Here is a 257,625-nt window from a genome sequence, read left to right as displayed (position 1 = left end):
ATTACATGCTTATTAGCATGTAAACAGTGCAGCATTTAATAAAGATAAGGAAGATTGTGCAAGAACTGGACTGACTCTTGGTCAACACAAGTCTGACATGTTAACTGTTAACAGCTGTTAGCTCATCTGCCCCATTAATGTAGAGACAATGGCATCATGTTTTTAAAAAGCTGCACTACAGATGTGAAACTATAAATCTGATGTGTCTTTAACAGAGAGCTTTTTATAAGGCCTTACACACGGAGCTCTTTTTAGCGAGGTCAATTAGATTATGTTTTGAAAAGCCTTTTGTGCAGGCACAGGAGAAATGAGAGAAAAACATGCATGGTCGACAGTTCCCATTTCCTTTTTTATCTTGTTCATAAGAAACAGAGAAGTGTTTGTCTTAAAGAATAAACAAATATTCATATCGAAAGAAAGCGGCTACACATATCTTAAATATTTGCTTTTTGTTGGTCCTTGTAGGGTATCAAAAAGGACAAGTTTGCTTTGATGTTTGACAAATACAGTAATGATGGAAATGGTACGTGTCACTTTAATCAATGAGATTCAGACATGATATTGGCCAGGACCTCACTCAAAGAAGTTAGTTTGTGCAATCCAGGAAGGAGGTCTCTACTTCCTTCCTTTCTTCCTTCCTTTCTTCCTTCCTTCCTGTCTTCCTTCCTTCCTTCCTTTCTTTCTTCCATCCTTCCTTTCTTCCTTCCTTTCTTTCTTCCTTCCTTCCCTTCTTCCTTCCTTCCTTTCTTTCTTCCTTTCTTCCTTTCTTTCTTTCTTCCTTCCTTCCTTCCTTTCTTCCTTTCTTTCTTTCTTCCTTCCTTTCTTCCTTCCTTCCTTCCTTCCTTTTTTCCTTTCTTTCTTCCTTCCTTCCTTCCTTTCTTCCTTCCTTCCTTCCTTTCTTCCTTCCTTCCTTCCATCCTTCCTTCCTTTCTTTCTTCCTTCCTTCCATCCTTTCTTCCTTCCTTTCTTCCTTCCTTCCATCCTTTCTTCCTTCCTTTCTTTCTTCCTTCCTTTCTTCCTTCCTTCCTTTCTTCCATCCTTCCTTTCTTCCTTCCTTCCTTCCTTTCTTTCTTCCTTCCTTCCTTTCTTCCTTCCTTCCTTCCTTTCTTCCATCCATCCTTTCTTCCTTCCTTCCTTCCATCCTTCCTTTCTTCCTTCCTTCCATCCTTTCTTCCTTCCTTCCTTCATTCCTTCCTTCCTTTCTTTCTTCCTTCCTTCCTTTCTTTCTTCCTTCCTTCCTTTCTTCCTTTCTTCCTTCCTTCCTTCCTTTTTACAGCTTACACAACCTTTTATTTATGGACAGCACCACGGACATGTTGTCAACAGGATACAGATTTTGCCCCAAACTGTTCCCACGAAACAGCAGAGTCTGCAGTTGTCATAAATATCACTTTATGACTTTGCTTTAATCTTGCAATACATCACATATTCTCTGAATAACATGATAATTACTAACAGATGTGCTTGTGGCTTGCTGTTTCTAGTCATTTTGGAGAACATTTAGCAGCTTCTTTAGTTCAGTACAAACTGTTTCTGTTTAAATTGATTTTAAACAGAAACAGGTGGTTAAATCTTATCCAGTGTTTAGAACAGAAAATGGAAGAGAAACTGACAGATCAGCAGTGAACATTCACAGCTGGGCGTCACTTGGAAACAGACAGGATTTATACACTCATTAGTGCACGGCCAAAATCATTGTGACTGGACATGATGGCAAAGTCTGTGCAGCAGAGACTGGACAGGTGTTATAGCTGCTAATAGAAAGCCCAGCAAATTTCCAGCAGGTGGCAGTGAAACATAACCTAAAATGTTTACTCAAACCGAAGGTAGATTTATTTTCTACCATGTGGTGTTATATGCTTTTGTATACTGGACATAAACTATGCAAACTACTTGGTACATTTTCAAAAGGTCTTGTTCAGTGGTGGAGTTTTAGTCCTGCCATCAGGAAGGTGCTGCTTCTCATTTTGGTGATCTTGGGTTTTCAAAACTACACCCGGCTGTTCAACCCGAACAAAGCAGCACCAATAGGAAGGAGGGTGGGTGTTGTCTTTGGCACACATTTGATTTGCTGTTTGGGTTTCTCCTCCCACAAATATTCTCACATTCACAAATCTCACATGATGTTATGCAAAGGAAAGCTGCAAACATGACCAAATGTGACAGGATATATTGATGGATAAATTTACATTTCATCTCCATGTCTTATGTTGCAGATGTTCAAAAGTATCACAAAAAATACAACCTTGATTGCAAAGGAATTGGAATAGTGCGTAAATAAAAAAAGAGTTTGATAACTTGCAAAGATCATAAACCCATATTTTATTTACAATGAAGCGAATCAAAATGTTTACACTGAAATAATGAGAAAATTTTTTAAAGAAGGAAACAAGGTCTTTTTAAGTTTGATGTCAGCAACACGGCAGGCCCATGTTTACCACTGTGCAGCATTCTCTTTTATTTTAACAAAAGTCTGTAAATGTCTGGGAACTGAGGAGACCAGCTGCTGGATTTTGGCAGAGGGGTGTTGTTGTCTGATCGAGATGTCTTGCTGCTTTTCTTTGCATTTTTCATTTTGTGATTTGCCAAAAGTTTTAAGATAAGATAACCTTTATTAGTCCCATGTGTGGAAAACGATCCAAGTGGACTCTTCTACTGCAAAGCCATGCAGTTGCATTGAATGCATTACACACGACATGCCTGAAAAAATGTGAGCATATGTTGCTCACACCCAAAAAGAAAAATTATTCAAAATTTCAGATGACGCGACCACAAAAGTTGTCACATTCACATGTGGCTTCTTCTTTTCATGATAGAGCTTTAATCTGCATTTTTGGATGGCACTGTGAACTTTGTTCATAGACACTGATGTCTGGAAGTGTCCCTGATGCCATGCAGAGATTTCCATGATGCAATCGTGTCTGTTTTTAATGCAGTGTAACTGGAGGACCCAGTGATCGTGGGTATGGGATACAGATTTTTGACCTTTTCCCTTGCAAACAGTGATCACCAGAAATCAATATTGTGGATATTATGTACTGTAGATTATTTGATATTTAAAGTCTGCGGTTCAAAACCCAACAGGACTGGCCGCTTTGATTGAAAATGTGGGAAGACAGTTAAGCGCTCAGACTGTTCCTACTGAACGTATTATGGGAAAGATCTTGGAGGAGCTAACAGCTCTTAAACGGGAGATAAACCTGGACACCAGTGATGGATGTTAGAACAACTGTATAATTGATGCAGCGTGTTCACTCCAAAACAACATATCCATCATCTTTCATTCGGCTATCCCCCCACCCCGACTGCGCCAGCTGGATTGAAGCCAACGAGAACAACAGCAATTCTTCCAAGAGATATGATAACGAGAACGAACTGTCTCTCTCGCCCGATCCCTCGAGGCCACCTGCGTAGGCTGCGGACTGTGGAGCTTTGCCTAATGGGTGAAAGGACACTTTCTCAGGCTGAACACAGGACACACATACTGACATGCACGCACACATGTGCACTGATACTGACACGCCACACCATCACCATGATGTGATGACATTTGTGCTTTTTTTGTGCTGGAGTATTTCATATTCTCCTCATGCTGACTCCTTTTAGGGATAAGTATGAGCAGAAATTCTTTTTTTCTCCTGGTCTGACCTTTTGTTTTACAAATTTCTGTGTTTTTTCCTTGCTACCTATCCTGACCTGTCTCCCCAATGTGATGTTTTGTATTGTATGTACGGTTGGCAAGGTCTGTCATCTCGGTGTGGGCAACTCCAACTGACAAATAAAGGCTCTCTCTCTCTCTTTGCAAGTTTACATTTAGGAACATTATTCTGAAACAGTTTGCATCTTCAGATCTTAGATGCATGAACTTCTGCCTATTGTTACATCTGAGAACCTCAGCCTCTCTAAGATGCTCTTTTCATACCCAGTAATGATTCAGTAAAGGACTAGATGTTACAATCCAGGACAATGCATTGCTTTTAATGGAGAAAATCTTGAGGGATGGCTGTTATGAGGAAAGCAGCCCAGAGTACCAGCAGCACACATCATTGTGTGCCTCAACTTTCATTCTTTTACCCAAGCTAGCCTGCCATTTTCCCTGGTTTGGTTTAGGGATTAGAGATCTGATCTAAACTGTTAAAATTTGGGACACATCGTCAGTAGTGGACTTTAGATTCATCAGGTGTTTATCACTAGACACCCGATGAATCCAAGGAGGCCCTGCCAGGGTTGATCAGGCGCTGGAGTGTGTCAACGGTTTATGTTAAAATAGTTTTTCTTCTTCTTTCTCCTGTTGAATTTTCTACAGTTTATTCTATCTATTCACTGCGGCTGAGAAATACTTACCTCTTTAGCATTTATGGAGCCTCATTTCTTCAAAGGGACAGAAAAGGTGAGAGAGAGGAGTGAGACAAGTAAGATAAGATAAGATAGGAGAAAGCAGAGAGGAGAGCTGGAAGGGGGCGTCCGATCTGGCTTCCCACACCTCCCCGCCGGATCGGGCTGTACACTCTACCTCCCCACTGCCTCCCAGAAGAAGTGAAGAAGAGCAGAACATTTTTCATTCTTCTTTTTAGTTTTACTACCACGAGGCTAACTGCACAGTCCCCAGGAGGCCCTGAGACAGCTGTAGCAGTCAACCAGCAAAACTTCTAATGTTAATGACTTGTTGTCAAGTTAACCAAATTAGTTGCAAAGTTTTGCTCCAGCAGTTTCTTTGCAGCAGCCCTTATATTTCTAGCCTTTTTTTGCCCCGTCCCAGCTTTTTGAGACACGATGCTGCCATCCAATTCAAAATAAGCTGTTTTTAATACAATGTCACAGTTTAAACACTTCATAAGTTTTCTATGTTCCATTGTAAAAAAAATATGGGTTTATCAGATTTGTAAATCATTGCCTTCTGTTTTCCCAGGAAGGAAAGCAGTTCTCAAAAACTGCAAAAAACCAAACCAAACCAAACCAAACTAAAAGGACCTACAGAGTCAAGTTCATGACAGTGAAACTACAAAAAGACAGAACAAGTATGACTTGTTTTGGAAGCATCACTGTTTAATGGGCACCTTGGTATCAAAGCAGAGACTTCATCTTGTCCTTACCATTGGGTGAGATGGGCAGACTTGTGGCTTTAGTCACTTCTGACTATGCCTCAGCTCTGCCTGTGGATAAGGGAAATACCAGAACCCTGAAAGTGAAATCTGTAAATTGAACTTAGATCTATAAATTGAACCATGTATTTAATTCAGTTAAGCTAACTTAACAAAAGTTGTCCCAATGTGTTTTTTTAATTGTAAGATAAAGACCATTCAAGCTTAAGAAAGAACCTCACTGATAAGACAGTGAGCTAACATTTGTTAAATGTAAGAAGGAAAAGCTCAGTGGTCCGATTATTTTTCTGCCATAAAGCAAAGATGTTACATTGTCACTAGTTGGTGTTTTTGCAAATGATCAAATTATAACAAAATGCAGAGCTGGCATTACAAAATGTTTTTCTTAAGAAGAGACTTTGGGCTGAACCAGGCTCAGGGAGGGGCAGCCATCTGCAGTGCAGGGTGAGGGGAAAGTGCAGAGAGAAAAGATAAGTACAGAGAAACCACAAACAACACACAGACCAAACCCAGTATAGTGACTAGACAAATCTGAATGACTTGATCCAAACAGAGGAATGACTCGGGTCATCAGCTTTATCAGAAAAAAAACGTTTTACGCCTGAGCTTCAAAGTTAGACAATTTAACGCTGATGAGTTTGTGTTTTTGTGCATTTATCTCTGCGTGATATGAGAAAGCTGATTTTTATCAGAGTCAAAAGATAAAGGGCAAACTGCTCACTCTGGCCACTAGAGGTCTCTCTCGCTTTATAGTGGTTCAAGCGCATCTGCGATAGTTAGAACGCTTCACAATAGGCACAAAAAAGAAGAAAGAAATCATCTTATTTTATAACGTATATTAAAGAAATGAAAGCTGGAATTTTTATAATAATTCAGGGTCCAATTTTCAGATGTATTTACTGGAAATAACTGACAGAAACTTTGATTACTCCTTTGACCGCTAGTGCAGCATAAACTAAGTGCAGGTAAGATATAATGATATAATAAGATATAACTTATAACAAACAGAGAAGTGAAAAAAGTATCCCAAAGAACTGTCAACACTTTAAAGCATTCAAAACCAGTCTTTCAGGTTTAGAAGCATTGCCCTCTCTGTAAATCAAAATATTTTTTTAATCGCCTTGTGATAAGGAACTGTGACACCGGCTTCTGAAATACCACAATGAAAACAGCTCAGTCTGAGTACTCCCACGCACCGAGACAGGTGCCTGCGTGCCATCCGTGAAAGATCTAGCTTTTGATGCAGATCTAGAGAAGACTAGACTGTTTATCTTGCAACTGAAGTTGAACGGAAAAGTAAATTAAACATTTCATTGGAAATGTGTCCTGAGCTCCTCCTAAATGTTCATCCAACTGTTCCTCAGTATTGTTTGCTTTAATTATCATTATATTGCGTAACATGAGATAAGTCCACAGCTCTAAATTATGCTTTACATACATACATACAATCTTTCTGTGTTTTAAACTTCTGCAGCTGCAGCAGATTGTATCTTTCCTCTAACTGAAGTTAGCAACAATTTCAACTAAAAATACGGAGTCTGAGTGCCATGCTAGGATGAGGTTGTCTTCATGAATTGAGACCTTGTTTCGTATTTATTTGTTCTTATTTATTTTTAGTAAATGAAACCAGAAATGGATATGCTGTTGGTTTAGGTGAGTAAACAAATGCAGCAGAATATTTTTATTTCATGTTTCAAACACCCTTCTGAACCCAGGGTAAGCAGACACGAGGATGATGCGATAGCAGTATATGTAAGCAATTTTGGTGGAAAAGGGGGAAAATCTAACACCTAAAAATAGGACATAAAGAAGCAAGACTAAGTTTACAACCATCCTAGCAACTCTGTGGGGCTTTGAGTTAAATCTGTATGTTGGCAATAGAGTGCTAGTGTACTGATGCTGGGTAGACATGTACCTAGTCGCTAGTTTATGTGGTAATTGAATTGATCATTTAATTCATAGCCACTGCTATAAATCCTGCCTTACTGAAACTAACCCAGCCACAGAGGGACCACAAGCCAGTGTACTCCTACTGTCATTCCCAAGAACAGGTATGTGTCATAAAGGGCATCGAGCATAAAATCTTTGCTAAATCAAACATGCAAACATCAAATATTTGATTTCAACAATGAAATGGTGCATGGCCATCAGGGTTTTACTGTTGGCTTAAGACTAAGAAATATGAGAGGCGGAAGGCATGTTAGAGACATCAAGAGATAAAGAAAGGCAAGCATCTGGAGATTATGTATCTCTCTCTCTCTCTCTCTCTCTCTCTCTCTCTCTCTCTCTCTCTCTCTCTCTCTCTCTCTCTATATATATATATATATATATATATATATAGATATATATCTATATCTATATATATATATATGTGGATTCAGATTATTTAGTTGGCATAGGCAAGAAGAGAACTTGAGTAGGGGGATGAAAAGTGTTGTGGATGAAAAGTCAAACAGGATGAGGAGATTTTGAAGCTGGGGTAACGTTGAATATCTGCCAAAAAGCTGGATTTCAGGGCAGTTAAAAGGAGCACATTAACTGGACATGTGTTTGAAAGGTGTAGAGGTGCTGGGGAGGTGGTGAGTAGGTATGATTTTAAGAAAAGAAATGATGGGCAGAGAGAAGTAGATTTTGCAAATAGAATGAAATTGGCTGTGGTGACGATTTCATGAAGAGTGACGTATAAGAGTGAAGGAATGTACACAAAGGTGGATTATATTCTATATGAGAGGTGCAATATGAAAGAGGCAGACGATTGCAAGGTGGTGTCAGGGGAAGATTAATGTTTATGCTAGGAAACTAACAGTTAGGCGGGCACAAGTTCTTACGTTTTTAGAAGTTCTTTGGCAACACTAATCACAGAGTACAGAGCTGTGGTTGATGGGAAGCTGGTGGGTCATCTTGAAAGGAACATGAAAGAAGGTACAAATAATTTTAGGGAACCCACGCATTAGTTTTAGACATCACTTTAATCTCTCTAACCGATCAAGGCGTGTGTCTGTGTCCACCTGTTCTTTGCTTTTCTCAATTTATTTGACAGACTTCAACCCTGACATGCATAGAGTTTCTCCCATGCTTTCTCTGCCTAGTTTCATACTTTTATTCTTATGGGTTGCTTGCTCAACCAGGTGAGCTTTGAGGGCATACTGGTTGTTTAATTTAAGGTCAGTCTTATGGTCCTATTAGAGAAAAATTCAGAATCCTGAAAAATGTACCTGGCAAATGTTTGGATATATGAGTAAAACTGCTTGGGTGAATTCAATAAAATCTTGAACATGTGCAGAAATGTAACAGAAATCCATCCAATAGTAGAAATATTTCCCTACTGGCCACCAGTTTTTCCAGAGTAGGGATAGCCCAGAGTCTACACGTGATTCCTGCCATTATATTACTTAACATGGAGCATTATAATTTCACGAGGAACTGACACATGGAGCTGTGCAGAGCTGTGATTTGTCATTGCACAGACAGTTGTTTCCACCTCTACCCACGCAGTGAAGCAGTCATGATGAGTGGGTGTGGATGTGTGTCTAGACGAGCTGTGCTTTCCTTTTTCCGCTGTGGACACGGCAGTGACCTCGGCCCCGCGTACGTCAGGAAGTGACCTTAGGACCTGACGATGTCCTTATCGCCTGCTACGAGCGTTCCTGTGGCAACTCTGTTCGACTTTCACACATTGTGCTGGAATGCCTGGAATTCAGGTATAATTTTAAGCAAAACCAGCAGCATGAGAAATTCATGTTGGAGGAGTACTGACTATAATTGTGCATCTGTGTCCTACGGTGCCTCCTGACATCTGGACTGAATTTATCATATTATCATGTTAAATCATACATCAAAATTCTTTCTCACTGGTATGGTTTTCATTTTGTGGTTTTCAGTTCTGTCTTAGGACATTTTTAGATACTGGTGTGTGGAACTTTGGTAATTACTCTATTTAGTGTCTGGCTAAGTGTCTTGGCAGAATTAAATCATGTCTCAGTTGCTTATTTTGGATAGATGTAGACCTCTTTATTCAATCTAAGTTGTACATTACATCATGTAATAGCTGTGCACTGCACCTGTGGCACTTCCTCTGCAGAAGGTATTTCAGAGGAAACACATGGACTTGAGGGGTGAAAGCACTTTTATTGCGCTTCCCTTCAATAAATATTTGGGAACATTTTACATCCGTTTAAATGTTCACCCCTTCATCTTGTCTGTTTTCTTCGTATTGAAAATTTTATGAAAGTATTTTTTTTAAGCTGCACTTTTTGTCTGCTTCCGAGATTTGTACCAGTTAGGCAGTCGTGGCTGGTGGGAACAACTTATGTGGTCTGGAAGTACAACTAGGAAAGAAATCAGGACTGTGTATTTCATTCACCCATAGTTTGGGGTAGGGATAGCTCAGTAGGTAGAGTGGTGGCCCCATGATCGGAAGGTCGGGGGTTTGATTCCCCTGAACAGCTACCCTGAGGTACCCCTGAGCAAGGTACCGTCCCTACACACTGCTCCCTGGGCACCCAATGGCTGCCCACTGCTTCACTGAGTGAATGGGTTAAATGCAGAGAGGAATTTCCCCACGGGGATCAATAAAGTACACTTTCTTTTTTTATGTGATAGAAAGAGAGCACACACATCTTCACCTAAAAAACTATTAATGAACCATACACCAGAAAAAAAGGAATTTGCTGAAATAAACCAGCATCTTCTGAACAAACATATTAGAAAGATGTTTTTGACAACTGTATATTTCATGAGCCCCTGCTCTACATCCTTGAGTTTTCATTCAGTAAATTAGAAATGTGTTCAGACGTCTTTCAGCATCACTGAAAGACGGCGTTATTGACAATCTAAGGGGAGGTGCACCAGAGCCGAGGGAATCAGACATAACAGAAAAGGTTGTTTGAGGTTTTATTTTGTTTTGGATGGAGGACTGCTCGGTCTGTGACCTCTGCAGGGTGTGGTGGCGATCCTGGAATAATGACTCAGTATAGCTTAGTAAAGTCAACCATGACTAGACAGCAAGTCGGATGTTTTCGCTATTTGTGGAAGTTCCAGCACTCAAGGCTGATTTGCCCACCTTGTTCAAAGAGTACCTGCAGATGTGGCAGAGACAAACCTGCCAGTGCAAACTTTCAGTGACTCTAAGAGCCAAAACCTTAGACACCGATTGAAGTGCTCTGCATTTCATTGAATACGTGTCAAATGTTGTTCTGGGAGAAGATTTTAGTATTATTCAGGGCTTTTACAGCACAAACCATGTTTATTCTGAGACACTTAAATCAGCCACAGGCAGCTAGTTGGCACCACCCAAACCCACAAACTGGCAGAGCTAAATATTGTCTCGGTCAACTGTTGATGCTACAAAAACGTATTTTTGGAAGAAGAACAAATTCAGTGTGCAGTTTATTTACATACACATTTATTCATTTTAAAACGTGATATTAACATATACACATGTTATTATATTTCGTGATGCTGAATGCTGTGTTTTAAAGAAACAAAGAAACAAAACAAAGCATACATTTGTTCAGAGAGCAAACAAACCGTTTCCACCACACGTTTTCTGAGCTGTTAATTTAGTTATTTAATGGGAATAAACACGTGTAACAGGTTCTGTGATGTGTCGTCTACATGGAAAAACAATATTCAGCTGCCAATCAGATATTTAAATTGATTAATTTTCAAGTAAGAATAAAAAAAGAACAATGTCGAAGCGCTTTTTAACCTTACTGAGTGCAGCGTACTGTCTGATTTCAGACAAATCATGCCCATTTGATTTTCACACGTGTAAATATGATTAAAGAACTTTGCAATGTCAGAGTATCAGCACAGAGTATCTGCACCACAGACTAAACCTGCCTTGTATTTTGTTTTACTTGCACGCTGAGGAATTTTGGGGTTGTTGGACAACTCTCCCTGAACATGTGTTAGACATTTCTGGTTCACAGTGACAGATTTGGTAGAGTGACCGGGCTTTCTTTCAGCACACAGATCAATGAATTCTTTAGTAACATTTATAGGACAAATAATATTTTCATTACTTTGCCCTGTAGGTTTTGCATTCATAAATCAACAAGGAATCCAAAAGACTTTCCTGCATACCGTCACATACCAAAACAATATTCGCCCAAACTGAATGGGGGTTATTGTGCAGGATTTGGATTTGGGGGTTTCTTCAAAGGAGTTCACTGCGATTGAGAGTGATACTTCACTGTCTGGGACATTTCCAACATCTGTAGGCTTTGGAAAAATGTGTTGAGCCTTTTTTGCTAGTCTCAGTTTAAATTGGCAGATATGATTTCACTGTGTCTGATACTGGCTGACTACATCCCTTTCATACATGTTTGATCAAAGAACAAGAATAATGAAGCTTGACCGACAGTCTGTGAACTTGCTGCCCATATTCAGCTTAAACCTCATATTTTTCCTCTACTTTTTATACATATGTTTATGGCTTTAATATCCACAATAACTTATTATACTCTCTCAGTATGTGGGACTCACTGAAGAAAACCTCTACTTTTATCTGAGATCTTTGGAGTAGTTGCTTAAACTTGCTGCATGTTACAGTGGTGCTAGCGGCTATTACAATGCAATCCTTCCAGGTTCGGTCATTTTTGGAGGGCATGGAAAACACATGGTAGCGGCCAGGAAAGCATAGTTTCAGAGAAAGCTCAGTTCGAACCCCAGCAGTATGTTCATACTGGCAGGCCACCTGGAGTCCACCTGTAAGCTACACACATTCTTTCCTCTTCTCTATCTTTCTGTCTGTCTCCTTTTATTTATAAGTTATGACTGGATGTCTTTCTTGCCCACCCATATAATGTGAGAAAAGGCTGATGTTGAAACTTAGGAATCCATTCCTAGTGTTCCTCTGACTGAATTGTTTTCTAATGAAAGGCTTGCTTTCTATTTAAGTCAATGTCTTGAGTATTTTTGTTTAGGTCAAGGGACGCTGTGGCTTTGACTGTGTCGTTGTTATATTTTGTGTAACAGTGCTATAAAAGCAAATTATATTTATTTCTAGAATGAAAACAAAACTTCTTGATTCAGACGTAACATTTCAACATGCTAATGAAATTTGGCACACATAGCGATTTCTTCCTGATGAATCACTGATTTTCATCTAGCATAACCATCCAGGCATGTGAGAAATGGTTACTGTTGAATCTTAGTCATCTGTTCCTAGTTTACCTTAGACTGAATTCTTTTATAATGATGAATTACTTTCTATTGATGACTGTCTGCAATCTTTTTGCTATATTTTTACAAATGTGGCCACAACATGAATAATTGTTATAATTTGTGTATATAATAGTGGAAAAAATTTCACTTTTGTAAGATATGTTCTTAACGTTGCTGTAGAAACAGGTCAAAGCCTCTGCTTATCCAGGGAAATATCACCACACTGGCGCGGAAGGATCGGAGAAAAAAAACTGAAACCAACTTGGTTACTAAACAGTTTTTTAATTGCTTTGGTAATCTTCTGATTTTACTTTTGCTGCCATCATGATGTAAAGATTGTGGTTATGAATCATGTCTAACCAGTAACTTGGGGGTTTTGCTTGCTCATGTCCTCTCAGAGTGAATTGTAACACAAGTTATAGCTCTAATTAATGGGGAAGTGTCTTAAAACTGGATTCTTTCTAATGGTTGACAGGGGCAAAACTTCCAGTTTCAAAATAAAATCTTGGTGTACAGATATCTGGAAGGTTCCTAATGAGTTCGTGGTCCAAGTCTTATCAGAAATGTTGATGTTTATTTTGTGAAGGATAGTACCGTTTAGAACAGGGGTGGGCATTTCCAGGCCTCGAGGGCCGGTGTCCTGCAGGTTTTAGATCTCACCTTGGGTCAACACACCTGAATCACATGATTAGTTCGTTACCAGGCCTCCGGAGAACTTTAGGACATATTGGTCGTGTCCAAATTCATGGGCTGCATCCTCCTGAGGCCGCATTTGTAGACCGATTACGTCACAGCGACGCGCCGAAGGCTGTCCAAATTTGTAGACTCCTCCGAATGCAGCCGACAAATGCGTCCTCCTTTTCCCCGAATTTGAAGGATGGGTCGGGTGTGTCCTTCTTGGCCCACCATATCCCAGAATTCATAGCGCGGCCCAGCCAAGCTCCAGTTTCCGGCAATGGCGGCCGCGACTAAGTTTTAAAATTACTCTTATTAATCTTTCTGGGCCACAAAATAAACTTTAAACATATTTTCAGGCGAGAATGTGGGTGTGTAAACTTCAAATATCTGCTCGGTTTGTCAAGATATGACATATTTGCAAAAGTGCTTCGACGTTTTCGGTGACGTCTGTCACCCCACCAGCTGAACACAAAAAACGGAGAAAGATTTCGGGGTCCATTTTCGATTTTCGTGCCGTGGCGCTGACAACCGGAAATACTCTGAATTAAGGGCGGGAGTAGATCGAGAAGGCTAGACCGTCCAATTCCATAGCCGTTTACTTCCGGCCTACCCGACCTCCTGAGGACCCGGCCCACGTAGACTGCGAAGGCCGGGTCCTCAGGAGGATGCAGCCCATGAATTTGGACACGACCATTGAGGAGCTAATTTAGCCATTTAAATCAGCTGTGTTGGATCAAGGACACATCTAAAACCTGCAGGGACACCAGCCCACAAGGCCTGGAGTTGCCCACCCCTGGTTTAGAGTTAGCAAGGGTGTTAAAGGGCTTACCCTGTGATACAGCTTCACTTTAGAGGTCACCATGATGGATCATCTGCCTCCAGCTCTATCTAATCCTCTGCATAGCCTCCTGAATTTTATAAACCTTCTTTGGGGTCTTCCCCTTTTCCTCCTGCTTAACAGCTCCGTAGTCAACATCCTTTGCCTAGTGCAGGGGTCACGAACTCCAGGCCGGTGTCCTGCAGTTTTTAGATGTGTCCTCGATCCAACACAGCTGATTTAAATGGCTAAATGACCTCCTCAACATGTCTTGAAGTTCTCCAGAGGCTTAGTAATGAACTAATCATTTGATTCAGGTGTCTTGACCCAGGGTGAGAGCTAAAACCTGCAGGACACTGGCCCTCGAGGCCTGGAGTTCGAGACCCCTGGCCTAGTGTATCTTCTTCTTTATCTCTAAACCACTCGACCTGAGCTGTGCAGCTAAAATGCAAAGTGACTTTTTGTGTTAGGCTGTAAACATATTTATTTCTGCTGAGAGGCTGTGTTTTCTAAAACGGGTATTTCTGAATATTGGCTCACTGCAGGTTTTTTTTTTTTTTTTTTGCAATTCCATATTCATTCATTTGTTACAGTCTTATGACCATGTTGGTGTCTTTCCTGGAACATCAGACTTAAAACTGCTCAAGTCTCACAGGTGAATCTGACCAGATTGTTGTTGTGATGTCACAGCTTTGTAAATGATGAAAAATACTTCATCTAAAACTAGTCTTAAAGCTTTGGGTTGGGTGTGAGTGAGCGTGATGTTGACTTTCCAACACATTTGTGATTTGTTAAAATGCTTGTTAAAATGGGATATGTTTGCTTGAACATAACAAAACTGCCCCTGAAAATGAAAATAATATTGAAAAAGAGGAAGTCAACAAAAATCACCGCTGACCTTTTGGTTTGACACAAAGTCCAGTTTCCCAAATGAAATGGAATTGTTTATCCACCACATTCTGACTCTTACACTAACTTTGTTGCTCTTTATATCACCTCACTAGACATCACAAAGGTTTTTGGATTTAAAGTGTTTCTGCCAAAAAGCTTTCCAGCTGCTGTGTTTTTCCACAGGTCACAAAGGTATTACATCACATTAACATGCTTGTAGTGATGGTCCTGTCCTGACTTTAATTATGATGTTTAAGAACAACACCATCATAGTGATTTCAAATAAGCCTCACGTTTCAAATTCCTGGTTAGTACTTCATGTACTTCGTATTCAAGCTAAACTGAATTTGTCTCATCTGCCTCACTTTTCTTTCTGCTTTTTGCCTTCAGGTTCCCATTCAAGAGATCACAATGATTCAAATTCATGCAAACCTCAGACATGCCACCTTTACACCATGGAAACCACAGCTAAGAGAAGGATTAAGTCTCTTTTAAGTCTGACCCCTCAACATATTTGGGTTTCACAAGCATTTGAAGGACATGGGAATGAAAAACCGTGAAAATATCTGCTCTGTATTCATTCTTTGAAAAGATGAACTATATCTGACTGACCAGCAGATTATGTAAACGTAAGCTACATAAATTCTTCTCCACTTAAATCAGAATTGTTACCACTAAAGCCCTGGAAGTTGTTTGACTTGTTGACAACCTTGCTAATGTATTTTTCTCTCCTTAGCTTATGTGAAGCTGTGCAAACTTAGAACCCCGCAAGACTGGAAAGAGAGGGAGGAGAGGAAAAAGAGTGTGTGTATGGAAGTGGAAATGGGCAGCAGGGAGGAGGAATGTAAAACATTTGATACTAGTCCAGTGGCTGTTTACACAGTAGTCAGCCCGTGACATCAGCGTCCAGACTTTATAAATGTCAGGCGGCGCAAGAAGGAGCAGTTAGCAAACAGCTGCACTGGTCACACCACACCGTCACACAGTTCACTGAGACAGACCGAGCTCCATCAGCAACACAAGCCCCCATGGACCGACAACTGTGTGACTGTGTGATTGCTTTGGCTGTACTGCTGTGTGTGACTACACAGGTGAGGCCTCCTCCAGCTTATTTACAGTAATCGATTCTGAATTAGACTTTTATCAGAGAGTACTGTAGCTATGTAATGCTGAATTGTTTGTTTTCTTCCTTCATTGATCAACACATTTCCTTTTTCGAGTATTTGTTAATGTTTTCTGAAAGAAAGACGATTGCATTGATTTTATTACAATGATTTGAAACAAAGATGAGATGATTAAAGTCATCCATCAAGAAAAGGTGATGTATTAGACAAGCAAGACTGTTGTTAATATTTTTATTTTTACCTAGTTGTTAATGTCTTTTTTGGTTGATGCCATAAATTGAAGTGAAATCACAGTTTACTTGTCATCAACTTCCTCGTTTTGTCTAGCCGACTGTAGACATTCAGTGTTATGGTAACATCACAAATAGAGACAGAAAACTCTTACAACATTAAAGGGCGGACTACATTTTTTCCCTTGAATATGATGTAAAATATTAATAAGAAGTCCCACCTGTGTTTTTTTGCAGTTATGTATTAGAAAAGTTGTTGACTGTATTTCTTTACAGTAACTTTGTTGTAAAACCTTGAAGGCTTCTCTTGTAAAGTGAAAGTGGACTTGGCCAGACCTCGCCTGTGTTTTGGCTCCTTCAGACACATGTAATTGGAAGCAGTGCTTTACTGCGTTGGATACCGATTCAGCTTCTGAGAATGCTTATAATATTTTCGTTGCTTCTTTTCATAACGAATGAGAGTAATAATTTTGGTACTGAAATGATCTCAGCATCCGAAGACTGATTTATGATGATTTTCTCTCATCTTTTCAGGTTTTGTCGTTTTGTCGTACCTTCTAACTTATTTTTCTTGCTCCTCCAGGTGCTGTGCCAGTTGTGTGACAGGCCATGCCTTTGCCCCAATCCTGTCCCTCAGTGCCCCACAGGAGTACCCCTGGTGCTGGATGGCTGCCGGTGTTGCCAGGTGTGTGCCCGGCAACTAGGCGAGTCCTGTACTGAGATGTTTCCCTGTGACAACCTGCGAGGGCTTCAGTGCGACTACAGCGCCAGCTTCCCTGGGTTACCTGGGGAGTGTGTCAGTGAGTGTCACTTCTAACAAGCAAACAACCAGGCCCATGTCTGTGTGGTTAGGTTATAAGGGTGGAGGACACATAGGGAGGGAGTAGATAGAGCCTCAGCCAGTTTGCATGACTGGGACACACAGACTGACACTTAATGTTAGAGTCTGCTTAGCTGAGTGGATTCAGGACTGCTGTTGACACATTTTCTGTAATGATTACCCATGAGCATGATAAATTGCAGAGACAACACTGAAAAACAACTTAACAGTGTCTTACTGAAGAGACTTGCTTTTCCATAAAGTGATGCAAGCACTTGCAGGGACAGCAGCTCCTGTGTCCTCACCTCTCTCTTGTTTTCTTTTGCTTCTTCCACCTAACTTAATATGTCCATTTCCTGATTAAGTTTCCCACATCAATGGATAAGCAAAGACAACGTCTGTGTTTCTAACAGGTCAGAAGGATCTGGGCTGTGAGGTCAATGGGATCTTTTACCAGGAGGGGCAGTCGTTCCAGCCCTCCTGTGACACTTACTGCCGCTGCAGGGGGGGCGGGGTGACCTGCGTGCCAGTTTGTCCACTGAATGCTCGTCTCCCCACTCCAGACTGTCCCAACCCACAACACATCCGACTACCTGGGAAATGCTGCAAGGAATGGGTGTGTGAAAACCTTGAAAACACGGTCATTCAGGATGCAATTACAGGTAATGATACAGATGTATTTTGATGTTTTACAGGTGGGGAAAAGAGCTAGCCTGACATGTTTAATGATTCCTTTAAATTTTCCTGACATCAGAGCTGGATGTCTATAACATATTTTCCAGTGTCTGGATTCTAGTGCCAAACGTATGCTCGTGTAGCATATGAGTCTTAGTTGCTCCTCACTGATGATCAATCCATATGTAATATAATCCTTCATTCCTTTTTATGAGCTCTGTTACTGGCGGTCATGTCTGGAAGTTTTTACTGGAGTATTTGTGCATTAAACGGGGTGTGTCAAGCCAAAGGAAAACTCCCCAAATCCAAATATAAACCACATTTTTCTTGGTGAAAACATCCTTTTTTCCCCTCAGTCACCATGCTTCCCAGTTTCATAACAACAACCAAAGCTGTGTGACAATTAAATATATGAAGCCATGTCAAGACCTCATTACTTCATTAAAGGGGGAGTGTGTGAGCACATGAGATGGGTGTTAGGGAAATGAAGCCAGTCTGAAAACATCTGGAATTCCAAACACTGTCTGACTCAAACTAAGTTATGAGAACAGCAAAGGAACATTTTGTTCTTCGATACAAAACCTAGCCGGTTATTATGACTTCTACATGTTAGTTTTGTGGCTTTTATTTGCACAAAAATGCACTAAATGTAGCTTTAAAATTTGATGTGAGCAAAAAAAGAACCAGAGAGGTGAAAAAGTCCAAACAGGATCTATTTTACTTTACTTTAAAATAAAGGTTTTCAAACTCTGTTGGGAAGCTGGGTTAAGAGGAAGCTATATAAGCAGGCTGTTCACCATAAATATGTAAGTACTGAGGTAATGAGAGGAGTCAGCTGCTCAGATTGTGAACAGTTCTGCACTGGTAGTTGTTTGTTTGGTAGCGTGATTATTCAGAAGTTATGAAAAGATCTCCATGAACGTTTTGGCAAACGTGGGGATTTGCCGAACTTAAAAGTAACTTTTAGAGTTGGAAGGATTATTGCAGTTGGCAAGATTTGACACAAATTTAAATAAAAACTTAGAGAGATGGTTTTCATTTTCCCTAAAACATGCCAAACTCATTTGCATCTAGATATCCTGGTTTCAGGACTAAATTCCTGTATGGTAGGCAGGGAATCTTCAGCATTGATGAAATGATGCAGTCTCAGATTGTTGTTGTTTTAGTTTTGGTGCATTTAGACTTTGATCTAAAGGTTTGATGCATTTCCAGTATTTGTGTAGCTCAGCAGCTCAGGTAGTTAGCAATAGGCCACCTCAACGCAGGATCCCACAGTGATTAATCACTTCAGCAAGAGCAGAGATATTCAATTGAAATTTAAGGAGGTCCACTGAGAAAATTTCCTCAAACAAGGGTCCACAACATCATAAAGTCCCACACTCTAAGTAAATGCAATATATTTTGAAGTATGCAGTATACAGTTGTATCGATGCCAGTATATAGTGAGGAACTGTCAAACAAAAGAAAATACAATTCAACAGCATTTCAACAATCTTTACTATTATTTTATTCTAATAATAATATAATACTAAAAAGTTCTTTGCTAATTTCAAGCATAATAAGGTTTGCATTCAATAATGAAAAAGAGCTTTTGATAAAGTTGTCTTCAAATAAACTGATTTAAAAATAATGAAAGGTGTAGTTTGAGTCCCCCCTTCTGTTTTTTCTTCTTAACTACATTCTACATATAAATCATCTCTGCTTTACCCCTTCTACTCTCAGTTTCCTGTTCTGCATCACGTCTACTCAGGGAGCTGTGTTTTCCCCGTGCTAAATGATTTGGTTGGCTGAGCAGTATCATGTGATAATTGACTACCGTAAAGGAAAAAGCTGCTCATTATAATACACTTGCTATAAATGGAAAAAAAAAGTTGCCCAAAGTAAAATGAAAAACAGCCCATCAGGGCACATGAAGAACGGCATCTGTGTAGAAGAAGCTCCTCTTGAGTCTCATAAATTTATTGATTAGTTTAAACTTTCATTAAGAAGTTTAATAAGTGCTAAATTTTCACAAAGACTAGAATCACATTTGTCTACTTAACGCAACATGAACTTTGGACATGAATTTTCCTCTTATTGTACTCATTGGTTTGTTTGGTTTCCCTCCCCACCCAGCAATGAAACCGGATCAGTTATGGCCATCTTTGCAGAGGCTTCACCTTCAAAACAACAAGTTTTCACCTGCCCCCTCTTGTGTAGAGCAGAGCACCCAGTGGAGTGCCTGTTCCCAGAGCTGTGGGGCGGGGGTCTCCACACGGGTTTCTAACCAGAATCCTGCATGCAGACTGCAAATAGAAACTCGCCTGTGTAAGGTGCGACCTTGCCACACTTTCCAGCCGGCCCCAAGGAAGCCCATGGTGAGCGCTAACAAAACCCACATCCTGTAAATGTGTACATTTACACTTACTTTCAGGTTCACGTATTGCTTCTTTCAAAACTGTAACGAGAAAGTTCACCGGGTCACACAAAGTATGCAGAGACATGTCATCATTTTTAACACAATATCACAAAAGGTAAAAAGACATTTTAAGGCAACTACGAAAACAATGATAAGAATCTGTTTAGTTAGACACCACAATGAAGCAGTGACAGAACAATTCTACTTTTTGTTTCGTTTCTCTCGTCTGCCTTTTGACACAGAACGATACTAAAACAGATTTCATCAATCAGATGGAGGAGGGGTTCCTCTAAACCAGGGGTGGGCAATTCCAGGCCTCGAGGTTTTAGATCTCACCCTGGGTCAGCACACCTGAATCACATGATTAGTTCGTTACCAGGCCTCTGGAGAACTGCAGGAGCTAATTTAGCCATTTAAATCAGCTGTGTTGGTTCGAGGACACATCTAAAACCTGCAGGGACACCGGTCCTCGAGGCCTGGAGTTGCCCACCCCTGCTCTAAACCCAGACTACATTAAAAAAATTAAACATTTCAGTGTTAAAAGTACTAAAAGTGACTTCATGAAGTAGTTCCCACTAGTCACTGAAAAACTGTGGGTCCCACTTTCATGCAGCAGAGTGGAGTCGGCCTTCCTGTAAATCTGCAGTCAATGTTTATACTCGTTAACTAAGTGAACTACAACCTTTCACTGACCTTTTTTTTAACCACTGTTTTTACCATCAATTAATTTTAGAGGCTTTGAGGCTCTAGAGATTTTTTAGAGGCTTTGTAGGCCTATGTGATGTGCAGATAAAATATATTAAAAAAATCATATTGCCATGAAGTCTACCTAAACATCTTGAATCTTTAGCCTTACTGAATCATTACACTGATTACCTGCTTTTTCTTCTTCTCACTGTTGTTTCAGTGGGGACAGAAAGGAAATTGCAAGGCCAGCTACACGTCACCGGGACCCATTCGGCTAGTTCACCAGGGCTGCTACAGCACTCGTGCCTACCGAGTCCGTTACTGTGGTCAGTGCACTGACTCGCGATGCTGCACACCTTACCAAACCAGCACTGCTGATGTGACCTTCCGATGTCCCAGTGGCAGACTGCTGCAACGAGCTGTAATGATGATCCAGTCATGCGCCTGTCATAATAACTGCCCCTATGCACCTTTTACAAATCCTGCTCTGTGGGGATACAGACCCTGATCAGTGTGTAAGAGCACGGACTCACTAAAAATATAGACTTCAGTGAATGTTTCAATGGCTTCACAATAAAAGTATCCCCAGGTGGATTGACGTAAACAACGAATGGACACTGAAAGAGAATATTATTATTTTAGAAAACTGTGATTTTGGATGAATATGTCTGCACTTATTTACAGCTCACAACTTCTGAAAAGCATCCTTCTGCCAGTTTGTGACTTCATCTGAGAGTCAATAGAATAGAACTCACAAAGTAAGTTCTAGAAATACTTTTACAAATAACTTTCAGATGTGCACTGATTTGGTTTCTTTTTTCCTCCCAGAATTGTTCAGTACAGTGATTCCCAATAATGTTTCGCCGTGGATATCAAAAGTAATATTTTAAAATCACTGAAAACATCTTGACTTTTCCCAAATCTTTAGGCTAAAGTTAAACACTACGTAGATATACTATAATTCAGTTTTGGGAAAATGGATCAAATTAAACTCACCCAATATTGTTGAAATCTGGCCTGTAAAAAGAGAAGCATGTCACCTAAAATCTATATTACAACTTAAAGACAGTGGACCACGATGTCAACTGGTCATGAACATACTTTTAAAGACTGATTTTTTTATTTCTAACTTGTAACTTGTGTCTATAAATTCAACTTTCAGTGATGTAGAAATATGTATTTGTTAAAGACATAATCCACAGAACGATTACAACTTTTGTAATGACAATTTCTAGATATTCTCTGACGTGAGCAATGCAGCTTTTAACTTTTGAACTTTTTGTATGTGTGTGTGTGTGTGTGTGTGTGTGTGTGTGTGTGTGGCATAATGGGATTACATTGCACTTTCATTTATTATTCTGATGTAAATAACTGTAAAGAGGTGTCTCATGTACAGTGATTTTTTTAAAGTATGCCCTGTATTTTTACTCCCACTGGATTTTGTGCTTTTTGTGGTTATTATGTTTGTATAAATAGTTACATTGTTCAAACTGTAGCTTTTAATTATGTCACTTCATCTGTCATGACTTTCTGCTGCTGATGAGCTGTTAAAACTTGCTTGTAGCACACCAAAATATACACTAATATCAACAAGAAAATCATTTTGCAGCTTTGTGGATAAATTTAACTTTTAATAACTCTTATTATGATACTGGCTTAATGTGTTATATTTCTTTATTGTTCCTTTAAGGGGTTTTTTCAGTCTCACTTAAAAATACCTAGTATGCTTAGAAATCTACAGTGGTGGATATAAGGATGTTGTGGGTTCATGAGCAGCTGAATATAAAGATACATTCTGAAATGAAAAAAGTGAACGTGAACTCTATTAAAAGTCCAATTATATTGTAGCGTCCCTCCGACAGAAGACAGACACGATCGGTGTTCCGGTTACTGGTATTTATTAAGAATAGTAACAAAGGCTACTGTGGGCCGCAGCCAACACCGAAACGACAGGGAAAAACGCGGTCTCCAGAATCAAAACAACCCCCCCTCCCCGACTCTCGCTCCTTTTTTCCGCACACACCCACAACAACATTCTCTAACACCCGCCCCCCAAACACTCTCAGCCAACCACACACATGCTCTCCTCCAGACTCTCTGTCATTGGTAGATGATCTGATTGACTGGCCGGTGGTGGAGTCTGTAGGGGTGGAGTCCAGGTCTGTCCGTGGCCCACCCTGTTATCCCAGTGAAGTGGCCGCGCCCCAATAGGGGGCCAGTCTGTCCCGGTGCAGGGCGACCCTCCGTCCCCTTGGGGGCAGTTGTACCCTATACACCACTTCCCACAGGCGTTCCAGAACCTTACAGGGTCCAACCCAGTCACTGTCCAGCTTAGGGCATCTACCCTTTTTCCTATAGGGGTTGTACACCCAGACCAGTTCCCCGATGTCAAAATGTCGGCCTCTGGAATGGACGTCGTAGTTCCTCTTCTGCCGCACCCCCGCACTCATCAGTTTCCTCCTAGCAAAGTCATGAGCTGATTCCATGCAATCCTGGAGCTTCCTCGCATAGTCAGGACCTGATTGATCCCCATCAGCATCGGGGGGTCGGCCCATCATCATCTCCGCTGGAGTCCGGATTTCCCTGGCCAACATCAAGAGGGCAGGGGAGCACGAAGTGGAGTCTTGAATGATATGCCATAAGGACCAGGGGAACATGAGTGTCCCAGTCACGTTGATGTTTAGCCGTCACTAGCGCCAGTTGCTCTGCCAGTGTACGGTTAAATCTCTCAACGAGACCATCACTCTGTGGGTGGAGGGGTGTTGTACGGGTCTTATGGGAGCCTAGTTTCTCGCACATGGCTGCAAACACACGGGACTCAAAGTTCCTGCCCTGGTCCATGTGGATTACTTCAGGCACCCCAAATCTGCTGAACATCCCCTCCACCAGAGCATCCACAATCTTCTCGGCCTCTTGGTCAGGTAAACTGTATGCCTCTGGCCACTTTGTGAAATAGTCCATAGCTGTGAGGATATAGCGGTTTCCCCTTTCTGTGCGGGGAAAAGGACAGGCGCAGAGAGCACTGGGCCCCCCACTACGGCTTCCTGCAGTGAGGTGAAAGCTCCCTGGCAGCCTGCTGTCCACTGGAAGGTCACATCCTTTTGGAGCAGGTGGAACAGTGGCGCGGCTATGCAGGAGAAACCCCTTACAAACCGTCTGTAGTACAATGCCAAGCCCTGTAAGCTCTTTAACTCCTGCACAGATATTGGGGTGGGCCAGTCCTTCACAGCTTGGATCTTATCATCCATGGTGCCAACCCCCCCGGCCTCCAGTTGGTGGCCCAGGAACGTGACCTCACGTCGCATTAAGCAGCATTTCTTTGGGTTGAGTTTTAACCCTGCTGCCAATACCCTCTCCAGGACCCGTCTGGGGGCCCCAAGGGCAGTGTGGAAATAAGCACCATGGACCAAGATGTCATCCAGGTACACCACGCATTCTCCTGCAGGGAAACAACATGGGGTCTGCATAACCTCATGGCAGCGGGGAATTCAAGTGAGCACCTTATCCATGAGTCTCTCAAACATGGCAGGGGCATTGCAGAGGCCAAAAGGAAGAACTTTAAAGTGCCAGAAGCCTCCGCTGGTAATAAATGCAGTCTTTGGTCTGGCATCTGGTGCAAGGGGTACCTGCCAGTACCCACTGCGTAGGTCTAGGTAGGAGAACCATGAGGATCCCGCCACAGTGTCAAGGGTCTCATCTATACACGGTAGAGGATATGGGTCCTACTTTGTCACCTTATTCAAAGACCGGTAATCTACGCAGAACCACCAGTCATCCTTCACTTTCTTTGGAACCATAACAACCAGGGAGGCCCAGGGGCTGGTGGATGGTTCAATGAGTCCAGCACGCTGCATCTCTTGCAGAGCCCTGTCCGCTGCAGCCTGTCTGGCCAGGGGGAGGTGTCTAGGCCTTATCCGAACGGGCTGTTCATCTCCAGTATCGATGTCATGTTGAATAAGGTCAGTGTGGCCCATATGATCCTCTGAGAAGGAGAAGTAGTCCTTGAAGTCCAGCAGCAGCTGCCAGAGCAAGCCTTGCTCGCTAGCAGTCAGTCCATTGCAGTTCTTCTCCCACACCCCCCTCACAGCTGAAACTCACCTGGACCCAGTACCCACCAGGGCTGAGCAGCATAGTCCATTCACAACTAATGGAGCATATCAGCAGCTGCCAACCCAAGTCCTGCCCAACAAAACAAGGCGCTCCATCTGTCCATCCACAGCCCTGCAGGGGTGCTGTGCACCCCCGTGGGCCCTGAGCTGGGTTGTTCTTCCAGGAACAGGAGGTCGGGACACAGCCCCAGGGTCCTGCATTGTCCTGGTTATGCAGACCCCATGCCGTTTCCCTGATCCCCGCGGGTGTGGGGACAGTCTCGGGCTAGGTGGCCATCCTCAGCAGACCCTCGGCCCCCTTCTTGCTCTTTGTTCCTGTTGTGGAAGTTTTCCACTTAAATAAAGCCTGCAGACGAGCGGTGAGCGGTAGCTAACATTCTTTAATCCAAACACACAAAGACAACAGACAACCAAGCTTGATGGAGCCCCTGCATGTCCGCGGGACAGACGGTCAGCAGAGACTCACTGAGCCTAGCATGGCTCTCAGTTAAATACCTTCTCCAGGAACAAAAGGCAGTACACAGCTGTTTCACACTCTCTTGCTACTTCCCAGAGTCCTCGAAGAGACAAAAGACTGGTCCTCTGGAGTTCCTGTTTTCCCCCAACATCCTTACTACACCCCCTACCATTTGTCTTAAGTATGAGTGTCAGACATGTTAAAATCCAGTGGCACCAAGGCATTACAATAACGTGATTAATACATAAGTGAAAGAAATTCCTATACATTCCCCATGCAGCGTGAGAGCTCTCACCAATTGGGTCAATCCCTCCACCCATGTGGGTTCAGCGGCGCCCGGCGCAGTCCCACCTGTAGCCCCCGTCTGCGGTGGCCCGGTCAGCTCAGTCAGGGGTTTAGCAGCCCCAGCACACAGTAACTCTCTCTCTGTAGCCAGCTCCAGGGCCTCCTGAAGGGTGACACGTGTGGGGACACCTTGTAAACAAGAAAGTGACAAAAGTATATTTTTAAAAAGCGTAGGTAACTTTCTGGTCCACACTTCCTAACAACTGGTGGCTGTAATGTACCATGGAGTACATGTGGGCCCTGCACTGTGTGGCCCAAATAGATCACCCACTGGACCCTTGATACTGGCTTCAAATGTGGAAATGCATGCTATACTGTGGGTACACTGTGGACCTCTCTCTGCTTTGTAGGTCTGCCCACAGTGCTACGCAAAGGTCCCAAAGGAGATGGGGGAGCAGTGTGCTACTGGGGGAACCTGCTACCATTGGGGTAAGGCTGCAACAGTATCAATATGGGCAGTATGTGTTAGAGTAACTTCCACGCAAATGATTTTCTGGTTTGTTAATTTAAGTTTGGAAACCTCTTTTACTAGCTAATTGTGTTGTTGTTTTCTATTGCATAGCAGTCTCATTGTTGCTAAATAGGCAGGACAGAACCACACTGTAGAACAGGCATAAGATAAATGTTGAAAACCCACAGATTCAGACTGTGGAAGCATAGGCTAAAAACTAGAGCTGAACTTATTTCACTTTTCACTTCTTATATGGCTTTGTCAGGATGAGAGCAAACAACAGAGTGTATAAACGTGTGAAAACTGCCACTTCTGCATGGTTACATTTTCCTGTTTTCAGTGAAAGAGGTGAGTCGGTTGTCTCATAGCCCACAGACGCAACTCAGGAAGTGTATAAATGTGTGTGTGCTTTGATCTGTGCAGTGAAGGCTCTCACTCTCACACGAGGAGGAGGAATTGTACCGACTGCTATCAAGGACACAATGAACAAGTCTTCTTGCATCAGCTTTGACTTTACAGGAAAATTCCTGCCACCTGTCTACATTTTAGTATTCATCACTGGCATGGTGGCTAACGGACTGGGATTGAGGTCAGTGCTGCAGAAATGGGAGAAACTGGGGAATGTCTCTGTCTTCGTTTTCAACCTTGGACTTGCAGACATTTTGTATTTGCTCACACTCCCTTTTCTGATGGTGTACCACTTCAAGGGTGATCAGTGGATCTTTGGAGAAGCCTTTTGCAAGACAACAAGATTCTGCTTCAACCTGAATTTATACGGCAGTATTGGATTTCTCACCTGTATCAGTGTGTACAGGTACTTGGCTATTGTCCATCCAATGAGGATGATGGGGAGAATAACTGTGACTCATTCTGTGACTATCTCAGTCATGGTCTGGCTGTTGGTGAGTGTTCAAAGTCTTCCAGACATGTTCGTCCCCAAATCATCCATAAACCATACTAAGAAGTGTTTTGATACCACCTCTAACGAGTATGTTAAAGATTACCTGAAATACAGTTTGGGATGGACACTCACTGGATTTTGCATCCCCCTGTTCATCACCCTCAGCTGCTATGGACATATGATTGCTGTTCTCTGCCACAATGATAACATTGATGAAGTACTGAAACAAAGAAGCTTAAAGTTGTTATTCATCTTGATTCTTCTGTTCTCTGTTTGTTACATCCCCTATCATATATTAAAAAATCTCAACCTCTTGTCAAGACTAAGCGTAATCAAGGGGACATGTCATAAATGGTCTAATGGAGTCTATATTGGTCATCAGATAAGCCGTGGCCTTGTGTGTCTGAACAGTGCGCTCAATCCTCTAGTTTACCTGCATGTAAGTGAAGATATTTGTTCTCAGCTCAGACAGCTACTCCAACAAGCTCGCCAAGCTGTCACTAGTCTGTACACCTCTAACCGAACTTCAGTCACGGATACTTGAAATGTGCCGATGAACATGAGGAGTACGCATCATCTGAGACTCATCTGAGACTTGTGTAAGAAACACAAAAATGTTGCTTTTTACTAAAAAGCAAAAATAATACTTAAAAAATACTTAAAAGACGAGTTATTGCATTTGTGATGTAGTTGCATGGTGTCATGCATCGGAGGTTTGCAGCTTGAATGTGTGAAGAACAAACAGGATATGATGCTGCATGCTTCACTGCTGATGTATGTACACACGCTGAAAGTAAAGGTCGGTTTTGATTATGTTGTATATACTGTATATCTATACTTTGAGCATTTGAATTCAAGCCTCCTCGTTGTTGTTCTGCTGTCTAACTATAATTAAAGGCTTTTTATTCAGATTTCCCTTATTTTTGTTAGTAAGTGCATAGTTGATGCTTTTTTCTTTTTTTTTTTTTAAAGTCTGTCTTTTTATTTATTTTTCAGTAAAATAAACTGTTTTGTCCAGATCTCATTTTTGTTTTTGATGTACAACACATTTCCAGCAATTGAATTAAATGTTGCAAATATTTGAGGAAAATCAGCTTTGCAAATATTTGTAAAGGTGGTAAATCAATTCAAGAATACAATTTAAGATTGCAAGAATACACAGCAGTTTTTGTGAAAGAACCGTAATGTAGACGATTATGATATTCTCTGACTGCATTTCGTTGCCTTGTACTTGTGACATGTCCAATGACATCACACTAATAGAAAACACAAAACGCTGGGTCAAAAGGACCCAGGATCATGACAATTCTATTCTAAAATGCCACAGGATATCTCATGTAAAATTATGGTAACACCTATATTTATTTTCCTCTCTAAGAAGTGAACGCGCAGTTTTTCCGCTCTCACAATGGGTGTATACGTTACACAGACGTTCGTTTACCACAGATAGCAAAGTAAATGCACCCCTAAAGGTTTAAAGCCTCTGAGGTTGTTATCAGAAGCAATACTACTTTATACTTTGTCATTAAAGTCGAGATATTTTCAAATGTATTGTAATTAGCAGGTCATTTGCTTTAAATTAGCAGCATCATGTTTAGAATAAAGAAAATGCTCCATTCCAGCAAAGGAACCTCATCAGACATCTGGGATAAGTAAAAGTGGCAGGATTATGTTTTTCCCAGTCAAAAAGACTCACTCTTGATAAAACTATGGCTTTTAGACAAATTTATTATGGAGATTCGGCAATTTTGCACACAACAGTAGCTGCAATTAAAACCATTTATGACCTCGATGACGGAGAACCTTCACAGACAGCTTTGAGATGCATTTGTAGATAAAAGGTATGTCCCAATTCATGGGCCGCATCATTCGAAGGCCAATTATGTCACAGCCAGGCGACGAAGGCTGTCCCATTTTAAAGATTCCTCCAAATGCGGCTGACAAATGCGTCCTTCATTTCCCTGAATTTGAAGGATGGGTCGAGTGTATCCTTCGTGGCCCAACCTATCCCCGAATTCATAGCGCAGCCCAGCAAATTCCAGTCTCCAACAATGGCGGCAGCTACTTAGTTTCAATATTACTCCTATTACTGTTTCTGGGTCACAAAATACACTTTTAGCATATTTTCAGGCGAGAATGTAGCTGTGTAAACTTCAAATATCTGTTCGATTTATTAAGACATCACATATTTGCAAAAGTGCTCTGACATTTTCTGAGACGTCTGTTACCCACCAGCTTGATAGGTGGTTATAGTTATAGTTTTCACACAGCTGAATAAACATCAAACAGAAAACTGATTAAACAGAAGTGTGAGATGGTTGCGTATTTACTCCAGTGTCCTGTTATATATTAGTGAGCAAGGAGCAGATGGCTGACTCCACCTAGACAGCTGGTGACGCAAATCTGAAGGCTCGACTGTCCCATTTCACAGCCTCGCACTTCCAGCCTTCTCGGTCTTCGAAGGACCCGGCCCGTGCAGACCGCAAAGGCCGGGTCCTTCGACCTATGAATTGGGACATACCTATTATTACGTGTTTTACCATCTTTAAGGTGCTAGCTTAGCGTTACGGTGTAAACGTTACCTTATATTGTAGTAAAGCAGTTACTGTTTAAACAATGTTAGGACAGAAAAATTAGCTTCTGTCATGACTAATTAAGTTACTAGTTAATAAAGTTACCAGTAAAATGATTCATCGCTGCCACAGATTCACAGTAAATTTTCCAATTAGCTTCAATGCATCTATAATAAATATGTGCTAGTTCCTGTGCTTCATTTAAACTGTATGATACTCATGCTGACCCAGGGTCAGTGTAAAAATACAATCCTAGCTGTCTGAACAAAGTCTGGCTCCTTCAATCATGCATGAGAAACCTCAGGATGCAGGTTTATTGAGCCTCTTTCCTGCTGGCACACGTGAGAGTCAGCTAGAAACCTACAATAACGTTTACATCATGCAAAGACTGTGAGACTCTGTAATACCATAAATGATCAGTGACTTAAGTTAACTCTAAACTTTAAACAGTACCTCTCTGACTGTGTGTGTTTGCTGAACATTTATAATCAGGATTTCAGTCAAGTTACATTTAATGTGGGACTTTTCTCTGTTGTAAACAGGTTGAAGATGTCAAGGAGAGTTCTGAAGATGCAAATTTAGCATCATGGCTGATGATGGTGTGTTAATCCTCTAGTTACCTTCTACACTGTGTTTTTGTGACTAATTTATGTTTGTTGTTGTTTAACACAGATTTCAGAAGAGCAAAGAGAAGTACTGTTGCTTTATCTTTAATCCTTTAACGTAGAACTGGATTGGAAATCAAAAGGTCCTCAAAAGCTTTTTCTCTTCCCCGGCCCTCAAAGCCAAACTTCACCCATGAGAGCTGATGGGATAAGATTTTTTAAAAGTGACATTATCAGAAACAAAGGTGAGCAGCAATACTTAATATTTGCTTTTAATGTAATCATCATTTATATAGCAGTCTTGTATTTGTTAAACATTCTCCAGGACAGTATCTGGCAGTTTCATCATTCAGACGTTTCAGTTATCACTGTGGGACTGCTGAGTCACCCGAAGAACTGATTTCATTCATGGGGGAACTCCAGTAAGTAAGAATTCTAAAAATAGGAACCCAGACAGACAAATGCAGAATTGTGACATAAATGTCAATGTGTTAGCTGACATAGGAGGACAGCTACATATATATGGGGCGCCGTTTGTAAAGTGAAACATGCTGACATTAACTGCAACATTTTTCTACATTTAGCTCAAAACCTTACAAAAACATGTTTTTTTCAAGTCATGTTTTACAACATTTAGTAAAATATTTGTAACTTTTTACATTTAAAACACAATTTTAAATGTTAAATCTAAATGTTAAATCAAAATATTATATTTAAATCTAAATGTTAGATTGCCTACCAGCATGTCCAGCGACATGCGATTGTGAAATGGAGACTAAATTTGCTAAATGTTAGCTAAATATTCAGTTTCCTGTAACATTTAGATTTAACATTTAACATTTAGATTTAGAGCTAAATGTGGAAAAATGTTGCCGTTAATTTCAGCATGTTTCACTTTACTAACGGCGCCCCGTACATGTAGTCTGAAAAACAGTTTTGTCAGGTTTGCAGGTATATCAGCATGAGACATTTTTACATTGACGAGATTATTAAAATCTCTAATTCAGTGAAGCATTATTGGTCCAGTCTGTTTGGATAAATATAGTAAGCTGATGTATGTCCATTTATTCACACATTTTCTTAAGTGCTTATCCAGTTCACAATCACAGTGGGGCTGGAGCTGGATATGTTAAATAAATACACCTTACAAAAGTTAACAATAAACCTGCATCCATGTATGTTGTTATCCACAGGATGAGAACATCAAAATGATCGAACTGGAAAACTGTGGAGGCTGGAGGCACTGAAAGGCTTCCCTAGTTCCTGGTGAATAAAAGCAGAACCGTAAAGTTTACTGGACTCCTTTACTGAGAAGCCATCCAGTAAAGGAGGAACTGGTTAAAAGCTATTTTCTCGACAACCAACTCTAAATTCTGGACATATTTTTCATGCTCATCCAGCTATTTAGTAAATTCAATATCTATCAGCCATAAACTATAATACAAATATAATAAAATATAAATATCTCCTTGTATTTATAGTTTATTGATGTAAGACCAGACATCTGTTGTCATATCCCATTCCTCACATATCCATGAGATGCTTTACAGTTTTTTTCCCCGTTTTTTAACAGTTTTTAAAGATTCTGACCGTAAACAGCTTTTTAGCTTTTTCACCTTTGATATTATTTGACACTAGATATCAGGTTTATTGGATTTAATTTAAAGGTTCCTATGACACAGTGAGCCATTTGCACTGACCAGTGACAGTTTAAGCTTAACACATTCATAATTTAGAGCCAACATTTCTGAGAGAAATAACTGAATTAAAAAAAATAACAGACCTCAGGCCAGATTTAATTGATAGAGATATATGCATACATGATGAAATTTATGTATCCCAGATAATTGTTTTTATCTTGTCATGGGAGACCCACACCTTCCTCCAAAGATAACTGTTAGTGCATGCTAATGTTTGTTTTTAGAAAATTTTCAGTTCTGTTTTCTATTTCGATGACCAACTACACCCCACAATACTGTTTTAAAAGTGTTGTTTTTAGTTCCTTTCTTTTAACATCTATGAAGTGCCTGTTCATTTTTTATTTAAATTAGTTTGACATAAATGTTAGTGTTTCCTTTATGGTCTTTTAATGCTTACACTAAACTGTACAGGTCTACATTAGAGACATTTCTGTTACCTATTTCTGAGACTCGGCTGCTTGACTACAATTTGGAAGTGGATGCAAAATCACATGGAGTGTGCTGTAGTTTCTTTTTTAATATGATAGAATGCAAACAGGAGGTATCCACTTTTGACTATGCCGTATCTACTGTTTCAAGATTTAACTGAATTTTGCTCAACTATAATCGTCAGGATATATATGTATTCCAGTTCACATAGGGCACAGGAATATAACAGACTTATCAAATGTTCTTTGATTGGGTACACAATATGAAGTTAATTTTCTTACAAATAAAACTACAATGACAAACATGAACAGCTGTGCTTATTTTTGAGACATGAATGTTTGTAAACAACTTTATCTTTCAAATGTGTTAATATTTAGACGGTGTACATTTGTAGGCTGTAATGGTGAACCTGAGGTGACGGCCAACAGAACGTAAATAACAGAAAGAAAGGAAAAACAAAATTGAACGAGTAATGTCTTTACCCTGTGCGGTGTGTGAAGGCTGTGCACACAATCATCCCATTCACTGTTGTAAACAGTCACTGCTAGCTAACATGACTGACCCTGTCTCCGTGGTTACATCATATCATATATATATATTTAAGATAAGATCAGATAACTCTTTATTGTCATTGCACAGTCATACATAGTACAATAATACAATCAAATTGGAAAACTGTCCCACGTCGGCACTACATACAACACGACACGACACAGTAACTTAACTTAGTAATAAAATGAAGAATAAATGTATGTATATTGCACACTGTTATTAATGCACATTAATTTTTATTGCACCTTGTTTTTTTTTTAATAAATATAAGTATTATTATTGTCATTGTTGTTACCCCCCCAAACAAGTCCAGGGAGGTGGCCAATCAGGTCCGCTGTTAGCATTGATTAGGGCTATTGCCCTGTTGTAAAGCTATCCTTGAGTCTGTTTGTCCAGGACCTCAGCAGCCTGAATCTCCTGCCAGACGGCAGCAGCTTAAACACCTGGTGTCCTGGGTGTGTACAGTCCCGTGGGATACTGCGTGCCCTCTTGAGACAGCGAGTACTTTACAGGTCCTTCAGGGACGGAAGAGGATGCCCAATGATTTTTTGGGCCATATTAATGACCTTCTGAAGTGCCTTTTTGTGTGCCGTGGTGCAGGTAGAGAACCATACAGAGATGCAGTATGTCAGCACACTTTCAAGGGAGCAGCAGTAGAAGATAATCAGCAGCTCCTTCTTCAGGTCCATTTTTCTGAGGATTCTCAGAAAGTGGAAATCAGCAACTACTGTATATCTATACTTTGAGCATTTGAATTCAACCCTCCTCGTTGTTGTTCTGCTGTCTAACTATAATTAAAGTCTTTTCTTTCAGATTTCCCTTATTTTTGATAGTAAGTGCATAGTGGATGTTTTTTTAAAGTCTGTCGTTTAAAAGTAAAATAAACTGCTTTGTCTAGATCTCATCTATGTTTTAATGTACTTCCCTTAAAGCCTAACACATTTTCAGCAACTGAAGATAAATGTTCCAAATATTTGAGGAAAATCAGCTTTGCAAATATTTGTAAAGGTGGTAAATCAATTCAAGAATACAATTCAAGATTGCAAGAATACACAGGAGTTTTTGTGAAACAGTTAACTGCACTGCAGACAATTATGATATCCTCTGTAAATGCCACAGGATATCTCATGTAAAATTGTCGAAGGTGTTATTATTAACACCTACATTTAATTTCCGCTCTAAGAAGTAAAGGTGCAGTTTTTCCGCTCTCACAATGCCAGTAAGTGTTACACATGTTCATTTACCACAGATCGCGGAGTAAATACACTCCTAATAAAGGTTTAAAGCCTCTGAGGTTTTATCAGAAGCAATACTACTTTATACTTTGTTATTAAAGTTAAGATATTCACAAATGTGTTATAATTAGCGGGTTATTTGCTTTAAATTAGCAGCATCATGTTTGGAATAAAGAAAATGCTCCATTCCAGCAAAGGAACCTCATCAAACACCAGTGGTAAGTAAAAGTGGTAGGATTATGTTTTCTCAGTCAAAAATATGGCTTTTAGTCAAAATCTTAGGAGATCTGTCATCTGAGGTAAATAGGGGCACAGAAAGAATAATCAGTAAATAAATGAATCAATTTATAAGGGTTCTTTTTATTTAGAAGTGTTTATTTATCATTCACACCTCGTTAATAATAACATGTAGGAGAGATTTAAATCTGGTTTTCACTCATGTCACAGTACAGAAACTTCTTTACTTAAAGTGACTAATGATCTTCTAATCGGAGCCGACTCTGGTCTTCTCAACATTCTCATCCTTTTGGATTTGAGCTCAGCCTTCAACACTATCTCTCACTCTGTCGTCTCTTGGCATCTCTGATACACCTTTAGCTTGGTTCCAGTCATCTTGACTGCTCCCATTTTATTGAATCATTAAATCATTTCTCTCTAGTCTATTCCCAGTCACTTCTGGTGTACCCCAAGGTTCAGTGTTAGGCTCTCTTCTCTTCATAATATACATCCTCCCTCATGGTACCATTTTCTTCAAATTTGATCTTCACTTTCACTGTTTTGCTGATGACACCCAGTTATATCTCTCCTCCAGGCCTGATTCCTCCCTCCCACCTTCTTCCCTTATAGAATGCCAAACTGAATTAAAATCCTGGTTCAACTGTAATTTTCTAAAGCTTAATGAGGATAAAACTGAAATCCTTCCTATTGGCACTAAATCCAACCTTTTGAAGGCAAATCATTTCTCTCTCACTATCGATAACTCCACAGTTTTCCCTTCACCTCAGGTTAAGAGCCTTGGTGTCATCCTAGACAGTTCACTATCCTTTAAACCTTACATCAATAATCTCACCTGCTCTGCCTATTTCCATCTACGCAACATTAACAGATTACGTCCTTCTCTTTCCACCCATTCTATGTCCTATCCTATGTCCATTCTTGTCCATAGTCTCGTTACCTCCCGCCTTGACTACTGTAATTCTCTCTTCCGTGGTCTCCCCCAAAAATCCCTTCATAAGCTTCAACTGGTTTAAAACTCCGTTGCCCGCATTATTACCAGAACCCCCTCCTACCAGCACATTACCACTGTTCTTAAGGAACTACACTGGCTCCCAGTGAAATTCCAGATAATATTCAAACTTCTTCTGCTAACCTTCAAGGCCATTCAGAACCTTGCTCCTCCTTACCTTTCTGATCTGTTAAGCACTACGTCTTCTGCCCACTCAATTCAATCCTTTTCTTCTATCCAGCTTGCTGTGCCTTCTTTCCGCCTCTATTATGTATTGCATGATGAGGAGCTTAATGCAGATTTCTAGGTGAGTTCAACAAAAAGAAAAAAGTAGTTTGTATAGGAATTTCTTTCACCTAGATATTAATGACATTATTTTATTGTATTAACATGTCTGACACTCATACTGTAAGACAAATGGTAGGGGGTGTAGCAAGGATGTTGGGGGGAAACAGGAACTCCAGAGGACCAGTCTTTGTCTCTTCGAGGATTCTGGGAAGTAGCAAGGGAGTGTGAACCTTGAGGTGTGAAACAGCTGTGTACTGCCTTTTGTTCCTGGAGAAGGTATTTAACTGAGAGCCATGCTAGGTTCAGAGAGAACTCTGCTGACCGTCTGTCCCGCAGCCATGGGGGCTCCACAAGCTTGTTTGTATGTTGTCTTTGTGTGCTTGGATTAAAGAATGTTAGCTACCGCTCACCACTCGTCTGCAGGCTTAATTTAAGTGGAAAACTTCCACAACAAGTACATAAAAAAAACCAACATAAACAAAAAACACCACTATAACAACAACAAAATCCCCCACAAGACATAAATGACTACAAAAATAACAGGAAATAACACAACAGGGGAATAACACAGAGACAACAGCTAAACCAAGTGACAAGAAAAACTATGGAGACTCCATGAAAACAAAAACATGAATGAATTCAAAGTAGACGATCGAATATACAAATACAGGCCATTTATAGGCCATTTACAATAGTAATTAAAACTAAAGCTGTGGAATAATAATTAAAAGCAAACTAAAAACTTTCAATAACAATCAGAAATCACAAATAACCCATCAAGACTCCCAGGCAATGACATACTTACTTATGTAAAATGATGTTTTAGGTCATAAATGGTTTAAAATACAGCTACCATCGTGTGCAAAACAACCACAAACGGAGGTTATTAGATGCTCATCTGTTTAGATCACAAAGCTTTGCTGTCAAACAAAGTGTTTACTGATAAATGCAGATGTTATGCATCTGCATTTCATATGCTAAACTCACTTTCACACAGGGTGTTACATGCAATAAATATAACCTTGCAATCCAAGTTATGTGAACATTCAAGGACTTGAAAATGCGATCTTTTCTGAAAGTTTTAGTTAAAAAAATATCTATGTTTTGAATGACACAAATAATAACAATACAATAACAAACATGCTTTTGTGTGGTGCATTTCAAGTGATAGAAAGGTAAACAGTATTTGTGCGCTAGCAAGCAAACAGACACAGTTTCACCAACATGTATACACAAGGTGTTGCACAATTATTAGGAATCTCTTTCCAGCTTCTCGGTGCTGGTTTACAAGCAGGGACATGACCGATCACTCTATGAACTTGTTTTCTTTCACTTGCCTCATTTGTAATTCTGCCACAGAGGAGTGAGGTTGTACAGACACACAATGCCTGATAATTGTACTTCTGTTGAATATGACTTTGAATGCAAAATTCTACCGTCCATTTACACCATGGTATTGATTGTTGGTCTGGGAGCTAATGGATGGGGGATGAAGTCGATCCTGCAGAAACAGAAGAAAGTTGGAAACAATGTGTTTCTTTTAAACATTGGACTTGCCAATTTTTTGTTCCTTCCAACACTACCATTTTTGTCAGCATACTATTTTATGAACAGTAAATGGATATTTGGAGATGCCTTCTGCAAGATCACAAGATTCTGCTTCAACTTGAATTTATACGGCAGCATTGGATTCCTCACCTGTATAAGTGTGGACAGGTATCTGGCTATTGTCCATCCACTGAAGTCGATGGGAAGGATGACTGTCCGTAACACTGTGGCTATCTCAGTTGTGGTTTGGCTGTTGGTGAGTGTTCAAAGTCTTCCAGACATGCTCTACCTCAAAACATCCACAAACAACACCTCCAAAACAAATGAAACCACAAAATGCTACCATACCACTTCTACAGAGTATGTCGAGGATTACCTGATATACAGTCTTGGACAGACACTCACTGGGTTTTGCATCCCGTTCCTTATCCTACTTGGCTGCTATGGACATGTGATTTTGGTTCTCTGCCAAAGTAATACCATTGACAAGGAAGTAAAACAAAGAAGCTTAAAGTTGTTATTTATTTTGATTCTTCTCTTCTCAGTTTGTTACATCCCATATCATATTTTTAGGAACCTCAACCTTTATGCAAGAGGATTATTAAAAAAGGAGATATGCCCTACATGGAATAATGGAGTCTTCAGTGCTCATCAGATAAGTCGTGGTCTTGTGTGTCTGAATAGTGTTTTGAACCCCCTGGTTTACCTCCATATCACAGATATTTCTACTCAGTTCAATCAGCTTCTCCGGCGATCTTGTCGTATGTTAAATCGTCTGACTGTATCAAGATATAGCAGTGTGCAGGCGACACAGTATATAAAAGACTAGTTCATTGTTGACTTTGATCCCATCATTTACTGTTGTCCTTAACAGCTACACTGTTCATTTGCTGTCCTTTTTTCTATTTATTACATTCTTTTTTATACTATACTATACAATGTTTTAAATAAACTATGTATTCAGAGGAAACAGCTCCATGTGTCTGTGTTATGACAGATCTGTGAAAGGAAGCTAATGTCAACAGAGAATGACTAAAGCAGTGAATCAGAAAAAAAATCAACAGCCTAATGACATTGGATTTTTGATGTAAATATACTCTTATCCACATTTTTCAAATATATCACAACAGCAACACTTGCACACAATAAGGTCAGGGCAGAGCACTGGGAGATGATTATCATGATTTATTTTTCAGTGCAATCATTAACAAGTTGTGGTTAGTAGCTAAAACACCCACAAACAGCCCCTGGGTCATCGGTGTATAAGTGTGTGTATACAGATAAAAAGACCTAAGAGCATAGAGTACAACTGCTTTGTGAATGGGTTCATGTGGCTTGTACTTGCATCTTTTTTAAAAGAAGACCGCATGAGTTCACACAGTGCGTTCTAGTGAAAGAAAATAACATAAATCATATAAGACACATTTTTCTTTAAACCAGATAAAAAACAAAATATTTTGACAATATATTTAATTTATTCTCTAACGAAACTTTGCTTTTCTGTTCTCATATTGCATGCACATGTTGCACAGCAGCAATGCAAATGAAGTTCTAATAAATATTTAAAGATGGCAACTGAAAAATTGCTCAGAACTCTTTGTAATAAATTATTTTCATATTTTTCTCTGACTAATCAACTCACACACACACATATAGATAGATAGATAGATAGATAGATAGATAGAGAGATAGATAGATAGATAGAGTCAGTTTTTTCTTTTCTATTGCGCACTCCCTCTAACCTCTCCACCACTTGTTTACTGTGGTTTCCCACACATGCCAGCTGATACACCTCTTTTCCGAATCATTTAATCTTGTTCTGTGGAAGAGACCTAAGCTTCCTGTTTGCATCAAGTAATACGAGTAATACGAGAAAAGCATTTGCAACACCTGGTGAATATTTCAATAAGGACAGATCATTAGAAACAATTAACATGATTTTGACTCCAACGGCGATCCCGGCCGAACGGAACCCCAGCTGTGACAGGGATTAGAGCAGGACCTCTGTGAAAGAGAAAGAGATTCACAGGTAAATATAAAGTACGCACCATGAATGCTGATTGGCTTGGAGAAAGCAGCGAGAAGGTGATTGGACTAGACCAGTGATGACACAAGCGGCTTGACAGCGTGGGAAAGTCTGATAAAGCTTAGATTTAGGCAGGAGCTGACACATGTGTGGCCATAGACCTTTCTTATTGACCTTGGGAATAAGCTTCATTTAAAAACCTTAAACATTACTGATTTATTATAATCTATTACTGATTCAGAATAAGTAATATTGACTCACGTGAAACTAATAGTTAAACGGTTAAAAACAATCCATCATTTTTTATTTTGATAAATATTTTGGCAACTGTAAAAGTGATAATTTCGTGTTTTTTAGCCATGAAAGACTGCAAAAAAAAAGCACAAAGTTGTCAGGGTGAACAAGAAAAGCGAGGTATGTCAAAATCATGACCTCATGACCTCATAGCAATTATAGTCACTGAAGGAGTCAGTTTTCACCTTTTCTATTGCGCACTCCCTCCAACCTCTCCACCACTTGTTCACTGTGGTTTCCCACACATGCCAGCTGACACACCTACTATCAGTCTATCTCCTCCCCCATCTTCTTTTCCGAATAATTGAATCTTGTTCTGTGGAAGAGACCTAAGCTTCCCGTTTACATCTAGTAATACGAGTTCTTGTTGACACTGACTATCCTGCAAAAGCATTTGCAACACCTGGTGAATTTTAGGTTTCCATGCCTGCCCACTCTTGCATGCCACCACCAGACAGGCCTCAAATATTATGTTTCTGCATTTCTTTGTTTTGGTTTAAGTGTCTTTGTGTACTTTGAGAACTTGTGTGAAAATGTGAGGATGTTCATTTTTAGATTTATTGAAAAATATAGTAAAAATACAAAAACAATACGCTGCTTGCTTTCACATTCCAAACAATGCCCAAAGGCAAGATTAAGATTGCATGCATATCTATTAGACGTGTTGAAATCACTTGAGAGCTCAGTCTTATGCTTCAGTGGGAAGGAATTCAAGGTTGGACATGACGTATAAATTGTAAAAAAAGAAAATAGGGCGTGTTTTCTTTCACTTTATGACATATAACTCTCCATGAAGAGGGGAGATTGTGCAGACTTTTGTTTTAGAAGCACAATGAATAACAGTTCCCGTACTTCAGGCAACTTAAAACTCCATGAACACAAAATTCTACCTGCCATTTATGCCTTTGTTATGATTGTTGGTCTGGGAGGAAATGGATTGGGACTAAAGTCTCTGCTTCAGAAAAAGAAGAAACTTCGACACATTAATCTGTTCCTTCTGAACATTGGAGTTGCTAATTTTTTATTCTTGCTGACACTCCCATTTTTGTCAGCCTACTACTTTATGGGCAGTAAATGGATATTTGGAGATGCCTTCTGCAAGATCACAAGATTCTGCTTCAACTTGAATTTATACGGCAGCATTGGATTCCTCACCTGTATAAGTGTGTACAGGTACCTGGCTATTGTCCATCCAATGAAAGTGATGGGACGAATAACTGTAACTAACTCTGTGGCTATCTCAGTTTTGGTTTGGCTGTTGGTGAGTGTTCAAAGTTTTCCAGATATGTTCTTCCCAAAAACCTCTGCAAACAACACTCATACAAACAGAACTGAAAAATGTCACCATACCACCTCTAGAAAGTATGTTGAGAATTACCTGAAATACAGTGTGGGTTGGACATTGACTGGGTTTGTTATCCCACTCCTTATCTTACTTGGCTGCTATGGACATGTGACTCTTGTTCTCTGCCGCAAAAATACCATTAATAAGGTGGTGAAACAAAGAAGCTTAAGGTTGTTGTTCATTTTGATTTTGCTCTTCTCAGTTTGTTACATCCCCTATCATATTTTTAAGAACCTCAGCCTTTATTCAAGAGTTTTGATAAAACACAAGATGCGTCCAAAATGGGATGAGGGAGTCTTTAGTGCTCATCAGATCAGTCGTGGTCTCGTGTGTCTGAATAGTGTTTTGAACCCCCTGGTTTACCTCCATGTCATGGATATTCCTGCTCAGCTCCAACAGCTGCTTCAGCGGTTTCATCAGACATTTACTCGTTTGTTTGTGTCAAACTATGTCAGTGTGCCTGTGGCACAAACTGCAAACACAGCAATATATTAACAGTGATTAATGACTTTGCATGCAAAAGCAACTAAGTTAAAGACTGCTTTATGTACTACAATGTGCTTCATTCTCTTAATTATCACTCACTTTTTCTGTATAACAGTTTTGGCACAAGTGGTTAGACAAATATGTGTCTATACCTTTATGTATGTTTTGTTTCCTGTTCTATTGCCTTGTATTCTGTGAATGACTAAAACCTGGTGGAATGCATTTACTCTTTTGGTTTAAAACTCATTCTCCTTATCTTGTATGAAAGATGTCATTGTTATTCCTTGTTATTGCTCTGTATTAGCTTCACTAGCTATTAGTGTTTGGCTAATGATGTTATGGATCTGAAATAAATGTAATTTAATCCTTGAAAATGGCATTATTCAAACCTCTTACAACAACAACTTTCACTTTAATGATAGATCAGGACAGAGCTCTGGCTCTGTATAATTATATTATATATGTATAATTTGTTTCTTATTTAGTGCTAGTAACATATTTTTCGCGCTGTAAGGCCCACTTAAAATCCTTTAATTTTCTCAAAAACCAACAGTGCGCCTTATGTATGAATTCTGGTTGTGCTTATTGACCTTGAACTGATTTTATGTGGTGCACGGCGCTCTGTTTTTAAGGACCTCAGCCTTTATTCAAGAGTTTTATCAAAACAGCTGACGAGTCCCAATTGGGATGAGGGAGTTTTTGGTCCTCATCGGATAAGTTGTGGTCTTGTGTGTCTGAATAGTGTTTTGAGTCCCCTGGTTTAACTCCATGTAAAGGATTTCCCTGCTCAGCTCAGGCAGCTGGTCCGGCAGTTTTATCAGATGTTTAGTTGTCTGAGTTTAAAGACTGCATCATGTAATTCATTTTATATCATTCTTTTAACTATTGTTGTCTTTTTTTTAATAACACTTTTAACAAAAAGGTTTACATACATACTTTTATACACACACTTCACACTCAATCTACCTTCAAGACTGTAAAGTTTATTGTGTTTTTTGCTGACACACAGTCCAGATGTATATTCCATGTATTTTGTAGTGGCAACCTCTGTTTTGTTTTCTTTTTTGTTATTGGTCAGTTTAAAATCTTGGACACTTAAGAATTGTTGTGCAAAATATTGGAAGCATACATCCTCAGATTTAAAGCGACCTTCACTGACCTTATTTGCCATAGCTGGTATAAAGGGCTGTTGCTTCATTTGTCCTTTTGTTCACCAGATTGTTTCATCATCTTCTGTTGTAATAACATCCAAACTTCCAGTTTCTACTACATAATCATAGTTCTTCTTAACCTTTAAGTTCCTGTCAATGATTTAACTTGTTTTTGTTCTGTCATGTGCCAGCTTGTAGCTCTGTGTTCTGTAGAAAACCTTTGGATTTCCTGTCTGCCATAGAGCCACTGTGAAATTTAGGTGGATTCCTCTGATACATATTTCATGGCCATTATGAATAAACTTTTCAGTATTTACCAGTTGTTATCTACTGCATCTAAGCTTTGTCATTAATAATTACCATAGCTCATTACTGGGGACTGCTAAAGAGGTATCATATTATCCTATAAAATAGGCTATTTTTAAAAAAATTGTGATAAAGATAACTATAAAAAAAATTTCAATGTACCTGTGCTCAAAGCTAAATCTATCTATAAGGTGTATTTAAAACAATATATAAAGTATGTCGCTTGTAAATAAGTTGAACACAATCATGATGTATTATTTGAAAATTCATATTAGTAGAAAAAAAGTAATGAATCTTATCTTTAGATCTAAAGGACATCTCAAACTTTAGTCTTATTCATGGCTATTATTAGTTGTCTTCTAACAACCAGAAGTGTGTATATATTTTTTCTATAGTGCCTAACAAGCCGTGTGCAGTCAAGCTTAATAGTTACTACGTGACTGAAACACAGACTTAATGTCTTTTAATAAAAATGATGCACATATACACTGGTCGCTCTGAATGGCTGCTGAGATTCTTGCTGCAGAAATGGAAAAATTTTGGACACATCAATGTGTTTCTTCTAAATGTATGCCTATCAGGTAAGTGTTACGAGAAATGTGAGTGGACTCACAGAGTTGCGATGAAGGAACTTTATTAACAGTGGAGGGCGAATTTCAGGGACAATATATTTACAACAAAAAGTGAATGGGCACGTGGAGCCAGGACGTCAAGGGGAAGAAACACAGACTAGACACTCGATCTAAGGGGAGAGGAACATGAGAATTAGGAGGGTCTTGCCCCAAACCGAGAACAAACATAAACAAGAATTTACCAAGAGAGTTGGAGAGCCTGCAAAAACCTCCGGAAGGAGACGAACCAGACGAGGGCACGCGGGGAAACAGAGAGGCAAAAGTCCTGGGGAGGAAACAAAACTCTGTACAGTCACAAGCTAAATAAATCCACAGGCTCTAGTAGGCAGGTGGGCAGGTTTACAGGCACTCCAGAAAGGACAATAGTCTGACACTAGAGCTCTGTCGGGTAGCTCCTTAAGAACGCTTCTGAAGAAAGTGTCTAATGAATGACAGGTGTGAGAGAGATAAAGATAATAACAAGCTGTTCTTGTGAACAAGCAAAGAAATGGATGAATAATTTTTTGGCACATGTATGTATCTCAGATCTCAAACTTGTTTCAGCATGCATGCAGAGTCACAAGCAGGAGGAAAATGTGATACATCTGATCTTATTCTTTCCACTTCTTTCACTTTTAATTCCGCCACAGAGGAGAGCAGTGTGGACAACATGTTAGGAGACAGAATGAATACGACTGAATGGTTTCGTTCAGTCTATGAACATGTAACTCTGCCCGCTATTTACACCTTTGTGTTCATCATTGGTCTGGGAGCTAATGTATGGGGACTAAAGTCTCTGCTTCAGAAATGGAAAAGTCTTGGATACATCAATGTTTTTCTTCTGAACCTTGGAATTGCTAATTTTTTGTTCCTGCCAACACTTCCATTTTTAACAGCCTACTACTTTATGGACAGTAAATGGATATTTGGAGAAGTCTTCTGCAAGATCACAAGATTCTGCTTCAACTTGAATTTATACGGCAGCATTGGATTCCTCACCTGTATAAGTGTGAACAGGTACCTGGCTATTGTCCATGCACTGAAAGCGAAGAGAAGGATGACTGTCTGTAATTCTGTGGTTATCTCAGTCGTGGTTTGGCTGTTGGTGATCGTTCAAAGTCTTCCAGACGTGCTCTTTCCCAAAAACTCAACAAATGAAACTGAAAAATGTCACCATACCACCTCTAGAGACTATGTGGAGGATTACCTGAAATATAGTGTTGGCTGGACTCTCACTGGGTTTGTTATGCCTTTCCTTATTTTTCTTGGCTGCTATGGACATGTGACTCTTGTTCTCTGCCGCAAAAATACCATTAATAAGGTGGTGAAACAAAGAAGCTTAAAGTTGATGTTCATTTTGATTTTGCTCTTCTCAGTTTGTTACACCCCCTACCATATTTTTAAGAACCTCAGCCTTCATTCAAGAGTACTTTTTTCAACCAACAAGAAGTATCCAACATGGGATAAGGGAGTCTTCTGTGCTCATCAGATCAGTCGTGGTCTTGTGTGTCTGAATAGTGTTTTGAACCCCCTGGTTTACCTCCATGTCATGGATATTCCTGCTCAGCTCCAACAGCTGCTTCAGCGGTTTCGTCAGACATTTACTCGTTTGTTTGTGTCAGAATACGGCAGTGTATCCGTGGAACAAACAGTGACCACAACAATATCTTAACAGTAATTAGTGACTTTGACTTTGTCTTTTAGAGTAGAGTGTAAAGACTGTTTTACGTATTATACTGTCTATACTATCTTTTTCGGGATAACAGTTTTGGCTCAAATGGATTTACAAATGTACATAAAAAGCTTTGTTTCTGTGTTTGTTGTTCTTCTGTTGCCCTGCATCGAAAATTGCATTATTGAAAATTGCATTATTGAAAATTGCATTATTCAAATCCTTTACAGCAACATTTTTTTTTGTCACATTGAAAATATAAACAACCACGGAGACATGACTATACATGCGTAGGGGATTGGAGGCAAGGCAACAGAAACTAAAGACTAGATAAGAAAGCTAAGGTGATCTCAACAAATGTTAAACAGAGGAATAGCTATAGTAACTAACACAAGGAACTGCTTCTTAACCTGCCATAGAAATGCTGGGTCACAGGCCCAGGACCATGACACTTTTAATTTAAGCAAAGATCAGGAAAGAGCGCTGGCAGATTAGTATCATTTATTTTATGTTCACTGACACAGTTTTCAGGTTAGTAACCACTTGTATAGGTTATGTGTACAGCAAAAATAATTTCCCATAAAAAACATCTGCTGGATTATTACGTTTGTATAGCAGTAGAACAATGTTGGTGAAATTTAATCAACATTAACTTTTGTTTCATGCCTACTATAAGCCAGCTTGGCAGTGAACATGTGATTCATATTTGACATAAGATATTTGGCTTTTAGTTTGCTCTGGAATTCTAATGTATAGTATTTGATGTATACTGCTCTAAGCAACACACACACACGCACACACACACTAGATTCATTATTTTTATAAGTCATAACATTTTTTGAACTGTAAATGACAGTAAAGAGTTATCCTTTCTAAGAAAGTAATTGATGGATTTCTAACTATAATATTTTTTTATGTATTTCTCTCCATCTTTTTGAACTTAAAAATGTAAAATGTTTAATTGAATATTTTAAAAAAATGTATTTAAAGTCTTTAATTTAATTTAAAGACTTTTATTTAAAGACAAAATTTTACTTTCACATTATTTTCTTGTTAATCCCATACTGTACAACTAGTCTGTCAAATGGAATAAAGTCTGTTCATTCTAATATATGTTGTAAGTATTTCATTCCTTGACAACTCCAATCTGGAAAGTTAATCATATTAATGTTCTGTATTATGTCACAGTTGTTCCAGATAAGTGTATGTTTGCATGAGATTAATGAAGTCATTTTTAGAAACTTCCACCATGCTTTCAGAGAACTTTTGCTTTCACATTTAAACTCCAAACAGAGGGAGACTTCAACCTTTTGTTTCAATCATAAAACTGCCGACAGGTTGGGTGAGCAGTTTTATGATGTTTTATAATAACAATAAACTTTATTTATAAAGCACACTTAAAACCAAGGGTATACCAAGGTGCTTAATAAGTAACATAGAGAATAAAAGGAAGATAATAGAAATAGGACCAAAGCAGGTATGCAAGCAGATAACTGTCACTGATACATAGGAGAAGCAGCAGATACAGAACAAACAAGGAATTAAATGAGCATAAAAGTGCATAATGTAAAATCATAAGTGAAATGTTATTTAGAAGGAATGAATATATATATATCTTAGGGGTGCTACAATGTATCTGTATTGAATGGTTCAATACAGTGCTTTCGGTTCGGCAGGCATATGTATTGAGCAACGCTGAATTTTTAATTTATTTTGTCAACTTTTCCTCTGACGATGCTGTCTGTGTTGAGAGCTCAGTGGATCTGCGTTCGACTACTCTGCCTAGGCTGCACTGTCGAGCTCAGATCCACTGAGTACCCATACGCATTCACTCGAGCTAGCGAGACAGAAGTTAAGCTCGTTGCAACATGGCAACTGCCTCAACACTACCCGAAATTGAACCTCCTCTACCATCATTGAGATCTGGCGTTTTGAACTATTTTGGTTTTCATGTGAAGCATGACCCTGATGGTAAGCGTGGACAAAAGTACAACAGTAAGTCGGACGTGCCAGGCAATGCTCAATTACATCGGTGGAAACAGACAAGCACGCATGCTACAAACTTTACCCGAGACAGCCGTTAGCACATGATTCTTAGAGGGCAAAAGAAACAGGGCAATGGCTACTTTTATAGCTGTCGACATGCGACCATTTTCTGTTGTAGAAAACAAGGGTTTCAGGAAAGGCTGAGAGTACTTGAGCCCCGTTACAACTAAGTGCTAGCACTCCAGAAGATGAGTGTGAGGGGAGGTCCTTCAGAGAGTGGTTCATTTTAAGGGGGCCTGATATGTTTAATATGCTGCTGAGAATATACCCCAGAAGAAGCGTACAGTATAGCTTTTCCACATATGAGTGATTTCTCGAGTCAAAAGAAATATGTATAATTTTAATCAATTACAAATTAAAAAAGGCATGAACATTTTTTTGTATCGAAAAAATATCGAACCATGACACAAAAGTATTGAACTGAACCGAATACCATTTGCTAAAATGAGATTTACATGTATTAATACTGACTGCTAGCCTTTTAGACAAGGACAAGGACATTCTCTGTCGGTCTACTGTCAACCTCATGTTTACAGTACAGTATTTACTTTTAGAAATCTCTTATGTCTTAAATTACACACCAGGGTGTGTAAGAAATTGTTGGTGTAGTGCATTTCAAGAGTCACAGATTCACAGAACGCTAATTCAGTGCTATTCCATAACAGCTAAAACACCGTCACTCTCCGCTAACACCTGAACCGGAATGTTTCCGGTTTATTTTTATTTATTTTTACTTTTTTTTTTTTTTAATTTTTGTTTTTTTTCTCTCTCTCTCTCTGTCAGTCTTCTCTTTCATCCCTCCAGCTCACCCTTCTTCTTGCTTGTTTTTACCCCCTTCTTTCTTTCACTGCATGGATCACCCGTTTCCCTATGCAACCACAAACAACACCCTCTATTTCTACACACTCACACAGCATGATCACACACATATATGTGATTAACGGGAGCACATTCACAACAGCCTCACAGGGACATATAGGTCACGCACACTCAAGCTCATACACTCCTGGTCATATTAGTTAATATGCTCACACATAGTCAGACTTATGGAGCCTCTCGCGACACATTTTTCTTCTTTTTATTTACAAACAAGTGATGTTTTTCCATTCTCTTCACCCATCTAAGCGGAACACGCAGCGTTCATCATTACATCATTACACACAGGGGGAAGAGGTCAAAGATATTTAACCAGCTCAAAAAACTACAGGCAGGCGTTGCTTTATTACAAGAGACTCAGAATTATCACAGGTTTAAACAAACTTAAAACACCTGAGTTTCCTAATGTGTTCGCAGCCTGTTACAATTCTAGACAAAGGGTAGTAGCAACTTTAATTCATAACTTTCCATTCCAAATAAGGCCCCAAGGCAAGATTAAGGTTGCATGCATATCTATTAGACGTGTTGCATTTACTTTAGATCTCAGTCTTATGCTTCAGTGTGCAGCGTTTCAAGGTTGAACATGACGTATAAATTGTAAAAAAAGAAAATAGGGCGTGTTTTCTTTCACTTTATGACATAGGACTTTCCTTGAAGGGGGAGATTGTGCAGACTTTGCTCTAGAAGCACAATGAATAACAGATCCTGTACTTCAGGCAACTTAAAACTCCATGAACACAAAATTCTACCTGCCATTTATGCCTTTGTTATGATTGTTGGTCTGGGAGGAAATGCACTGGGACTAAAGTCTCTGCTGCAGAAAAAGAAGAAACTTCGACACATTAATCTGTTCCTTCTGAACCTTGGAGTTGCTAATTTTTTATTCCTGCTAACACTCCCATTTTTGTCGGCGTACTACTTTATGGACAGTAAATGGATATTTGGAGATACCTTCTGCAAGATCACAAGATTCTGCTTCAACCTGAATTTATACAGTAGCATTGGATTCCTCACCTGTATAAGTGTGTACAGGTACTTGGCTATTGTCCATCCAATGAGGATGATGGGGAGAATAACTGTGACTAACTCTGTGACTATCTCAGTTTTGGTTTGGCTGTTGGTGAGTGTTCAAAGTCTTCCAGATATCTTCTTCTCCAAAATCTCACCAAATAAAACTGAAAAATGCTACCACACCACCTCTACAGAGTATGTGGAGGATTATCTGAAATACAGTGTGGGTTGGACATTGACTGGGTTTGTTATGCCACTCCTTATCTTACTTGGCTGCTATGGACATGTGACTCTTGTTCTCTGTCATGCAAATACCATAAAGGAGGAGGTGAAAAAACCAGTTTTAAAGTTGTTATTCATCTTGTGCCTTCTCTTCTCGGTTTGTTACATCCCCTATCATATTTTCAAGAACCTCAGCCTTTATTCAAGAGTTTTGTCAAAGCAGGGGAAATGTCCAGATTGGGATGAGGGAGTCTTTGGGGCTCATCAGATAAGTCGTGGAATTGTGTGTTTGAACAGTGTTTTGACTCCCCTGGTTTACCTCCATGTAAAGGATTTCCCTACTCGATTCCAACAGCTGCTCCAGCGAACTCGCCAGATCTTTAATTGGCCTAAATCAAGGAGTGGCAGAATCCCTGTGACACAGTCTGATAAAGTTTAACAAGTTTGCCATATGTTAGAAATCTTAAAAATGTTTTAAATAAACCAGCTCTACACGCATGCATCTTTGTTGTAATTGTAATCCCACTGTACAAAATTTCACTGGTTTCGACTAAGTCAGTGCGGCACCCCTGAGTATTTTGGGCATCAAGAACAAGTCTCAGATTTGTTCCTTATGTGTTCATGCAAGATGTTGTCAAATGTGCAGAGAAGCTCAGCTTGGAGACCTGTGTAGACACTGCTACCGTTGTGTTTAGGAGGGTCACCTGTCTCGAGCGTGTAGACAGGAAACAGGAGCGGGCTACTGAGCCGCGACCCACAGTAGCCCACTCATCATCCAGGTCCCAGGTAAATCCTGTCTCTGTGCAAAACACCTCGCATCAATAAGCACCACGAAATGACTCTACACACACTGAAACTGCCCCCCAAGAGCCAAATAGCAACAAATTGACAAGCGACACATCTAATGGTTATATACCCTCACAACGGCAAACCAAGCTCATCAGTCTCATTGGGAAAAGATGTACAGTTCAGTGTCACCTGGATAAGGTACCAGTAGAGGCCCTGTGGGACACGGGAGCTCAGGCAAGTCTTATTAAGAATGAGTGGCAAAAACAAAACAACACCTACCACACAGCGCTGTCAGGCCACTTGCTGAGCTTTTGGGAACAGAACCTCTTGTCGCTTTAGCAGCTAATGATAGTGAAATCCCATTAAAGGGTGGATAGAGACAGAATTCTATTTGGACTGTAACCCTGAAAATTGTCTTCTAGCTCCAATGCTTGTATCCAGTGACCCCAGTGTTGCTCAACTGCCCATTACTGGATTTAATGTAATAGAGGAAGTTGTGCGTAAATGGGGCAAGTGTCAACCAAGATCACACAACATTCGAAAAATCAGCCAAATCATCTCAGTATCGGTGAACACTGCTAAATCAGTGCTAAAACTATTGCAGTCACCAGACCAAAGCCAAAGTTTGGGCACAGGAAAGAGAGGATGATGTCTGGTTGCTGAACAGATTACCACCACATATGTCCGTGCACATATTGGAGTGCAGTTTTCAGGACAGAGTCTGTTGTTTGTCCCAAATGAATCATCACAGTTGCCTGAGGGTCTTGTCATGCAAGAGGGACTGGTCACAATAACGGAGGGCAGGGCAGTGTATAACCCAGTTGCGATAGTTAATACCAATAAAGGGGAATGTCAACTTAATTCCTCACACTGTTCTAGGACATCTGGAAGAAATAAAAGCAGTGTACCCCATCACCCCTGAAAAGACACAAGACTCGGTGGAGCAGATTTCTTCACAGTCTCCTATACAGGTGAATGAGGATATTAACACACCCTCCTCCAGCCATAAGCCACCTCAGTGGGAACCTCCAGTTAAGATGGACCAGCAAAAATGAAACAACAAACTGTGAGACAGCTGTTAAGAGAGGAATGTCATGCTTTTGCTTATGGTGATAAAGATGTTGGGTGCATTCCCAGTTTAAACATGCACATCACATTGCATGACCTGTTCGAAAGACCTACATATCCATGCCAAAACCTCTGCACCAAGAGGTCAAAGACTATCTTCAAGATCTGCTGAACCATGGGTGGATTTCAGAGTCCAGGTCACACTACTCATCTCCAATTGTCTGCGTTCAGAAAAAGTCAGGTGAACTGAGATTGTGCTGTGATTACAGGGAATTCAACTTGTAGTCAGCACCAGACACGCACCCAATTCCCAGAATTCAGGACATGCTAGATTCCCTTCATGGCAGCTCCTGGTTCTCTGTTCTTGATCAGGGGAAAGCATACCATCAGGGGTTCCTGGACCCTGACAGCCTTTATCACACCTTGGGGCTTATACCAGTGTAACTGCATACCCTTTGGCCTCAGCTCAGCCCCCGCAGAGTTCAGCGGAGCATGGAGGACTGTTTAAGGGGCCTGCAGGATGTAATCTGTCAGCCATATTTGGACGACAACCTAGTCCACTCTCCTTCATTTGATACTAATCTTGAACACATCAGAGCCGTCCTACAGAGATACCAAAAACATGGTATCAAACTCAGCCTACAGACATGTGACATTTTCAAGAGAAAGGTATGTTCCCTTGGTCGGATGGTGTCTGAAGAGGGATATACCACGGACACAGTGGAAATAGTTTCTGTATAAGCGCTCAGAAACAAACCACCATCCACAGTGGGGGAACTGAGTCGGGTCCTAGGATTCCTGTCCTACTATAGGTCCTATAGTATATATGGATAAGGTCTTCAATCACTTTGCTCTGAACTTTGCTTTCCCAGCACGAATCCACCATGACATGGGCAGGGGATTTGAGAATCACATGTTTTCCCAGCTGCAAAAAGTCTGTGGTCTGCGTGGCTCTCACACTACCCCATATCATCCACAAGGATGGGCAAGTGGAGCGTTTCAACAGAACGTTATTGTCCATATTGACAACACTAACTAACCTTGAAAAGGCAGACTGGAAGGAGTCACTGACAAAAGTAGTGCACGCCTACAACTGCACTCGGAATGAGGCTACAGGATTTTACCTGTACTACTTGTTGTTTGGCCGTACTCCAAGACATCTTGTTCAACTTGCCTTCACAGGAACAGCAATTAAGCTACGTGGAGTATGTGACAAAATGGCAACCCCAAATGAAGGAGGCCTATGAGACTGCATCTATGGCAGCCCAGAAAGAAGCTTCAAGAGATAAACCGTCAGATCTACGGAGCTCAACATCACCCAGGGAACAGTGTCCTGCTCCACAACCTCAAAGAGCAAGGAGGCCCAGGCAAGCTTCAGTCATACTGGGAGGACACAGTGTATGTGGTGGTGAGTCAAAAAAGCCCTGACATCCCAGTTTATGAGATCAAGCCAGAGAGGGGAGGAAAAAGCCGCTCAGTACACAGGAACCTGTTGCTTACATGTGACAGCCTACCTGTAGAAAAACCACACAGACAGGAGCAAAACAAAAGATGTAAAAGCCTAAGACAAAAGGGGGGAGAAGCTCAACAACATCTACTACAGCAAGACATGGACATAGAGAGTGAAGATGAGGGTGAGGTTGTCTGAAGGTTTCCACAGCACAATAGCACCACCAGCATTATCCCTCAAACCCTGAAATCTGAGGTGGGTGAACAACAACTGGGAAAGCCTCAAACTGCTTCTGTGGATGTAGGCGTCCTCACATCTTTCTGTCTCTTCATGTAATCCCCTTTCTTACAGGACAACAGAAAGGTACACGAACCTGAGTTGCAGACAATAGAGCAACATTACAACCAACAGAAGTCACAAGATGAGCAAATATCAGATGAACAACAAGATGAGCAAGGAAACAGTGACTCGAGCAGCGAACAAGGGTTGTCGCCTGTCCTCAAACACCCCAAGAGAGAGTGACAACAGCCCAAACTGCTGCCATACGACGTGTTAGGACAACCCACAGTCAGACAAGCTGATATGGACAATATTAAAATGGGAGCTATTTGCACCCAGGGACTGTGGAGGCCTTGGTGGCCTAAAGATATATACCAGCAAGGTGTGAGAGACAGTAATAAGAAACTGATCCAGAATAAAGACATTAACCCTCTGGGGTCGACGGATGCGCCGGCATGTCAAGATCACATGACCAATTTAAGACGACACAGCTAAGATGCAGCGACTCAGAGTCTCCATATAAACTTGGGTCAGACTATATACCAGTCTTTAAATTGTGTCGATAGGCCATGTAAAAGCAGAATTATGATAAAAAAAAATCTCAATAAAAAAGTGGTGTTTACAGCGGGAAGAAATGGTAAAAACGGTGTTTTCTAAGGACAGCACTAGCAAACACTCTCCGCTGGTGAGTGGAAAAAGAAAAAACACCCCTTCCCTATTGGTGTTAAAGTGTGCCATTTCAACCAATCAAAAAATGATATGGCAACATGTGGGACTTGGTTGTTTAGGAAGAGGGGGAAGTTTTAGGAGTGATGCCCGTGAGAGAAAGCGAGTGAGTGAAAGAAAGAGAGAGAGCGAGTTTTCACATGTGAGACATTAGTGACGTGTAGCGTGTTTGGAGGCTATAGTGAGCGTGTTGTGTAGTCAATGTTTTGTTTTGTGTGTCAGTTATACTAGTGAATGACACATTTGCTCCAAAAAAGCCACCAAAGGCAGATTCTGGTGTAAACACCATCTCCACATGGAAAACCGGACTGACACACCTCCTGTTGTCAGACCTGCAGGGTTTAGGCCTGTGGTGTTCTCCTCTGTCTTATAGTGGACACAAATTCTTATTTGATGCAGAACACCTGATTGTTCTGTAAATACATTTAAATGGTTATATAAAAAACTCCTGAGGCCATGGCTGCATTTTTAGGTAAATAGTACCATATAACTTTGTTTGAAAAACTTGTGCATAATTTTCAGAAATGTACAATTTCTATTTGCATTTCAAGTTATGGAAATGATTCTTTAAACATGTTTGTGGTTTTTACAGTAAAAAATATAACTTTTTTCTACTCTGATTTTCAATTTTGGTCTGAATTTAGATCAATTGTGCTAATATAGTATGTCAAAATGAAAAAAATAACTCAAATTTCTGATATTTGAGGTTGTGCTTAAATGAATGATACCAAAGACAGCAAGATAAACAGTTTTTAAAAGTAAAATATAGAAGTAAAATCAAAAGTAGTCAAAAACAGCCAATTATACCCTGGACCCCAGAGGGTTAACATGAACATTGTGACAAGCAGAATAGAGCAAACACACCACCAAAAGACAATGGACAGAATGGTGCGTGCTAACTTGTCACATGCTGAACATATGATGGTGATGACCATCTGTAAAAGTGCCTTTATATGTAAACAAATTTAAGTGTGGTATTGTTGTCCAAATATTGAGTCTGGTTACAGTCGAAAATTCATAGTAACTTGTTCATTAACCTTGAGGAAGAAAAATTACTTGGCACAACATGAATCATGATTAGCTTCTACTATGAGTTTTAATTTGCTGAATGTAACATAGTGGGGGAAATGTTTCATTGAACAGATGTCATTAGCATGTGTAACCATAATTGTTACTCAGGGATAAGTATACTAGTAGTACAAACGAAATGTACTGATAACAGCAAACATGTGAAAAAAGTTTGGGAAAAATAGAATCCTTTTTTTCTCACATCATTTCCTTTTTGTTTTTATTGTTACAATAGTTTGCATCAGCACAGAGCAAAAAGCTCATTTGCTCCCACCTGATGTGATATTAGGGCGATATTTAGTTTCGCCAGTAGGTGGCAGTAGCAGCTCAGACAAACGGGTGACTGGCAAAATAATCCCTGACAAAAGTAACGCAGGCCAGTTATTGTAATGGAAGCCGTCAGTAACACAGAACTCTTTTGCTGTGTTTCACCACAATAAACCTCCATGTGCACCTGGATGAACCATGTCTTCCTTCAGTGTGTAACATCAACATTAGCAGCCACTTAATAACAATATTTTATTTCTGATGCAAATATCTTGTGATCCTTGAAATGAACTACTGTAGCATGATTACAGCACCTCCTGCCAAATGCAATAAATAAATAAAGGTGGGATACATAAGTAAAGATCCTTTAATTTCAATGTAAAGCATCATGGTAAAATGATGTTACATAGACACCAGTGGCTAGAAGTGGTACATATTCAAATAATCTGTCAGCCAATAACTTGTACTTTATGTAGTATCTAAATTATAATAGAAGTATGTTTATTGTATTTTGCTTTGTTTTGTATAGCATTTTATCTTTTCTTTCCTAAATAAACTTCTGTATATTGTTTACATGATCGGAAATTAAACAAAAAATGAACACAACACCAACAGTTGCCTCAAAGTGTTTTATATTGTAAGGTAAAGATCCCACAACAGTACAGAAAAAAATAAATAACTTTAAGAAGAAAGTATTGCCACCCAAAAGGAGAGAAGGGCAATATCATACGCAAGTACATGTAGTATAGTAGAGGCTTCTTGCCCCAGTTGGTCTTGTGTTGAAGTGTTCGTGTTGATTTAAGATTTGTAGATAGTTTTCTTTAACACAGATGAGATAGAGACTGATTGGACATGAAAGAGAACCAACCAAATCAGACAAGGAACTAGGAAATAGAAACGTGGATAACTAAAGTAGGGAGCAGTGGAGAATAATACCAAGCTAGAAGACCAAACAATGCACAACACATAACAAATCCAGACATGCAGCACTGTGCTAGAGTGCAAAATGCTGTAAACAAAGAATGCTTTCAAACATGGAAGTGTTAATCATTTATTTTCATCAATCACCAAAATGCAGTGAATGAACAAAAGAGAACTAACCACAGATCTTCTGTGGATGTAAGCTTCCTCACATCCTTCTGTCTCTTCATGTATCTCAGACACACTGGATGATGTTGAGATCAGGACTCTGTGGGGGCTGTACCATCATTCCCAGTACATCTCTGACTTGCTCACTGTCTACAGCTCAGTCAGACCTCTCAAGGATCAGATTCAGATGTTTTACCTGTTCCCAGAAATAGATCTCAGTCTGCTAAGAGTGCTTTCAGTCATTGTGGTTTTGTTCTTTGGAACAAGCTGCCTGCTGACATAAGATTTGTGCGTTTATTCAAAAACAAACTTAAACCCTTTTTATTCACACAAGCCTATCTATACATTATTGGTGATATGTTCTGATGTTGTTTTATTTTTGTTTGTTTTTTGTTTTGTTTTACTGTTTTCATTGCCTTTAGGAAGTGCAAAGCCACACATGTTTGCCTTTTATTTTCTGTGTTTTATTTTACATATCATAAAGTACTGTTACTTCATTACTTAAACAACAAAATATAAAAAAGGTATCCACACTGATATTTTCGTGTTTTTAAAAAGATAAAATAATCAACAGTCTTTGTGAACAAGCAAGGAGTTAGATGCATGAGATGAGTTGAAGAAAAAAAAATGTAAAAAAAAACCAGGGCTCTGTGTGCGGGCAGGCAGAGATGGAAGACCCAATCGCAGGACTTGTGGAGACTCAATGGCAAACTCAAGAAATCTCAAATTTACTGCTGGCATGAAACAAAACATAAACCAAACTGAGAATGCTAATTCTGCAATTCTGAGGGCACAAAGCGACAGAGAGCAAAGGAAAACACAGGCTTATATACATAAGCTGTGTCCCAATTCAGGGTCTGCACGCTTGAAGTACACATTTTAAGTGTGATTACGTCACCGCCACGCGACGACGGCTGTCCCAATTCAAAGTGTACTTCAAATGCATACTTCAAATGCGCCGTCGATTTCCCCAAATATCAAGCGTGGTCCGGTGCACGCTTCGTGGTCCCATATATCCCACAATTCATAGCGCGGCGGTGGGTGTGGATAATTTTGCCGTAAAATACGGCAGAAGGGAGCGGCCGAAAAGTGAACTGTCAAAAGTAAGTACTGAATATGACGTCACTTATGTGCGAATGTTTAATAATGAAGAACATTAAAACATTGCTGTTGGCCACATGTGGCAAAGTTGTGTGACATTAGTGATGTTTGTACTTTCAGCGTTAACTTAGTTGTAAAGCCATATATATATATATATATATATATATATATATATATATATATATATATATACCATAATAATCTGACAATACTATAATATTGGCCATATTATATTTACATTACCACAGTGAGATGATTTTAGTCTCATGAACAACATTAGCTAATTGTTATTTACTAACAACTCTTGAAATGACTGTTCAGTACAGAAATGAAGCCCAACAATCATGTTTTACAGTCCTGTGGTCTCAGCCTCAGATACTCAACTAATCATAGTGATGTCATGACAAAAATGAATGACCAACAAAACATTTTTTCTCCTTCATTTCTGTCAAACAAAGCTGTATGTAAAGTTTCTCGCGGTTAGTATCATGGTTGCTAGGCAACCTGAACAGCGCGACGAAGGCTAGACCGTCCCATTTCACAAGCCTCTCACTTCCGCACTTCTCGTACTTACAGTACGCACCGTCAGTAATACGCGTAGTGCGCGTACTTCAAGCGTGCAGACCCTGAATTGGGACACAGCTACAGAGTAATAATCAGGGCATTGGAAACCGGAGGGAGACACAGCTGGGAGAAATTAGGGCTAACAAGACACGGGGAAGTAAAACTGAATCCACTGACATAGAACTGAGACTATCAAAATAAAACAGGAAACAATTCACAAAGACGCAGACTTGACGCTGAACTAAACCTACACTAAACACGAGGGCATAAGACACGAAACCTAAGAATAAAACCTAAAGCAGATTAAACTGAAACATGGAATATAATAACAGCCCCCCCCCCACACACACACACACACACACACACACATACAATGTTCAGCACAAAGTTACACCCATGATGGAGTAACAGGCTACAATAACAGGAATAAAGATAAGGTTTATAGGAAGCAAAAGGCCACAGGAACAGAAGGCCACATTCCAAAGGTTCAGACCTGTTAAACAAACTGAAGCAACAACAGGTGCATTTGCTGTCCCTTCACTTCTTTCACTTTTAATTCTGCTACAAAGGAGAGAGGTTGTGTGGACAACATGTCAGGAATAGCAACTAATAAAACTTCCTTCTTTCGTTCTAACTATGAACATGTAACTCTGCCTGCTGTTTACACCTTTGTTTTTCTCATTGGTCTGGGAGCTAACGGATGGGCGGTGAGGTCTTTGCTTCAGAAATGGAAAATTCTTGGACACATTAATGTGTTTCTTCTGAACCTTGGAATTGCTAATTTTTTGTTCCTGCCAACTCTCCCATTTTTGTCAGCGTACTATTTTATGAGGAATAAATGGATCTTTGGAGATGCCTTCTGCAAGATCACAAGATTCTGCTTCAACTTGAATTTATACGGCAGCATTGGATTCCTCACCTGTATAAGTGTGTACAGGTACCTGGCTATTGTCCATCCAATGAGGGTGATGGGAAAAATAACCGTCACTCTCTCTGTGGCTATCTCAGTTTTGGTTTGGCTGTTGGTGAGTGCTCAAAGTCTTCCGGATATCTTGTACCCAAAAACCTCTGCAAACAACACTCATACAAACAGAACTGAAAAATGTCACCATACCACCTCTAGAGAGTATGTTGAGAATTACCTGAAATACAGTGTGGGTTGGACATTGACTGGGTTTGTTATGCCACTCCTTATCTTACTTGGCTGCTATGGACATGTGACTCTTGTTCTCTGCCGCAAAAATACCATTAATAAGGTGGTGAAACAAAGAAGCTTAAGGTTGTTGTTCATTTTGATTTTGCTCTTCTCGGTCTGTTACATCCCCTACCATATTTTTAAGAACCTCAGCCTTTATTCAAGAGTTTTGATAAAACACAGGATGCGTCCAACATGGGATAAGGGAGTCTTTAGTGCTCATCAGATCAGTCGTGGTCTCGTGTGTCTGAATAGTGTTTTGAACCCCCTGGTTTACCTCCATGTCATGGATATTCCTGCTCAGCTCCAACAGCTGCTTCAGCGGTTTCGTCAAACATTTACTCGTTTGTTTGTGTCAAACTATGTCAGTGTGCCTGTGGCACAAACTGCAAACACAGCAATATATTAACAGTGATTAATGACTTTGCATGCAAAAGTAACTAAGTTAAAGACTGCTTTATGTACTACAATGTGCTTCATTCTCTTAATTATCACTCACTTTTTCTAACAGTTTTGGCACAAGTGGTTAGACAAATATGTATATATACCTTTATGTATGGTTTTGTTTCCTGTTCTATTGCCTTGTATTCTGTGAATGACTAAAACCTGGTGGAATGCATTTACTCTTTTGGATTAAAACTCATTCTCCTTATCTGGTGGTTAGCACTGTTGCCGCACAGCAAGAAGGTCCTGAGTTCAATTCCAACATCAGGCCGGGCTCTTTCTGTGTGGAGTTTGCATGTTCTCCCCGTGTTTGTGTGGGTTCCCTCAGGGTACCTCCCACCGTCCAAAGACATGCAGCTCGTGGGGATAGGTTAATTGGAAAATCCAAATTGCCATAATGTGCGAATGAATGTGAGTGCGAATGGTTGTCTGTCCCTGTGTGTTGGCCCTGCGACAGACTGGCGACCTGTCCAGGGTGTACCCCGCCTCTCGCCCTATGACAGCTGGGATAGGCTCCAGCGCCCCCCGCGACCCTGAAAAGGAGAAGCGGAAGCGAATGGATGGATTAAAACTCATTCTCCTTATCATGTATGCAAGATGTCATTGTTATTCCTTGTTATTGCTCTGTATTAGCTTCACTAGCTATTAGCCTTTTACTAATGATGTTATGTATTTGAAATAAATGTAATTTAATCCATGAAAATTGCATTATTCAAACTCCTTACAACAACAATTTTCACTTTCATGATAGATCAGGACAGAGCTCTGGCAGATTGGTATAATTTATTTCATATTTAGTGCTATTACTGTATTTTTCACACTTTTCAAGAAACTCAGCCTTTATTCAAGAGTTTTTTCAAAACGGCAGATGAGTCCAGATTGGGATGAGGGAGTTTTTGGTCCTCATCAGATAAGTTGTGGTCTTGTGTGTCTGGATAGTGGTTGGACTCCCCTGGTTTACCTCCTTGTGAAGGATTTCCCTGCTCAGCTCAGGCAGCTGGTCCGGCAGTCTTGTCAGATGTTTAATTGTCTGAGTAGCAGTAGCATCACGCCTTTGGCACAAATTACACAAGTGTAAAAAGATTTTGACATTAAGTATTGACTTTGGCTTTCTCAATCACAGCTGAGTTTAAAGACTGCATTATGTATTTCATTTTATATCATTCTTTTAACTATTATTCTTTTTTGTTTTTGAATAACACTTTTGAGAAAAAAGTCTATGTACATACTTTTATACACCTACTTCACACTCAATCTACCTTCAAGCCTATAAAGTTTATTGTGTTTTTTGCTGACACAGAGTTCAGATATATATGCAATGTATTTTGTAGTGGCAACCTCTGTTTTGTTTTCCTTTTTTTATTGGTCAGTTTAAAATTAAAAACCTTAATTTAATTTAATTTAATTTAATTTAATTATTTTCTTGTTAATCCCATACTGTACAACTGTCAAATGGAATAAAGTCTGTTCATTCTAATATATGTTCTAAGTATTTCATTCCTTGACAACTCTAATCTCGGAAGTTAATCATATTAATGTTCTGTAGAATGTCACGGCTTTTCCAGATAAGTGTACGTTTGCATGAGATTAATGAAGTCATTTTTAGAAACTTCCATCATGCTTTCAGAGAACTTTTGCTTTCAGATTTAAACCCCAACCAGAGGGAGACTTTAACCTTTTGTTTCAATCATAAAACTGCTGTATATATGCATATATATATATATAAAAGATAAGATAAGATAAGATAAGACTTTATTGATCCCACAACGGGGACATTTTTGCGTCACCTCAGCTCAGGTACAGATATCAGAAGGAAATACAAAAATACAAATAAGTACAATCAATGAAAAAAGTAAGATAATACACTATATACAATGGTAGCATACACAGTATGTGATTCTGGATATGGTTGGAAATATGGGAGACATAAACTATATAGCTTGATATAGCTATTGCACCACTACTATTCCTATTTATAGACATGTACACACACACATGTACACACTAAATATACATATGTATACATATACAGACATATATACCTGCACATGTCCGTACACATGGAAGGTCCATTATGCATGAAGTGGTGACCGTGGATGTTCACAGTGTCCACTGACTTATGACATCGTGATTGAGGAGTTATAGAGTCTAACTGCTGTTGGGATGAATGATCTGCGAAAGCGCTCCTTCCTGCAGCGAGGGTGTTTCAGTCTCTGACTAAAGGAGCTGCTCAGCCCACTCACATACTCATGCAGTGGGTGATGTGGGTTGTTCATGATGGATGTCAGCTTTACTAACATCCTCCTCTCGCCAACCACCTCCACAGACTCCAGGGGACATCCCAGCACGGAGCTAGACCTCCGCACCAGTTTGTCAATCCTGCTCCTGTCCCTGTCTGTGCATCCACTCCCCCAGCAGGCCAGTGCATAGAAAAGGGCAGATGCTACCACAGTGTCATAGAATGTCCTTAACAGAGTCCTGCAGACTCCGAAGGACCTCAGTCTCCTCAGCAGGTGGAGTCGACTCTGGCCCTTCTTATACAGGATGTCTGTATTTGTAGTCCAGTCCAGTTTATTGTTGAGGTGAACACCCGGGTACCCAGGTGCTATCTCAATGTCTTTCGCTTGGATGTTCACCGGTGTTGTAGGGGGTGACTTCCTCCTGAAGTCTATGATCATCTCCTTTGTCTTGCCAGCGTTGATTTGGAGTACGTTGGTCTCACACCATATATATATATATTCACTACTGTCAACCTCATGTTTATAGTAGAGTATTTACTTTTAGAAATCACTTATCTCTTACATTACACACCAGGGTGTGTATGGTGTAGTGCATTTCAAGAATCACAGAATGATTAACAGCATTTGTGCTCAAACAAGGAAGAAGTGTAGAGATTAAATCCATCTGTGCATGGGGCATAGTTTATACATAACTACAGCTGCCAATCAAAGCTGTTATCGTGATGTTGCACCCCAGTTTTCCAGCACAGGTTATGACTACGACAACTGCGTACACTAAACAACCGAGCTATGATCTTGTGGGAATTCGAGACACAGACTGATAAATTGGTGATGGCTATCCAACCGGACATAGAAAATATCATTTTTTTTATACTAATTTTGACCATGACCCTCATTTACAAAACTGTGTTACTGTCAGTTTTGTAAGCAGTTGATAATAAACCTTTATTCAATGCAGAAATATTTAGAGTAAAAATTCATACAAATAAAAGTGGACTAAACATGAACCCTTTTCCAGTAGTGAAACACTAAAAAACAGTTTGTTGGTATGTTTGCCTTGGGTTGTCTGACTAAGAGTAATCAGGGAGATTTTAGTGCTTAAACTTAACCAGTTAACATGAAACTGACCAGCCTCAAGAAGAAAAAGTGAAACAAAATGAAACACAGGGTGTGTTTCCGTAGATGCATTGCTGCCATCTTCTGTTTCAGTCCGTTATTACACTCTACTACTTATTCCTGTGTCTTTCAGGATCTTACGAAGCATCAAACGACGTGTTGACTATTAAATTTGTTGTCGACGATTTTGATAGTCAACGTAATTGTGATCCACCTAATCGTGGCAGCCCTATTGAGGAATTGGTTTCCCTCTCCTGCATAATTGATAATAAGAGAGGGAAGCTGAACAATGGTCCAGGCTTCAAAGACCTGTGTTGCGTCCCGAGTTCCGCACTGCACCGCCTATGCTCCCATCTGTGCCCGCAGCTAGGGGCGCCCGCTTGGCATCATCATCTACTCCAGAACCCATCGGTGGGTGGTCGGTGAACGGTGTTCCCTTGCCAGAGGAAAGGGAACACCGTTTTCGGGCCGTGGACTGCTTGTACTGTGGGAAGCCAGGACACTGCATCGCGGGCTGCCCACTGGTAGGCCCAGGAATACAGGTGGGGAGTGCTTTAAGTTCAGCCAGACCCCGATTGATATTAACTGTTGCCATAGTGACCACCAATAAGACCTTCAATGGACTCTGGAGTGGAGCAAAATTTAATGGACATTAAGCTAGCAAGAGAGTTAAAATTGCCACTCACTGTTAGGATACCTGGGTCGTTGACCCGGAGTTTTGAGTTTATTATATTATTTATCATTTCTAGTCTTTTCTTCTTTTTTCTATCTTCTTCTTTCTTTGTTAGAGTTCTGTCTTATGGTTTACGTCTCTGTTCCCTCTGTTGTAGTGCCTGCCTGTGAGTCTGTGTCTGTTTTATGTTTCCTGTTTTACTTTGAAAGTTCGTGTCTCATGTTAATGTATCTGGTTGTGCTTCCTTTGTCTCGTTAGGCCTGAGTTGCCCCAGCTGTGTTTCCCTCCTGTTTCCCATTCCCTGGTTGCTCCCTCTGTGGATTTAAGCCCTGTGTTTCTCTGTGTCCGTGTCGTGATCTACCCTTATCCACCCTCATTCATGCTGTGTGTTCTGTCTGTGTGTGTAAGTGTGTTTTTGCATTTTTGGGTTTTTGTTATGTTTTTCATCCAGCAATAAAAGCTGAGTTTTGGAGTGCACCTTTGCCTGTCGTGAGTCTGCACTTTGGGTCTTTTTCCTGCCTGCACACAGCCTTCACATAACACTCACGCCGTTAGAACCTCTTCCATTACTCATCAGACTTCACCAGTAAAAATTAATCACCTCCGTAAACCATAATGAATTAATTCCCTTCTTCACTCTTCCCTCTCCTGACACCCCACTTATTCTTGGTTATCTGTGGTTACAGAAACATAACCATCACATTGATTGGGCCGCTGCAGGTCTCTTCTTTGTGGGGAAAAAGTCGCTGCATGCAACCTTGTATTGATTACCATAAAGAACAAATACCCACTGCCTAGTCAATTCTGTTTTTGAGTATCTTCAAGTGCCTACCACTCTTACTAAGTTATATCTACGGAACACCTATCACCTTGTTCAGATACATGAGGGGGATGAGTGTAAAACTATATAAAACTATATAAAACTCCACTGAGGCACTTTAAGTATTTGTTCCTGCTGTTTGGCTTAACTAACTCCCCTGCGGTTTTCCAAAACCTTGGTAAATGACGTGCTCCGGGATTTTTTGAATGACTAAGAAGACCAAGAAGTGACACGCACACTATGCAAACCTCTGCTGCACCCCAGCCCCTGAATATCGGCCTGGGCAGAAGGTCTAGTTAGATGCTAAGAACATCCCGCTGCTCGTACATCCAACGTTCCATGTCTCGCAAGTTAAACCGGTCACCACAGCCCTTTGTCAGGTCACTGTCCAGGATTTGAAGACATCTCCTTCCTGTCCTCCTGCCTGTTTTGTGTGCAAGGGAACTCCCTGAGCCTCCATTTCTCCCTCCTTGGACTTTCTCACATGGACACCTTCTCCTCCAAGCCCCACAGTCTGGCTCTGATTGTAACCCATATTCTAACTCATGTTTAGTTGTTAACTCACCACTTTCCTGCACTCAGGTAATTGTTCCCCTTACTGTTGCAGCTTCCCACGGTCCTGATCACGGCTTCCCAGGGCATTTCAATTTCTGGTTTACTCGGCTTGAGTTATATTATCATTCCCTTTGTTGTTCCTGTTCATTTTTGTTAAAGAAATACATTTGTATATAATTCCTGTGAATTTTGTATTGAGTCTGCTTTTGAGTCACCACTGTGTGTGAACCAGGGATCATGACACAGACTAAGACTTCCACTTTCACATTCAAAACCGTAACTGAAGGGAAATTTTTACCTTTCTTTTCAGCCATAAAACTGCCTACCCACGCATTCAGTACAGCTAACCTGCACCTGCCCTTTGTCTACTGAATTCACTCACTTGTCTCTCTTCGTGTTAGAGTTACACACATTAATACTGACTGCTAGCCTTTTACAAAATAACATGTGGATGTAGACTGTGGGTTTACACCATAAAGAATTTCAAACAACTTTCCCCTTTTCTTGAATTTTAACCAACAGGGTATATAATTTTTTTTGGCACTTCCTTTTTTTATGCACAAACAAGGAAACAGCCTACATAGAGATTATACGCATGTGTGAATCTGTGCATGAGGCGTTACTCTGAGATGTCAAATAGGATTTTGAGATGACTGAAATGTGTCAAACAGGAAGTTTTCTTTGAACAAATAGGTCATACCTTCTCTGCCCCCTCAAAAACCACCTCTGCCACTGAAGAGTTTGAATGTATTGTCTTCTTAGGAAACAGAATGAATACAGCTTACTGGTTTCGTTCAGTCTATGAACATAAAACTCTGCCTACAATTTACGCCTCTGTGTTCATCATTGGTCTTGGAGCTAATGTATGGGGACTAAAGTCTCTGCTGCAGAAATGGAAAATTCTTGGACACATTAATGTGTTTCTTCTGAACCTTGGAATTGCCAATTTTTTGTTCCTGCCAACACTTCCATTTTTGTCGGCATACTATTTTATGAGGAATAAATGGATCTTTGGAGATGCCTTCTGCAAGATCACAAGATTCTGCTTCAACTTGAATTTATACGGCAGCATTGGATTCCTCACCTGTATAAGTGTGTACAGGTACCTGGCTATTGTCCATCCAATGAAAGTGATGGGACGAATAACTGTGACTAACTCTGTGGCTATCTCAGTCGTGGTTTGGCTATTGGTGAGTGTTCAAAGTCTTCCAGATATGTTCTTCCCAAAAACCTCTGCAAACAACACTCATACAAACAGAACTGAAAAATGTCACCATACCACCTCTACAGAGTATGTTGAGAATTACCTGAAATACAGTGTGGGCTGGACACTCACTGGGTTTGTTATCCCACTCCTTATCTTACTTGGCTGCTATGGACATGTGACTCTTGTTCTCTGCCGCATTAATACCATTGATAAGGTGGTGAAACAAAGAAGCTTAAGGTTGATGTTCATTTTGATTTTGCTCTTTTCAGTTTGTTACACCCCCTATCATATTTTTAAGAACCTCAGCCTTTATTCAAGAGTACTTTTTTCAACCAACAAGAAGTATCCATCATGGGATAAGGGAGTCTTCTGTGCTCATCAGATCAGTCGTGGTCTTGTGTGTCTGAATAGTGTTTTGAACCCCCTGGTTTACCTCCATGTCATGGATATTCCTGCTCAAATCAGACAGATGCTTCAGCATTTTCGTCAGATCTTTGTGTCAGAGTTCAGCAGTGTACCAGTGGAACAAAGTGCAGATGTTTAACAGGAGTTTAGCACGAATGATTCACTTTGAGTTTGTTTATTATACTGTGCTTCATCCAGTTAATTATTGTTCTCTTTTCCTGCAACAACAGTTTGGGCACAAGTTACTATATAAATATATATAAATACTTTTATCTCTTTTTGTTCTGTTGTCTCGTATATTGTGAATAAGTGAAAGCCAGTGGAACACATTTTCTCTTTTGGTTTAAAACACATTGTTTTTATTTTGTATGCATGATTGTAATTGCTCTGAATAAGCTTCACTCATTTTGACTGAGTCAGTATCAACAACCAGTTGCTAATGATATTATTTTTCTAAAATAAATGTAATTTAGTCTTTGAAATTTGTATTATTTAAACACCTTACACTGACAACCTTTACTTTGAGAATAGATCAGGAGAGAACGCTGGCATACTACTAAAATTGGTTTCATATTTACTGTATTCTTAATTGCTGGCTCACAGACCGCTTCCGTGCTCTTATCAATTTTTTTTATAGCTGTTGCTGAGTGCGTGCAGTACAAGCCACAGAAAAACAGCAGTCCTTGCACAACTGTGACACTGACACCTTCAAAAACTGACTGCATTGTACATTACATTGTATTTCATTCTTTAACTGCATTCTTTTCATTATGTGTTGGAATTAGTGGTCACATATCTGTGTTTAGAACATGTTAGACATGTCTAAAATAAATGGATAATTTAGATAAACCTGTACTTGTTATGCCCTGTTGTGTTGGAGTAATGAAATGATTGTTACTGTCAGGGTGGGGGAACGTAATGCTCTGCAGGGTTTCTTTCCGTTTAAACAGGAACCTTTTAGGGAAATGTTGGTCTCCTGATAATACAAGTAACTCAGATTGTTACTATTATTATCCTTTATTAGCTTCAAATACTTAACCAAAGCCACTATCAATGGTAAGTTGTTAATATGAACATTCTAGTGACAACAGAAATTCTGCAGTGATCCTCCAAAATTTCATGATTTTAACACTTCAAAGCAAGCGTGGCATCATGGAAATTGAAACCCTTTCTTTACATTTACATTTGTGTGATTAGTAATCCTCCTCAAAATGCTTGCTGTCATTACAGATGATGTAGTGACTGCTGAGATACATTTGTTGTACTTTTGTGGGTGTTTGGGTGTAAAAAAAAAAAAGCACAGACCAATAGTTAGTTCCACTTGTAATAATAATGCACAGCACAGTTTTAAGAAGAGGTCAGGGATTACAGCTTTGCTACCGCATAACTCTAACAGGCAGTTTTGCTTAATCCCTAATTACTAGTTTGGTCAACCATGAACATGGTACTCTATTGCATATTTGCTCTGGCAAGACATAAAAAAGTGTTGAAAAGCATGAAAGTGTTTGAACTTCTGAAATTACAACCCAGAAAGGTATAGAAGCGCGATGTTTCCATCAAATAACGGGCTCCTTTAACTTCCCCATTTCTTACTTTTATCAGCTAAGCATGCAGGCTTTAACACTTTAAAAAGGGAAATTGCTTCATTGCTGCCTACAGCATGAAAACATGCAGAGCTGTCTGCTTGTTTGTGTGCAGCAACAAATGACCTTGATCAAGGCCACAAGCCAAAACGTGTTGGTTACTTAATAAAGTTGTTCCCTGTTACTTTAGGTGTGGCTGGAGTCTTCACATCATCAGATTGTTTGTGTGCAGCACCCTGTAAACTACAAGCAGATCCATGTTAAGAAGGGCTTCGGGATTACAGCTGTGCTCCCACATTTTGAGTTACATGGAATTTAATTTTATGCTACACTCCAATGAAGCATCAAGAAACCACTGGTACATTCATAAGTTAATTAGATGGAAAGTGCCAAATGTATGCACCTTTGTGCCAACACTTTTCTAAACATCTGAGGTCTCTGTTTTGACCCATGGACATAATAAAGATTAATGCTTGCCAGAGCAAGAGTGCAACACTTACACAGAGGCAGTGGCTAGACCCCCCATGCTAAAAACCAAGCCCTGGAATGGTGTGGCTATGTCTGCAGCCTGTCCGCAGCTTGGACACAAAACATTTCACTCCATGTTGTACTCTGTATGATTGTGTATGTGATGAATAAAGCTTGTTTGTTAAGTGAAAAGTTTACTGAGATGGTGTTGGTGCACATGAAAAAATGGCAACATGTATGCACTGCAAACAAAAGACAGGTGCCCTATTTAATACTCAGAAGTGAGACTATGTGGTCAGCAGTGTAAACTGAAACATTCATTTAACACATGGGCAGGATGTGCCCTGGCCTCATTCTAGAAAACGATGTATAGGTACTTCAGTAAAAAAAAACCTTTACTTTAATGTTGAGCTGATGATGATATTTGCTGATGATATTTGCTGGCAGGTTTTAGACTATTAAATGCAAATTTTGCAGGTAAATATTTAATTGTTTTGCCTCTGGTGAAAATAAATACTGAACAACATATTCTCTAAATATGCCGAATACAAATAAAATGTTTTGCAGATGACTCCTAACCACAATTTTTTTTTTTTTAATTCATGAAGCCAACTCATATGTGAAGAAACTGTCCTGTTGTGACTCCCTTATCACTTGAGCTGCACTTTATCTCAGTTTAACACTAAACCACATGTCGATCAATAGCGTATAGGCTGTGTCCTAGATGTAGTTGAGCATAATGAAGTGTGCAGTTGTGGGAAAATGCAGCTGTGATCAAAATATGTTAATGAATGTTCAGTAGAAAGGCGCACACTAGTGATGGTAAATTTGATTCTGTGTTTTTCATTGATCATTTCACCATAGTTTTTCACGGTGTTTGCTGGTGAAAAGAAGATTAAAATACTGGCTAAACATCAGTTGGAGCATGGCCCTTTATTCTATTTCGAACAGGAAATACCTTCAGGAGCAGTTACATTTATAAAGGCAGAGGCGTCATGGTGTAGTAATATTACCTGTAGTTGTTTTTTTCTCCTGTGTAATAATATTGAACATTGCTATCAATACACAAATTGTGGCAGGATTAGCCGGATATTATTTGTATCCCACTGTAACTTTACTATATAAAGAGGCAACAGCTCCAAAATTTCGGGAGTAGTTAGTCATTATAAGAAGTGTTTGTGAACTAAAAATCAAGAATGCGGGATACTGTTGGTACGTGATTTGGACAGCCCAGCACATGCTCCAACGCAGGGTAAACAAATTCTGCTGGGAAGACCTACCTTGGTACTTGTGTAGGTGAAGCCAAAGGCAAGATATGCTTCATCGTATTTTCTAGTCTTTGGCTTGGAAGAAAGTTAGTTTGGAAACATATCTGGCGATGCTTCATCTTCTGCTTTGTGTAGCAGCTCCGTCAAAAACCTGTCCATTATGCTAGCAGCATCCAAGTTTTCTTTTTTTGTTTTTTATTCATACCCCGAGTCCTGCATCTGGGTAAACATTGGAAAATACCAATAAGTCAAATGATCAGATTTAGAAAAAAAAAGGCATAAATATGTCAAATCTTAATACACCAAACACAAAAAGTCAATTTAAAATACAAAAACATGCTCCGTATTCTATAATAATGTAAACAAATGGACATAACAGGCTTAAACAAAATCATGCACATACATACTGCTTAACAAATACCAAATAGACGTACAAATTATAACTAACTTTGTTCCGTCATTCCACCCGTCCATTCATCCACTCACCCACCTATCCATCAATCCATCCAGCCCGCAATGTGGACCAAACCCCTGCAGTGGTTGGACAGGAACCAAATGGCTTGCGGCAACAGGCCAGACACCCTACGCTCTGGAAGCACCACCAGTGTTGCATTATGAGGGGTCTGGTTAAAAACCCTTGTCCGATTCCACAAAACACATGTAGACTGGTTGGAGAAAATTCCGAACACCCTCGAATATCCTTAAGAGCATAAAGACCTGGTTCAGTGTTCCACAACAAGGACGAAACCTGTAGTGTTCCTCTGTATCTGAGATTACACTAACACTGTACTACTACTACTAGTATAGGGTTCCCACTCTGGCCTTTCATGTACAGACTGCACCCAAAACCTAGGGCATTTCCTGTGGGCTGAGCACTCACGAGCACGTAAACACCTCACGGTATCCCATGTAAATTTTGGATTGAATTATTAAAATCTATATAAATATTCCAGTTTTGTTGAAAAGTAGTTGAGTAATTGTTTGCTTAAACTATAACCATTTTCAACAACAGGGGAATTGTTCGTCTGAAGGTCAAGAACTCATTGAACTCAATCTATTTAATTCAATAATGTGTCTTTTCTGCAGAAATGGGGTCATGTCCAGCCTTGGCATTTTTTGTACTGTTTTCAGCAGCTCTGACTTCCTTGTGTGATGGTGGAAAAGTGCTAATATTTCCAGTAGATGGAAGCCACTGGCTTCACATGAAAGTCCTTGTGGAGGCTCTTCATTCTCGTGGCCAGCAAATCACTTTAATTCATTCCTCCACCAGCTGGTACATTTGTGAGGTCTCGTCTTATTACACCTCCATCACAATTACCCAGGAACAGTCCCAAAACATAGAAAGGCAAGACTTCATGGCCTCATTCCTGAAGACGTCACTTGAGATCCGGCACAAAAGTTCACTATGGACATTTGTTGAGTTTTACAGCCTTTTTAAAATGGTACATGAAAACCATCAAACTGTGACAAAGCTTGTTCGCAGGATTTTTGAGAATAAGACATTGATTAAAGAGCTGAATGAAACTGGATATCATCTTTTTCTTACTCATCTTGCATTTCCAGGTGTACTGCTACTTGCAAATTATCTTCGAGTTCCCTTGGTTTACAATGTACGCTGGTTTTTCAGTGGAGAGGCGCACTACTTGCTCCTACTCCATTGTCCTATGTTCCTGTATTGTTCTCCCATAACTCTGACAAAATGGACTTTTTCCATCCATCCATCCATTCGCTTATCCTTTTCAGGGTCGCGGGGGGCGCTGGAGCCTATCCCAGCTGTCATAGGGCGAGAGGCGGGGTACACCCTGGACAGGTCGCCAGTCTGTCGCAGGGCCAACACACAGGGACAGACAACCATTCACACTCACATTCACACCTAGTGACAATTTGGATTATCCAATTAACCTATCCCCACAAGCTGCATGTCTTTGGACGGTGGGAGGAAGCCGGAGTGCCCGGAGGGAACCCACGCAAACACGGGGAGAACATGCAAACTCCACACAGAAAGACCCCGGCCTGATGTTGGAATTGAACTCAGGACCTTCTTGCTGTGCGGCAACAGTGCTAACCACCGTGCCACCGTGCTGCCTGGACTTTTTCCAAAGAATCAGAAATATATGTTATCACAACATAATGACTTACATTCACTACTATGCTGCCAGTCCATGTTACCAACCTCTGTGTGATCATTATTTGGAAAAGGTGTCAAGCTTATGTCTCTAGTCCAAAAGGCTGACCTCTGGCTCATGCGTATTGACTTTACATTTGAGTTCCCTCGTCCCACCATGCCCAACGTCGTTTACATCGGAGGCTTCCAAGGTAAGCCTTCAAAGCCTCTCCCATCAGAGTTTGAGGAATTCGTCCAGAGTTCTGGTGAACATGGGGTGATAGTCGTGACATTGGGCACCCTGCTGAGTGACCTTGGACTTGAGTTAACGGAGAGCTTTGCCTCAGCATTTGCCAGCCTCCCTCAGAAGGTTGTGTGGAGACATGTTGGGAAAAGACCAGCCACTCTGGGAAACAACACCATGCTGGTTGAATGGCTGCCTCAGCATGACTTACTAGGCCACCCTAAAACCAAGGTTTTTGTCACACATGGGGGCACCAATGGCCTGTACGAAGCCATTTACCATGCTGGCAAGCCATGGTAAATGGCTTCGTACAGTCTCTGGGGACAGATAAGTCGTCATGTGCTCTTCTGCATCTCTCATTTTCTCAAAAGGCCTGACTGGAGCTGCCATACTCTCTGAATAGAGCAAAGTGTCCATCTGTTTTTGAGACACACTTGGCTTCTTTGTGTAAAAGCTACTGAGTCACAGATAATTATTGCAAAAGTGGCAGAGTCTGATAACATTAGATAAGAAAAAATGTACAGAAATCAGTGGCGTCAGTGGATCATTTTGTAGGTTTTGTCACGTGTTTTCACTTCCACTTCCTGGTTGTTGTTTTTTTAATTTAATTTGATTTGTCGATGCTGTAAGTAACTCATTTAATACAATCTCACCTGTTATGATTTGAAGTTCATTCTATACTATCTCACCTGACAAGCTAGGTAAAATAAGAGGAGAACAGAAGCAACAACAGAGGGATACTTGATTGCTCTCCTGAACACCTCTTCTTAGTATTCAAACATAAAGGTGTTTATGAGAAACTGTGCTACTTTCTTACATCTGTGTATCGGTTTTTGTGGTTTAGACAAGTAGAGAGAGACTTAGGTTATCAACAGTTTCTGTGTGCTCACTTTTCACGTTTTTATGCACAGCTTTTTTTCCCCAAAGCTACAGACATCTAATCCACAGCTTTGTACAGCAGATCTAGGTCATGATTTTGTTAGATCCTGTGTATACTTTGCAGTTGGGTCGGTAATAACGGAAACAACAGAGCTGTGTGCCCAGCAGATATTTAAATCTGAACATTGAAATGTACTGTAAATTTATATATAGAAACTGACTGTCACACGCTTCTTAAAACATTTGCATGCACATCTTGTTGTTCATGCTGTAAATATAAGAGCAAAACTACATGCTTAAATAATGCAGACCTAATACATAAGGATTTGATGCTTGTGCAAGAGCTTTAACTTAGCCAACTTGTGCTGATCATTAATTAATAATTAGAGGCGATAACAAGGTAAATATGGGAAAAGCAAGGCATGCAGTGTACATTAACACCCATATACATCCTTACTAGACATTTTAACAAGCTCTGACCTTGTAGTTCATTATTCTGAATTGCATTCAGAATACCCCCCACCATTTGACCTTAGAACTGAAGAAGCTTCTCGGATGAGAGGTGAAACGTCTTCAAGCAACTTAAAGAAGTCCAGACGCTTTTCTTTGCAAGCTCCTTTGACTACAATGACCTGGATGACTGAGAACCTTCACAGACTTAAAGCAGAAAAATAACTGACAGAAAAGCTCGGGAATAAAAGCTCTAATACTCACAGCTTCTGAAAACTCTAGTAATACTCAAAACCACAAAGGTTTAAATGTTACAATGTGGTTAGTTTTAATTTAAAAGCTAATTTCTGTGTTGCTGCATTTATTTTTACTTATTCCCTGGTCTACTTGTTTGCTAACCTGCAGTTGAATAGCAGTTCAGCAGCTGTTTTACACTTGATTCTCAGCATTAGGTGACAAGTTGCAAAAAAGCCTGAGAGTACTGTGGACACAGGTGTGGTCCATAATTCTATGAAGTAGGGTGGATAGCATTTTAATGTCTTCTGTACACAGGTCCAATGTTCAAGTTGCATTTTTTTTGTTATGAAATCTGTGACATTAGGATCAATCAACTCCATTTTCACTTTCACACTATATGCTCATATACGGTAAATAGCAAGGTCTGTGGAAGACCTATTATTTTGCCGGCTACCCTTACAACTTTGTTAAAATATATACTACTTTTGGTTCTAACATTCCCAAACCAGGAAAAAATGAAAAATGTTATAACCAATTCAGTAAAAGACAATGGTGATTATTTTTCTATCCTCTTACCTCACTCAAAAAGTACAAGTGTTGATCACTCTTCTTGACCACTGCTTCCATAATGGTAATGAATTTTAAATTACTGCCAGTGACCATTCCATGGTATTTGTATCCATTCCAGAGTGTATCTGTGCTCTTAATATTGGTCTGCAGTCGGAATTGACTGACTTTTCTGAAGAATGACTGTGTCATCTGAGAATTTACTTAGTAATTAGTAATAAACAATAATAAACACTATGTATGAAAGGATTAAAGGACACTGTTACAATTAGCTCTGGCTGAAATCCTCTTTGTGGGGTAGGAGTGGCAAAAAGTTCTCATAATCAGTCCTGCATACAGGGGGTTCAGTATGTGAGCTCATTATACGACACAACTGGAGTCTATGGAGGTCTGAGGTAAGGGTCGATTCTGTGTCATTTCTTTTACATTTTATGGACATTTCTTGCTCCCTAACAGGCCTGCAGAACAACTATAGAAGTCTAATCCACAGCACACATATTTTGGCCATGCTTATATAAACGAATTTTCAAATTCCTGAAATATATTATATAATCTTTTCTTGTTTCATTAGTATAGGAATTTGTGTGTTTACCAACCTGCAGTGCATGGGGCCAACAGTTTAGCAAGAAAACTAATTAAGCCTTGATGCTGCAACTTGTGTTCGTCATTACTTCACACTTTCTGGAAGAAATGGCTACGTGTAGTCTTTGTGTGAGAGTAGCTAGTGTCAGTGTTGTTGCTTGTATATGTGTCTAAATAAGGTATGTTTAGGTGTGAATGAATCAGTGTGATTGAATATCAACATACCTTATTTAGGCACATATACAAGCAACAACACTGACACTGGCTACTCTTACACAAAGACTAAAATTAAATTTAAATTAAATTAAAAACCAAAACACTAATAGGCAAGTCAAATAAATCTTAAATTGGCAGCACATTACAAGAAAAGAAAACAACAAATCTCCATACCAGCAAGTGTAAAGCTTTTGATCCCCATTACACCCCATTACACCTCCGGCACAGTCAACCAGGAACTGACCCAACCAACTGAGAGTCAAGAAAATGTGTTGTTGAGAACTAGACACTAATAGGTAGCTGAAAGAAACTGAATATGATTTTCACTGGACTGATCTTGTTTTTCCAAGTGGAATGCTATTGACACACTATCACTTTATCAGCTTCCCTTGGTTTTAAATGTTTCAGTGATTTAAAGATTTTCCATCGGTGAGGCAGTTTGAACTGAATATCTGACTGTCTCAAAGTTCAAATAGTTAAGCTACTTTTTAGGAAAGAATTGAGAAGCAAGAATTAAGAACACGAATGAGCGAGCAAAGCAGCTACACTCTCTACTCGTCAATTTCTCTCTATGTACATTCTCATGGTAGGGGTTGTATTCAAATTTAATGTATTCAAACAACAGACCGTGTGTCTTCATCACGGCAGCCAGAGCACCAATCTGTCTGTCGATCTCCCTTCTCCTCCTACGCACACAAGTAAAAGCATTCCACTGTTTGGCTACACCAAGAAATTCTGTCCATAAAAATTCTGAGCAGAATCGATGACAAAGTGCAGCCCTGGTGGAGTCCATAAGCCACCAGAAATTAGTTCAACTTGTTGCTAGCTATGTGGACCAAGCTATTGCAACAATTGTATAAGGATCGAATGGCCTGTAGCAATGAGCCACCCCATACTCCCGAAGCACCTACCACGGGACACTCCAAGAGACACAGTCAAATGCCTTCTCAAAGTCCACAAAACACATGTATGGGCAAACTCCCACCCTCAAGTATCACTGAAAGGATAAAGAGCTGGTCCAGTCTTCCACAACCAGGATGAAAAACAAATTGTTCCTCCTGTATACAAGGTTCAACGAACGGATGGATTATGCATTCCAGCACCCTGACATAGACTTTCCCAGGGAGGCTGAGGAGTGTAATCCCCCCTATATTGGAACACACCCTCTGGCCCCCCTTCTTAAAGAATCACCACACCGGTCTCCCAATCTAGAAGGACCACCTCTAATCTTCATGCAACATTGAATAGGTGTGTAAACCAAGACACCCCAAGAACATCCAGAGCCTTCAGGAACTCAAGGCAAACGTCATTCAACTTGTGGGTTTGGGGGCCTGCTATCAAGGAGTTGTTTAACTGCCTCAGTGACCTCACGCCCAGAGATAGACAATTTGGTCCCATCGTCCCTTAGATTCTGCTTCCACACAGAAGGGCCCAAGTACAGTTATTACCAAAATTAAAATGTGATTACAGTAATACATCTTTCTGTTAATATATAATGAACTACTGTGTTAGTTATTTTGCTTGTTGGCCATAACATTGCATCTGCTATGTTTGATATAAGTGTTATATCAATGTTATATCAAATGTTATAAATATATGAGTCACGTGATTTAAACATGCAGGTTAAAAGCTTAACACAGCGACTCCACTATATAAGACACTGTGTGCATAGTGTGCATAGTATAGATGAGTACATATGATTACACAGAATTTATGTGAGTAATTATCATTACATATCTGGTGTATACAGGTATATATGTCATAATAAAATCCACAACACTTGTCTCATTCTGTTTCTCGTTTTGACCTTAATTTTAACACTCTGTCTCATGCTCTTCCTGTTTCTACTAGCCTACACATAATTTGTGGCTCTTTTAACCTTTGAGCAACAACACCTAGATTAAATACAGAATATTTCCACAAAGTCTTAAAAGTATAGATAGTGTCTGTCTCCCAAATCCAAACTGGAAGCTGGTTCAATAGACGAGGGGCCTGAAAACCGAAGGCTCTGCCTCCAATTCTACTTTTAAATACTCTAGGAACAACAAGTGAGCCTGCAGTGTGAGAGTGAAGTGCTCTAGTGGGGTGATATGGTATTATAAGGTCATTAAGATAAGATGGGGCCTGATTATTCAAGACCTTGTATGTGAGGAGCAGGATTTTGAATTCGGTTGTGGATTTAACAGGGAGCCAATGAAGGGAAGCCAATACAGGAGAAATATGCTCTCTCTTTCTAGTTCCTGTCAGTACTTGTGCTGCAGCATTTTGGATTAACTGAAGGCTTTTCAGGGAGTTTTGAGGACATCCTGATAATAATGAATTACAGTAGTCCAGCCTGGAAGTAATAAATGCATGAACTAGTTTTTCAGCGTCACTCTGAGACAGGATATTTCTAATTTTAGAGATGTTGTGAAAATGGAAAAAATAAGTCATACATATTTGCATTGAAGGACATGTCCTGGTCAAAAATTTCTCCAAGGCTCCTCACAGATAAGAAAAAAATGTACAGAAATCAGTGGCCTCAGTGGATCATTTCTTAGGTTTTGTTACGTGTTTTTTTTACTTTCCCTTCATGTTTTTTTTTCTTTTTTCATTTAATTTGATTTGTCGTTGCTGTAAGAAACTCATTAAATGGCATTTCACCTCATATGATTTGAAGTTCATTCAATACTATCTCAGCTGACAGGCTGGGTAAAATAAGAAGAGAACAGAAGCAACAACAGGGGGAAACTTGATTGCTCTCTTGGACACCTCTTCTTAATATTCAAATATAACAATGTTTATGAGAAACTCTGCTGCTTTCTTACGTCTGAGTATCGGTTCTTGTGGTTTAGACAAGTAGAGAGAGACTTAGGTTATCAAGCCGGGGGATCAACAGTTTCTGTGTGCTCAGTTTTTTTTTTCTAGCTACAGACATCTAATCCACCGCATCATACAGCAGATCTAGATAATGATTTTGTTACATCCTGTGTATACTCTACAATTGGGTGCGGTAGTAACGGAAACAACAGTTAAAAATAATGTGATCATTTATAAAGTATACAGAGCTGTGTGCCCAGCAGATATTTAAATCTGAACATCGAAATGTGCTGTAATTTTATGTAGAGAAATTGATTGTCAAACGCTTCTTCAGGTTTTTCTAAAACATTTAAAGCTTGGCTATCAAGTTAGCCAAGACTCGAGGAAGTCTCATCATTCTTCACAGCAGTATAATGACATGACATTGACAGACAAAGCACAAAGAGAAAATACAAACACAGAAAATATGAATATTTATAGCCAGATGCAAACAAACCCACCTGAGGTTTGCAGAATGCCAAAATGTAGGTAGGACCATAGTCTACGTTTCTAAGAGAGATTTAAGTGCCTGGTGTTTTTAATAAACACTAGACAGTGATGAAAATTACTGTCATTTCTAAACATAACTGCATGTGTGTATTAACATGCCGGTCAAAACTGATCAGTGAAACCAGAGGGAGGGCCAGCTTGCCTTGTTTACACTATTCACAGCCATTCATACTCTAATGGATGCATCAGAGAGTAACTTGGGGTTAGTATCTTGCCCAAGGACATTTGACAAGTAGACTGGAGGAGCCAGGGAATGAACCACCAACCTTCCCATTAACAGATGCTCTACCTGCTCAAATACAGCCACCCCAACCCCTCTGTAAACCACTCCAGTGTCAGCTGGGGTTCGAAATGAAATTATATTATATTCAAAATGCAGAGATAAGAAACCACCAAACCCATCACCCTCTGTCACTCAGTTAGCTTAGAAATTCGAATTATTCTCTCTTACTGAAGGGTCTTTGGTTTACCATATGAAATGCCCTGAGGTAAGTGTTGCTGTTTGGTTCTATGAAAATTTAAATTGTATTGAACTGATAATAAAATACTATGAACAGAATCAGTTACAAAGGCCAGCCTTAGCCTTATCCCACACACCTTGAAATATGCTCGAGAGTTGGACTAGATCTTTGTTCTCAGTCTGGGCTCATACTAGAAGAAGATCATTGAAGTGATCTTTCCACAGCCAAGCTGCATCCTTAGTAAAGTGTTGTTTGTTTTTTAAACTACAACAACTAATATGAAGAATATGAACATGAAGAAACTAGATTTTGTTTATTTGAATTTATTCTAAACAATAAAGTATAAAATATAACCTAAACTTTGTCAAAATAGTAAGTGTAACAATGCCTTTTACGGAACACTGATGACTCGTAATTAGTAGTGACTCATTGTTTCAAAAGGAGTAAAATCTTCCATGTAGTTAAAAAGGAAGTCAATGTGTTGCTGCATGACAGCTCTATTTTTACCCTGCTTTGCACTGTCCCTATATTCATATCAAATAGTACTCTGTGCTTTAAGTAAAAAAAACATTTATCTGCATATGTTTCCTCTATTGTTACATCTCCAGAGACTCCAGAGATTTTAGGTGTCAAAGTGCCAGTTTTTGCAACGCTCTAGTGATTGAACGACATGCCAAATATCTTTGGGCAAGATGCTAATCCCAAGTTGCTTTCTAATGCATCTATCAGAGTATGAAGTGACACAGATATTCTTACAAGGAACAAAAAGAAAAGTGAAGCTATATATACACACAGCGCTACTTCTGCTAAGTAGCGCTGTATGTATAAATATCTCTACTTACGGGATTATCTGCACACAAGTGCAAATAACCAACGTAATGACACATGGGGAAGTGAAACTAAATACAAATAGCACACAAAATAAAACAAGAAGTAACTAACAAATGCAAAGGATGGACGCACACCTAAACAAAACAATTTTAAACTAAGGACTAGAAAATTTGAACAAGAAACTCAAAAACTGCAGTGGATAGCATTTTAATGTTACTCTAACTGTTCCAATGTTTGAAATGGATTTTTTTTTATGAAATCTGTGAGATTAGGATCAATCAACTCCATTTTTTTACTTTCACACTATATGCTCATTGATGGTAAATAGTAAGGTCTTAAGGAGGACTTGGGGTTTTCCAGTGGTGAGGCAGTTTGAACTGAATGTCAGTGTTCAAATAGTTAAGATAGCTAGTTAATTGAAAAGCAAGAATTAAGAACATGACACGAGCGAGCAAAGGGGCTACACTACTCGTAAGTTTCTGTTTCTATACGTTCTCGTGGTAGTGGTTGTTTTCAAATCACTCCCAATATAAAAAAATGCAATGCATACTTGTTTAGCTATACAGTCACAGCTGCTGTTTCTGGCATTTATCGAAAGCTATAGTAATCTTTGGAAGATTTTTTATTTACATGGGTAAAGGGAGCAAAGACTGAACAGACTGTTTAGTCAGACATGTATAGTTATACATTTACTCATTTTTCAACCAGCAGGTCCTCAGTTCTGTTGCACAAGCAGCTCAGATATATAAATTTTCTTTGGCTTGGGCAGGTGGTCACACGGACTGAATGTGATTAGAGTTATGCATCACTTTCTTAAAAAATAATAAACTACTGTATTTGTTACTTTGCTTGTTGGCCATAATGTTGCATCTGCTATGTTTGACAGATGTTGTATTTGTCATATCAAGAGCTGTCTCTCCTCTTCTTCAGAATTTTCTGTTGTCATCATTCTAGTTCAGGTTAATCTTGTTCTTTTTTTCCAGAACTGTGAGTTTTGAACATCTGAAAATGGTGGACTGTATAATTTGAATTGAAAACATTTGTTGATTCAATAATTTGTCTGTTTTGCAGAGATGGAGCCATATCCAGCCTGGACTTTCTTACTGTTGTTTTTAGTTATGACTTCATCATGTGATGGTGGAAAAGTGCTAGTATTTCCAGTAGATGGAAGCCACTGGCTTAACATGAAAATCCTTGTGGAGGCTGTTCATTCTCAATGTCATCAAATCACATTTCTGAATTCTCACCGTTCTCACTCAGTGCTGTGTGGAATTTTGAGATCTTATGGAACAATGCAGTATAAGGAAGGTACGCATGTTGTAATAGCATACTGATGTCATGGTCCTGGGTCTGTGACCCAGTATTTATGTATTTTGTGGTTTAATTGATATTCTTTGATTTAGTGTTATTAATGGTTGAGTGAAGAGCAAACTCAGTGACATGAGTTTGCTCTTCCTAGTTGAATCATTTATATTTCTAGTTCTTAGGTTCATGTTCATCTACTCTGTTCCCTTTCATTGCCCGTTGTGTCTCTCGCCCCCTCTGTGTCCCTCGTTTTTTCTGTCTCTTCAGTCTCTCTTGTTTCCATGTGTGTTTCTCCCCCAGTCTCAGTGTCAAGCAATTTTCTCTTAGTCAAAGTCCAGCTGAGGCCTTAATTGTTATACAACAATTTTATTTTTCATTTTACTTCCACATTGGTATCAAAGTCCAGTCGAGGTAGTGAATTGGTAAAAAAAAATTGAGGACAGTAAAAATAGGAAGTACTCACTGTATTTAAGTATCTTAATCGAAGAGGATAATGAAAGCAAAATTGTGAAAAGTCTATGGTGAAACGTATTTTAAAGCTGTTTGGGATATCGTACTTCTTATAAAAACAGCAAATTGAGGTAAATGTACGTCTTTCACTGTAGTAGTTCTTTGTTTTTCTTTCTAATTTTCTTCCTTATGTTGCACAACCAATAAAACTAGAAGTGGTAGAACGCTAAGGGAAAGTGAAGAAGTAGGAAGCATGGGTCTATTCATCAGAGTGCGACACCCTGTATCCAAAGAGGGTATTACAGCTTAAAAAAAATAGTGCCAACTCGTCAGAGGACTATCTGGCTCAATCCAGTGGGAGGGTGATACTGCAGGTCACTCCCCAGTCCCTGGTGGGTGCAGGTGGAACTGAAAATAATAATAAAATGAATAAATAAAATAGAACAAAAACACTAAATAAATTAATTAAATACAATTTTAAGAAAAACTATTTGAAGATATGTCTGTGAAGTTTCTCAGTTATCCAGGTCATCACAGTCTAAGGAGCTTGGAAAGAGAAGCGTCTGGACATCTTTAAGCTACTTAAAGATGTTTCACCTCATTCATGGTAAATGGCCTGTATTTGTATAGCGCCTTACTAGTCCCTAAGGACCCCAAAGCGCTTTACACATTCAGTCATCCACCCTTTCACACACACATTCAAACCATTGGTGATGGCAAGCTGCATTGTAGCCACAGCCACCCTGGGGCGCACTGACTAAAGTGTTTTGCACTAGTCTCTTCAACAATGTGATACTAGATGCCTGACATTTTGAAACCACGATTTGGTAAAGATAAAGAACAAAATGTGCATCTAACTTCACCACAAATGTTCTTACCCTCTTGTTTGTAACAAGAACAAAATACCATGATGAATGGTGGCATTTTAAAGAAACTCAGGACCTCATGCACAGTGCCCAGTGACTTACATCAAAAAAAAAATCCCTTAAATCAAAAACACAAATTATGTAAACAAGAACAAAATATCATTGCAAAGTAAAGGGGCTTACTAACAGTCACTTTTATGATTGAAAGCATTGGACAGGGATATTTTTGCAGCTGGCCTTGTGGCAAAACGTAATGACAGAGATGGGATGTCTTATGCCTGATATGCTTGTGATAGTTGTTTCTAGTGTTGCACAAAAAAACAAAAAATCAACTGTTACACACAGATTTCAGGTTTATACATTGGAATATTTTATTTAATATATTGCAGCTGTCCTATGGACAAATCTTCTTTTGCACCTGCATATCAGTCATCAGGACCTCATGCACAGTGCCCAGTGACTTGCATCAGAAAATATATCCCTTAAATCAAAAATATATTTATTCTCAGTTCTTTAATCTGCATTTCAGAGAGAAACACATGAATAAATATGTGAGCTTACACTGTATTATTTGGTTAGTAGGCCTACAACACTCCTTCACCCTAGCTCAGCATTTTGTTGTAAATCTGTCCCACAGCCTACAAAATTAAATACATTTTAAGTAATATATTGTCCTACTTGATAGTAATACTTTCTAACTTTGGTCCTCGTCCCCGTCTAGGATTTCGATGACCAAAGTAAAATTCCTTCCATCACTTGTCCTGGTTGACCCATAGTAAACATTAATATTATAAACCTTTGGCCTGGAATACAACAGCAGACATTACTGACACAAAGTAAGTTACACAGAAGCCTGACTGAACTATGATCAATTCACATAGATTCATATCTTAATTTTAAATGGTGGGCTAAATATGAAGCTGTGAAAAAAATTTAATTCAACAAGAAATGAAGACCTGTTCTGATTGTTTCTAAACAAGAAAGTTTATTTGGGCTCACGGATGCTCAGGAGAAGTCAGCACCAGGGAGAATTTCATGGTTTGAGATCGGAGTTCAGCTGGATCAGGATTGCTTTCATACATAATTCAGGATGCCAGTAGGGCAGTGTGAAGACGGCAAGGCCGGGATGGTAAAGTAAATCCATTGGGCATCTTTCTTTGCCTTTAGAGAATAATTCTGATGGCAAAAGAACCAAACGGGAAAGGCGAGGGAGGGAAAAAGGATTTTTTTTTTAAAAACAAACAAGCAAAACCAATCAAAGCAAAAAAAAAAAAAAAAAAAACTTCTTTAGGAACTAAAATTGTTTGATAAATGCACTTTATCAGCAGTGTTGGGGAGTAACGGAATACATGTACCGCCGTTACGTATTTAAAATACAAAATATGAGTAACTGTATTCCGTTACAGTTACCATTTAAAAAGGTGGTATTTACAGTTACTTTGTTGAAATAAATGGATTACACGGCGGTACTTCCCTGTTTCATATTGTGGCGGGTCAGGACTGTTTGGGTTTTGTTTGACAGCTACGTTCTGTTGTTCCAGGCAGCGTTACGGTTGCCATGGTTACAGGGTGCCGCTCTCTCTCTGGTGTTTCCTGGGTGAGAGAGGCCTTGTTGTTGTGCTAAGCTAACAGGCAGAATGCTACAGGTATAGCTCTAAAGAATGTAGCATCATAGGCAGTGTAGTCCGTGCTGCAGGGAGAATGGACTGCCATACCCGTTATGTGTCTGTGAGCGAGGGAGGAAGAAAAAGGAAAAGTACAAGCTGTCGTCGAGCAAAAACGGGAGCTGGAAGCATGTAAATATAATAATAACCACTGCAGCCAAGAAGAGTGCCAGGCGAGCCCAGTTGTAAGTAAGCTATTAAGACTCGACTGTACACCGTGTTCGTGTTTTCCTCCAAAAACAATAAGTTCCGTTGGAGCAGCCTTTCAACGCCTCTCTCTGTCTCTCGCTAGCAAAGTGACCCAGACAACAAAGTAAAGCTAGTTTTCAGCTACGAGCCGACACAGAACCCACCGTATTAGCCAGAGGTCCCTTTACTACGGTTCGGAGCCGTGGACCTTCAGTAACAGTAATAAATCACAGCAATTGTACATTCATGTAGTTGTAAACAGCATGATAATATATTAAGTAATCCAAAGTATTCAGACTACGTTACTCTCATTGAGTAACGTAACGGAATACGTTACAGAATACATTTTGGGGCATGTATTCTGTATTCTGTAATGGAATACATTTAAAAAGTAACCTTCCCAACACTGTTTATCAGTATATGCTACAGAATATGTGACCAGTATGTGTCAAGTTTGTGTCTCTGTCTTACTCTCACTCCCTATCCCTCGCTCTCTCTCTCTCTCTGCTCTTTGCTGTCAACTTTATTTTCTCATCATAGTGGTCATGTTCAATGCACTCACAATCTTGAGACTCCAATACATGGATGTTTTAGAGATTACATCATAGATGCTGGGTTGTTTTTCCATAGTTGTTGATCGCTCTGGTTAATTTCAGAATGTTTTTTATTTACTTTTGTATATACTGATCAAAAAGACCAAAGTAAGAAAAAGTGAACAACTTCAGTCTGACATTTAAAATTATACATTGACTCATCTTGCAATCAGGCCATCAGTTCTTTTGCACAAGCAGCTCTGACATATATTTTCCTTGGTTTGAATACTTGCTCACAGTCACTGAAGCTACAGTGGCTAGAGGTGAGAATCAGTTTCACTATGAATCTTTACATGAGTCTGCAACATGGTCTGCAATGCACTTTATAAACAATATAAAACAGCCCACAGAGACGTTGCTGTGGTTTTACTGTAGAAATATGTACACATAGAAATGGAACCCACAGTAATACACTACATTACTACATTACCAAAGGTTTATGAGTAGATGATCCTTTTATCAAAATACAAAAGTTTAAAACAGGAGGTGCTGAGTGATTATTCAAGGACTGGCCCTAGGAACGTTTGACAGGTGGACAGAAACATGAATGCATGACCGCTGGGATCCTGCTGAGTAACATGTTGGCAAAAGACCTCAGAATTATATAATCGGCCAACCTAAAAAGTTTTTTAACATGGTAAATGGCTTTGCATGTACCAAGATATCTATCATGGTGTGCCAGTTCTACTCATAACTCTCATCTATAGCCAGTATGACAACTTGGTGCGTGGGAAGGCCCATTAGTGTGTGTCTTGTGTAAATTTCTCATTAGATGTCTGATCAGGATGAAGAAATCCAGGCATACATAAATATTGTGACAATACATAAATGTTGGCACCTCAAAGGAAGTTTACACTGAACTGGAATTGACAGTAATTAATAATAAAAAGTTAGAATCAATGTTAGAATGACAGTTTAAACACAACAATATGTTATTCATATTATTCTGATTACATTTGTGTTTTACAATTTGCTGTTTTCTGTAAATGTAGATATGAAATATCTAAATATATAAAAAGTAGATATGAGAAAACTTCAGTTACACTTCCTGTAAACCACACTCTGTGACATGGGGTTACTGAGAGAAGCTTGTGGACAAAGCCACAAACACCTATGTGCTGTTTCTCATGGGCTCATAAGCTCTCAGGTGTGAAATACAGTTTAAAGTGTTTTTCTTTTCTTTTTTTTTCTTTTTTTTGGGGGGGGGAGGGGACAAGGGGGGAGGTCTGTATCAAGAAAATCCTATGGCCTTGTTTAAAAAATTAAAATTTTTATATTTACTGTATACTTAAAGTAAAATCATTTCTAGCTGACGTTCCTAAAATGTAAATGGACCCAAGAGCAGACCACAGCAACCTCCTAGATGAAGAACTACTCAGCAACACAAACGCAGACAAGCAATGGGTCTCTGGTATGAAGAGCTGGACCAGGACCTGGCATAGCTCACACCTACTGGCTGAAGATGCTAGCAGCCCACCATGAACACCTGACAGCACATATCAGGGTTTTGCTAGCAACAGGTACTAATTTAGAGTGGGTAACACAGGACAAAATAATTATGATTATTAAGGATACTCACAAGGCTACAAAATTATCAAACTGCTGACCGATTGCCTGCCTCCACAAAATGAAAGTTCCTCTCAAGTATCAAAGAAAACTATGCACGTAGGCACATGAGTCAACACATGACTACAGATTTGAAGGGTATTGGAAATAACACCAGAGGGCCAAAGCACCAGCTTCTCATTTCACCAGGTTGATAAAGTACAACAGGACTCCAAGACCAGGCAGATCAACCTAAGCACCGCCTGGATTGACTAGAAGAAACCTTATGACTCGATGCCCCAGACATGTAGTTGACTGCTTGGCATTGCACAAGGATAACAGTGCACTAATAATGTTACGTCCAAGGCAATCCTAAAGCAGATTATTGCAAAGAGCACACATTTAGGAGTGGAGTGGCCATCAACCACTTCCTTGGGTCTGTGTGGCTTCTCTGGGTACTCAGGCTTCTTCCCTCCAACCAAAGACATGCACAGCATTAGGTTAATTAGTGATTTTAAACTGACCATAGGTGTGTATGGTTGTCTGTCTCTATGTGTTTGCCCTGCGCCCTTTTTCTAGTTGCTAGACAGTTCAAAAACCCCTGTGACAAGAAGATCGAGCAAACTGTTCACCCCTACCGGGACCCCACCCTGGAACCAGGCCTAGGGTGCCTAGGCCTTAGTCCATGTGGCCAGGCAAGGCACAGCCAGAAAAACATGGGCCCACCCTCCTGTAGGTCCAACAACCACAGGAGGTGCCATAGGGGCTGGGTGCAATGCTTATTGGGTGGCGGCCGTGGGGAGACCAATCCCCTGTTACCGAGATCACAATTGGGACATGGAAAAAGTCTTTCGGACTGCCTCGAAGGAATTCTGGGCACCTCCTATGTGAGGTGTTTGGGGGAGACCCAGGACAAGCTGGAGAGATTATATCTCTTGGCTGCCGTGTGAATTCCTTGGTTTTCCCCTGGAAAAGCTAGAGGAGGTTGTAGGGATGTCTGGGCTCCTATGCTGCTGCCCCCGCAACCCTGCCCTGTATAAGTGGAAGAAAATGTATTGATGGATGGCTAGAAAATTAGATAATATAATGTTGGGTAGGCTTTAAAGACTTATCTCATGTTTAAGTCTGGCTTTTATATAAATATCACATTATCCCACTGCTTCCAGTAGCCCAACAAGCCCAGTGAGGCCGAACATATATCACACAGTCGATGACAATGATCTCCCTGATGTACTTTAAATCAGACGTGCGTGATAAGAGATAGCAATTTAACATGAATGCTGCCATTTCTTCATTTGAAAAACAGCAATTACCATCTCAAAGACCTTTGCACTTATTATGATGCATCCTCTGAGTGCTGCTTCCCCTTTCATTATGTTTGCTCTGAACTCTGGCCCTGGCAAACGGCAAAGGACAAGCCCAGTGTGCTGCTATCATATGTCAGCATGTTGAGGACTCTGAAGAGTGGGAGTGGGGGTGAGCTGAAAATACTTTGGCACTCTGTTCGGGTTCTTTAAAAAGAGCAGTAGTCCTGTTGCCACTGACCATATAATTCTGTCTGTTGATTGTGCTGATGGTCTGTTGGTTGTTTTGTTGGAGTGTTGCACAGAATGGAGCTTCCCCAGCTTGAACACGCTAGGCTCCGAAGACATGATAGCGCAGGTGAGATCACAGATTAACTACCTTTAAAGAGAGCATGTGTCTTAGCAATATCCAGACAAAAAGCTGCAAGAAAATCTCTATTAATATGTGATTCAACAACATGGACACACTGAATGCAACATAAATATGAGTAAATAATTGAATGTGTTCCTACGAATCAATGAATCAACTTCCACTTTAAATGAAAATAAGAATACAAATCGCCCACAGACAATGAGAAATTGCGTGTGTAGCTTGCTTTATTTTTGATCTATACCATCATTGGTTGCCTTGTTTATAGGTAATACATTGATCATGAATGAGCAACAAAGAAGTGAAGTAAGGTTATGAGACAATAAAAGGCTCATGCACTTGAACAAGAAACTAAAACAGAAACTAAAACAAGCACACAAATAAGTGATCAGTGCGTCTTATCACAGAGATCATGGAGAGATTATTATTATATTCAATTTTTTTACTATTTGGTGTAATTTTCTCACGTGTTAAATTGCTTCTTTTAAGTTGGACGAAATATAAAGAAACATTATAAAGCACTCCAATCCTGCATGGCTGTTGTTTTTGGAAGTACCTCTCCTACCAAGGAAAACAGCCAATAGAATAGTATGTTCCTTCTGTTGAGCTTATCCCAAGGCTAGCTGCCCTTTAAACATGGTCCAGAACTGGGTCACGATGTTCTCTGAAGTTTGAGTTGTTGACATTAAGGTTTGAGTACTTGGACTTGTGCAAGTGTCGCAAGCAAATGTCATGAGTGGCTAATGATGGCATGGAGGATTTCACAGTACACTGTGTAAAGTACACTTTTTTTCAGAGGCTCAGTTGATTGACAAGTGGTTTCATAGGCAGGTGAGACCAGTTCCTTTGACTTTACACGACAGATGAATTTGACAAAATATCTGAACTTGATTTAAAGCTTCAGATTTGTATTTTATAGCTTTTTCTTGTAATTTCAAATATGACACCTAATAAGGCTGATAAACAAAAGTAAATCTAAAGAAGTGATAGGAAAATCTTTAGGAGTTTTAAAATCTGGATGGCTGATATATTCTTATAAAGGGTGCACTGACCAGCTCAGCAACACCAACAGGCTTGAAATACCACAAAAGACAACTTGGGGTCACTAATGTTTATTGTTGATTGGACTGCTGATAGTAGAGGTAGAAGGAATTCTGAGGTGGACAGGCCTATACTCTCTGTTCAGATTCAGCCAAATGTGGCAAAACTAATTGCACAGTCCATCACAGTGCAATAATGGATAATGATCCAAAGCACACTGCAAACCAAACCTGACCGAGTATCTCAAGCGTGTATTAAATTACTCCACTTTGGTGTATGAAGGGAAAACTACAAATATTGTGTCTTTATCAAACAAAGACTTAACTGTGGTGCAGATAGTCAAAGTTTTGCTCAAGTGCTCTGCTCAAAACTTGCAGGTTGTCTTTTTCTCCACACTTGAAATGAGATTTGGAGAAACAGCACACATCAGGAGCTACTGTTAGCACTGAGAAGAGAAACTGAAAGCCACAGGGAATAATTCAAAGCAATTGTTTCCAACTCTGCAGTGCAACTTGTTTTTTTTTATTACCACCACCTGACAGATCATTAAAACAAGTGATAACAATGGATATAAAAAGTTAATTTACCCTGGAGTGGCAGAGAAGCACCATGAATGTACTGCACAGTCTTAGCTGAGCGCTGGATGTACAGTACTGTGCAAAAATGAGCCACCCCGCATTTCTTTATATATTTGCTAGGAAAATGGGAAATCGGTGCGTTAGTTTATTTTTATTTATTAAATTATGTGCAAACAAACATGAAAGTACAGCATAAAAAGCAAAAACAGACTTTGCATAATTCGAATGATCTTGAAAATATCTGATGTGATCACATTTATTCTTACCAACACAGCCTGAGCTCTCTTAGGCAGCTTTCTTGTTATTCTTTAAGGAGTTTTTAGGAATAGTTCCAGACTTCTTGAAGACATTCAAAGATCTTTGGTTTTGTTGTCTTTCAAGATGATCTCATAATGCTTCAATATATAATAAGGCCCAGGCCCTAAGGAGGCCAGTCCATGACTGACAGTGTTCGATTGTGTGTTTTTCTATGCAGATAACCTTTTAATACATTGGCAGTGTGTTTGGGATTATTGCCATGCTAAAAAGAAAACAAACCCCTTGCCAATCAGATGCTTTCTAGATGGTTTTACATGTAATGTAATGTAACTTTTCTGGGTTCATAATTCAAAGAGTCTAGCTGAAATGCAGACCCGATCATCACAGAGCCTTCACTGTGTTTTACAGAAGGTTGTAAGCACTCACTGCTGTACTGCTCTCCTGACCTCCTCCATACATACTGACAATAATGTCCCTGTTTACCTTCTTTAGAAATTGCTTCTTGACAGCCGCTCTTCCACTGCGAACGTTTCTGATGAGGCTTTAGGGAACAGTACATCTGATTGATCATATGCACCTCTCAGGTCCTATCTCAGGTCTTTCTTTCCTATTTCTTAAAGACCTGGCTTTGAGATGCTACTTATGTCTTGTAGATACTTTTTTAGGCCTGCCACTTCTTTTTGTCCTCCACTTTTCAGGTTTCCTCAAATTCTTTGAGAACGTACTGCACACCATGCTGATATATTCCAGGTTTTCAGCTAATAACTCTGTGAGAATCACATTGTTATTTAATGCCCATCAAACTGTGTTATATTTGCCATTTTTTCAGAGATTCAACTCAAGAAATTGGGCTAAATTATGTTTTGTGACATGCTGCTAGAAAAAAGTACCTTAAGATACAATTTAAAATAGTTTTTTTTCTGTTATTGGTGGACACAACACTGATTTATCCTTTGAGTTAGCTGCCGTTAGCTGTGATTGTTCCAACCGCATACAGGAACACTCATTCTGTTCTTACACAAACTTTAATTGGGCTTTGATAGGAAGTGGCTGACTTCTTTTAAAACATTATTTTTGCTTCATTGTGTTGCCTTTGTTGTTTGTAGTCCTTCAAAGCTCTTCTTTGCATCTTCTCTTCCCCCTCAACTTTGAAAGCGTAAAGGTAGGATGCCCCTCCCACTTCTGTCTGAAGCCCTTTACTATTGAAGAGTCCCGCCTTTCCACCATCACCAAATACTTGCTCATAGGGGTAATCTGATCTGTCTAATGTTGTCTACTATCGTGATTTCTTCAGCCATAATATAAATAACTGTTAGATGACTGTTGATATGAACTGTGTGGCCTAAATTAGGCAGAGCAGTGGTGGTTAGTGCTGTCTAATCGTTGTTGTTGGCTTATGTGGAATTATTTAATTATTTGAAATTTTGACCGTTTTGATTATGAGCAACTACACACATGGTCTAAACTGCCACCTAGTGGTAAGGAAGGAGAATACTGGCACTGCACTTTCTATACAGCTTGTGCAGCAGCACCAGTGCTCAGCTCATCCGAATTCATGAGGGGTCCTTCTGTTGGCAGCTTCTCTCAAGCCTTTTAAATCATGAAACAGATGGAGAGGCAGAGAAGCAGCATGGCCTCAGTTCCTCCCCCTCCTGCCTACCAAGTAGCTTATTTCTCCTTAGCAACTGTCACCTGACCTGCAGTAGTTAGTGTTTAGTGAGGCACACATATGCACACAGATCGCAGGACTGTGTGTCTCAGTCGTTAACTCCTCGACCTGCTTCACAGGCCTCATGGCTTTGGCAATTAATATATCCACAGAGCATAAAAATCTTACACAGACACCTCTGCTCAAGATCTGGGTGCCATGGACTGGAGGCAACTTGAACCGCAGGAGAGGGTGTAAGTTTAGTAAAAGCCTGTCTCACTTTGAGTATGAGATTACAGTACATTATCTTCCCTGATGTTTGTTCTGCCTCTGCTTCAACTTATTTCTTGCTCCAGCAGAAGCTTTCATCAGCATCAAGACGTCCAGCAGTCACAAGTCTGTTTTACACTCTAATCTTTCTCTCCTGTTAATTTTGAACTGAGCTCAGGCCTTTCAGGGGAGACGCGTAGAAAGACAGCAGTGTGAGAGCGACATAGACATAGACACAGCAATGGGATTACAGCCAGCCTAGACCAAACCAGGTCTGAGTTGGCTCTCAGTTCAGTGTCTGGCATGGTCCTTTGAGCTTTTTGCTGACGCTGCATACTCCATTCATAATCGAACAGTCTGGAGGCTAACTCTTTCCATGTCCTCATATGGACATATACACAGGCCATCCGGGTACTTGTTGGGGTACAGCTAGCTGGCAAGCAACAAAGCAGTCTACGTTATAAATTAGTGAACTTTGAGACACAGTAGTATTGAGACTACTGGACCATTCCTTGGTAAGGTAAGATGCATTTATAAAGGCACCTAATGAAGTTTTCCTTTGCTTGCTGCTCCTTCATAAATAATAGGTGACAAAGTCTAAACCAATTTAGGTTTTTCCAGGGAGATTAATATTGTTACATTTGGAAATTCTCGCAGTAGCTGAGCTGAGCTTTAACAACATGCAGGGACATTTTAACATACTTGGAGATTAAAGGCATTTTGTCCTGTCAGCCGTATGGTGCAGTGTGCTTCTCTGGTTGCTTCTAAGATGTGACTACCTAAAGAGGAGAGACGTGTCATTTAAATCTTCACTTTTCTAAAGTTTTATTTAATTTCTGTTCTGCTTTTGTGTCCGTTTGATTTTTTGTGGGCAGTTGGGAAGTTGTTTTGTGCACAGACAAAACCCATGCAACTTACTACACCAACCGTAAACTTGACATTTGAGCAGCTCTGTGAAGCTCTTATTCTCTCTGTTAATGAAAACGACCTCAGCAGCCAGAGACAAAACATGCTCTAGATTGCATGTGACCCACTGAACATGAAACAGATGCTCTAATGCTGAATAATGCAGTCAGCTCACAAGTCCCAAGTGTACCGGAAAGAATTCATTATGTTTTTTGTGTGTTTACTTTGTTCGCAGCCTCTGTGCCTCAGTTCTGTAACTCTCCCACAATGATTGTGATGGTTGGATTGCCAGCCAGAGGGAAGACATACATTTCCAAGAAGCTCACTCGTTACCTGAACTGGATCGGGGTTCCAACAAAAAGTCAGTTTTCCAAGTGAATTCTTGAGTCCTAATCATATAAGTGTCAGAAAGAAACAGTTAATTTTTCTCTGTTTATCAACTCCATCAGTGTTTAACGTGGGCCAGTACCGCAGGGAGGCCGTCAAGATCTATAAAAACTTTGAATTCTTCAAACCTGATAATGAGGAAGCCATGAAGATTCGCAAGTAAGTACGCTAAAGATAAACTACTCAAAGGTGCACCTGTTAAACTCATTTAAAACAACAGACTGGCCATTTTTAATATTGACATTTGTAACAATATGTAAGTAACTGAAGAGAATTTTGTAAAATCATGGTGGGACAGATGTGATTTATCTTCATTTTCACACTACACTCATCAATCATTCATATTTTTGCAGTTTTTGTCTCTTTGCATATACGAGTGTCATTTCTCTCCCAGGGCCTGTGCAGCAGCTGCACTCAAAGATGTTGCTTTGTACTTCACAAAGGAACAGGGGCAAGTAGCCGTGAGTAAGAGGACAACTAAAACTGTCCTTCTGATTTTGAAAAAACTTTCTCTATCTATCCCTATCTATCTAATCGTTTCACTGTTACCAAATGATAACACCTGTGTCCTGTCTCATGCAGGTATTTGATGCTACAAACACCACAAGAGAAAGGAGGGCAATCATTCTTAGTTTTGCAATGGAAATGGGCTACAAGGTAATTGCCATTTAAAGCAATTATTTGGGGGGGGGGCGGGGGGGGGGGGTTCTTGTTAGAATAAATAAAATTACATCAATTTTCTGTCACTATATATTCATGAATCAAAGACATGTATCACAACCAGTTAGCTTAGGTAAGCTAAAGGTCAATATAGGATTTTTACCCGTGTATTACAAGCCCAAAGGTCCACCTATTTTTATCCTATAACTATTTTTCTTCACATAAAAAAAGTAAAAAAAAAAAAAAAAAAAAGATTTTATGGCTTAATACTGTTTTACCTGTTTAGGTAATTAGTGCATATACAGCCATAGTCAATGTGAGATAATTTTTTTTAGCTGTGGCAGTGGTTGAGTTGTGCAATCCTGCACAACTCAAAACATCCTATATTGCTTTAGTTTAAAAGCTAAGAGTATAATAACCTAAATATTTATTTGGATATATTTTTTGTGTATGCCTCAAAGATAAGCCAGGCTAGCTGTTACCTTGTGTTTCTGGAAGCTGAGCATCTGAATATTGTAGCGTTGTATTTACTGTCAAGTCCAAAGAATCATATTGACCTTCTACCAACTTAATAATGTCATTACCTGTGATTTTTGTACAGAGTTATATCAACACTTACCACGTGGTTCCTTTAAGCTAACCGCTAACTATACTGTATTTACTCATGATGTAAAAATACTTTTTTCAACTGACTTCTTGAATGCAGGTGTTCTTCGTAGAATCCATCTGTGATGACCCAGAAATTATTGCAGAGAATATCAGGGTGAGAAGCACGTCTATGCTATAACCTTTTTGTGTGTAGACTTCAGTATGTACAGAAGCTGTTGTGCAATTGAAAAAAAAAATTTAATCTAAACCTGAATCTCCTTTTCATTTCAGCAAGTAAAATCCGGCAGCCCTGATTATGCAGACCGTGACATAGATGAAGCCATGGAAGATTTCACCCAGCGCATCGACTGTTACAGGGCAAGCTACATGCCTATAGATGATGAGAAAGACAGGTGCGACCTATGACACCTATGATAAGAATGCATAAAAAAATACTTCCTTAACTTTTGACATTAATTTTAAACTTTTTTTTTTATCTTCAATGACACAAATTTGATCAGGAAACTCTCCTACATAAAGATCTTCGATGTGGGCAGTAGATACCTTGTGAACCGGGTCCAGGACCACATTCAGAGCAGAATAGTCTACTACCTCATGAACATACACGTCACACCAAGATCCATCTACCTGAGCCGCCATGGAGAGAGCGAACTCAACCTGTTAGGTCGGATTGGTGGAGACACGGGCTTATCCCCTAGAGGACAAAAGGTAATTTGGCTGACAAATAAAAACATATAAAGAATTGACATTTTCTGAAATAGCAAAATTAGTTACCTGTAGTTTGTAATCTTAAGCATTTCATGTGGTGAGTAAAATTGCAAAAATGTGGTATAAATGCCGGTCCATTTCCTAAAAGGTCAACTAGCTTCTTAAAATCATACTCTTTCTCTTAGTATGCTAGTGCGCTGGCGACCTTCATCAAGGGACAGAAAATCATAGACCTCAAGGTGTGGACGAGTCACATGAAGAGGACTGTCCAGACTGCAGAGGCCCTGGGAGTCCAGTATGAACAGTGGAAGGCTCTTAATGAGATAGATGCGGTGAGTTATAAAACAATAATACCTCAGCAACACTAATTCAATTATTCCAATAAATGATTCATTTTGCTTTTCTAATGCTTGAAAAGTTGATGATTGCATAGTCAGTTAGTATGTTTTTCCCTTTGGTTCAGTCTGTAATAGACCAAAGTATATTAAAAACATTATAAAATTATCCACAAATGTTTTAAGTTTGCAGAAGAGGCAATTTTGAGTGTAACGTATATGAATATTTGATCAAGTGTCTTGACAGATGAGCTGCAACATTGTTTATCCTCTAGCACCACCTTCAGTCCAAAACGTAAATTGCAATCTTGGTTACTGGCATCACTATGAGCTTGACTGTGTACTTGGTGCTAGTAAGGAAATGTTGCCATTGTACAGTTATACACTTTGCTTTTTGCTCACATCACCACTTTTTCTAAGTCGTTAGTGTGGATGTTATAATTTTAATCTTAATCTGCGATTAAAATCTCCAAGAGACTGAAATTTCAATACCTTAGAGGTTTTGTGCTTTTATGCTACGGTACACTTGCAAAAAAGATTTTCATGTTATATTTTTCTCACTAAGGGTGTATGTGAGGAACTAACTTATGAGGAAATTCAGGAGAATTTCCCAGAAGAATTTGCACTGAGAGACCAGGACAAATATCGCTATCGGTACCCAAAGGGCGAGGTAAGCCCTGCTCTGAATGAGTTTTAGAAATATATTTTATGTAACCAAGAAAGCATAACTGTGATTTTAATAAACACACTGCTGACACCTGGAATCTTTCTAGTACAAATAATTTCCTCTGTTGGCCAGTGAGCAGCTTACCAGAAGCAGTTTGCACACTGAATTGATCATTCAGGGAGAGTATTTAGTTTGGAATGTAGAGCTAAAAAAGATTTAAATTATTTTGATATTTGTCTTTCAAAAATAAAGCTTTAGAGTGGCTTTGACAAAACTTTAGAGAGAAAACAAATTGACGAGTTGTGTGCTCCAAGCTTCCAAAATATTGCAAACACTGTCGGAGGTCACTTAGTCTTTAAAAATGTAAACATAATAAAGACTAAGTGTCTTTAAGCAGATTTTCTTCCTGCTCTTCCTTTTTTGTTCTAAATCAGCTCAGCATTGATGCTAGCCTTTGGCTTAGTCTACCTGCTTCCTGTTCCCTTCATTTGGGTCCCATCTTTTTTAGCTTTACAATTTGTTGTCCCTACCATTTCAGGAAAAATGGCGTGGCTGTAGCTCAGGTGGCAGAGCAGGTCAGCCACTAATCAGAAGGTCGGTGGTTCAATCCCAGGCTGCATTCCAAATATCCTTGGGCAAGATACTAACCCCATGTTTGCCTACTGGTGGTGGTCAGAGGGCCCAGTGGCACCAGTGTCCGGCAGCCTCGCCTCTGTCAGTGCGCCCCAGGGCAGCTGTGGCTACAATGTAGCTTGCCGTTGCCAATGAGTGAATGACTGAATGTAGTGTAAAGCGCTTTGGGATCCTTAGGGACTGAGTAAAGCGCTATACAAATGCAGGCGTTTTTTACCATTTTACCAAAAATGTACCTTAAGAGAATCAGAATAAAATGAGCCTGGGTTAGGGTCTGGGTCTTGTGGAAAAATGTTTGAAATTATGTCTTTTGTCCAGTCCTATGAAGATCTAGTCCATCGTCTAGAGCCCGTCATCATGGAGCTGGAGAGGCAGGAAAATGTTTTGGTCATTTGCCACCAAGCTGTGATGCGCTGCCTGTTAGCCTATTTCCTTGACAAACCTGCAGGTAGAACAAAAAAACGGCTCAAACTGTGCACAAACATGTGATACAATATACAACAGTTTGTGATATTGTTTTAATTCCACAAACGCTTCTTCTAATATTTACATTTGTGTCTCTGAAGATGAGCTGCCTTATCTAAGATGCCCTCTTCACACTGTGCTCAAACTCACACCGATAGCCTACGGTAGGTGGTAAGAACTTAATTATATATGATATCCCATCTTTAGTGTATCGCACATTCACTCTATGTAAATCTTTTTCTTACATCTTCATCTGTAGGGTGTAAGGTTGAGTCATTTTTCCTCAATATTGAAGCTGTCAACACACACAGAGAGAAGCCACTGGTGAGTTTACATAACTGCACATTTGTTGTAATACTTAGCTTTGCCAATAATTCATCTGTAGGCAGTAAAGTTGTATCATTTGTATGTACTGATTAAATAAATATGTGTGCAGTTGTGAAGAAACGATGCCTTTGCTTAATTATCCCTTTTTCATTTACATTGATCTTATTGACATTGTAAAGTTGGATTCATAAATGGTAATATTACATACTACTCGTACTAAAGTTAGATCTGATTCATCCACTGATACTTCCACTTTAGTCTTGAAAGATTCTTTTGTTGCTTATTTTTGCAGAATGTCAACATCACCAGAAACCCAGAGGAAGCTCTGCAGACTGTTCCTGACCACATATAAACACTGTTTGCTGGGAAACTGAGTTCTGTGAAACTGGATTTGTTACTACTGATAAGCTTCACTAAATTTTAGAGATGCACTCCAGTCACAGCTGAATGTGGGAAAATAGAAGACAGGAGGTCTTTGAAGCTGAAGAGGTGATTCTAGACACGGGACGACATCAACACCGAAGCACAAGGAGTGAGTGAAAAGGGAATAACCTACAGCTGGCTCTGTTTTCAGGATGTCTGTGGAATATTTCTGTCTTATCAGACTTAATGTGGTTTTCTTTTCTGAAAGCACACAGTGTTTACAAATGATTTATAGACAGTAATAATGCACTTTGTCTTGAGCTGAAGGCAAGAATAAAATTGTAGATGTAGATGGGTTTTCATTATCACTCTTAACCTGGGCCTTCGTGTACATTTAACTGTGGTACAGATAACAAAATGTGTTGTTGATCATCAAGTTATGTAATTAGGAATCAGCACCATGGACAGCACCCAAACAAAACATTTACTTTATACTTGGATGACTGTAACTACTGTAATTAAATTAAATAGCATGGTGAGTTTGAATAAATAAAAGTTGTACATATAAATATATAAGAATACTTATCTCCAACATGTGAGAAAATAAATTCGCATTGAAATTCAGGAGTCTTTGTTTTATTCTTCCAATTGCCACGTGCATTAAAGTCTAAATTCTTCCCACGCACCTAATGACCAAATTACTGTTTCTTTTTTTTTCCTTTTTCTTTTAAATAATGGGTCTTTGAGAAATGTCGCTTGAGTGAAACGACAACATTTGGCAGTAATTAGAAAGAAAATACGACTGTGATTATTTTAAGGAGCGCTGTTACGGAGACGCTGGGGAGGGGAGACTGTTTTGGTGTTTTCCTGAAGTTCTCGTTAAGTCCCCAAAGTTTCCAGTATATATGAATGCATGCTGGAAGCGGCCTCCCTCCTCCTTTTCCGTGAAAAGTCGTGCAGGTTTCTAAATGAACTTCACTCTCTTTGGCATTTTTTCTTCCACAACACCTCACGGATGTTTGGCTCCTTTCTGAGTATTTTTATGTCAATATCAAAGCCGCAGTTTACGTGACGCGAGAGAGGGGGTGGACTGCCCACTGCAAAAAGTGTAAAAATTAGGCGTGTGCTCTGCTTGCTTCAGTCAGCGTGAGACCACTGGACGATTTCCTTATTTTTCAGCACGTCCAAATTATTAAGGGCAAAATGTTTTTAAAGGTTCCCTGTGTTCTAGTCTTCTTCACTTTGTACATGCGAGAGGGATTATCAGAGGATTATGATGCAAAAGTTAGCACGAATATTAATTTACAGGTAAGATTTTGGTTTTTTATTACACAGTAAATGCTGCTTTCTGAAATATCATCCCTATTGCATTATGACAATATTAATGACGCAGAGCTTTATATTTAATGCATTTTAAACGCAAAAACATTCATTTAAATCCAGTAAATCTCAGTCAACTCTTTGCGAAATATTTAAAAATTATCAAAGCTATATTTCCTAAACTGAAAGTTTGCACAATGGAGAACTATATAATAAGATTACCAAAAAAGATCTTATTATATAGTCCTATTTTTCTATAACCCGTATAATTAATGTTGCGTAACTTTCTCTTTAGGGGGTTTCCACACTTACTATTTGTTTATGCTAACTTCGCACCAATACACAGGATATTTGGTAATGTATTGACACAGCAATGACTAGTGTATTGAATTAACATTGGACACCGAACCCTGGCCCGGGCCTGCATACAGTGAAAGCATTTATTTCCAGTTCCACTTCCCCTCCATTCATGAATGACTTTGATTCAAACTGTTATGACACTCAGTCGTGACCCAACCCTCACACAGAAAGATTGTACAGATTAATTTAAAAATGGGACATTTTGGACAAATTATTGAACCAAGAATCTCTTGTTACACTTACAAAATGTGCCATTTCCTAAATGCACTTTAAATACCAGTGTGGTTTGTTTTTTGTTTTTTATGTGGTGAATTGTTTCTTTTCCAGAGAGCAAAACGTCAAAGCAAACCAACAAAACCAGTGGTAAGTCTGTGCATTTTTTTGTATTAATGCTAAGTAATGGCTGTTCTGTGGCTCTAACAGCTGTGCAGATTTTATTCTGTTCTGTTGGTTGCACAACCTGAACTGCACGACGAGCTTCACAGTCAGGGGAAACAACCACCACTGCCTCTCAGGATATCTTCAGTAACTCCACTGTGGGATTTTCCCTTCAGGTTACTTCAGTCTGTAGCAGTTCCCTGGTAACATACAGTAATTCTTGGACAAACCACAGCTTTCCTAAATACCACTGAGGTGGAAGCCTGATGTGGCTGTCTCGGCCCCCTGCCTGTCGCCTTGTCCTGCACTAATGTGGCCAGCATTAACCAGATTGGTCTCAGTAGGCACCAGCAGTCCCTAAGTAAACAACAGGAGGGCACAGACACCATGCAGGGAACTGCTTTGTGTTGTTTCACTGACTTGATGCAGGAGAATCAGTAATATAAAAAAAAAGAAAAACAAGGCCACCACATTGGCAGTAAGTTCATATGCATGGCTCGCTGTTATAGCTAGATCTGAACATTGGCATCAATGTAAATGTGGCAACTGGGAAAGATTCATACAGGTGGCAAATCTACAGGAAACTGTAATTTATTTATTTTTATTTCTATTTTTGCCATCAGTTGATTTGATTGACATCTTGTATTTTTACAGTAAAACAGGGCTTTGCTCCCATGTGACGAGAATCTCCTGTAAATCCTCCAGTTTGATGCTTCCTTCTCCAACCTTTAAGTTATTCACTTATTTTTTTATGTCTCCAGCTGAAGGTGACAGACTACCTTGTTAAGTGTTCAGTGGTGTCCCGCTATGCTGTTACTACAGTCCAGAGTTCAGTGTGGAACCAGCTCCCAATAACTAAGGAGGCTGCCTTTGAGGTGGACCTGCCCTCCTCTGCTTTCATTTCTAACTTCACCATGTAAGTCAGCCCAGTATTATCAAGTCTGCAACCTATGGTATCATTTCTTTGTTAGTGTGTCTGTGTTCTTTCTGTTTCCTTTTCTTCTTCTCTACTTCTTTGCTCTTACTTTAAAAGCCTGAAACGGCACCCAATCTGTGTCTCACTCTTTTGAATAACTGTCTTCCAGTAGTGTTTACTATATATTGATTAAAAACGCATAGCTACTAAGTCCCACATTTTAAAGTGGGAAAGAAAAAAGCACTTTTTATCTGCTATATAGTGAGAAGACAAGATACAAATAATAGAAAAAAAGCAGTATCAATATAAATATGTAGAGTATCTCACAATTGAGAAATAACGCAAATTGAAATGAACAAAAGTAATCGTTTTCATTGGTGGCCTGAATCATAAGGTAAAACTTGAGACAAATTTGTAGAAATTCGTACGTGTAGATCATTTTTGCTGTAGGAAACTAGAATTCTGGTCTGGAGTAGATGCATAATTTTATGACTGAGAGGTTTCAAAACCGCTCTCCTTTAAAAATGCTAAATATAAACAGGACAAATAAGTCAACACTGCAGGCCAAACAGCAAGCCCGGAGTTGAATTTGGGAGCGGAAGCAGGTCAGGAGGAGGAGGAACCTGAGGGTACATGAATGTCAAGCTTTGTAAACCCAAGTCCAAAAGTTAATAGGAGTTTGCCCAGTTCCCCTTTCTCCCCCACACAGTTTACTAAGGCACCTTGCCAGTTCAGATATGCTGCATAGACACACACTTACATCAGCTGTCCGTGTGTGTGTGTGTGTGTGTGTGTGTGTGTGTGTGTACACAGGAGGATTTAGACTTGAATTTTTTAAGTATGTGTGAGTTTGGAGCTCGTACAGCTTCTTGCACCCATAATTCTTGCCATTTCTCTCTCACTCCTTGTCGCACACAGACTTGCATGCATTCATAAATGTTCTCACACAGACATTCAGAACTCATAAGACTGCCTGTATGTCACTAAATACCCAGAGGAAAAAAGTTGTGGTATATGTATTGCGTTAGTTCTTTGGCATTTCGGCTTCCAACACTAAGAACTCTATGTGTAGATCACTGACGTACAGCCGTTCCTTCACGCTCTCAGCCAGCCACACATATAAATATAAGCACCTTCATTTTCCACTCTGCTCTCTCATGCCATTCTGCTCTGCTTTTCAAACAAGACCCGCTTCAAGGCTGCAGGTTTATTTTAGTTAGCTCTTGATGTTTTTTCCCTTTGGATATATTTGTTCTGTGGACCTGACCTTAATTTAGCACCTTGTCACGTGCCAGCAGTGGTCACGATGCCTAGAAAGTGCACTGTGTGAATTGAATCTCATTTTTGAGCGCTGGTTTTGGTTGGGATTTCGCTGGGTGTAGCACACAGTGGCACTCCCCTGGAGGATCATCAGCTTGTGAGCTCTCTTGCTCCATTATTGTTATTTTTTACACGGAAATTACTCTTTTCCACTCTTCCTGTTTATAACCCTCACCTCCTTTTCATGTTGTATGAACTCGATATGTATACAAGTTTGTGTGGCAGCTTTGTAATTTGTGTAAAGTAAAACAAATCGTGTTTAACATCCCCGTGTGTGTCACACAGAGAGGTATTTCTTCTTTCCTTTTCCCATCAGCACTTCCAGCGGCAAGGTGTATGTGGCCCAGGTGAAGGAAAGGGCTGCTGCCAGGAAAATTTACGACGCAGCTAAGAAGCAAGGAAAAACAGCAGGACTTGTCGCTACCAAGTCAGTCTTAAAAAAAATTGGAACTTTTTACCACCTTTGATAACTGCAGAATATTATGTTTTGTTTTGGGGGAGGGTAGTTTTTTCATGTTTGCAGTATCATACTACATTTACAGAAATACAACTTTGCAAATGTTACATTTGTGGTTTTGCAGAGAGAGGGAAATTGAGAAGTTTCGTGTTGCAGTGAGTGTGCCATCAGGGGCTAGGGTGTCCTTCTTCCTGACGTACGAGGAGCTGTTACAGCGTCGGCTCGGCCGCTATGAGCTCACTCTGGGTCTGAGGCCCGGTCAGCTTGTCCAGAACCTCACATTAGATGTCTGCATAAGAGAGAGGACAGGCATCAGTTTTCTTAAGGTCCTTCCTCTTAGGACAAGCCGAGCGGTCGCCAACACCCCAGCTCAAGGTAAAATCTGAACGATTAGCCATCACAATATTTACATGTGCATTATTTGACTTAACATAATGTCTTGTTTTTGCTGGCTGTAATTTCATACCACACAGGGATGGTATATTCTTAAATGGTTGGTGAGAAAAATGCAAATAAGTCTACTTACTTTGATGGAAATTTTGTAGATTATCTTCTATTGGTTTTGAGTCCAACCTCATGGCATGTTTCCCACAGCTAATGCCGATGCCCCTGCCTCTACTCATGTCGAGCAGAGTCCCGAGTGTGCTCGGGTCCGCTACACTCCAACTCTAAATCAACAGAAGAGCATTTCTTCCAATGGTCTTAATGCTGATTTCATCATCCAATATGATGTGGATCTAAAAGACCTCATAGGTGATGTTCAGGTCAGCATTCCTGACTTTGTCACACTGTAAACATCTAATACCGATAGAAGCAAAGGTTGCTTTTAACAATCTCTTTTCTCACTCACTGCCAGGTGTATGATGGCTACTTTGTGCATTACTTTGCACCTAGGGGACTTCCTGTGGTTCCTAAGGATGTTATATTTGTCATTGATGTCAGCAGCTCAATGATAGGCAATAAGATAAAGCAGGTAAAGTGGACAAAGGCTAATTTGGATAGCTAGAGCTGTATTAAGTGTCTTAAGATGAAGAAACTTGCTCACATATGACAGCAACGTCGGTTTTCTGTAAATAATTCCAAGAATTTCTGTCAGTAGACAAAGCAAGCTATGAGCACCATCCTTGGGGACCTTAGAGAGGGAGACCACTTCAACATCGTCACCTTCTCGGATAAGGTTCACACTTGGAAAAAAGGCAAAACCGTGCGAGCAACTCGGCAGAATGTATGGGAAGCCAAAGAGTTTGTGAAGAGGATTATAGCAGAAGGATGTGAGTCCAAAACTGATACTGACTGAACTGCTGCACCGTAGACAATTTGAATCATTGCATCAGCTGATTGTTAAACTTGTGCCTTCAACAGTAATTCTCTCCTTTTTCCACTCCTTTGTGTCAGGGACCAATATTAATGCAGCTCTGCTCTCAGCTGCCCAGCTTGTCAATCCTCCATCCTCTGGCCCTTCCAGACGCACCTCATCTCATCGTGTTCCTCTGGTGATTTTCCTCACTGATGGGGAAGCAACCATCGGAGTCACATCCAGTGAGACTATCCTCAGTAATGCCAAGAAGGCTTTGGGCTCAGCCTCTCTGTTTGGCCTTGCCTTTGGAGATGATGCAGACTTCCTGCTTCTCAAACGCCTGGCTCTGGAAAACCGAGGTGTAGCCAGGATGGTGTATGAAGATGCAGATGCAGCCTTGCAGCTTAAGGGCTTCTATGATGAAGTAGCTAGCCCTTTGTTATCAGACATACAGCTGTCTTATCTGGATGATCAAGCATTTGATGTCACCCGCTCCCTTTTTCCAAACTACTTCCAAGGATCTGAGTTGGTTGTGACTGGGAGAGTTAAGACCGGGGTCAAAGATTTAAAGGTGCTAGTCTCAGCTATAGATTCAAAGCAGCAAATGAAGCTGGAGAATGACGTGTTTATTTCCCAAGAAAATGGGACTACAGCTTCACTAGAGTGTTCGGGAGATTTAGAAGGGATATCCAGCTTTGTTCATCGCCTCTGGGCATATTTCACTATCAAGGAGCTTCTACTGGCTAAACTGAATTCTACTGATCCTGCAACTCAAAAGTTGCTAACAGATAAAGCAACCAACCTCTCCCTCAAATATAACTTTGTCACACCAGTCACTTCTTTAGTTGTAGTTAAGCCAGATGAAGATGAAGCAACTCAAAGTCCAACCACTCCAGAACCCACCACAGCTGCCACTATAACCACAACAGCAACAACTACAGCTACAACCAAAATGTCAGCTGCTGGTGTAGCAAAGAAGTCCGGCTCACCACCTAACCCTAAGCATAAGAAGTTAAATCCAGGCCTGCCTAAGTCACCTCCAAATATCCTAAAACCCCCCAAAACATCAGTGGTTACATCCTCCAAAAAAGCAGCTACAACCTCGAGTCCGAGCTCTATGAAAACAGCCCCTGCACCATTCTCTGCTAAAAAGCTCACTCCTTCCCATAATGGCCTGAAAACGTCTCCTCCTCCTCCTCCAGCTGGAAGGATACCCACTTCTCTGCTAAAGATTTTAAAAACAGCACCACCTCCGGCACCTGGAAAGGTCTCCACTCCCCTGCCCAATGCCAAGAAACCAAATACTCCCACAACCACCCCTATGCTGACATTCCCCACCAGTCTCTCACCACCACTAAGTTCAGTCAGAACGAACCCTGCCCCCCTACCCAGTACAGCACGGACAGCTCTCCCTCCTGTCAAAGTGACTCTAAGAGCAGAGAACAGCACCTCGTCTGCTCCATATGCTCACCTGCCCGAAAGCACTCCTTCCCTCACTCACTTGTCATCTACACTAACCTCTCCCACACCAGCTCCAGCTCCAGCAGTGGAAAACAACAACACAAAATCAAATGTTGACACAGACCTGAGGATTGCCACCCTAGTGTCAGCTACCTTTGCTCCCATGCCTGGCGTAACAGATGGGGAACAACTGTGGGAGGCAGCACAGCTTCTGGGTAGGTTACACCTCATCTCATCTGTTGTGTGCTGAGCCTAATTCACAGTCAAAGTCTTTTTTTGCAACCTGGGAGTTTATAAGGTGGATGATGAGGAGTAGACTGTTTGTTTATCATTTATTGAACTGTTTTTTGTCTCTCCACTAGATGTCTCTTCTTCCATTCAAATTCAAAGACGAGGTAAAACTGGATTTCCTCTCTATAATAACAAACGCTTTGTTACTCAAAGCGCTATTTGTATATATTTGTATATATTTGTACCTGTTTATACTGGAGCTAGTAGTAATAGTTATATCATATACTAGAATATAATTTACTTAAAGGGGACCTATTGTAGTGCCCTGTACTTTTATTCTTGGATTCTGGAGTAGGTTAGCATAAGTCTAAGTTTAGAATAATTCCTGTTCATCTTATACTGGACCTTGACACAGCTCTTTAATTTATCTGCCATCTGAAATCAGTTAATACACGCTTTGACTGGCAGCACCTCACAAACAGAAGGCTTCACTGCAAGTGGGCAGGACTAAAAAGTTAGGACACACTCGAGATTATGGACAAGTTTAATAAAAAAAAAACTATGACGCACAAAATGAAACTCTTGTACATAGTGAACATACTGTAGTGGTCAGATATGCTAAATGCTGACATCCTGATCACTCTTTGGGTATCTTTATTTCATACCAGGACCAATTTCCTGGTTCAGTATGGCAAAGGAAGCTCAGCTTACTGCAGGTCACTGAAGAACTCAGCTGATGTTGTTGTGTTGTTGTACATTGTTTTCTGTATTATAGAAAGCAGGAAATTTTGAAAAATAAGAAAATGCCTCACTTTGACCGAGTTCATCCAAAGACAAAGAAGGAGGGATGGACAAATAGGATTAAAAAAAATAGAAAGTGATAATTGAGCATAATAGTTCCCCTTTGATTGATTGATTGAATCTTTATTTTGAAGATGTTAAAAAAGTACAACAACATAGAATTAAAAGAGACAAATAAACAAAGCAAAACAAAAAGAAAACGAGCAACCACAACAATAATAGTTCCCCTTCATAAAAGTGCCTCTGGAAATTAAAGCATCTGACAACATTGGAGGGGAAATTATTCTCTGGTGGAAATGTTCACTTTAAAGAATTAAAGAAATGCTTTATTTTTAGTGTTGAAGCAAAAACAACATATTTTATAATTGTAAGTAAGTAAGTAAGTAAAATTTATTTATATAGCACTTTTCACAGATAAAAAGTCACAAAGTGCTTCACAACACAGGAAATGGAAATATAAAACAATATAACAGCAAATAAAACAGCAAATAAAACAAAATAAAACTATAAAACTATAAAAACAGCATAAGAGGAAATTAATCAAATGCTTTTTCTAAATCATGTTATATATATTTTAAAATGATAAATTTGCATTTTAAAATACAGCACCTGAGAATCATTCTTAAACACAGTTCTTAGATTCAGTAACATTATCTAGCTGTTAAAATACGCCATGACAACTTGTCATATGCAGCACAGGAGAAGAATATAAATCAGTAATAATTTGCATCTCTTTTCTATTAAATAGATATTGACCTGGTGAAAGGTAAGCATCATGACTAAATCATTATATTCTGTTATTTCTAAAATCAGCTCCTTTGGTGAGCAGTACAGTGTGAAGTGAACCTGCTTTTCATACATTGTTTCCATTTCTCAGACTATGATGCAACCTATGAATATGATTACGATGACGATCAAGATAACTGTAAGTTTTCAATGTATATTGGAAGCAATACTCTACTCTCACTTACGACCTGAAATGTTTCTTTACAATACATGTCTGACTTATTTTCAGGGTATATTACTGACACTTTTGGTGAGTATTTGAGAATGCAAGAGCTGCATATAAAGTCATTAACTGTAAAGATGCTGCTTGCAATACAGTCCTGTCATTGGTTTCAGTGCTTGGGAGTGAGGAGGATTGTCCTTTAGCTGAATGTCTTGTGTTTTTAGAGCCTCAACACAAAATGGGAGCCATCAGGGGATTCTCCTCATCAGGTTGAGTCAACATTTTATTTATTTTCTCTTTAATATGCCCTTAAAGTAATTTCAGTAGTTAATGTTTATACTAAATATTATCTTTTGCAGTTGATGGAGATCCTCATTTTGTGGTCCAGCTAGCAAAGGTTCACCAGAACCTGTGTTTCACAGTAGATGGCAGGGCTAATGATGTCCTCAGACTGCTGGAAGACCCAGAGAGAAGTATGCAGAGCAAAAAGATCTATAATCTGACACTGTAATTTTGGTGTTTAAACATCTACATATGTCTCCTTTCTTTTCAAGATATCATTGTAGATGGCCACCTAATGGGGGCTCCCTCCAAAGATGGGGTTGAAGACCGTTTGCGAAACTACTTTGACCAGCTCACAATCTCCGCGGTCACGGGCAACTCTGGTGACATCATGATCACACTCACGCTGGACGCTGTAGTCGTGGAAGGTGAAGGGCGGGATACGCTTCCCATCAATCAGCAGGGATCAGTGACGAGGCAAGGCGTGACTGTTACTGTGGACAACCACCAGAGCTGCTGGATCGAGCTGGCAGCGGGCGTGCAGTTCCTGGTCCTGTTCCATCATTATAAACATCCAAGCTACCTGCAGTTGGCTCACCTGGGTTTTTACATCACAGATGGGCGAGGCCTTTCTGACTCCACCCAAGGCCTTCTGGGTGAGTACACTGAAGCTTCCACTGAAAATGAATATGTTGTTTTGTTTTGGTACATATGGCATAAAACACTTAAAATACTTAATTGCAGATGAAAGCTTCCACTTATAAAACCATTTTAAATACTACACTGTTGGCTATTGTGTCCAGTGGTTTAAAAGAAAGCTGGCCACAACATTCAATTTTCATTTCTTTAGATGTGATATCAGTTATAGAAATAGATTGTTTGTACTCAGTCTTATGAGCTTAAAAAAGAAGACGACTGGACTTCTTTAGTTTTCTGGAAGATGTTTCATCTCAGCCAATAGTTCCCTTGAATGTAATAAAGAAAAATAAATTGCAAATAAACAAAAATATTCGGGATCAATATCTCTTTCCTGATCTGATTACTAGAAAAAACCCCTGCAAACCTCACTGTCAACAGTTTAATGTACAACCTTTCTAATTTCTACCATTGCCAACCTAAACATCAGCTAACGAATGCTACAAATGTTTAAATCCCATCGCAACCGTAAGTGTCAGCGTTGGTTCTCAGTCATCCAGGTTAAGGTAGTCTAAGGCAGCAGTTCCCAACCCCCGGGCCTCGGACCGGTACTGGTCCGTGAGTCGTTTGGTACCGGGCCGCGAGAGTTGAGGCTCAGGTGTGAAATGTTTGGTTTTCAGGGTTTTTATCGGTTTTTAGCATTATTTTGTTATCGTTTTTATTGTTAATTCGGTTTTCCTGGGTCTTTTCACGTATGTTATGAATAAATCTTCTTTTTTTTCGGTACCTGTACTAGTTTTATTTTGTTGTATTTATCCGCGACACCTTAAAGGCCGGTCCGTGAAAATATTGTCGGGCATAAACCGGTCCGTGGCGCCAAAAAGGTTGGGAGCTAATGGGATTTGGGGTTAGTATGTCTCTTTGCTTAATCATAGACTCTATATAAAAGATTATGTAGCCGCTATTACCATTACTTTGAAGCCTGTTATTGACCATTTTTACTATTTTATTTGACTATTTTACCATTTAAAGCATTTCATCATTGTAGTTTTTTGACATATGATGCATCATTAATAATGTAGTGGACCTGACAGTGTAAATGGGGGCTGCTGCATATTCATACAGTATTGACTTGTCAACCACAAAGTAGGCCAACTCTAGTACTTGATGTGATGACTGTTTTGTAATATACCAAACAAGCATTATGTAAACAATCTCTTGTACACATGGATTTTAGAATTTTTAACAAAAGAATGTAGCACACTACAGGAGGCCTTACTTTTTAGACTCAAAGACACTTTCCATCTTTTATGTACAGTCTATGATCTTAGTGTTAAATGTAAATGATATATAGAGCAATCAGATGTGCTTATTTACTCAAGCCATATATCGATCAAGTGTCAAAAAATAATAATCGGATACCTCAAATTTATAGATGAATACAGGAAGTGAGTTTAAGTTGTTACTTCTCATCATTTCTGTCCTTTATCCATCTGCAGGCCAGTTTCAACGCGCGGACATTAATATAACAGTGGTGAAAGACCATGTGGATGAAGGTCTTCATCGAGTTAAGAAGGAACAAATTCTGGCCAGGGGGATCCTGAGGTGGGGATCAGAGCAAATGCCAGTTATCCTGCAAGACAAGACGCTGAAGGACTCGGTGCAAAAACGCCACCGAAGCAGCTGCTGGCTGGTGCCCAAGACAGAGATAGAGAGACTACTGGGTCATTCGTATGAGAGCTACGTGGTGAATCGTGTGTAATTCTAGCCGAGTCATTTCCACCGTGTTGTCTGTTCGCTGCACAGCTCAAGTCACAGCAGGTAATGTGGATAGGTTATCACAAAAGGATGAACCAAAGCTGGGATCCAACTGGGTTAGTTGCCTGAATGGTATTCTGGAAGGGTGGGACAGATTACAGACTGCAAAGAAAAGTTTCCTGCAAAGAAGTAAATACAGCAAAGGATTGAATGGTGCCCCTGTTCCAGCTCCACCACTGAATTTGAACCAGATTCAAGCTTCGTATCTATGACAGAGACGCAATGTACTCCTGGTCGCATGGCAACTACAAAATATCCAATGGTTGCTGCAGCAGTTTGCGCATGCTCCAAAATGCCTTGCAAAACAACCCTGTTTACAAGTTGTTTATCAGATTATTCTTATATTTTATGATTGAATTTTTGATAGTCAAAAGCTATCTTTCAGAATTACTTGTAATCATAGTGTAATTCAATAAGTTGTATTTTTAGTACAAGTGTATATAAAACATTAATGTATGTATGTGTGTATAGATAAACTTCCCGTGTCAGCATTGCATCTTTAATAAGCAACACAAATCAGTCTTTTCCAAGTTTGCCATGTGCTTTTTATTTTTCTGTCATTTCATTCATAGTTTAATTCATTTTATTTGTTACACAAGACATTAGGCATTGTTCACATACTAGTGATCAAACAAGGACAGTAAGTTTTCTACTACTCAGTCTATTTCTTTTGTCAATTTCAAGGGATATTTGTCAATAGTGGTTTTCAAAGGCCATACTAAACAGTACAACCACACATGAGGCTTTTGTTTTCAATAAATAAAAAAAGAGGATAGTATCTGATGCTGAGGAAGGGTGGGTGGGGGGCTTCAGATATATCTATGTTCAAGAAGTAAACAGTATTCCAGTTATCACCAGATAATGTGTTTCCAGGATGAAGAGCACACACAATGTTAAATGACGCACAGTGTGAACACACAGCTGTATCGACTTTGACTCCAGATCTATGACTGACTGCTGCTGTTGTCCCTCCATCACAACCTGTTTCTTAAGAATGCTAAAAATCATTAAATCCTGATGCAACACTGGAATGATCACTAAATTAGGTAAACATAACACATGACACAGCAAATAAACAAACGAAAGAAATCGGTGTGCATAACGTTTCAAATCCATTTTATCATCGGAACGTAAACTATTAGCATAGCATATTCAGCACTTGACGTAAACCCTTCCACGATACGTCAGCGAAATTCAAATAAATAGAGCTCAAAGATAAGACACGTCAACACCCCGGACGCGATAACTTTGTTTAGAGTTGTCAAGGGGTTGGTCGCGGTGGATAAAGTGAAATGGAACCGCTTCAGTTTTCAGTAAAGTAACATGGATCGTAGCATCTCGCGTTTGTTTTGATCCATAACGAGCCAAGCCACAGATCGATCTGACTGCGAGTGTGCGCTGCAGAGATATGAGGAACTGTCTCAGGTGTACAATAACACCTCTGACTCGGTAGGAAACAGCATCCTCTCTATAGTGTTCAGCCAGCTCTGCAGAGCAACATACACCACCAAACTTTTAATGTCAGCGAGCTTTGCCAATAACAGAATCACCAGTTTTGGCACAAGACTGGCCTCCCACTACATGTTAGTAAAAACAAAGCAGTCAATGTTTTGAATGGGTCCAAACTTTTGAATTAGACCCAAAATTAAGGCTACAACCAAATAAAAGCATCTTGGTTCACTCTCATGGGGCGGCACTTGGAACTGTGGTTTCATACTTATGCTATGCTACAGTCTTTTGAAAATTTCTTGCTTTTCCCTCTATGTCACACTACAATTTTTTTCTGAGTTTTAATCCCAAGGGTAATGACTTACCTCAATGACAAACACAAGGGTTGAAACAACCAAGACACAATCTGGTGCTTCCACTGAGAGCCGAAATTTCAGTCTTCACTCTCTTCCCCCGCAAGTGAAACTTCGCCAAGACAACAATCTCCTCACATACATTCTCATCCTTCACCATTTCAAAAATCTTCCAGATCTCTTCACAGAAACCCTCACCTAACACAAGACAAATCCTCGCCATGCCTTTTTGCCCCAATGTTCCCTTTTTCTCGTAAATGTTCAACTCGAAGACCACGGTTTCATCCTCTGCTCTGTAAACTTCATAACTTCAGCCAGTGAAATGTGCACCAAGCATATAGAAATAAAACTCTTCAATAATTTAAAATGTTAGAAAGTAAACTATTCAAATTCAAAACTGACATCACACAACAGAGATAAACAAAGAAACTTTTTTTTGTGTTTTTCTTTTCCAGGAGGGAAGGGTTGACAGTTAGTAGCCACTGATTAGCTTGCCTGCTAGCACAGGAAACACAACAGCATTGCAAAGTGAGCACTACCAGCTGACAGAACAGCCCATTTATATGTAACTTTTCATCACATTTTTTTGTTTTGTTTTTTTCTGTTTTTGCCCGACCAACAGATTTTGCCAAAATGAGCGGCATCTATTGAAGAAACACAGGTAAAAGACCAAGTAAGAGAAAAGTGAAAGCAGGGTTGACAGGAGTGATGCGTGGAATGGTCCAGCCTTCATACCGCAGTGTCATTTGAATCTATGTACAATACTACTGTGTGTAAAAGATGCATGCACGTCCACTGGAGGTGACCCTTCCAGAGGATTCTACACTAAGCCGTTACACATCTCTCATGTCAGAGCTATCTGTTGAGACTTCTCGGTGCCATCAACCTTCCATCGACCCAACCTCTGATATGAGGAGAAAGATGTTACAGGAGGAATGAAATGCTTTGGAAATTGCCAACAACAAGTAATAAATTCACCTCTAATGATAATAGTTAAGACATGATTATACTGTAAATTCTACAATGGAATGAAAAACCATATCAACCCTGCTTTTCAGTGACAGAGAAAGGGAATGTGAGCATTTGAAAAGCGTGTATGTGTGTGTCTGTGAGCATTTATGTGTCTGAATGCGTGCCAAGAGAGGGCGAGAGAGAGCGACGCGAGGAGGTGGAGGCAAACGGCTGAAGACAGGCTCAGAAGCTCAGACGCACACCCTCTCCACCACTCTCACATTTTACCCATTTTGCTTTTAAAGCACTGTTTAGGCAGCTCTACCGAAAGCCCCGTTGCCTCCAGTTTTGCATCCACCTCCTTTCCCAGCCTTGCCCTCTCTCAGAAGCCCCCCCCTCTCTAGCTCACTGCTCATCCTCCCCAAACACATCGTTCTGTTTGCGTTTCATGTTTTCAAAGTCAAAGTCGCTCCCGGTCGTACGTTTGTAGATGTCCTTGATGTCATTGCAAGTGGTCTCGAAGTGAGTGGTGGCATCGTAGGACCTTGATGCGAAGATCTGAGGAAAAAGTTCAATAACAAGACTTAGATTTTACAGCATTGCTAGCAGGTCTGTGAGGCTGCAGTGCTCATTTCCAGCTTCACATTTTTATTCAAAAATCTACAAAAATAGCTTTGCATGATCCTTATTTATTGTCATACCAGGCCTCTGTGCACCTGCACAGTTCATCTGTCTGAAACAAGCAGATCTATCTCCCATCTCCTAACAAAGCTTTGTAAATGACTGAAAACAGAGGGTTTAAATACAACACAGCTCTGTGTCTGATATGAACATATTAGGGATATCCACTCATAGTGACATCATACAGAGGCAAGAGGGGAAAAAACTCTGAATCTGATTATTTAGAGCAGTCTGATGCTTGCAGCTAAAATTTCAAGCTGGCACCTAAACGCCTCACATGCACATACAAGCTGGCTTCAAAAGTGAGTCAATCCCCACAGCCTCCTATGCTAACATTTTAGAGCAGAAACAAATCTGGGCTTTATTTAAGGTCTTTTGGGCTATTTTTAAAACAATTAACCATCAAATATCTTGCATTTAACTGTATTAATAGCGCTATGCATTTGGTGAGTCAATTCTACCGTTCTGTATGGAACTTAGCACTAATTAGCAGGTGTCTGCATCTATTTTATGTACTCATACAGTTTATGGGTGCCTCTTGCTAACCAAACTTGCTAACTTGAAAGGAATGCAAACTCTCATCCATTTCTGGGTCCAAAATAACCAAGCGGGCCAGCTGTTGCCCATAAAGTTGAAGCTTCCAAAAAGGAGATCACAATACAAGTGACATCACTAGATCATTACTACAGCCATCTTCTATGCACAGTCTATGATAATTACCTATCTAGTACAACATTTCTTTGCAACAAACTGGGCAACTGACCCTTCAACGCAGCCGTATTAGTTGTGACAGCGTATTAATTTGTTATCTTGTAAAATACAATATTTTTTCTGAATGTTACCCTTGGAAAAAATGTCTCACCTGGCTCTCAGTACCATCATCTGTGGGCTCATAAAGGTCGCTAATAGCCACAAACCTGTGGGGAAAAAAATGTGATTTATCCCAGTTATATATACATCCCCCCCCCCCTCATGTAACTAAAAATATACATGAATTTGAATAAGCAAGCAGTAAAATGTGGGACTCACTTTTGGTCGATGGGCTCCAGCAGCTCCAGAGCTGGCTCAATTTCATTCTCAGGTTCACTAGTTTCCACTGTGGTGCTGACAATAGCGATGTACTTCCCCTGGGCCGCCACGTTGTGAGCATAGGAGATCATGCACACATAGATGTCTAAAGAACAGACAAAGGAGTTAACAGGAAGAGACGGTTAAATCAAGAGTTAACTTCAAGCTGGATTAATTGACGTTTTTGTCCACTTGGAGGCAGCAGGAACGAGCTGTATACACACTGACACGTTATCTTCCCAGTTGAGTAAACAGTTGCCTGTTTATATAAGCATTCATCTGGAGTCATGTTTCTAGCCACCTGCTGTGTGTCTCATATCTCATTTCCTTTAGCTTTGCTTTTGTTTCCATAACTTTTTAACAAACAAAATCTCAGTGTTGCTCCAGTATATGCACAAGTTACTTTTTTAAATTGTCTTTCTTCTTCTTCTTGTCAAGCAAGTTGTCTATAGTGATTATTGTCCTTCCTTCTTTCATTTTTTCCAACTTTACTGTTTAAATCAGGTGATAGTAAATCAAAACAGTACAACTGAAACAATTAGCAGAAAGATGCTAAAAAGCACCGTGGTGCTAAGGGCAACTGCAGATCTGATCACTTTGTCACATTTAACATGGAGTCTGATGTTTATTGTTCAGTTCAGTTCAGTTCTTTTTTATTTCAAACATATACATTCACCAACGTTTCATAAAATCATTCCATGCAGTTGTTTGAAAAGGAGTAGGCAGAAGTATATACTTATTTAGCCCTACCCCCTCAGGTTTACATCCTCATCATCTAAATTTGAACAACAAAAACGTATACAACACCTTCAACTTAGAACATAACATCACAAAAAAATATTTTCTCATGTTCAACTAAAACTAGATTTAGATTTGCTAATTTGCAGAAGAAAATAAACATCAGTTTGACTGCTGTCTTGGGTTAATTGCATTTTCTTCATTCTTATACTTATTTAAAATTTTGATTAGGGATGTTAAAAAATAATCTAAATTTAAACTAAATCTGCACCATTTCTTTGAAGAATAAAAAGCAGAAATATTGAATATAGAAAATATTGCTCACCTGAGTTGCGATTAACCTGATTCTGAGGAATGATGATCTGACAGGAGTTGGCATCATTAGTGTTTTTGATGGGATGGCTGAGGATGCAGATCACACGGATCACCTGACCCGCTTTACGGACACGGTCTGGGATGTAACTAGGGTCGCAAATGAGCTGCTTACAACGAGCCACCTGCAGTGGGAACGAGACAGTAATGGTGTGAGTCTGCTGGCTAAGTGTATTTGGCTGAATAAACCTTAGGCGTAACCACTTTCAAATTTGTAATGATACTGTTAAACTTGCGTAGCTGTGGACAATAAGGCAGAATCTGCTTTACCTCGCCCTCAGACTTTACTCCAATCACTTTTCCACCTTCCATCACGATCTCATCCACAGGTTTGTTCAGCATGTAGGTTCCTCCATAGATCGCACTCAACCTAAGATTACAAACGAGTACGATCCGTTAACTCGAGGAGTGGTTTTGATAGTTATGACAGACTCCATCATAAATATCAGAAGTTTAATTTAAGTTAAAATACCTGGCAAAGCCCTGTGGCAGTTCTCCCAGACCATAGAGGGGGTAGAGATAAGGGCTCTTGCCATACCGTGCCAGTGATTCACTGTAGAGTTTGATACGGTTGATCGTCTCCAAACAAGGAACATCAAGATAGCTGAAGTGGAGCAAAAGCAATGTGAGAACCCCATTGGTATCTGTTTAAGCACATAATAACAATAAACCCTTGGTATTCCCTGATAAGAACATCTGTGACTCATATTTGAAAGCATGCAACTGTGACATTAAGCAGAAATAAACAATTAAACGGTTGATGATGGGTGACGTTGTTCTTACTCATCTGTCCTGTAGAGGGCCAGGGCGTGGCCAGTGAAGTCAATGACATCCTGACCGAGGTCAAACTTCTTGTAAACGTCCCTCATCGTTGTGGTTTTAGGGTCCACGCCCTCAAAGGTCTTGGGGTCATTCTCATCAAAATTGGCCACAAAGACTAAAAACTTTCGAAACCTCCTCTTCTCAAACATTCCCATCAGATCTGTGAATTCAAACCGAGGTTTCAGCACTCTACTGTCGACGTCATCGCGTGCAAAACGTAACGAGACAACATTCAGGTGACTTACTTGAAGCTAGTGCCTCAGTCTCAGTTGATGGCACCTTGTAGATCTTTCCTCCTTTGTAGACAAAGCTGCCTTCCACTACTTTAAAGTCCAGATACCGTGTCACTTCTGTGTATAGCAGCATCTTTACAAGCTGACCTGCAATCAGGGAGGCAAACACACGCAACATCTTACAGGCTCTGTGTTAAATCCACACTACATATACAACATAACCACAAATCCCTTGAAAGCCTACGACATAACATGCTGTAACATGACGTGCACCTCCCAGGAAATATAACTATATGTCGCGTTAACAAATCCCACAGCTACTGTATTTCGCCTGCTTAATCTGGTCGATTCCTCCTATGCATTTCCAGCTACTTTTTTACCCTAGTTTCTGAATGGATCACTAAGAGGACAACAGCCACCGCCTTAATGTAAGAACTCAGAAATGTCATCAGATTCCTGGTGGGGGATTTTGAAAATTACTAGAATAAATATGAGGAAATGCACAAAAAAGTGGAAAAACTTCATGGACTGAAAAAAATACCGATCGGAACAAAGATTAAAGGCCAGGAGAGAAAAAAGTCCCAGCATTTTATTTGTTCCTGTCATGAATGGCACTGCTTACACCAGGACATGGTAAAACACCACCCACAAGCATTAATGCTGGCAAAGGTGTTGGCCACTTAAATAGGTCACAATGCCGGGTCTCCAGAGTCACCTAAACAAGCAGTTAGTGTGTGACCAACCTTGAAGAATTAAAGCACTTTGCAGTTACAGTATTAAGCTCCAGAATTACCCCGTTGAATAGTCTGAAAAGCCCTTTGGCTCTTGTGTACGTATCACGTGCTAACTCTTATAGCATTTCTTTATATAATTAGCAACAGGATTCTAACCGTTGGCCATGAGAAACTTGGGTATGAGGTCAACGTTCCAGTCACGTCCTCTGCCCATCGACTCAGGTGGGGTATCTGGCAGACTGAAGCGCTTGTACAGCTGTGGAAAAGGAAAGGAAAGCCTGTGAGGCCCATCAAATCCGAGGCTTTACAGATGATAAAGCAGTTAGCAAATGAAGACAGTAAAAGGGTGACAGATGGGACTGGAAGTAAAATGAGATATACTGAGAAACATTAAAAGTTTATTGATTGGTTTTATAGATCCCAGAAGTCCTTACCTCCTCCAGGGGGGTAATGGAAGAGCTCTCCCCACCGTAGTAGGGGTTTCGGTCCATGTGCAGAACCTTCTTGCCATTCACTGACATGATCCCAGACAGAATGCATTCCTGCACGAAAACGGATTTATTTATCCAACACATCAATCACATCAATAACTCTTAGGTATAAAACAGCCCTATAATAAATCCTTCTCCTGTCAAGGCTCCAGGGTTTTAGAGATGTGTTGAATCATTCATTGAGGGGTGTAGTTTAAGTTGTCAAGATGAGAAATGTTTCTAGTATTTGGTCTAGACCTTAGCATATCATTAGAGATAGGCACGCTGCTTAGTTTAGACACTGAATGTAAATGGAAGTAAGGAGGTTCTGACAGAAGGATGCGGGGGACAGTGGAAAAGATGTACGCATGCGTGATTGTATCGTCTTAACAACGTAGCTACTATAATAATAATAATAATAATAATAATAATAATAATAATAATAATAATAATGTAATTAAAATGTATTACATAAAAAAGAAAAATTGTGTGGATATGCATCGTTATATTTGATTCCATTTATAAAACTACCAGAATATCCGCTTCCGTGTCTGCAAAGAGCTGGGAGAATAGCACAGAAAGCGCACTTCTGCCGCAGAGGGTGTGATGAGTGAAAGGAAAGTGCGGCGATAGTGGCAGCAGTGAAAAGCTCTGTCATTTAATAAACCGGAGCTCAGGCCTGCGCCAACCTCAGGATGGAGGCCTGCCTATGCAAAGAGGACCATGACACACTGTAGGGTTACGCCTAAAAGATGCTGCTGGGTGTAACACAACACTGAGCCGGCTGTGACTCTGGAAAGCAAACAACTCCCGGTCGAGGAACGATTTGCTTCTCGTCGTGTACAAGCAGATCAGCTGGTGCGGTTTATTTCCAAAGCGCATCTCTTGTGATAAATTTCTAATGTGACACGCACGCCGGGATGCAAGGGGCTTCCACTCTTTGGCTAGGATAGAGGATAGCGGGCCTCTGGTCAGGCTAAAACCATCCTTTGGGAAGCTGACAGAATCAATTCGGTGTGTTTCTGTGCAGACAAAACGAAGCTTGACTACTCACTGTGAGTCCGGTGCCCAAAACGATCACATCATATTCCTCATCCATGTTGTCTCACCGCCTCTCCCGTCTCGCCCTCTTTTTGCCTTGAGAAATGAAGGGTATTGAAAGCAAATAAAATTGGTTAGTCCACAAACCGGGTAACTGTCTCTCACTGTCTCTGCACAGGTCCTTTAAATTGCTCTTCAAAGTAAAATATTATTTATTAATCATTGGGTATAAATGACCAATGGAATACACAGTCCACACTGTCACCGGCGAGGACGACCAAAGATGGCCCTGATCGTGGAGCAGTCTAGAACAATGTCACTGCGCGTCGGCAAATAGTGCGCATCCTCCTTCCCTATTTCCCATCCTGCCACACAATGGACTCAAGCTGCAAAGCGAGAGACGCCGCTTTGAGCCGGCTTTGGCTATAGTTTATTTTGCACACGGGCTGTGCTGTTGTGGAGTTTGGCTTTTGTTTTTGGCCATTTTGAAACCACAATGTTTGTGTTCTCTAATTTCTTATGCTATCTTTCCTTCCCAGTTGTAGGCGCAGCGTTGCGTGGATGAAGGCAGAGATATCCTTCCGCTGCTACAGCTGTGTGGATGGGAGTTGCTTTCACTGACTGAGCGCACGCACTAGGCCTTTACAGCAGGGGTGTTTCCAAGCTTTTCTTCTTTCTTTCTTTTTAACGGGGTGGTACAGGGGTGTGGGACCAGGAGTATGGCAGGGGGTCGTAATGTTTGATCGGATTTAAATATTATTAAAGAAAAGTGTCTTTTCTGCAGCCCTGTCTCCTAATAAAGACTGCGTTACAAGAAAAGCAGTGCTGCAAAAGATTTGGATAACCTTTCTGCAAAGTAGCTAAACAAGCATTTAGGCCTCTTTTTTAAGCAAATGTCACATTCCTATTTAAGTAATCTGTTTTGGCTGTGAAACGCTACCTACAGTCCCAAGTAGCTAAAGTAAAAGTATTTGTTAATTATGCAGTCATGATAACTGAATGATTCATATATTATCCCTTTTATGTTACCGTGATGTTGAGGTTTATATATGCCTTACATTTGATAATATCACATAGGAGTTCAGCAGTAAGATGTTAGCATAATTATGCTTTTTGGACAGGTAAAATGATAAGTAACATAACTGTTATTGGGCTACTGTTTATTTAATTATTAGTAATTATTCATCTCTGGCTCTCTTCCACAATGAATCTTTTGTCCTGGCTTTCTCCCATCACCCCAACCCATTGCAGCACACGGCTGCCCGTCTCTGAGCCTGGTTCTCTTGGAGATTTCTTCCTGTTTAAAGGGAGTTTTTCCTTCCCATTGACACCAAGTGTTTGCTCATAGAGGGTTGTTGGATTGTTGTTGTTTTTTATTTTTTATTTTTTCGAGGAGTGGCTTTTCAATTAAAGAAATGTTTAGACTGATTTATTTACCTATTTATTATTTACTTAATTACTTATTTGTAATTGTTAGGACATGAAACAAAGAGGGAATTTGACACTTTAACTCTTAAACGCTTAAGAGTATCTTGGACAATTGTCTACGCCCTAAATGAAAGTGTGAAAAAAAGAAAATATGGATATAAATGAAGTAATAATGGAAGACTACAGTATTTGTTTAAACGCACACACACATGTACACACAAACACACGCACACCATACTTTTGGTACAATTGTTCTGCTAAGCAATGTGCTGATGGTCAGCTTGTGGTACTGTAGCGCTTTCTCTCCTGGAAATGTTCAACTGTTCTTGCCGAGAGCAAAGCTGTAGTGTGTCATTGGTGTCAGCAGCTGCTGCGGGCTGTTCGGGCTGAATGAAATAAGCAGGAAGTCATCTCTTCGGCACATGACTGTCAGGTGGTGTGGGTCACGTGAGCATAGAGTTACGGAAAAGTCTAAACGAAAATGGCAGGTTCGAGGAGCTGCACTCGGTTAATGGGTGTTTATATTCTACTTTTCGCCCCTTTTTTCGCCTTGGGGAGCGCCACGTCTCAAGTGCCTTTTCTTATGTGGTCCAGTGAACGGTAATATTTAGTTTTTCTTACTTATTGATTCAGCAAAACTCACTTTAACTACCGGCAAAGTTATCTTGTATGCTAACGCGAATGCTAACTCTTCTAGCTACTTTGCTGCCCAACCTATTCAAATTCAAATTTTATTTGTCACACACACACAACCATACACAGTATGACATGGGGGTGAAATGCTTGTAGCTGTGCAATGCCCGACTATTAAATGACAGAAAAAGTTTTACAGTATTTACAATTTACAGGTTACTACAAAAAATTACAAATTAACTTAGAAATTTACAGCAAACCTAGTAAACACCAATCGTTTAAAGTCTAGATGCTAAATATATAGAGGAGTATTTACACATAAATTGTAGAGATTTGCTTGTGCGTTTTGTTACAATTTGTTCATAATGGCCGTCCTTTTATTTCTTAATTTTGAAATAACCCACAGAAGTAACGAGTCTCCCTGATTTAACCCCTAACCTGACGCTCTTTAGCACTAGTAGATATGTTTATTCTGATGTTGTTGATCTTCATCTGCAAAAAGCAAAGTAAGCTGTAAGATCAAACACATTTACACTACAGACAGTGAGTTTTGCTAGGGTACTACACTTCCTTATGATGATGCACACAGGAGTTTAAAATGTGGAAGTATACTACTGTATGAGGTGGTGTGTTAAGCAGGAGGACAAAGCAAGGTTGATATACCAAAATTGTTTTCTTTGATGATAGGATGAATATCCGATTCGTTATTTTTATTTTTGTTGTTGTTATTTAGACATTTCTTATATGTGTATTATGCTATGCCAGCTTTACAGGAAACACAGTTTTGTTGGGGCCTATTCAGAAGATTCATTTGATTGACTAATGGGTCTCTTTTAAAAATGAAGTACTGTGCTTCATAATAAAAGCCACTGGGATTTTCAGCATTTTCAAAAAATGTGTCAATGCAACTGAACCACTTAATATCACAATTCATCTTTATTTTTTTTTCTGTGTTTAGCTTGCCACCACTGGCCTCACCTACAGCTGGTCATATAGCATCTTATGAGCAGCTGAGTGCCTACCTCACCTCTGCCTTCAGCTCTGGCTCCCACACTGTGCTGCTGTTCTTGCAGGACAAGGTCAGTACCTGGCACATAAACTAGATTCTGGCTCTGTAATGGATATGTTTATGTCACTAATTTGTTCACCATTTGTTGATTTGAAAGCTAGTCATTTTATATGCAAGTTGTGCAAAATGGGGTAGTTGTACTGCATTCCCATGTGACACTGCAACAGTGTGGTGTGACAGTGAGTTTTGGCATCACTTCCCATTTCTCTGTTCCTCTGTGATACATTGGGTCTTTTTTTTTGTGGTGGTGGTGAACACTCAGTGTTGTGACTGAGCCATATATTTATATTTTCCCATGTGATATTTTTAATCGTGATTGTAATCGTCATGAAATTGTCATTGTAAATCCTCTATAACCTTTAATCAACTACACAAGCACAAACAAGATATTCCTTTAGATGTAGCTTGCGTGAAAAGCGTGAACGTGACATTGATTTTATTCCAGTTTGTTGTCAATTGAGGTATCGTGGAGCCGCCAGTTCACTCATATTTTGGCACGTTAGCATACTGTCATGCATACACACAACAAGTCACTCAAACAGACATTAAGATTTGAAATTTAGTTTTTCCTAGTATTACTGAAACAAAGAAAATGGAAGAAGTAGCAGATAATAATTGTCTAAATTAATGTAATTTGTACAGGCTGTATTTTTTTTTAAGATTGATAAATACAAACTGAGCCATTAAAAAAGAATTCCGTTAAAATAATGTCTGATTATGAATGGCATTCAGTCAATTTAGCTCCTAAAATAATTGCTCGTGGGTTAATGGGACTGGTAAATGTTTTAGTTATTAAAGTCTTCCTGAATTCAAGAAACATTTCCTTTTTTGTATTTAGTTAAGCAAAGATGACTTCACAGTCTTTGGTGGCGTATTTGGGAATAAGGAGGATAGTGCCTTTAAAAACATTGAGGTATGTTTTTATAACCTATATGTTAGTCCAAAATTAATATAGTTTTTTCCTAGACAAACAGAGACTGATAATTGTGCCCACTTGATCCTTTTCAGGATGCAATGCAGTCTTCTGCCTCAAAAGTGACACTGCCTGCCTTGGAGTGGTCTGGTTCCTTCAACATGGCAGCTCTGCTGCAGGAGAAGCTCGGTGTTTCGCCTGTGCTCGTCGATGCAGACACTCTCTCACATCTGACTATCAAAACGTCTGTCAGCAACCTCCTGCTCATCAATCTTCCTTATTGTAGCAGGTGAGATTTTGTTTTGTTCAAAGTTATATTGAATAATCAGTTATCTGTTTTTAATTAATACTTAAAGTCTATTCTTTTTGTTGTTTTGTAGCTTACAGAAGTCATGCAAGGAAGTCCTACATGAGAATGGTATGTTTTTAAGTGCTGAGGATTAAAAACATTTATAACTGTATATGACGTTTACAATTACAAACATGTATAATTGTAGTCAGCATTATATGTTATATTTTGATTTGTGTATAATTTGAATGCATTTTGCTGTCAACAGATGAAATTATTGGAAAAGTTCTGAGTTCAATGAAAGCGAAAAACATCCCATACACGGCAATATACACGGGATTCCAGCCATCACGAGTATGTTTTTAAAATTAGTCAAAACGTGCCACATTATAACACATTCTCAATGTTTGGGTATTTTTTTGAGAATGAACAACATTTTGATAACTTTGCAGGTGATTTCAGAAACCCCGATTTCTGATCAGTCAGTGGGTCGGTCCTTGCTACAAGCAGTTGAACCTCAAGTTAAGCCTCCCATCATGTTTAATGTATCTGGTGGTCCCTGCATAATGCTGTGGGCTCAAAATCTCACTGTCAGACTGGGTCCGAGCTCACCATGGATCGACCTTGCTCAGGGTGAACCTTCCTTTGTTGGATCACTGTGCAATGGCAGGACCTCGCGGTAAAGTGGCCTTTCATTATTTCCCAAAGCGATATCCAGCCTGTGATGAGTTTACGTTTTTTTGTTTTTGTTTTTTTGTTATTTAAAGAGAAATAATCAGTTGCATGTTTTATTTTTTTCTCATTTCAGGCTTGTGCTTACTTACCAATCAGGCTTTACATTAAGGTAAGGCAAAAAGTTGCTTATTAAAGATTCAAAATTGTACCTTTTCAATTAGTTAATAACTCTTACGTGTCCCCAGGATGTGCTTTTCAATTTTGTGCTCAATGTACCACAGCAATAGTATTTCTATGTATTTTTATTTACTGTTTAAATATCACGCTCTACAGCCCTGCTTTTCCAAACCGGTTCTTTCAGTGTGTGTGGCTTTAAATCTAGCTGAGCCGCTGCTGCTTCTGCCCACACCCTGTTTAAAAAGAAGTTTGTGAGTGACAGTGTGTACTAATGGGTGCAGCACAGTGCTGGCATGAATGAGGCGTTCTGTTGCTTTGCTTTCTCTAAGAGATCACTTTGTTCTTCAATTGAAACACAAAATGACATTTACCTGACATTTAAAATCTTGGAGTCAACAGCTGGTCATTTGGTTCACTTTGTTTGTAGCTGATGCAGTTTAGTTATTTATATTTTGCACACATCTTGGAAGCAGTGAGCAGTGGGGGTTTGTCACTATGGACATTTTAGCTCGAGGACTATTTTCTGTCTAGTTTCAACATAGAAACTTACACAACTAGGAGGCCAAGCCTTTGTGCAAGTATTAAGCAATTTGATGTTTTTACAGCTTTCGTATCACACAACAGAGTTCATAAAATGATCATCTTGAGGCATTTTTATAAATAGGGTTGCTAAATTAATGTGGATTTATGTTTAAGTGATAAATGGGATCTTCCTGTTAAATTTTTAGTAAGAACGCATTTCAAAAAATGAAGTATTTTGTTGAAATTCCTGAAATCACGGCTTCCATTTGAAGACAGTTCTCTTTTTCAAAAACAAAGTTTTCTTGTTTTCTAAAAAGGCAAAAATAACTTTCTCTATCTCTGCAGTAGAGATATTATTTCCATGTAATGTTTAATGTTTCAGACTTTTAAAAAATATACTATATTTTTAATATCACTGCTAGCATCAGTTTATTTTAAAATCCTTCACGGATATGTAAGAGTTTAGAACAACTAGTTTGGAAAGAATAGTTAAACAGTGATTGTGCTTTTTACACTGATGCGCTTTCTAACCATCCTTCTCTTGCTGATCTCCAGTTTTTCAATGAGCAAGCGTTTCTATCCTGTCTCTGCACGAGAATGGTTCTCCCTGGATGCAGTTGAGCTGCAGTTCGCTAACCTCAGTGCATCTTACATCGCGAGCCGTGACATCTATGCTCCCGCAGAGTATTCCTTTCATTGCCAGTCTGTCGCCAACTTCGGAGATGCCCTGCTCCACCCAAACACAACAGACAGAAATTCATCTGAATGGAAGCTAAATTTTATTGACTTCCAGGTACAAATTTAGTGCTGCATTTGCTAATTTTAAAGTCAAACACCAATGCATGGTGTTGATGAAGGGTTTCTTAAATAATTGTTTTCTGTTTTTTATACAGATTCAGGGCTTTGGGTTGGCCAACAGCACAAACTTCTCCTATGCCAGTGACTGTGCAAGCTTCTTCACCCCAGCAATTTGGATGGGACTGGTGACTGTGCTCCTTACGCTGCTAATTTTAGTGTACGGTCTGCACATGATCATGCAGATTAACACCATGGATCGTTTTGATGACCCCAAAGGCCCATCAATTTCAGTGCCTCAGTCAGAGTAAATCACTTTTTTACTAAAAAAAAAAAAAGTAAGAACATCCACTCCTCAGTTTTTGAGTGCCCCTTTGTTGATCAAAGAAAGTATCCCTTTGCCTTCTAGCTTTTGTGTTTTTGGGTCTTTTTCTGTAATGTATGTTTCTTTTGAGTCCTTCCACAGTTATTTTGGCACATTCCACGTCATATTGCCATATTTTACAGGTTCCAGAGTGTATTTTTTATGACTATTATTTTAGAGCGTGTGCCAGATACAGCTAGTATTTTTACTAAAATAATTTGCACACATATCATGGAATGACTTCCTTGCCAACACGAATGTGATCGCTAAATGCTGTAGGACCGTTTCAGACCTCAGTTCTTAATTTTTTATTTTTTATTTTAATTTCCCCGGCCTAACTGTAATTTAAAAACTACTGTTAATGAAAGAAGTGCCTGTGTATATAAATGATCATTTGTGATGTGTTGTGTAGTGCTGCTGTTTTTCCCAATAACATACCTTGGATTCAGTTCTGTGGCCACTTGTCATGGCTTAAATGGCAACACTGATATCCAATGTTTTCTTGGCAAATAATTTATTTGTATAAAAGGATTTCATTTGCCTTTAAGGTTTACCCTTTGCTTCTGGGTTATCAGCTATTTTAATAACAGTGCCTTGTTTTCAAAAAAAAAATATTGACGTGCATTTGCAATGAAGTACAATATGATTTGTTTAATTGCAAATAAATCTATAAATTCCTAAGTAATTCTGAAGTTGTGGGCCCCTCAGTTGCAAACTAAATGCAGGGTAAAGCGGATGTTTCTGTTCGACGGGATGGGCATCGCTACTTAAGTGGGGAAGCGTCTTAAAATTTAGATATGCAAATTCATAAAACTAGAGAGGTTCAATGCTGGGATGAAAAAATGCTGTGTATTAACTGAGTGCAGTTTTCCCAACTCTTGATCAAGCATAAATGCAAGCTATCCGCCACGCATAATGTCAATCCAAGCCTATCGAAATGTGGGAGCTTTAATAAAGTTGACCAATCAGCGTTGAACAGGGTATGCTGCTCGGTTGCCATAGTTACAGCAAGCAGAAACACTACGACGGTCACAGGTGTTGGACAGCTAGAAAGTAGCTAGCAGTATTTTTCCTCCTACTTGGGTTTTCGTTACGTTACCAAACGTTTGCTTCAACGATGCTGACCGCTCCTGCTCAGAGAGTGTGTTTTGGGAGCTCACTGGAGAGGAGGCTGTTTCCTCTCCATTACGCGCCAGACCGGCTGGGAAACCAAATGGCACAACAGGGACCGCCACATGTCGGCCCGGGAAGCTATGACAACCACGAGGTTTGTGTGTGAGAGAAAGAGTTAAGGGGTACTTCCACAAGTTGTTTTACATATTTTCCCCTTTCTTTCTATGCATGCAGTTTTTATGTCCACGTGACCGTTAAAGTTAATTTAGGTGATGCTTCAAAATAAGTCAGCTACAGTAAGTGCATTGAGATGCAGGCCAGCTGCGGCTGACTTTTGGTGAATGAATGGTATATTCAGAATAATTATTTACATACTTGTTTCATAAAGTAGTGCTTCTAAATGTTTGTTGGTAGTTTGCCTTGCTCATTAACATCTGCTTCCTCTTCCTTTAACGGCTGCACCCTTTAAGTATCCATCTGACCAAATATTAATATCCTCTTCTGTCACACCAACCCTCCTCACATCCTCCTTTACTACATTCATGAAGCTGCTCTGTGGTCTTCCTGTTTTTCTCCTGTCTTGTGCTTCACATTCAACATCCTCTGTCTCACCTCAGCCTTGCCCCTTTGAACTTTGTTTCCACCTTCTCCAAACCACATATTGTAGCAGGTCTCACTACCACGTTGTAAACCTGCCCTTTCAACTTTGCTGCTTCAAATCAACCTGCTCCACCTTGCCTGCACCTCTCTCTTGTGTTTTCCATTAATAAACTTTCCCTTTCTGTCACAGTTTGGCACCATAGTTTATGACCTACAGAAGACACCTGGGAGTAAGAAAGGATATAGTCTCTCTGCAAGGACTGCTGTGCGCTTTCCGCCTTGTAACAAGGTGCGTTACACAAAGAAGTTTCCTGTTATACTGAGAGCACATTAAGAAGTGTATTAACAGCCTTACTGTATATCAGCCTAAGGGTCGTTCCACTTGGACTGTCTACTTACAGCCTTAGCCTGTATTAACGATGGTCAGTGCCTCCAGGACTTGAAACTAGCTCCACTGCATAAGTGTCTGAAATTTCTAAGGCCAGCAGGAGTGGTTACAAACATAAGTTGGTTTGCAAAAAGAGAAGCCTGTGAGAAAGCCACCCTACTGCTCCCTTGATTTCTTCTTTGGAAATCCTTTCATGAGTTCGGTCTTTTTTAAGGTTCAGATTTTGATATATTATGACATTTTGGCCCAAACCTCTACATTTATTTCCATGTTGCCATGAAGTGACTATCTTAGGACATCTTCATATTGCCCAGCGGTTTCTTAAAGGTTTTTTACTTGTTATCATGGTATTGTATTTTTTAAATATATTGGTTTTTTGGAGGCAAAAATGATACTAGGACGATAGAATGTATAAAAGATGGAGGGAGCTTCCAGGTCTGACCTCTGTGGCTGGAAAAGGACTTCCAGTTGGATAGAAATTGGCCTTTGGCCACCTTGCTCTGCATCCTTAGTGAACACTTTCCTGTTAACTTTGGGAACTCATGCACTAGTTTCTGATTATATTGAACAGAGGATTAAGTCAGTTTTTCAAAATAAGATCATTCCAAGAGTCAGAAAAGAGCTTAAGTTCAATTCGTGACAAGTTTGTGGTTTTACAGTTAAACCCACTCCTCAGTTATCACATCTGATATGAAAACACCAAGGTGGCAAAAATGCCCAGCTCAAGGCCTCATAAGAGGACTTCATCCAAATTTTATACCATTGATAATTAGGATGAGGGAGTAAAGTACTAATTTATCAACTGTTGATTAGCAATTAGCAAACAGACAGGACAGGTACTTTGCAAAGACATATACTTTGTAATTAGTGGCTGTATCCCAATTCAGGGTCTGCAGCCTCAAAGGCCGCATTTTAGGGCCGATTACGTCACAGCGACGCGACGAAGGCTGTCCCAATTCGAAGGCTGCTCGAAATGCGGCCCTCAAATGCGTCCTTCATTTCCCTGAATTTTAAGGACGTGGCGGTGTAGACTTTGTGGCCCAACATATCCCAGAATGCATGTGGGTGTGGATAATTTTGCCGAAAAAAAACAGCGGATGAGGGGCGCCCGAAGAGTAAACTTTAAGTACTGAATATTATGTCACTTATTTATGTGCAAATGTTTAATAACGAAGAACATTAAAACATTACTGTTGGCCACATGTCGGCAAAGTTATGTGACATTAGTGACATTTGTACTAACTTGGTTTTAAAGCCTTTACTTTAAAATATACGCCGTCCAATAGCTGACCTTAATCTTACAGAGAATGATCAAAGCTCATGTAGAAACAAACAAACAAATGAACAAAAGATTTTCTCCTTCATTTCTGTCAAACAAAGCTGTATGAAACGTTTCCAGCTGTTAGTATCGTGGTTGCTAGGCAACCTGGGCAGCGCTACGGAGGCTAGACCGTCCCATTTCACAAGCCTCGCACTTCCGGCCTTAGCGGTCTTTAAGTACTCGGCCCTTGAGGATCGTTGAGGCTGCGTACTTTAAGGCTGCAGACCCTGAATTGGGATACAGCCAATGTTAAGTAACAGACTAACAGAAGACTAGAACTTTGCTCACCTAAAATTAAGTATAAACATGTTGGACAAACCATGTTTTACGGGGTTTTTTCAAATGCATCAAAAAGGACTGAGAGGACACAAGAGGTCCAGTTCAGTGATTCAGATGAGCTCCAGGATGTAAACATGCTTAAAAAAATACTATAAAGCTGGGAATTTTATCATGGAAGTATTTTATGCTTGCAATTTTCATCTTTTTTTACACAGTTAAAGTTAGCTAAAGTTGTGGGGTATGAATAACTTAATAACTTCACTTAATATAAAGTTGTTGATGTGAAAATGATCAAAATGCAACACAAATTTACTCAAATCTTTTCCTGGTTCTTAATGGGCCTTTGCTCTATGACTGTTTACATTAGCATGACTGGTCTGCTTACAGTATTGGCAATAAATCTTCATTACTCTGTCAGCTATCTGGTGAAATTAAAACCAAATTAAGTCACATAGTTAGAAGTTGCTGTATTGTACTTGTTGGGGGGGTTGTCAAAACATTTTCTGTGCAAGTATAAACCTGCTACTGGCTTTTTAATATGTAACGCTTAATATGAAGATCTTTATAATCTTTCTGATCACCAGGCAGTGACCCCTTCACCGTGGCAGTACCAGCAGGATCAAAGTGGTTCTAGGGTCTCTCCTCCTGGCAAAATAGCTTTCAACTCAAAAGCACAGAGGTTCAAACCCACACCGTGTACATCTGAGAGGAGTCCAGGGTGAGACAGAGAGAAACTGACACGTGGCTGAAATGTTACGGTGCTAAACTGAGCTGACAGATGTTATTTTGTGACACAGCCCTGGGACGTATGCCGACGACAGAGTGACAAACAGGAAAGTGAGCTGGCCCATGTGCTTTGGGAGACCGGACTGGTCCAGCCTGCCTCAAATAGGCAAGAAGTCACTCAGGGTGAAGGTGAGCGAAGCAAGTTGAGAAATTTCATGGCCTTAATTTTGTTGTTACAAAAACTTAAAAGGCACAGCCAGCTTATACATAAAGACCACAGATATCTCTCTAGTATCAGAAATGTTGTCTCTCTTTAGATGTGCTGATTCTATGATAAACTCATTAGCTGTAAGCCTGTTAATTTGGTGTGATATTAGGTGTGCTCGTCACCTATACCTGTACAAAACTACATGTTGCTGCACCAAAAAAATAGTGATATACATATTTTATTTTCCTCCCACAGCTTGCCAGTGAAAAGGAGTACCTTAAACAGAGGAGCAGAGTGGCCTACCTGAGTTTGTACTATTAACCCTGAAGGGCTTACATGGAAACCTATCGTGACACTGGCGAAGCAAGAAGATGTTTTTTGTCTTTCCCCTTAAAATATAAACAAAATATGAACATGTAAGGTTTTTTTTTTCTTTTTTAAAAGAAACCTTATTTCCTTTAATTACAAAATGACAGAATTCCTATGTGACCTGTATGTTACATAAAGATGTTGCTTACAAAATAATGTAGGACAGATTTTTAAACAGCTGAAAAAGTGACACTTAACCCAAAAAAAAAAAAAAAAGCCATCTTCTGTGGAAGTCAGTCTGCAGTACTGGTCCCGCTGCTGAGGCAAAGCAGTCGCTGGTCTCAGCTCACGCAGCAGGTTTCAACCCCGGGCCACTTCCCCTGTGCAGGGAATCACTGACTGGACTGTTGTAAGCACCAAAGACTGGAGCAGATATGAGTCTGTTGCTTTAAGCCTCGTCCCTTCTCATTTCTTCCTCCTTACTTTGGGTTTCTTGACCGGCCGGAGATACGGGTTGTCGATTACATTGTCCTCACTAGCCTTGGTGGATGGAACTACGCCGCTGGGAGGAAGCATGGAATTCTCTTTGTCAGCTCCTGGATCATCCTGAATGGTGGAAATGTAAAACAATCAATATTAGCAGTGGTATATTTGAAGGGCATTCTGGGAAACTTCTTGCTAACTGTTGGCATAGGTACCAACGTATAACTACATGGTAAATAGAAAACTTGAATCAGAGTTAAGTTAGGATTGGATGCAACCTGTTATGATGTAGCTCTGGGTGTGGGCTTCATGCAGATGTATAAATGCCACTTTAGATGTGATTAGCTTAGCTGAACATAATGATTGCAATATGGACACACAGGTACCCTATCAACACACTGAAAGTCATTTACACAATTATGAATTCTTTGAAATCAATGTAAAGTAATGACAGTTTGATTTCCAGCATTAACCAGGATACTAATGATAAGTAATTAGAGCATGAAACACTACTTGTTTGTTTTTGGTATGTATTAAGTGAATGAAGTACGTTTCCTAGCTTCAGAAGTGCATTAGCTTTATTTTAATATTTTAGCTGCTAGCTAATTCATCCCATTTCTAGTCACTCTGTTAAGCTGAGCTGTTCCTTGGCTGTATTTTCACATTTAAAGGGGGGCTGTTATGCACAACATTCAAAATAATCCTTATTAATCTTTTACTGGACTCTTTGTATGGCCCCCTAAATTCAATCAAATCAATCCCCAGAAACATCCAGCCACCTTAAATTTGGCAGCACCTCCTAAACAAACTGCAGATGGCTGGGGCTTCTGTGCTCACAGCCAGAGCTATGTGCTCTGTTAAGAATATCCACTCTCACAACTCTCTCACCATCATACAGAGCCAAGACTCTGTGAGCCAAAAGCTCAGGCCTTTGGCTCACAGATCACCTGTGCTGAATCTTTGTTTGAAACTTCTTTAATATGAGCATCCACCATTGTAACAGTCAGGGTAGAAAATAAACAAGAAGCATTATAGGTCCAATTTAAAGGGTAAATATGAGGATGATATCAACTTTCAAGTATACATTTTCAGCATAAACAAAACTCTCCCATTTGAAAACAATTACTTTAAATTTTGTGACGTCTTGATGGCAACAGAACTCAACCAGAACATGGAAATGCACTGTGACATCAAAATCCCCATGTTGAAATTACTTCAGTTTCATAAAGCCTCTTCTTACTTCAAATAAATGTTCACAAAAGCTCCATTATTAAAGTCTATAGAAGGATGAGTAGCTTTCAGTTCCTAAGAATGCAGATGAAAGGGCAGAATAAGAAAATCTACTGGTTTTCTGAGAAACTTCTCCCACGTGTTTGCTAATATACTTGAGCATCTGTACTGAGACAAATATTCTCTCTGAAAATCTGATAACCCTGTGCAACTAATGGAGCTTAATACTGAAAAAAAATGACCCTGAAATTCTGTTATCACGGTAATGAAGTAGATCAGATTCTCACCTAAATTTGTTCAGGCTAATCTGCAACAGATCTTTCCCTGTCACTACATTAACAGTAAGAGAAGCGCCACAAACATTTAGAGATCAGATGATTCTGTAGGCCTGCCAGCAGCAGCAATTTTTTTTCTGTTGCTTAAAATTTTAATGTGTGATACAATTTTCATTTAACAAACATTCAGGATTTTGTGAAATATCCCAAGAAGATATTAATTTGCTTTACAATGTCTATATATGCTGTTTATACCATATATACTATATATATATATATAGCACACCAGGTCCCGGCCATGGAGACTTACAGTAATGGCGTTTCCTGCTGTGTTCTCGCCATCAGTCTGGTCATCCTGCTCAGAGGAGTCCGTCTCCTCCAGAGCCTGCAGTTCCAGCTCTGAGGGCAGGAGGGCACTGAGATATGGGATGGTGCTCGGCCGCGCTGCGATTACTGACGACAATCACAGGAAGCAGAACTCGTGAAAATGCAGCATGCTTCATTCAGTAATCACAGGACATAATCTGTCTTTAAATAAAGATCAGCTTACTGAGAATCACTCACATGGGAAGGTAGTGATGTCATCTTTGAATAGGCTTTGCGTTTCTCCAGTCTTGGCAATGAAGCGTGTAAGTGCTCGTTCCACGTCTCTCCTCTGAGTTGCTGCCTTCTCTCTCACCACTTGGTAGTCTGACACGGGTTCCCTGAAAGTCTACAGGAAGAAAAACTCTTAAGTGGCTTACTTTTTAGTACAGTTGTACTTCTATAATACACAATCCAGCTTTCTAGGGATCTCCATGATGAAGTGGAAAAGTTCTGACTCACAGGTGTTTTGATATACGTGTGAGGGTCGGGGAATTCTGGGAAGTGGCTGGGGATGTGGGCTGGATGTGTGCGTTTCTGTCCAGCTGACAGCGCTTTGGGAGTCACAGGAGCATTTGTCACTGGAGCTGAAATTTAAAAATAAATAAATAAACATTTTTCACATCTAAAACCACTGGATCAAAAGGTCTCAAGTCATTCATTTTCATACTAATAATGGAGAGCTGAGTTCCTACTTACGGGCGGTTATGACCATCCTTTGTGATCGTTTAGCATATATGGGCAAAGTATCAACATTGAAACCTTTAATGACACAAGCAGAATAAATCGAATCAGTATTGTGTTCCCTTAGCAACGTTTAATCCATATGTGTTATAGGAGGTCTTACCCATTTCAATAAGCGTGACCACTGTGTCTGACAGTGTCGGGACGCTCCTGGCTGTGTGTTCACAGTACGCTTTGGCACATCGACCTATTTCAGTAATATCTAAAAACAGAGACAAAAACAATCAGTTCTGTAAACACGAATCAACAACCAACTGCAAATTCAAGAAACGTCTGCTCTGAAAATAGTCTACAGGGGCTCAGTTATGTCAGTTTCTCAGCTTTTTTTCACCAACTTCTACCAAAATTGTTCCCGTTGGTGTTTATTTAAGAAAGTAGGTTAAATAAAGTGAGGTGTACTTGCACTGGTGTTCAGATATATATTGTAAAAGTGGCACTTAAAGATTTACAGCTTTCCCAGTGGATGGTGTACACTTAAAAATCATACATACAGCTCTGCAACATCTCAGTTAGGGTTTCCACAGCTGCCTTCTCCGCACTCTCGAAGCCACTCTCAGTCAACAGGGCGCTGACAACGACCTGCAGAGTGCGACGGCGTGCCAGGAGGTAGTTTTCTGCTGGGCTAGAAGTTGCTTTACCAGCACTTCCACGCTGGAAATAAAATAAATGTGAATAAGGGTATACAACAGAAATACATAGATATGCTGTTGTCTTCATGAGAAAAATATCTCACTATAGTCACAACACACTTGGGAATAAAGGATTCTTTAAAAGGCTAAATAAACAGACACATGGTTCCAGAATCTTTAATTGACTTACAGCTAAGGGGCACATGGACATTAGCTTTTGTAATTTGAAGTATAACAAACAGAGAGTAATGAGTAATGAGCCTTGCAAATTTACCACACAGTGTATGTTATTCCCTTTGCTTGGTGGGCACACCAATATGCCAACAATGTGCACATACACTAAGGTTATGAGGGCTATTACTATAATGTTAGAAATAAATGTGACTTTTAACAAATATAGTGGCAAGGAGCCATTAAACCTACAAAATCATCATATTTTCTACATTTCACAAACATTTCTCAAGAGTCCTTACTGAACAGACATATTAAACATTCCCAGTGCTGGTGGTGAAAGTGGGAGAATATTTGGGCTCTGGGTGATTTAAAAAGACGTTTTGTTTATCTGAATCAATTCTATAAGATTAATTTTATGTTAATATTAAAATGTATTGTTCTAATTCATCATCCAGCTCTTAGTAAGCTTGGGATGGTGGACATGTTTCTGTAAGATATATTTGTGTAATTGAGAGATTTAATTTTTGCCACTGCAGCAAACTGCATTGTCCCTGAGGTACTAAAGCAGCTCCAAACTGCAATGCTCACTCCATTGATTACACTGGAGACCGCTGCAACAGTCAAAGTGATAACACATACTGCAAATGCTCACTGAACCTTCCTCAACCATGTGGACAGAAAACACGTTTAAAATCTGCTGCTGTATTTATTGGGGAAAAAACAAACAAACAAACAAACTGGACTGTCCTCAACATTTTGAATCCAGACTTAGTGGCATGGTTAGCTCATGTAAACGTCAGGGATATCAACAAAGATCAAACATTCTTTTTGAATTTTCATTTTTTTTCCGCCAGCATTTTTAGATCCAAACAGGCACGATTTATACTTTACAGGCCAAACAAAACAGACAAACATTAAAGCTGCCTAGGGGTGGTCTGACTGTTGGATTTCTTTGTATTATTGTAGGGTTTTTTGTCTATAATATAGAGCGCCTTAAGGGGGGTGTTGCTGTGAATTGGCACTATATAAATAAAACTAAACCGTACTGAATGGTTGTGCCACTTTATTATTAATAATAAAGGTGCTATATAAATAAACTGACCTTGTCTAAAATATTATTAATAGCCATCCCTTGTAGTTAGCAGACAGATGGGAACAGCTCGAACAGTTTGTTGGTCTACCCCAAATATCGATGAAAAATACAAGAAGTGTTGCTAAACCCTTCATTCTCCCTAAATTTAGTGTTTGTGATATTGGTATAGACTCTATTTGTTCACACCTGTAATTTAGATGAGGATGTGCCCATATGTTAAGACTAAAGAACACGTAAAACGTACCTCTTCCTGTCACTGTAAGGACACAAACATTTATTCAGACAGGGTAAGCACTGACATAGATAAAGTTAACCCACCTTATAGTCTATAAAAACGTATTTCAAGCTTTCACCGGACTAAATCATATTTATTTAAAGTTGTTAAATCGAATTAGGACTTCAGTGCAGTCTGACTGTTAGCCAAGCATGCTACATCCGCCTCCTCTCCGTGACCCAAAAAAACATTTCTTACCGCTCCCGCATTCAGAGGGCCTCCCGACGCCACCGCAGGATCCGCCATCGGCAGTTATTAGAAATCTCCTCGTTTTTTTGACCAGATTTATATTTGTATCTCTCCGAACACCGTTTAGCCGCCGTTGGTAAACACGGCACGACTGTATGACGTTATTTCCGCCGTATCACGATCGTATCACACACTTTGTTTGTCTGTCGCCCCCGAGTGTTCATCTGTAAAATTACACCTGCTTCAACTTGCTTCTAATTTGTGAAAATCCTCTGCTGTAAAATTAATATAGCAGGCTTTTAGTTATTTGTAATACAAAATAAGTACTTGGAAAAGGGTATTTGTGATACTTTTTAAAATATATTTTCCAGTCATAGTTCTAAAATTATTGCATTAAATGAAGAAAATTGAGATTAAAAGATCAGTTGCATCTTTTTAGTTACATTTTCTCTGTTTTTGCTAATTATAACATGAGGTCCGCTCTTTGAAGTAACCTACCCCACAGATTATATTAAAGTCATGGTCTGAGACAATTGTTTGGAGAAAAAAATATATTTTTATTAGGGTGCAAAACAAATTTAATCACACACATTCCACTTTTACAACACATCTATCACATCACATTCACAAATATCTGCTGCCCAGCAGCCAACGTTACTGTAACCCGCAGTCTTCACTGTATCTCATCTCATTTTTTACCCAGTCAACAGGAGCAAACTGCACATTTAACCAATTTTTGAAATAATGAATGGGCGCGAAGGAACCATTTCCACACAATGACTTGATTTACCAACATTACCATCATCTCTAGTGTCCATTTATGTGAAGAGGAGAAAGTTTCTTTAAGAAGCATGTAAGCGGTTGGCTGAGCTTCTCCGCCTTGAAGTCAAAAGATATTTGGCTTTTTCCTCGGGCATTACTGTATCCACCACATCAGCATCTTCACTATCAGCAGAGGCAGTGTGTGGCTTCAGCACCTGCTTCTTCTCCTTCTTCTTCAGGATGATAAGCTCTGCTGGTTCATCCTCCTCAGTATCTCTCTCCACAAAGGGCAGGAAAGCCATCTCTACCAGTCCCCCGACCATACCAAGCATTGCCAGAGTAGAGCCGAGCATGTAGATCTTCAGCATGCTCCGGCTGGGTCTCTGTGTCAGCATTTCCTTAGCAAATGGGATGATCTCGCCAAAGTTTTCCATATTGTGTTGTCGATGAGTCTGTTAAAAGAAAAGGAACAATTGTAACCAGATATTCTGTAAACAGAACAAAGATTTACTCCTGACAACTAATCCATTTAAAAAAAGAGAATAATACTTACGTCGAAGCACACGCACAAACTCTCTTATCCTCTTTTTCTGTGCGCTCTGAGTAATCAGGCTTTGCAGGCAGAGGCAAAGGCAGAGCCTGCATATTTAAACCCAAGCAGGGCCAGGTTAACACCCACACTGGGGACACAATGCATATTCATGAGGCCACTTGTACTCCAATTGTTTTGTTGGAGATTCGAACTTGTTTGGGTAAAAGGGCAGACACATCCAATCCCTGTATGTGATGAAATGCATGTGATGTGACATGTTGCCTGAACTCTGCATGTGCAGTTCATGCAGTAAACATTATTATGTTCTGACAGCAAGTAATGCTGTGCAACGTTAGTTGGTACTCATTAACTTCTTCAAGCACACACAGGAACGCCTTCTATGTAAGAAAAGTTAAAAATAAATGATGTTAACATTCAGACAGTTAACATGTTACGGACCACTGAACAACAACAGTCCTGGGTTTGTGCTTTGTTACCATGCATATTGATCTTTATCAGGAGAGCTTTATTAGTGGCCAATAAGAGTATGCTAGGCTGTGGAAAGCCAGCCTCATTTATTGGTTAATAGTTATTGTCTGACAACAGTATTGGTTACACATGGAATCAGAATCAGAATCAGAATCAGAAAGGGTTTTATTGCCAAATGTTGAGCAGGTTTACAACATTAGGAAATTGCTGCGGTACTTAGTGCAAACATACTGTCATATAACGCTTAAAATACCCCCTATTGAACAACAATAGATAAGCCTCATTAGAAGATAAGGGTCAATAGAATCCCCCAAATCATGCTGTCCTGAGCTGCTCTGCTCCTGTACCTAAATCTGTCCAAAATGCTGACAGTACGTGTGTGTGTACGTGTCTCAAACTCTCTGCACTTTGAACCAGTTCCCTGCTGCACGAGAGAAGAGTAGCGAGTTGGGAAATGTGTCTGATCTTTGTCACAGAGACATCATCACTGAGTGAAAATGACAACCACACATTGCTTCAACATCTGCACACCAGATGAATCATGCTTAACATTTTATCCAGTTTGACTTTTAGCTGTGCTGGCAGTGACCAAATAAGTTACACTTATTATTAGTTTTGTAACTGTCACATCGCATATTAATATAATTCTCTAAGTAAAATGCAGCAGTTATACAGATTACTCATGACATTACATTAAAGCATTACTTTTTAATTCAGTACTTTGAGATTTTGAACTGAATATGGAGGTGAAGATTGAAGATTCTACGTAAAGAATTTCATACTAATACATCAGGTCAGAGTAAAATACAGGAGAAAATGCTAAAAAGTATCCACACTGATTCCACTCTTCATAGCTAATCCAGGGACAACCTTTCACCCCGTTTGTCCACTTTTGGACTGCAGAGTTGCCTAAAATATTGCAGGTAATAACGCAATAATTACGCAGTCGATAATGTTCCTCTTTGAGCAACTCAGCTCTGGGCATTTATGTTTGCCACTGCTGGGAAAATATTGAGACTGTTTGGAGACCTTTGCTCCATTTTTTTGTCACTTCTGCTTGAAATGAACAGTCTGTCTCTATTCTGGACTTCACCAAGTCACCATGCTGTGGTTGAGGGGGAAGTTTTATGGCAAATGTGAATGTGAAAACTCTTTCAACAGGAGCTAAGGGGAGAAGGAGTTTAGATACACAGTATTTAAAATGTTTATATGTGAAAGGAAACTTACACACACAGTGACTTTTTTATTTCAGAGATTTTAAAACTGAGTGTTTTACCTGTAACACAGTGTTTGCAGTTAGATTATTCTTGTTGAATCCAGCTTGGCAAATACAGGAAATCCATAAATGGGGTGAAATGAATAATAATCTAAAGCAAAATCTAAACCCTTTAAGTCAACATACATTTCTCAGCTTTTGACCCCTATTCACATCTTATAATAAAAGCTGTTTAAACCTGGTCACAAAGACATGTTTTGTATCTGTTGGCTTACTTGGCTTAATTTACTCCGTCTGGAACCTGCTGTTCTAAGTACGCTGCTCTTTGTAATCCTGACTGTGCTGGAAAGGCTGAAGTACAGAAGTACAGCCTGCTAATTGGCTTGCTGGTTAGATTAACTGAGGTTACCAGCTCAGGTTAAATGAGTCCTAAATATGGTGTATTTATATTAGGGTGATGCTAAGTAACATGCAAGTTTGCAGAAAGTAGCAGAAATTAACAAGAAGAAGAAAAAAAAATCTATTGTTAGAAAGTAAACACGTCTGAACAAAGCCTGTTCAAACTGTAGCCGGAGTTTCCTGTTGCCTACCTGGCAGGGATCCAGTGTGGCCTTCTGCTGCTGTAGCCCATCAGCTTCAGGATTCAATGTGGTGCTAAATGTGCTAAAAGGATCAGTATTTTGTAAAATATGCAGACCAGCTCATCTGGCACAAGCAGCAATGCTACGTTTAAAGTAACTTACTGCAAATTACCTTGCTTTGTATTCTCATCTTGACCATGCATTGAGCTGCCGGCTGATTATACTGTGATTGATTAGCTAGTGTATGTACTGGCAATAGCTTAATTTAATTTTGCAAAGTCTACCATTAATTTGTTTACCAGCAGTGAAGGTAAAACAACCACAGCAAAACAAATGCAGATCCTTTATTTTTGAGTATACAGGATTCCCAGCATAATACATATATAACATTAATATATGTTAAATCCATCATTACAAAGCACATACCAAGACAAACAGCAGACTGCCCAAAGTAAACCGCTTACAGTAAGTGAATAAACATTTCTAACAATAGACTTTACCTGAATGTAAAAGATCTAGTAGGTTTATGGCATTTAATGAATATACTTGTGGCATTTACACTGTTAATGATAGGTTTGTTTAAATATACATTGTTATATTTTTTTTATTTCAAATTTGAATTTGATCTGCTCTATTTTATTTTATTTTTTTTAAAAAAGAAGCAAATAATTAAAAAAATAAATTAGTGAAACAATTAACTTAAAGAAAGTAACAAAAATATGAGACAGCTTTACCATATTAAATTACATCAGTATGGCTTAGTGGATGCAGCAAGCATGCGGTTTTCTTCAAGTACAATAATTGTCATTGACGTCATTGTGTGTTATTTTAAGCATGGAACTATGAACACAAAGTGTTCGGATGATCTGACTTCTGCCCCATCAAAAACCAGTGGTCAGGAACATCGTCACCATAAACAACACGGATATTCATGCAAAGTCCGGCTAGAGGTGAGCCCATCTAATCCATTGCTTTCCCTCCTAGATCACACAGTTCTGTTCAATACTGTCAAAAATGTTCTGGTTAAAAATGAGACTCGTGCATCTGAGCGTGTGAGTTTCCTTGTGGTTTGTGTACTTTGGTGTGGTTTTGGTGAAGCTTCCTAGGCACTCTCTCCAAAATAAAATGCTCCACACAGACTGTGGATCTCCCACACCGCTTGAATCAACCACTTGTCGTTCTCAGTACCTCGGAGCTGCTGACGCAAACCAGCTGTGTGCTGGGTCAAAACAGCAACACTGACCTGTAGAGGGCAGAAACACATTCAGGGTGAGAAATAAGTCTGTAAAATACACTCAGCATGCTCTAGATTGTTTGCTTTAGGTTCCTCAGGTCACACCCAGGGTGTTACCGCACAGACACTCAGGTGTTTTGAGTTATTCTACACCAAATACAATAAATAAAGAGTTCATCTGTGGAGCTGAACTGTAGTTTAATAATAAAAGTGTCATTTAAAAACAGTTTAATGTATTTGTTCAGTATATCCACATGCTTTAAGTGTACCTACCAGGTAAAATGTTTTATTTCCATGTAAACTCTGTGCAGCTTTCACATGATGGCGCAAACACCAGTTATGGTCTTGCTATTATTTTTTTTTTTACCGTATCTAAAAGCAAAAGAGAAATCAGTCAGCCATATTATAAACTCAAAAGGTCAAAGGTCACAATATGATATAAAACAGCTACAAACCCATTCAGGTTGGCAGGCTCTGAGTGGTACACATGCTTTCCCTGTTCAGCTATTGTAGGTGTGTGTGGTGCACTGCACTGGCTCTGACTGGTCTTCAGTGGGTGGCAGTGGCTCTTTATTTCAACGTGGCTTGTGGGCAAGGACATGTGATGTGTCCCCTGCACACTCCCGTTGACCTCTGGCACCTTGGGCTCAACCTTGTCTGGATCAAGATGTTTCCGGTTTTTCGTTGGGGAGGACACGTCGGTGACCCTGATGTCTGGGATGCTGGCCTGCCTCAGGACCTGCTCCGAGTGGGCCAGCTGCAGCTTCTTCATGTGGTTGATGGCAACAGCAGCATTGTAGGCTTGCTGTAAAAGCGAATATAAAAAAGAGGTTGAAAAATAGCCTAGCTTCACTTTAGATGTCCTTATATATGGTGATATTGAGTAGACATTAAATGAAATGTTTATCATTGATTGATAAATTATATATTCATGTTTTAGGATCTTTTCTTCTTCTTCTTTTTTTTTTTTTTTTTACCACTGAGCAGCCAAGTGCATTTGATTTCCTAGGCAGTGTATGCGCTACATCCGCCCTTAGTGCTCTCGATTACTGAACAGTATCTTATTAAAGTCTCCCTGGTCAGGAAGGATTTAGGTTGGCACCTGATTAATCTACTATAAACTGCAGGTCTTCAGTAAGCTTACCACACTGAAGCCAAGAAATTCGTGCAGACTAACCTTCCACTTGGACTTGGCAAAGTTCTTTTGAATCTGAACGCTGACGGAATAGTAGATGTCCTGGCTCCGAGCTGTCTTCCCAATAATCCTGGAAAACGAATGACGGCACAGAAAGCTTAAATTTATTTTAGGTAGAGATTAATTCTGAATGCATTTGTAACTGGTGCTGGGCAGGACGATTGATGCCTCCTGTGTGCAGTGCCACTAAAATGTTAATCGTAGAAAGTTATTTTATGATCAGGGTTAGATGATATTTTATGGACTATTACGCATTAACTGTTACAATGTAATAATTCAGTGACACTTGTAAATTTTGCTCAAGACGTGCAAATATACTGCACAAAATATGTACTTATATTACAAAAAGGGAGTCATTAATAAAAGATAATATGTAATTATTGCTTTGTCACAACTATACTGGTACAATGGTGGGTTTTCATGTCTTGATGCATGCTCAATCATCCAGGAGAGTAAATCCCCAAAAGTTGATTCTGTTTATCTGGACGTAGCGTCTTCAGTGATGTCTTCAGTTTCAGCGGACTGCAGGTTTGATTGCAGCCATTCCCCAACTCTCTGCAAATGGTACTCATGGCCATTGATCGGTGGTCTTTGATCAATGCTCATTAGAATTTGCATTTTAATGATCAAGGAACTGAACTCCCAGCCCATTGTTCCTTCAGTGGTGCTAGTTTCAGTCATTATGCAAATGAAACATTTCTCCCACTGTAAAAAACGCTACGTCCTGATGAACAGAATCAACTTTTGGGGTGGGTTTTCATATTAAATATAATCAGAATCTCAGATAATGAGGTTTAAATAATGTTTTTTTGTCTGCTTTTGGCATTGGGTCATGTCAGTGAGAGAAAATGTCCCTAATGTGACAGAGGATCTGATAAAAAGAGAGAAAAAGCTAAATTGTCTGTGAATGAACTGATTGTCAGATAAAAAAGGATTACAGTAAACTATAAATAATGCCAAAAACTCCAAAAAATGTCAACATGGGTAAAAGGAGCATAATAAGTTTCCATAATACAAGTGTAGTGTATGAGTGGTAGTCACCATGGATGTCTGAGCGCTAGCTCTGTAGTGTAGCGCATCTTGGGATTCTTCTGCATCATGTTACGAATAAAATCCTTGGCTGCAGAAAAAAAACAATAGATACATTAGAGCTTAGACAACGCTGAGTAGAAACACAGTCGGCGTGTGCCATCTTTCAGTGTAATTACCGGATTCAGAGATGTCGTCCCAGAATGGTGAGTCAAACTCATACTGTGCCTTCATGATCTTGGAGAAGAGCCGTGACTCACTTTCTTCATAAAAAGGGGGATAACCGCAAAGTCTGAAAAAACCAAATAAATACAAACATTTAGCATCTGTGAAAAAAGTCCCCTACATGGTACATGTGTGGACTCAATGTGCTCCATTTTTCTGTATATAGGTAACTGTGTCATCGCATAAGACACAGCTGGGGCCTTTAATCTGATAGTCTTGTTACTAAGAGAAAAATCTGGAGCAGGTGGTGAATAGCTTTCTACTTACAGGATGTAGGTGATGACTCCGATAGACCAGCAGTCAACGGCGTTGCTGTAGGGCTTCTGTGCCAAAACTTCAGGAGCTGGTTTGGGAAAAGTTTAAAGCTATATCAGTGATTGCTCAAAAGCTCGTAAAGCATCGGTAACATGCAGTATGACCCGCTCTGAGGCTCTAACTCAGTGAGTGTGAGATTATTCCTCTAGAATGACATGTTTTCTTACCAACATATCCTGGGGTGCCACAGGCTGTCGACATGATGCCATTGTCTACCATCTTTGACAGGCCGAAATCACTGATCATGATCTTGGAGTTTTCCTCCTGGCTGTAGTAAAGGATGTTCTCGGGCTGCACAAGGGAAAAAAGCAGGGAGGAGAGCTGTTCACACACTGATGTCCTCAATGAAGAACTTCTCAAATAGTTATTTCACCTGTGGAACAAATTCTTAAATATCTTACTTTCTGCCAAAGTGATAATATTGTAAATTAAGCCAAAGCAAGAGGGGGAAAAAATCAAAGCAGTATTATCTATATGATTAATGAGGTCTGGACTTCAAGTAACAGTTGAGCTTTGGGGTACCTACTTTTTTGCAAAGGTAAAACCGCTCTTTATTTGTATGCTAAATAATGTCAACTATGTCAAATTATTTCTCTAAGAATTTATCTCAAAAGTTAAGTTAGTTATTCTGATGAGCTACGAATTAAAAAACCCTTCAACATATGACCCCGTAAATGATATTCAGGTATGGATAATTACCAGATGGATAAGTCACAATGGGTACTCTGAAGGCAGCCAAGCTGTTCCATCAATAAGCTGATAGTTATAGATCCAGTAATTCATTACCTTTTACGGCTCTAACACACCATCTTACCAGATCGTTTCTATGAATGCCAGTACCTCAGTTCCAAGCACCACTATAAAAACCCTTAAAGCTCACTTTTTACCAACATATGTCTTTTAACCTGCACATAAAAAGTCTCCAGGAGGGCCCTCTTTCACCTGCATAATACTGTCAAAATGAAGAACATTTTCTCAGTGTCTCAGAGTAACACTGAGAAACTAATCAGGCCATTTATTATTTCTAGGCTGGACTATTGTAATTTCTTGTTACCTAACAGCTGCAGCAGTCTCCAGCTGAGCCACACAATGGAGTTAGTAGCTAAAATGATTCTCTTTATTTGCCCATATTAGATTCTCTTCATTGGCTCCCTGTGAAGCACTGAATTGGTTTTGCTCCAACATGTCTTAAAGTCCTCATAGTAGCATATTGTCCCACTTTAGAATTGCTGTCAGAGAGCAGCTTTAATTGTGGTTCCTCCAGTTTAGAAAGTACAATGGCAGGCAGAGCCTTCAGAGCCCTCTCTCCTGCGGCTATAGACTCAGGCTGCTGGAGGATTTCCCATGATGTAAGGAGAATGTTTCCTCCACATATATATCATTCATTTAGATCCTGCTATTGCACATTATTGTTTCTTTCCTCTGAGTGTATATCTCTGTCTTTAAAGCTGAATGTTCCTGATGTTAAAAGTCCCATCAGCCACCCCTGTGATGTTTTTTGCCTGCCCGTCACTTCAATTATACTGGACTTTTTACTCTGAAGTGCTCTCTCATGTTTTGAGCGTTACTCTGTAACCATGTCCACTAGTTGCCATTTTTGGTGTTTCTGAGGACGCCACCCTGAACCTTAGTCGTAAGCAACTGGATATTATCGCTTTCACTTCACTGCTGGCACGGCGTCGAATTTTGCTGTCTTGGAAAGCTCCTCACCCTCCAGCCCGATCACGTTGGCTGGAAGATGTTATGTTCTTTTTAAAAATGGAGAAAATAAAATTTCGACTCAGAGGAAATGTTAATAAGTTCTCACAGATGTGGGAGCCTTTTATCATTTACTTTAACTCACTGAAAACACTTACAACAGACTAAACTTTTGTACCACAGGGTTCCCTTTTGTTATGGTTTTGGGAGGGAGTTGATTTTTTAAATTATTATTTTTTGTTTGTTTGGGGTTTTTTGTTGTTGTTTTCTGTGTGTGGGTTGTTGTTTTTTTGTTTTTCTTTGTTTTTCCCTTTTTTTCTTTCTTTTTTCTGTTTTATTGTTATCATCCGAATTTTAATGGCCTAATTTGTTTTGATATATGTCTTTATATCGGTTGGTACTTGCTGTATTGGGCCTGATATGTCAAATTACATGTGCAAAACTTTATAAATAAAGAGGGGGAAAAAAGTCCCCTCAGCCAGCCAAACACCATATCATTTTTCATCTCTCTATGGACATCTTTTCCCTTTTCTCTGTCACCTTATCCCAACCAATTTCCCCCCGAGGTCTCCATTATGCTGCAAAGTGCTTCGTCAAGAGGAAAATTGTTGGGCTTTTCTTTATAATACTGTATGTTGTGTATCTGACTATCTAATGTACCCTCAGGTTTAAGGAGTAAGCACGATACAAATGAGTCAAATGTGATGTAAAGGAGAAAAACCATATATTTCACTAGTGTTTGGGATATTATCAGTCATACCTTCAGGTCCCGATGCACTATTCCGTTTTGGTGCAGATAGCTGACGGCCTCCAGCACCTGCTGAATCACTCTGCTGGCATCCTTCTCTGAGTACACCCCCCGATCCAGGATACGGTCAAATAGCTCACCGCCTGAAACCCTGGTACAGAGCCACCGCCAGCATTAAAACTATATCCTCATTTTCCTTTTATGGTGATAATTTGATAATATTGGACACAAAATCTGGAATACTCACAGCTCCATGACAAGATAGTAATGTGTTCGACTTTCATAGAAATCCTCCAGCCCCACAACGTTCTCATGTTTAATTCTGTTTGAAAAAATAACATGATGCTTTCATTATGACATTGCTTTTATACCTATCACAAAGTTCCACATACTTTCAACCCAAACAACATCCAAAAAACCCCCACATCAATGGCAATCCTCCTCCTGTGCTCACGTCTGAGAGATGAAAGCTGGAGGCTCATAAAAATTCACATGTGAATTACCTTCGCAGCACAGCGATCTCATTCTCCAGATTCAGATCCCTCTTCTGTTTCTTTTTCACACACTTCATGGCGAAAGTTTTTCCCGTCTTCTTCTCCTTCACCATGTAAACCTCTGAGAATGCCCCACTGTTCATTAACACAAAAACACATATTGAAAATACATTACTGATGATGCCTTCACTGATTGCTTTGAAACAACACACAAAGTCTCCCCTGGTAAGGGGAAATAAGCCTTCTCGCTTATTACTAGAGGGCTGTTTTTAATAAAACACGGGCACATTAACAACACAGAACATTGGACTCCTGTGTGTCTACTTTTATATTGCTCTCGTGCGACTGGGAGAAGCTATTGCTTCATTCAATTTCTCAATTTGTGCATACATTAAATGTTATTGGTTTTCAGCCAAATTTTATTTGAAGGGCTCATGTTTTAAACACATTATTTTTTAATTAATGACACATCCTATTTTTATTTTCTTTATGACTTAAAATATAATAACGCAAGTCCCATTTCCTGGATGAGGAAGTGCTGCAGGCTTAGTAGGACATTGGGAAATAGGCTGTTTTCTTCCTGCAGAGTTAGGAGATGAGACTGGAACATTCATTTCCATTATTTTGTTTGTTTTTCTTTTTAAGAACATAAACGTCAGACAAAGATGTCCTCTCTCACATTACTTCACACAGATGTGTTCTCAGTACTGGAACATTCTGCTCCACGGATTGAGCATGCAAACACCTACTCTCCAGCTGTGTATTCACCAGGTAGTTACCTGTGCTGTTCTCAGGAATACAATCGGATATACTGATTCATACTGATTATACTGGCTCATATTGACTCATACTCACTTACTGTACTATGAGGTTGGCAGATGAATGAATGTTTATTTCCAGTTTGACATGATACATCTACATACATGCATTCTCACAAGCGTCTCTGGTGGGCAACGTCAAGTTGAAGGTTGCTGTAAACGTGAGCAAATGGTTTATGTTGAATAAATGATAAAGAGCTGGTTAGCTTTGCTTAGTTTGGAAACTGAGATAAGCAGCTGAATTTGAAGAGACTGTGAATAGTGTGGAGCCTTTCATAAACCATATGTATTTTTGTATAGATAAATACTAAAGCTATAAAAGCCAAGCTAAGCTAACTGTGCATACAGGTTTTGATTCTAATTTACTGTATAAACAAGATAATCAGAAAAACATTTAGTCCATTAAAATTTTGTTATTGCATTTAATGACTTTAAAGGCTTCTGTTGTGTAACCGTCAATAATGACTTTTTTCTCCCTGTCGTATTGCATCATTTAGGAAAGGAAACTTCCTGATACAGACTTCTTAGAGACCATCTAATTTAAAATCAACTCAGTGCAGAAATAGCAATATCAAAGGGTTTAATTAAGCTCTTGTAAGGACCTCTGTGACTTAACAATTCACATGTCAGGAGCTTATTATTGTGCGCTGTGCTCCTGTGTCCATGCTATCTTCAGCGTTGTCTGGGAATAGTTGTTCTACTGGGTGGATTAGGTGCTTTATCTCTGACGCAAAGGAAACGGTGGCAGGCTCCAGGCACAGAAGGTCAGCAAAGGATGTGTGCAGGTCAGGTCACAGGCAGGTGTCAAGGGCTATCGGCAGACCACTTTTCCCACGTTCATATAAACTCTAATTCCAGCTCAGTTTGGCAGTCAGGAACAAGCTGTCCCTTTCCCATTATAGCACTACTTTACATCGGGTCCCTGAATTGCTTTGATTTTTGTTCCAAGGACCTACTTGAAAAAAATACTTTGACTTTCAAGAAAAATTGCCGGTCAAGACCTGAAAATGAAAGCTAAGCAACAACCATGATGAAAAAGATTAGGAGCGATCAGAAATTGCAAGAATTCACCCGACTGTGTGAATCTGAGTGCTTAAAATTCAGTACAAACTAAAATCGCACTGCTTTTCAATGCACTCTGGTGGTTCTTCTTAACCCCGAATAAACTCAGTCCCTATTTCCAGGAAACCATTAGGATGCTGTTTACACAATGTCTGATGAGGCCCAGTGGGAAAGACTGCATAATCTCCAGTCCCTTCTGGAGTCTCTTGCCTTAATTGTGACAGAACACAAAAAATCGTAACTGTTCACCCGGGAATAGGCATCATTTATAGAGTTCACCAAAAGCAAACTTACTGGGTGGCTCAGACAGCAGTAATCAAATCTGCCTTCTCTTCTAGGGGAGGTGCTACAGAAATAACCGCATTACAAGTAATTTTAAAATTAGTTTTCCCACTTTTACGTGAAACTCTTGGGCGTTCAAATTGTTTGGGGGAATAAAAGTAATTGCTGTAGACCAACAGAACTGAACTGAACCAAATTAGATAACGCTCTTTGCTCAGGAGGGCGTTGCCTCCTTCACAGTCCAATCATTGATGATGTGTTAGATAAAACCTCTTGGCAGCCTCTTCAGCCCTCAGCACAGTAAGCTCTATTTTCTCACTCTGGCAGCACTCTAGCTTACATCATGATTTAATGTTAGTCTCTCACCAGTAGTTCTCCAGTCTATTGCAAAATACTCAACACTGTTACTGGTTTTTATCACCGTCGTGACAAAAATTAGGTGAGCGCAGGTGAGCGAGTGTCGACTGAATGTGCACAGCACAAAGTTAGACGTTAGGAAGCAATAACATCTTATTTAGTTTTTATTTTTTAATTGCAAATGTGCCAGCGGTTCTGGGAAGCACTTCTCATTAATTCCAGCTCTGTTCTTCCCTTCATAGAAAATTAAACTGTCCTAAATTTGATAAATACTGCTGCTTTTTTCATTTAAAGTCACTTCACTAATTGTTTAAACCCGGCACAGAATATCACGTTATCACATTATCACATTTTTCCTGTGCAAGCCTCCATCATATGTTGGCACTCAGTCATGAAAACTTCGAGAACCCCTGACCTCAATAATGATTCTACTGTCTTATTATTTGTGCCAGATTTATAATCAGATATTTACATTTTCCTCTGTTTTGTTTGCATATAAAAACTAAAAAGCAATGATTTGCAAATTTAAAAAGTTACAAAAAAAATTGTGAATGAACTGCTGCACTGATGCCAAAGCCTGGATCCCTCTGGAAAATCAGTCTAACTGTCTAACAGCTAGAGCGTCTTGCTGCCAATACAGTAAGCCTTAGCATGTTAATCCAATCAAATCAGTAATCTGTCCTCTAATTCAAACAGCATGCTGATGGCTATTATCATGCCAGCCACTGCAGTTCATACCAGTATCAGTAAAATAAACCATCTAATGGTGCAAAGCATTCGCCAGGGAAGCAAATAACTGTTCAGTTACTTAAACATTTTTTAAACTTTAATCAAAGTCATCTTACAGTGAGTTAAATGATACTTACGATCCCAACTCTTCCATGAAGTCAAAAACCTCTTGGATGTTTTCAGTGTTCTTCTTCCACACATAGTCGGCCTCTTGACGACCCATGTCTGCAGGTGCTTTGCCAGGGAATTCTTTTTGATGTTAAGGAAAAGCAAAAGACAGAAGAATCGATGTCACTCAAAGGGAAAAGCTCCACATTGCCCTTGTTTCCTTAGTTTATTTGGATGCAACTGCAACAAACAAAAACCATCCAGGCTCAGTGTACAGGCTTCCTCATCATTGTAAATGTAAACAAAAAAGTCATCTGGGATTATTGAAAAGTCCTAACAAAGCAGCTATGAAGGTTGACGCGTCTGCTGAGCTGCTCAGACTGTCTACAGGTGGATGCAGCCGGTGAGACTGCTTTTGTCAGCCGGTCACTGTCTGGCTGACAAAAGGTTAGCGCACTAATCCGCGCTGTAACTAGCACACAGGGAGGTGTAAAGCTATGCCGGGCTTGGCCCACATCAGCACCACATGATGCTGTATCATAAAGCTGTGTATCAACAAGGCTGATACACAATATGAAAGCAAATGGGAATGAAATGTGAGACTAATGTGTCACTTTTGTTTCCTGACATAAAAAAAAATAATTTGAAAAAGAAATTAACCTTTATAACTGTTGTAAATGAAACTTTTTAGAAAAGAAAATACCTTACAGCTGAGGAATATATTCAGTATAATGAGAAAAATGATTGTATTTTCTCAAATGATGAGCATCTAAAACAAGAATGACTTGTTGAGTAGAACTCAATGTACTGAGGAGGATTAGGAACACTTTAGAAGGACAAGTTACTCAGTCTGATTTCCTGCCCCCTTTTCTCTTATATAATGGATTAACTCCTGATCTGTATACCTGGACCCATCACAGGTAAAAAATATATATATACTTAGAACAGCCTAGAACAAATGATTTTAAATGTGACAATAAATCTTAATTACTAAAGTGTACTATTGCTAAAGTGGTATCTGCTGACAGTGGTATAAAAACACAAATTATATGAATAAATAAAGGAGAAAAAACTGTTTCAATTCAGTGCATATGTAAATTTACCAAAACCTAAAGCTCAGAAACATTTATTCTAATAATCCAGTGTCCAGATTTATATACATACATATATAGACAGTGATGAGCACAGAGGATCTGATATGAAAGGGGTTTCCTGTTGTTTAATCCTCCCCTGCAGTACTTCTTTTCATCCTGAGCGTGTGTTGTTGTTTTAACAGCACGGATCATAACATAAAACTCAGCAGGGGGATCCAAAACCACAGTCAGCCACGCAAAACCTAATTTGCAAAGTCAAAACCTGCATCAGTGATTTACATTTTAATACATCCGGTTCCCTTTACGAAAACTTTCACCTTATCTTTGTCATTTATTCATCAACTTCACGCTTAAAGCTCAGCCACACGTTTCTGCCATCGTGCAAAAAAAAAAAAAAAAGGGGGGGGGGGGGGATCCACGTTATTTCACGCATAGGTACACCGATAAATGACGTGACTCGCAGCACGGAGACAGGTTGCTCTGTCAGTAAATGACAGCAGATATGTCCCGTGCGGTGCCTCGCGATACAGCATCGTGCATCATACCAACAGCTGAACCAAGTTCGCTGCGGCATCCGTGGAAAGATCACTCTGCGGCAAACAGGCGGATGATCAGATATTCAGATCAAGCTTGAAGCACACATCTGCCACGCCTGAGCAGAAACACTTCTGAATATACACACATACATTTACTCAAGACAGATCTATTCAAGATGCAGGACGTTTAAAAAACTACCCAATTTACGCGCAGAATACAAATTACACATCACTGGTCCTCTGCCTCATCCAAGGCCGGAAAAAATCTCCAATCTGCAGCTCTTTAGATTTAATTACTGTAGTGTAAGACATCTGAAGACGTATAGTTAATTCAATAAAGAAGAGGTTCATTCATCAGCACGCTGACTGAGACTTACCTAGAGACTTTGCGCGGTTGGAGCTCTGCTCTGACTCTCCTGCCAAAAGCTCACCGAGGTCTGGGGAGATTACTTTATCTGGGACCTTACAAGTACCTGTTGTTAAATCGGAGATTACATCCATGAAGATGGTCGATGGGAGGGGCGGAGAGTCTTACAGGTGCTCATTGAGACTTGTGGCACAGTTGAGGCTGGTGCACTCGCTGCTGCCGCCGCTGCATCACATCTTTCCACACAGTTTCAGGTTTTATAGAAAACAGCGCTTCCTGCGTAGAAACGGGCTCCTATTGTAAAACAGCACGATTCATGTAAAACAGCCCACGCCGTGCTCACGACAAGCAAGTAGGCTGTATTTTAAAATATATGACGACTAGTTTTTGATGATGCTCAAAATAAAATAATATATATAAAAAATATATATGACAATTTATAAAAGCTTTATACACAGGTTATGGTTGTTATGCAGATATTGTGTTTAAATGCTGAATGAAAGTGGATTTTCTGCAGCTCTGTGACACCAATGAAGAGGAAAGACTTCAGCAACAAACTAAATATTGGTATATACATTAGTTATACATTGGTTAACGATTTAATTAATTAGCAATATTAAATTCAATTTAATAAAGTTACTGCCAGTGTAATAAATAATATCCTGGTGTATGAATGACCTGTCAAAATTAAAGTTTTGTCTTTAAAATTAGATAATAATTCAGTTGGATGCAGTGCAAACGTTTCAAAACATTTTGTCTACCTGTAAAATATTAATGATTAATTAAAGTGGACCTATTGTGCTCCATCTTCATATTTTCATTCTTGGACTCTAGAGCAGGTTTGCATGATGAAAATACCCCTCATTTATCTGACATCTGTCTGAAACAAGGCTGTTTATCACCATGCCAACGGGAAATTCAGGTTAAAGAAGAAGCCATATGTGAACCTGATCCAGACTGAGGCAACGTGGAAAACAGTTCTGTGCTCAGACAAATCTAAATGTGAAATTTTTACAGTAAATCCTGGACAGTGCATCCTCTGGACTGAAGACGCGAGGGACCACCTTGGTTTTTGATCAGTGCTCAGTTCAAAAGTCTGCACCTCTGATGACATAGGGGGTGCATTAGTAGAATCGGCACCTTGCATATATAAAAAGGCACCAATATTGCTGAAAGGGATGCAGAGATTTTAGAGTAACATATGCTCCCATCCTTACAATGTCTCTTATAAGCGAGGCCTTGCATACTTCAGCAAGACAATCCTAAAAAGCATACTACATCTATTACAACAGCATGGCTTTGAAGTTGAAGAATCCAGGTGCTGATCTGGGCGGTCTGCAGTCCAGAGAATTTGGAACATTATAAAACTAAAAATATAACAAAGCAGATCTAGGATTGATCAATAGCTAGACTGTATCGGACACGTATGGGGCAAATGCCCCGGAGTCCAGCCAGCAGACGTCTCCTCAGTTCACAGACTGTTGTTAAAAGAAGAGGCTAGAGAGTGGTAAATTAGTTTTTTTTCCAAACTTTTCGGAGCTGTGTTGCTTTCCAAAATGATTGTATGTTTTTGTAATGGTGCATTTTCTCATTTTAAACATTTAATCTGTTTTCTATTTTCTATTGCAAATATAATATGGGTTTATGAGGTTTTCAAATCATTGCATTCTCATTTACATTGTAAAATGTGTCCCAGCTTTTTTGAAGGTTGAAGATATTTTACACCTGGCCACCAACTGCTTGAAACCACAGTGCACCATCAGGCTGTGACAGTGTTGCATTATAATCTGTAGCCTGAGGAGGCATCCCTTAACAGGTTTATGCATTAATCTGCATTAGGTGCTCATGTTACCCTTCACGGAAGGAACCATACAAAATGCAATGACAACAGACAGGTCACGGTAATAACACTGCAGGCCTCCGCTGCTCATGTATTCACTCCAGTGTTTGTGAAATGCAAAAGGTTGATTATTCTCAAACACTTAGAATCAGACAGCCTAACTAAGCTAAAGGCTTCCTAGCAGACAGAACAAACCAGTTCAGCTTTAATAACCTTCATAATCTATGAGTCCTTTCTGATAAATAAAGAAATGCAGACATAACCTAAAGATAAATCCTGCAGGATTTTATCTGCCATCCAAATCTGCAATATTAACCTGCCAGGACAAAAATAATCGATTCGACTACCTGCACATTTGTAATGTGCTGCAGCAGAGACTATTAAAATTGGCCTTGTTGTCATGGTTACCAGTTCAAAATGATGCCATGGTCACATTCCATTTCAGATGATTTTTTTTAAGAATGACAAATAGTTCAAGTCTTCTTTAATCAGAAGAAAAGGCACATAGGTCAGCAGTAAAAAGGCCCTTTCATGATGGAAGTGTCATGTTTGATGACAGATCACTCCACATAATTAGCACAGTTGCTAGGCTAGAGTTATTGCACCAAGAAGATGAGCTTCACAGAAAAATAGTTTTAAATGCCAGGCAAGAGATAAATCCAGTACAGCCAAGGATTTATCTCTTAATATTCTTTAAACCTTATATATTCCAACTGACTAACTGGACTAGATTTATTTATTTTTTAAGTGGACCTATTGTGTTCATTTTCAGCTCAATATGTTTTATTCTTGGACTTGTATTCGTGCAGCTTTGGACAATACATGTGAAAATAATCCTTATTATCTCATACTGGGCTTTGGTGCCATCCCGCAGTTAATCCTCTGTTTGAAACAAACTGTTTTCGCTGCTCTCCCCTAGAGGCCACCTTTCCTTTAAGCCAGCTCAAACAAAAGATTTGAGCAGGTGGGTGGAACTCTGTGCCAGAAATCTCTGTAGTAGGGATATCCTGTCTCGTTGATATCCTACAGATCCAAAAGAAAAAAAGAAAGTAGGAAAACGTGTTAAGAATGAGTTGAAGGACGATGTTTTGACTCACTTTGGCAGAGTTTAATATGAGGAGTTATAAATAAAAATTAGGCTCATATTAAGTTTACTGTGGGGCACATTTCCTGTATAATAGGTTGCTCAGTGTCCACCTTAACCAGTGTTTACAGAGCTTTAAATATTTGCAAATATATGTTTTTACTTTTATTCAAGCCTCAAATATGTCAAGTTTACCAGGCTAGTCTTCAGAATAGGCAACACATGTGAATGTGAATATGCTGACTCACTGCTGCTTCCTGTGTAGAGTCTGCATATTCTTCCTGTGCCTGACAAGTTCATTCCAGCTGCTCTCACCTTTCCAACAATCATGCATGCAAGCTTGATTGATTATTCCAAACTGGTCGTGAATAGTTGTTTGTTACTCTGTGTTAGCCCTATGTTAACAAATAATCTCTCCAGGGTTACCCCACTGCCTAAAGTCAGTTGGATTGGTCTCCACTCTCTCTTGGATCCTACTGCACAAAATATGAAAATCAATATATCCTGATATGGTAAATTAATATGCAAATCAATTGGAACATTGCTAATGGATACATTATACACAGAGAAAGGACAGGAAACTTAACAAGTTCATTCATTGCATTAACCCTTTCACGCATAGTGGTCACTACTGGCTGTTTTCTTGTATTTGTGCCAGTGTTGATGGTATACTTGCACAAAAACCACTACACTGGACGCTGATGTGTCACTTCATACCAAATTCAGTCAAAATGTGTGTTGTCCACCTAAGTAGACATGTAAAAAACTCCATGTTTAAAAAAGTGGAGTTCAAAAATCTTTTTGTCATGCCTAAAGATGAAAAAAAAAAATACTTAAGAAAGAAATCCTATTGAGGTTGTCATAATTCATGCATGAAAGGGTTGCAGGAAAAATCAAATATTCTGATAATAATTGCAGAAAGTTATGCTCATCCATTTGGTCTTTGCATAAATGTTCATTTTCAAGGTTAGCAGGTGTATTTTGGAATTCTTGCATTGTTTTCTGTTACTCAGTTCCCTCACCAAAGTTCTTCTTCAAGTGAGATAGACCCCTAAGATAGATCTTTGAAGGGTGTTTTAAAGCATGATCTAAACATCATCTACATTAAGTGAATTGTAATGGTCACCGGGAAATAAAGACCGCAGGAATGTACATCTTCTGTAAAACCATCTTCAAATACAAAAAAGAAGAAAGAAGCACGAATCTGATTAAATTGTTCCCAGCTCATTTACTCAGATATCCAGAAATAATATAGAGAATACTAATATGTACTGTTATGTGTCTGGTAAATGTCATTGATATACTTCTCACCTCTTTACCCAAAGCTGTGTCATGAACTGAAATGACAGTAAAATAATTAATAGTTGTCACACTCAATAATTAAGACTTTTGTAAAGTTGTTGTTCCCTGATGGAGGCCATCTCGTACTCAGTAGTACAATAACTGAGTATTGGACATTGAAATACTCTAAAGTTGTGTGCTATATTGTCTTTAAAAGCTCGGGGCCTCATATTGGGGTCTGATACAAGATTTAATACAAAAACAAAACTGCAGCTACCTAAAATAGGAAAATCATCTTCAGTGCATCGCATAATCCAATGAAAAGAGCCATCCTGCAACAACAAATTCTGAAATAAATTTCATAAAATACTTTTAATTGTGATACTTTTCAGTAGCTTTTCAATTCCCAACACATTATGCAGTAGTTGTTGACAAAGACTGATAAAACAGCGACTCATGTCGCCTTACATCATTCAGTGTGAACCTTTTAATCCCTGCAACGGAGATTATCCAAGACTATGTCATTAAAGGGATGTACAACAAAGCTCCCCATTCTCTTTACAGGTGCAACAAAGTACCTTACACCACCTCAAGCGCTTAAGATCCATTGCAGCTAAATTAATGGTCAATGGGATTACAATAAATGGATCAAGGAATCTGTGCTCAGAGCTATATTTACACAGCTCCCATGTGGGAAAAAGTCATATAAGCAGATATATCTTAAAAAGATCCAGCAAATGTTACCAGGATTTTAATCCAAACAAGCATGAGTAAAGTGTTTTGCAAGTTATTTTAATCATTGCTTAATATATTAAGTGCTTACATAACCTTAGATTAAATACAAGTGAGTGCTTGCAGAAAACTAGCGACCTGTGTGTGACATTTGCACTCAAATTTACAGAAAGCAATTATTCGCTTCATAACTACTCCAAAAAAAGATGTTTCTTTGTGAAAAGTATTACATAATGCATATTGTTAACATTACCTTCACTGTAAAAAATGTGGGCAGTATACCTGTAATGATGTGTGATGATGATGATGTGCTGCAATTATTCACTTTTATGTATCAATTCAGAACATCTGACATTGTGCTCCTCCTCCGCACTTCCTCCGTGAGATCGCAAGGTCTGATAAATATTCTGTTAGCAAACAAACGCGTACTTGTTAATTAACTCAGTAACAACCTTCATTTATATCTGCTTTGATGTTGCCCATAAACACTTTTTTAATGAAAGAAGACCTTAAAATGTACGTGTTAGACATGAATGTGACGCTGGAAAGCTGGTTGTTGCTCACACTGACTAAGGTTTCCCTGCACTTCCAAGTTCTTCTGATAGTTTAGGTGATTGTATTTATTTGTTCGTTTCAATAAAATGACGATTTGGGACTTAAGCTGCATTTTATTATTTTATTTTACTGACTTGTGGACCTTAATAGGAAGGAGCTTCTTCACTACTTAAATCCTAATTAAGGCCAAGTATGCACCCTAGAGCAGCGGTCTCCAACCTTTTTTGCGCCACGGACCGGTTTATGCCCGACAATATTTTCACGGACCGGCCTTTAAGGTGTCGCGGATAAATACAACAAAATAAAACTAGTACCAGTACCGAAAAAAAAGAAGATTTATTCATAACACACGTGAAAAGACCCATTCAAACCGAGTTAACGAAAAAACGAAAACAAAATAACGCTAAAAACCGATAAAAACCCTGAAAACCATACATTTCACACCCGAGTCTCAACTCTCGCGGCCCGGTACCAAATGACTCCGGTCCGTGGCCCGGGGGTTGGGGACCGCTGCCCTACAGGACAGGAATTAGAATAACAGGCCAGTCAAGCCTTTATGGCAACACCTTATATATTATGAGTTAGTATTAGTTATACTGCTCAGTGCTTTAATATAAGACTAAATGCATAAATAAACAAAAACAACAAAGTGCATGTACTTTATTTGATATGCTGTGAATGGCTGTCCAGATAGCACGAAATGGCAGCAGCACAATGACTATATAAGGCTTCTTTTCACTTATACAAGAAACGGTCTTTGTTTAGATTTTGGCCATTTATCCTGCACAATGACAGGAATACCTACAAATAATAAATATTGGTTTTTATAAATAGATAAATCTGTCCATATTTGCCGCTATCACTGGAAAACTAACTCTGACCCGAAAGGACTGAACAATCAACCCCTGAGATTAACTATCCAATGTGCTTGCAGGACAGGACAGGACACGGTGAACAGCTGTAAGTGCTACAAAACATCAACATCGACAACAAGAAATGAAAAACAAAGTTTGAATATTTGTAATGTTTAAATGTCACTTAGTTTTTCTTTTTTTTCTTTACAGTCCCATCACATTTATGTAATACAAATACTAAAGATAGAATTAGGATATCATGTGTTTGTGTACAGTAGCACTCCTCATGATGAAACAAGTAAAATCAACATGAACATCTATTTTCAAAAACACCAGCTGTCCCGTATTATCAGCCTAGAACTATCTCTAAGGAGACAAAGTCAGGTACAGCAGCTTTCCAGCCACTGTGATTTCATACTGCTCTATCTTGGCTTAGTGCTTAAGTCACATATCTGACAGTAAATCAGGCCGAGTCCCAGGCTGGTTACTGATCATCATTTGTGTGATAGATGTTCAATAGTTCAGTATACACTAAAGATCATTTTTCCTATGCGGCTATGTTGCTATGACCCCAATATGGCAGGCAGACTTCAGCTGCACAGTCTCTGGCCATGTCAACTGAAAGACTCAGATCTCCAGGCTTATGTCTCCCTCTAGGGGGTGGATTGCAACTGACACTCTCTGAGCCTCCGGGCTCACAAGCCTGAACTAAATCCTATCCGCTGACTGAGTGCTTGTGGTGTGTTACTTTCCATAACGAAGCTCGATCATCTTTGGCTTTCCAAATGTACATTTCAGGTTTCAAGTCTGAAAGCAGCGAGTCTCACACACAGAAGATGTGAAATAATCACCAGCGCGGGACATGCAGGTTCACCCTACGCCCAGTGAACCTGAGATCCTCCCTTTGATTGCCGTTTGGCCTCCATGATGCAGAAAGCTTCTTGCTCCTCGCTTATTTCCTTCTGCCTCTTCTCGTCCAGAAACGATACCAGAGAGTCCCTCATGTCCACCACTTCGATCATCTCCTGAAGGATTCGCTCTTCTTCTGCCTGCTGCTCTGGTGTCTTATCTGAAAAACGAAAACATATGCACACACCCAATTCTAATTAATAACAGACGCAAACATCAAGTCTAAGCTGAACAGAGGTTCTTGCAAGTAAACTCTCATCCTCTCACTAATTAGGGGAAAAATGGATAATTGGTACTGTACCCCTCCCTTCCCAACATCTGCTGACTATGATGGAAAAACCTGAGTAGAAAGGTTCGGAAACATTCCCAGCCTTTCTAGCTTTACTTGCCAGGAATTTATTTTTATTTTTCCACAGAAGCAAAAGGCCCCTTAGTGAGTCATTTCAAACTTTCAAACAGTTAAATTGCCAAGGCCAAGGTTTGTACTTTTTTATAGTCCCTTCAGTTATTCCTCTCCTGTCCATACTTACCACGAGGAGAAAACTTTTCCAACGAAATATCTATTCATTGCCCTCTTTCAGTGGAAGAACACATTCCATACATTTCACCTAAATCTAATTAAAACTTAAGCAGACTGGAAATGATCTACTTGATATGTCTGACTCAAAATGCTGAGCCCATTATTGCACTGTTGAAAGTGCTTCAAAGGCAATCTGTGGCCTTTTTGGGCCAAACCGGGGACTCTCTGACCTTTGTTTGATGTTTTCTGGAAATAAAGGCTAATATGAACTTCCTGCTCAGTGCACCAGTCGGTGTTAATTAATTGTAATATATTTAAAAATTCTCATCAGGTAATAGATGATGATTATGGGACTGCATTTTGGCTTGTGCATCCCTGTTTTTTTGCTCTTTAAATGGACTGTTTACCTCCATGCAACCAAAACATGACTAAATGTGATTAGACTAAAAACAGAAGCCGAATGCTTCTGGTGCCAGAAGTCTTATCTCTTGCCAAAAGATTCTGCATATTCTTATATTCAGTTATTTGTTTGCAGAAAATGGTCAAAATTTGTTTCACTGCACAATACACTGCCTGGAAATCCCAGGGGAAACATTATGAATGGGTGTAAGTCACTAGTTTAGTGGCATTAATGCTAGAAGAAATGATGGTCAATAAATAATCATATGATATGTAATTTAGTAAAAGAAAAAACATGGTCCAGTAGTGTATACTGTCCTACAAAATGCAGGACATTGCTATATGCAGAACTGAGTTAATGGGACAACAACAAACGTGGCAAAGACAAAGAAAGCATTGATGTGCTCATTAGTAGGACAAACATGCGCTGCAGTACGGGCCTTGCTCGGCCTGGTGCCTGTTTCGAAGTTAGGCTCCTCCCTTTAACTACATCAAAGACACTTTTAGTTACGAGTCTTTCTGTGTGCACACCGAAGTACACACCATTTATCTCCATGTATTTCCTGAGCTCCAGCTCCAACATGCTCTGCTTGTCTTCCAGTTCCAGCTGTCGAGACCTGCAAGAGAAACAAGCATCAGCTGAGTCCTGTCAGTAGTAACGCTGTATGTTATCATGAGGACCGACAACAAACGACATTTGACTGTAAAAAAAAGACTGGCTTTTAGCATTGTGAGGACAGCCAGTCACCGCAGTGTTTTGATGTGAGATCTGCTCCGTCTACCATGTCACTTGTATACAGATGCTCTGTTGTATTACTTGTATGACTAGACAAACTTTTACTCTATGAAATAAAGAATGAACCAGTGAGGCTGCAGACTTACGCCACCATGAGTTCAGACTCCTCGGAAACCAATGCATTCTTTTCATGAACGAGCTGGATCCACTGTTCGATCATATCAGGAGAACCGCTGCGTTCTGCAAGGAAAAAATGGTGCAATTTTTTTTTAAGAAAACAGGAAGATGTGTTTTTTTGGGTGGGGTGGGTTCTCAATAAAGTGGTGAGGAGGAACCAGATTTATTTGCAGCATCTGACACAGCACCCATGTGAGTGTTTGTCTACAAGCCCACACGCTAACTTGCATAAGGACTCCAAGAGGCTGTAATAAAAAGAATTCAGCTGACCTACAAATTTAGGGCTAGATTTACTAAACAGACCAAAATAGCAAAGGAATGCAATCTCCAAATAGCGCTCATACGTGTGGTTTACAAAAGTTTCACAGCTTTCTAAACAGAGATGCAGTCAGTTCATTTTTATATCAAGGGCAAATAATCAGACATGCTGGTTTGTTTAGTGTTAAATATCGGCGTAGTTTGAAGTACATGGTGTGTTGCAAATCTCAGTAATCTCAGTTTGTGCACTTGGTTCGTATAAAATACTGCTAAAAAGTAGATTGAAAATACAGATTCTAGCTGTTCAACAGTCCTGGGTCTTCTATCTCATATTTTTGTGTCATCATGTGCCAAATGTTTTCAGCTGGTGAGAGCTCCAGAGTGCAGGCAGACCAGTTCAGCACCTGGACTCTTCTACTACAAAGCTATGTTGTTGTAAAAGCTGTCATAAAAGCTCACAACAGCACATTCTCATGCTAAAGCATGCAACATGCATTAACAACTTTCAGTACTGATGCCGTCTTTCCGGATGTGCAAGCTGCTAATTCCATAGAGAACATACCATTAGAGAGGCGTGCTTTTAAAGTGAAAGCTGTTAACAAACTGGATGTTTGTCTCTCCTCTTTAGTCCAGAGGACACACATCATTCCCACAAACAATTTCAAATTTATCCTTCAGTCCATTTTAAAAGAGCTTAAATACAGAGGGAGAATTTCTGAGCCCAGGCTATGATTTCCATGACAAAATTATACCTATTTTTCATCAATTGCCATCTGAGAGCCTAAAGATCACAGGCATACAATACTTATTTTCAAACCTCTCTCTTGCACATAGAGATTATTATGCGCTATAGATGACGAGAATTTAAGTTTTTCCAGATTGATGAACCTCTACTCATCTTTACCTTTGAGGAACCCTGCCTCTCTAAGATGCTCTTTTTATACCAAAACGTGTTACTGACTTGTTGCCATTTCACCAATTATTTGTAAAAATGTTCCCCAATGTGTTTCTTTTTACTACGATTTACTATCCCCGTCGTTTGTTGCCCCAATTCAACTACCTAAGTAGCATCTTCCTCAACTATGAATCTTTATTTATGTGGAAGCATACACTTTTATAATGACTTTATACCTCCAAAATAAGCTTTTTTTCCATTGCAAATGTCCGGAGATATAGAACAATACATCCCAAATTCTTTAAATATGTATAAAAAAGATGATCTGATCTTACCAGCCTCTCCTCGCAGTGTCCGCTCCAGAGTCACACCTTTGTCCTCCAGGTCTTTGTAGGTCACCTCAATCTCCTCCAGTCTTCTCTGGATAGACTGTGAAACACAAAATCAAGAAGTACATCTTGACAAATATTTTAATGAAATTGCTTTAATTTCTTGAAATAGGCTTGGGTGACAAATCGGAATTCCATATAGGGCAGATATATAAAAAAAAACATGCAATTGAGCCAATTCTTGTAAAATGGATATGGATGAGTTACACTCAAGGGTTCACCCACCTTCGTGGCATTGCTCGATGGGCTGTGAAGACAGATGATTGACAAGTACACTCTCTCTCCTGCATACTCTAATAACTGTGCAAACACTGAGGCGCACCTGATTGGATGAATGCCTCTGAAGCAGATGAATGCTTTTGAATTTTAAACATAAACCAACACGGTGACTCATCTGCAAACTTTCTTTAATATTAAGAACAATTTTCTGTAAGAATTTGTTTCTCTTAACATTTTAGGTGGGATTAACAGCTGATTACAGGCTGATGAATTTGTCTCCACTATAGATTGCCAACTGCTAGCTGTGTTGTGATTTGCATGTGTTTGCATTTACTGGATTTCAATTTTATGCAAACTGTATGACTGGCTGCAGTAAAAATGACTAGTAAGCATGGATTCACGTAACTTTACAGATGATAAAAACATATCTTAGAAATGACATAAGTTACAATATTGCCAATACAACTATATAATTATGTGTATATTCATTGCTCCACTAAGTGAAGTTGTAGAAAAACAGACCAGGAAGGAGTTTTCGATCACTCACCTGAGCTTTGCGGAATCGCTGTAATTCACTCATCTTGGCTCGCCGCTCCAACGTCTTCATCTTCTTTAACTCCAGCTTCTCTGCCTCTACGGGGTCTGATGGCACACTCTGAAACTAGAGGTAAAATAATATTACAGTTAGTGCAAAGTATCCTCCCCCTGAGAAACTGAAACAAATGAACTCTACCGATATCCTTACTTGGTCATCAAACAAGTCAATGTCTTGTTCATCATCGTCCTCATCATCATCGTCGTCATCTCCTTCGACGCCCTCTTCTGAGGTCTGGTGGACATGTCTGAATGTCGTTTCTGTGGGAAAAAGTAAGAGTAAGTGTTGCAATAAGCCTGGGTGACTCCAGATTGAGCTAAAACCAAAGAGATGAGTTGCCAGCTTACCCACTCTCCCCGGCTGATTAACGTGGACACTCAGCCGGGTGTCTCTGCTGATCCTCGGTGAAGAGAGATTCCACGGAGAAAACTTTGATCGCACTCTGGCCTGCCCACTTGGCATCTCTTTTCTTCTGAAGCAGCGTCGATTCCTCTTCTCCCGCATTTGCCCAGCAGTGCTCCCACTCCAGTAGCCCTCCTCTTCTTGCCCATCCAGGCCCTCTGTTTTAGGAGGCCCTGCATTAGCTGAGGAAGAGGAGCAGGAGGAGGATCCGCCGTGGGTTTCTGAATCCGAGTCTGCGCTGAAGCTGTGAAGATTCACCAGCTGGGTTTTTTCCTCAGCGGTCAACTGAAGCTTCCGCAGTGACTGTTTAGGACGGGAGTCTGGTCTTGCTTTAGAGCCCTCCTCTGTGGGAGTCGGAGATGAAGGTTCTTCTGGGACGGTGAGACTAATGAGGTGGACTGTGCGAGGCTTTGCTACTGGGGGAGAGGGCTGATGGCTGGGAGTAGTCTGCCGAGAGCGACGGGGCTTTGGAACTGGACATGGAGTCATTTTTTTTGTCTCCTCCGCCTCCTTAATGGCTGCTGCTACCTCAGATTTAGGTGGATGGTCTGTGGAAGTTTTTGGTGGTTCTAGGGAGTCTTCTTTTGACTCATATACGCGGTGGTCCTTTTCTTCAGATGTTTGTGATTGTGTGTGAGTAGGAGGACCACAGTCCAGGGTGTTTCCATACTCCTCATCTGACGGCGATGGAGTATATTCATCACTGGAAACTCCGTTTCCTTCTTCTGTCTCTCTGTGAGTTCCTTTGCTTTCCTAAATTGATAAAACGCATGAAAAAAAATGTTTAATTTAAATTAGCCCACAGACTATATACAAATTAGTTAAGTTTATTTAACTATATATTAACAAATTATTTTATAGATTTGAAATGAAAGAAGATGCAACTGTAGTTTCAATAACTCAGATGTACCGTAGTTTTCGGGTCATAAGCCGCTACATTTTTCCCACACTGTGAGCACTGCGGCTTACACTGACTTTTTTTTTTTCATGCCACCAAAAACATTTTGCCTGGTAACAGTAGACCAATCAAAATGATAAATAGTGTATATATATGGTATATATTTTTATCGGTTGTTAAGAGACATTGTAATGTTCTCTGTGCACTGTTCTGTAAAAAAACCATAAGCAACGTAATTTGTGTGTTACTGATACGTACGTATACTTAAAGGTAGCCGTGTTACAGGCGCTGTTAGAGGAAAAAAAGCATTTGCAGTATGTATTTTTGTATTTTACCATAACGTTTATGTTACCATGTTTATGTTACCTTACGGATTAAATCAAACGTTAAAAATCCTCACGTGTAGTATTTCTGTGTAAATATCTCATATTACAGGTGAAACGCATAGAAAGAAAAACAAAATTGGTTTTCTTTCTACAATTAGAGCACGCGGCTTTTAATCAGGTGCGCTCTGTAGTCCAGGATTTACGGTATTTAAAAGGATTAACAAAAATATTGCATCAACTGTTGACTGATTGCAGCCATTTTTATATCAAGCTATATATAAATGTATATATTTAATGTGATGTCACATGAAATATCAGGACTTTCTTTAGTTCATATGTGTGCATGGCCCCTAGTTGTATCTTGCGAGACAGGAAAATGAAATGAAAGAAATGTATGTGCAGTTTGGTTGAGATTAGGCATTTCCATTGGCTATTATAGAATAATCCACTTCTTTAACTTCATTCCACTTTTCTGCATCTGGCTGAATGTGAGCAGGCAGTATTGTACTGTACGCTTCAGATTTCATCCTGCTGCTTCTGTCATCTGTCACTCTGTCATTTATCATTAATAAATGCTAGTGACTCAGAGCTTTTAGAAGCCATGCATGCATGGATCACACTGCCTACACAGTTTTACTTTGGATTATGAGCAATTTATGATGTCTCCATACTTTTTTTCTTCCCATCACACTGGCACAGGTTAACCTGCCCTTCAGCTGTCCAAACAATGCTAATCAGGAGCTGGTCTGGCTTTTCAGGTGATTTTATCACCACTTTGCAGCTTGTGATGAACACTGCTTTTTCTCTCATGACTAAATCCCCATGATCCTAAAATCATACAGCCCTACGGTCAATGGACTAGATTTTTTAGCTTTTTATGTTGTTGAAAGTACAAGTTCATTTGTCCACTCCTAACATTCCCGCTATCTCTTTGATGCTTTGTTTTGATTAGCAAATTAAGGATAGGCCGCTTCTTTTGCATGGAGAGTACCTTTGAACTCATGTTGTGGGTTTACAGCCGTTGCCTCAAAATCCAAATACTACACTTGGAATATCTTATAACTGTCCACAAAACAGCTTCTGAGTGAATGATACAATTAGGTTTGGCCTCTTGGAAAAAACACTAAATTAAATCTAAAACACAAGGCTACATATAGGGTGTAATTCTTAAACGCTTTGTCCAATTTGGATGCAAATAACCTTGAATTAAAACTGCGTCTGCACTAAGCTTATCTTCATCACATAGCTAAAAATGAAATATGTTATAGAAAAAAAACTCAGTTAATGCCTAAATAAGATTCACCAGCAACTAACAAGTAACCCTTCTTAAAATTTGTATCTACAAGTTCCCTCAGCCCCTCCCTCCTGTTCACTTGTTTGAAACGTACCTCTGTTGTTGAAAAATCAAAGCCATCTACCAGTAAATGAAATCATCTTCCTGCAGTCTTGATTAAACCCTGCTCACCATAACGACTGTCACCATGCGTTCCCCCCTTACCTCTGTTATTGTACACTTTTCTCTTAAACCAGCGGCAGTAACATCTATACTAGAGAAGCCTGCTGCAGACCCCAACAATGTCAATAACTTTTAGTCTAGAGTATTTATAATCCTAGTCTCTATTGGAATCACTGACACCTCTTTAAACTGGTCTCAATCCTCTCTCTCTCTGGCCTCAGTTCAAATCCCACCCATTTCTAATTACTTCTGGTGTACCTCAGGGATTTGTCCTCGGGCCTCGTCTATTTATCTCCCTCATCTTGGCCATATCTTCCATAAATTCAATATCAATTTCCAGGTTATGTTGATGACACCAGCTCTATCCACCAAATACTCCTTTGCTGTCCCACACACATCCCTCTGTTTAGCTTCTAGGAAAATCCAGTTCTCCCCCAACTTTCTCAAACTGAACGGTGATGAAACTGATGTTCTCCTCATTGGCACCAAAACCACCTTTTTAAAATCTAACAGTTTTTCCCTTCACATTGACGCCTCCTCAGTTTCACTCTCTCCCATTCCCAGATTAAGAGTCTGTGTGTCATCCTTGACAGCACACTTTCCTTCCAAGCTCACATCAGTAGCGTCACTCCATCCTCATACTTCCATCTACATGACATTGATCGCCTCCATCCATCTTTCACACCGAACGGTATTCCTGTCCTAATTCACACCTTGGCTATATCTCTCACTGATTACTCCGAGTCCTGTCTCTTTGGTCTTCCTCTTATTGCTTAGAATATATTGTTCTTATCATCCTTGAACTGATCCGTAACTCTGCTGCTTGCATCATCACCAGCATTCAGTCCGTTAGTCACATCACACCTGTCCTTCAGCAGCGCTCAAGTTAAATACTGCACTAATTTCAATATTCTGTTCCTCAGTTTTAATGCAATCCTTAACCTTTCTTCACAGTCCCTCTCTGAGCCTCTGCACATCAACAAACCCATTCGCACTCTTACGGCCCTACCACCCTGAGCATGCCCGATCTCGTCTGATCTCGGAAGCTAAGCATTTTTTTTTATCTCTGATTTCTCGGATGGGAGCCCGCCTGGGAATACCAGGTGCTGTAAGCTTTGGAGTGGCTGTAGCTCAGGAGGTAGAGCAGGTTAGCTGCTGATCGGAAGGTTGCTGGTTCAATCCCTGGTTCCCCCAGTTTGCATGCCAGATATCCTTGGGCAAGATACTAACCCCGACTTGCTCTCTGATGCATCCATCGGAGTATGAATGCTTATGAATGATAGTTAGAAAGCACTCACCATATGGATAATAGTGAATGGGTGTGTATGGCGTGAATGCGGCGTGTTGTATAGAGTGCTTTGAGTACTCCAGGAGAGTAGAAAAGCGCTATATAAGAACCAGTCCATTACCATTCACTCTCAAGTCTTTTTCTTCTATCCATCTCACTGTGGCATCCATCCACGTGACTACCATGGGATCTAGAGCCTTCAGCTGCTCTGGCCAACCTGTGGCTTCCCTCCCACCAGAGATCCATAACATAAACTCTCCCTCTGCTTTCAAATCCTGTCTCAAAATGCACCTCTATAAATTGGCATACTCATTATGATTACCTTCCGCCTGTCATACAAATCTGTGTTCCTGATGATTTTATGTATTGTAAACTTGTTTTGTTGTTATCATGATTACTGGGCTCTAACTGTATGTTTGGAAACAAATATTCTCATTAGATGTAGCTCCGCAATCAAGCGAGTCCTGCTGACACTGAACCCGTCAGCCAGAAAGATGATGCAACTGAAGATTGTGTAACAAGAGCATAATGAATAAGAGGACTCAACATGGTGTCTGGAGTCGTCAGCAGCAAGCAACAGCATGGTTTACATCAGTTCTCTTCAGTGACCCACCTCACAAGATGTTGCAGGCCCATTTGCCAGCTCTTCAGAGTGTAGCTCGCAGTAAAATTTCCCTGTGGAGAAATCAGAGACAAAAAAAATGTTAAAAAAACAAAACAAGAAAAGTTGAAATTTAGAGACAAGTGAAGGCTAAAGAGGGAAACCCCTGCTGTTTTCTTAAATTATTCATCTCCTTTTAGTCTGAGTACAGACCCCTTTGAAAAGGGTCTCAGCGCAAATGATTAATTATACACATAAATAATTAAGCGGTGATTCACTTATAGCAGCAAAATCTGATCTTGGCTTTGAGAGAACAATCACAGTACTGATGCAAGAGCTGTTGAAAACATAGATATAAGCACTTTATACACAATAATACAGCATCAAGCAGTTTCACGGAGGAGTGCTAGATAGGCAAAAAGACAATAAAAGCGAAGGAGTTAGACCAGATATGGACTAAAGCTGCCTCTTTGACAGTAATCACCAGCAAATACTCGAAGCTTCAGTCAGCGTGGGTCGGATATCTAATATTTGACTCTATAACAGCTTTGAGGAAAAAAAAACAACACTTTATAATGATGCTGTAGCGTTACTCTAGAGTGAAGAATAAGACGTTAATCTGTGGTTTTAGCTAAGATGCTATATACACCGACAGATATAAATATAGTTGAAAACTTGAGTATAGTCAAAATATAGATATGTATAAATTCAGCAACTACGACTCACCTGTATCTTGGTCAAAGGTGTATCCTCCTAGCCTAAGTGTGATGTTGCATCGAGCGCAGGTGAAGCAGGTCCGATGGAAGAACTTTCCCTCAGCGCTGATTCGCTCCAGCAGATAAACCCTTTCACCACAGAAGTAACACTCCTCACTGTTTGTCATCAGCGCAGGAGTATCCGGCTCAGGAGCCGCCTCGGCGACAGGATCGAGCTCAGAGGAGACGGGAGATGCTAATGTCTGAGGAAAAAGGTCAGACGGCAGATTGAGATTTAACAACAGAGCACGATGATTTTTAAAGATCAGTATCATGCAGAAAGCTTCCATAGTCCAGATCGAGTTGTTGAATCACACTCACACTGTCCTCATCTCCCATTCTTGTCGCTGTTCCAGTGGCTTGTTTGTTAGCTGCCAGCTTTTCCTGCAGAGAAAATAAAATAAACTACCAGATGACCTGATTTTGTTGAGGATATCGAGAACAGTTACAAAACAAACATGATTAAACAGTATCAAGGAGTAGAACAGCAAAAGCCGCTTCCTCTGAATTAACATCTAACATCTTGTCATCACAAACAGGAATCCCAGACAAAGCAGACGTGTGAGTCACCAACAGCTCCAGAACACAGACCGAAGGCCCCGGAGTGAACTCCAGCCAACAAGCTAGTGTGTTTGAAAATGTCTTTATCAAAGATTCCTCCGTGCTGTGTAAACAGTGAACTCATTGCACAGTGGGCGTACCTTACGTCTTTGCAGAGAGTTGTGCTTCAGCTTGCTCAGGAAAAAGACAGCTGACTGTGTCCGGGAGAGAGACAGAGACTTGGACGATGGCTGGAAGCCTGTGGGCTCTGTTGCCAACAGAAAATGCAAGAATGAAAAATGTCAAAGAGGGACAGACAGTAAAATCATCTTAAATTAGACTAGAGTGCTAATATAAAGACATCTGAATGTGAGTGTTGGCCTACTTGCAGCTCTTCAATACAGCTGCCCAGTATATTCTTAGGGCACTGTTTTAAAAATTGTCAAGATAGTATAATTTATGTTTAAACCTCTATCAGAAATATGACAAATCAGTCTTAGTTGAATTTTCAGTGGCGTCACATCAAGCAGCAGTTGGATTTAACTTGTCAATCTACATCAAAAAAACTCTTCAGCTGCAGTTCTGACTATCACTCCCACTCTTTCATCATTCAGATAAGGTTACCCAAGACTGACAGCTCCCTGCTGCCTGCACATCAGTCAGCGGAGCACAAGCACAGCATCACAGAGTATATCACACCCACCTCAGCTCATTCAGTACCTCCAAAGGCTGAGCTCACATCTACACTGAATAAGTCCACACACTGAAAAAAAGAAACTGTACGTATACCTCTACAAAAAGCCAGGGGAAACCCTTCCTTCAGCGCAGGAAAAGCAGAACCCCTTCTAGAGGCGCTGCTCACATCAGACCCCCGAGAAGTCAGCTCTACACGATGACTGATCTGTCTGCTGCTGGGCTGGCTCAAGTGCAGGAGAGCAGCACAACCAGTAGAGGCTGGCTCTGAGCACAGCACTAGCCACTTAAGCCAAATGAATTCTGGGTAATATGCTTCTTAAAGGGGTAGCACTGATTTGAACGTTTCTTGAACATTTTTCAGTGGGAGGACACCTGAACCTTTTAAGGTGATTCTAATGCTGCTGTGTCTAGGCAACAGAGTTATGCAAGACTGATATTGCTGTCACTAATAGCTACTAATATATACTGCATATATATATAAATATGTTTATAAAATATAAGCTTATATTTAAAGAGACGTTCGATGGACTGTGGGATTTTGCAAATGCACTGATTAAATTTGACTTTTGGTAATATTTGCATTTTGTTTATGGCTTTTTTCTTTATTCTGTTCTAAAACTTTCACCTTTTTTTGGTAAAGTGAAACCGCTTTGGATCTGGGTGAGGTAGAGAACCATGGTCAACTTGTCTATGTGATCAGTGTTAGCCAGGCTGTTGGGAGACATGACAGGGGGGATGCCCAGCTCCTTCTCCAGGATACTGAAAGCCAGCTGGTTGTTGTGAACACAGTTAGACTCATCCAGGGAGGACATATCACTTGGAAGGAATGAGAAAACAGCAAAGACGGTTGGTTACATTGATTAGATAATGATTGAATGATTAGAAAAATCAAAGCACTCTTGTACTGCCGAACAAAAACTAAGCAGGAACTCACATTAGGTCAGGTCTGAAGTGGTGGATCAGAGCGCACAGAGCCAAGCCGGACCTCCAGGACCGTGTAAAGTCTTTTACATTCACATTTTTATACCCAGCAGTGTGTTTCTGACACCATTTCAACAGCTCCTCAGAACCGCCAGCTGAATCTGGGACAGCAATAAACCAGACAATAAATCAGAGAAACCTCGAACAGCTTTTGCAGTTGCATATTTCATGCCAATGCTAATCGCAATCGTGTTTCCCGGTTCATTTAGCAAGACCAGGAAAGAATAACCAGAATAACCAGAATAACCGTCAAAGGAGTCGCTGACCTTGACGCATGTGAAGTGAACTCTCCTTTTGTTTCTTGAACGACGGATGAGTTTTTTCAACGTCGTACAGGTGCTGCACCTAAGTTGAGTGACCGGTACATACAAAGAAGATGGAGTCAATAAATCAACGTTTAACCTGTTTAGTTCACATAGATCTATTTGTTTAACACAGCAGATGCATTGACTAGAAGCCGAGGTCTGATAAACTGCTCTCATCTATTTTCATGTTTCATTTCTTAACACAGCTTTGCTTTGAAGAGCACTTGAAGAAGGTACTAGACTGTTTTCTGCCTCCCTAAATGAACTTTAGGATGAAGGCTTTAAGAAATCTTTATTTCTTAAAGGCTTTATTTCAATCTCTGTTGACTAAATAAAAGATAACACCACTAACCTGATGGGTCTGGATGGCGGACAAGTTAACTCTTAGGTACCGTGTTCTGGGGTCGATGCTGTAAGCAGCATACTTTTTACTGGTGTTCTCTGGTGTTGTTTGGGACAGGAGCTGGTAGACGCTTTCACTGCATGTTTGTAAAGACAAGTAAAACCAAAAACAGTCAACAATTGTAGTATATTGCAAGTAAGGGATAATTACTAGTTAACTGCCTCTGACATTGTCCGTTTTTAGCTGATCTGCAGGTACACACCCTTATTTTTTTAACACTTTGTTGCCAAAGGATGGTATTTTATGAGGAAATAAGCTAAAAGTTCCTTTATTATGTAATTCAAGTTTTAAAATCCACACGAACATTTATCACTAAAAGCCTAATTGTTTTATTCTGGTCACATCAAGGACTCCTGCTGAAATAATAATAATGCCTATGCAATCAGAACAACTATCCATCACGCTGATTATATCAGGATGGGTAGTGTTGCTGATGATGAGACCCACAGGCAGGCTGACAAAATCTAGTGCGACATTTCTCTACTTTATTCAGTAGTTTTCAGTCAATGTGATGTATTCCTTTAAAAGTTTAACGTAATTTCCCTGTGACAAAAAGTTATGTTAATATTAGAACTAGGGATGCAACGATACCAATTTTTTCAAACCGATACAATACCGATACTTGGATCTGAGTACTTGCCGATACAGAGTACAAAAAACGATACTTCTACCACACACACACACACACACACACACACACACACACACACACACACAAATACACACACAAATACAGTTAATTGGAAGACAGGTTTTATCATATTCCCTGTCGATAAAAAATAAAATCGTAATAAAAATGACCACAAAAAAATTTCAAGTGAAAAATAAGCACTTCTGTTAAATTATTGCAGAGTCTCCACATTGTAATTTTACAAAATATCACTGAACTATTGGCACTGTCTCGAGCTTTCAGAATAATAAATAAACACTTCTGTTTGGAATAAAATAAATACAAATTAGGTTTGCAAATAAAATAAACTTTTAAATTATTGCAGAGTGTCCATATTGTAAACAAACAAACAAAATAATTATTATTAAATAAATAATAAATAAAATAATAATTGGCCCCCTAGTGGCCAATCTAAAAAACTACAACAGAAATGACAAGCCACCCTCTGATTAATGAAATAAGTTGGTATCGGTTCATGGTATCGGTTAACTTTTACGAGTAGGAGTACACACACATTTTACAGTATCGGCCCCGATACCCGATACCAGTATCGGTATCGGTGCATCCCTAATTAGAACTGTAGTCTTTGCTGTAAGGAAACAAAAAGTAAAGCTTTCTTTTAATAAACATTCAGTGTAAGAAGTAAACAAGCTGGCAGCAACTACATTAGGAAATCTAATCTCAAAATATGAGATCATGAAATAAAACCATGTGCAGATTATTAGCTGTATAAAACGTACTTACCGCTCAGCCAGGACTTTGAGATGTGGGACCCCATTACCCCAGCTCCTGACCATCCATGCTGCATCGAAAGCAGCAAAGAACCCACGAGCGATGCCTGTGCCCAGAGGCCAGAAAGGCTGCAGAGAGCACGCACTTAATGTCACTTTGTAACAGAAAATGTCACTTTATCAATTAATTAATAGTAAGTGGAGTGTGCTGTGTCATCAACCACAGAAATATGTTAACCGTAAAAGCCTGTGTGGTGTAAAATGAAACATCCTGTCGACCTTATTTTGAGAAAACTTCATGCAGAGGCTTATCTAGTCAGGCAGACGCAGAGTGAGAAGACACGTTAGACTGTGCTTCCTGCAAAAACATCAGCTTGCTAAAACACTAAAAATGACTGTGCTAATTTTTAGTGTCAGAGTCAGCGCACACACGCACCATTAAAATCGCTATATGGTCAACACTGTTGTTAAGATTATGAGTGTAAAAATAATTGCTTCATGCTCATCTAAACACATAGTTTCATGCATTTGTTTCCCCACGCTAGGTATAAAAAAACCCCCCAAAAAAACCCTAATTTCCTCAAGGATTGATAAAGTAGTCTGTTTCTAAATCAGACCCTGATGATGTCAGTGAGACTGGATATCACTAATATGAGGACATCTCTGGCCACAATCCCAAATATCTGCTGTTTAAAATTTTGTGAAGGGCAGCCAATTAAAAAGTTGGCTCAAACAAAGGGCGGCCTTAAAGGAAGAGGAGCTAAAACTACTTGTTTTAAATGACGCAAAACCTCTCTTGTAAAATCCCAAAATTCAAATAACTGTTGTGAAAATGAGCTTCATAGGATGCCTTTATTAATGTGTTAATTCACCAATTTGGTTCTTTGATTCTTTGATGTCTGCAATTGCCTTGCAATTTTCTGCAAGTTAACTAGAAGTTACTTTTATTGATTTTAGTTCCAGTGTTTCATTAACTGTATGGCATTAGGAAGCAGCATAATATAATTCAATACAATATTCTGTCCCGCAGTTATCTAGCATTGTTAAGGATATGAATTAAGGGAAAAGACCTCAAATTGCTGCTCCCTACCTCCACTAGGCAGTCTCCAACAAGACCAATTAACAACTTCTTCCCTCTCCTCTCCTTGACCAGCGAAGCATTCTCAGCACGGTGCATGCAGGTGAAGTCGAACATCGCCACATCCCGCTGGCCGACGTGATTCTGAGCAAACTGGAGGTCAGGCAGTCGGCCGCCAGTGGAGAAGTCGGCAGCATCATAAGCATAGCTGCACAAAGCCTCGTAATCCACATTTGCAGGGGCCAGCAGCTGATCTGCATCATTATGATCCTGCAGATATAGAGGGAGAAGTGTATCGGACGACTTCTGGTGCTTCTCTTACACAGATGACATGTCTTACACTTGGTTTGCCGCATCAGCTGAGGGGCCAGGCAGCAGAGGAAGAAGAGATGACTGACAGTTTTTAGTGTCGCTGCATTGAAGCAGCAGCAGGGCTGTTTCATCTACGTGGTTTGTTTCTTTTTCTTTACTGGCCAGAGATACAGCTCGTGCCAATAAGAATCACACTTTTCCTCAGTAATAGATGTGTCATTCTCACCTGTTTAATGACCCCTTTCTTTAACAAGCTCTTCTTTTTGGCAGTCATGACAAAGTAGTGGGTGTCGTCTTTGTAGTAGACAATATTCTCCAAATCAATACCTGGAATGGAGAATGGAGAGAGAGAAAGTATGGAGGAGAGGTTGAATGAGGTAAGCTGAAAGCAAAAGCGTTTCTGCAGTTTCTCTCAGTGCCATATTTCTCTCAATAGAATGTTTCCTATTCACTTTTGGTTTAACCAGTTTGAAAATGTAAGAGCTTATTGGCCTACACAGGGAAAGTCAGTGTGGATTGATTAGACAGTCATTCAAAGGGGGTGTGAGCACAGCAAACACAGTTCAGTTCCTCTAAAGCGTTTCACTGATGATAAGTGCAGTAGATATAAATTATCTCAGAGGATTGAGGCAGGTTAACCAATAGTTAACAATCTGACAGGAAATTAGCACTGCTGTTTGTTTCACACATCTCGCTGAACCCGAAGCGGCAGTGTGAACATTTATTTCATGCCTTGAGGCTTGCATTCAGCAAGGCGCGACAAAGGAAAAATTAAATGAAAATAAAAGCACTCATGTTGTTATTAAAAATATTTCGGTTCAGTGACTCAGCTTCCCAATTCAGGTTCTGGCTTAGTGAACGCTGCAGAGTAAGACAAGTTCGTCCGAAGCCAACTATTTTCTCTTTTCTTGCTTTAATTTTTAAACATTATACTATAAATAAGAGCAGACAGCTGCTTCACTGCAAATTAAGATGTCCTCCTCTTTTTTTCACTGCAGATGTCACAGGGATGCCTACCAGTCTCATTGAGTAGCTCTTGGAAAAACTTCTGGTTATAGATGCGAGCTACACCACTGATCTCCTCTACTTGGGTCTCAGCAGCTGTGTGTCTGTTGATGAAATTGGCGGTGATGCCGATCGCCAGTTTTCCTCGCAGCTCTTTGTGCTTGAACCCTGAGAGTTTGGGTAAGAAGAAAAACAGGAAACTTAGCTGATGAAATGCTACATTTTGAAAAAGACTGCTGGGGTAAATTTGGATTGTGCGTAATAACTATGTGTATCAACTAGGCCTTGTGAAATTGCTTAGTAGCCCTTGTTGCATCAGTGGGGAATGAAAGTATTCAAGCATGCATAAGTATTTGTCTCACCATCAGGGACAAACCTGCCTCCCCCAGCAGAGATGAAGACATCAAACTGGAAGGCTGCGGCAGGATGAGACCGGGGCTGCAGTTTGGCCATCCAACCTGTCAGAAACACATCAAACTTTTATGTTCTGCACCTCAGCGGATTTCATCACGAGTTTACTGCTTTACATATTGGTGGTCTATGAATATTTCCAGTTTTGAGAAACAACAACAACAGTGGATAAAGCAAGCAAACTTAGTAGGCAGGATGATGAGGATGGTTGTTAAACGCACATACCATTTTCTCCCGAGGGCTCAATCAAACCCTGGAACTCCACTCCAGTGTGCACCTCTACCCCGAGGAGGAGTGCCACCTTCAATAGAATCAACTGCAGCTGACGGATGCCTAAAAATATATGTGGGTGTCATGAGAAATGTGTGTGTAGCATAACCCAAATGCTACAATTACTATTAATCGTGCACAGATTAAAAAATGGTTGCTAATATTGCAATTCTCTCTTTAAAAACTCTTCTGTTAAGAAAATTCAATAATGTGATGTCTGAAATTTGCTTGTGTTGACCTAAGAGAACTTAAAGGTAATAAAGCCATAAAATATGACAGAAAAATACAGAAATTGTGAATCTGAGAGCCCATTTTGTTTGATTAGCAACGATTAAGTGAAAAAACAACAACACGGTTGAAATTTGAGATTGTATCATGTAATACTAAAAGTATGGGAGCCCCATAAACAATGATAATGCAGTGAGTTTATTTAATTCCTTTCAGACTGGCTCAAAACGGTTTTATATATAGCCTCTCACTCTAATAACTGACTGAGGCACTCACTGATGTGATCCAGAGAGCCAGAGCAGAATTTGCCATAGAACTTTTTGGCTCCGAGCTCGCGGAGGTCATAGATGGTGTAGGGCCACAGATGGAGAACATTGTTTCTGGAGAATGTCTCCCGCTTCTCCAGCAACACCACCTGAGCCCCCAGCAGGGACAGGTCAATGGCCACTCTCAGGCCACATGGACCAGCACCCAGCACGAGGCACTAGGAGAGAGGAAATCAGCAAACCCTCAGCATGGACGCGATAATAAAACATTTTTAAAGCAAAAGGTGAGGACAAACGAGAACGATTTTAAGCTGCTCTTGAAGGACAATTAGTATAAAGCCATTTGATGAATGTGAGAGTGTCATGAATTATACATAAAGGGCAAACATTTAACAAGAAATTAAAGGGAAGAGATGCAAAAAACCCACAGAGTCACAGCCAATCAAACATGACATCTGAATTGAAAATAAATTGTTGGCTTTGATGGCTGCGGTTATCGATCTGCAAGTGCAGCAAAGGTTAGAAAAAAAAGCACTTATAGATAATCTGTGTGATCTTTTTAATAACTTTTTTTGTTATAGTTTTAGGCATAGAATGGTTTCTATAAAAGTAAGGAAACACCATTATTAATAGGGGTGGGGAAAAAAATCGATAGTGTAGTATGGTGATATTTTGTTTGCTAATAATGTATCGATACAGGGACAGCAGAAATCGATATTTTGTTACAAAATATGCTCTGACTTCAGAGCATGTTGATCCTTTTTCTGAGCAAGAATCCTGACATTCCTTCACTGTCCAAATGTGTTTAACTTGTTTTTGGCAGCAATAAACATGACAGTTTACTTATTTTAATTTAAGACATGTTTTATTTTAATTAAGTTTAAAACTTTTTTATTTAATGTAAAATTATATTTTGTTTTAATTTACTTTCAAATTCTTCAGTTGCTGAAGGGGCTGCATAGTTTTCATAAACTGCATAGTTCAGAATAGCTATAATTGTACCAGATGGTTGCGTTCAGTTAAGTTGGACTAGACTGTAATACAAACCGTTCAGTTTGTCAACAATAAAACTGAAATGAGAGAAAGACTGAGTGCGAGACTTTGATATTAGATAAAATGAATATTGATAAAGTTTACCTTTATGTACAGAATCTGAATATCGCAAAATATTTTTAAAAATTGCAATAATATCGTATCGTGGGGTGTATGGTGATTCCCACCTCTAATTATTATCACAGGTTGATACATTTATGTTCTGACTAAAATAAATGCATCAAAAAAGTATTCAATGAAGATTAAAGTACAAAGTTGAGAAAGATAAATGTCATAAAATGCCAGAAAGTCTTCGTGGACAGCAGTACTCATGGCCTAACCTAATCGATTAATGATCCACATGTTGCAAACTATAATGACCCACAACATAAATGGATAAACTTCCTCTACTAATGAAGATTCTGTGACACAATCCAAATCTCTGGAAAAGCTACGAGACGTGATTTAACTCTTTTAATGTAGCTGCGATTAAAGAGGAATCTCTATCATGCAAGTAGTAGAACCACAATCTCAACTTCTTACATCAAAATCTTTTATCTTTTGAAAATGACAATAAATGACCTTTAGTTGTCTGTACCTTGTTTTTAGTGCAGGCCTTTCCTTGCTGATAATCTTCATGAGAAGCTCTTTTATCAAGCTTGGTCCACAAAGCTTTGGCCTTCCAGTAGTTCAGTCTTTCTTTTAACTTTGCATAAAAGCTCCCGAAATCCTTCGGATCGATCTCCAGCTGCCTGCAGAGCTGAGTGAAATGGTGCTTCACATCCTTACAGGTCTGGGCTTGAACAAAGAGGTCAAACGTAGCATGTGAAGGGTTGACAGGACCTTGGCTCGCCATAGCTGAGGATGTCAAGAAGACCAGCTCCTTTTGGTTACTGGGTTGGGTAGCTGTGAAAGAAGAAGTTATATCGTGACATCATCTCTTCCTACCTGGAAGTAGCACCTCCTCGGGATAGGTTCATGTAAATGATCAAACGTTTTCCCACCATTTGCAGCCTTTGTTGGTGTAATGTTTAGAGGTGGTCCAGTCATGTAAAACTCCTACATGCTTTGTTGTGGGAATTTCCCTCCTCGTGTGCTCTTAATTATAGTCCAGATGTTTGAACACTGATGGCTTTATGTCACCTGGTAGGCTGAGTCATTACTAACTTCCTCCATGGGGCCCTCTCTATCTTTCTTTTTACAACCAAACAGCCCGCCCACAGCTGATGTGTCATTCTCACATGCAGTCTCAGGAAATTTACTTGCTTGTAAGAAAGAGGACACAGTGTAATAGAAACATGTGGCTAAAACACATATGTTTTATATGCTTACTTTTCAGTAAACAAAAGGGGTGAAAATTAATATGTAATGTTATACTCAGCTAATCTGTTGATTCTTTTGCTATTAATTGATGACGGGTAGTTAAAAACACATGGTGGGCAGGGCCTACGCCGAAGATCTTGCTTTGTCTGCCTAACAGTTCAAAGTCCAAAGATATTTTATAATATAATAAAATAAAGTATGGGAAAAGGAAAGGCAGTAGACAACAAACTCATATTAACAATCTGGCATTTCAAGCACGGTTTCCTGTGTTTGGTCTGCTGGTAATTCTTTTGTCTTCACCCTGGCAAAACCAAGTTATATACAAGTATTTCTTTTTAGGACAGACATGCTTCAGTGATGTCATAAGGGTCAAAGAAAAGTGACCAACAAGAGAAGATGAAACATAAATCGAATATAAGAGAACGATAATGGCCTAGATTTTGACTTCTGAAGAATCTTAGCAATTAAAGAAATATACCCGTGGATCTTTTTTCAACCTCACATCTCTGGTTGCAAGTCATGCACAGCGTTGCGTGAATATGGGCCTGCGAGGGGAGGACCTAACTCTAAGAAGACGGAAACCACATTTCTGTACGATATTACTGCAGATGTAACACTGAGCACAAAGAGTACAGCTATAGGTGTTCAACACCATCTGACCCTAGTGTCCATCAGATGAAGCCTCTACGATGTGTGCAGAACAAAAGAATGTTAAAAGGAACAGTAAACACTGCTGAACAATACATGTCTCATTGTGGGAAATATTTGGTTTAAAATAGGAGCTATGAGCTAATATATTCTCGGTCAACATTTACCCAAAGTTGGCAAAGATTGCTGACTAACCTAGAATTAGTGGCACTCCTAGCAACATGCTAATCTTAAGTCAACAGCATCCTTAAGAAACAAATACACGGTTTGAAAGGTGAATTCTGAAAATTTACAAGTTAACGCTTTCCTAACAGCAAGCTGAAGAAAATGCAGATGACACCAAAAGTGTGAGGCTGACATTTCCTGTAACTATCACAGTACCATTTACTGGTATTTACGCTTCTCTTCTATAAAGTTGTCAGCTCTTTCCCTCCACCTGAGACCAACAAGACAAGACAAGACAAAAGTTGTGTTGGTGTGTTAGATAAACCTCCATGGAGATGTAAAACACTAGCTTCAACTAAAAAGGCACAGTGCAAATGAAAAAAACAAAAACAGCTCTCGTACAACTAAATTATCTAACTGTATATTTTTATTTTAATACTCGAATGTTTAACTTGTTACATAGCTTAGAAATATTTATTATTTTTACCCTTTTTGCATTTTATGTAGAATTTAACTTTATTTTCTATTTTCTAGCATTTATTAAACCTTAGTACTTTATGTAATATTTTGGCGGCTTTAACGCAGGAATTTTCCAATTACACCTTAAATCATCTTATCTTATTTTATTATATACAGCTATCAACCTTATATATGTATATAATACCCTGTGTGTTTCACTCTCTGTGTATTTACACACCAGTCAGTGTTTAATCATTAGTTATCGTTAATCTCTGGCTCTTTTTCTCAGCGTGTCTTTTTTCCTGTCTCCCTGCCCTCACCGCCAACCGGTCGTAGCAGATGGCTGCCCCTCCCTGAGCCTGGTTCTGTTGAAGGTTTCTACCTGTATAAAAGGAGACATTCCTTTCCCACTGTAATCAAGTGCTTATACAATATTAAGTTCCTTGAGTTGAGTGTTGTTGTAATTTGGCGCTATATAAATATAACTGAATTGAACTGACAAGAATACACAGCTACAGGCTATATATAGCAGACTGAGGAGTGATTATTTGTCTCCAAGCAGGCTATGAAGTGAACCGCTCCTCCCGTTAAAAACAGAACATTTAAGAAGAGTGAGGTACTCTTTGAAGACAAAATAAACTGTCAAATCTAAAAACTAAAAATAGCTCACACAGCCGACTTGATACTTTGATCTAATTCTCAGGGAGGCTGCTGTTTTTATAATCTGTGGTCATGTTCTTTTTCCCCCCCTTCTTAAACATGTAAAACTGCACAGCAGAAACCACAAGCCCACAGACATATTTCCTCTTTGTAAGTGTTGCAGCGTTAAAAAAGAAAATATTCTCACACTAAAATACAAGTTTAAGAATGGCCACGCTAAAAGAAGTGTCATCTGTGACAAAGGTAAAACAACACACCACCACCATCATCATCATCTGACTTCTGTTAAGCAATTCTAGGCAAGAAGCAAGTCTTCTCGGGAATGTTGTTGCTGACAGCATGATCAGACAGAAAATAGCAGGACTGAAAGGTAATTTGACCTAATTTCACTCACTGCCAGTGGACTGGATTCGAGTGGATTGACCCACCTTATTACACGTGTAAGCTCTGTGCACTTTGTTTGGCAGCAACGCTGTGTTTATCAGACTCGTGGATGGATCATATTCTCTTGTCCAGCCTGGCAGGTTTACAGAAGGACATAAAAGAAGAGAAAGAGAAAGGAGAATGAGCGACGCGAAGAAGACGTGAGAGGAAACAGAGAGATTATTTCCTGGACACGTACCTAGACTTTGTGCTGGCATTTTTTTAATACTCATGATCTCACAATCATAGGAAACTGTTAAATGAGCAGGCGTGGCACTGATCGCGTTCTGCTGTGCCCAAGCAGGATGCAGTCCCAACATGTTACTGTATGCAAGCAGCCAGATTGCAAATTGCACCCTGAAGCAGGAGCTGACTTAAGTTGAGAGATAATATATCTTATAGAGCTGCATCATAAAAACTAAATGATTTAATTGTGTGTTTTATGATGGAAGATAATTTTAAAAGATACGCTTCGGACAGCAGCACGTGACGACCCATCAATCAATAAACTTGAAAACTTACAGAAAAAGTACCCGACTCAGAAATGGAGAGGGGGGAAATACAGGCACAATATACAACATTACATTACCAGCTCTGAGGTCGACCTAGAAGCGGGTTTCCTTGAAACTGTGTCCATGCTGTCGCTCCCATTTTTTCGTTTTTTTTCTCCTTTGTTTACAGGTAAGGACGTGGACTGCCTCACCTGCACCTCGCGCCCGCGCTACACTAGTGGAGCCTCTTCCGGGACATTCTGTAAAGCTACACAGCGCGAGCCCCACGTGATGAGCTGTGAGGCGATGCACGCGGACGACAAGTTCTGTGATCACAGCTCAGTATTCATGTTAATACTGCTATACATAATAATAATAATAATAATAATAATAATAATAATAATAATAATTATTATTATTATTATTATTATTATTATTATTATTATTATTATTATTATTATTATTATTATCCAATTATACTTTAGAAACATGTCATCAGTGGGTTTTACACGTTAAGAAAATGCATGGAGCAACCATATCGTGAAACAATGTTTAATGTCAAAGAAGAACTTGGACTCAATTTATTTAACTTGAATATTTCCAACTTTCTACTCCTACTTTATTCTCTTTTACAAGAGAAAAGAAACAAATAAAAGGATACTTGAAAATACATTAATTACAACTTCTACCATTACTTCATAATGGCACGGATAATGTAAGCTACATAGTCCCCCATATATAAAATACTCGAAAGATCCCCGGATTTAGACCAGAAAGGGGACATAGAACTATATCCCTTGGAGACTGCGACAGGAAGGGCACCCGGCGTATATGTTAAATATGCATATTCATTCCGTATGTATACGGGAGCAGGCGAAATAAGCTTCTTGTGCTATATCTATCAAATTATTTTCTTAATTATTTGACTCTATGTGTTAGCCCTACATCTGACTGGCGACCTGTCCATGGTGCACTGTGATAGACTTGTTTGGTATTTAGTATGACCTCCATTATTGTTTAACTCTCCTGAACTCTCTCAGGCAAGCTGTCTTTTAGTTTCTTTAAGTAGTCATTAGGAATAATTCTCTTGGCTTCTTGAAGGACATTCAACGCTCATAAATAGATGCAGGCTCCCTTTTGTTTTGTTGTCTATCAAGATGACCCCCTAGTACTTCAGTAGTGTTGAGGTCTGAGCCCTTTGGAGGCCAATCAAAGCCTGATAATCTTCCATTATTTGTTTTTGTGTCCAGGTTTGGGATCATTTTCCAGCTGAAACAATGAAGCCACAGCCAATCAGACTAGATGACATTGCATCTAGATTTCCAACAATTTTGAGAAGATCCCCAACACCACTGGTTGAAATGCATCTGTAAAATGTGTTTTTGATGAAGATTCAGTGGACAGTAGATGGAACCACTGAAGGGCCAAATGCATATCTCAGGTCCAGTGTCAGTTCTTTGCTGGGATTTTTCCAGTTTCTTAAGGACATGACCTTTAGATACCATTCACCTTTTGTAAAGACAGACTGTACACCATACTGAGATATGCCAATTTTCTTTTTTTCTTTTTTTTTTTTTTGCTAAAAATCTTCAGGAATCACATTGCTGGTTCAAAAAATACAGTTTATGCCTGTCAAACTGTATTACCTTTGGTATCTTTTCATTGATTCAATTAAACAAATGGGAACAAGTTACGTGCTCTTGTGACAGGCATCTAGTAACAAAATGCCTAAAGATACAATTTTAGTTAGCTGTCAAGTTGTTATGTGTAGACACAATACACAATACCACAATTCCTCTGAAAATATTCAGGTACAAGGACTAGACTGAAAATGAGTGAAAAACCAGATAATATATGCAGAGAAAAACTATTGCTTAAAAGCACAAATTTAAGAAAAATTGTGGCTCCTTGGAAAAGAAATATGAAGAAATAAAGACTATGCAAAAGTCTTGTAATTAGACTATTTATATGTAGATAAAAAAAATTGACACTACTGTTCGTTGCATGTCGCTATAAACATGCTTTCAAATCTTTTTCTAGGTCAATGGAAGATTACCTTTGTGTCTTAGAAAACGATAATCAAGTATTTTGTGTACATTGCTGCTTTGTATGGGTATGTTTTTCTTTCTTTTTTAAAGAAGCATTTGTTCAGTTAATAAAAAAAAGCGCGTGTCATAGGCAGTATACAAATTTTATTCAAATTTGAACAGTAATCAGTAGGATTTAACAAAGAGTTATTTATGTGAATTCCCATTGGATACAGTAGAAAAAGAGTATATATAGGAATATCACTGATTTAAAAATATCTGCATAGCCAGAAAGGAGACCCACAGAACCCCACAGGAAATGCCCTTGGCTTATTAGCAAGGCTGCATACTGACTATATGATCTTTTTCATGCACTTTATCCATATTTTTGCTCAAACATCCAATGAGACAGCAGGAAAAGGAAACGATGCAAACAACCCAACGACACCTGCAGGCCATTGCATTCTTTATCCGTGCAGCACAGCAGATGTAACACAGATATCAAGCTCCTATTCATGGCAGCTGCATCATCCTTTTGTGTGGAGTTACTCAGCCTTAACCAGCAGTGCTTTGGGAAATCCCGGCTGGAGAGCCCACTTGAGGAACAACAGAAGGTGGCAGCACAACACTGTCGAACAGATTCATGAAAGCAATATGTCTGACAAGAATGACACGCGATTACCTGCTAATTTCTCAGCCTGTATAGCAGCATCAAAATGATCTAAAGGTCATCACGATGTAAACATTGTGGTATTGATTGTATTATGGGAAGCATCGATGCTGGTAGATTATCAGTATGTGGCGAGAAACAACTGGCACGTTAATGTTCAACTGAGAAAGGTTTCACAGAAATACGTGCACAAAGAAACATACCTGTGCTCAGAAGTGTTGCAACTATGATTAATCTTATACTTTAAGATGTTATGCAACCCAGAAAAGTACCAGGAAGCAAAATAAACAATTGGGTTATTCTTTAAAGTAATAAATTATAAAGATATATACAAATATTATCATTAAGAATATTTACAATTAGGTTTCAAGAAGCCAATTTTTTTTGCTATACCTGCCACGTGGTCATGGGAAAGCTTTGTAGTCTGCCTCCTATAGGCATCGGGGAGGCATAACCATACTGCTGCTCGTTTATCATATTCAATAAGAACACAACGACAATATCTCCAGTGTAACATTGTCCTAAAACTTGCACTCATTAGTGAAATACTACTGCTGGTTAAAAATCGTCTTCATATCCATGAAGTTGAGAACTGCGCGGGGACATTCACCTGATTTTAATGCGAATGCTTGAAAGTAAATTTACAGATTATAATGCATGCTGGTGATCCAATTGTGATCCAAAGGTGTACACAGATTATCCTTTAAGAAGAACAGAACAGCATAACCTCTGTTTAGATAACACAAGCTTCATTGTAAGAAAAGTCCAGAGTATTAAAATACACTTTTACACAGTAGAAGAGAGTAAAAAAGACATTTTTCATTGGCACAAAAATCCTCACAGAAGAATTCTTGTTTTCTCCATCCTGAGATGATCTTTAGTGATCAGTAGCCATTTATCTTTATAGATTAGGAAAAGTCACAATTAGCAAATAGAGACAGGGACGGCCTCTTTTCTTCTTTGCGTTGAGTTGTATGTTGGTCACAGCAATAACTCAATTAGTCCAGCTGGTGAAAGAGACTTTCGCATCACTTTCACATCACAAAATCTCACAGCAGTCCAGAAACAAGCCTCAATGTTGCACAGGGGAAGTGTGGTGCTAAAAACTGAAGTATTACCATGGAAAATTTCCAGTTGATCCAGGTATAATAGCAAATTCTTTTTAAAGAGATCGATAATATCTTAAATTTTGATGTTGGTACCACATAGATGCTTCTTGAGCAGAAAAATGGAAGACGGCGTCTGAGCGTGTGCGTTTCGAAGGGGATCCCAAAGAAAATGTGGCGAAAAGAGACATCCTGTTGTAACCAATAAACTTAACTCTCTGGACACCCACCCATGTTTGACTGATATGCTGTCTTGTAGGCCATGTTGTGTCATTGATGGTGATAATTATAAGATCAGTCAGGAGAAATAACATAGGAAGAACCAACGAGGAAGGCTTATTAGGACACCTTACAAACACATAAAAGGAAGACACACCTCTTTGCCTGTTTTGGGTTGTTGAAAAATAATACCATACCTTGAAAACAGTCTCTCAAACTGGAAATGTTGGAGAGACTTTGGAAAGACTGGATTTTGCTGATTGGTTTGATGTCACGCAGGATCAATGATTGTACCCAAATATGTGTCAGTTCTTTGCCCCATTAGACAAAAAACCCCAAAACAAAACACCACCGCCCCACACACAATTATCCATGCACTTTAAAGACGATGCACATGCTCAGTTATGCACATCCATACTGTGTGCACAGATATGTTGCCAGCTGGGTTACAGGTTCTCTCCTGGCTGGTACTGAGGCTCTGTGGAGGTAAAGTAATCCTCCAGGAAGCCCTGCAGGTACTCGAAAGTTGGCCTCTCCTCAGGTTCCTTCCTCCAGCAGCTCAGCATGAGCTCATGAAGGGATTCGGGGCACTCTGCTGGACACGGCATCCTATAACCACGCTCCACCTGGTCTAACACCTCCCGGTTCACCATACCTGGTAGAGAAAATAAAGCATTATGAAAGGTATGCGGCTGAAAAACTATCTCCATAGTTGGAGTACTAAGTAAGACATCTTTATGCTATACACAGAATACAGAATTATTAGGTAAGTGTGTATTCTGATCTTTTTATTATTTTTATGCATATTTTACAATTATTTTCTTTCACTAAGTTATTAATAAAACTCCTAAGGGCTGACAGTACAGCAGCACTTACTCTTAAGACACATGTAATCCAAACTGGATTATCAAAATATAGGCCAAAATTTTTACCTAAAGAACTTTTTCATATTTGTATGATGTCAAAGAGTATTTAGAGAAGTCAACCAGCTCTTATTATGGCTGTCTTGCAAATCTTTCAGGTCACTCAGTCAGAAAACTTTCTGAGCGCATGCTAACTGATGCCCCCTAGTGGTTACACTTCTTATTTTTATTGTGAAGCAGCCAAACTCATTTTTTATAAAAACACAAGACTTTCAGAAGCCCATTATTCTCTGGTGCCACGATATTCCAGAACTGGAACGCTGAAACACGACCACAAATCAATAAGATTGATACAATGAAGCATTAGGAGCGAGCCAAAAAATAAATAAATAAATAAAAATAAATATAAACTAAGACTGACTCTTGTGGACGTGGTAGGTGGGCTAACTGATGCAGATGACCACTTTCAGGAATCTGGTTAGGGCTAGTACTATTAAGGATGAGCTGGTGGGAGTTTTCCATTCTGACTAGGTAGTCAACAAAGGCCTCGGATATAACCCATATATGAATTCAATCACATCATAAACAAATGCAGGCTTTCTCTATTCTTTAACAGCATTTTGAAAGCTGTGGCTGGTCCTTCAGCAAACACTGACTATGAAGAGACCACAAAACTGACATACTTCATAAACAGAAGGACTCCTGAGAGTTACTAAAAACAGGATGACCTTTTTTTTAAAAAGGGGGTTGTGAATATTTTTGAAAAGCCAAAAATGTTACAGTCACCAAATTTAGGAAATGCACAGTCTGTGTAGGTTATCCAGGTCACATGACCAATAGTGGGCTAATGATCCTCAGAACAACCTCCAAAGGGGACAGACATACTGTGGGTTTATAATCTGGGATTATCTGGGATTATCACCAGTTGTTTTAGATCTAAAATGACCTTTAGGATTGATTTTTGTATGTGTTGTTTAGTCGCTCATAGGGAAAAAATAAACATACATTTCCTTTAAGCATAAATTTTGAGGTTCAAATTCCTTTAACCATAACAAAGCCTTAAAAAAAATTATCTATACTTGCCTGGGTATGGGACTCGGCCTTTAGTAGCCAGTTCAGTCAGTAGGATCCCAAATGACCATACATCTGATTTAATGGTGAAGCGGCCATACAGCGCAGCCTCAGGGGCCGTCCACTTGATGGGAAACTTGGCACCTGCAAGAGAACAAGTTTATCAGGAGGCTGAAATTAGATCATTGTAAACAGGCTGAAACAAAAAACCAACTGGCAGAGCTTCCTGCTGTTCAGCAGCTGTGACATCACAAAATCCAAATAGATATGTGATGCCTTTGAAATACTCTATATTTGGCCTGGTGTTAGAAACACAGAGAGAAAGGCTACTGTGTCACATGGAGAAACTGCATGATAAAATAAATGCTGTCTTTTTTACCCTTATACTATTACCTTGCCTGGCAGTATATTCGTTATCCTCTATGAGGCGAGCCAAACCAAAGTCAGCCACTTTGCAAACCAGGTTATCTCCCACCAGGATGTTAGCAGCTCTTAGATCACGGTGCACATAGTTCATCCTCTCGACATAAGCCATCCCCGAAGCAATCTGAGAAAGGGGCAAATCTCTGTTTTAGAACAGAAAAGTAACAAACAATTAAATAATAAAATGTGATATTATTTGCACTGACCTGTGAGGCCATGTCCACCAGCTGGGGAAGGCGAAGCATTTTACCCATGTCCCCTTTCAGAGAGTCCAGTAGGCTACCTGTTAGTGCGGATTAGAATAAGTTAATCACCACTGAGCCTATGAAATTCCTGAAATTCATTTTAAATTTTGAAAAAAATAAATGCAGAAATGATGTTTATTTATAAATAAATTCATTGTCTAGAACTTTCTTTTTTCCCAGGCAGTAAACACATCATAGTTTAGCTCAATTATTGGCTGTTTCTGCTTAATCACATCCCTTTTTTAAGACGTGTCCATCTTTTAATTAGACTTAGTCATAATCAAATAATATTTTAAGTACTACACATTTTTATTATTATTTACATTTACAAATGAAAAAATGTACTCTGAAAAAATATTTAAATGTGACCGAGTGAGGACCCCACGCTGACCTTGGCCCATGTACTCTGTGACGATGTAAATCGGCTCCTCAGACACCACAGCGTAAAGCTGAACCAGCTTTTCGTGTCTCAGTTTCTTCATGACCTGAGCCTCCTGCAGGAAGGCCTCCGGGGACATGGTGCCGGGCTTCAGGGTCTTGATCGCCACCTGCGTTGTACCGTTCCATGTTCCTGATTAAAAAAGTATAACATTAGTATTATTAGTATTGATTGTTAGAACTTAAACAATTCAACTCCAGCTTTCCCACATTAAAACTGAAGTCATTTAAGCGTTAAAATAATTTTCTAATGCACCTCTGGACAGTCTTGTATATGGTTGCTTTTTTAAATGTTGCTCCATGACCATCCTTTTCTGACAACAAAACATTTCTGCTTAAAAACTAATTACTGGTAGTTTCCAGTAATTTTCAGAAAGACAAATGATTGCTGATTTCTACTGTTAGGCCTTAAGACATTTGTGGGAGGACAGTCAGTAGGTATGACCTGAGCATACCTGGGTGTGCCTGAAAATACAAGAGCTTTATGGTCGCACCAGCACCAACCTCCATTACACTTAATTTGCCTCCCTGTCAGTTCATCCACGTTCCCAAAATGAAATTCTAACTGACAGGTCATTGTTTTCATACACTGGAGAAGATTCATTGCACACTGTAGTGGAAAAAATGCAAAGCGACAGAAACAAAGATCTACTGAACAATTTGAAAAAAGCAGCCACACTGAAAATGTTCCAGAAGTGACGTCGGCATATTTAAAGGGCACATTGGGCAAATTTCTAAAACGTTTGGCATTTTATTTTCACTGGCATCAACAGTGATCATGCAATAATATTCTAATCAGAATCAGCTATCAGTTACAGCAGTAATAGTTATAGCTGTGCAATCTTTCAGTCATGCAGGGCTAAAATATTTTATGCACTTTGGTCTCACAATAGCTGTGACCAGAGAAAATAACTGAATATCCATTCAAGGAATAAAGCCTGACTCACCCATCCAGACTTCTCCGAAGCAGCCTTGTCCAAGCTTTATGTCAAGACGGAGAGACTCTCTCGGGATCTCCCAGGCGTCCTTTGCTAAGCCCTGAGTCTGAGGCTTCAGTACAGGACATATGTCTGTTAGGCTGTGACACAATCCATCAGCATGCTCTGGGGAGGGAAGATGGTGAAGCTGGTCAGTGGTAAAGCAGATAATGGGCAGGAATCACAGGAAAGGTTTAACTAAAAGAATGAGTGGATTAATATTAGAGCCGCTCTGCTCATTTGTGTAATTACTAAAGACTCTGTTGGGGAGGGGAAGCTAAAAAGCGTTTTGTCTGCACTGAACTCACTGCGGTAATGATTGACAAGCTGCTGTAGGGAGTTGAACTGGGTGCGTGACGTGATGTAGAAGCCTCCACTGTCCAGCTTCCTGATCTTGTAGTGCTTCACATTTAACCCTTTTGTGTTGTCATAATCCAATACAGACAAACAGTAGGCACCTGGGGGGGAAACGATAACAAATTAACACAAAGTAGCAAAGACATTGATAGCATTGATTCATCGAATGATGTTAAATCTGTGTTCTTTCTTTTAAATCACCTGGTGGAAAGTAACAGAACATTTGACATTCAGAATGAAGAGTAATTGAGTCCATTTTTGTGGGCAGTGTGTTCATTGCAACACCAGAGGGCAGTGCTGGTCAACCAAGAACCAGTCTGACTCACAGATTGGCCCAAGGCGATGCCTAGCCTTTCTCTTTATTTTTGAACTGGGCAATATGGCCTGTGGTTGTATAGCCTCAGCTCCACAATGACCTAATTCTGTCTCACTCACTCACCCAGTATTTCGCCTCTGCTCCTGCTCACCCACCTACTCCCCTTCTGCCTATCTCTCCCTACCTTCAATCTTTTCTCAGTCTCTCCAGATTCCATATATCTGCTCCATAACAGTAATCCTGTAATGTACCAGTGTGTACACACGACATATACACACAACTGACTGAGCCCGAAGAGACTATTTTGCTGCTGCAGCAGCAGCATCAGAGTAGCTGCCTATCAGAACCATCTCTCTACACTGAGTCCCACAGGCATCACATCCAACCTTTTCCCATCTGCCTGATTTGTTTCTCTTCTGTACCCACGTTGCCACATGACTGACACGGCGCAGCGGGGAGCGCAGTGAGCAGCAAGGAGGCTTGCCTTACTGTAGAAAGAATTTGCTTTCTTCTCCTCGGTGCCTTTTTAGTCTGATATGTCACAGAACAGAAAATTCATTTTGAAATCTGAACATTTTACAAGTTCATAGAAAGATATACGAAGAGGTGTAAAAATAACTGCGCACTATGTTTCTGGGATTTTTTTAAAAAGTTCCCTGGGTAGACTGGTTTTAAAAATAAAAATCTACATGCCCGGGCCCTAAAAGTTGTACATTTACAATTTTACTTTCTCATACTCTGTCATAAAGGAAAACTTGTGAGAAACCCTCGGGCTGGTGTTTGAAGGATATCAGAAGTCACTGATTCAGGAGTAGTTTTGTTCAATAGGGATGAGTGTGGTTTGAAAAAAACACTTTTTAAAATCAGAGAAACAATCACAGATCCTAAAAAAAATTCAGGCAAGCTTTTAACTTTTTCCTTGTCTTAACAAAAAGTACATGTACACAGCTTGCATGCCTGAAACACCTCAACTAGTTATTGTCTGACTAAAAACTGGCAAAACTGCACTGCAAACTAACAGATGTTGATGGTGTTTCCACCATCAACATCTGTTGATAGAGCTCCAATCAGAAACTCTCCTACAGCACATTAAATATTAATATTGTATGCATCTGTGTTTTCAGTTCAGTACCCTTTTATTCACAATATATTAAAAAAAAAAAAACAATCTACATGCAAATCATATCCCTGCCTCACTGTAGGTTGTATGCCATCTTTAAAACTCTGTGTTGTGGATGAGTTAGTGGGAAGATCAGCTAAATCAGTGGGATAACACATGATCTCTTGATTCTTGCTTGTGGTGAATTACCTTTTATAGGTTTCTTACAATTTCCAGAAGCAATAATGTTTTTGTTTGTTCAAAGTTTTTTTTTAACAGATTAAGGGATCAATTTGTACACAAACTACACTTTAGAAAATCTAAAAAGGATATCTAGGTGATGTTTAAATACGATTGAGTAAGGAAGTAAGGAAAGTAATGTTGGAGCTACTTTACGACCAAGACTAGATATATTTAACGAACAGTCTGATGATCAAAGCCAAAATAGTAGTTACAGGGAGTTTCTGATTAGAGAACAAATTAACTAAGTCATTCAGATACTTCACCGTATTCCAGTTTTAATTGTGATTCAACTTACCCTTGGTGGTTTCACTCTCTCGCACCAGGAAAGTCCCTCTCCTGTTCTCTAAACTCAGCAGCAGCCTCTCAGAATCGCGGCGTGTGATTTTGCCAAAGTACCACCTGGTTGAGGTCGAGACACAACACATGGGACACAAGGGAGCAGATTGGTGAGGGAAGGAGATATGAGTGGGAGAAAGAGAGGGAATGGGAAATCGAGGCTGAACTCGCTTATAGTCTCAGAAGGTTTCGGTTATTCCAGATGCAGATACAAGTGCCTACAGTGCAACAGCTGCTTACCTGGACTCTAGAGCCAGTTTGAGATGACTGATGGAGAAAGAGGCAAAGGTGAGAAACGAAGTTGTTACAAAAAGTTAGTTTGTGAGTTTTATTGAAAGCAAGCAGGTTAGCATGAGAGGTTTAGCAGAGAAAGAGGTTTCTGAACTACAGCGAGTTGAAGTTGAATCATCCCAGCATCAAGCCCAAGATCAAGTCAGTGTTACATTACAAAGACACTCACTTAGTTTAGCTTACCTTAAAGACTGGTAACAGAGGCAAATACAGTCAAATAGTAACAAAGTTCACTTGCCAGCAAGCCCAATTTTTATGCTCTTTCTAGTCTTTTTGCTAAGTTGCTACTACTTTCGTAGCCTCATAGTGAGCTTTAAATGGGATCTGTGACACTCATTTCCAGCATTCTTGGACTTGACTATCTGGTGGTGCTTCTGCCCTCACAGCCAGAGCCGTGTGCCTGATATGACCACATAATAGACATCCACCTTTACACGGAGCACAGAGTATAAGAGACTGTCTGAAATCAAGTATTTAGAAGCCTAAGCTTTTGGCTGAAGTATTATTTTCCACATACACTGACCTCATTACTTCAAACTTGAGGCATAATATCCAGCAGTAGTCCCTTTTAAATGGTTAGGTTTGTGTATTTCACTACTTTTAGTGAGAACCTGGCTAGCTGTTGTGAACTCGCTGCAGCTTTGGTGCTATTTTTACATAGCTATCAGCAAAAAAATGAAATAAAATTACCTCCCAAAATGGAAAACTATTCCTTTAAGATCAAATTTCTGATTCACAATAAAAGTAATAATACTGAAAGCTCCAAAGAACACAAAGTTTGAGGGTTAATCTTTCCATGCGCTTGGTGAAAGACCGATAAGTGTCACACCGAGAGGGAGAGAGAGAGAGAAAAAAAATAAAGGGGTTTACTCTTCTGCTTGGATGGAGTCAGATGGAGCCACATAATTGCTGGGGATATAACCGCTCTCTCCGGTGGTCAGGGAGCGCGCCAGCCACCAGTCCCCTTCTCTGCACAGACGAAATGATAACACACAGCTTTACCAAGGCTCATCACAAGTCCAAAACACAAATGTGCATTTTCGGGCTGTTTATCAAGTGTCTCAGACCATAAATGAAAGGATGGAGTTTGTTTTGTAATTTTAGTAACTGCTGCAATAGCTGTAGTATTTCAGCTCTTGGCTCTTGGAGAAGCTTGATGAAAGTCAGCCCAGGTTCTTTTGCTGTTATGCAATTACTATGGTTGGGAATCGCTGTAACTAACAAAATGATAATATCACAATTTACTGCACACAACAGCAACGTGATCTGTGCGTCTACAATACATCCTGATATCTGTAAGTGAGGAAAAGATATCCCCGAAATGACAAAATGCAGCAATTATGTACACCATTGTGGTGTCAGTGTGGGTATGTATTATCATCCTCATTCAATTAATATTATTATATAATAACGTGTCGGTTCAGTTAATTAGTTCTCCGATTTGCTTTCCCCCGGCTAGTTTCCCCTCTGAGAGTTTCTTTTCCATCAGCACATGTTAGTTAACTTCTGTTCCCTTCACCCTCTTTCATTTGATATGATCCATAATTAGTTGTGGTAAATGAAGCAGTGATTCTGGTAAGTCAAACTGGCAAAGGGACTCCATCTAGACCCTTTGCACGCTTTAATAAAAATGCTGATGTTTACTGTCAGTGTACTCACGGCATATCACAACAGGGGAGGATATTCTTGTGATTCCCATCCCTAGTAATTATAGAATCATATGGATATTGCAAAAGGCAGGCTGATGGTGCATGAAGGCTACACTTTACGAGGGGTTGAGCTGCTGAAGCTTTGCAGCACTATATTCATTTGACCTTAGAACTGAAGAAGCTTCTCGGATGAGAGGTGAAACGTCTTCAAGCAACTTAAAGAAGTCCAGACGCTTTTCTTTGCAAGCTCCTTTGACTATATTCACAAGTCGAATTTTAAAGCAATATATTTATTTGCTTTGATTATTTGCCTCCCACTGATAGTGCTGCAAGGCTTTCGACCAAATGCTACGGGGCGAGGGCAGAGGCATCAGTTTCACATATGCTTCATGTGATACAAAGAACACAGGCTCACAAATGGTTGATTTAAACACAGTCGTAGAGAAGCTTCACAAACCTGCAGTTCACCTTCCTCCTATCAAAATGTGATGGTTTGAGAAGGAGAAACGGGAAAGAGAGATGAAATGGTGAAAAAGAAGAGCGTTGGAGAAATACAGAGAGCATATTATGAGCAGTGGCAGAATAGCAAAGTACGCAGAACAAACAGACTTCAGCACAGCACATATGATAAAGCTTTGAACCTAAACTACTTGAACTACTGTGTATTGAATGAGGCACAGTAATGAGGCCAGGGAGAGAAAAAAATAACAGAGGGCAGAATATGATCTTGACAAAAGCCCGTTGACTCGCTATGCATAGCTTTACTAATCCAGTGAACCTGACCAAACAGAAAACTAGGACAAGCCTATCTGACACTTACATTAACAAGTCTTAGAATTGGTTCGAGGATTCTTAGTATCCTTGACCCATTAATGGGCCAGATCTCTGGCTTAGCGGGTCACTGATAATCCACTATTGTTCCAAACTGCCTTCTTGGTCAGTAATTTGTCAGTGGGCAGGCAGCACTGGGGGTGCATGACTACACTATATGGTTCACTGCATAGCTATTGAGTCAAAGAACAAGCCCATACTTAAAAAAAAAAACACAACAGTATAGGCTAGGGATGCAACGATACCAAGTTTTTCAAACCGATACGATACCAATACTTGGATCTGAGTACTTGCCGATACAGAGTACAAAAAACGATACTTCTACCACACACACACACAAATACAATTAATTGGAAGACAGGTTTTATTATATTCCCTGCCGATAAAAAATAAAATCTTAATAAAAATGACCACAAAAAAATTTCAAGTGAAAAATAAGCACTTCTGTTAAATTATTGCAGAGTCTCCACGTTGTAATTTTACAAAATATCACTGAACTATTGGCACTGTCTCGAGCTTTCAGAATAATAAATAAACACTTCTGTTTGGAATAAAATAAATACAAATTAGGTTTGCGAATAAAATAAACTTTTAAATTATTGCAGAGTGTCCATATTGTAAACAAACAAACAAAATAATTATTATAAAATAAATAATAAATAAAATAATAATTGGCCCCCTAGTGGCAAATCTAAAAAACTACAACAGAAATGACAAGCCACCCTCTGATTAATGAAATATGTTGGTATCGGTTCATGGTATCGGTTAACTTTTACGAGTATGAGTACACACACATTTTACAGTATCGGCCCCGATACCCAATACCAGTATCGGTATCGGTGCATCCCTAGTATAGGCAATAGGAAATGTCTCCCTTGACTGTAAAGGCAGAAGTCTTCAGTAGACAAGTGACATCAATTTTGGAGAGCACAGTAGCCAGACGGTGAGCAATAACTTGTGCCAAAAGACGACAGAGAAGGAGTGTGAGTGTTTTACTTACGTATTGTTTACTATCTGGAGCCGTTCACCCTTCCTAAAAGACAGATCTGTGGCTGTTCGAGATTCATAATCGTATAATGCCACAAAGGTCGTCACCCCTCCTGTGAGAAGATAAAGTGTGGGTTTTGATGAAGTGAAGCATACAGAGTGCACAGTTTAAATAAGCAGCACAACAAGGTGGTAACTGTAAAACTGACAGCTCTCAGCGAAGGTTCTCACCTGCTCGTGTTATGCAGTTTGAAGAGGTGACACTGTTATTGTCCACTCCTCCAAAGAGCGCTAGCTCTGCAGTATTAGCCATCGACTGATTCCCACTGAGACCTGCATCCACAGTAGGGCTGCGGTTTGGTGTTAAGGACTGTTGAGTGGAGTTGAGGTGGTGGCCGCCAGCCCCTCCACCCGAGCTGAGGTTGCCATCGAGGCTGCGTGTTCGTTGGCCTACATCCTTGGACTTGCTCTTGGATCCCCCCATAGCCAAGGCCTGTTGTGCATTCAAAGACAGAGAAAACTCAGATTAAGAATAAACTTAATTCAAATTGAATTTCCAGGCACTGTAATAGAAAAATTACACTATAATTTGGCATCAAATGGACTTGCTTTCTTATGTGATCTTCTTAGAAATCATTCTCTGGAAAAATTCCTCTGACTGCCACAAAGCCAGATGCAGAAACCAGAGACGGACCGGAGACTACTATTAAACCCACAGAGACACGGTGTCACACGGACCACATGAAGCAAAACATCTCCAGCAGACGTTGGAGCAGCTGCCACTCTTCGGTTTCAACACCGACACGAGATCCACTTTACCCCACTCCCACCAGCAGCATGAACACAGACAGCAGTTATGTCACACATGCAAGCATGAACATGTGTCAGAAGCAGAATAATTCCAGAGAAAGGCTGAAGCATTTTGAGGTGGCATTCCCATTGCCAAAAAAACTTATTCACGTTTATGTCTTGTTGAGGGGGAATGACAAAGTCCTTCATTTCAACAGCAGTGCTGAGTAAGTAAACGATCGACAGAAGATTGGTAAACATCAATTACGGTAATAATTTAGAGCCATTACGTGAGTGTGGCTAAAGTAATGCCCACATTCAGGAGTTTTAGCATTTAAATGTGAGGATTTACAGCATTTAGTCACTGGAAATTCAGCTGCAGACTACTGAGCGGGCAAGTTTGAGCACTGACAGCTGCGATGAGTACTTTTCAGTACCTTTAACAAAAGAAAAATAAGATATTAAAATAATATAAACACCAAAAAACACAAATGATTTTCTTTTAACTGAAACAAGCTATAGAAGCATTATTACCCATAGTGTTTTGCATTGCATGTGTTAGTAAGTCAACTATACAGTTATCTCTCAGGCTGCTAAATACTGCACTATGCACTCTGGTTAATCAAAGCATGTTTGCTTTCAGCAGCGTCCTGCTGTTTTCAGAAACTAGACCTGTGGGCATGTCAGAGTTGTAAAAGTTGTTACCAGGAAAAACAAAAGCAGATGTACAATAGAGCTGACTTAGATGATAATTTTCTGATTGACTGATTCTTTCATTTAAAACCCGCCCACACACAAAGTACACACAAATCATTTTTAGTTGCAAACCTATTTTGTACACCACAACAGTGTTTGTCCAAACCCAGTGTGGCCCTGTGAGGTGTAGGTCTGCATATACTACAATGACATATCACAACAGGAGACGATATCGCTATTTAGCAAGTCGGATGATCTGACCACTTGGCAAAGTAAAATGCCCAAGAAAACTAAACAATTATCAAAATAAACAAACAAATAAATAAGTAAATAAATAATACTGTTATTACAGTGCAGGTGATCGTCCTCTGGCCCTCAGACTGTGTTGGGGTCCACCGTGCTGCGCAAGCTAACTTGAACAACACAGAAATGGATAACTAAGTCTGAACAGCCAGTTATAACTGATACATTTAAAATGTGATGATTTTGGTAAAATGATAAACTAGTGCATCTTACACATAGCAGATCACTCATCAGTGTTGATGGTGTTCAAGTTGTCAGTAAATTACAAAACTGAGAAACTGCACTAAAAAGATGATAACAAAGGAGGCCAGTTTTTTTGATTGCTGCTTAGTTTTTATTTCTGAAGCTCCCCCACCTGCGGAGGTTCATGAACTCTAATCACTGCTTAGTGCAGGGAAATCCTTACACTAAGCCCAGAATAATTTAAGGACTGCTATCATAGCCACAGGCGATCTGCTAAGAAATGTTAATTTAGAAAAGACACTAAGGTGGGATGGCTTGGAAACACTTCTGATAAGCAGATAAGGGTAAAAGTGCATTTGGATAGTGTCGAGTTATTTGACCTGCCTGACCTCTTGTTATTTAGGTGGCTGTGAATCTGCTCAACTCAGCCAATACACAGCCCACTGTTGTTAACAAGCGAATGCAAAAACAAAGCCAGCTACAAAACGTTGGATAGCAGCCACTCAAAGCTATGAATGTATGACATATGGTGGAAAATATCTTACTATAAAAGGACTGAGTTCACTATGCAAGATAAGGAAATGAAGTTGCAAAGCTGCTTCTTGTCTCTTATTTTGCCCCTCCGCCAGGAGAGGATATGCAGAGGTGACAAAGACAAAAGGAGATGTGGAAGTTATTTCTGTGTTTGTAGTTTGTATAGTTTAGAAGATGCCTGTGGCCATATGTGCAAGTGCACATATGAGCTCATCCAGGGACGATTTAATACAAAAAAATATGTAAAGGCATTATAAGGAGAAAAAATGAAAGGGAGGTGAACATAACATGGGGTTGATTTTTTTTTTTTTTTTTTTTTTGGGGGGGGGGGTGTTATCATCGTGAAATGGGAGGAGGGAGGAGGAGGAGAAAGGGATGAGGGGTCAGTGGGGCCGAAGAGTCGATAAGTCTACCCCCTGGGTATGTCTGCATTAAGGGGTGGAGGGGGGGTTGCATGGGTTGCAGGTTAACACAAAAACACAGACACAAGAGAGTAGACACAAAGATGCCGGGTGGCTCAGGGAGCTGCTCTTTGTGTGTTCTGTGCTCTCCCCCAGCAGACTGTTTGCATGGTTAATAAGCTGTTTGAGGCAGAGCGGAGACCTCTCTGATCTGCAGTCGTCAGTCATGTAAGAGGCTTCCCAATTCCACACGCAGGACGCTTATTCTTAAGGGACGCTGCCTTAATAGGATCAATCAGATGGCATTTAAATAACAAATTTTGTGGAGAAACTTTGGTAAACACGGGTGAATTTTACTGACTCTGTAATTATGCTTTTAGGGTTCAGCAGCAGCAGTATAGAATCTGATGAAGGGAACAAATTAAAAAGAGCCATTAAGACCTTTCGCAAATTTCAAGACTGAATAGAATTCAGTTCCTTTGGCCAAAAGTGTCCTAGACACAGACAAATACACTAAAACCTCCCTGGAAAGGAAGACTCAATCAAGTAAACATGAAACGGAGCATTAATAGAGTCTCATTTTTTTTCCCCTTCACACTCAGTTTCCAACAAAGCCATCTTTTGTCAACTCACAGCAGGCAGCATAAACAAGGCACAGAAACAGCCTGTGGCCTGTGGCTTTCTGGTTGCCAGATCCTAGCAAGTTTTAGCTCTAACAGCCTTTAGGAAATATGGAAATGAAGGAAGTCATGAAGCCAAACATTGTCATCATTTGCAGCAGAGTAAGTGGAATCATGTCTCCACGTGTACTATCTGCAGTAGTTAATGATAACAAAAGCCTATATGCGCTGAGGTACTGTAATAAGCACCAACTGTCTGAGGCATGGCTGCATGAAAATCTCTCCAGCAAGGCAGGGGGTGTGGCTGGGTTGGTGGGAGGGGGGTTTGCTTAATTATGCATAAGATCTGGCAATGAATTCCAAATCCTTCAAGTCTCCTGAGCTTTTGGTAAATGGGTATAGTCTTTTAATATTGCTGCTGGGGTTTCTGCTACCCCAACCAGAACAGCATACTTTTTTTTTTTATCCCTGTTCCGCTTTCTTTATCATTTATTGTGAAAAGAGAACAATTACAATTTCTGAATGGCATCCTCTCATCCAAATAAAAAGATGTGTCGTTCATTCACCGCACAAGTCTTTGTCATGGTACCAGTCCATTTCACCAACAACACAGCCTGTCGTGCTCTGGCCCTTTAAAAAAAAGCCTTTTCATCTTTTGGGAAAGATCAAACAGTCACGAACATCAAAATTGAACAAGCTAGCTTAAGATCTTCTGTATGTGTGTTTAATGAGGGTTTTCCCAGTATGAAACTGAAGAAAACTCCAAGTAATACAGAGTTAGATCGTCAAACTATGGTTCTGTGAAGAAGCATGTAAGGGCTTGTATCTTGCCATGACAACTGCAGTAGACCCCTCATATCTGTCTCAGGAGAGTTGTTCCTGTCGGCCTGGCATCTAATACATGACTGGACAAGTTATGACAGTCGCCCTTATTGGAAAGAGCTGCGTTTCATATAGCCCGCCCAGGTTAAAGGTCACATTTAAGTTATTGCTGTGAATGTACTATTAGAACAATTTAGTAACATGTTCTTTCTCTCTATTCAACTTTGATGATGAATATTGAGGCCAAACAATATGGGATTTGCTGCAGAGCTTTCAACAGTTTTACTGGCATCACAGGCATGCTTTTATTTACTCTTTATGCATTAATGGCCATGTAATTTCATTATCACGCCTGAGGTAAATAAGCTGAAAAAAACATGAACTGATGTGTAACCAAAGCTCAAAATTAATCACTTCATTAGGGACATGGTGGATGATATATGCAAAGTACTATATGTCAAGAGTAATTTAATTTCTTGTTTTAATCGCTCTGTAAACCTTCAGGCCTGAAAAATTAATTTGTAAGCGCCAAGAAGAGTTCCTTTTGTGGCCTCCCGAGACTGGCTCCAAATGTGACTCAGTTGTTACAGACTTCCATGTTAAAAAGGTAGTGCAGAAATAAACATGCTTACAGCCTGGAACAAAGACACACTGTTGATACTGGAATTCTCTCCCATTTGATTGGAGTTACCACAAAAAAAGAGAGATGTTAGTTGATATTTTCCTGTTGATGGTCCCATTAAGGACAATTCTCAAATTCTAAAAGGTCACACAGGTCAGTTGCTTGGGAGAAATATGTTTTCCCCGACAGCTTGGCAAGGGCCGTATTTTCGGCACTATAAGGCGCATTTAAAATCCTTAAATTATCTCAGAAATCGACAGTGCGCCTTATGTATGAATTCTGGTTGTGCTTACTGACCTCGAAACGATGCTCAAAAATCTGTCAAAAAATGTTTTAGTACGACTTTGCTAAGCTATGAAGCCGCACAACTTGATCGATTGCCGGAGCATTATGGCTACTGTAGTCAGGAGCCTCGCAGAGTATTCTGGGTCCAAAACTCCATCCCTCCAAGTTGAAAAACTATCTAAATTCTTTCATCTGTAATAAAATGATCAGTGTTCCTGCTTTTTCAGGTGTAACAATTAAGTTTAACATCCAGGCATCCATGAAAACAGAATTTATTAAATTTAACAGAGTTAGAAGTTAGCAGGAATTTAGCTCGCTAGTTTCCACCTAAAAATGATATAGCATGTTCTGAAAGAGGGATTTCTGAGTAAATTAAAACGTACAGTTCTGTTGTCACTTCCAACATAAACGAAGACAGAAAACTAAACAGCAGTGATGTTTGTAGGGTTACTGTAATTTGGCTAGCTGGTATATAATGTGCTACATGATCGCTAGCGACACAGCTATGTTAGCATAACATAAATGGTGAAGCTGGAGGATGAATGCTAATGCTTGTTTCGCTTAATGCGCCTTATAATCAGGTGCGCCTTATGGTCAGAAAAATACCGTAGCTGCGGAAAGTTGCTTCCTGGTATTAGGTGAAACTGGTAGAGGTGAAAAGGTTCACCTTCAAAGTAAAAGTTAATGCCCTCAGGGGTCGGTGCGTTGGTGGTTCTTGGTGTCCGGGGCTGGGCACTCAGGTATGTACCAGCTCACTCCCGGTGACTACTTGGCGGGGCCTGGTGCCTGTTGCTCGGTCAGGCCTCTTCCGGGCAAAGGGGGCCCTCAGGCCTCCGGCCTCTGGGCCTGCGGCTTGGTTCACTCTGGCACAGCTGGCTGCCGGCAGAGCCGGCGGGCACACCACTGCAGCCCCCTCTGGCTTCTGCTCCATGGCTACTGGGTGACCCCTTATCTGGGGTTCTCCTCAGCTCTTCCCAGGAGGGTGGCACGGATGCCCCTCTGGTGGTCCTCCTTGGGCTCTCGCACTCTGGGGCCTCTGGATGTCTGGAGCCTGGATCTCCTCCATGCCTGCTTCATGCCCTAGGGGACGGGGCTATGGCTCTCTACATCCTCTAGTAGACCATTACATGGGGAAACCTAGGCCGTGTGTATAGGCAAGTATAGTATAGGCAAGGCCGTGATGATCCATTTGGCAAAGTAAATCCATTGGGTCTCCTTGTTGGTCTTCAGACAACAATTCTGACGGCTAAAGAACCAAATGGGACAGGAAAAAAAAGTAAAAGTTGTGTCCTATCGCACCAACCATCACATTTCAAGAAGAACCTTTACTGTGTCCTTTTGCAGTTTGTGTCACACCATCGAGTGAAAGTTTCATTATCACCCCGTTGGCTCCCCAGGTTGATGTTTGCTAACATTGTAGTGATGCTGATAAAGAGTGACGATAGTGAGTTCCCTCTGTATTTACACCCTGAGACCTTTATCAGTTAAAATGTATATTTCAACTACAGATCAAAAAACAAGATTTATGCTGAGCTGTTACAATCCTGAATGCAGGCACAATGCCGGAAAATGTGACATATGATATAAGAGAGGCATAGTGACATTTATTATCTGTAGGCCTCCAATAAAAGTCCACTGAGTGAACAACAGCTGCCAGACTGCAGGCAGGAAGATAACATCATGTTGTTATTGCATTTGCATAAACAGACACCACCCGTTAAAGTGGGGTTTTGTGCGTGAGTGGTCTGATCACATGAATTGAAGTGGATGTGTGACCAGGCTGTACTCAGTTAAAATCAGAACTGTGCTAACAAGCTCACACTTGACCAGCTGCAACATTGTTCCAAAGGGGTTTTCTATTTGATGGCGCTACAGTGGAAAAACATCCCTGCACGCTGAAGAGGCTGCTGATAAAGTCGAGGTTTCTTGCTTTTAAAGAATATGGCTCATTTGAATGGAGAGTGAACAGAAGTACAGGGGTTAGGAAGCATGTGTGCACGCAAAGAGAATATGCCTGCGTGAGCGAAAGCATGTGATCCTAATGTCAGCCTGCCTGGTGTATTCCTTCATCTTAATGCTCTCTATGTAATTACTATGGAGGGAAAAGTAGGGAGGCTTTGGCTTCTGCGTCACCAGTCGCCAACTCTAGCATAATCCAAGCCTGCTTGTTCTCTCCAGATTATCAACATCTATTCCCTAATCGTATTCATCAAATGCAGTGAGGACATTCCATCTGGGGCCTGCAAACTGCACGAGTGCTGCAATGACAAGACAGGATAAACCGGTCAAACCACTACTTCGGCTGCGGCTGCCACTATTCCTCCAAGCTCTCGTATCCTGTCCCAACAAATCCGTCTGCTGTGGGAAAAATACTAAAAACCTGAACTCAGAGCAGAGAGAAGAGTTTACACTCATCATATACAGGTGAGCTGCTTCCTGGTGCTGAACAAACACTGGGTGTAGCTTCATGTCACCTTGTTTCCCCTCTCTTTAAACAAACACGAAGAGGAAATGGCATATTGGACATGTTTGCACAGCAGTATTACCCCTGTATCTGCGTTTGCCCAGGCTTCACATTTCGTTATTCATTAGGCTGATCATTACTGAGCTAAAATGGAGTGACATAGCAAAGAATACGTCACGAAGCCCCTGGCATTTCACCTCTTTTGTAAAGTACATCCATCCTTTATCAAACTGTGAACCACTCAAAGCCAGAAAGCTTCACCATGTTTGGATATCTGAAGGTAAACACCCCCCTCCCCATATCAGGACTTTGCTGAGTCCTGGATAAAGTGTGTACCAAACCCCCCCCCCCCCCCCCCCCAACCCAACCCACCCACCCACGCTGTGCTCCTGCCACGGACAGACACGAGGATGGGGAGGTGATGAAGTCAATATTTACTGCTCCACATACACACACAAACGTTGCCATGGAGGCAATTCCAAGCATTCCTCAAACCAACAAACTGCACAGATGTAGGATAGCGACGCGCAGGCACTTTCTAGGCCAAGACACTCAGAGAGCGCAGCGTGCCTATCTGACAGAGAGAAAGGTAAGATTAGCAGAGGCTCCATCTTGCCAAATTACGTGGGATGTGTCACTTCCTGAAAGCATTATGAAAGGAGAAAGAGAGAGATGAGTGTGAAAGAAAAAGTGACGCAAAGAAAGATGGTGAGATCACCTGGGGAAATTATTCCCATTGTCGTGTTTTCAGTTATAGCACGGGGCGATTCCCACAAGAAAAAAACAGAAAAACACCCTGTTTACCCATATTCCCTGCCTCTTAGGAGCATGCAGTGCTCTGGCTTCTATAATAGGATCAGAGGCTGTGAGCTCTTATCCCTTTCACTGTGAAAACGTATGTGTGTGTGTGTGTGTGTGTGTGTATTTCTCTGCAGTGGCTTTTTATTTGTTGTTGTTGCTCTTTTCTTTGCTATCAAAGCAACCTGCAGATCACCTTTTGCTGCCAAACACCACAGCCAACCTGGCCTTGACATCTCTGGGCTCACGGAGTCGAGCAGCTGGCCACTCTGTCTTAAACCCCGTGCTTACAGAGGAATTTTTGTCCACTTCCAAACAACAAACACTGCTGGCAGCAACTGCAGGTTCAAGGATTTTTGTTTATCCCCTGCTCCTAATCTGAGTATGACATATATCAAATTATTTTGGGATTGAAACTCAAAAAGAAAACATCTGGGCCATTTTAGATGAGCGATCTGTTGCCTTTTGCAAAGGTTGCAAAGTAACAAAGAGGGAGAGCTACTTACTAAGGATGTAGAAATAGGCTTAAATGTTTCATATGCATACAAACTTAAATGTAAAAGCAACAACCTGTTTTCTAGGTAGATCACATGCAGCAGTACTTCATGGCTTAACTGTGACTTTGACAAATTCAAGTTGTACTTTTCTTGAAAAACTATTTAGAAGACGTTGCAGAGGACCTGGCAGGAGTAAATAGGGCAGTAGGATCGACCCAGTGAAGAAGGTAAGTCTCTTCAATTATACTGAACTATTCCTCCAATAGAACCAGTAAGATAAGTAAACTCTAAGGAGACTTTTTTCACTTGTTTCCAGTTCCTTCTTTCCATCCTTCTGTTCACTCATAAAAACCAGCTCCACCATTCATCCCCTACATTATGTCTTGAGCCCAACACTTCCTACTTCCACAGCTAGCACTGTCATTAAAATCAGAGACGTAGCCACGTCGCTCTTGGACATATTTCATATCAACGCAAAGAGCTGGGCTAAACTTCAAACCATTATGTGTTCACATTATAACCATTTTAGCACATAAACCCAGAGTAATTTCCTACCCTGCAGGATTTGGTCTGCTTTAGATATGTTCTAACTACTGGTTTAGGCTCAGGCAGAGCGCGCAGGAAGAGACATGAAAACACATGACTGGCTATAAATTATCAGTGCATCTTCTCGGTAGCGCACCACACAGTTAGGGACCTACATGTAGTATGTAGAAGTCAAATCGAGCTGTAGCCGACATTTGTGTTCTTACTTACAGTATAACTCCATCAGGTAAGAGCTTATCTGTACCAAATCTGTGGAAGTCTATGTATTTCAATAATTATTCAGTAAATCATGCCCTACTTCAACTCCAAGTTTCTTAAATATCTCTCAACAGAGTAACTTGAACGTAGCCTTCCTAGTGCAGAACTAATAAAAAGAAGTATCACCTTTCTTGCACCTGATTTGCCTGAGACCTGTGACTAACCTCCCCAGTCTGGGTGTGACGGGGGCCCAGCTCAATCGAGACAGAGCGATGACATTACTGCAATTCCCTCTGCTTAGCTCATCATGTTTGTTGCAAAACAGCAAATATATTCCAGCACATTAACCCATAGTTAGCATTTCACAATTTCAACATTTGCAGGTTTATGTTTATGAGGAGGAGATTTTAAGTGGAACATCGCAAGCAGCTGAACCTCAAAGTCTGCTTTTGTCCATTCTGTGTCACCGGTGATGAATACAGACGAGGACCAAAACGAAACAGCGGCGGCTCCCGAACAACTATGAGATCTGAGGCATTTGTGGCATGCACAGTACAGCGACTGCATTTAAGACCCCTGAGGGTGTTCACTTGTGTTGACGGCGTGAGAGGCACAGCGCTGTTCCACTGTGGCATATTAAATGCCAAGAATAGACTGGTTTACTACTGTATTGTTGCAATACGAGGTACCTCCGCTGACAAACGTCCAGGTTGCGTGGCTTCTGGGACTTACTCCAACATCAGCTTCCTATCGTGCAGCTCTCATCTAAATATGGTCATTATGCGAACTGAGATTGATGAGCTGCGGTCATGTGTTCAAACAAGAAATGGAGGAGAAAGAGGAAGGGAGGAGAAGAGAAAGATAATCCTCAAGGGCATTGAACCCCCCCACCCCCCACTTCCCATCCCCATCTTACTCCCTTACACTTGGTCTAGCTCCCTTCTCCCACTCTATCCTCTATTCTTTCTCCAATCCCTCAAGAAACGGTGGAAATAAAGGATTTCATTTCCACTGATGTGTCAGGCACATGTCACGTGAGGTGGAAAAAACAATGTTTTTCTAAAATACTGCTGAACTGGTAGTGAGCTCAAAGCGGTTGAGGAACTTATGAGAAAACGGAGGGGTCCAAAGACAACAAAGACACTACAGATGCAGGATCAGAAAGCGCTTCAGTCTTCTGCAGTATCACATAGGATGTGTTTTACTGCTTCAGAATACGTCGCCTACAGTTGACTCCACTGCTGTGATAGCAAACCCTTAAATTCACCTCATCTCATCACATTTCAAAGAGGAGGTATTTGATCTTCTCAGTTTCCACAGAAACTCCCATGTGCCTCACGCTTCAGTAAGCTAAGGCTTTTCGAGGGCTTCTACCGTTTAACTTCTCATCTGCACAGCCAGGCACTGAGAAATCCCTGCAGCTCTCGATTCACCAGGAGGGAACATGCATCGTATATACTGTACTGTTTTACACCGTTTAATGCAGGAAGAAGTGCGCTAGATGTGCATTTTACCATCCGAGGTTTGTTGCAGCAGAGTGACTGAGTTCAGTCATGGCTAAGGAATGCAGAGAGGAGGACAAGACGAGTTTCAACTGCTCTCCTGCTCACACAACCCAAATCAGGAATGTATGGGGAGCAGGTAGAGACACCGTCTCTTCCTAGATGTTCCCTCAGCCACGCATAACACCCACTCCAAAAGTTTCCCTCCACTGCCTCTCGGGGTAAGAAACGGCAGCATCACGCAGGAATTTTTCACACAATTAAAGAACAGGAATGCAATTCAAGGGCGCAACACACACGTGAAAAACACTCCCAGACTTCTTATTGTGTCAACAGAAATAAATGTATGCTAAGAATGCCACGCTGCAGCTGATAATCAGCTGATACGCCTCCATTATTAGGTTGTCTTCAGTGATAAAGCTGAATATTTCAAATGGATAGGGCTATAGCTAAAGTTATGCACTTCTTTGCACACCCAGCATAACTAAAGCATGCTCAGTCTACATTTCTATAGCTGCTTTGGCTTTGAATTCAAACTGAAACCAAGACACAAAGAGCCCAGTGTTGAGCACTGCTTCCTTGGAGATAGACAAATAAAAGTATCAGAGATGCAGAAGCATTAAAATATTAAAATGTACCCATGTCACATTTCATCATCAAAACATAACTGCTCCCTGCCATGACATTTCCATAACAGATTGGAGGACGAGGCCCCCAACACTGAAGTGATTTCCTCCAACTCTTTTAAACCAGCCTTTGTTCAGTAGGCCCTGATTTCAATATTCAAATGTTACTCTGTGGGGTGGCGAAGCCGAGACTGAGACACAGTTTGCGAGGCAATCAGTAAAGAGCACTGAGTTGATGGTGCAGTTGGAGGTTTCATAAGCTACAGATGGGTTGGGCCACTAAGCTGCCTCTGCTGAGGAAGAGGAAGGTGTCTGACTCACCTAACAACAGACAGGAGTGAAACCAGAGGAAAGAGGCAGGAAAGACGAGGTGCAGCAATTCCTACTATCTCTGTGACTATGACTGGAGTCATATTTTACATGAGAGATGAGTAAAAAGAAAAAGATTGACGATGAAGTCATGTTTCATGATTCAAAAGTGCCATAAACACAGTGGATTGTGAACATATTCTGAAATGTCAGTGGATGCAGAGACTTTAGTCCAAAGCAGGCGATGAGCCAAAAAGCCAAATTTAAAACTGAGAAATCACATCATTTGGGAAAATAATCCCTGAGTCATCAGTATTGTTTGGCAACCACACACTGATATATTTCAGTTACCTGTTTTTACTTGCAACAAAGAAACAACATCTAAACTGCAACCAGTAATTATTTTCATCGTGAAATGATTTACCAATTATATCAGCTGGTTCTGTAAAACATAACAAAACAGATTTAGTCAAACCAAGACCCCAGGATATGACCCGGCATGGCCCGGTCGTTTCTGTCGCAACTGAGTCATTTGAGTTGTGACACAGCTGTCGCGAGCACAGTAACACTTCATTCAAGCAAATTTCTCTTCATCCGGATTTTGCTTTTCATGGCCTGACACGACTCACTGAAAGGATCACAAATCATATTGAGTACCCTCATCCCTTAGTGCAGCTTTGCTCCACAAATTCCACGCATGCTCCTGTTATCTGGTTTTGGTGAGATTATAAGATTTGCCTGGTCCAGAGGTTGATTCTGACATGGTCTGTGCTCCCTGCCGGAACACGATCTGTGGAAAAACTCCCATGTCGACATGTGTGGCGGTGATTCTCAGAGGATGGACAGCCTCACGTTTTGAGGGAGGGGAGAGCAGCGTGCGCTCTTCCCAGCATCTCATCAGCCTGACCGGGCTCGCACAGCTGCGCCTACACAAAGCTACACAGAGAGGCATCTTTTTAAATGCCAAAGACGCTTTTCCTGTCACAAGAAATGCGAACGGAGCGATGGGAATGAGGGTGTGAGAGCGATCGCTTTTCCACAGAGGCAACAGTGGGTGGATTGAGAGAAGATGCGTGGCCTGTGTCACCCTGGCTAATTCCCAGAGCACAGGGGCAGGAAGTGGCCAATGATCCTGGGAGGATACAAACCCTCCTCTGTTTGTCTGTATCAAACCACTATCAGATACTTCATTCAGACGGCCAGCAAGCACAGACCCCTCTGAGTGAAGCCTTGAAGGGATATGTCAGAGCACTTCAGTTCTTCATCTTTATTATTCAAGTGCTTTTACTGGGTGAACTGGACAGCTTTGTAACTTCATGTTTTATTGGTGTATACACGGTGACCCGCATTTCCTCTGCAGACACTAATTCAAGCAGTGACACCGTACGGAGTAGATAAAAAGTAGACTTACAGTAAAGGATTCAAAACTATGCCAATGGTACACAAAGCCCAAACAGAGAGAGACAGACAGCATGTGACAGGGTGGGAGTGATGTAAGACAGGGAGAACGGGAGAACAGGTGGCACTGGCATTCCCATGCTCAACCGTATGCCCTTGAATGTAGCCGGGCACTAATTAGCAACAAATCTGGGCCAGAGCAACAGAAGTTTAGTATCTGCAACATGAAAAATTCAAAGGCTTTTGTCAGCAGGAAGCCATCACAAATTTCATGCCCCCTTTTCACAGATACAGTCTTTCCCGCTTTCTCTCTTTTTGGAGTGCTTCGCGTATTTCGTTGGCAAACCGAAGAGGGGTTGACACTGGCATCAGACAAGTGTTTTGTTTGTTAAGTACTCTAAAGCCAAAGGGGAATAGTATGTTGTTTTAGCAAAGCGCAGCCACACTACTACTCCTACTACTACTGAAGCCCCAGATCGTTTAGATTCTTTTTTCATCGCTGGTTCTCTGGACAGTTATACTTCTTCTTTTTAATTAGTGCCTCACTGATTATACACTTTTTAGGCCTATGCCCACAAAAATGTTTAGAGGGTAAAAAATCTGGATTTCGAGAGATTCTTCAGTTAAACTACAGTGGTTAACGAATTTATGAAACCACTTTTTATTAAAAACAAGCAAACTATCAAAAACTTGTTTAAAGCTAAAAATTAGTTATTTATTAGGCAAGTCACCAACTGAATTCATGCTTTATAACCATTTCGAGCCGACTGGAATTAATCAATCGCTCAACCACTATAACACATTTTCCTGTTCAGGAATGCAAGTAAACAACTGCAATATGGGTTTTTTTCTTTAATTGAGAAAGCAGAAAGCAGTTGAACAGTAATATGGCTTTCTACAGTACTTTTGCTTTCACGTTTTGACACTTGTAATTGGAAAGAAAGAAGAAAAAAAATATAGTAACAAAAAAAATTTAAATACAGTTTGGTATCTTAATATAAAAGAGGTGCTTTACTGTTTGTTTGGGTTTGTTTATTTTTTGGTAAAACCTTAAAATTGAAAATTTATTTCATACAACAATAACTATATTATATTTTAGCATTACAAAATATAATTTAGCTTAAAACGCTTTCCCTTGGACTAATAAATTTATTAAGCACTGTATGTAAGTTATAGTCTTATTGGAAAGGGTCAATTATTCATTTATTAATTATTTATTACGTTTCTTGATAATTCGCTTTCTTTCCAAGTTCCTATCATGACCTGGATGACTGAGAACTTACACAGATATTTATTAATTATGCTCTGTGGTCCCTGCTTGGCCACATGTGCTACAGACAAGAACAATATTGACAGTGTTGCTAAATTATCCTGAGCATCTTTTTCTGCAATATGTTTTATAAAATGTTTTTAAGGCTTCAAACATTGCACAACTTAAAGATTTACACAATTCATATTGTTCTTATTATTATTACTGCTAATAACTCTTGATTGGTTTGCGATGACTGAGCTTTAGAAATAAAAATCAAGATTGTTTACTTGGTCCAATTCTGTTAGATAGATAAAAACGGTAAACAAAAAATTTAAAAATCAGCACTAAAATATTCTCTGGCGACCTGCCTAATGAATAAGCCGATGTGTGGGAAGAACTGATATAAATGCCAATACTGACATCAGTTGGCCTTTATTTATAATCTATAACAACTTTGTGCTTAAGCTCTGTGTGTAATTATGCTTTGATATTTAACATTAGAATTATATGGCTTTAATGTAGCTACACCAATACATATACACAAAAGGCAAATCCTTTAAAAAATCTAATTACAATATGTCCTCAGAGCTCACTGCCAATTAATCCTCATCTGACCTAAAGGAAAGTGGGACATGAGCTAGATCAAATGATGAACTCAGCAAACTGCCAGCTCGAGTGAAAGCTGTTTAATGCCACTGCTCACTTTGCTTCGGTGCAGTTAAAGGCAGAGACAAATACACACATCACTAACAAAACACTCAGCTCAAACTCCTGAAAAACAGTTTCTCTCTGCAGACCACCCCAAATCGCTTTCCTTCCTTCTCTATGAATAGGTGCACAAAGGCATTTTTGAAAGTGGAAGCAACTTGTCTTAAAGACGCTGATTCTCCCAGTCTGGATAGCTGCGGAAACAAGCAGTTCATTGATGCCAGGCGCAGTGCATCACCCTGACAGACAAACCACTCCAGTATAAGAGGGAACAAAGCGGCCAGTCCACATCCACGTTGCCAATTAGCAGGAATTTCAGCCTCAAGAGCCAGTTTCCACTAGTCTCATTGGAGTTGACATAAACATCTATGGCTTTCACTGAAGACATTCATGGGATTCCAAGGAGCATTAGGTCCCCTCTGCGGAGCCTGAAATCTGGCAGTTAGAAATCACAATGGACCATCTCGTACCACTTTGAGAAACACTTCTCACTCACTGGTTGCAGGAAGCATGCTAATAATAGTGAAAATGGCAACATCTGAGCCGTATTTACATTAGCTGAAAACACTTATGAGGAGAGAAGATAGTGGTTAACAGAAATGATCAAGCATGCCCTGCTTCATCTCGAGCATCAGCTTGCGTGTTGCTGGATCAACTTATATTGAACACATGGGAAATAATATGTTCTTTCTGCCTGCTGCCAAGCATTTTAATGCTTTCAGGAAAAGACTAAACATTCACGCACATAGACGCACACACACACACACACACAGACATGGGAGGGAAAAAAACACTAGAAAATCTGTAGAGGATTAGTCTAATGCACTACTGATAATCAAATGTAACAGCAATTTTATTATCATTAAACCTCCACGCATGTCACTGAAATATGTCTCCCGAGAAATGTTTGAGGTTTCAGAAAGGATTAGAGTGAGAGAAAGAAAATAAGCTGAATGTTTATATACAATATTGCGATCTTAGGCAGACCTAAAAGCTGCGACAACACACTGCAATAGTGGCACAGCAGGTTGAACTGTGTGTCTGTGTGTGTGTGGAGAGCACAAGGGCTGTGCCAGCTGTCATATCTCAACAGCCATGATAACAAATATGCCGCACGGTGACGTCTTGCAGGAACTGAGAGACCAATATTTAAGTGTCTGCGAGAAAATCTCGTCTAGACACTAAATCGGTTTTAATTTTTGACACAAAGGCTAGGCTAGCAGATCTGTGGCCGACTGATGTGTACACTAAATACAAGCCAATGACTAATCACACTGTTAAACATTATGGACTGAAACTACAACTCCTCAGGGACATGGCTTTCTACGTTATGTTACAGATTGTACAATAACTTTGAAATATGCACACCTAGTTTTTCAGTTATTAGCTACTACATCACAGCAGAGTCAATATTTAGACCTTTTGAGTCATGTTGAGTGGGAGAGACTAATCCTAAGCATATGACAGTCATGTCTTTAAACTGTGTGGGGGAATTTGAGAGGGAAAATCTGTGTCATGACGAGTGAACAAGCAAACTCCTACTATACATACATACACACATATATATGTAATGAATCTAAACTCATTTCACCTTTCATATAAATAAATCAACTGGAGAAAAAGACAAAGTTTCACTTGTGTAAACTCCCTCTCAGGTAGCCATGGCCCTAAAATCAAGGATGTGCAACGAAAGGTGTGGTGTGGTTATTTCCTGAAGCCACGTACAGCAGAGGAGAGACTCCTCACACCCCGTGTGGTTTAGTTATTCAAGAAAAACTGTGATGATAAACTTTGAGACCGGTGTGGGTGCAACGTGGTTTAATTTATTACAAGGTGCGAAAACTACCAGCTGCTGGTCACCATTAACAGGAGCACTTGTTTACAAAAAAATACACTGAATAAGATGCTGAGTGTAAATTTAGATTAGAGATGTTTGTTTGTTTTAATGCCCCAAAGAATGAGGCTTTGTCTGTACTTAATTGATGCACGGCTGAGCTCCAACGGCTCATTCATTTTTTATTAATCCCTGTCTGTCCGCCTGTCAAGCGACTAAAACAACAAGTTGGCTTTACTCACCGTGAAGCGCAGGCTACCGGAGATTTAACGGCGTCGCTCTTCTGTCGATCAGACCGGAGGATTTGGCATCAAAGCATTAATGAACTGATCAGATACACTAAAAAGCTTCACTGATTCCTAAAACTGGGGCTTTGGAGAAGACGGGCAGCTGAAGAGAGAGTCGGTGCCAAAGCGAGCGACACAGAGGCGATGAGGAGGGATCCCATTCAACTGGAGGGAGCGCCCGGTGAAGTCATGACGGGGGAAGCCTCTGAAGCTGTGGAAACATTTTTCACTGACACGGTCTAAATGAAGAAAAGCACCGGAACGTCCCTGATGAAAAACTCCGAGCTTTGCGCGTAACAGAAACCCCCGGTTTGCGACAAGGCTGAGCAAAAACACCAAATCATGACCAAAACACTGGGATGTGCTTGAGGCAAGGAAGGGAGGAGACTTCACCGCATCGTGAAAGCTCTGATTGGTGGGAGGGTTTTTGCGCTGTGGATTTGCCCGATTTGCGTGAATGGCATGTCATAGAAGCCCCACCTCACCTGAGTAGTGCAGGTTCAAACGCGGTTCGTTGTACAATTACTCGTCCTGCTCTTGGCGGTTGAGACTGTTTAGCCTATGACACATGAAGCGTGTTACGTTTTGTGATGTGAGCCAACTTCACACCATTAAATCATAACCTGAATCATAACAAATACTGCTGAATTTTTCACGTAAAGTTTCAAAGGCTGACCTAAAAACATGGAGATATTTTAACTATAATATAAATTTAGATCCTTAAAAATTGTTTGAATTTTTTTTTTTAATCTGACATCATGAAATAATCCCTAATATCACTGAACTAGAATGCGAGGTAGTCTGATTTTCGATTTTGATTATTCTATTTGTTAGCGTGAAAATCAAAGATCAGGCTTGCTTGTGATCTTTCTATTTGATGACACGATGCTGCCACCTGCTGGCCATGAAGCAGCATTTCTAAATCGAAGCAGCTGCTGCAGAATCGGAAGCTTCTGTCAACTTTACACATTAAACTCTGAGGAAAGAAGTACTTCAGTTTACCTACAAGTACTAACAATGCTCCTACAATTAAAAAAATAAAACGCATACAAGCAAACATACTAGCTTGTCCCGGAAGTATCCTGTAATCTTTCTTCTTATACGGAGAGGGAAGGGAACCGTCTATGATTTTCCGCCTTGTCCTGCACATGTAGCGAGTTGGCAATTTAAAAACTTGCATGCATGACATGTATGGCTTTTTGCCAGCATTTTAGATGAGTGATGTCGAGGTAAATTTACTTAAACCTATGTTATGCACGTACTAAACACCTTATTAGAACCACTTTAGCGATCGAGTGCATTGAATGCAACCAACCAAACTGTTGCACCAGATGTATAGGTGTTCCAAATACAGCCCTTGGTTAGTGTGCAGCTACTGCCCTGCCTTTTTTTCTCTTCTATTTTGTAATCTGTAGATTGTGTATGAAAAATATTAATAAAGAATGTATCTAGCTGTAAGACGGCTATAATGTAGCAAGAAGTATAATTTGCAGAGAAAGGTATTACTGTATTAAGTAGGTGAAAAGGAAGCGCATAAATAGAATATAACAGACAAATACTTCATGAGAATACTTCAGACAGTCTATCACTGCCTTGTACCGCTTTGTGTTTCATCACTGCATTTATGTCAGTACCATGTAACCCCATTAGAGCATTTCTCTCTGACATTTTAAATACTTACTTGTTCCAAGAGTATTTAAAAGTAGAATGGGAGGGAGAGCCTTCAGTTTTCAGGCCCCTCTTCTGTGGAACCAGCTTCCAGTTTGGCTTCAGGAGAAAGACACTATCTCTACTTTTAACATTAGGCTTAAAACGTTTCTTTTTGCTAAAGCATATAGTTAGGGCTGGATCAGGTGACCCTGAATCCTCCCTTAGTTATTCTGCAATAGGTGTAGACAGCTGGGGGATTCCCATGATGCACTGAGTATTTCTTCTTCAGTCACCTTTCTCACACACTATGAGTCAATAGACCTCTCTGCATTGAATTATACTTGTCATTAATCTCTGTCTCTCTTCCACAGCATGTCTTTTATCCTGTCTTCCTTCTCTCACCCCAACCGGTCGCAGCAGATGGCCCCGCCCCTCCCTGAGCCTGGTTCTGCGGGAGGTTTCTTCCTGTTAAAAGGGAGTTTTTCCTTCCCACTGTCGCCAAAGTCCTTGCTCAGAGGGGGTTATTTGATTGTTGTTGTTGTTTTCTGTATGTATTATTGGAGAGTCAATACTAAATAAATAATAAATTTAGCATCACAACATTTTCACTGCTGTTTCATTGCATATATTTACCCTAATTGTCCACATGCCACCTGCAGTGAAACTGCCTATGGCCCACAGTTTGAAAACCACTGGTGTAAACCATCAGTAACTGAATATGAGACTGAAATAAAAATGAGACTGAAATATCAATTTATAACAATATAAGTGATACAGTCTGGAAAGAGAAGCTCACCAAGAGAGTCTGGTTCCCATGGTTGATGTCTTTAGGCATCACTTTAGTAAAACAGTTTCCTTTCCCTGTTTCTAAAGTGAAAAGTTGAAGTTAAAACAAGAGGCATCAATGAATCATCAACAGAAAAAAGGAGAGATTCCACTCAAATCCAATTTAAAGTGAGATATAGTTTATAAACAGCTATGCACAGCAAATGCAGTAACTACAAGCACAATAATGCTGTTTCCAGAACGTGTTCAAAAATTGCATATGAACCCCAAAGTGTAGAAGAAGGACAGTTAGGACATCATAAGTAATGTGTAGATGCTGGCTGTGCCACGGTATTATTAAGGAACCCCAACATAAGTTTCAATGTTTTCAAAGCAGTTAGAAAATAATGAGTTGATCAAGAGTCACATTTTAGTTGGGAAGGAGTTTATATCTTTGGGACTTAACAAAAGCAAACAGCATCTTCAGTTAACTGGCACTGTCCCGAGAGCACACAACATCAGCAAATCCACTGAAACCAGAGATTAAAAAAAACATCACAATGTTGTTGAATGATGTGAAGCCGTGACTGTGCTCTTCAGCCGTGTCTTCTGTTCATAAACACGTTTCAGAATATGACTGTTTTAACACTACAGGTCACTGGTAAGCTCGAGGTTTATGCGTATTTTATCTTTTTTGTCAGCTGGACTTATGTTTGCTCTTATATGCGTTTAATAAAGAGATCCTTTTTTTGCTGTTCTTATTTTCTCTCTCATCTCTTCGTCGTTTTCTTTAAGTGTACACTGCTACAAATCAAGCTGCATTTTTGGGAAGAAAAAATAATCTCTGTCTCTTCTGTGTCTCACTTTTTGACGCTCCTTTCAACCAGCCAATCCATCGAATGTCAGCTTCTCTTCCTGTCTTAGTTACACATTCAATCCCATGCGTTACCTCCTTCATCCTTGGTTTCTATTCTAGACCCACTCTCTCATGTCCTCAGTTGTCCTGCAGTCTCAGTCATCCATTTCTCTCGTGTCAGACGACCCAATAGGAAAGAGCATGTCGCTCTCTAAGGACAGGTTGCTGCCTAGCCCGGCCATGCGGCTCCGCAGTAGAAAGTGTGTCCTCCTCTGCAGGAGCCTCTGCTGCTCCTGCTTCAGCTCCACGTAGGAGCGTGAGAATGTGTGGAAGATGGAGGTGACGGGAAAGGCCATGAGGAGGATGCCACTTAGGATGCTGCTCAGAGCCACCACCTGACCCGGGATGCTCCTTGGCACCATATCCCCATAGCCCACTGTTGTCATGGTGATGACAGCCCACCAGTAGGTAGCAGGGATGCTTGTGAATTCCTGTGTGGTGGCCATTTCATTCTCAATCAAGTACAGCAGGGGGGAGTATAGTGCGATCGCCACACACAGGAAAAGGAGTAGCAGTCCAAACTCCCGTGTGCAGCGGCGTGCTGTCAGGCCTAGAGTTTGCAGGCCCAGGGAATGGCGAGCTAACCGCATCACGTAGAGGATACGCAGGGCCCTCAGCACACGCAGCACCAAGCCCACTTTGTCCAAGTAGGTGTTGCCTGAGCCCAGCCTCTTCTCTCCTTTGGAAGTGCTGTCCACCACTAGTGTAATGTAGTACGGCAGGATTGCTACTACGTCAATCAGGTTCAGGGGCTGTCTGAGGAAGGTCAGCTTGCTGCGATCTTGGATGAAGCGCAAGGTGAACTCCAGGGAGAACCAGGCTACACACACAGTCTCCACAATGAAGATATTATAGCACATCTGGGAACAGGTCCCCTGTTAAGGAAAGAAACAAAATGTGGTCAGAAGCATGTAGATGAGGTCGAATCACTAGAGGGAGCCACCTCAGTGTGAAATTCAAACGCTAAACAGTGGTAGGAGTCTGCAGCCCTCAGCACGGCAGCCAAGACAATTAAAAAATAAAAATAATTGCTCATTACAGATCAAACCACCAGTTTTGGTTATGGGGAAAAAAGTAATGTCATTAGGCACTAAATCTCAGGTCAAAGCGTCTAAAATGATACCGCCACACTTCCAGAAGCAGTGTACTTTTCTTCATGATTCAGTGCGTGGTTGAAATACGGTTCAAAGCATTTCAAAGCACATACTGCGATAGCCGCTGATGCAGTCCATATCAGGGAATAATATCATTATTATGAAACATACTCCCACAGAGGAGGAAGTGGCCTGACCACCTGAAAACTCCAGATAACCTGAAACACTTGTGTACTTTTAATGCAAGGCTTTGTCGTCTTGTTGAGGAGCTGTTAGAATGAGATCATTGGCACTTTATTTTAAAAACAAATGAATTCAGACTCTCAAGTGAGAATACAGTGCAAGGGTGTCAGATGAATATATCAGTGACTAAATCAGACAACGAGCATCTTTTCCTTTGCTTTTTCAATTTTGTTTTTCTTTTTTCCCCCTCCCTCGTTTTCTTAGGCAGTTATTGGTTTAACAGTGTGACAGAAGTGATGTTTAACTCATCTGCAGCTAATGCAGGGGTGGGCAACTCCAGGCCTCGAGGGCCAGTGTCCTGCAGGTTTTAGATATTACCCTGACTCAACACACCTGAATCACTTGATTAGTTCATTACCAGGCCTCTGGAGAACTTCAGGACATGTTGAGGAGGTCATTTAGCCATTTGAATCTGCTGTGCTGGATCAAGGACACATCTAAAACCTGCAGGACACCGGCCCTCGAGGCCTGGAGTTCCCTCACTCCTGAGCTAATGTCTCACTGTACAAGAGCGAATGTTTTGCACTCCACCCATTTCCCACACTTACTGTATCTGCACTTGATTACCTGAACAACAAAGAAAGAAAAAACAACACAAACTTTTTCCCCCACAGTGGAAATCAAAGAGTTTGCAGTCAATCTGCACTTCTATCAAAAGCCTGCTTTTTTTAATTTTCACAAAAGCTTCCATGACAAATCGATTAATTAATTCAAAACCTGTTTGCACTTTACTCTGCGACAAGATTACGTGTGTGGCTCGGATATTCAATTTTCCTTTGATTTGACTAAAAAGGCTGGGCTGCTAATTATGTTTGTGATTGAAGTCAGACATAATAATGGAAGCATTTCATGAAAGCAGCCTGAGACGTCTTCAAACATTTATTCTAATCTGGGGAAAAAAATTGTGGCTCTCTCAGCAGCCTTCCTTCTCTTACTGGGATGAGATTTTAAAATGACGTGACATTATTAGCATTTTCTTTAATGGCTGAGTTTTTTTTTTAAAGCACATAACCTCTTTTTTTCCCTTTGGATACATCAGTTTAAAAAGGATGGATAGACAAAATGGCATAAACCTGCTGGGTTCACATATCCATTGTCAGTATGGTGGCATCTCTTTATGTATTGTGGCTGTGCAAAGCACTTTTAATGATGAATACATTAAAATGAATTAAAAATATATAAATAGAAATGAAATTAAAACAGAGTACAAGTTTTGGTGAACTGTTTTAACTATATTGGTTTCAAAATGAAGTCTTATATTTGAAATGTTTGTCAAATTTAGAATGAAATGACTCAATTTGCAAAGTTTGTGATATTCTCATTTTTTCCTTATTAATACAAATACTTCAAAAATGAGCTATATTTAGGCACAAGTTACTTTTATGCTTCTTCTGTCTCCATTTAGATAATTGATTCATCATTAATTTAACCTCAGCTAAGCAGTTCTTTAATTTTAGACACTGGAAATTGAGTCTTCTGGGCAGCTATTTTGAAAAAATTGGATATCATAACAATATTAACCACATTTATCAGCTGTAAGAGCCTCAGAAGCTTTGGGACAAAACCTGTTGTTGTCCCAACTGTACCTCAAAGAAACCATATGTTTTGTTTTGCTTTTGTAACCTTATAACCTCTTCTTTTTTATATCATTTTTAATCTTCATGTGCTGTGTTAAACGTCACGTTTCTACTCACCAACTCCTCCTCCTCCCTCATGGCCGGCATGGTGCTGATGGATAAGTTGATGGCAGTGATGGTGACAAACAGCACAGACAAACAAGCAAAGATCTTCCCTGGGAGGCCAGAGTGAGGCCTCTCCACCATGTCCCTCAGCTTAGCCATGCACCGACTGAGTCTAGATTCAGCCGCGCGTCCCCTGTGGTCGCTGTCTGAATCCAGCAGATCCTCCAGGAGTTCTTCCTCCTCCTCTGCTCTCTCCATGGCTTCAAACTCCTCCATGCGCTGCAGCAGACGCCTGCGACAGCACCACTCCAGGCTCTCCTCTGGAACCCCCCAGTACAGCAGCTCCTCTCTGAAGGAGAGGGCGCACATCTCCCTGAGGGACCGCAGTTTGCCCGCCCGCAGAAAGGTCAGGATGTTACGGAAGGCACAGGGGCTGCGGTCAAAGAAGAACTCGTTGTGTGTGACATCATAGTCATCACAGATGCGCATAATCTCGTCGAAGCTGCTGCAGAGGTGCAGCTGGCCCAGACGTGACAAGGGGAAGTCCTCTAAGGTGGTCCAAGGCAGCTGGTAACGCAGGCCACCCACGTTGATAATGGCGTGGAGTTTACGGGCACTGGACAGGAGTGTGTTATCGTGGATGGTGCTGAGCTCAGGGGCAGGCTGCGCCCTTTTATAGAAGGCTCCCTTGTGAGCCTCCTTCTCTTGTGGGATGGGAGGGTTGAGGGAGTTATCAGAGGCACAGCTCAGGGCACTGTAGTCATAGTCAGAGCCATCACCCGCCAGCAGGGTCATTTTTACCGGTCCGCTCACATCCCTGTGCTCAACCTCCCATCAACACACTGTCACCTTCACAGAAACAATAGAGAGTCTGAAGTTAGTGCACCAGTGCAGGTTTGACACAATCGGCCAAACGAATTAAAAAGCAAAGTTTAAAAATCTCTTTAGCAACAGAGTCCTGACCAAGGTACAGTCAGCAGTATTACACAGACTAGTAATACACGCAGAGAAAGAAAAGTCCATTATTATTTGATAAAGAGTAAAATGCAAACAACAGACAAAGTTATGAGGTTCAATTATAAGGAAGGCCAAAGGAGCTTGCAAAGAAAAGCGTCTGGATTTCTTTAAGTTACTTGAAAACGTTTCAGAAGTCTTGTCCTGTCTTGTCCAGAAGTCTTGTCCTGTCTCCAGTCTTGTCCTGTGGAGGTGGCTCAGCTGTCCATCTGTATCTTAAGGATAAAGGACACTCTTTCGAGGATGCCAATGTTCACATTTTGGACAGAGAGGACAGATGGTTTGAAAGAGGAGTGAAAGAAGCCATCTATGTCCACTGTGAGCGACCATCTTTGAACAGAGGCGGTGGTTTACGACACCAACTCTCTGCCATCTATAATCCAGTTTTGAGATCCTTCCCAGACGCCTTAACGCCCACTCACATCCTGGGCCAACTGACCTCAGGAATTCGCATGATAAGGTGGGGCCAGGTTTCACAATGAACTCACCCGAAACTCTGGCTGATTGGGACCCACACCCAGTTTCACTTGGCTCAGGCGATTAGAGGATCATCAGGGGGTCCTTTTGTCCCTCTGTGGGGGGGTGATACTCCCACTAGGTTTATATCTGTGACTCTCCACCATTTGACCTTAGAACTGAAGAAGCTTCTCGGATGAGAGGTGAAACGTCTTCAAGCAACTTAAAGAAGTCCAGACACTTTTCTTTGCAAGCTCCTTTGACTACGATGACCTGGATGACTGAGAACCTTCACAGACAATTATAAGGAAGCTTGAGACAAAAAAGTCATGGTGTCCAGGTCAGTTAAAATCATCATATCACTGTGAGAAGTTCACCTGCCAACATACTGAGCAGTACACTCTTACTAAATGAATACCATCACAATGCTCTTTACTGCAGCAGGAGGCACTCAGACTGTTTGCATTATGATTCAAATGGATACGTGAAATTATAAGAAAAGCAGAGCAATATGTAAACAATCTCTGCCTGCAGAACAGCCCACTCACTGTGGAAATGAAAGCAAGAAAGCTGCGTGAAACATTCTACCACCAACACACTTTTCAGATATTGTAAAGCTACAGCGGGGAAACTCCAGCGAGCATAATATTAATATGTGTAAACATATTAGTGAAATCCTAGAAGACTGTTTTCATTAACATTACTTCCATTAAATATGTCACACTAACTTGTAATAAAAACTTAATATTCTTCTTGATTAAATAGATTAAAATATGCGCGTTTCCCCACTTGGATGGTGTTTCCTGCTTGTTCGAGCCTCGGGCTGAAGTTTGAGCCGCACTGAAGTCATGAAGCGGCAGCTTTTAATAACTATGCGCCGCAGAGCACTGTGCCTCAGGGTTTACAGGAATCTGCAGTTGTAGGCATTTGTAAATAAAGTCTTTCTTGGTTTTATAAGGCCTTAATTTAAAAATGTCTTTCAACATTTATTTTGTCATAGTGCACTCTAGTTTATTATCTTGTCCCTTTTAGAACAGCGCCATTGGAAAACGTTTATATTTTATTAGCGTTTTCCTACTTTTCTTATTACTACTTTAATGTTACAGCAAATATTTTTCTTTTCTTTTTTCTTTTTTTTTTTTTTTACTATTTTACCTATTTTAACTTGATATTATTGCTTCTGTTTGCTTCCTTATCTAATTGACTAAACATGACCCTCGAGGAATATTGTTACAACAACAATAAGTGAAGAAAGTATGATGATGACAATGATAATATTTATTGCTGTTGCTCTGCCTTGAGGTAAATGTTTAGTCAATTGCATAAGTTTACAAGAGAATGAACTGAGGTGACATTTACATATTGCTGTAGGTTAATTTGCATACTGTTTATTTCCACTCATTCAAGCATAACAATAGTATTCTGGTCGTTGAATGATATTTGCAGATATCTCCTTCCGGTGTCTGGCTCGATCACTCACACTGGTCTCGGTGAATCCACCCTGCTATAAAGCCGCAAGATGCAAATCCCCACGCTGGAGAGGTAAGCTGTATTAGCCAACGAATGGCCACTAGGGGGCAAAGATATCTGGTGGACATAAACAGAAATTCAACCCTGCTTTGCTACATGAGATTATATTTACTGTATTATGCGTTTTAAAATAGAATTTGTCCTCAGTTTAATGGCAAAACTGATGCCACTCTGAGGTTTCTGTGTTAATTATGGAGTGACAGAGAGGCACTGTTCAACTTTACTTAACATGAGGAGACAAAGAAGGGGAAACAATGCTTTGGCGACAACAGTTTAACTTGTCGTATGTTTTGAGTAGAATAAAGCCTGACTAACTGTGTCCCCATTTCAAGACTTGATACCATGTATTTACCCCAAAGTCGTACTGTTACTTTAATTTGAAAAGGAAGGCAAATAACAATGAGGGATTAGTTTCTTTTGACTGAAGTGACAGATCATGATTAAATGTTAAACTCTTAACAGTATACATTTGTGGGGGCAACTATTTCACTCCTCACATTTTTGTATAAAGATTTGTCACCCAGTGATGCTGTACTGACTCAGTAATTCACTGATGTAACTGTTATCCTACAGATACTGAAGAGGCTGTTTTCAAACACACTTAATAATCCGTCTGTGCTATTTCTGGCCCTCTCACATTTAGAGCGGGAGGCTTTAAAACACAGTTAGGTGTCGGTTGAGGTGTGTGTGTGTACTAACGTGCAATCACACCGTTATGCAGGCTGTTCCGGCAGAACAAGAGACGAGCACGAGAAGAGGAGCAGCGCTATCTTACAATAAGAAAGAGAAGGAAATGGAAAATGTTTACCACTTTATCACCACTTTATCCCCAGTGCAGTGACGGCCTTGTGGCCTCTGTCCAAACTAATTTAATCAATTACAGTGATTTAGGGGGAGGCGGGTTAGCCAGTTAGAAATTAAAATGTCAGTGCCTGGATTGCCGCTTGGCCAAATTCTGAGTAAGGACTCTAAAATGGGGATGTGAATGTGTCAACTGAATGGTTATTAGGCACCTGCATTGTCAGCCTGTGTGAGCCGCTGATTACAGTCAGCACCATCTTTCACCCCTGAAATCAGAGCAAACCCACCCGAAGCTTTTCCCTCCAGTGCTCTGCCTTGTTGCATTAACTTCCTGATAATATAGATTTTTGGCTTTTATTGGACTCATCACATGTGGAATACCCCTGAGGTCAGATCATAATAAAACCCCAGTGCAGTCAGGGAAATCATGTAGGCCATCAGCGGATTCAGATTCAATCGCTTCTCACTTTTTTAAAATATAAACGCTGCCTGCAAAATAAACAGTAGTGCCATTAAACAAAAGCCAAACACAAGAATGAAAAAAGAAATTTTCAAAAAAGGCAAAAACCCTCCTTTTTGATTCTTCTCACACTCTCCCTCCGTGCGGTGGAGGTTATCAACACGCCTACAATGCATCGCCGGTGTGGATGTGCACAAGCCTACGCCACTCTCCTACTAGATTAAATCACACTTAACCCCTTGAGGCTGTTTGATTTCTCACTTTGCCTTTAAACCGATTGTGCTTTTCCATCTCCGCAGTCACAGGGGCATTTTTTTTAAACTCTTGTTTTGTTTTGTTTTCCTTTTCCGTGCAATGTTGCGCCTCTGATGTTTCCTCTGGGGGACAAAGTCTAGAAGGAGAAGGAGAGATGAAACGCTGCAAAGACAGCGAAGGCTGTTCTCCCCACCAGATCGGCTGAGGTCTGGCCTCTTTCTGTGCCAGCGTTATCACAGCTAAGCCACAGGGCATGTTCTCCAGATTGCCTGGTGAGTCACTGGGTTGTGAGTCTCAGTTGCCTGACTGTATTGTGCATGCATTTCCCATGGTTCCCTCCTCAAGAGTCTTTGGAGACTTTTAATACCACCAATATTGACTGAGATCATTTTAAAGAGCCCAGTAGTAATCAAGACCACAAGATCAAAGAGCAATTAAAAAATAAATAAATTGTAAGCCTTTTAAAAATAAGGAAATGTGTTGTAACTGTTGCGATCTGTCTGTTATTTTCTCTTTACCTGCCTGCAGAGGCATGTGTTAAAGAATTTGTTCAGTATGGGTGGTTCATATTCAAATTCAATAGTAAAAATGAACATCTGAAGAGTGTCTATGTGTTTGTCCCCGCAAAGAGATACAAATAGTTTACTTAGCGATGACTATTTATTGCTGCATATCTCCATATTGCTGGAAGTGCTGTGTAAGACAGATTTTACCAATCTGTCTCTGAATCAAAGATTTGCAATTCAGCTTGACTCATTCTGTGAAATACAGACACATGGTAATTTGATGAGTATCGAATATTTGTCAGTGTTTCTGATGAAAATCTAAACGTCTAGGCTTTCCAGTGGCAGCTGTTCAAAGTGTAGAGTTCGGCCTTATTTTCTTGCATGTAGCCCCTCAACCATATTTAAAGCAATAACGTGCTGTAAAATAAATGCTCTCTATAAAGATGTTGCAGAAAAATGCATGTCACCTGACAGTGAAGTCATGTCAGTCATGTCCTCTCAGGCTTAATGACCATTTAAACCACACAATGTTCCTTTTGTTCTCCCCAACAACCACTTCTGCTCCTATTCCCTTAACAGCTCACTGTTCTCTAATGGACTATAAGAGGATGGTGTTTCCAGAAATGGACCGCAAGAGCTGCCAAGACTCAACTGTCTCTCTCTCTCTCTCTCTGAAATCTGGTTAAACACTGAAACAGTCAGGCATGCCAGAAGCAATCCTACCCCGAAGACCTTTCCTTACAGTAATTCAAGCAGGAATAGTTGTAAACAAAAGTGTTTCTTTTTTGTCGGATGTGGGTGGTATTAATGCATGCCGAGAACCCTGGAAGAAGCTACAGTATAGCTCCAGGGCAATAAATGTCTCCCCAACTCTGTCTGTGGTCCACCACAGTGCGCTGCTCTGTACTTGGTGCAGAAGTATTCTGTGCAGATAATATGTTTCAGTAATGAGCTATCTCAGCACTAATGGCCACTCTTTTTCATCCTGTTCACTGTTCAATTCAACTGGAGTGCAAAGCAGCAACAGAATGAAATGCATCTGTAAAATAAACCACCTTTCATTTTATAAAAATGTCGTTTTAAAAAGCTTAAAAGTCAATTATTGAAATGCAATTCAAGTACTTTTTCATGTCTCGCTTGGAATAAAATGTCGTGTAACAAAGAGCAAATGAGAAGCATCACACCTCTGTCATTTTCTGTCCACAGTTTATTTTCCAATCTGCCCTCTGCCCGTCCTTCCTTTTTAAAGGGCTCTATTCCCCAGAAACGATCTGCCCGCCGACTCTCTAGGCTTCTACCTCACTGCTCCATATTATGCCTCAGCACTTCCCGTCCTCTGATCCCTGACAAACTGTGACACACAATATTTAGTCAGCACACAAAACACCTCGACTTTACACCCATCACTCACATCCGATGTATAACGACAGCATGTGTTTCTCTTTTTCATCTCAGGAATTTTCCTGAGTGGATGATTGCACACTCTCACCATTTGCGAGTGCTCGTCTAACTTGATTATATAAAGATTGCATAACATTAAGTTCTCTGCATCGTTTGCGTGCATTAACCGATACTCACTTTTCATCTCTTGCTGCCCTTTTCCTGTCGAGCTGCAATCATCCGACCACCTGATCTTTCAGGGCTGTGTAAATAATTTGTTTTTCACAAGCGGCAGATAAAAGACAGCGAGCATGTGTGCGGGCATCGCAACCTCACTGCAGAGAAGACCCGACTGTCTGTCACTTTGGACAGAGTGTTTCAAAAGACCTCTGCGCTAGGGCGCAGCGCAAGTCCCTGCAGGCCGAAGTGACAGAAGGTGCTCGCACCGGTCGATTAAAAGATCAGCAAGGAAAAAAGAAGAACTCAACTCAACTTAAAATAAGCTGATGAGATGGTATAAATGGACTGTAAACTAACAGTTGTCCTTTAAGTGGGAAATTAGACACTTGATGGTCAGTGCTGAGTGTAGAAAATAAAAGCTTTCTTGTCAAAGGACACCACATCTGTGTGTTGGTTAAGTTAGTTGTATTTTTACATTTTACCACAGCATGAACTGGTTAAAAACCTAAACGGTCAAATCAGAACATGAAAGAGCCAAGTTTCCATCGTTTTAGAAGATGGACTAAATTCACATCTAAGTCTGTTAGATAGAAGACTTCAGAAGGAAAGACGAGGACTTTTTCTTACTTACACTTTCAAAGCACATCCATCGCCCGATTTGTATTGAGTCCGAGCCCTGGCTGCAGATCTCTTTGGGTACCCACTGGTGCTCAGGGAAACAGCAGATCAGGAGATGTCTCTCAAGCACCTTAAACATAAAAGCACCCGAGAAGGATGCTATAATTACTTTATGGATCTTTTTTGTGGAGTAGAATAAGAGAGACACTATTAGTTATTAGAATAGGAAAAGTCATTAGTTCATCTCATTAGAGTCACAATTACCTGGTGGAGGGAGAGGAGATGATGGATTACATATCATATATCACTGCTCCGAGGTCTCCAAAGAGGGATTTGCATTGCGGACTCTAATCACATTATGGGCCATTATCTAAAATCCTCTTCAGAATGAAACCACGTGCTGTGTTTGAACTGATCTCATATGGGTTCACTGACAGAAACATAAGCTGCGATACGCTGTTTGACGACTTGAAGTTGTTCCCACGTTCAAAAGTTTCCCTTGCATCAATTTTCAGTTTAAAATTAGATTTTGAAAAGTGTTTTTCATTTCAAAGGACACTGCAAAGATAATGTATATATGTATCAAATATATGTCCCTCCTCAGAGAGCATGCCAGACAAAATCTGTCTCTGCATCGAACCCTGTCTCAGTAAATGTTTACACATCATACAGTGTCATGCTGCTGCACCCTTGTTACCATGGCGTACATGCAACGCATCGGGCATGCAAGCCTCGGTCATCTGTTCTAGACAGATAATTCCTCGTTTAATGAAAAGTGGACTTCACAGGAAACCATTAATTAGCTCAGTCTGATTAGAACTGACACTGCTGATGCACCCTTCAAGTTACTTTAAAAGAAATACTGACAGCACATCAGTGTGACCTGCGAAAACACTAACAGGTAGACACATGGCGCACACAGTTATAATATCAAGCCTGTGGAAGCAGCTATTTACATACATGATTTGGAATTTAAACACCGAATGCACGAATGAGAAAAACTCCCAAAGTGTCACTTACAACTAAGGAGTATTGTTTGTTTTTTTCTATACAACAAGCATTAAGTTTAAAAACGTGTAAACAAAAAAATTCATACTCACTGCGCTCTCAAATCAGTTCCTCTGCAGCTGTTAGTTTGCTGAAGAAGCCTGAAGGCGATGAGAAGAATGCACATGAGGGAAAATGTGAAGTGTATTTTCAGGCACTGCTGCTACCTCCTTCAACTCTGGTCCATCTATGCAAAGGCACTGGGCTTGTGGAGTACGAGAACGCTATTTGATAATCATGAGCAACAGGCTGCCTCCCCTCCTCTCGCCCTCCCTCCCTCGTTCCCTCCTTCCCTTTCCTTTTCCCTCGACTCTCGCTTTCACTCTCGAATCCTTCTTCCTCCCCTTCCTCGAGCGCTGACATCAGAAGTGGGATGTGCCATTATACCAAAACCTTTTGAGAGAAATCCATGGCAACCACCATGTAGAGAGAGCCGTACTTCCCCTTCACCTTTAAAATGAGAATAATCACCGTCTTTTGATTGTAGACTCACGCAAAGGTTTATATTTGTCCAGTGGGTTACTTGGCCGAGGGAGGAGGGGAGGGCCGGTTGTAGGCTGGCTCACACTCACCAGGGTGTCCAATTTTAGACAAGTGGTGGGAAAAGTATGATGATGAGGTGGAACGCATGGCTCATACTGAGAATGTTCAATGCAACCGGAGCAAATATATATATGCAATTTTCCTTTATGGTTTTTTTTCTTAAATAAATACTTGTTTTGAATTGCCTTTGGATGATAATGCCAAGTTTTAGCAGCATATAACCACCAGAAGTGAAAGCCAAACGTCATCAATAAATCTGTAAAAATAATAAACAAAGACACTGAGGAAATGAAATCCAAAAGAGTAAACAACATAAAATCAATCCATTCTGATTTATTTAGTTCTGCTATATGGTACCTCCACTGAGAATGATCACAAAACCTATTATCCCTTATTTATCTACTTAAATGGAAACTGCAGAAGTAACCATATATCCACATGTGACAAGTCAATCTCAGCATATTATTCCCCCTTCGGTTCTGTTATGATGATGGTGAAAAAAAATAAATGTGCACATTTTTTTGTATGTAAGAGTCCAATTTTGTTCCTCAACGATGTGTGACTGCAGTGTGTAAAAAGTACTATTATTTTATGGTTGCGCTCAGTATGTTTTATTCAAAAAGACATATTGGAAGGAAAAGGGTCAGGTGTAATTCCTGTGAGCTATTGTGTCTCAGAATAGAGTTGTTAGAGCTGCTGTTAGATGGGTGACTGAAGGCAACTAAAGATTGTGATACAGTCCTGGAATGAAAATAGCACACTCACAACATTTCCTAGAAAGAAAAAGAGACAGAAATCCCTGTGGCCAATAAAAATCATAATATCCTCATAATAACCTCGCCTTCTACAATGCCGGTCTCATACTGAGGGGCATAAGAGATATGTCTCCTCTCAAAACAAACAAACAAGGTTAAATGATTATCATCTCTGTGCGCTGTTGCAATCCAGACTGCACGTCAGTTTATACAGAACCAATCCGCCGTAGCAAACCAGAGTATTGTGTGTTACGTGATCGTTTCAAGATTAACAAGCGCCACCATATTCAAGACTGCGAGACAAAGGGGCTTCAGTGCAAGCAGGGATTATGAAGAATGTCAGGTTTATTGATTTAGCACATTCCAAACAAGATGCACAGTCTAAATGTGTTTGCAAAAAACAGGCAGATCATACATGACAGGAGCAAGGGTGTTGCCCACATTTTAAAAAAAGTCAACTAAAAACACAAAACGGAGAAGGTAGTACAGCAAAAAGGAATCAAAAAAGAAGGAATGATGACACTAGATTTTAAAATAAGCAGACCGCAATGAATGAATGTGATTTAAAATTGACTCTCAGTATAGTGAGGAGACATTTGTTTGACTGAGTGTTTAATCAGTGACATTGTCAACAATGGAGGAAACTAAGCCAGTCATATAAAAATCTATTACAAGTATGTCGAGCAGTGCTGGAAGAGCATTTTATAGTTTCACTGGGGGATTTTTAACACCTGCTTTTGTAAATCCAGGAAAGCAGCATTACAGGAATCTTTACTGGTAATAAATGTTTGAACCACTTTTCAGACTTTTAGTTATCTAAATCTCACAGATATCAATATCTATCATTAGATTCTGTTAGGATCTAAAATGCACTTGTATGTTTTGTGGCTTTACATAGTTTACAAGTTTACAAGTATGCAAGAGTTTACAAAGGAGTGAATCTGGTGCCTTAAGCCTTCAGACCTTCCTAAAGAGTCTCTGATTCGTCCTCATTTACCTGTATTTTTTCCATCACTAGTCATACACAGCTATTTTCTTTTATTTTATAAAACTTAGCAAATGAATTCTATAAAACTGACCCAAGTCAAAGCATAGAGAAAATCATTCAGCATAGAAAAAGCTGTGTTTCTTCTAAAATGAACATTTATTCTGTTGGATCTGTTTGGCACAGATGCTTACGTCATTAACAGACTAACACGGTCACCTTTAAGGCTATGCTGCTAAAAATATGTGTGTGTTGCAGTCTTTGTCTGCAGAGCATTTTTATTTTCCCATTAAAGACAGCCTGTTGTTTTTCATGACTAAGTCTTAATATATGCAGATATTGGCTTGACACTTGAGTGGGCCAGTTTATGGGTGCTAGGAGAGCTCCAGCTATGCTGCAGCGCTTAAACAAGGAGCCTAAATAGATTCTGAAATCACAGTAGCAACAAATCCACCTTTGTTGGATTTGCAATTTTTAATTATTAATCAAAGTATATTAGGATTGAGACACACTGTGCTTTCTCATACATACAAGCAGCAGGCACCGGGTGACTTAGTATGGAACATCATCCAAATATGATACAATAAGAGTTAAATAAAACAAGAATTGGATGCTTAAACTGGATGTTTAGTGAAGTGTTTTCATCGAGCCAGCACTGGCAATGATTGTGTCTACAGGTGTTCACTTGCTGATTGCTGATTGCTAATTGCTGATACACTTTTAACCTTTTTGTTGAGAATTAATGTACTCTCTGAAATTACACCTCTTCATCACTTCTCTCAATGATTATTACTTTCACCTTGGTTTACTGATTTAAGGGTTGAATCCAGCCTTCATTGAACCCCTAAAAGTACCTAAAACTAAATGCAGACCTCAAAGGCAACCTTATCTCCAAATTTTTACAGATAATGAATAGTGACTTCCTGATAGTATCATAGGATCATTAGATACCACACATGATAAAATATAAAAGGGACCTTTTAGGCTGGGTACATGTGAGGAAATGAATCACTTTCTTGCACAGTATTAAAGCTACACCCAAACGGCATGCTGTGTCTCAAATTTTGTACTTCCAAACTTGCATGTGCTATTTTAAGTGTATGTGCATGTTAAAACTGACAAGTACAGTATCATTTCACATCTTCTCACAATTTTATGCAAGTTTAATGTATCTTCAAAGGTTTTAATCAGTGCAGCGTCTCACTTTCATTTTTAGAGAAAATTGTTGTAGGCAGACGCACATCTGCTAATTAAAGCTGAGCAGAAAAAGAGATATTAGAAGTTCACTCAACAGAACTGAAGCAAAAAATTATTCTACAGTCTGTTCCTCACAGCGAGCCATGTTATTTGTTCCAAAACACATTAATGGCACCAACATGACTGAGAGTCCCATTTCAGTCAGTTTGTCTATCTATCATCATGCTTTGCATATTTACCTTCATTCATTTCCTGATGTTGGTGATGTATGTGAGACTTCTGCAGTTTTATGTTTATACATCTACTTTAACTGGAGTTCAGGTAGTGTCTTCCCTTTCTATCTTAGACATCCGACATTCCACTTCTTTTTTATTATTATCTCTTTTATTGGGACAGCTGTAACAGTAGTTTGCTGTCACATTTTAACTTATAATTGAAAAATAAAGAAGACAGAAAAAGAAGAGAAAAGAAAAGAAAAGAAGAAAAAAAAACTAGGGTTAGAAGGCAGCAGGGCAGGTAGGTTTACGTAGTACTCAGGGTTGTAACATCGTATACAAAATCACACCTCATATGCTTAACATAGTCTGTCCATTTAGACCATATTCCGTAGAAGGTAACCCTCTGAAGTTTAAGAGAAAATGACACTTTTTCCATTGTATAGATCTCTTGTACAGAATGTATCCAGTCTTCTATCGTTGGTGGTTCAGGCTTAAGCCATCTTCTCGTAAGAGGCTTTTTACTTGCGGCCAGAAGGATATACAGGAGTCTTCTGTCGTTGGAATTCAGTTTATCCACTGGTACATTGCACAAAAATATGGTCTCAAAAGTTGAAGGAAAAACAAATGAAAAAACATTTTGTAAATGATCATGGATTAGAGACCAATACTGGCGAATAACTTTACAGTCCCAAAAGATGTGGAAATGGTTAGCTCCGTCTCCCCCACATCTCCAACATTTATCACCAATTCCTCGATATCTTTCCACTTCTAATTAGGATGAGTCTTCGGCAAAAGTGGTTGATCTGAAAAGCACTCCAAAGTTCTGATTACTCTGCAAAGTGAAATAAAGTCAGCGCTTTCTGTCAAGTCAGGAAGTTTTTCTTACTCACAGCTATGAAATGATGCTTTGTGAATAATGTCTTTAAAGTGTGGCCGCAGTGGTCTTAAGCAGCAGGGTAAAGCTGGGGCACCACACTCATTATTTCCCTCAAGGCTAATTGACCTCAAGGACACGATCACTCAGACTGCCCGGCACATAAGAATTGACTCGTACCCACAATAACTGTGAAGACGGACCCACTACGTTTCAAGAGTTAAATATCGATTTTATAAAAGCTTGTGGCTCTAAAGAATAAAGCCTGCTGGTAATCATTTAAATGTGTCCAAGCGTCTCTGCATTTATCAACGGGCATTTTAACATTGAACTGCTACAGAGTACTAAAAGCCTTTCGGCCACTGTTTGGCTCGACAGTTTCAACTATGAAGGGGAAAAGAGGAAAAGATACTCTGTGGGAGGCATTCTTTGAACATGAACAAAAAAAGGATAAGTTCTTTATTTCCATTCAAACAAAACAAACAAGCATCTTACTCGCATAACTGCATTGTTTCATTGCCAACAGAGTACCCAAAATGGCTTTGCTTTTTTTAAACAGTCCTTTCAAATAGTTGATGCTGGTCATGTAGCGGTCCTGGTGACACTAATTTAAAAAAATCCTCTGCAGTTTGAGTTCGACAAAGGCCTCGAAGCTAATGAGAATCACACTCATTATCTCTGGTTATTACCAGTTTTGACTAAATGGCAACATACTCGAGGTATTACTGTTTGGGCTTCTCATAATAATGCTCTTTATGATCTATCCAGCCTTGCATAATTTAAGAGACTGAATGCGAGTAGGTGAGATAAATGAGAGTGGTCGTCTAATTTTCTCATTAGTTGACCAGGATAAGAACGTTTCTCTGGAAGAATTAGCCTGAAGGTTTATGAAGCCAATGCAACAAGGTGAGATACAATCTGCCACAGTGATTACATTATTGAAAGAAATATTCAGATCATTTAACAACATTTGCCAACAAAAGAAAGCTAAAAAAAAAAATCCATGTCTTCTAGGAAGAATTTTAAGGTAAAAATGTGTCACATTGGGACTAAAATATTGTTCTTCAAGACTAAACATTAATAATATACACTACATGGATAAATATATTGGGGAATCCCTTCAACTTTGATGTGTTCAGCCCCCTTGCTGCAAGTGTATCAAATCAATCACCTGGAAATGCAGTCTGCTGTGTATTGGTCCTTTGAAAGAGTCCTCACTGCAGTAGGTCAGCTCCTGAAACATCTCCTCTCCCTAATTTTTGTAAGTGGTATAACTGCAAAGAGGAAGTGTGTAGGAACTACAGCAGCAACCACATAAAGTAAAGGCATCTGGCCAGTGTTTGCTGAGGATGCATAAGTGTGGAAAAGTCACCAACAATCTGTAGCGTTAACATCGGCACACAAACTTTGTGCCTTCATGCATACATATGCTAATATATGAAGCCACTATTTTTTAAATGTAAATAGCTTGCTGCAGTAGTTCACAATATTTGGGCCTCGCTGAGAGCACACAAGATAAATCTGTTGGGTTGTAGAGTTATTACAGTTTTTTGAGGTCTCAAGAATTATTGAAATTAATCTTATAAATCTTAGAAGTTTAGCGAGTGTTAACAGTTTCTACAGTATATCTTTGGTGAAACCACAACAACTGCAACCTGATTACTGCGAGCCAAAATGGCTGGGATCCACTGACTAAATCTTTAGTTTTACAAACGTATGTTTGATTGAATGAAATCACAAGTCACAGTGTATTTATACTACTTGACGTAACATATTTTATGTAATAAATATTCTCTGTTGATAATTGCACGGACAGTAGCTTATAAACAGATGGATAATTTTCAGGATTTGACAAAAAGCAGCCCAAAATGTGATTTCGCCACCAAAGAATCGCAGCTGTGTCTGTTTGACTGAGATCACTCATAAGTCTTTGCAACTTGGCAGCGCAAGTGTCAATATTGTAACTTCTTTGAGTGTGAGAAAATGGTAAAGATGACCTCAGTATGTGCTGGAATAAAAAAAGAGAGAGGAGAATTAATGTACAATAGACCAGGGCCAGCTGTCACAGGGTGGAAGAGTATGAACACAATTTATGACAGTGTGTAAATGTGTGGGAGGTCTCTGTGACCCCAACCTACTTTCCTCAGCTAACGGGTCACACAGTTTTTTCAAACAATGCACTGTTAATGTTTTTTACATGTAAAAAACATGCAGTCTTCCACTAATGGCTGCACATTGTAAGTACCTTTGGTTACGCAAGACGCTGGGAATTGAACTGCCTATTAATTAGTATTTATTTAAGCTAACTTGCAAGCAATTATTATAACTTCTGTTAAAACACTGACTCCACCTGGGTTTAAATCTACCATCTGGCCACGGCCTGTGTAGTACTTCAGACTCCGCCCTCAGCGCAAAGACATGCAGTTAGCAGGGTTAAGTTAATTGATGACTCTAAATTGCCCATAGAAGTGCGAATGGTTGTCTGTTTCTCTGTGTTAGCCCTGCTGACGGCTGCTTTGATACATGTGGTTTGTGCAAGGTGAGTCATCCATCTTCACAAACAGACCTTTTAAAACAAGGCAACAGATAAGCTAAATATAACAGAGAGAAAGGAATTGAAAAAGAAACAATATACACATAACGTAAGATATAAAAGCTGAAATGACCACACAGTAAGCCATATAATTTTTCAGATAACTGCATTAAAACACACCATCTTTCTGCACGGGTTTGCTCGAGTCCACAACATATAAAATCATCAACCTGGAAGCTCTAAAAACTGCATGTTTCAAAATAACCCAAGGATTTATTTCAAACCCTTTTTTGGCAGATGTAGTGGTCCATCTGTTGAGTAAAGTAGTTTGGATAGTTTCTAAAATTTGAGCTCAGCTTGAACAGCTTCCTCTCAAAGTAATGCTCTATTAAGCAGGATAACAAAGACTCTGGTGAGCACACAGTGGGCTTAAAAGGCTTAAAAGCAGCCAGAGCACACCGAGGTTCGTGGTAAAAATATGATCATTTATCAGATTCAAGTGCATGGTTTTAAATTATCTTGAGCAGCGGAAAAGTATTATCAACCAATTGGATATGTTAAAACAACCTCTCCCCCGACTCACACCTGACTATAAACACCTCTCCAGATTCTGCAGTTGAGAGTCGCAGCTTTAATTTACGTATGCGATTGAAAATATCTCTAGTAGACTGACAGTTATGTAATTTTACACTTTGCATCGTATCAGATATCGTTATTTCAAGGCCCATATTCAACATTATAAACACCTTGACAGATGGACCCCTGCCTCCAGTTTTATTGCTTTTTTAATAGAAAGATTAGATTGGAAGCGAAGAAACCACAAGAACATCTCCGACTGAAACAAAAGGGAGATTAATTGCTTTCCAAAGTGAACACAATACTTTTCAAAGTTTTAAATGATCTCAACCACAGAGTAAAGATAAGCTCAGCGACTGGAACCGCATTATACGAGGACCACTTTTTATTAAACACCATTAATCATTTACTAACAAGTCATTGTGGAAGCACACATTACAGAGAGTAGAAAAGAAAATAAATATGGTCTTAAATCGATGTGATGGCATGCTGGTGTAAGGATCATGATTAGAAACTAATGCATTACAGTTGGAAGCATGTCTCATGACAACACTATGGCAGTTATCTCAACTCTCTCTCAATTAAAGTGGAGAGCACACGAGGAAAGGATTAAACACATCCCACAGCACTCCAGGCTTTCAGCACAGCTACAGAGAGGTTTACCTGACCTAATTTTTGGCGGTCTAGGGGTGGGGGAACTCCAGGCCTCAAGGGCTGGTGTCCTGCACGTTTCAGGGTGAGATCTAAAACCTGCAGGACACTGGCCTTTGAGGCCTGGGCTGTGTCCCAATTCAGGGTCTGCACGCTTGAAGTACGCGCACTACGCGCACTACGTACGGTGCGTACTATAAGTACGAGAAGTGCGGAAGTGAGAGGCTTGTGAAATGGGACGGTCTAGCCTTCGTCGCGCTGTTCAGGTTGCCTAGCAACCATGATACTAACCGCGAGAAACGTTACATACAGCTTTGTTTGACAGAAATGAAGGAGAAAAAATGTTTTGTTGGTCAATCATTTTTGTCATGACATCACTTTGATTAGTTGAGTATCTGAGGCTGAGACCACAGGACTGTAAAACATGATTGTTGGGCTTCATTTCTGTACCGAACAGTTATTTCAAGAGTTGCCGGCATGTGGCCAACAGCAATGTTTTAATGTTCTTCGTTATTAAACATTCGCACATAAATAAGTGACGTCATATTCAGTACTTACTTTTGACAGGCCGCTCCCTTCTGCCATATCTTGCGGCAAAATTATCCACACCCACCGCCGTGCTATGAATTGTGGGATATATGGGACCACGAAGTGTGCACCGGACCACACTTGATATTTGGGGAAATCGACGGCGCATTTGGAGTATGCATTTGAAGTACACTTCGAATTGGGGCAGCCGTCGTCGCGTGGCGGTGACGTAATCACACTTAAAATGCGTACTTCAAGCGTGCACACCTCTGTAGCTATTCTGCTTCCCATTCTGCTTTTGTAAGCTCTTGGAAGTCAAAGGCATTCCTGAAGCAAACAGATTTTGTACAAACAGTTTACAAAAGTTCTTACTTTAAATGACCTCCGTTTTGTCTTATTCACTAGCTGGGCCCACATCCTCATTTTATGTTTGACAGCGTTTAAGTAGGTAAAGGTGAATGGCTTGGACATGAATTGAGCTGTGGTTTGGGGAAGGCCTAGACGGGGACTGGCGGCGGCTCCCGGGCCTGACTGATCCCCATGTACCAAATAGAAGTGAAGAAGTTAAAGAATTGAAAGGTGAGGGAGCTTTTTAACACATTACCCCCACATGAGCATAATTACACTGATGAAAAAACATTTATGCTCAACAATTTTCTCTCATTTTATACATTTTATACATGAATTCTAGTATATATATATTTTTTCTTATTTCTCACGTTTATCAGTGACCGTACTGAACATTTTTCTGGCTTCATAGCATAACAAAGCAGGGAGCTTCACAAAATAAAGTAGTGAACCAGCTCATATAGTTTCCCAAGCAGCAAGCTCGTCATTTCCTTTCTCAAATGACACAGGCCATTAACCAGGACCTGAAACAGAGGAAACAAAAGCCTCTTATTATGCCACTAAGTGTAAGGAGTGCACAATTCTCATGGAAAGTCCAATATGTGTACATGGCTCTTAGAAATCATAGGAACATAACCTTGTATCACTTTCCATTGAGTATATAATAACACACTGATGCACAGGGTTTAAAAGCTGAAGAAGCACATTTTATTAGACACTGACCATTAGACAGGGGATCTGTAAATGGATTTTTTTTTGCAAAGAATTTAGAGGAATACTTTTAAAGCACAGAAACCTCCCACAGTTGGAAGCTTTGCCCCTGCTCTTTAGTCTCTCAGTATGACTAAGCAGACCTTTGTGTCCTCTCACCAATGCTAGACATTTTCTTAGGTAAACAGACCTGTGAAGGTGAAAAGAGGAAGTTTAACAGTTTCTTCTGAGTCTCTTTGATCATGTCTTCAGAGGAAAATCAATGACGGGATCGTGGCATTCGAAGACTTCTGGTAGCAGAAGGATGGTAAGCTAACAAATTTAAAATAAACAGAACGAGCATGTGCAGTGAGATGGGAAAACTACTCTCTTAGTGCTGCCTTTGGTATGAACATTTTTAAATTCAAGTCACACACAAAGTGAAACCATCTCCCCTTCACAGAAAAATACATCCGTACATCATATCACTTTATAACCTCCACTGATTAACAGCTGCCATGTAACGCTCACATTCTGCAGTGGTAAGTTTTATATGCAATTTACATGTAATTTTTCACTTGACGGGCTGATAGGGGAGTATTGCAGCGCAAATCTTACTGAAAGTCCAAAGTGAGACGTTTTCTGTCAGTCAGGGGAGAGAACAACCTGCTCAAGCTGAACATGACAGTTGGATGACTCTAAGCCACTTGAAGCTCTGTCAAAGACTCGTTGAGCCACTTTATTATTATTATTAGTTATTTGTTCAATATTTGTTCACGCACATATTTGATCATCACATGGATGGAACTCAGTACATTTAAATGAGTAGATTTGGTCAAGATGACCTGCTGACCTTCAAACCAAACATCCAAATGAAGGATGCTAAATATGCTACGGCTGCTGTAATATTTAGGAAAGCGTGGATTTACTGGAAGTTCTCTAAGGTTTACAGAGAATGGTCTGAAGAAGGGGAAATAACCAGCGAGCAGCAGTTTTTTTGGTAAAAATGCCTTGTTGTTGCCAGATGTCAGAGGGGAATGGCTAAACTGCTTTAAGCTGAGAAAGGAAAAAGTCATCACTACTTACAAGCAACTATGCAGAAGAGCATCTTTGAACACATAGTACGTCAAACCGTGAAGCAGATGGGCTAGAGCAGTGTTTTGGCACCTATTTCACATTAGAAAGATCACACGGCACACCACCAAACAAGAAATGTCACAAAAAGGATATTGACCTTTCGGCACGCACCAGGTATAGCAGAATTGGCTCTGTTTGTCCCCAGTATACCCCCAGTACTTTTTGCTTTCTTCTGACCACGACTCATGCTAGGGCCTTCATCTCAGTCAGAATTTTCTCCAGGACCAGGTCAGACTGACTACTTTTTCTTTTCAAATATTTATCCATTGCTATTACGTACTGCATTGTCTCACTCACAGCATGACTATTATGTCATTTCTTCTGCGTCTTCTTCTGTTTTACTGGTAGTTGGCAATCCATTTAATTAGAGCAGGTAGTTCCCTCTAGTAGAAGAGAAGGTAATTGTTCTGCCTTTTACTCACACTTCTCGCTTAGATTACTAATCAGGTGGAACCAAATAATCTTCCATGGCACACCTATGTGCCACGGCACAGTGGTTGGGAAACACTGGGCTAGAGCAACAGAAGACCACACCGGGTGCCACTCCTGTCAAGTATGACTGACTGACAGAAGACGTCTCACTTTGGACTTTCAGTAAGGTTTGCGCTGCAATACTCCCCTATCAGCCCGTCAAGTGAAAAATTACATGTAAATTGCATATAAAATTGACCACTGCAGAATGTGAGCGTTACATGGCAGCTGTTAATCAGTGGAGGTTATAAAGTGATACGATGTACGGATGTATTTTTCTGTGAAGGGGAGATGGTTTCACTTTGTGTGTGACTTGAATTTAAAAATGTTCATACCAAAGGCAGCACTAAGAGAGTAGTTTTCCCATCTCACTGCACATGCTCATTCTGTTTATTTTAAATTTGTTAGCTTACCATCCTTCTGCTACCAGAAGTCTTCGAATGCCACGATCCCGTCATTGATTTTCCTCTGAAGACATGATCAAAGAGACTCAGAAGAAACTGTTAAACTTCCTCTTTTCACCTTCACAGGTCTGTTTACCTGGCTAAGAAAATGTCTAGCATTGGTGAGAGGACACAAAGGTCTGCTTAGTCATACTGAGAGACTAAAGAGCAGGGGCAAAGCTTCCAACTGTGGTTACAGTTCACAAGGGCTCACCAGAACTGGACAATAGAGGTTTGGAAAAACATTGCCTGTCCTGAGTGTTTCTGCTGAGACATGGTTCCATCCTTGCTTGCATCAGTGGCTCAGGTTGTTGGTTCTTGGCACACTTTGATGCTACTTTAGTAGCAACGAAGCATAAAGTAGCCTACCTGAGTATTGTTACTAATCATGTCCATCCCTTTCTGACCTAACTATACAAATCATTTGATGGCTGTTTCCACCGGTATAATGCAACATGTCATTGTACTCAAATGCCCTCCGCAGTCATTGTATCTCTATGGGACAGTCACATCATGGACATGCAGCTGACAAATCTGCAGCAACTGTGTGACTCTATCCTATCAATATGGACCAAAACTCTCAGAAATATTTGTAGCACTTTGTTAAAATTATGCCACAAAGAATTACGTGGTTGTGAAGGCAACAGTGGGTCTAAACTGTACCTACTGGCAACTGAGTGTATATGTACCTGATGCACAGCACAGTACCTCTAGGAATAATTAAATCTAAGTGCCTAATGAAAGATCTGCAAACCCTCTGCGAGTCCAGTAAATAGGGTAATTTCTCTCAGATTAGATTTGTTTCAGATTAATTTTACAAATTAAATGAATCGTTTTCCCCGTAAGTACCGTGCAGTAACATAAAGCATTATTTTATTTCTAATTATAAAACTGAAAAAAACTGAGAAAAGCTATGGATTGTGACAGGTTAGAAAAACACCATCTGAACTACTGAATGACTTTTAATGAAGGTGAAAATATTCCTTACAAATCATAGATTAGTTCTGCTGACTTCCAGTTATTATTTATTCCTTCTGTAGTCATGCAGGAGTAAAGTCGCTGTGTGATAACAGAATTATTAGATTGGTATTAAGTTCAGTTAATTTTTTAAATGTCGAATCTGTGAAACGACAGAAGAAAAACAGAAGAAAAGAATCGTGTTAGGAATTCATTACAGCTTCACAGCGAGATTGCAATTGTAATATAACCTTATTCTTTGTGTTTGAAGCTTTTGTATTAGCAATAATACACATTTTAAAATAAATTGCCCAGAATTCACAAGACCTTATAAAACCGACATGAGACTGTGAGGATATGTAAGAATCCAGCACTGGAGAGCTAGCTGCAGCTGTTTGATGACAGAGTGCAATTATATCACGCCTTCACATAACACAGAGTCGAAAACACAGACACCATGGTTCTGTCATAGCCTCTGTATTGGCAGCACACATGGCCATAAGTCAGGAGCTCACAATTGGGCAGCAATAATAGCAAAGGTTCAAAGCCAAGCAAATGATTAACCAGGAGATGATGCGTTTGTTCTAACAGAATAATGATTTCTGCTTTCATCACTGTGTTATTAGCTGCATTTTTGCTGTGGACGAACTGTTTTTTCTTTTCCCAGCTTCCTCTCCAGAGATTAAATGTTCAGTTTGACCCGCATAACCTTATCCATAATTCCCCTAGTCCCCTAGAAGGCTAATGCTAGCACTGGAACTTCTGTTAATGCAATGCCATTAGCAGGCTAATATACAGAAAGAAACATCAGAATTGTGTATACAGTACTGTTTATGCTAAAACTGTTTCCGGTGAAGTAAATTATGAGGAAATGTTAGAATATATGGCCCTATTAGAGATAATTGTCAAGTGTTCCACAACTGCAAAAATTATTGCAAGATTATTGCAGCAAGCCAGATTTTAACCCCTGTAACGCCAAGTGTGTGGGTTTTTGTGAGTTTTTGAAATCTCTCCATCATCAGTGCGATTTTGTTGTCCCCTGAAAAACCTAAACTAATTCTACAATACATTTCTAAGCCATAAATTGGATAAAACTGCCAGATGTAGACATTTTTCATGTTGTGTTACAGATGGAAAACCCCATTCGGAACTAATAGCACTAATGAACCGTGCTTCCCGACATTGCTGTGTGACTGTCAGAGTTAATATGATTTGAATGTTAGTTTCAGGATGTGATATGTGAAGCAGGCAGATTTAGGACTTGGAAGCATGACTAAACTTAAAGGCAGCTTTATTTTTGGGCAGAGACAGAATACAAGGAACTTAACTATAAATAAAATACTGGACACAAAACTAGAGGAGAGATGAGAGAGATCAGAACATACGATAAGGGGAAACAGAAAGCTTAAATAAAGAGATGGAACACACCTGGGAACACAGGTGAACTAAATCAGAGTAACAACAGGGGAAGCAAAACTGAACACAACGCACACTGGACAAGAAACAAAATCAAAATAAATCAACAACAGAAACAGACCCAGAGTTCAGACATACCAACTTGGCACAGGGAGGAAAGTATCCCAAACACAGAGACGAGATTCAATTCAATTTTATTTATACAGCGCCAAATCACAACAACAGTTGCCTCAAGGTGATTTATATTGTAAGGTAGACCCTACAATAATATATACAGAGAAAAACCCAACAATGAAATGATCACCTATGAGCAAGCACTTTGGCGACAACGGGAAGGAAAAACTCCCTTCCAACAGGAAGAAACCTACGTCAGAACCAGGCTCAGGGAGGGGCGGGGCCATCTGCTGCGACCGGTTGGGGTGAGAGAAGGAAGACGGGATAAAAAACATGCTGTGGAAGAGAGACAGAGATTAATAACAGGTATGATTCAATGCAGAGAGGTCTATTAACACATAGAGAGTGAGAAAGGTGACTGAAGAAGAAATACTCAATGCATCATGGGATAAGGCTGGATAAGGAGATAAGGAGACTCGTTTAACAGTACAAAGACAAGACAGAGAAAACAAGATAGGTAAGGGGACACGACAGGAGAGACAGGCAGGGACCACTAAAAATAACTAAACAGATGAGACAAGGACAGACACAAGAACAAAGGCTGATAAGTAAAACAGCCAAATTTCCTTATGGATTACTAAAGTATTCGGATTCTGATGGTGTGACAGAGGAGGATGCTGACCATAGGATGAGATGAAGGCAGATGATTCACTGTGGCGACTCCTTAAAGGGAGCAGCTGAAAAGCGAAGAAGAAAAAGACTTTTTATTTCTGAGCAATGAAAACAGATGAAGTCATGCTTTACCGGAAAACTGCAATCAAGTGAGAACACACACCCATCCACACAGTCACAGGCCAAGAGACCAATAAGTAGAGAGGTTGAGGTCACAACAGTTTTTCACTGCAGCTTCATATTAAATAAGCATAAAATTTTGAAAATGCTGTTGACAGTCACAGAGTTATTATGCTTTCTGACTCTGGGGACACCTTGGATCCAATTTTTAATATAAATTTACCTCTTAGTAGCCACTGTGTCTGGATTTCATTCTAATTTCTCTTTTGTCCATTAAAAATATGTCTGGAGAGATGACAATGAGCTACTTTAAGAAATGAAATGGAAAAAATGAAAATTGCAGCCAGCTTCACCCTGGGTTCTCTTATGTTTAACTTGAATGGACTGGAGAAACACCAGAGAGGTTCAGCAACAAGGAATCGATGGAGCTTATAAAAGAGTGTTTAAACAAATTAATTAAACTCGCCAAACCAAGCAAACTAAATGTATATTATATATAGGTTCAATAAGGAAGATCTGTGGCCTCACATCTGTCCACACGCAGGTGGTGCTGGCTAAATCGAAGCTTGATCTCTCCGACTTTCCCACGCTGTCAAACTGTTTGTTTCATCACTGGTCTAGTCCAATCACCCTCTCCCAGCCTTCTCCAGGCCAATCGGCATTCATGCCGCCTACTTTAAATCTCACCATCCTTCTCCTTTGCAGACGCCTTTGTGCAATCCACCTCCTCCATATCTCCACCTCTCTTCATGTCAGGCTCCATAGAAGCCACCTTCATCTCCACCACCAGCATCTAGGCTCCAGGGGTCCTGCTCTAATCCCTTTCACAGCTGGGGTGCAGTTCTGCTGAGACGCACCATCAGAGTCTAACCACCAACCACCTCTATCTAATTTCTGTTCATCAATAAATCAGGTTCATTCTTTCTACTGATCTCTCCTTATTGAAACAGAATGTTGACGTTGCTTTCGGGTCGCCACAGTAAATCATCTGCCTCCATCTCATCCTTCTATCCCACCAACTCTCTATCTTCCTTTATGACCTCAGTAAACCAATGCTGTGGTGTTCTCCTTTTCCTTGTCCCTGGCAGCTCCACATTAAAAATCCTTTGTCCAATATATCCAACATTCCCTCTGCCACCACCGTACACCCTCCTATCTGTTTCAGATTGCACCTTTTACATACAATTTAGTCCACCTGTGTGCACCTTCCTCCACTCTTCACCCCTGTTCCTCCCTCTTGTTAACATCAGTTTTCACTACAGTCATTTCAGTTATTGCAGCAGTGAATGCAACTATTACACAAGTGATTGTAAAGTTATTCGTTCGTCCTCAGTTCTGTTTTCATTCATGAAAAAAAGTTGCTTTCTTGTTAATCGCTCCACAGGAAAGTGAGAGTTCCCACTGTGCAGCAAGTTTTTAAGACTCTCATCCTGCTGAGGGTGAGCAGCTGATGACCTTTGGCTTCATGGACAGCAGCAGGACGCATCCCTGCAGAGACACTGTCATCTGGTCACCGGGAGACTTGTGAAAACGAGATGTACTGTACATCCTCTTGAAAATGGTTTGAAAGATCTCTCAGACTTTTCTTTACAGATATACCTATGAAGCTTCCATAAAGAAGCAGTCATTCAAAGTAATATAAAGCAAACGCAGAGTGGACTTGATATCCTGCCTACAGTGGCTATAGTCTATAGTGTCTGATCTTCATTCTAAGTATGCAATAATAGAACAGTTTAAATCAATATGTCGGGTGGCTATAATTTTTAAACTATTAAACTAGCCAAGAACTGAATCTCAAAGACCAGAGCTGAAGACTATTGTGTTAAAAAAAGGTATCTGTTCAGGCTCAGGGGAGTAATATGCCACTGTGAAGTAATGAGTTCAGTGCAAAGTAAAGTCCCAGTAAATCTATTTAGTCTGTTGAATAATTAACTTCTCTGCTTCTTAGTCTGGGGAATCTTTTAACAAGCTTAGAGCAATAAAAGATTGAACATCCACATTTGATTTACCAATAAAAAAAATAGGCAACTCCATCCATTTAGGCAGATGATGGAGATCTAAATGTATTTTGTTTAAATTGAGTTTTTGTTCAGCTTTATGTTTTCTGGGTTATTATGAAACTATAAAGAAAGCTTTGACTTTAGTTTCAGTTGCCATAAGGACATTAAAAAATACATGTATGGAAAAATCTGATTTAAAAAAAATATGTTGAAAATGCTTAAAAAGCTTTATGATTCCCCCCTAAATAAAGTTTAAAAACCATTTTTCCTTACATTTTTTTTCCTATTTAAGATAAAAGCCATTCAACACTAAATAAAGTATATATATATTTATCTGGTGTTTTCCCAGCATCTTAAGTGAATGAATAAACCATTATTGCGTTCCAAGTTGCATTTTTTATATTGTTATACCTGAAACGAACGAGCAGAACATCTCAGGCCGTCCCTCGATTAGTACAAAAACAAAAACAAAGAATAAGCTTTGCTAGAATAGCATTTTCTATTCAGGGAATTTGTTGATGAAAGTTTGTTATAAATATCCTTTGTTATAAATTTAATTCCGTTTCTATGGAGACCAAATCGTTGCTATGTGACGGAGTTGAGGCATGAGCTGAAGAGTGTAAATGTAGTATGCATGAACATGCGATGCACATGCAGTTTGATGCATTTGTATTTTTATAAACGCTGTATTTCCATCCGCCAACAGCAGGGGAGATCCATCTTATGAAACTGGTGTTTTTGGATACTTTTTATCCAACAGACTGCAAACAAATGTGTGTTTTTTACTAAAAAATACACATGAGATCTGTTTTCTAATTAGATTAAAGTCAATGGTGGGGATTAACCACTCCTGTTGGGCTGAATACTGAATATGACCTGTTTGGCAAAGGGCTTAGAGTAACTGAATACCCAATTAGTTGTGGTTCATTAATTCAGCAAGGCCAGATCCAAGGTCTTCTCTTGGGTGTTTTGCATTGTTTGAAGCCTCTTTGTTTGCCTGGTTAGGCTTCACAGAAACGCGTAGTGATTAAAAAAAATTCAAATTACTGGGGGAAAGCACAGAGATGCCAAAAAGTCGTTCTCCTCTCTCCTCCACTCTGTCTCTCTCCTTCTACTCTTCTTTTCTCTAAAGCGCCAAGAGCCAACGTCTGCTGTTAGTGTTAAGGAGATGTCAGCTTATAACTCAGCAGGTCTGTTGATCACTATGGCTTTGATTATAGCTGTGCAAAATAACAGCCTCTCCTCTCAGCGCAATCTGTGCAGGCAATACTCTATCAGCTCTGTTGTGTGCCATTTAATGGGGTCCCACGTCTCTGAATGTCTCTGTGAAGATGGTTATTATTAGCAAATTACAACAATGTCATTCTATTAAATGTCACTTGCTTAATTACGGGAAAAATGAATGAAAAATGCATTTACTTATCTATTTTTTATCTTGCTCAAACTTTGTTAGAGAAATATCATTATTCCACGCTGGTCTTGTCACTGTCTCTGTAATTACTGAACGCATTAAAAAGCATTTAAAATGCAGCTGATCAGATTTTATGTTTAATCGATGAATGTGAAATTGAAGATTTAGTGGTGGTGCTTTGGTTTTGTTTGTTTGCCAGCTCTCTCTTGGGGAGGTTGCACAACCACTTAGATTTTTATTTTATTCTTTTCAGATTTTTCACTCATATTCATGTTTCCGCTGGATGTAAATTAGCTCTTGGATTTGATGTATAAGTGAAGTAACAGGACATCTGTGGTGTCAGTTTTCAACTTGACATGTTTTTCCCCCTCTTTGCCAGTTTTTCACCATTTTCACCATTGAAGACGATATGGGTCTTCCTTTTTCATAATTAGGAATGATGGTTCAAAAATGTAAACTATAATACACAAATGTAACAAACTTTTTGTTATTTTAAAAGCTGTGAAATCTGTTCAAATTTTTTTTTTCTTGTAAAGCAATCAAATACGGTATAATGAAGTATAGTCAACACCAAAATTGAACAAGGTCATCCCAAAAACTGTTAGAGTTATTAATGATTTAATGTAGTTTGGGGCCAGATGAACAAAATTTTAAAAAGGCTCCATTCATAATTATATACCCAGCTCTTTACGAACAGGCAGAAAGGAGGTTTGGCTAAATCAGACCTTCCCAAAGTGTGGGGCCCGCCCCCTAGGGGGATGCAGAGCCATTGCAGGGGGGGGGCGCGGTATGAAAAGGGGGGGGAAAAAACAAGGCTTGGACACTGCTATCACCGGGCGGCCACAGAAACGCAAAGCAGGAGATGAAGCATCGCTGAATATGTTTCCAAACCAACTTCATTCTAAGCCAAAGACTAGAAAATATGGTGAAGCATATCTTCCCTTTGGTTTCACCTGCACAAGTGCCGAGGTAGGTCTCCCCTGCAGAATTGGTTTTTCCTTCGGCTGCTCAAATCACGGACAAACAGTATCCCACATTCTTGATTTTTAGTTCACAAACACTTGTAATGACTAACTATTCCTGACATTTTGGAGATGTTTGCTCTTTATACAGTAAAGTTACAGCGGGACACAAATAACATCAAGCTGATCCTGCCACGATTTGTTCCCCGGTTCAAACCACGGACAAACAGTATCCCACAGTTGTTTATGTTTTTAACCCATTTTGTACAGAGAGACATTTTTTGAAAAATGTATTCATAGCAATGTTGAATATTATTACACAGGATTATTATTACACTTTGACGTTGCGTGACGAACTCTGTATTCCTCGTCCACACATAAACGCAAAAAAGGAGTTTTTAAAAATCTCAGTTTCCGGTGATTCGAAACGCCGTTTACGTGTGGACGAAACAGCTGCGTTTTCAAAAATACCCGTGTAGGTGTAGACGTAGCCTAAAAGAGTTAGTAGTTTATTTTCTTATTACCTGTAATTTATTGCAGATTACTTGTATTTGCTTAATTGTTTACTAAATGTTTGAGGTGTGAAATAAACCGCATTGGAGCAAAATATGGGTGTGTGCGGTTGGAGGATGTGTTTGTGCGTGCAGCGTGAACATTTTTCTTGCAAAACAAAGGGGGGGCCTAGCAAATAAAGTTTGGGAACCACTGGGCTAAATGATAACGTCTCACACTGGCAGTATCAGCGAACAGTCAAGTGAAAAAGAAAGTATATTCTCTAAGGTTTCCTCTGGTCTTTACCAGGTTCTAAAATTTTAAATACAACCTTAGATGAATAACAACACATTACATATTGCACTGTTTCATTATTTATTAAATGGAAACTAAGCACATACTCAACAGCTTACAGAAAAACCTTTAGCAGCAGTAATTTCAAGTAATTGTTTTTGTATGACCGCAAGTCATAATCAGAATTCTGACCTACTCTTCTTTACAACATTGCTTCAGTTCATTGAGGCTGCAGGTATTTCTTAATGCAGGTCCCACCACAGCATTTTAATCATTTTGAGGTCTGAACTTTAACTGGGATAATTGGAACACCTTCATTCTTTTCTTTGTAGGCAATTCTTTTGTAGATTTGCAGCTAGCCTTGGGGTAATTGTCCTGTTTAATGACTCAATTTAGCCAAGCTTCACATGCCCTGAAATTTGACTGTAGCATACTTTGGTATAGAGAGGAGTCGTCAACTCAATGACTGGGGGGTGGAAGATGCCCCGGCCCTGTGGCTGCAGAAAAAACCCAAATCATCCCTCTTTGCACTGACCATTGACAGATGGAAGGAAGTCCTGCTTGGTTTTCACCAAATGTGGCACTGTCCATTAATTTAATTCAAGTTCATTCAATTTTATTTATATAGCACAAAATCACAACATTTGCCAACTCCAGGCCTCGAGAGCCGGTGTCCTGCAGGTTTTAGCTCTCACCCTGAGTCAGCACACCTGAAGCAAATGATTAGTTCATTACCAGGCCTCTGGAGAACTTCAAGACATGTTGAGGAGGTAATTTAGCCATTTAAATCTGCTGTGTTGGATCAAGGACACATGTAAAACCTGCAGGACACCGGCCCTTGAGGGCTGGAGTTCTCCCACCCCTGCTGTAAGGTAAAGACCCTACAGAGAGAACAGAGAAAACCACAACTACCAGTTGACTTCCTATGAGCAGCAGAAAGGAAAAATTCCCCTTTAACAGTAAAAAAAACCCTCCAGCAGTCCCAAGCTCAGGGAGGGGCCTTCAATTACAGCATTTCCACAGTGGTCTGTCCTCATAAAGCTGAGCCTTTCTCTTGCCAACATTTCCAATTAAAAAAAAGCACATACTTATTTTGTCTTGCCTTTAATTGTACTGTCATTAACTATAACATCGAACATGCTACCTGATGGATGTCTGGGATGTAGCTTGTAGGTTTTTACAATATCTCTGAACATTACATGGTCTGACCTTGAGGCAAATTTGCCAGGACATACTGGGAAGATCATCTTCAGTATTTTTCACTTGTGAATAATCTTTCTCAGTGCATAATAATGGACCTCAAATTGTTTGAAAATGTTTAGAACCCTTCCCAGATTGATGGGCAGCAACAGTCGCTTCTCTGAGATGGTTGCTGATGTCTTTCCTCTTTGGAATTGTGTTGACATACAACTGAATGCTAAAGGTCTGATTTTACCCAAGTTGCCGGGAAAATGATCATTCAGCTTATTACCATAACTTACTGTAAACACAATAAGTACATTTGGAATGAATCAGTGGTCTAAGTTACTGGCTGTGAGTCTTAATCGTATAATCATACAAACCAAAATAAATGATGTTCTGGCAATTTTAGTTGTATTCTTGAGTGCAGGACTGGAATACAGACAATTTATTTTTATTTTTTTCTGTGTCAATTTATTGTGGATATGTGTTTATTTTTATAAACTTTAATAGCACAAATATAAGTCTTCTGCTGCTTTCATGTTTTTACTGAGAGGGACAAATACACGTTTTCCATATTTTGCAGGGCACATCTCCCCTGCTTCACTCTTGAAAACTGCACATTTAAATGATGATTCCAGAGATAAAACTCCTGATGCCATTTTTATTCTCCTGAGGCGTCCACGCAGTGAGTGCATGTGAAATGTGAGAGTCCATGATAACAGAGGTCTTGACTTACTGGTAGCACTTCACTGAAACACTCTCTATGACAACAACTAGACAGGAACAAGTGCAAAAAAAAAGAAGGAAAAAGCACCATTGTGGGTGAACATCTTCACACCATCAAGTTCCTACTGCTTCTGTGATAACCAGAAATAATTTGAAAAGTGGAGGAAACAGTCATAGATAAGATCTATTAGTCTTATAGCATTATCAGCCATAGCACCACAAAGGCTTACTGTAGTTTGCAGCTTCAGAGTAGCATGGGCTGATGACTTTAAGCATAACTGTGGGTTGGAAAAATCAAGAAGGGGAAATTAAATTAGCTATTGTGTGCTCCAGAAGTCACCCACTCCTCTGCCACAACAACAAATGCAGAAATATTTATGTAAACGTCACGTAACCCTCAAATGACACCTGTAACACTGCAGGAAAAGTCACATTTATTCTATATTTGCAGCAAGAATCTAGTAAAGATACAGAATTATTGCAGAGATTCCATCATGTCAATATCATGTCATGGGTAAAATGTTCAGTATGAAAATTTTACTGTTATGTCTGTTTTCAATTGTCAAAGCATAAAGTTAAAGCCAGCGAGAACAGTCTACAGCAATGCTAGGTCTTAGATAACAACGCTGAAAAAGTAATAATTACATTTAGAAGTTCAGATCAGCAAGATTGTTCAAGAGACATAATTAGCATTAAACACAACTAAATATATCTGTGAATGGAAATATCCATTTCATTCACTGTGGAAGCATCTTAAATATGTAGTGTTCTTAATAGCCAGCAGGGGGCGACTCCTCAGATTGCAAAAACAACTGCAGAGATTGCAGGGAAGTCTGTGGGAAACCTCTTTGGCTGCCTTCATCTATGAGCTTAGTGAACCTTTTCCTGGTCTCAATTGGTCGTTACTTCTTATTGAATCAATCCACCATGGGGTTTTTTGTAAATGATGGTCCAAGTTAGAGTAAAAAAGAAAAATAAAGCATGGTAAGGTTAAGTTTCGACCGAGTTTGTGATGTGATGCTACCATATGAGTCTGCAGTGTCCCATGGTTGCTCATTCAGATCCACCTGTCATGTGAGGTTTCAAAACATCAAATATAGCGATGGTATAAATGCACAGCTCAAAGTTGCACAATACTGAGTAATTCAATTTAAATCACAAATATGAAGTTATTACCAGAATTAACTTTCATCATTTTATTATCTTTAATATCCAAAATATTACAGCAATCTCTCCAGTCGCATTGTTTTGAAAGTATTGTAATCAGCCTTATGATTAAAGAAAGGGATTAGATTCCTCATGGACTTCATTGACAATACAATGTTGTGTATTTCAAACAAAGGTTAAGTCTATCATCAGCTCGCAAAACTAGCTGACCACCAACCCTGCACCCACATGTATGCCCACCTTTAACTGAAAACAACAAACACACCTACTGACAGATGCTGGAAGTCGGTGTGAAAAACACAGGAAATTGCAACGCAAAGAAGGCGGCGCACGAAGGAAAAGAACAAAGCAAACATCGATCATAACAATGGAAAGATTGATTGCAGCTGAGTGTGTTTTGAGTGTATTATTATTTCTTCAGCAAAATATTTGCCTTCGACATACAAAAGATGAGATGTCACTAAGCACGGTTTCAAAATAGTGCCTTCATATGTATATATTCAGTGGTTCTCCTCCCGATTAGTCCCCTAAGGACTACATTATGAAGAAAGCATTATGTAAACACAGGACCTTTAACACTGCTTCCTGTGGAAGGAACTATAGAAATGAACTATATATCAGTGCGATGCTTGTGCTGGTGGTGGGCGGCAGCTGTATTTACCAGAGGAGCCTGTTTCCTCTGATTTAATGAGCCTCTGGACCACTTCAGAGCTGATGTCACTGTTAACCTAGGAGCAAGAGTGGGATTTCGCCACCTGGTGATAATAGATAATGAACCATTAGAACAGTTTGTTTTGCTCTCCACATTCACTGCCTTTGTTTTGTCGCTGTAGGTGTAAATTAAAATGTGCTCTGCATCCAGACATTTATCATTTGGCACTAAAACGTTATGTGGGGATGTAGCTCATTGTATAGTATGTATATACATATTGATCTGTCTACCTGGATTCGAGCAATGAATTCAAGGTGCAAAAAAAGGGGGCAAAAAACTAACAAACACCCAAAATCTAAAAAAGAGACAGACCCTTGCCGAAGCTCATCCCTCTTTCTTGTAAGCCCCACTAAGGACATGACCACAGCCAAACGCACCTGCTTCTTATGGAATCAGAAAGGCAACCCTGAATTCACGGCTTCACAGGGTTGAAACTCTGCTCTCCCTGGTGAAATTCCTCTGCACTAAACCCATTGCACCGCCATAGCCTTTTCTCTTTTTACTATTTTAATCTGCTTTCCTGAAATGATTTCTCTGATCAAGTGTATAAGACCTCTGTCCCTTACAGGCTACAAGCATGAAAACAAAGCCTCAAGGAGGTGCGCCAGTCTACTTCCCTCTCAGAGCACTTAAATTACACTGTGCTGAAAGGTTATTATTGATTTCTTTTGTCCAGTGATGACAAAACATAAAGTCTAATAGACTATTAAAGTCAGCCTGTGGATGTTTTTGGCCTTGATCTGCACGACTGAGAAGGCATTTATTTTGTTTCATTTGCCTTGAATGCAAGGATACACAGCCTGAGGCGTTATACAGTTCTTTCAGGATTTTCACATTAATGTATTGAAGGTGTTTTGCAAAATATAATTTGAGGGTGTTAGGTAATACATCGAGGTATCAAATTGCTTGATGAGTAACGCAGAATATAAACCTTCTGTTTGTCAAGTCAACTCCAGAGAACAAACACTAAAAGTCTAAAAGAGACTACAGAGGAGAGGACAGACAGTTGTACCACAGCCAGGAAGCCAGCCGCCCACTGGTGGAACACTGATGGTATTTTACCTTTGAAAAGAACAACGCTAGCCAAAAACCAACCCTGTAACTGAGTGGACTCCCAGTAACCAAACCAGTCTCACCTAAAACAAAGCAAAGCATTTAACTGTATCACTGTTTGGCATTTAAAAATAACATCCCCGTTCACTGTTCATCTTATAACAAATTTGTATTCTTAATTTATTGGTTGGCGTCAAATAATAATTTGAAGCGCATCGAACAAGAGCAAGTAACCTCTAGGGGTTAAGGTTAGTATTATTATATTATTAAATTATATCAACAGTTTGCTCTGTGCATTTTTATAAATGACTAACAGTTATTTGTATGTTGAGTTTCATTGTGAGCGCTTCTCACCGTAGTCAACTCCACAGTTTCCAACAATTCTTCAAGACTTCCAAAACTGAGGTGCTCAGCACTCACCCCGTCTTACTGTCACTACATAACTTTAAAAACACTTAGACATTTAACAAGTTCCACAGGCGTTCAATTTTTAATGACTCTTGAAAACAAGTGTACACACTCAGGTCGTGGCCCTCACCTGACTGGTTTCTGCCCCTGCAAATATTCCCTTTGACATTTATGCACTATAGCTATGGACGCTCAGTTGAGTTGTCACGTAGGTGGAGAATAATCTAATAGAATATAGCATATACAAGTTACATACAGACAGATACAATATATGTCATGCTGGTCTTTTACAATTAGGTCCCTACATTTTTGGAGAATGGCCAGTTTTTTGAGGTTTTGCCTTGGTGCATCACTACAGCGGATTTTAAATAAAACAATGGAGTGAAAAACTTTCAGATTCAATTCATAGACAGTTAATGCATTGCATTAACTGTTGGCTTGTTTAGATGTTTAATTGCCAGAGTCTAATGGCCTTCTCGTTCTTGAGTGCAACCATTACTTTTCCCCTTGCTGTAAATCCTCTGCAAGTCCATTCATAGAGGCATCTCTTGTTTGTAAATGTTGACATTAATGCACCTACCGCCTCGACCTGGCCAGATGTTGTGGAGTTTAGCACTTTAGCAGCCTTCTGTGCTCATTCATTCTTTAGATGTTACTGAGCTAAACAGTGCGTTCCTTCTTTTAATAAATGCACCAGATTATTGATTTGGCCACTCCTAAAGTTTTTGCTGTCTCTCTGATCCCCCACACCCACACCCACTAACACTGACATGTCTAAATGCAGTTTCAACACTTGAAATCAACTCTAGATCTTTTACTGCATAAAAGAAAAACAACAAGGAAGCAGGCCTCACCTGCCCATAAAACTGCTCGTTGGTCAGTTGTCTAATTATTTTTGAGCCTCTGAAAATGGGCAGATATGTAGAAAAATGGCCATAATTCCTAAGATAGACTTTTGATGTAAAGCTGAAAGACTGCACTTCAATAATATCTTAATTGCTATATTTAAAACACGTTGATGGTACACAGGAGCAAGAATACAACAAATGTGCAGAAATGTATAGACATAACTGTAGTTAGGAGTTAGATACATGTAAATTAGTTGGAAGACTTGATCTGTATCCTGATGTAACAGCCACTGACTCTTAATTTTTTTTAAGCTAACACAACTATTCTGAATCAGTTTGATAGGGTTTATGCAGGAAGATAAATAATCATGTTAATTGTATTTCTTCTCATTCTCCATTCTCTGGAGTTTACTGTCCAGGCAGAGATTCGTTAGAGTTTTTAACGTATTAAATTAGTTATTGCAGTGTGCTCAACGATCCGCTCATTTTCTATGTAGATCTCAATACATCTTACATTTCTGCATGTTTTACAGTCTGCACAGCACACACATCTCTTACTAACCTATCACTGAGAGTCCTTGAAACACTGATGATTTAGGCTTATGTTATGATTACAAAGTAACATCCGCTGTGTATATTTCCCATGCCAAACACATCTGTAACTGTGCACTTCTAGCTAACCATAAAGAGGCTCTTTCCTGTTTGTCAAATCTATTTTTGCCCATCAGCTCTTTTATGTAATTTTCAGTCTTTTTTCTTCATCCAAGGGAAACTGAACCCCTTTTAGAGCAATGTGATTCAGACTTGCATTTGTATTTCATAAGCTGCATTTGCTGCATCTGCTTTGAGCATACTGCTGAGGTGCCAAAAATGGTTTCAGAGCGGTATAACATCTTAAAATGTATTTAAAAGGCTAAATTAAGCATGCAGCTGCTTTGTCAAAGAAGCTTTTGTGAGCTGCTCATGTCTGCCCCGTTAAATTCAATTTGCAATTCTGAAGTGAGTGAATTTGCCAGTTTAGTGGTTGAAAAAATACAAAGCACGCTGTTGAAGTATTCCCATTATTCCAAAAACTACTTGTACTTGTGTTCTGTACCTCAGTAACTGTCTCTTGATTCCAGTGGAGAGCTGTCAAACAGCCCCTACTGTTTCAGAACTCCATTCACAAGTCCTTGTCTCCCTCTGCAGGACATCAGCAGGGCTCACCATTTACTTTTAGTTTTCTCTCGTCTCACTAGCTGTCACTGTAATACAAGCTATAAATTGCGCATGTTATGTTTCATCATTTATAGCTGGGAAACGCGATATTTATACCAGATTGAATCTTTTTTTAATTTCATTTCATTTCCCAATCTGTGTTTCACCTGAGTCAAAGTGAGATTATGATTAAAAGTTGGTCATTTTAAGTTCTGCTAAATGGACAATATCAAAAGCATATTTAATTTAAATAAAACCATAATATTGCCAAAATGCATCATGTCTAATTATGGTCTTTATTTTTTATAGCATTTAAAGTTTTTCACCCACTAAACCCAGTACTACGAGGAGCAGTTACTCACCTGAAGCCCAGGACACTGACTCATGTCTGAAAAAATGAGTCTTCAAAGTGTCTGCAAGAGGATAAAGCCACCTTTATTCCACACTGTTGCTCAGCAGCTTCCACTGCCATATTTACTCATATTTTAACGCCATATCAATGCACCTAAACGGCCGCCTAATGAAGTAATTAGCCAGTTGTGACTTGGGCATGTTTTAAATCTGGATTTAAGCGTGGCGTTTCATTTGCAGTTAAAAAAAATATAAATTTTGTGCTCAGTTGAGCTTGATGGCCTTTTTGTGAGGATGATCTCAGAGCGCTTTTTTTTTTTTTTTTTTTGGAAATAACACAAAAATGAGCTGAATGAAATGCCATGCTCATCATGTATTTCATTCTTAACCGATTTCACACAGTTAATCTGTATGCACTCCAAACTCATTACACCATAGAGTGCTAAAGGGCACATTACTCATCCAGGCATATCTGTGCGCGAGTGGGCCGCAGACGCCTCATGCAGAGAAGCCCACGTGGTTCTTTTCACCCATGATGATGTCATATCCAGAGACTTCCTGAACACAAGGTTCATTCACACAGCCCTCCTCCCGAAACGGGCCGAACACCAAACAAGCTATCTCCATAGCAACTGCAGCCTCGGGGTAGCATGTGAGTCCCCTTCTTGTTGTTATTTGTTATTTGAAGGAGGATTCAAAACTGTGTGCGTACTGTCCTCCCTCACGTGTGCCCGTGTAAATACCGCATGACATTCAAAGGGTCGAGTTCTGGATATTTTCATGCCGTATAAGCTATTAGCAAACATACAGAGTCTCCGATGAATAGGACTACATCTGTCCCTGGCGCAGTACAGGAAGGGAGTAGTTGATGAGTCACTGTCTTCTTTGGGTCTATTAATTTACAATTTTCCTCTCGAAAATGAAGAGAACGTTTTAGCTTATATGCCCAGAATATTTAAGGCTGATCAGAATCTAAATGCATGTTAAATTATTCATTCACTGCATTAATGGGAAAAGCGACACATTTAAACAAACACCATCATAATGTGTGGCGGGATTATTTATTGCTTCATTCAGGAATACAAAAATGGCATCAATGGGTTTTTTTTTATCATTTAATTTTATTTTTTTTAGAGGCACAAATGC

General features: G+C 39.9%; 19 protein-coding genes and 1 pseudogene across 29 annotated transcripts; 13 read left to right on the top strand and 7 right to left on the bottom strand.

Annotated features, from left to right (window-relative positions):
• The first annotated feature begins 14,663 nt into the window (after nucleotides 1-14,663).
• On the top strand, nucleotides 14,664-22,363 carry ccn5 (cellular communication network factor 5). Its single transcript, XM_087834065.1, has 5 exons — nucleotides 14,664-15,749; nucleotides 16,596-16,812; nucleotides 17,246-17,494; nucleotides 19,623-19,864; nucleotides 20,813-22,363. Exons 1-5 carry the CDS (start codon nucleotides 15,687-15,689, stop codon nucleotides 21,098-21,100), a joined length of 1,059 nt encoding a protein of 352 aa, XP_087690191.1. The 5' UTR covers nucleotides 14,664-15,686; the 3' UTR covers nucleotides 21,101-22,363.
• A 4,025-nt stretch (nucleotides 22,364-26,388) lies between these two features.
• LOC102776982 (P2Y purinoceptor 1) lies at nucleotides 26,389-27,868 on the top strand. The gene has a single exon (XM_035909210.2). It carries the CDS (start codon nucleotides 26,437-26,439, stop codon nucleotides 27,397-27,399), a length of 963 nt encoding a protein of 320 aa, XP_035765103.1. The 5' UTR covers nucleotides 26,389-26,436; the 3' UTR covers nucleotides 27,400-27,868.
• Nucleotides 27,869-36,824: 8,956 nt separating this feature from the next.
• Nucleotides 36,825-37,906, top strand: LOC102778511 (P2Y purinoceptor 1-like). The gene has a single exon (XM_006794001.3). The coding sequence runs from the start codon at nucleotides 36,847-36,849 to the stop codon at nucleotides 37,837-37,839; it is 993 nt and encodes a 330-aa protein (XP_006794064.2). The 5' UTR covers nucleotides 36,825-36,846; the 3' UTR covers nucleotides 37,840-37,906.
• Nucleotides 37,907-40,120: 2,214 nt separating this feature from the next.
• On the top strand, nucleotides 40,121-41,227 carry LOC148097023 (P2Y purinoceptor 1-like). Its single transcript, XM_087833704.1, has one exon. It carries the CDS (start codon nucleotides 40,121-40,123, stop codon nucleotides 41,168-41,170), a length of 1,050 nt encoding a protein of 349 aa, XP_087689830.1. The 3' UTR covers nucleotides 41,171-41,227.
• Nucleotides 41,228-43,764: 2,537 nt separating this feature from the next.
• On the top strand, nucleotides 43,765-44,901 carry LOC148097022 (P2Y purinoceptor 1-like). Its single transcript, XM_087833740.1, has one exon. It carries the CDS (start codon nucleotides 43,765-43,767, stop codon nucleotides 44,899-44,901), a length of 1,137 nt encoding a protein of 378 aa, XP_087689866.1.
• Nucleotides 44,902-47,993: 3,092 nt separating this feature from the next.
• Nucleotides 47,994-49,495, top strand: LOC102777275 (P2Y purinoceptor 1-like). Of its 2 annotated transcripts, XM_087833775.1 has the most exons (2): nucleotides 47,994-48,027; nucleotides 48,552-49,495. In XM_087833775.1, exons 1-2 carry the CDS (start codon nucleotides 47,994-47,996, stop codon nucleotides 49,493-49,495), a joined length of 978 nt encoding a protein of 325 aa, XP_087689901.1. The 2 variants fall into 2 exon arrangements, with proteins under 2 accessions (XP_087689901.1, XP_035765144.2); XM_035909251.2 differs by lacking the exon at nucleotides 47,994-48,027 and having other exon boundaries at nucleotides 48,480-49,495.
• An 8,508-nt stretch (nucleotides 49,496-58,003) lies between these two features.
• LOC148097021 (P2Y purinoceptor 1-like) lies at nucleotides 58,004-59,090 on the top strand. Its single transcript, XM_087833714.1, has one exon. The coding sequence runs from the start codon at nucleotides 58,048-58,050 to the stop codon at nucleotides 59,059-59,061; it is 1,014 nt and encodes a 337-aa protein (XP_087689840.1). The 5' UTR covers nucleotides 58,004-58,047; the 3' UTR covers nucleotides 59,062-59,090.
• A 6,159-nt stretch (nucleotides 59,091-65,249) lies between these two features.
• LOC102777564 (P2Y purinoceptor 1-like) lies at nucleotides 65,250-66,956 on the top strand. The gene has a single exon (XM_006794277.3). The coding sequence runs from the start codon at nucleotides 65,271-65,273 to the stop codon at nucleotides 66,249-66,251; it is 981 nt and encodes a 326-aa protein (XP_006794340.2). The 5' UTR covers nucleotides 65,250-65,270; the 3' UTR covers nucleotides 66,252-66,956.
• A 3,563-nt stretch (nucleotides 66,957-70,519) lies between these two features.
• LOC102777847 (UDP-glucuronosyltransferase 2B31 pseudogene) lies at nucleotides 70,520-72,079 on the top strand (annotated as a pseudogene).
• A 15,403-nt stretch (nucleotides 72,080-87,482) lies between these two features.
• pfkfb1 (6-phosphofructo-2-kinase/fructose-2,6-biphosphatase 1) lies at nucleotides 87,483-98,115 on the top strand. 4 transcript variants are annotated; one of them, XM_087833955.1, is made up of 14 exons: nucleotides 87,483-87,624; nucleotides 92,573-92,698; nucleotides 92,787-92,883; nucleotides 93,119-93,185; nucleotides 93,307-93,381; nucleotides 94,091-94,147; nucleotides 94,264-94,385; nucleotides 94,494-94,701; nucleotides 94,887-95,033; nucleotides 95,602-95,706; nucleotides 96,655-96,784; nucleotides 96,903-96,965; nucleotides 97,061-97,125; nucleotides 97,421-98,115. In XM_087833955.1, the coding sequence occupies exons 1-14, from the start codon at nucleotides 87,573-87,575 to the stop codon at nucleotides 97,478-97,480; spliced, it is 1,374 nt and encodes a 457-aa protein (XP_087690081.1). In that variant the 5' UTR covers nucleotides 87,483-87,572; the 3' UTR covers nucleotides 97,481-98,115. The 4 variants fall into 4 exon arrangements, with proteins under 4 accessions (XP_087690081.1, XP_087690080.1, XP_087690082.1 ...); XM_087833954.1 differs by lacking the exon at nucleotides 87,483-87,624 and adding an exon at nucleotides 91,156-91,415; XM_087833956.1 differs by lacking the exon at nucleotides 87,483-87,624 and adding an exon at nucleotides 91,659-91,951.
• Nucleotides 98,116-98,611: 496 nt separating this feature from the next.
• Nucleotides 98,612-110,740, top strand: itih6 (inter-alpha-trypsin inhibitor heavy chain family member 6). Of its 2 annotated transcripts, none has more exons than XM_087833953.1 (17): nucleotides 98,612-98,799; nucleotides 99,499-99,534; nucleotides 100,311-100,465; nucleotides 102,102-102,212; nucleotides 102,367-102,617; nucleotides 102,837-103,006; nucleotides 103,099-103,215; nucleotides 103,342-103,513; nucleotides 103,638-105,215; nucleotides 105,363-105,395; nucleotides 106,781-106,798; nucleotides 106,910-106,957; nucleotides 107,048-107,068; nucleotides 107,155-107,250; nucleotides 107,341-107,454; nucleotides 107,536-107,919; nucleotides 109,399-110,740. In XM_087833953.1, the coding sequence occupies exons 1-17, from the start codon at nucleotides 98,695-98,697 to the stop codon at nucleotides 109,659-109,661; spliced, it is 3,672 nt and encodes a 1,223-aa protein (XP_087690079.1). In that variant the 5' UTR covers nucleotides 98,612-98,694; the 3' UTR covers nucleotides 109,662-110,740. The 2 variants fall into 2 exon arrangements, with proteins under 2 accessions (XP_087690079.1, XP_087690078.1); XM_087833952.1 differs by having other exon boundaries at nucleotides 98,651-98,799; nucleotides 107,206-107,250.
• On the bottom strand, nucleotides 110,240-118,960 carry gdi1 (GDP dissociation inhibitor 1). Its single transcript, XM_006794002.3, has 11 exons — nucleotides 118,643-118,960; nucleotides 117,553-117,660; nucleotides 117,275-117,374; nucleotides 116,397-116,531; nucleotides 116,113-116,311; nucleotides 115,802-115,933; nucleotides 115,600-115,699; nucleotides 115,283-115,454; nucleotides 114,181-114,325; nucleotides 114,014-114,068; nucleotides 110,240-113,028 (listed from the first exon to the last, which is right to left on the bottom strand). Exons 1-11 carry the CDS (start codon nucleotides 118,685-118,687, stop codon nucleotides 112,876-112,878), a joined length of 1,344 nt encoding a protein of 447 aa, XP_006794065.1. The 5' UTR covers nucleotides 118,688-118,960; the 3' UTR covers nucleotides 110,240-112,875.
• Nucleotides 118,961-120,499: 1,539 nt separating this feature from the next.
• Nucleotides 120,500-126,179, top strand: LOC102779078 (V-type proton ATPase subunit S1-like). Its single transcript, XM_006794003.3, has 10 exons — nucleotides 120,500-120,657; nucleotides 121,649-121,769; nucleotides 122,598-122,672; nucleotides 122,768-122,961; nucleotides 123,053-123,090; nucleotides 123,230-123,315; nucleotides 123,414-123,640; nucleotides 123,770-123,805; nucleotides 124,891-125,128; nucleotides 125,229-126,179. Exons 1-10 carry the CDS (start codon nucleotides 120,539-120,541, stop codon nucleotides 125,439-125,441), a joined length of 1,347 nt encoding a protein of 448 aa, XP_006794066.2. The 5' UTR covers nucleotides 120,500-120,538; the 3' UTR covers nucleotides 125,442-126,179.
• Nucleotides 126,180-126,492: 313 nt separating this feature from the next.
• LOC102779651 (ciliary microtubule-associated protein 3) lies at nucleotides 126,493-130,739 on the top strand. The gene is made up of 5 exons (XM_006794005.2): nucleotides 126,493-126,761; nucleotides 127,398-127,496; nucleotides 129,780-129,913; nucleotides 129,993-130,110; nucleotides 130,385-130,739. Exons 1-5 carry the CDS (start codon nucleotides 126,612-126,614, stop codon nucleotides 130,448-130,450), a joined length of 567 nt encoding a protein of 188 aa, XP_006794068.2. The 5' UTR covers nucleotides 126,493-126,611; the 3' UTR covers nucleotides 130,451-130,739.
• On the bottom strand, nucleotides 130,502-136,047 carry taf8 (TAF8 RNA polymerase II, TATA box binding protein (TBP)-associated factor). 2 transcript variants are annotated; one of them, XM_006794004.3, is made up of 8 exons: nucleotides 135,902-136,047; nucleotides 134,025-134,184; nucleotides 133,637-133,735; nucleotides 133,489-133,551; nucleotides 133,252-133,376; nucleotides 132,991-133,138; nucleotides 132,737-132,879; nucleotides 130,502-131,044 (listed from the first exon to the last, which is right to left on the bottom strand). In XM_006794004.3, the coding sequence occupies exons 1-8, from the start codon at nucleotides 135,947-135,949 to the stop codon at nucleotides 130,904-130,906; spliced, it is 927 nt and encodes a 308-aa protein (XP_006794067.2). In that variant the 5' UTR covers nucleotides 135,950-136,047; the 3' UTR covers nucleotides 130,502-130,903. The 2 variants fall into 2 exon arrangements, with proteins under 2 accessions (XP_006794067.2, XP_087690099.1); XM_087833973.1 differs by lacking the exon at nucleotides 135,902-136,047 and having other exon boundaries at nucleotides 134,025-134,486.
• A 378-nt stretch (nucleotides 136,048-136,425) lies between these two features.
• g0s2 (G0/G1 switch 2) lies at nucleotides 136,426-137,288 on the bottom strand. Its single transcript, XM_006794006.2, has 2 exons — nucleotides 137,208-137,288; nucleotides 136,426-137,106 (listed from the first exon to the last, which is right to left on the bottom strand). Exon 2 carries the CDS (start codon nucleotides 137,086-137,088, stop codon nucleotides 136,735-136,737), a length of 354 nt encoding a protein of 117 aa, XP_006794069.1. The 5' UTR covers nucleotides 137,089-137,106; nucleotides 137,208-137,288; the 3' UTR covers nucleotides 136,426-136,734.
• A 2,514-nt stretch (nucleotides 137,289-139,802) lies between these two features.
• Nucleotides 139,803-152,000, bottom strand: camk1gb (calcium/calmodulin-dependent protein kinase IGb). The gene is made up of 13 exons (XM_006794007.3): nucleotides 151,774-152,000; nucleotides 149,796-149,907; nucleotides 146,420-146,545; nucleotides 146,164-146,238; nucleotides 145,929-146,067; nucleotides 143,638-143,761; nucleotides 143,423-143,498; nucleotides 143,110-143,222; nucleotides 142,943-143,021; nucleotides 141,884-141,971; nucleotides 141,162-141,511; nucleotides 140,980-141,078; nucleotides 139,803-140,715 (listed from the first exon to the last, which is right to left on the bottom strand). The coding sequence occupies exons 1-12, from the start codon at nucleotides 151,895-151,897 to the stop codon at nucleotides 141,021-141,023; spliced, it is 1,464 nt and encodes a 487-aa protein (XP_006794070.2). The 5' UTR covers nucleotides 151,898-152,000; the 3' UTR covers nucleotides 139,803-140,715; nucleotides 140,980-141,020.
• Nucleotides 152,001-157,901: 5,901 nt separating this feature from the next.
• Nucleotides 157,902-182,262, bottom strand: mical1 (microtubule associated monooxygenase, calponin and LIM domain containing 1). 2 transcript variants are annotated; one of them, XM_087833928.1, is made up of 25 exons: nucleotides 182,128-182,262; nucleotides 181,544-181,632; nucleotides 178,459-178,766; nucleotides 176,839-177,046; nucleotides 176,290-176,397; nucleotides 176,016-176,111; nucleotides 175,666-175,821; nucleotides 174,875-174,975; nucleotides 174,349-174,606; nucleotides 173,272-173,387; nucleotides 171,807-171,933; nucleotides 171,416-171,494; nucleotides 171,103-171,250; nucleotides 170,794-170,984; nucleotides 169,634-169,740; nucleotides 169,254-169,316; nucleotides 168,904-169,135; nucleotides 168,190-168,251; nucleotides 163,554-164,361; nucleotides 163,357-163,466; nucleotides 163,159-163,272; nucleotides 162,339-162,432; nucleotides 160,820-160,913; nucleotides 160,481-160,554; nucleotides 157,902-159,178 (listed from the first exon to the last, which is right to left on the bottom strand). In XM_087833928.1, the coding sequence occupies exons 3-25, from the start codon at nucleotides 178,714-178,716 to the stop codon at nucleotides 158,985-158,987; spliced, it is 3,798 nt and encodes a 1,265-aa protein (XP_087690054.1). In that variant the 5' UTR covers nucleotides 178,717-178,766; nucleotides 181,544-181,632; nucleotides 182,128-182,262; the 3' UTR covers nucleotides 157,902-158,984. The 2 variants fall into 2 exon arrangements, with proteins under 2 accessions (XP_087690054.1, XP_087690052.1); XM_087833926.1 differs by having other exon boundaries at nucleotides 163,357-164,361.
• Nucleotides 182,263-184,201: 1,939 nt separating this feature from the next.
• On the bottom strand, nucleotides 184,202-214,201 carry src (SRC proto-oncogene, non-receptor tyrosine kinase). 4 transcript variants are annotated; one of them, XM_035909181.2, is made up of 14 exons: nucleotides 213,807-214,201; nucleotides 196,409-196,670; nucleotides 196,191-196,290; nucleotides 194,817-194,834; nucleotides 193,581-193,679; nucleotides 192,660-192,686; nucleotides 192,379-192,482; nucleotides 190,377-190,526; nucleotides 190,039-190,194; nucleotides 189,045-189,224; nucleotides 188,615-188,691; nucleotides 188,379-188,532; nucleotides 187,998-188,129; nucleotides 184,202-186,706 (listed from the first exon to the last, which is right to left on the bottom strand). In XM_035909181.2, the coding sequence occupies exons 2-14, from the start codon at nucleotides 196,659-196,661 to the stop codon at nucleotides 186,498-186,500; spliced, it is 1,659 nt and encodes a 552-aa protein (XP_035765074.1). In that variant the 5' UTR covers nucleotides 196,662-196,670; nucleotides 213,807-214,201; the 3' UTR covers nucleotides 184,202-186,497. The 4 variants fall into 4 exon arrangements, with proteins under 4 accessions (XP_035765074.1, XP_035765077.1, XP_035765076.1 ...); XM_035909184.2 differs by lacking the exon at nucleotides 192,660-192,686; XM_035909183.2 differs by lacking the exon at nucleotides 194,817-194,834.
• Nucleotides 214,202-216,461: 2,260 nt separating this feature from the next.
• kcng1 (potassium voltage-gated channel, subfamily G, member 1) lies at nucleotides 216,462-228,639 on the bottom strand. Its single transcript, XM_087833674.1, has 4 exons — nucleotides 228,502-228,639; nucleotides 227,415-227,531; nucleotides 220,214-221,050; nucleotides 216,462-218,057 (listed from the first exon to the last, which is right to left on the bottom strand). Exons 3-4 carry the CDS (start codon nucleotides 220,994-220,996, stop codon nucleotides 217,278-217,280), a joined length of 1,563 nt encoding a protein of 520 aa, XP_087689800.1. The 5' UTR covers nucleotides 220,997-221,050; nucleotides 227,415-227,531; nucleotides 228,502-228,639; the 3' UTR covers nucleotides 216,462-217,277.
• Nucleotides 228,640-257,625: the final 28,986 nt, after the last annotated feature.

Source organism: Neolamprologus brichardi, chromosome 20 (assembly GCF_056152115.1).
Source record: "Neolamprologus brichardi isolate AB-2024 chromosome 20, ASM5615211v1, whole genome shotgun sequence".
In the NCBI taxonomy this organism is placed as follows: domain Eukaryota; kingdom Metazoa; phylum Chordata; class Actinopteri; order Cichliformes; family Cichlidae; genus Neolamprologus; species Neolamprologus brichardi.
The sequence above is the reverse complement of the archived record's forward strand: the minus strand, read 5'-3'. Positions and strand labels throughout refer to the sequence as shown.

Bases quoted from the DNA above. Each gene is read 5' to 3' on its own strand.
- LOC148097023 (XM_087833704.1), top strand. From the start codon at position 40,121: ATGAAGAGGGGAGATTGTGCAGACTTTTGTTTTAGAAGCACAATGAAT.
- LOC148097022 (XM_087833740.1), top strand. From the start codon at position 43,765: ATGTATCTCAGATCTCAAACTTGTTTCAGCATGCATGCAGAGTCACAA.
- LOC102777275 (XM_035909251.2), top strand. From the start codon at position 48,515: ATGAATAACAGATCCTGTACTTCAGGCAACTTAAAACTCCATGAACAC.
- pfkfb1 (XM_087833954.1), top strand. From the start codon at position 91,307: ATGGCTTTGGCAATTAATATATCCACAGAGCATAAAAATCTTACACAG. The intron at 92,699-92,786 runs GTCAGTTTTCCA...CAACTCCATCAG, and splicing joins GATCGGGGTTCCAACAAAAA to TGTTTAACGTGGGCCAGTAC. The intron at 96,966-97,060 runs GTAGGTGGTAAG...CTTCATCTGTAG, and splicing joins ACTCACACCGATAGCCTACG to GGTGTAAGGTTGAGTCATTT.
- LOC102776982 (XM_035909210.2), top strand. From the start codon at position 26,437: ATGAACAAGTCTTCTTGCATCAGCTTTGACTTTACAGGAAAATTCCTG.
- kcng1 (XM_087833674.1), bottom strand. From the start codon at position 220,996: ATGACCCTGCTGGCGGGTGATGGCTCTGACTATGACTACAGTGCCCTG. The intron at 218,058-220,213 runs GTGAGTAGAAAC...TTTCCTTAACAG, and splicing joins TGAGGGAGGAGGAGGAGTTG to GGGACCTGTTCCCAGATGTG.
- taf8 (XM_087833973.1), bottom strand. From the start codon at position 134,250: ATGAAGACAACAGCATATCTATGTATTTCTGTTGTATACCCTTATTCA. The intron at 133,139-133,251 runs GTGAGTCAGAAC...TTCTTCCTGTAG, and splicing joins ACACGTATATCAAAACACCT to ACTTTCAGGGAACCCGTGTC. The intron at 131,045-132,736 runs GTAAGTCTCCAT...TCCACCATTCAG, and splicing joins CAGCAGGAAACGCCATTACT to GATGATCCAGGAGCTGACAA.
- mical1 (XM_087833926.1), bottom strand. From the start codon at position 178,716: ATGGCGAGCCAAGGTCCTGTCAACCCTTCACATGCTACGTTTGACCTC. The intron at 174,976-175,665 runs GTAGGCATCCCT...TCTCCATTCCAG, and splicing joins AGAGCTACTCAATGAGACTG to GTATTGATTTGGAGAATATT. The intron at 171,934-173,271 runs GTAAGTACGTTT...ACAAACATGCAG, and splicing joins CTCAAAGTCCTGGCTGAGCG to TGAAAGCGTCTACCAGCTCC.
- src (XM_035909181.2), bottom strand. From the start codon at position 196,661: ATGGGGGGATCCAAGAGCAAGTCCAAGGATGTAGGCCAACGAACACGC. The intron at 192,483-192,659 runs GTAAGCAGCTGT...GACCTCAACCAG, and splicing joins AAACTGGCTCTAGAGTCCAG to GTGGTACTTTGGCAAAATCA. The intron at 188,533-188,614 runs GTCAGTGCAAAT...CCCCTTTCTCAG, and splicing joins TGGTGGACATGGCCTCACAG to ATTGCTTCGGGGATGGCTTA.
- g0s2 (XM_006794006.2), bottom strand. From the start codon at position 137,088: ATGGAAAACTTTGGCGAGATCATCCCATTTGCTAAGGAAATGCTGACA.
- ccn5 (XM_087834065.1), top strand. From the start codon at position 15,687: ATGGACCGACAACTGTGTGACTGTGTGATTGCTTTGGCTGTACTGCTG. The intron at 15,750-16,595 runs GTGAGGCCTCCT...TTGCTCCTCCAG, and splicing joins TGCTGTGTGTGACTACACAG to GTGCTGTGCCAGTTGTGTGA. The intron at 19,865-20,812 runs GTGAGCGCTAAC...CTGTTGTTTCAG, and splicing joins CGGCCCCAAGGAAGCCCATG to TGGGGACAGAAAGGAAATTG.
- LOC102779651 (XM_006794005.2), top strand. From the start codon at position 126,612: ATGCTGACCGCTCCTGCTCAGAGAGTGTGTTTTGGGAGCTCACTGGAG. The intron at 127,497-129,779 runs GTGCGTTACACA...TCTGATCACCAG, and splicing joins GCTTTCCGCCTTGTAACAAG to GCAGTGACCCCTTCACCGTG. The intron at 130,111-130,384 runs GTGAGCGAAGCA...TTCCTCCCACAG, and splicing joins AGAAGTCACTCAGGGTGAAG to CTTGCCAGTGAAAAGGAGTA.
- gdi1 (XM_006794002.3), bottom strand. From the start codon at position 118,687: ATGGATGAGGAATATGATGTGATCGTTTTGGGCACCGGACTCACA. The intron at 117,661-118,642 runs GTGAGTAGTCAA...GTTTTCGTGCAG, and splicing joins TTTTGGGCACCGGACTCACA to GAATGCATTCTGTCTGGGAT. The intron at 115,934-116,112 runs GTAAGAACAACG...GCTCCACTTCAG, and splicing joins GCCCTCTACAGGACAGATGA to CTATCTTGATGTTCCTTGTT.
- LOC148097021 (XM_087833714.1), top strand. From the start codon at position 58,048: ATGTCAGGAATAGCAACTAATAAAACTTCCTTCTTTCGTTCTAACTAT.
- camk1gb (XM_006794007.3), bottom strand. From the start codon at position 151,897: ATGGATGTAATCTCCGATTTAACAACAGGTACTTGTAAGGTCCCAGAT. The intron at 146,546-149,795 runs GTAAGTATCATT...GTTAATGAACAG, and splicing joins TTCATGGAAGAGTTGGGATC to TGGGGCATTCTCAGAGGTTT. The intron at 146,068-146,163 runs GTGAGTATTCCA...GCTCTGTACCAG, and splicing joins TACTATCTTGTCATGGAGCT to GGTTTCAGGCGGTGAGCTAT.
- itih6 (XM_087833953.1), top strand. From the start codon at position 98,695: ATGTTTTTAAAGGTTCCCTGTGTTCTAGTCTTCTTCACTTTGTACATG. The intron at 102,618-102,836 runs GTAAAATCTGAA...TGTTTCCCACAG, and splicing joins CGCCAACACCCCAGCTCAAG to CTAATGCCGATGCCCCTGCC. The intron at 103,514-103,637 runs GTGAGTCCAAAA...CCTTTGTGTCAG, and splicing joins GAGGATTATAGCAGAAGGAT to GGACCAATATTAATGCAGCT.
- LOC102778511 (XM_006794001.3), top strand. From the start codon at position 36,847: ATGCCTGATAATTGTACTTCTGTTGAATATGACTTTGAATGCAAAATT.
- LOC102779078 (XM_006794003.3), top strand. From the start codon at position 120,539: ATGGCAGGTTCGAGGAGCTGCACTCGGTTAATGGGTGTTTATATTCTA. The intron at 121,770-122,597 runs GTCAGTACCTGG...TTTTGTATTTAG, and splicing joins TGCTGTTCTTGCAGGACAAG to TTAAGCAAAGATGACTTCAC. The intron at 122,673-122,767 runs GTATGTTTTTAT...GATCCTTTTCAG, and splicing joins GTGCCTTTAAAAACATTGAG to GATGCAATGCAGTCTTCTGC.
- LOC102777564 (XM_006794277.3), top strand. From the start codon at position 65,271: ATGAATACAGCTTACTGGTTTCGTTCAGTCTATGAACATAAAACTCTG.